The 206,637-nt window shown below is 40.6% G+C and overlaps 10 protein-coding genes and 1 long non-coding RNA gene across 26 annotated transcripts; 7 read left to right on the top strand and 4 right to left on the bottom strand.

Annotated features, from left to right (window-relative positions):
* Positions 1-2,413: 2,413 nt before the first annotated feature.
* On the bottom strand, positions 2,414-6,013 carry LOC111863256 (leptin receptor gene-related protein). Of its 2 annotated transcripts, none has more exons than XM_023849411.2 (4): positions 5,784-6,013; positions 4,444-4,518; positions 3,358-3,556; positions 2,414-2,575 (listed from the first exon to the last, which is right to left on the bottom strand). In XM_023849411.2, exons 2-4 carry the CDS (start codon positions 4,482-4,484, stop codon positions 2,462-2,464), a joined length of 354 nt encoding a protein of 117 aa, XP_023705179.1. In that variant the 5' UTR covers positions 4,485-4,518; positions 5,784-6,013; the 3' UTR covers positions 2,414-2,461. The 2 variants fall into 2 exon arrangements, with proteins under 2 accessions (XP_023705179.1, XP_023705181.1); XM_023849413.2 differs by lacking the exon at positions 5,784-6,013 and adding an exon at positions 4,756-5,777.
* A 234-nt stretch (positions 6,014-6,247) lies between these two features.
* Positions 6,248-25,962, top strand: LOC111863255 (transitional endoplasmic reticulum ATPase TER94). The gene is made up of 14 exons (XM_023849410.2): positions 6,248-6,363; positions 11,507-11,612; positions 11,763-12,016; positions 12,996-13,188; positions 15,334-15,568; positions 17,269-17,402; positions 19,170-19,418; positions 19,940-20,104; positions 20,195-20,317; positions 20,951-21,163; positions 23,322-23,630; positions 24,003-24,164; positions 24,498-24,652; positions 25,228-25,962. Exons 1-14 carry the CDS (start codon positions 6,347-6,349, stop codon positions 25,319-25,321), a joined length of 2,409 nt encoding a protein of 802 aa, XP_023705178.1. The 5' UTR covers positions 6,248-6,346; the 3' UTR covers positions 25,322-25,962.
* Positions 25,963-33,231: 7,269 nt separating this feature from the next.
* LOC111863253 (cAMP-dependent protein kinase type II regulatory subunit) lies at positions 33,232-39,838 on the bottom strand. Its single transcript, XM_023849405.2, has 8 exons — positions 39,229-39,838; positions 38,784-38,878; positions 37,888-37,971; positions 37,694-37,800; positions 36,729-36,990; positions 36,232-36,390; positions 35,352-35,454; positions 33,232-34,556 (listed from the first exon to the last, which is right to left on the bottom strand). The coding sequence occupies exons 1-8, from the start codon at positions 39,440-39,442 to the stop codon at positions 34,426-34,428; spliced, it is 1,155 nt and encodes a 384-aa protein (XP_023705173.1). The 5' UTR covers positions 39,443-39,838; the 3' UTR covers positions 33,232-34,425.
* LOC117282223 lies at positions 39,839-42,523 on the top strand. Of its 2 annotated transcripts, none has more exons than XR_004512883.1 (2): positions 39,839-39,915; positions 41,514-42,523. It is a non-coding gene; the product is annotated as an uncharacterized LOC117282223 (long non-coding RNA). The 2 variants fall into 2 exon arrangements; XR_004512882.1 differs by lacking the exon at positions 39,839-39,915 and adding an exon at positions 40,091-40,163.
* LOC111863254 (cyclin-Q) lies at positions 42,236-50,353 on the bottom strand. 4 transcript variants are annotated; one of them, XM_023849408.2, is made up of 7 exons: positions 50,271-50,353; positions 49,575-49,707; positions 48,302-48,399; positions 46,409-46,627; positions 45,366-45,461; positions 44,514-44,651; positions 42,236-42,706 (listed from the first exon to the last, which is right to left on the bottom strand). In XM_023849408.2, the coding sequence occupies exons 2-7, from the start codon at positions 49,690-49,692 to the stop codon at positions 42,617-42,619; spliced, it is 759 nt and encodes a 252-aa protein (XP_023705176.1). In that variant the 5' UTR covers positions 49,693-49,707; positions 50,271-50,353; the 3' UTR covers positions 42,236-42,616. The 4 variants fall into 4 exon arrangements, with proteins under 4 accessions (XP_023705176.1, XP_023705174.1, XP_023705175.1 ...); XM_023849406.1 differs by having other exon boundaries at positions 50,195-50,277; XM_023849407.2 differs by lacking the exon at positions 50,271-50,353 and adding an exon at positions 50,195-50,246 and having other exon boundaries at positions 49,575-49,849.
* Positions 50,354-50,470: 117 nt separating this feature from the next.
* Positions 50,471-61,313, top strand: LOC111863269 (putative phosphatidate phosphatase). 2 transcript variants are annotated; one of them, XM_033750985.1, is made up of 7 exons: positions 50,476-50,499; positions 50,651-50,741; positions 51,564-51,715; positions 53,402-53,635; positions 54,386-54,443; positions 56,051-56,227; positions 57,799-61,313. In XM_033750985.1, exons 3-7 carry the CDS (start codon positions 51,684-51,686, stop codon positions 57,913-57,915), a joined length of 618 nt encoding a protein of 205 aa, XP_033606876.1. In that variant the 5' UTR covers positions 50,476-50,499; positions 50,651-50,741; positions 51,564-51,683; the 3' UTR covers positions 57,916-61,313. The 2 variants fall into 2 exon arrangements, with proteins under 2 accessions (XP_023705201.1, XP_033606876.1); XM_023849433.2 differs by lacking the exon at positions 50,651-50,741 and having other exon boundaries at positions 50,471-50,650; positions 53,334-53,635.
* On the top strand, positions 57,856-143,861 carry LOC111863268 (hillarin). Of its 3 annotated transcripts, XM_033750984.1 has the most exons (16): positions 57,856-57,932; positions 68,325-68,406; positions 78,009-78,166; positions 80,105-80,397; positions 82,415-82,472; positions 83,764-83,940; positions 126,341-126,457; positions 128,392-128,588; positions 133,225-133,465; positions 133,778-133,860; positions 134,395-134,538; positions 134,843-135,061; positions 135,885-136,093; positions 136,797-136,927; positions 139,850-140,107; positions 140,883-143,861. In XM_033750984.1, the coding sequence occupies exons 1-16, from the start codon at positions 57,918-57,920 to the stop codon at positions 141,183-141,185; spliced, it is 2,685 nt and encodes an 894-aa protein (XP_033606875.1). In that variant the 5' UTR covers positions 57,856-57,917; the 3' UTR covers positions 141,186-143,861. The 3 variants fall into 3 exon arrangements, with proteins under 3 accessions (XP_033606875.1, XP_023705199.1, XP_023705200.1); XM_023849431.2 differs by lacking the exons at positions 57,856-57,932; positions 68,325-68,406 and adding an exon at positions 72,377-72,482; XM_023849432.2 differs by lacking the exons at positions 57,856-57,932; positions 68,325-68,406; positions 78,009-78,166; ... (1 more) ...; positions 82,415-82,472; positions 83,764-83,940 and adding an exon at positions 99,186-99,845.
* A 2,170-nt stretch (positions 143,862-146,031) lies between these two features.
* Positions 146,032-158,351, bottom strand: LOC111863276 (dystrophin). Of its 3 annotated transcripts, none has more exons than XM_023849456.2 (12): positions 158,217-158,351; positions 157,720-157,767; positions 156,244-156,387; positions 155,879-156,086; positions 154,463-154,706; positions 153,830-153,941; positions 152,946-153,112; positions 151,278-151,396; positions 150,905-151,060; positions 150,112-150,232; positions 149,062-149,539; positions 146,032-146,434 (listed from the first exon to the last, which is right to left on the bottom strand). In XM_023849456.2, the coding sequence occupies exons 3-12, from the start codon at positions 156,323-156,325 to the stop codon at positions 146,328-146,330; spliced, it is 1,794 nt and encodes a 597-aa protein (XP_023705224.1). In that variant the 5' UTR covers positions 156,326-156,387; positions 157,720-157,767; positions 158,217-158,351; the 3' UTR covers positions 146,032-146,327. The 3 variants fall into 3 exon arrangements, with proteins under 3 accessions (XP_023705224.1, XP_023705223.1, XP_033606880.1); XM_023849455.2 differs by having other exon boundaries at positions 156,244-156,368; XM_033750989.1 differs by lacking the exon at positions 158,217-158,351 and adding an exon at positions 157,854-157,971 and having other exon boundaries at positions 156,244-156,368.
* Positions 158,352-158,404: 53 nt separating this feature from the next.
* Positions 158,405-163,310, top strand: LOC111863277 (60S ribosomal protein L12). Its single transcript, XM_023849457.2, has 6 exons — positions 158,405-158,575; positions 158,658-158,731; positions 159,077-159,257; positions 159,907-160,025; positions 160,937-161,032; positions 163,281-163,310. The coding sequence occupies exons 1-5, from the start codon at positions 158,539-158,541 to the stop codon at positions 161,021-161,023; spliced, it is 498 nt and encodes a 165-aa protein (XP_023705225.1). The 5' UTR covers positions 158,405-158,538; the 3' UTR covers positions 161,024-161,032; positions 163,281-163,310.
* Positions 163,311-166,254: 2,944 nt separating this feature from the next.
* LOC111863249 (store-operated calcium entry regulator STIMATE) lies at positions 166,255-175,083 on the top strand. The gene is made up of 6 exons (XM_023849390.2): positions 166,255-166,407; positions 166,492-166,663; positions 169,009-169,153; positions 169,782-169,903; positions 171,061-171,257; positions 173,375-175,083. The coding sequence occupies exons 2-6, from the start codon at positions 166,546-166,548 to the stop codon at positions 173,597-173,599; spliced, it is 807 nt and encodes a 268-aa protein (XP_023705158.1). The 5' UTR covers positions 166,255-166,407; positions 166,492-166,545; the 3' UTR covers positions 173,600-175,083.
* Positions 175,084-178,508: 3,425 nt separating this feature from the next.
* On the top strand, positions 178,509-203,368 carry LOC111863248 (UDP-glucose 4-epimerase). 6 transcript variants are annotated; one of them, XM_023849386.2, is made up of 9 exons: positions 178,509-179,884; positions 185,397-185,686; positions 187,214-187,464; positions 189,043-189,156; positions 191,863-192,039; positions 194,754-194,934; positions 197,166-197,254; positions 199,318-199,510; positions 203,073-203,368. In XM_023849386.2, exons 3-9 carry the CDS (start codon positions 187,222-187,224, stop codon positions 203,240-203,242), a joined length of 1,167 nt encoding a protein of 388 aa, XP_023705154.1. In that variant the 5' UTR covers positions 178,509-179,884; positions 185,397-185,686; positions 187,214-187,221; the 3' UTR covers positions 203,243-203,368. The 6 variants fall into 6 exon arrangements, with proteins under 6 accessions (XP_023705154.1, XP_023705155.1, XP_023705157.1 ...); XM_023849387.2 differs by lacking the exon at positions 178,509-179,884 and having other exon boundaries at positions 184,503-185,686; XM_023849389.1 differs by lacking the exon at positions 178,509-179,884 and having other exon boundaries at positions 185,683-185,769.
* Positions 203,369-206,637: the final 3,269 nt, after the last annotated feature.

Raw genomic sequence — 206,637 nt, 5'->3', positions numbered from 1 at the left:
ATATAAGCAGCACCTTTCACTTCCTATCACTACAGCTATTCCTCTCTGCATTCCAAGCCTTTAAGCTGCTCTGAAGATGGAGGCGATACGTTCCTCCGAAACGTCGGCCAAAACGAAGAATACACGGTGCCTAAACCCAGACTTTCTTCATAGTCATTGCCGTGAAAACCTCAAAACTTACAAGATCAAACAGCAGTAATCTTCAATGCTGACGATGTCTTGCATTCATGCAAACCATGGCCCTCAGCAACAAAAGGGACCTCAAATTTCAAATGAGAAGCATTTTTCATATTAAATAAAATACTGTGAAGACAGGATGGTCATGCTGCACAAAATTTAACATTATAGTGCATAGATTGTTTTTAATATAATCATTCACATATAGCACAAGACAGAAAGCCTGTATGTGTCCTTGCTATAATATTTACAGTCATCAGGGCAGATAGAATTTCATATTACACATACAGATTTCCAGCTCAGTGTAACATCATATGCAGCCTATAACTTCTTCTCTAGGACTCCCATCTTCTGGGATATAACACAGAGTAGTCCAGCAAAGGTCAACTGACCTCTCAAAAGAACTGCTGCCTCCACTTCAGGGTCAAAGGGTAAGCCAAGCAAGAAACCAGCATGAAGCAGGCAGCCTCTTTCATGCTGGTTTCTTGCTTTACTTACTCTTCAACCCTGAAATGAAGATGGAGCCTACACATTCACCAGACAACACAGAGTTATATCCTGCCATGCACTGCTTCTTTAGATTTAGAAAAATAACGATACTTCTGCATCATATCAAATTACATGCTAGTATTGCTGCTGTGAGAATTCTGAAACACTGTCAGAGGCAAGCAAATAGTTGAACCCTGGATAAACATTATACCCAAAAGAGACACAATTTTCCCAGGCTCCTGCAAATTTTAGATGAGTATGGCAACAACTGACTAATTGTTCCATACATTTTAGACAGAAATATTGTTTACAATGTCAACCATCATGGATTTTTTTTAAGTCTGGATTTTAAAGACTTATATTGCAAATTTCTGATTTGTAACCCCAGGTCAGGACACTCATTCAGTTGTCAATATGATCTACCTTCCAGTTCTAGTAGGCTGGTAGCCTCATTGTGACTTGGGGATAACAACATTAATATTGAAAAAATGCAACACCAGGCTGTTTGGATGGTTAAAATACTGTGACACAGCCAGTAAAGATTGTGCATATTCATTTTACCATGGCACAATTTTTCCTTTAAAATTTCAGCCTCTGCTTAGCTTCTAATAACTACCTCTAAACGAAAACATCTACAATTTCTGTATCATGATACACAGGGTCTTATCGTTAAGTGTCTTAAAGTGTTACAAAGTACAAGCTATGTCACAACCACTAGACTCTTTCCTTTAGCATTTAACAATATCTAAAAAAAAAAAAGTATTTATACCTAAGCAACAGCTAATTCTGGTCATGATTGGGTATACCCAGCATCCTGTCGCTAGGATACAGGGAGAGAAATGAGAATAGGATAATAGAGATAAAACTGATGGGAAAGCAATACAGGAGAAAGGAAGGATGGAGATAAAGATAGGAAATGACTAAAGGAACAAAAAAAAAGCATGATATCCCCCCCATCACGTATGAAGGGTCGTGCAACAGCTCAATAATAAAGTGCTTCCTGTGACTCATGTTAAGAAATAAATAATGTCTTTCATTTCAGTCAATACACGAAATTAACTTATACACATTGACTTCCATATTAGATGCAACTTTATTTACAATTGCTCCATGACATAAAATAAAAATGAAAAATTAACCATTAGAAATTGCTCCATGTTTCAGCCATACTCAGCGATCTTCAGGCAACTACCTCACTTGTCAAATTTCTATACTCTATTTTCAATGTAATTAAGATGAATTATTTCATAAGTTAAAATATTTCAATGTTTTCCTTTTTTCGTCATCCACTCATTAAAAAGATATTTGTTTCAGAACATCACTCATCACATTCTCATGCACTGCCTTCCTTCTGTGGCGTCAGTTTTTAGCAAGTTATTTGTGTAGCTCGTATGGAAGTTGGTATGTATCCTTCTACGCTGCTGAACTGAGTGTGTGTTACTTCTTACATTGAAAATACAGTGGAGCATTTTGACAAGTCACACAGTTGTCTGAAGATGGTCGAGTACGGCCAAAACATATAGCAATTTCTAACGGTTAATTTTTCATTCTTATTTTGATATAAAGGAGTAACTGTAAATAAAGTTGCATTTAAGATGGAAGTGAATGTGTATAAGTGATATATTAATGCAACAGGATGATGAAATACAAAAAACATGAAATTAAACCAAAACTTATCTCAAGCCCTTTCATCACATAAAGGTCCTTTTCCTTATATAAACTGTATATTGTGTAACTTAAGTTTCTCTTCCTGAAGATATTTCAGATTTCAACTAGAAGTTTAATCACATGAAAATCACCACATGCTGTAGTCTGTATCTTCAGCATCAAATGTCATAAAGAAGCCAAGCAAAGTCGCGTAGACAACCACATTCCCTGCCAGCGTGAGGTAGCAAGCTCCCCATTTTATCTGCAATGGACACAGGCTTCATTATGACTGGTACATGTGCAGAAAAAGGTGGCCCCACAGCTCTTCTGAATGTTGTGGTGAAATAAAAAACCTCAACACCCCACCAGGATTTGACCCCTAATTCACCAGTCTGATGACCGAGATCACATAGATTTCAGATCCAAGGCTCTCAAAACGGTGCATATTAAGATTATAATAATATCTGCCAGTCCAGAAAGTGTCAGTTCCTAGAAGACTGTAATGCAGAGGTTTGCTTCAAGATATAAAAACAAATGATGTTTAGAATGGTAAGTACCGTCTCCACTGATGTTACAGAGGAACATACTATCTGCATCTTCAGAGCCTTCAGGTTCTGCCTGCTGCCTGATTCTAGTCTGCCTCACTTTTCAACCAAGATGCTGGAGACAGCAATTTCCTCCAAAAAGTTTGGGCCTTACATTACAAAAGATAATACTCTTCACAGTCACCATTGTAAGAACCTCAAATCCATTTAAAATCAGTGCTCCACCAAATAAAAACTTTTGGGAAGAACTTCAGCACCCATTTCCCTTAAAATTCTCTAATTTGTGTACAGAAAGTTAATTATACAAAATTCCTACTGATTTCTGGGTATAGTTTCCATTAATATAAATTCAGTTTCCCTGACAGATGGCAAGAATAAAATTAGGACATCAGGCAAAAAATTTTCAGAATGTCCACCAAGCATAACAACACATAGTGGAGACTGACCAGAGAAAGGATTACGGCAAAAGTTTGATGAAATTCCTAAACATTATACTTACCACTGGTGCACTCTCTGGAGACCTTGCCAGGACAATGGGCAGTGCAAAGGAAGACACTACGAATCCCATTGTTATAAATATAGCAAATTCATATGCAGCTGTGCTACTTGAACCAGAATTCTCTGCATGACGTCGGGCTATTAGGGTTGGCAGTGGGGCCAGAACGTAAAAAAGCACCACAAAAAATGTCCACCAAACTCTGAAAGAATAATACATAATACAGATTTAAACAATTTATCTTGAAAGGCCAAACTGTGGAAAATGCAAGGTGTGATATTTGAGGTTCACATGGCAGTGAATGTTACGGCTGTGTGTAGTCTGGTAGATATATGCCAGTGTATCTAAGGAACCTGCTGCTTCCATCTCCTTACCAGAAGAAATCATTGCTGTGATAAACTCAGAGCTCACCATGACTACATTTCTCATAGCAAACTGCATCAACAACTAACAAGTTTCACATTCCACTCTCTTCATTCTTACTTGAGTACAGAAAACAGCCAAATGTCTATATTCAAATCTTGCACTTCAACTTGTTGTGTAAGAGCTTGTTTATTTCCTTATTCCTTTGACAAAAGCATCTCTAATGTGAAAGCTCACATTATGCCATGGTCAAGTGGCTTTTGTTCCTGCTTCTTATTCAGAACATCCCAAGTCTTGGCCTGGAGACCAGCTACCCTGTTTTCTTGACCTTGGCACCAGTTGGAATAGTCCCTTGAGACAGGCCATAACTGCTCCCATGTCCTTTCCAGCTCATAAACCATTAATCAGCATCTCGTTTCATGCTATACAGATTGAGCTAATGACAGCATCATTAAATAAATTAATTTTTTTATATAAATTAAATAAACCCTTCAGGCAAATGGTGTAACAGTACCTCAAATTAGGCTACAGCCACTTCCAGATGGTTTCTAATTCATTATTCATTACACATCTTATTACATGCTACAGAAGCTGAGATACTGACAGCATCATTATACAAACATAAATTCAGAACAACCTGTTAGCTGCTATTAGGACATTCCTAATGAGAAAGAACATACACTTAATGGCTAAACTCCACTTTTGTATATCTATGAATTCACTTACTTGTAGTCTGGTAAGGCGCATCCCAGTATGACTAATGTCATACCAATTGACCCAGCAAATGCCAAAGTAACAAGCCTAAAAGAAAAGCATAAAATCACTTGGGGAAAAATAACACATCAGTGTTTTACAACACAAATTAATTATTTCACACTTAATCAGCATCATGCTTAAACCACTGTTGGCCATCCTGCACAATTTATCAGACACAAATATTGATGGGAAATACCTAGCATTCCAGCTTGATAACTGTTAACAATGTCAGTTAGTTACAATGCATAATAATGGAAATAGAGAATTTTAAATGCAACTTACGCTGTGTGTGTTGAAGTTCAAGCATGAAAAAGAAAATAAATATTAATTAGTACACAATAATACTGTTCAATTTGTGAACAAGAAAATCAATTGTATCAAGTCTTATTCTCAAAATTTGACCTGAGTTGGTGAGGTTTATGACAGAAACATTCTTGGTCTATCATAATTCCCCACATTTTTTAAATACATAAAACCACACAATTCATCCCACTTATCTCATTCTTTTATGTAACTGTTCTAATTTTCAATGTGTTTAGCATATCTAAAGAAGGAAGTCATATTTTCTGTTTACAGTTTCCATAATTATAACAATAAATACTGGCATCAAATGCTCATAGTGATGTCAAAACCAATGGGGAGCAGTGTTAACTGAATGTACAAATGCAGCCCTAGAAAACCAAATATCGTTGGCTAGAAACAGTTAATGATTAAATGTAAACAGGGTAAAGAGAGAAACCAGAAAAATTAGGGTAAACTAACAAAAATAAAATTAAATAAGAAACACTGATAGTACCAGCGTTATTAAATGCGACAAAATGTAATAAAGGTAAAAAGGAATGTGTCTAGCTAAAATAAAACAGGGATTTTTCAACAATGCAAATGCTTTATATGGGATGTATATTAAAACAAGAAGTTTCATAACATAGTAGCCCCAGTGGAACTTGCAAAATCCTAACAAATTTCGGTACACCTTGCCGCTTCACTCTTGCACCACATCCACTTTCTTCAAGCCCTTCGTAGCCCTGTACACATCTGGTCAAAGGAACAAACTCTCGCTCATAGCACTTTGGAAGAAAAGGATGTAGCCTGAAAAGACTACATCACTACATCGTTTATCATACAATACTAATTCTTAATACCAAGAATCCGAAAAGAGAAAATTTTTTCAAACTGTAAGAACAGATATCCGGTCAACTGCAGAAAGTAATATTCATCTACAAGCAATCACTATTTAACTAAAATTATTAATGTGAATCACAACGTAACATTCAAATGCTTAATTATTACTTTCCCCACTTCATACATACCTTTAACGCCAGCCATACTTGAAACATATGACAGTTGGGCGGGGTGACGTCATGCACCTGTTCCCAGCAGCTTTATTTACAATTAGGCATGTATATATACTATCTTAATCATAAAATGTTCCCGTGTATTCTGATGCTGAAAAATTGTTTTAATTAAAGTTAGTATTACAATTATGCCGCAGCTTTCATCACAAGTGTGCTGCTGTTGAACGATATTGCGCATTACAAGTCTATTTTCATTCTTTGTACGTTCAAGAAAGCAACTGACGGAATACGACGTAGAAATCCATTACGGTATTATTTCAGTGTCAATAAAACTGAGAATTCTGTTATACTACTTGATTCAGAAGCATTTTATACGTTACTGTGCTGTATTGGTTTTTTATTAAATGCGCGAGTACGATCTAAATATGGGGTATTACTTTTAATTTCTCTGATAATCTTTGTAATATATTCGGCAACATCGCAAGCGCGTTGTGTGGAAGCAGTAGATTGGTGGCTGTTGCGGTCAGGCTATCTGTCGAGTGGCGTGAAAGACCCCTACGAATTATAAGAAACGAATAATGGCAGAAGGACGAAAGTAAGTAATAGCAACACAGCATCTCATATTAGTTACTGATATAATACTGATTATTTAGATATACACTGCAATGTGTATGTTGTATAAAACGTGTTGGGTCAGCAGAAGTGCTTCAAATTTACGTTGTCATGTTCCCTTTGCTCGATTGTTCGGAATACCCATGAGAAACGTCTAAACGTAACATTATTTATTTACTATATTATCATTATCGATCATTTTTTGTATGTAATCTCCCGTTTTATGTTTATTATTTTAGGATATCCAGATCAAAATAACGGATTTATTTTTGTTCAACAGTGCTCCGGTTGTAGTGCAGGGTTAAGGGAAAAAACTCGTTCACGGGATGATTCATTCATATTATTTCACAATAATGATGCAGAAATATCCTATACATATCTATAATCAGCTTTGTACGAAGAACTGACTACTGGTCGAGCCATATTTCGTGATACGTAGAAGGAAATCAGAATTGAGGAAACCGTAAAAAATAACAGTTTAAGTGTAATTTATGGTTATGAATATGCTTTTATCATCAGACTGTTCATTTGAGATTTTTGAAATAGCGAAGTATCCCATTAAGTAGCTGATACTGAGTTGGTTTGCATATCTAATTCTGTAGAATTAGGATTAGATTAGCGTTAGATGCTGCTTTCGAATCTCTGCTGAGACACCAGCTATCATGAAGGTTTTTGGTGGTTATTCTCAGTCCTGCAGGCGAATACCGGAATGGTGTCTCGCTTAGGCCACAACTGCTGCCTTCCCAATCCTTTCCAGTTCATTGATCTCTACAAAAAGTCCGTTTTGTATTTTTTGAGGTTAACACTCCATGTAGTACTGAGATAAAGAATGCATGGAGCTATACCGCCACTTGACAGTGGCATGGCGTTTAATAAAACTAGACATGACCTTTCACATGTTTTTAAACCTAACAGGAAGTCTCCTTGTTGAGGATGTGCTTAATTGCTGAACCATTTCAGCCACATTGGTTCAGTTTTGTAACCACAGACAACCGTGCTAATGTAACATTGTCCCAGTGTTTCCATCAAGAAACCAAATTTAATGCACTTGGTGCTACCATCTTGTACCCAACAATGAAAGCACAGAATTGTGCACAGTGTGCATTAGTTTTGTCCTTCATATGTGGTCAATGATTAGTCTGTTTGCAATTTATGATGTGGTTCCTCCTGTATTCTCAATAATCGAGCTTACATTGGCAGTTTTCATTTCTCGATGGTAGCAGTTTGACTGGTACATCTTGTGATGGGAGCCATGCACAGCAAGACAGGTCATAGTTTGGCTTTGTCCATTTTGTGTATCATAACTTATATGGAACAGAACTCACACCATATATTTGCCCCCTTCATTTGTTTTGTATTTTTTTTTTTACATTGCATTCCATTCCATGGATCCAGAGTTAGTCAAAATGACTGTAGGATGTGGAATACGTCATATAAATACAAAACATATGTACAGTCCCAGTGGAGTTCTCACACAAAAGAAACCAAGAATACACTGTGACTACACACAAGGTTATTTAAAGATACATAAGTTATTTTCTAGACAACAGGTATTCATCAACAGAGTAGAATGAATGTGCATTTCAGTATCGTTTCAGTGCTATTTTAAATCATGTATTTTCATTCATAAGACCTTTGAGATCAGATGGCAGGTTATTAAAAATGTTGATCCCAGCATAATATGCGCTTTCTGAAAGAATGAGAGGTTAGCACTTGGTTTATGAACCAATTGTATAGGCCATTGGGCCTGACAGATTTCTTGCTTTTTAGGGTAGCTGTCATGACTTCCATGTTCTCTTCCGTGAAAGAACAGAAGGGGGAGTCTTGTGTAATGTGACGGGTGGAAACATTGCATTGCTTTGCTATCTATTCAGAATTAGCTTTAAGTGGTCGAAAAAGGATGGATTCTGCTTCTTGAATTAATTTATTTACTTGTAATGCTGCATAAGCTTCTCTCTTTTCCTTCATCTGTGCTTTGTTCACTTAGAGAAATTCTTGTCGCCATTACAAGTTTGTTGTTGAAGCTCTACATATTCTTTTTTATGCCCTTTGTATTTGGAATTATTAGTTAAGTGTTTTATAATAATGTAACTGCTAGTACTGTTAATGGTTTTAGAAATTATTACACTTATTTTGAATATAAAATGCCATGGAATATTGATAATTATATGTGGTTTCGCACTGTAACCAGTGGGGATATTGTACATTTACATTCTCCATTTACTACAGATTGTCATGTCAGCAAGGAGATTTCTTGTGAGGGCATTGTATAATGCAGTGATAGTGAAGGTATTTGATGAGATCCTCAACAGCCCTGATTCAGCTGCGTTAGATAGCAAAAGTAAACCTGAGGATCACAGTACTGACATGTTAGACGCACACATTTGTGTCTTCAGTACATCCCAGCAGCCTTGTACAATAGTTGTGATGGTGAAAAGAATGTGCCACTAGCAGACAGATTCAGAACTACTAATTTACTGGAAGAAGCACATTACAGCACATCAAGCAAGAGATATCCATGAAGATTTTGGTGCAGATATGACACTCATTCATTCTTTTATAATCCTGTAGCTCATGATACAATGTTATAGGACAATGTCATGGTGATGTATTTCAGTATGTATTTACTGATGGCAGTGGCACGCGGTAGAGTAGTTGGTTGAGGCACTAAGCTAAAGCTGGAAGGTCACAGGTTTGTATCCTGATGAGGTCACTGGATATTTCAATTTGCCTAATCCTTCAAGCTGCACTATGGCCTGGGGTCAACTCAACCTCTAACAGAAATGAATACCAAGAATCTTTCTGGGGGTTAAGGGGTGGCCGACACTTAAGGCTGACAACCTCACTGCCATCTGTGAGCCAGTTGTCTGGAAAATGTCTCACAACCCTATGGGTCTCCATGGCCTGTTACAGGGATAGCTTTACTTTAGTTACTGATGCCACTGTAAGTCACTTGCCAGTCATGGTAGTGGCACTGTTTAAGGCATGAACTGTCTGCTCTCTCAGATGCTGGGATCATGGGATTGAATCCCACTTAAGGCATGGATGCTTGATGTGTGTATATGTTTATTCTTTGTTTGTGTTGTCCTGTGTTCAGGTAGAGGCCTTGTCACAAACTGATCACTTGTCCAAGGAGTCCTACTGTCTGAAAAATTATTACTTAACTGAGTAAGAGGCCAGGGCCCTGAATGGGCTGGAGGAGCCAATAAAAAAATGTAAGTCACTTAATATATCCAACTAAGTTGTATGCCACACAAAATAAGGAGGTGGCCTGGAATTTCAAGTGACAGCAAAGCAGTGAAACAGTTTCTTGATATCTGTATCCTTATGGGGATCAAAGAACTGCCAAGGCATGACGACTGTTAGTCACAAAGCAGACTGATTAGAGACATTATCATAGATTCTTTGATGAGGTGGAACCAGTTAGAATGGTTCCTCAGTCACTTCCAGTAGCAGCAGCATCCAACCATCAACAGATGATCAGAGTTACAACAGGTAAACTCTTCAAAATCTGTCCCTTGGTAGACATACAAGGATTACTACAAAGCAATAGAAGTCCAGTCAGATGATGAGTTAGCGACTGGCTGCAAAGGTTACACCAGCTAATGCCAGTTCATAAAGAGAGGGTACAAGGTATGTGTACTTTGAAATGGTGGTGGCTTTGTATCAGAATTTTAGGTATGTACTTCCAAGATAGACCTTGTAATAACAAAGAATTTGTTGTAAAGCAATTTATGACCTCAAAAAAAGATCATGAAGGAAAACGCCACCTTTTTTTGTGTAGGATTTGAGGTCCTGACAGTGGCGGTTATGAAGAATACTGTCTTCACCACCATATTTGTTTTGATAGTTATCGCATCATCCCAGAAGTCTGTGCAAGATGAGGGAACTGACACCAGTAACACCAGTGGCACTTCTCCATTGTTATGGAATGTAGACATCTGTCGTTCAACTGACATCTGCACTCTGACAAGAAGGAATAGAGTGAAACCTCACAGTAGGTTATTTGTCCACAGATTGAAAAAGCGTATAATGCGAGTGTCGGATTTATCGATGTAGCAGACATGTTGACGTTTCTGCACGAGATAGGAAGAGTCCGAAATGGTGGTTACAGATCTTCTGACATTTCCATGATGTGTGCGTCAGTACCCCCATTCCGTAGGAGGGAAATCTAGAAGCAAGAGCATTGACACCTAAGAAATTTCACCCATATGTTGCTAGTGATCATATTGGGGCCCTGTCATCTCCATGAAGAGGAAGGGAAGTGAGCCTTGCCACTGTGCAAAGTGCAGCACATCTGTTGCACCATATCACATACAATCTACCAAAGGGGTGTGCCAGGCATGTGCTGTAGGGCTGCATGAATTTCAGTAAGAACTGCTTCAGCAACACAAGTGACATGTACTAACTGATCATGCCAATGGTATCACTGCATAACCAGGGCTGTTCTGTAGATTTCTAAGTACTAAATATACATGGTGCATCACATACGTAGTTTTTGCATTTGAGGTATAAAAAAATATTGAAACAGATAACACAGTTTTTGACAGTGTAATGATTTGGAGCTGAAAGGACAAAAATGTGAAAATAATTGAAAATATGTGCAAATATAACTGTTCTAAAATGGAAACATTCTGAATAAAGATTGTCCACGTATTAATGCTCTGTTTCCTCCCTTTGCTTTCATTCCAGCCATTTTTGCATATGGGTCCTGTGTGATGTTTCGCTAGGCCACTGTTTCACCGAATATATAATAACGTGCCTTAAAAAGTGTTTGTTTCTAGAATTTGAGGAGGTTGTGTTTTCTTGTGTAATCACTTGTACATTTTATAGATGTCATCTAACACCTGCCACATTACTTGTGGAACTTTTCCTTCTGTTACATAGTCCAGTAAAACCGTATATTACAGAGGTGTTTTGGCAGGTTCAGGCCAGCATTTGCTCTTTTACCTTAGGTTCCAATGCATAATGTATGAGAGAATCTGGTTTTATGTTGTATTGTGGTAGCATAAAGCTTGGAATTGATTAGCAGAAATGTTCTAGAGTAGCACATCTGCTTTGTGCAATAGAAGTGTGTTGCGTGCAGCATGACTCAGTAATGACTTCACATTCAACTTGTTTTACAGTCCTGATGATTTGGCAACTGCAATTCTGCGTAAGAAGGATCGTCCTAATAGACTTCTTGTTGAAGAGGCAGTTAATGATGATAACTCAGTTGTTGCATTGTCACAGGTATGTGTGTATATAGATTTTACCAAATATAAACTTAAGTTCAGTGATTGTTAAATTTTCTTTGCTTTGGTAAAAGGAACTGCATGCAGCGCTAGTAGTTTTGCCATGAAACTGGAGCTTACTCCCTTGTTGCTGTTCTGGTGTGTTTAGCACAAGATGGATGAGCTGCAGCTGTTCCGAGGTGACACTGTGTTGCTCAAAGGCAAACGAAGGAAAGAGACTGTTTGTATTGTGCTGTCAGATGATACTTGCCCTGATGAGAAGATTCGAATGAATCGAGTTGTAAGAAATAACTTGCGTGTCCGTCTGTCTGATGTTGTGTCTGTGCAGCCGTGCCCAGATGTTAAGTATGGCAAGAGGATTCATGTGTTGCCCATTGATGATACTGTGGAGGGGCTGACAGGGTGAGTACCTGGCTGAAACTTCTGATGGTTCAGAGTTGTTACTGAATTGTGTGACCTATGCCAGAGCCGTTGTTCAGTCTGTACTTATCATCTTGATGAGCTGCATGTAGTATTTCCCAGCGGTCCCTAAAGCTTTGTATGAGAGCTGTTGAGTTGGGCTGGTGACAGACCTGCTGAATTAGGTTTTATCCTGAAGGGCCATATTAAATATAAGCATAAAAATTTAATGGAACAAGTAGTTGTGGGAACAACCAATTGCTTACTTTCCTCTGATAGGACATGAGCCTCATAGAAAACTACTTGTCCAACATTTCTTCTATTGTTGCACATGTATTCGTTGCCACAGTAATGATTTTACTGAGCCATTTGCGTGGCAGCATACACATACACACAGACTGATGGCTCAGTAAAATCATTACTGTGGTAACGAATACACGTGCAACAGTAAAAGAATTGTTGGACATGTTGTTTTCTATGAGGCTCATGTACCTGCCAGGTTTTGTACAAATTGGTTCAGGTATTCAAAAGTTGATGGATGGGATTCAGACGCAGACAGGAAGGAGGCACCACAATCCTAGCTTAGGAAAGTAGGGTGAAGAAGTATGTCATAGTTGCCATTAAGGGTCAATGGTATTTTTTTTTAAATTGTTAGATCACATTTTAATCCAGCTTTATACTTTAGGTGTCTTACTTAGACTCTTTTGTTCACATCAAGGGATCCTCACACTAAAAGAGTTCGGGAACTACTGGTCATATAAACCAGCTGCGTAGCTGACAGCTTCTCAAGAAATATCCTTTGCCATTAGTTTTCACATGAATGTGAGCCAGAATGATTTGAAACACTGTTCTGTCAGACACAGGTCACACCCACTGCTGACATTGCATAAGGAATATAGTTACAAATCACTTTACCCCTTTATAGTCACCAGGGTGCAGGATTCCCATGTGTCCTTTATGTGACCCAGTAATTTCTGCACAGGAACCTGTTTGAAGTGTATCTGAAGCCATACTTCCTTGAAGCTTATCGTCCTATTCACAAGGACGATGCCTTCATTGTTCGCGGTGGAATGCGTGCAGTTGAGTTTAAGGTTGTGGAGACAGATCCTTCTCCATATTGCATTGTAGCTCCAGACACAGTCATCCATTGTGAAGGGGATCCAATCAAGAGAGAGGTAATGTTATGAATGTGATGTCCGTGTAAACGTATTCCACCCTAAAATTGATTAAGAGGTGGCTGCTCTTCATTGTGACAGAAGAATTATTTCTATGAGCTCAGGCTTCTAGTGCAGAGCCTCTTTGTGTTCTGTGTTCACATCAGAGAAAGTTTCCTATGTACTGGTCTCGCAAGGTCTGCTGCATATTTGATTCACTATACCAATATTAAAATATGCAATATGCACTTGAAAAGTTCTCAAAACTTACTGATGTTTATAGAATAACTTTATACACTAAGCAGTCCTGCCTTCTAGAGGCATCCTGTGATCTTGTTATGGCAAAGGTGGGCACTGCAATACTGGGTTAAGCATTGCTCCCAGTGCCATTTATTGCTGCCATCCCCCGCTTCTATTTGTAACTAGTACCAACTCTGACTGCTAACATACGTAATGATAGAATAGCAACCATTATGCTCATGCAGTGAAACCCCACCTCATTTTTCTTTGGAGGGCGTGGATTTAAACACTAAACTGTGGAACATCTTAAATAGCGGAAATTTAACAGTTAGGGCGAGGGCACACCTAGAAAACTGGCAACCACAATTCCCAAGAACCGTTTACATCCCAAGTTGAACATGTTACTGTAAGATCACAGAAAAGTTTGATGAAGCTGCTAGTTTTGTATTTATGCAGTTAATTGAGCAAGAACCTGGTATATATGGCATATGCAACCCAGACTGTGCTAGGAATGACAAAATAGATTTGACTTTATAAAGAATTTCTCATGAGACTAAGGAGTCTGGATCCTGGTTAAGTTCTTTCAAAACAAAATAAGCACCTCAGTTTAAATTGTCACACAAGAACGCATGCACCCAGTGTTTTCCTAAGATGGTATTTAAGCATCCTGTTGCATTAATATATCATTTATTTCACATATATTTCCATCTTAAATGCAACTTAGCCTCTAGTCACCTTCTTCCACATTGCATAATTTGGCTGCATACAGCCATTGTCAGGTGTCTTCTGTCTTGCTAAAATAGTCGAACTGTGTGTCAAAATTTTGTATATTTTCTGATTAAAATAAGTTGACATTAATTAAAAGAAATCAGTTAACATCCCAGTATTGTCCTCATGGTCGCCGTCCCAACCGATCTCAGCTACCACCATATTATGACAGGACCGGTATTATTATCTTCCATTGGAGAATGTAAGTGCATGAAATTAAAAATACAGTCTTGCATTGCATCAGACAAACATACCCAATTAAGATGATGTGAGCAACTACTCAAACGTAAATTTCCTCAGTGTGCGCCTGCTAATCTGGAAATCAGTTGCCTGCTTGAAATTGGTGACGTTTGTCTGAAATTGCGGTTGCTAGTTTCGTTGGTGTGCACTTGACCTAAGATTTGTTGACTGTGGGTTCTAAAATTTAACATAAATGTGAACCTTATGTTGAGGAAAATTAAAAGGCATGTATATGCGTGCATTTAATCTTTGTCAGTGTAGTGACAGCCTATCACCTGAAGACACAAGTACAGTAAACTCTCAAAATGTTGCAAGGTAGAGGTGTCACTGTGCTTTACTAAGTAAGCACTATGCCGTGAAGGTGTATGGGGGAATGGATGTATAGATCCACATTTATCTCAGATATACAGTGATGAACATAATCCTGCTGTAATGCTGACATACTGTTTATATGAGAAGAAATTGCAGTGTTTCATATGTCAGGACATTGCTTTTATTTAGTGCAAGGAACAGCATATCTGGCATGTAAGTTTTGTATTTTTAGATTACTGATTTGTTGTATGTGACCAAGTGCTTTGGTGCATAGGTACCAGTGTTTACCACAGCCACATATCCCAGAAGATGACAATCTGCAGATGTGTAGAATGTATTTTACATTACACTTATTGAGAATGTTGTGCTTCAGAGCAACTTGAAGTCACTGTGTGAAAGGGAAATAATTTCTGGACACCTGTAAAGATGCTGATATCAATTATCTGATATGTGACCTGTATCAGAGTCAGGTTGGAGGTAGTTTCAGATTGCATATTCAAATATTTGCACTTTCGTCATTTAATTTTGTGTGCAAACAGTATTGGTAATTTGGTTGTATGACTTAGGTTTGGTACAGTTTGTCTCCTTTGTGATGACTTAATACAGGAAGAAGAAGAGGCTCTGAATGCAGTTGGGTATGACGATATAGGGGGTTGCCGAAAGCAACTTGCCCAAATAAAGGAGATGGTGGAACTGCCTCTGCGACACCCAAGTTTGTTCAAGGCCATTGGGGTCAAGCCACCACGTGGCATCTTGTTGTATGGCCCTCCTGGCACAGGGAAGACGCTGATTGCTCGTGCTGTAGCCAACGAAACTGGAGCATTCTTCTTCCTTATAAATGGTGGGTAAACACACTAATTGTGCTGCATGTTAATGCCACTATCTGAAAAGTTACATGAAGTCTACTTGCATTTCTACAGATCTGGAGTATAAGTTGTTAAATGTGTGAAAGTAAAGTTGTCCCTGTGCTTAACTAATTAAACACTACACAATGAAGGCGTATGGGGGAGTGGCTGTATAGACCTACATTTTCTTGGCCTCAACACTAGCTGGAGGTGAGTGGTCAGCTTCGTGCCAGTTGCTTTACCCCTGGGGAAAGAACCCCCCAGTAGCCATTGAACAGGAGGTTTGGTGAACCTCAGAGCCAATCTGGATGATGTGGAGAAGAGAAAATTCTTACCCCTACCAGGACTTGAACTCTGACCCCTCAACTGTCCAACCCATAGCCAGTCACTCTACTAACTATGCTATCCTGGCTTCCTGGCAAATGTGTACTGGGGAAAAAAAAAGTTTCATTCAAAAGTTGTAGATGACTGAAACACATTCTATGCCCAGTACACTCTTTATGTAAATCTCATGGTTCTGAAGATTAACCGTGATTGTACCAGAGTTGTGGTAGTGGCAGACTGTGGGCTGGATTGCTGTGGTTCATTTTGTGATTGGTGAGATTCTTCTCTTCTCCACAGCATCCAGACTGGCTCTTGGGCCCACCCAGCCTCCTGTCCAGTGGTTACCGGAGTCACTTTCCAGGGGGGTAAAACTGTTGGTGCAGAGGTCACATAAATAGTGGAGCTCTACCTCTACTTCCCCATATGTCTTTATAGTGTAGTGTTGAATTAATCACAGGGACAACTTTTGTAGCCTGTTACAGTATGCTACAGACCATTCTGTCATGGCACGTCTTACATGTTTGCTCTGCAAGAAACATTCGGACATTGCAAGCTCTGATCTCATGTGGACTTGTACATTCTAAATCTTGCATCACTCTTGCCAAAACCCAGATCACAGTGTGAACTGTGTATGGTGTCCATACACATGGTGTGACACAAATTGCCACTCGTGGAGTTGATTTCATTGCTTATAAATCAGGAAGAACTGATATAGCATTACTATTGCTGAGATGTATCAAAGCATGTGTGTCAGTTACCCCTACCTCTCAGTCAGTCATTTTAAATGATGGGTGTGTAATGTAGGCTCTCAACCAAGATATCTGGCCTTATTTTTGTGGGTATTTTATATCATAGGACTTTTGGACCAAAGTAGGAAAGACGGAGTAAAACAGGTATCAGGGTTCCCACTCCGCTGCACTGTGCAGACCATCATGCTTGAGACAAGCATACGCCTCACCCGTGTATATGGCATGTGCTTGCAGGATTATCAGACTACCCAGAATTGATAAGGCCTGCACCTTGATGTGGGAAACAGCATATGACTCTCACGGCAGCTACGTGAGGGAAACAGGCGTGTCATTTTGACTTTGTTATCTTATGACAGCTACATGCCTGAGACTCTTGCTTATACCAGTTGCAGATATGAAATTCCTGCAGTGCTGTGATTCATATTTTGTTTGATTTATGGTGCTTTTTATTTCATATTTTGAATAGGGCACAGTTATAATTAAATGCCATTATTTCATTCATTCAGGCAGTGATGGCCTATTGTAAGAATTTAAATCTGATACCTCAAAAGTTACAGGGAGTGAAGGCACCTGAATTGTTATAATTGTATGTTTCTTAAGCCATCCTCTTTTTTACATTTTAGGACCAGAAATTATGAGCAAGCTAGCTGGAGAATCTGAAAGTAACTTACGCAAAGCATTTGAGGAGGCTGATAAAAATGCTCCGGCGATTATCTTCATCGATGAACTGGATGCTATTGCTCCAAAACGTGAAAAGGTGTGTGAAGGATGTCATCTTCAGTTATGTTTTGCTATGAATGCTGTAACAGGAGTAAGAAAGAACAGTGAGAATGTTAATGCAAACTTAGCTGAGCATTTTCCAGAAGAAATCTGCTGTAATACAAAGCATTTTATTTACACACATAGAACATAGGCAGTATGACATGGAGGAGAGGGTGCCAGTGGGGTCCGGACCCTGTGCAGCAGAGGGCCCCCTTCTGCCTTCAGGCACCTCACATATGCACATGTAACTATAAGTCTGTCAGAATATCAGTCCTGAGTCATCAGATATATGAATGAAAAACAAAACTGTTGTACAAACCATTTTATTTATTTGACCATTAACCAACTGCACAATTATACAGTTATTTTTATTTTGGGGAGGTTACTGTGAAGTAAAATTGCCTTTGAGAATGTTCAGCGAATGGGTTGACCTATGCCATATTATGAGACATCTTAGTTACTAGCACTCATCTTTCTGGCATGGCTTTATTTGAAATTTGAGAATATCACTGAAAGAAGTGAGTGCTACTGCCTCTCACAACATAAAGCTGTTCATGATGTTCCAGCAACAGCATTGGTTACACTCCATTCACCCCCGTTTACCATGGGAATAGGGGTGCATAATTGACAGTTCGTAGCCTAGGCCTTTACATTAACATTAAAAGATTACTAGATTCCATTTTCAGCATACTTCTGGTGTTCAAACACCAGTGGGAAATTCTTCCATAAGGATGCCTGCACAAGGTATGACACATCCTTGTTCAGAGAGTATATGGATTTTACCATGAAAAATATACAAACAATTGATTTCTTTAAAAACCAGCACAGAAAGGTATCAACTTTTGTTTCTGTGCCTTCCTGCTCTGGTATATACTTTGTTTTGCTCTGTTATCTGTGCACTGAGCTTGCTGAAGAGGCCCTTGTTCATGGAATGCCTGGTACAGTGAGAGACCTAAGGTCTTTTGTATGAGGGAGAGTCAGTAAGTAGGACACAGATGGAAGTAACACAGCTGTAATGGACATAATAAATTTTCTTTTTGTATCACTAGGTAGCACAGTCCAGCTGCACGACAGTCTATGTAGCAGAGTTACATGCACATGTACATAGGTTGGTTTTGGTAGTCAAGGTGGTGCCTGTGTTTGAGGAGAATGCTACCAAAGAGGAGCATTCTGTTGTGCATTTATTGTGGGCAAAAGGACTCAGTACAAATGATATTCATAAAGAAATATTTCCTGTTTATGGTGGGAAGTGTTTGTTACATAAAGTGGTTCACATCTGGGCGGCAAACGTTTGGCTGATGTCTGTGAGGTTGAAACGGAGACATGGAAGTTGCAGAGACAAAAGTCAAAAGACTTCTATGCTGCGGGTTTTGATGCACTGGTAAAGCAATGGGACATGTGTATCAGTGTTGGTGGAGGATGTCTAGAAGAAAATATGTTTTTCCAGTTTCAAATATCTCATATTTTACATTTTATATCCATTTGTGACCTATTTATTTACTGACTCCCTCTTAGTTTTACTTTGTCCCTCAAGGCAAATGCTAGGATAGTGCCTTAAAATGGGTAACTACTGCTTTCTCCTCAGCCCTTTCAGGTTCAGTGAACCCAGTCCTTCCTTCATACCACTTGATGCTAAGTTCATACTTTGTAATTAATTAACCTGTGATGCACCCATTAAAGATACCAAGTAATGTCTACATAATGCACCCCTTTATCTCTGTTACTACCATGAGTAAAACTTGTTTGATTGAAATGTGTACAGACTCATGGTGAAGTGGAGCGACGCATCGTCTCACAGCTTCTTACACTCATGGATGGCCTCAAGCAGAGTTCCCATGTCATAGTAATGGCAGCAACAAACAGACCCAATTCAATTGATGGTGCACTCCGGCGTTTTGGACGCTTTGATCGTGAAATTGACATTGGTATCCCTGATGCAACTGGAAGGCTGGAAATTCTGCAGATTCACACGAAGAACATGAAACTGGCTGATGATGTAGATCTTGAACAGGTACAGATAAGCACTGTTCAAATAATTGTGCAGTAAGCCAGCTGACTGCTGCACTGGAAAGTTAAAGTAGCTGGTAGCAGTATCAGACAGGTCCCTATGATATCTCCATAAGGTGTAATTATATCTGTGTTCAGTTTCATTGGAAAGTCGAGAAAAGTAGAAGTCTGACAAACATAAGAGGCACCATGTGTGAAGGCCTCTATCCATTTTTGTGTGTCTCAAGTGTAGAAACATTAAACTTTTAACAGAGTGGAAGACATTTCAGGCAAAAGTTGCAGGAAAAATTAAACACATTTTATATCCAGCATTTTCTTTCTGTAAGTCTTAATTTTTTTTAGATAATTAAAATGTTCTAAAATCTAGGGGCGACAGTGGAGTGAACAACAGAACTGTTATGCTGTGGTTGCATTTCCTAACCTGTTGAGATTATGTTTACTGACGTTAGCCCAGGCTGCCAGCATCAAGATAAAAATAGTAAACTTCTGTCACATTTAGGAAGGGTTTGAACTTTCTTCTTTCAGATTGCAGCTGAGACTCATGGCCATGTTGGTGCTGACTTGGCTTCCCTGTGTTCTGAGTCTGCTCTGCAGCAGATCAGAGAGAAAATGGATCTGATTGATTTGGAGGATGATCAGATAGATGCAGAGGTGCTCAGTTCTTTGGCTGTGACAATGGAGAACTTTAGGGTGGGTACTATGTCATCTTGGCTGAGAATGAACTTCCTCTGTTTATACCAGTTCACATTCTGATGCATTCTTAATTTTTATACTATGTAGTATGCAATGAGCAAGAGCAGCCCAAGTGCTCTGCGGGAGACAGTCGTAGAGGTGCCTAATGTTACCTGGGAGGACATCGGAGGTCTCGAGAATGTGAAGCGGGAGTTGCAGGAACTCGTGCAGGTCAGTGCTTCCTTCTTGGCTGTTCTGCTGCGATTGTTGGAGAGTTCCTGAGTTGGAAGTTGGCACCTTGACATAAAGAGAGCTTAGTAAAAGGAAGGTTCAAATCCTGTCCCAGATTTTTTTGCAACAAGATATATTTTAGATGTTAATCTAAACAGACACATGAACTTCAAATTGTCACAGACTGCCATTAAGTTGTTATTGTGACTGATGTGATTGGCATATTAATGTCTCATCTCTCATTTAAACCTTACATATGCTTTTTACTTGCAGCCTCACTCATTTGTACGAAAAAAAAAGAAGGTATTTTGATATGGGACAGTATGAAACTTAGCTCTCTCTTGTTCTTATGTGTGTGATGGTAAAAGGCATGCCAGAGAATAGCATAGTAACACTGTCCATGTAGTAGTAAAATGGTGGCAGATTCATTAAGTTCGCTCAGAGGGATTCTAACAGTAGACTTGGGGAGGATTAAAGACAGGAAAGAGTTAAGCTATGTGCTATTCAGTATACAACTGAGTGTGATAAGAGAATTGCCAGATGAAAATTTGGTAGTGACATAATGCAGGTAAGAACTGTACACCTGTGCTGATGATAGTGTGAAGACTTGCTGACTATCTCTATATCTTGCAGTATCCAGTGGAGCACCCAGACAAGTTCCACAAGTTTGGCATGCAGCCGTCACGAGGTGTTCTGTTCTATGGGCCACCTGGTTGTGGTAAGACTCTTCTAGCCAAGGCCATAGCCAATGAGTGTCAAGCAAATTTCATCTCAGTGAAAGGACCAGAATTGCTCACAATGTGGTTTGGAGAGTCTGAAGCCAATGTTCGAGATGTGTTTGATAAGGTATGTAGATGTGTTCCGGCACATTTATGCAAATAAAGGTGCTTACAGGTAAACGTATGGCACAATGGTACAAGCCGGAAGGTCGCGGGTTTGAGTCCCGATGTGATCATTTTTTTTTTCAATTGACCTAATCCTTCCAGCCGCACTATTGCACTGGGGTTGACTCAACCTCTAACAGAAATGAGTACCAGGAATATTCTTGGGGGTAAAGGGTGGCCAGCGTGTAAGGCTGACAACCTTGCCACCATCTGTGAGCCGATTGTCTTAGAAAATGTGGGAACCTCAACATCTCACAACCCTATGGGCCTACATGTTCTGTTACAGGGATACCTTTACTTTTTTTTTTACTTACCCATCCTAGGCAGTGGGTACTGGGGGATCTTTNGCACTGGGCGTGCGGGGTTGGGGGTGCTTTGGTGGGGGGGGGGGGGGTTAAATTGGCCGGGGCATGGAGCTCATCACTCATCTCAATCTAGTAGCAAGGTCAAGAATGGTGGAGCTATACCTCCACTTCCTGATACACTTTTGTGGCATGGTGGTTTTTAATTAAGCACAAGGATAGCTTTTACAAATAAGAGCATGGTTTCAGAATAGCAGGCTGCGCCGTAGCTCAATTGGTTAGTCGCTGGTTTCCCACCATGGCAGCCTGAGTTCAATCCTGGGTCTGGGCAAGTGGGATTTGTGGTGGACAAAGTGGCGCTGGGTTGGATTTTCTCCGAGTACTTTGGATTCCCCTGCGAATTTTCATTCCACCAAATTCTCCATCATAATCACCCAGGGCAGGCTACAATAGGCCCATCAGTGGCCACCGTGCCGACTGGACCCAGTTGGACTCCACCGCCACTATGCAAATTTAAAAAAAAAATGGTTTCAATTCGTTTGTTAACTTACAGGCAGCCCAAGTGGTTAGTGGCCAACTTCTAGACATGGATGCTGAGGTTCAGTCCCAAGATGGACCATATGGGGTTTATGCACTGAACAAGTTGGGCTAGACATATCTGTGTGTGTATGCAGAAGATGTTTGATTCAAATCTTGGCCAGGACACTGGCTGTCGTAATGGAGTTTCCTTTTTGTCATATTCCTCAGTCCTTTCAAGCAAATGCTCGGATAGTGCTTTGGTTAGGACATGCTTGCTTCAATCCTGACGAGTTCCTTGTCATATATATGTCATAACGCCTGATACCCATAGTCTTAATATGGAAAGCATCGTTAACCAACATATGAAAAAGAGGGATTTATGGTGGACGAGATGGCATTGAGGTGGGTTTCTCTCTGAGCATCTCATATTGCCACTACCACTTATCATTTTTCCAGTGCTCCATAATACTAATTGGGCTGGAAAAATAGGCCCATTTGAGGCAGGAGTACCAAGGGTCTGGCTTTATTCCTAAAATAAAATATAATAAATCTATGCAGAGGCAGTGCACGTATTTTCTCAGGTGTCTTTATTACTGAGTGTGTTAGCTGGAAACAGAATTGATCATTGTTTAGTAGACTACTTTTGGATACTGAAGATGAAACAATGAAATCTGCCCAACAGGTAAAGCAGGTTTTGACGAAATCAGTTTTTTGTGTTTGGGCCTCTGGTTTGCACACCATTAGTTTGCTTGATACCATCTGTGTAGTTTTATTTAGAAGTATGATCTAAAAAATTACAGAAATTTAATGAAAATTTTATGAGCCGTTTTTGAAAGAATCTCTGTTTTATTGTTTGCGTCCCATTTGTAGGGTCCCTATTATTTAAAGGTACCCAGTGTGAATATAATTGCTCCAAAAATTTAGGCACTAATGATGCTTACAACCATATGGGTATGTAATATGAACACACCCACGCACACATGCACACAGCATTCCAAAAATCATGTCTTCATTTTTAAGGTTGTTTTAAGTGTGTGATTCTTTCAAAATCTCCTGATTGATTTTTTCACTATCACAGTACTTCTTTGTGCTATGTATAAGAAAATCATATAGGCAGCCCATCTCATCAGGGTGGTGGTATAAATTTTTGAGGTGAGAGAATCTGCAGTGTGATTTCTGTAGGTATTAGTGTTTGTCAGAATGGAAGTTGTAGACCATGCAAATTGAATGTGTGAGGTTTACTGTAGTGTTATACAGTTTATACAGCTGTGATATGCGAGGATTGTGGTTTATGTTTAGGCTCGTGCTGCTGCCCCTTGTGTATTGTTTTTCGATGAGCTGGATTCCATTGCTAAATCTCGTGGTGGAAATGTTGGAGATGCCGGTGGGGCTGCAGACAGAGTAATTAACCAGATTCTAACTGAAATGGATGGCATGGGTGCCAAAAAGAATGTTTTCATCATTGGAGCCACCAATCGGCCAGACATTATTGATCCGGCAATTCTACGTCCTGGTCGACTAGACCAGCTTATCTACATTCCGTTACCAGATGAGAAATCAAGGGAAGCCATCTTCAAGGCAAATCTGAGGAAGTCTCCAATAGCAAAGGTGACTTCTCATTGGCTACTATTTGTTTTGTTTCCCACATGGAAATTTTCCATGCCAGTGTGTTTCAGAGGTCTTACAGCAAGTGGATGGATCGACTTGGATGACCATGTCAGGACATGCATAGCTCTCAGGATGAATGCTCTGGTGGCATTTGTTAGAATGATATATTATTAGGAGTATTACATCTGTAATGTCATGTAAACTTGTATATGATCCATGTTAATGTATGGATTAGTATGGTCTGTTCCTAGATGGCGGTATTGTTTTTGGTGTGTGTGTGTGTGTTTTTTTCCTTCTTTTTCCTTTTTTTTTCTTTTTTTCATTGACAATTTCTGCCGGATAGTCATTAACCACTACAATGTTTTTGCTCAGGATGTTGACCTGGGATATATTGCAAAGGTAACTCATGGTTACTCTGGGGCTGACCTCACAGAGATTTGTCAGCGTGCATGTAAGTTGGCCATCCGTCAGAGCATTGAAGCTGAGATCAGACGTGAGAGGGAACGGGCTAATAATCAAAACCTCGCCATGGATGTAAGTATCAGATTTGCTTCACCTTATGTCATAATCATCCAGCTTCTTGTTTAAATAAACTCTGAGGTAAAACAATTTATTGTAGGCAAACAATTGAAGTTGCTTCGTTCCACTTTCTACGTGTTTCTTTTCTTAAAAAGTGTAAATTCTTTTGTCATTCACAAGTATATGAATCTGTATGAGTGAAGACAGAAGCACTGCCCCCCCCCACTGTCATGCCTTAATTTAAGATTTTCCACTGTGTCACTTTTACATCCTTTCCTTTATCTAAGATTTTCCTCAGTTTAGAATTTGGTAAAGAAAGAAAGCTTATCCTTCTTTTCATTTTGCAAGATGGATGAAGATGATCCAGTTCCAGAGATAACACGAGCTCATTTTGAGGAAGCCATGAGATTTGCTCGTAGGTCTGTATCAGACAATGACATCCGCAAATATGAGATGTTTGCCCAGACCCTACAACAGTCACGGGGTTTTGGAACTAATTTCAGGTGAGGTAATAGTGTACAGCTGTGATACCCGAATCATGTGGTTAAGTGTCAGTGTAGTATTTATTGGGAAACACTTTGTTTCGATTTTTAAAGTCTGAGATACTCCATCCAGTAATGCATTAGAGAATTTATTTGCATTTAGTGTAGAGTATGATGTACAGAAACCTAGTAGTACTGAGTGTAATATACCATCATTAGATCTCTTCAGAATTACCTTTTGTGCTTGTATTTAATACTCTTTTTAAAGCAGTTAAATTGATATTGATGTTGGGATGTATTTATAGAATGGGAAGGAAACAAATGTACAAATTAATCCACGTGGAAAGCATAGATGTAGATGGGAGGTTGATATGAAATACCTGAGGTTTGAGGTTTTCAGGCCTGTGAATGATAAGATGTCAGTCCCCTGGGATGTCATGCTGTGTTGCTTTGTAGATAAATACTAACATTTCACAAGAACCTGCTGCTTCCATCTTCAGGTCAGTCCAAAGGCAGCAGGTTCCTTGAGCACACAGTACCTATGTACCAAGCTGTGAAGACTATGATCTTCATTTGAAATTGTTTGCTTGTTGCAGATTCCCAAATGCAAACCCAGGAAACAGTTCCCAGCCAGCTGGAGGAGATCAGGGAAATTTCCAAGATGATGGAGATGATGATCTCTATAGTTAAATCCTGGCATTCTGTCAGTCATGAATAAGTGAGTTTCAGTTCGACGCCACCGATCATGATGTATTGAACTGAGCCGCAGCTCTCAACCAAACAGATGTATTAGCTTGAAGACTTGTGATACAGAATGAATTGGGCACTCGTATTCAGGATATGGCTTCATTGTGTGCATGAGGTTGTCTGCTAGTGTGTGTATGTGTGTAAGAGTGTTAGAATATTTGTGCCTCTTATTATTAACCACAAGGAAGTACTCATGTTGTTCCTCTCATAGTATAAGAGGTATCTTGGTTTTCAAGTTATGTTAGCAGCATCATTTTTGGTATGTTTCCTTTGTTTTGAATTATGCGATGTAACCTGATTCTGCATGTTATTTCTTCATGCTGGATTATCGGTTGGTCTTGAAATGAAGAGATTCCTGTAAGGCACCTCATTCGAAATAAATTTACACAAAATACAGCAAGTTATTTTTCTGATGTGATTGTGATTTAATCCATATCTTTATGTTTCAAGTGTAAATTACAAAATAGTTCCAAATGAAAGATGTACTTTGAAAAGAAAATGTGTAAGTGTGTGTGTTTAAGCAATCTAATGGTGGTTAAGTAGTACAGAATATTTTAAATACATTTAACTTATTTTTAACGTCAGATATATCTTTGAGTATGATGAGATACAATACCGTGTCTGTGACTTTGGGTAATGGCCCAGTTTCACGCAGCTGGCATGTACATAATGACAGGAACGGGTTGATTTGTCATCTTGGTGCTGAACGAATTCCATGGAACAAGCTGATTAGTGCCATTCACTCAACATAATGCGATGCCAGACTTCGTTTGTAACTGGATCAGTACACAAAGTAAACTTGTAAGGAAAGCTTTAAGAAAAGTTTATAAAGCTCCTGGAACTTAATTTTATGGTAGTTCAGACTGTAATATTGAAGCTCTTGGGACTAAATTGTGCCTAAAATCACCAGGAACTTCTTGAAACTGTCACATTGTTCCATACACTTATTCCATTCTTTGTGAGCACCCTTCACTTATTCATCTGTTGTTCCGTGCCTTTCCAGATCATGATTCCATTCTGTTAGATCCTGTATTAAACATTCTTCAGTGATACAACTGGTGAATCAGCACTTGGACTGACTGGCCATGGATCATCAGCTACATGCAAATATAATATATTGAAGATGTCCTAGTAAGCCTCATTTCTTCTTTAAGAATGGACGTACTTGCCATTCAGCAGTATCTAGTTCCCATTCTGGCGTGGAGTGCTCAAAAGTTGTGTGTTGAACAGTCCACATGAATTGCAGAAAGAGAAAATCTTTTTGATTTCTCGTGTCGTTTATTATTTCATCTCAAAGTTGGAATGTCACATGTGATGTAGCAAAGCCAGAATTGTAATTTTCTAAGGAAAGCATGCTCAAATAACAGTCTTCTGGGATGTGATACTACAGAGCCTGGAATGCAGTCTTCAGTGTTTTGGACAAAAATGCTCCCTCCTCCAGGGTAGGAGAAAGTTGGCACCTGTATGACGGACTGCACACCATCTCGTCTCAAAGGACCATAATCTTAATATATATTGCTGTAAGGACCTCAGATCTCAGGTAAATGTATATCATAGTCTTGTTTATATTTCTGTGGAATCAGCAGACATCAATAATGATGTAGTGCTCAAATGTGCCGTCTAAATATCTATGGGGTAGACATGAGAAATGGCAGATGGTGGTGCTTGATAAAAGGGTGGGTGTATAGTGCAGGCAGTTAATCTTCATGTTGTTGGTATATAGGTGGAGGTACTCCACAATTTATGTGACACTTGTATTCCAAAAAGAGTGACAGACTGTGGAAGTACATAAATCAAATGTAATTTCCCTCAGAAGATTACTGGAAATGTTGATGCTGCAAAAAGTATTAAAATATCTGTTGCACAGTACAGTACATCTTCTTTACAGTAATAATATTATTTACAGTGATTTACTTTGAAAAGCAGTGTTAGATGTTGCTAAGAAATGGAATAGCATAAGATACACATTCTGTTCAGCTGCCATGCTGTTTCAGACATCAAGAAATATATTGACAAGATGTATTTTAATTAGTTTCTAAATTACATTAATTTTTTACATTACATTGCGTTGCATTCCATGGATCAAAGTTAGTCAAAATGACTGTAAGATGTGGAATATGTCATATAAATACAAAACATGTACAGTCCCAGTGGAGTTCTCACACAAGAGAAACCAAGAATACACAGTGATACCTAAGTTATTTTCTAGACAACAAGTATTCATCAACATAGTAGAATGAATGTGTATTTAAGTATCATTTCAGTGCCATTTTAAATCATGTCTTTTCATTCATAAGACCATTGAGATCAGATGGCAGGTTATTAAAAAGTGTTGATCCCAGCATAATATGCGCTTTTCTGAAAGCATGAGAGGTTAGCAATTGGTTTACGAAGACATGAGTTTATATTAATAATATGAATTAATTCTTGCTGTTGTCATGGTAGATGTCTTGCTGAATACATGGATGAGCGATATTGTGGTAGAGTCATTCAGTTGTATGAGGTGATAACTGAATATGGTGATAAAGCAGGTGTAACTGCAGTGGTAAAGAACGGATTGGATCAGAAAAAATCAGCAGTATCTAGTTTTTCATCTGTGGCTACTAATGTAAATGGTTTTGGTAAACCTGGTGGCTGTGAATTCTTTAAAAAGTCGTAGGGTTTTAAGATGTTGTGGCTCCCACATTATCTAGACAATCGGCTCAGAGATGGCGGTAAGGTCGTGAGCCTTACGCGTTGGCTGTGCTCTACTCCCCAGGAAAGTTATTTAATTAATTTCTGGTACTCCTTTCTGTTAAGAGGCGGCGTCGACCCCAGGGCCATAGTGCAGCTGGAAGGATTAGGTCAATTGATAGAAATCCAATGACCTCATCGAAACTTGAACCCAAGACCTACCGGCTTGTAGCACGCTGCCTCAACCAACTATGCTAGTGGGGCCAAAAATGAGCATACTGTTCCAACCTTGTTTAAAAGAACTAAATATTAAGTGTATAGTGAAGTTATATATAATATTAATTTTATGGGGTGGGGTGAATCTGAGTCCCCTTGTTACATCGACCACTATTTGGCATATTATACCAAGCCCTAGATAATAGATGATAATGGAGCAGGCAGGGGAAACCGAAGTACTCTTGAGAAAAGCTGCCTCAGTGCTGCTTTGTCCGCCACAAATGCCACTTGACTTGACCCAGGATTGAATCCAGGCTGTTATGGTGGGAAGCCAGCTATTAACCACCTGAGCCTGTATATCTTGGCTACTTACTTTGTTTCAGCATCAAACTTTGTAAGATAACACCACAAACTGACTATAGTTGATGGAAACTAAAGTTGTCATTTTACTGTATAACCTCATTTCCACTGTCTGGCCAATCACACCTTCACCTCCCACTCATCATCCAATGCAAGATCTATATAAGGGCTTCCAAGTGTACCCTAAGATATCAGTCCTGAAGATGGAAACTGTAATGATTGCTGAAATGGAAAACTGTTAATACACTTTATGCTTGTACATTCAGCAAAGATAAATGCTTTAACAAAATATGCATGTTATCAAAGACCTATTATAACACATCAGTTTGTAAATGAATTTGGCTAGTATTGTTCTCTCAGAGTTGGCATCTGTCCCCCTCATGTGGCTATTATGGACCATAAAAAATTAAGTACAAAAGCAGGGTGGTTTCCAATGGAGTTCACAAGTTTTGTGAAAAACACTCATGGTTCAAATGTTGAAACTGGGGAAACACCCACATGGAGATGTACATAAGGCAGTGTAGTGGGCTCATTTATTCTTTAATGAAAGGAAAGTATGTTAAAGAGACCCAGTGATTGAAAACCAAAGACAAGCAAAGGAGTTTGGCTAGAAATCATACAGTGTAGTTCCCACTCAACAGACTGCCAGTCTTACAAATTTTGTGCTGTTGCTATAATATGTAGGGAATATGAAGTCAGTCATGCACTGATATGCAGTTTGGGTCATGGATTTGCTTGTTGGATTGTAATGTCATGATCACTGGACTAAATCCTCTGTAAGTCAGGATTACTGTGTGTTCAGAAAAAACTGTTATATAATCATAAGGTAAGAACTTACTCTTGTGCAGATTATGCCTACATTATATTCAAAAGACATAACCTCAAATTTCACACAGTTTATAATGTTTCAGAAATATTTCATACATAATCTGTAGGTGTGGGTATGACCTGTCTGAAGACCACCAGGATATGGAAGGAAGTGGTAATGGCATAATTTGATGTACTGTTCTAGCATATGTCTAGAAGGACAGGAAAATTGTGAGAAAACGACAGGACAGGTAGCCAGAGGGCCAAGATTTACATCCAGGTCCTCTCAACACACAGCAGAGTACTGCCCACTGGACAGTACACTTTGATATAAAGGTTCAATCAGCAAGAAGTCCCAACTGTATGAGACGCTATTGGAAAGTTCCTGGACTAGGTCAAAAAAGAAGTGCTGGCTTAACTTACTCAATTTTGGCTGCCATCTCCTTCAAAATAGTCTCCTTGGGAACGTATACAGTGATTCCATCGTTTTTTCCACACTTCAAAGTACCGTGGAAGTCATTTTCCTTAATGCTTTCAAGTACCCCTTGCAATTCCCTTTGGATGTCAGGCACCATTTCAAAATGTCACTCCTTCAGTTTCATTTTCAATTTGGGAAACAGTGAAATCACAGGGAGCTAAATCCAGCATGTAGGGAGGATGGGGAACAATAATCATGTTGTTAGTCACAAACTTTTGTGGTTTTCAGGGATGTGTAAGTGAGTGCACTGTTGTGATGAAGGAGCCAATTGTGGTTGCGCCAGAGTTCTGGTCTTTTTTATCACACATTTTCTCTTGAGCGTCTCAAAACATCAGAGTAAAAGTCAGAGTTGACCGTAGTGTTAGGAGGAACAAATTCATGGTGAACAATCCCTTTCATGCCAAAGAAAGCAATGAGCATACTCTTTGTTGAAGATATAGTAAGATTTATCAAGTCACAGAGAATAAAATGACTGGGGCATGTCAAAAGAATGGAAGATAATGCAATGCCAAAGAAAATGTTAAAAAGAAAAACCATATTCAAAAAGAAGACTCAGGATGAGATGGCTAGATGATGTTGAGAATGACCTGAAGATGAGGAATAGAGAACAGTGGAGAATGGGTGTAGAGGTCAAGGCTCACCCAGGGCTGTAGCGCCGAGTGGTAGGTAGGTATGCTCTTCGTTGAACTCCGACTTTTCGCTCCTTTTTTTGGTCTTGGTGATGTGGGCTCTTCCACTGTGATACTTGTTGCTTTGTTTCTGGACCATAACTGTAAATCAAACTTTTCACCCATTATGACCCTACAGATACAAGTAAAAGTTGGGTCCTTGTTAGCCTTCTCTCATAGCTCAAGACACACGTCAGTGTGCCATTGCTTTTGATCATTTGTCAAGAGTGAGGGAACAAACTTCGCAGCAACTGGTCACAGCAGTATCTGCAAGTTCATGGATTGTTCAGCAACAATCTTCATGGATGAGTTTTCAGATTTTTTCAACATTTTCTGTTGTTTTGGTGGTGCTTGGTCACCTGAACATTCATCATCTTTGGCTTTGAAACGTGACTGCCATTCAAAAACCACTGTCTGGATTAAAGAATATTCTCCAAAAGCCTCAGAATAATTTCGAGGGTTTCGGTAGTGGATTTACCAAGCTTCACGCAAAACATGATGCAGACACGTTTACAGCACAGTGCCTTGTGGCAGACTGATGCAAGAGGGTTGTGGACGTGTGACCTTGGCCTCCCCATCTAATCTTTCACCGAGGCAGTTACAGCAATAACAGTCTGGGAACTTTCCAGATCTTCTGTTGAGCATGTCTAAACCACAGGGATGTCACCTTCACATGTCCATCTAGGCAGATTGGGGAACTGTTGCCACAAAAGTATTCAATCAGAAACAAATTCAACATAAAATTTATTAGGAAGTCATATATTTTCAGGGTCAAAGCTCTTCATCTTTACTAATAGCACATGTTATGTGCATATGCACACAGATTCGTATTGTGGGCACACTTGGTTTCAAGATGTTGCTAACATTGCTATGCTAGAGAGAGACACAAATTCCAGGGTGTGTACTTCTCATGTGATATACATGTTCATACAATAGCAGTAGTAATAATGATAATTTGCATTAGGTAATATCCATCTATTAGTTATTAGAATAATAAATTTCATAGCATAAATAAAATTAAGCTTACAGTTCGGTGGAGAAACCTAAGCTGACATGATAGTGAATATCCTGCTCAAAATTATCCTCTCCTGAAGCCGCCAGTCAATAAATGTGTATTACCTTATACGACAGATATTTGGTCTGGTATTTAAACATTCCAATACAAAAGGAAGCAAACACAACAATGTGAAGGCATGGTACTGATGTGAGATTCCCTATGTGTCTGTTGATATGTTCTTTGTTCCAAGCAGCAAAGAGAGACTTCTGGACTATATGAAACATTTTGATTTTGTGCAGTCAAAATGATTACCACTACATAAAAATAGTGTATTATGGCAGTCTTCAAATCTAGAAACATTTCTTGAACTCAGGTTCAAGAGATATTTTCTTCGGCAATAGACCATATTCTCACATCCTCCCAAATTTTGGCAAGGACATTGTCATACAGTGTTCAAACGTTTACAAACTCATTCTGGCTTGCACCCACGTTCCCCATCAACAGATATGTGAAAACCAACTTTTGATTATTCCAGTGGAAACTGCTTGCATAATCATGTCTGAGACAACAGCATATGACACATAGCTTAAATAAATATGAATTCAAAACACTACTACACCTAACATTACACAGTAACTCATTACTTTATAGAGTGTTTTTGTGGGTACATCTGAACACACATTCCAGTTACGGGATTGGTTACAGTCAGATTTGGATATTGCAAGTAGCTGGCACGAGGCAGCCACACAAAGCAAAGAAATGGCAATAAATATATAAAGATACCATAAACAAGGGTCACTTCGTGACACGTGCCATTTAAATTTTGTTACCTTACACTCAAAATGTTGGCATTCCTGTCATAAAGTACCTGGTTTATGGTAGCACTAACAGACAACTTGAATTCAACTTCTACACACAAGACACTTCTTAAAAACTAAAATGCACAAAAAATGTTCTGCAGTTCATTTTACTAAGATGTTTTTATAGATAAATAAGGTAAAAACGGTGCTTAACTAATTAAGCACTATGCCATGAAGGCATATGGGGGAGTGGATGTATAGATCCACATTTTCTTGACCTCAGCACTAGTTGCTGAGTGGTCAGTTTCATGGCCTGGCTGCTTTACCCCCAGGAAAGAGCTTTTTGTCCTATTAAGAATCTAAGATCTAATAAAAAGTGGCTGGAACCAAAATAGTGATCACAGGTCTTTTGCTATTCTTAAGGTGAGCCTTGGCACATAAGTGATAGACTGTTAAGTCCTACACTATAACAAAAAGCTTCTTACTTTTATGCTATATCTTGTAACATAGACAAAATATATATATAAAAAAAATGCACAGCATTTTGTTTCTGGAATATTACTTCATTATCTGACTTAAGTAAATGTTTGTTAATTTAACTACCAAACACAGCTAAGACTTATTTTTAGGGGCAGCCATAGTAATGATTAAAAATCTGAAGAATGCCACTTTCTAGGATATGGCACCATGTAGATCTTCTTTGAACCGACGTTTCAGCAGCCACCTGCTCACACTAGTTCCTTGCTCACGACTTTTTCTACCCTGAAGATGGAGACAATACGTTCCTCTGAAATGTCGGTTCAAACGATCTACACAGCACCACATCCCAGAAGACAGCATTTTTCATGATCACCACCCTGAAAACCTCCACTCTTACAATTAAAATATGTTCCTACAAATCATTAAACACAACCTACAACATGAAAACCTTGACAGAAATAAACTCTTTTCTATCAAAACATTAGACAACATCGACTACTCAAGGTTCAGGATGTCCACTGCAATAAATAAAGCTGCATGCATCAGCTTTCGTTTGGTAAAGTAAAATATAAAATACTAACATGGATCAACAAATAATAAAATGTATACAGCAATGAGAATTATTACAAGAGTATTGCAAAAGTGAACTGATTTCTAACATTGTTCCAAACTAAGATGAGTATTATGCAAGTTATTTAGGGTCAGATGCATTAATACTGACACACAAATTCAACAGTAACAGCAATCCTTTTCTAAATGAATTTATGGCAAGATGTGAAAACGGTAACCAATTACATACATCCTTTAAATAGTCAGGTTAGGTTTCTAATGCAACAAAATTAATAAAGTGTGCCATTCCAATTGCATGACTAGCACAAACACTTGTAACATTATTAGTCTAATATTATTGCACTGCACGCCTCTTTCCAAAACCCATTATTTTCCAATTCATGCTTCTTTGTACTTAAAAAAACTTGCAAGAAAAATTCACACTGATCCTTATAATATGTTCAGAGTGTAGTAGTAATATGTAGTACCATCCCCAAACCTTTCACCAGGAATTACGACAAGATTTCTACTGGGACGTATTTTGGTAAAACTCAACAGAACTAAACCAAATTATGTTTATCCGCTATATCATTTGCCAGCACTTGGTCAACTACATAATAGAAACAAAATATCTATTGGAATGTGCATTTAATTCTTTCATTATTGCATCTCTCAAGTGCCCAAATTAAAATTTGTGCCCATTTTTTATTATATTCTTAGATGCCAAATGTCTGACCCATTGTGCACAGGATCATTGTGCTCCTCTGGTTCCATGGAAAGCAACATCAAAGGCAGACATTGTGAAATTTTGATACCTTGTCATACAAGACATTCTGTCAGTCTCCATGACAGTATTAGAAACTCTTCTGACATGCTGGCACCTACCACCATAATACACAAGTCTCTGACACAGCATATTAATTTTGAAACTCTTGTCATTATTTAGAATAAATAATAAGGAAGTCAACAAAGTATGAAAATAGGTACATTTAGGACTATTTGCTACGGAGATAATGTTTTCATCGTATATCAGTGATGTTTGTCTTTGAACCGAAGATCCGTACTAGCTGATCTTCATAGTCATCTATGTTCCTCTTCATGATGTTCATGCATGGTCCCAGCAGTCTCTCAAAAGCTTCCACATCAAGGACTGCGGTATGAAAACAAACAAGAATGGAACTTTCACAATACAGACATAAAACTGTTAGCTACCCTGTGCATTAGTGTTGACAGCAGTTTTGTCTCAGAGTTCATGTCTTTCCTCATAGTCTGTAAAAGTACAAAAAAAAAAAAAAAAGGTCCGTGATTTTAGTCCGCAAGCGAACTATACAACGGCATCATAAATTAGGATAAAAGATCAATATTTACTTTCTCATGTATGTAGTATGAGAAAGTACTGTGATGCTGAAAAGGAAACCCAATTTTGAGACTTTTATGGATTTACACATTTTCAGCATCTTGAATAAAAAAAGAACAAGTTTTGGAATGCTATCTATATGTCTATATATATGAATGTGCACTTATTTATATGTGCTACTTCACAGGTTATCTGTCACTCATCAGTGCCTAGTGAATTTGAACATCCTACTTCCAAAAAGACTGGCCCTTCAATTGGGCCTAAAACACAAAACAGAAGCTTTCTCAAAAAAAAATGGCTAATGATTAGAATTTGTTTAATCTATGGAGACCATCTTCACAAATAAAACTACAGAGGTGGTATCTTCAGGAAAATAACGGTAGGCACACTACAGGCCCAAACATGAAATTACGATTTTGTCAGAACAAGCTTCACTAGTTGTATGGATTTCGTTGTTTGGTATTCAGTAACCAACACCAGCCTATAATGTAACAGTGAATTTAGTTTCCAAGGTAACACAGACAAGATCAATCATATGAGAAAGTCTCTGGAATGCTTTTACATCTCCTAAGGGCTACTTGTACTCACAGGCCAATTTTATGTTTCCAACTGCATATGCCGAAGCTGCACGTGGCTTGTGAGTGACTAGTGCCAATTCACCAAAGTATCCTCCCTTTGAGATGCGATTGATCTGAAACACAGTAGTGCTAATCTTCAGAGTCCTCGTCGCCACACTGAACTTCTCACGTTATTGTATGTGACTCATACAGAATGAGTGTCTTGGTCAATATGTAAGCATTTTCATTTTAAAATTAACAGAATCGAAACTATATATGAAAAAAATCCATATAAATACATTATTCCTGTGCAGAAGTCATCACAGTATATATAAATTCATCTGTCTCCCACAATAGTACTGTGCCCATCCATCTCAAGCAGACTGTCTGTCTTTTTTAACTCAACTTGAGTTTAATGCCAGAGTGGATGTAAGTTCATGTAGTGAAATAATGTTCACACAAAGATTTAAACTTATCCTCTGTNATTCATCTGTCTCCCACAATAGTACTGTGCCCATCCATCTCAAGCAAAGATTGTCTGTCTTTTTCAACTCAACTTGAGTTTAATGCCAGAGTGGATATAAGTTCATGTAGTGAAATAATGTTCACGCAAAGATTTAAACTTATCCTCTGCAGAGAAACGTTCAAGTATAGGGAGAGATGACATGAATTTTTATATTTTCCTGTGACAATGTGCCCTTTCTTGTAATTTTCACTAACATTAATTTGTAGCTGTTAGGTATGAGGTTAGAAATAAAAGGATAGGAAAGAGTTAAGACCGACTGGTATGAGTTCACAGATCTGCCTTCGATGCTGCATCTGGAAATTAGAACTTTTATGGCACATTATCTGACTTGCTGCTGCTAACAGTCCTTTTTCTATTTTAATCTTACTGAAAGCACATCACCTACCTCCACTTCCTGCCCATTATCTCCAGTGATTGTAATCTTTACACTTCCTTCCTCCACAAAGTACATTCCATCAGCTGAATCTCCTTGCTTTATGATCATCTGCCCATCAGAATATGGACGTGGAGCCAGAGCATCTGCAAGGTTCATGCGCTCGTATGCCTGGATAATGAAACAAAGTTACTTTCTTCACCCCTCTGTGACTAACAGGCAAATAATTCTGTGGATCTTTCCAAATGGTATCCTTTGTGCATGCATCCTTACGTGATGTGTATCCCCTCCCCAACGAGTGATGCACACACATTTCCAATTTGCATCTGCGTAACTTAGTGAAGTATAACTTCAATAATGTCCCAGTCAATGTTCTTTAGTGAAATGTTTTGTCCATTGACCCATATAAAAGAGATATGATGTGAGGAGAAGATGACATTGGGACATCTAAATACAATGCAACATCAGGTACCATGGAACAAAATCTCTGTTATTTGTTTCAGTAATACCTGAAGGGCCTTCAGCATTGGAACACTCTCTAGCAAGGACTCATACATCTTCCTCTTCTTGAATGCACTTTTCAGGAGTATGCGGCGGAACGTTTGCCGGTCCATCCCCCACAGCGCACCCTCGGAAGCTGCTTGGATGGTTGCAGCTCGAGGCATGTTATACAAGAGAGCCAGTTCACCGAAACTTCCACTTCCATCATATGTGTGGACACACTTTGGTTCACTGCCTGGCTCAGTCGACACATATGCATCGAATGTTCCACTGAAAAGCAAACCAGTATTAGCAACAGCTTTACTGACCAGCTGTCCCTTGTTTTCTTCAAAGTCTGTCCTTAATTCTCTATTCAGCAGGCTTGTGATCCAGTGGCCTTTACTTTTCTCACAGTGTTTCTAAGTGTAGAGGCAAATAGTTGTTCAGCTGATTAACGAATTGTCCACCCTTTATGGAACCCAAAGGTTCATTACCATGGTCACAAACACCTACCACTGGTCCCTATGCTGAGCGAGATGAATTCAGTACATACTGTCTGTCCCTATTTCTTTCAAATCCATTAGAGTACTAGCCTCCCATCAATGTATTGCCCTTCCTAGTAGTTTCTTCCAGTCAGGTTTCTCATAAAAAAATCTGTATCTTTTTCAGCATTCCCTAGTGTACTACGTGACCTGGCCGTGTCACCTTCCTTGATTTGAATATCCTGGTAACATTATAAGGCTCCTCATTATGTAATTTTCCCCATTTTCCTCTTGCTTCCTCTCTCTTAAGGCAAAATATTCTCTTCAGTACCCTGTTCTCTGATAGTCTCAATTTATTTTCTTCCCCTTAATATCAGGTCTCGTATACATACAAACCAATAGGACCATACTCTCCTTACCATTTAGCTTTACGAGCATCGTCTTATACAAAGGCATGCTGACAGGTATTTCACTTCCAAGACCTTCTTCAAAGTTTCTGCAATTTCACTTACCGCCCTATGACATAGAAATTATCTCCATCATCCCCTTGCTTGATCACATATTCCCCAGCTTTCACAGTCTTCTCAAACATGGCATCCAAGACATCTTGCATTTGTTCCTGAAGCAAAAATCATACAGTCTGCCATGTCCTGCTGTTACCTAAATAGGAATCCACAGTAAAAATGTGGCAATATAGCCAACTCACTTTGTCTAGTGCTCTGAAGAGAAGTATATGCTTCACACTCTCAGCCAGTCTCTCCCTTTGTTCATCTGACTTGGGATAAACCACCTAGTGACATAAAATCCACATTTATATACTTCACACAGTTTAAAGCATCATTTAAAAGGTCACTCATGACTCTGTGGCAACAGCCTACTCATCAAAAAAGTATTTACGCATGTATAGGCTGCACATTTTTTGCCAAAAATTCAAGAGGAAAACTGGGGTGCGGCTTATATTCGAAATCACACTTCATTTAAAAAAAATTATATTCATAATTAGTAATACAGGGTGTAATACTCCTGAAATAATATTCCAAGAAAATTATTTTTTCTATAATTTCTGTCTGAAAATTGTGCTGCAGCCTATACACGCACGCGGCCTATACATGCGTAAATACGGTATATATGAAAGTGTAACTTTCCTGTTTCCTGCTACAGACATAACATAAAACACCCAAAACAGTAAAAACTTCACTCTGTACACCTGTCAATATGTACGGTGGCCGTAGCTATTAAAGTGGTGTTCAAGTGTTGAGGTACCGTTTTTGGATGTGATTCAAATCGTTATTCCGCATAATTTTGTTTAATTATAGGAGTAAACTTTAATTTATCAATCTGCAAGTTATTCGTTCTTTACATTTACATTTATTTTCACTTTGTGGATATGATCGTCTTCCCGTAGGGCTGGATATAAAACATGTCACATATTATTTAAAGTTTTAGCTACTATATACTGTGACACTGACAAGAAAAGCAACTTCTACCATTGGAATCTGGTTTCTCATAATAGTGGAATAACAAAAGAAATCATAAATTTATCCAAGGACACAACAAGCAAGTGTTTATTAAAATAAGTATCTACTTCTGAGCTAACCCTACCTTTGCTCCCTCATCATCATCTTCATCTTCTTCTGGATTGTATGTTTCAGCAAATACAGATTTCCGACGAGATGAAAATCGTGTCACTGGTGGTTCTGTTGAACACAACAAATTAACATGAACTACTTCTTTCTCATTATCACGTGTGAAACATGCACCGAATATGCTTTCATCATTAACGTTAATTACTGTTTCAAACTATAACACTGAAGCATTATACCATGACTCACACAGGGACAGAGAAACATTCCCATCTGACCCATACATTTTATTCATTCTTCATATATTTTCCCATTATTACTTTTCGGCAACGCTACCAGAATGCAAATAAATATAAAACTGTACCTGTCACATAATACTATTACTACATCGCATGTTCCAATGATAATATAAGATTCATAATTCTGCTGGCCTCTTCATCCATCAACAACTAGCTATAGCTTACCTTCTTCTGTGGATATAACTGATTCATCTGGAGATTCCACGGTTTCCCCCAATCTCATACGATTAGCACGATTTTCTTGCAGCTTGTGGAAAAAATCCACTGCATATTCCACAACGTCGCCAGGTTGTTCTAATAAATAGCTTATCGTGAACTCCAGCAGCACATCTCGCAGCTCGTCGGGCACTGTAATTCTTCCACCTTCGGGTCGACTCATTTCTTGCAGTACCTTCTACTTTCCACCACTAAATAGCAACATTCAACAGTGCAGTTATTTATGACTGAAATACTGCCTCAATCTGTAAACACGACGCTTTGAAGACGTTACTGCTAAAAATCAATCCCGATTCCCGACCCTGATTGCCCAGTCAGTCGTCAACCTTGTCAATTCCTTCTCACTGCACAAGCCATAAAACAGGTAACACAACTCAGGAAACGCTGCTTTAGCAACGTATATATGAAAGCAATGGGAATTTTGAAAATACAATCGGATTTATCACATTCCAAAGCTTCAAGAAAATACAATATGATATTAATATTTCACACAAATATAAATGAAATTAACAATTACTAATCAATTCTAAAACTGTCTGCTTGAGACCCAGCGAAGATGGCGGCTGATCGCTAAATGCCAATCACCACGATCGAACTTCACGCGAAATGACTTACATATTAAAATGAGTGAAAGAGGTATCTTATGATATATTTTATGTCAATTAACTGATTTTGTTTAATTTACAACTCAGAGACGTAAAACTTGAAAAAAAAATCTCCGAACCGTACCGAGCACACTCTAGTATTCGATAGTAGAACCATACCATATTATGATGTTTTGATCGTTTTGTTACATTTATTATCGCTTATAATGTTACTTAGGCTCACAAGGTATTTGGTTATGAATGGGATGTAAAAGAATTTGGGATTTAACAGATGCAAGAGTAAGTGTGCACCGGCACTCCAGCACTCTGTTTAACCTGAGCCTACATAGACCATGAAAAAAGATTGTTTATGAAAATCGAATATGATGGAAGATGCACATTTAGAGACTTTTCTGCTGCAAGTAGATTATATTAAATACATTCAAAACACTATTACAAATGATAAAACAAATCTGACCAGTGTGACTGTTGGAGCTATTACTGCTTCACCTCTTAGCACCCTAACATGTTTCGGTCCCTATAGACCATCATCAGAGGGAACATCAATACTTTTAGAAATTACTATTACTTTGTTTTGATTTTTAAAATACATAAATATACGATATTTGTAATATATACTTTATATTGATTTATCATTTGTAATATTGTTAGTGTGACGGACCAGAATGAAACAAATCAAATACATTTAAACATTTTATTATTCACCAAAATATATAAAATAAGTACTTCTGTTTACATTCTACAAATTGAGCAAAACATTTCTCTGGACTGTAAATATTTAATGAGGTATACCCATCTCCATCTAGTCCAAAAGTCTAGTTTGTAGGGTGACTTTAATGTCCATGCCTTGGTACGTCTTCATGTCAGTGCTTAGTCAGATGTACAATTTTACTTCTGTGTTATTTGTAAATGTTGCATCTGTAATTGGTATATAATTTTTGGAATATATTTTAATATGCTATTATAAAGATAATTTAATGGAAACAACTTCAATACTGTCTCATTTCATACTGGATGCATCCTATGACCATCTAGCTGGAACAGGACATTGCATCTTATTTCTTGCATTAGTTGTATTTGTGAATGTTTCAAATGAACTGGCAATGAAGCCTGTACTGCTTGTCTGTATGACGTGGAAAACTCAGCTACAGACATGTCAAGTACAGTTGTCACATGACTTCTTAATATGAGGTTGCTGTTCATTGCCCTGGCCAGAATAGTTCTGGGGTGCAATGCAGCTAATCACGTATTCCTCTTTCAGGGGGTGGGTGACAGTATTTCATCTTAAACCCATACCATCAATATACTTAAGCTTTATGGGCTACGCACTTCCCTCAGTGCAAAACACTAAATTTTCAGATCACGTCTTCAATTGGTATACAGAGGCAATGAGGAGTCCATAGGTGATGTCAGTTTAAAAGATTTAAAGATTAAGATTTAAAAGATTAAACCATACTTTTTCCTGAATATTTCTATGTTTAATCACAAGATTAATTGAAACAGCGATTCCCAAGTTTGACCATCAGTAATTTTCATGACTAATAAGTACTGGTAGAGTATGCTGAAAACCTTTCTTACTCTTGAGACAGATTTTGTTTCTTGTAACTGCATTGACAATTTTTTACACAGATGCTGTCAGTCTGTGCTATAGAGTTGCAACCCTTTACCTTCACTTATTGGAAAACGTATACCACAACAAAACTGATGGATGAAATGTGTCTTTGGTTACCTGTGGAAGAACATCCAATGAGCATGTTCCCATTTAATTGGTTGCTGTAAATTAAGGTAATCACATCTTCCTCATGCTGTGTTGTAAATTGTAGATTAATAACAGTCCTTTTTACAGTATTTGTTTTATATATATATATATGTTTTAGTAAGTTGTATGGCCACAGAACATAGTTCTAACTTTTAGGTGTGGCCACAGGAACTTTTTTTCATGAGAACTGCTGAACTAAAGCCCACTCATACTGTATATGAATACAGAAAACATAACTGAGATGTTTTGCTGCAGTTTTAATCTGTGAGATATGAGATTCTCATGGCAGTGAGTATGAAGGTCACAGCCTTTGGATGTGACTTTCTTTAGTTTGGATGAAAAGTATCAAAATTCCCCCATCTTCATGGTAGATAGCCTGAAGATGGAAGCATTAGGTTCCTTTGAAACCCTGGTATCTATTTACCAATCTACATGGTATAAAATCCCAGAAGACTGTACTCTCCACTCTGAATACACTTTCAGAGGCTGGTTTGAAGGTGTGGTAGGGCAAATCAGCTTCTGCCAGATTTACTCTATCTAATGCTGCCAGAGTTGAGAATGCATGAAGCATCCTAACAGTACAAGAAAAACATTAATCACAAAAACCTTTATTATGCAGTTCTCTCCAGTAGGAATGTAGTTATCAACATACAAAAACAATATGAATGTATAATTTCAGTAATTATGTTTATAACATAATGCTACAAAGAGCCATTTATCATAATAAAAAAACAAATGCTTTATCATGTAGTCACCAATTGTTATTTTTCATTTTACAAAGAGACAGGTTATATCAACAAAAATAGCAAATTTATCACAAGCTACTTTGCTATATGAAACCTGAGGAAAAATGAATGGCAACATGGAGACGAGGTCGGAAGTAAGACTGCCAAGGTAACAAGAACAGTCAGAAGTAAGAACGATACAATACTAAAAGCAGCTCATGTTCCAGTACATCTGTGTCACAGTGCAGTTACTTTGCATCTGGCTCCTTCTCATACACTTCCATGATCTTCTCCATTATCTCCCACAGCTTATCTTTCTGCAAGTCCTCAACAAAAACCTGTGGAGAGACAAGAACATCTAAAAATATAGCAGTGTCTTGCAGAAGTAAAAGATCCTAAACAGAAGTCATGGAGGGAATCCTAGGGATTGATTCCCTCCAAGTCTCTTCTAAGATCTGACAATTCTCCACTCTGTCAAAATTCCTTATATTCCCCTCAAGTCGCCTAGTCATTTTGTTCATACAGATGTTGTAAATAATATCCTTTGTTACCAACATGCACTTTGGGTTGGTTGATATAGGTTAAATGGGGCTGAAGTGGACTGCAACAGTGAGGTTAGATTGTTACCATGGGACTTTTTCCATATCCTCTATTTAGAAAACTTAAAAAACTGCATTAACAAATATATAAATATAATATTTGGTATTGTTCACTAAATGATGAACCACTGTAACATAGCTTTAGGGAATTGTTAGAAAATATGCAAAAGTAGTCACCCTAGTGACTAGAGCATTCAAGGAATTGTTTTGTCCATAGCAGCAGAACCATCTGTGGAGCCCAGCCAGCTTTCTATCCAGTGGATACTCAATGGGCCTCTTTCCCCAGAGGTAAAGCAGCCAGGCAAGATGCTAACCACTCACTTCCATCTAGTGCCTCCAGTTCCCAACACATCCTCATGGCATGGTGCTTAATTAAGTACACAGATATCCCTACCTTCACCAACTATGTGACACACATTTCATGTAAATGACAATCTGAGCTCCAGACTTGAAATTCTACAGAACCTCATGTATTTCTTTTTTAATTTCTAGTGGGGTGGGACCAAGTCCCTTGCACTGCGGCCACTTCTGGCCTATTGTACCAGCCCCAGATGTTAGGTGAGGGTGATTGTGGAGCAATTGGTGGAATGAAGATTGGCAGCGGAAACCGAAGTACTTGGAGAAAACCTGCCCCAGTGCCACTTTGTCCAGCACAAATCCCACTTGACCAGACCTGGGATCAAACTCAGGCTGCCGCGGTGGGAAGCCAGCAACTAACCGCTTGAGCTATGGCGTGAACCTCATGTAAAGAACAAAACTCTAGAGAAAAGTAACATAGTTCTCTGTTTCCTCCACATTTATTATCAAAATGTAAGAACCTGGAGGTCTGGAGATAAGGCACAGGCCTCCTATCAAAGGTCTTGGGTTTGAGAATGGTAGTGTGCCTTCCCTATCCCTCACAAAGCCAAAACAGCAGGCCCAAATATGACTCCAGGTTCACAAACTGCATGTCCTCACCACCTTAATGTGTTAATATGCCATTACGCGCACAGAATTGTCCCCTACCGTGTTCTTCATCCATGCTACTTAGGCAGAAGTCAGATAAGTCTGAAGCCACCAAAAGAAATCCTAATTTTCATGTGGTGTCTGGGTCATGTCCTTGTGCCTAATCATCTCAGCATAGACACATATTATGCTGCCTGGGTAAAGTTTCTCATATGCTTTACCTAGACATCTGGTGGAGGACCATGGTCAACTTCATGCTCCAGTGACTGTCCCAATGTATAGGAATCTGTGTGGGCTGAAAAGCTGGTCTGAATCTGGCAGGAAAGAGGAAAATTTGAAGCCTAGTCACGCAGTATGTAGACCTACTCTTTATGAAGCCATAGAGCAAGCAAAAAAGACCCAAAATCACATCAGAGTAATTAAGTATCAGAGTATTAACCCTTACCTACTCTATGTAGGAGCATTCATAACATTCCTGTACAGGTATAATGTCAGAAAAATTCTGCCCTGTCAATGTAAGAATTTACTGCCACATTACAATCACACGCTCAGTGTTATATCCATGCTCTTCGCATTCTTTGACATGGTACATGGTACTTACAGAGTACCAAGCCACACCTCCATCTGCTTCATCTGTGTATGGCACCTGCACACCATAACATTGAAGAGCCAAATTGATACAAGCCACAGCTGTGTGCTGGGGTGTGTAGTCCAGTATTGCCGCATCAAAATGGAAATCCTACAAAATGAAAGTTGTGACATTAAAAGGACTTCATAATCTTAAAACACAAGTATTAATAGCAAGGAATGTATGCAAAAATGAAAATTGAGACCTGTATGAGATAAAACAAATGGAGAACAGATGGAACTGCAAATTATGTATAAGTACATGGAACTCTGCAAGGATAAACAAAAGCAGATTCCAAGCAATGGGTATGAAATTTGTAAGAAATATTGAGAGGAAACAAGAAGGGACAGAAATAGAAATGAAAGTCTTGGGGAAAAGTTGGGATACAGAATTTGGTAACAGGTTTGGATGAGAATTAAAATTTAAAAGAACGGGACATATGGGATGCCCCAAATCAAGCCAGTTTAGTTATGCTTTGGAACATGTCAAGATGGGCAGAAAGAGCTGGTAAGAAATCAAAATAGACTGTGTGATGAAGAAAAAGACTTCCTGAACAAAGAAGGAAATTATTTTAGAAGAAAACACTAAAGAAGAAGGTGAAGGCAAAGTGTGTATTATGGATTGGACATATATTTAAAATAGAAGAAGAAATGTGTACTGAATTTTGGGGAAGGAAATCTCTTGGTCAGTGACCACTTTGAATACCAAGATAAAAGCAGAGGTACCACATTAAACTGCATCTTAAATAAGAATCAGCCCTGAGATAGGGTCAAGTGGTGGGCTCTTTAGTTAGTGTGTTCTGGGTTAGTTTCTGTAATTGTTTACCTGAAGAAATGCAAATGATGCTTTTACAAGAGGGACCTTGTCCCACTCTTCCTGTGGAAACCAACCTTCCAGAGACTTGAGATAGTGCAGCAGGTACTGAAAGAGAACCAACAGATGGACAAATTATGACCCAGTCCACGATACTGCTATTTGCCTTAAGGAAATAGGAAAAACCATGAATACCTATGCAATTTCAGCACTTACAATTCCTGTCAACTAGTTATAATTTTCACAGAACTGTTGAATCTTTACACCAATGTTTGTTAAGAACTGTGGACACAGCAGCAATAACCCTTCTATATAATGCTTATTGCATCCTTCAACTCCACTAGTTTCAAACTTTAAAGATTAAAGGGGTGGGCATCAAATGACTCTTGCACTGAGACTCTTTTATTTACTATTTACTTCCATGCCTTCTCATCAGTAAAGAGTAATCCTACTGAGAAGACCCAATTCTGGTTAATAAGACTTCCATATCAGTCATGACACTGAACCTAACCAACAGCATCATCTAAACGTCTCCATGCCAACTCATTACTTCTTATTTCCAATTTCTGAGCACATTCATGTAGCAGTAACATTCTAATCTTGTACTGGGGACACTATCCTGACTGAGAACTCTCATGTCCTTCCTCAACCTTTCCAGACACACATCAGGATAGTATCACGACTTACACACACCGTACTCCCACATTATGCAAGTCTGATTTAAATTGTGGTCATCTGGATTATGACACTGTGTGGTGTCACAATGCAGCAGACAGCCATCTAAAAGTTGCTTCATATTTACACAAGAGCATACACGTGCACATGTAATGTGTGTATCTGCCGGTTCTCACAGAACTTCTCATAATGCAAACTTTGCTGACATTTAACCTCCCGCTTCATGGCCCCATTTGATCATGCAATTACAAGTACTTAATAAGAAGCCATAGACTGATGGCTAAATCATTAGCAAACTTAAATAATTGAATACTTATGTTAATATCCAGTCAACATGAATCCATTTTCTCCCTGTTCTTGCAGTGAAATAATCCACTCACTCTATGTGGATGAACAACGGTGACTTCGAACTTCAGCATCCTCATGATCAGCAGTTCTGCCTGGACAATGGCATCTCTCATGTTCCAGTACTCATCTCCTAGTTCCAGAGGAACTGACCCCCTATGAAGTGTGTTGTGCGTAACATTTATAACATCCCTGATTTTGAGCGGGTCATCCTTCACTTTCCCTGCCAGGTAGAGTGTTGTCGCAGCTATAAGCTGCAAGCACAAACATTGCAATGAAGAGTACTATCTCCTGGGATTCGCCACTGTGTAGTGATGTTTCGGGGGAATATACTGCAAGTTTGCCTTACTTTTTGGCTCTTGAGATGGAGTCACTGTAAATAGTGGTAAACCTCTATCACACTTGGTGTCATCCCAGAAGACAGTCTCTTCATAGGCACTGCCAGGAGGATCTCAAATTTCAGAGACATCACAGTGTATCACACACATGTTTATGTCTTGCCTTTTTCCAAGGAATGTTCATCATCTTTGGCATGACATCCACATATGACAAATTGCTGTGACTGTAGAGACATTCACTATATTCACATATGAAGTCTGTGCTACAACTTTTCAAACAAACTTAGTTTTCAGCCACACTGGTCTATTACTGTTGCTAACGGACAGACTGAAAGTTCTGTGGGTGATAAGAGTCCCAGAGATGTAATGTCAAGTAGTTTGACCAAATAGGCTGCTGTATCAGTATCACTCTAGATGTGTATTTAAAGAGGTCCTCAGTTCAAATCTCAGTTTAGACAATGGCTATCCTGAATGTGGTTTCCTGTGGTTTTCCTCAGTCCCTTCAGGCAACTGCCTGAATAGTACCTGAATAATACCATAACTGCTGCCTTCCAAATCCTTTCATGTTATCAGTCACCCTATTATTCAGTGCTATATACTCTCAACACTGAGGACAATGTAAAGAAATGGCCCACATCAAGTAGTGTGATAGGTAGCAGTCCTTCAGGACAGAAGGTGGACAAGGCATCACATCTCAGAAGAGAAGTGATCACAACATTCACTGCTGTAAAAGCCTCAAATCTCAACATCTAGTGCTCATCACTTCCATTTCAGTCCCCTTCAATTATTAAATTTAACCAGAATTTGTACCATAGTCTGAAAGATGAGAGGTGCATGGACAGACATAATTTCTGCAGTATGTACTCACTTTATGTAAGAGATCAACAAGAAAATGGTTTACATGAACATGTCTGCAGCCTGTTCCTGTACCAAATATTACACTGACATATCACGATTACAAGCCTGATAGCATATCTGGTACAGTAATGGGCTACAGGCTCAACGATGACAAAATTTGGGCTTAATTCCTTGCAGGAGCAAGAGATTTTTCTCTTCTCCATAGAATTCAGACCAGCTCTGGGGCTTATTGAGTGGGTAATGGAGGCTCCCCAGGGGCAAAGCAGCTAGGGCATGAAGCTGAGCACCTGCTGCATCTAGTGCAGAGGTTAAGAATCCATGGTTCTTTGCCTCCATTCCCCCATACACCTTGATGGCATGGTTCTTAATTAAGCACAGTGACAGCTTTACCTTTTACATTTACAGTTTCCTAAAATCTGACACCGTGTACTATGGTAGATAGGTACCAGTGTTTCAGAGGAAACCATTTCCACCTTCAGGGTAGGACAGTAAATATGGAGGCACAGAATTCCTCCAAAATGTTTGTACCTGTCTATTAAGATATGTGCCTTGCCATGAGAACCTCAAATCTCATTACAATGACAACTTTTCAATGGAACAGACTGTAACAAAATTTATTTTAGTTTTCATAGTCTCATTACCTATCCTGAAGTCATAAGTGGATATTATGTTAACCAGGCACCTCTCTTTCAATATGGAATAAAGAAACCAATTCATAATATGGCAGCTTACATAACTGTCATAACCTGCACTGTCTGTTTCCTTGAAAAACCTGTGATACAAGATCGCAGCTGTTGCTATGGTCAGTGGCTGGGCATCTAGTTTGATACCTGAAACAGCAGAGGGGGGAAATCATTCTAAAATACACATGCCTCTGCAGACATTCTGTATACATCCCAATATGCTCTTTTAGCGGTGACCATAAAGAGTGTCACCTTCTGGGATGCGACACCATGTAGTCTGATAGTACTCTATCAGTGTCTCAGAGGAACATATTGCCTCAAACTTCAGGATCAAAAAGTAAGCCAAGCAAGCAACCAGCAAGAAACATATAGCAAGCTTGCCACCTGCTTCTTGCTAGTTGCTTGGCTAATTCTTTGATCCCAAAGCTAAAGGTCATATGATCCTCTGAAATGTCTGTAGACTACTGGACACGGGGCATGACATCCCAGAAGACAGCACTTTTCAGTATTACGGTGATCTTGTACGTCGCCGGCAGCACCCACAGAGCGAAGGAGTAGATTTATAATAATGTAGTTTGAACTCAGTTGCTGCCATTAAGATTCAAAACAAACAAATTAGAGCAGTATAGAATAAGGTTTTGTGCACTGTCTCTGTGACTATATGCTGTGATCTTTCTTGTGAAAAATCTGTGCTTATATGGAGTGAACATTTCCTTCTACATGGTTCTTGCTATCCCCAGACCGATTGAATATGCTCAAACTGGTAAGCTGACTTCTGCTTCCCTAACAACTGTAACAACAGCTGTCAGCACTGCTCACTTTTATAATCGTTAACTAAATTTTCAATGCAGAGTGTTATTTGCATTTCTGAATTAGCTGTATATAGTAAGCTGCTCCCATTATGAAAATATACGTCTAAATTCTTTTCCAAGTTCCATATAGTTCCCTGTGGGTTTCTGGTTTTGTTGAGCATTGTCCTTTTGGAAGATAAGCTCCATATTTAGCAAGGATCTGCTGTTGCTTTTACAATAATGAACTCCATGAAGAAGGGTCTCTTTACAAAGCTAAGGTTCATTCAGTTGATCAAGAAATTCCCCAGCTTTTATGGAGCCCAGAGGTACATTACCCTGTTCACTACAGGATCCTGCCCCAGTCCACAACCAAGAGTCCTTTTAATATCATCCTTCAAACTACATGTAGTCTCCAAATGTACTTTTTCTTATAAGCTCTTCACTAAAATTCATACATAGTTCTCATCCAACAATTGTTGTATATGTCTTGCTTATCTTATACAGTTCATAAATAACAGTTCATATCCTTACCACATTCAAAAATATATCTCACTGCAATGAAGCTGTTCTCTGTTTCCGTATAGTCTATGGCTGGAACTTGTCTACTTTTCTCTCGCTGAAGCTGCAGCACATCAATAACATCCTTCATTTTGGTACAGTTATACTGAAAATTAGACCTTATGATATATATTTCTGCTAGGCAGTGTCCAGTTGATTGAGACAGGATGCAACAGGACCATGATTAATGATGTGTAAATTGAGGGCCATTCACTGCTTGAAATAATGCCATGGCACAATTCATCTCCCTGTTAAATTACAGATAAGTAAAAGCACAGAATGTAGTATTATACCCTCCAAACTAAGCAAACATTAAGCAATGACAAATCTAACCTGCAAGGAACTCTAAAATCCCTATCCTTGAATATGGTACATTGAGGGTCAAGAAACATAGCATGATCATCATGCTTTCCAAAATTCTGAGGGTAAACTCTATTGTAAATATTGTGTTTAAAATAACATCTTATCTGTACAACTTTAAGATAACTCTCTTTAAATATCAAAACCTGTACGTTTCAAACTATTCTAAACTAAACTAAACCATGTATATTTTTGGGCAATAAAATTTATTAAGTTACCGAAATTACTTATACCATTCATATTTATCAATTCTTATGCATAGGCATTTGTCACAAGCTAATCCTAATTGTATGTCAACAATTACATTACCTCTTCTTTGTACTCAATCGTGTAATATCACAGATGGTAGATTTCGGAGCAACCAAAATAATATTATTGTCCGTGCATTTAGGGATCCGTGTGTCAGCCATACCACTGAGTACCACAGAGAACTGATCCATAGCGTACTCAGGAAACTGTGCCCGTGATCCGTGGTGCGATAATACTTATTGTATAGATAGATAGCGATGTTGTGCATGGCTAATGAGGTTAATAGAAAGTAAATATTTGTTGCTCCGTTTGTAAATGTTAATGTAATTTGGGATTCTTCGGATTTCGAGTGATTTTTAACTGCCTTTAAACCAGAATGGACCGAGAATCGAAATATATTTTACGGAAAATTGTTATAGACATTTTGTGTTTATTTATAGGTATGGAAATTGTAGTTAGCATTGGTATTTGTGCATCACACCCATTTCTGTGTACGGATACGTACGATTGATTTGACGTGTCCTTTCGCAGGTAACAACTGGTACATTGTTATGATACTGTCTTAAATAAAGATAGTTACGTTTTGAAGGAAACCTTTCGTTGTAAATAAACAAGTTCACTTTACGTTAACTTAACAGTTTTTATTCCATCTGAGTATTGCTTATACATACTTCAAAAAGGAAATCGCTCTTGCAGCAAGGAAAATCGAAATTGGCTTTGGCTTCACCAGGGGCCCACATATTTTGCTTCATATTGTTTGTTGCTTATTTAAGGACGCTGTCAGCAACTCAGACTATATGATGTCGAATGACAAAATGAAAGTGAATAAAGAATTGAAAAGGATATGGAAAGAAAGGGTCATGATGTAGTTTAAAGTATATACTAGTATTTACCTGAATGGAGTGAGGAAAACCGCGAAAAACGTCGTTGAGGATACATGGTGTCTAGGCCGCGATTGGACCCTTCCCAAATACAAGTTGGAAACATTAGCACTAGAACTAACTTTCTTCATGCTTCATATGATATGTAGGTGTATCTTGAATATTATATAAGAATGATTTTTATGTTTTAAAATTGTATGTACATTACCTTGTTAAAATCTGCTGTAAATAACATAAGTTATAAAAACATTTGTGCAGAAAAATTGTTCCCATTTAAATAACCTGGGAAGCATTGGAAATGTTATTTACATTTTATTAAATTTCCAATATAAGAAAGTTGGTGTCAGAATGTGGGGAAGTGTACCTGTTATAAGATGAAATTTCAGACACCATGTGTCTGAAGCAATGGGAAGATGAACTTCCTTTGTAGTAACTAGCCAGATTCCACTGCAGTAACTTTGGTTTGTTCCAGTGGGGTTTCCAATTCTCCTGTTCTTCCTGTTTGGACAACCCTATAAGAGGGGCTTTTATTGTGATGACGAGTCTCTGAGGCATCCATACAAAGATTCTACCATATCAAGTGCTGTGCTCTATGTGGTTGGGTTCTTTGTACCGTTATCATCGGTAAGATTGTGAAATTAAACAAGTAGAGTAGGTTTTATAAAGTTATGTATTCTGTACATGTATGCTGCATGCAGTAACTTTAGAATGAATTGTTGCCCTAATGTAATAAAACTTGATTAAAGATACAGTATTACAGTACTTGGTGTTTTGCATGGGTGAGAAACTGTCAACTTATGGGAACAACATTCATCATTGTGAGTAGAGGTGTAGGTTTCTGTAGGTGAGTAGAAAAATCCACAAGCTGATCTGATGGAAGGGGTCAACTCAGAACCACCAGAATGAGACTCCATTGTCTTATCTTGAAACTATTAGGACCTCTACAGGCATGCATATCCAGAAAACTATGCTAAAACTCACCTGACCTGAATTTTTGTGGTGGCATCGTATAAGCACCAGATGTACCAGGTTTACCAGCATGAATCATTCTTTTGAAATTACTATATCATTTACTTAGCAGTGTGTATTGTCATGTGATTTTAGTGTGACTGCTGTGAGGGGGTTTTGAATTGATGACCAGATTTATTTGACTCTTTGATACAATGTGTGACTGCACATTAAAGGTCACTCTTACACACACATACATATACACACACACTCTCTCCCTTTTTTGATTCACAAATGGTTCCCAGCCTCTGACAGTAACAGCTAACATTGTCTGAGCCCCAGCAGTTGTCTAACTAACTCACCCACCAACCAACTGAACTGACTGGCTCTCCTGCCACGAAACACTGTTTCACTGTTGCAGTGCAGTTGTTGCATTCATGTCTGCTTGGGTGATGGCATGCTTGCTACTGAGCCATTGCCTGGCAGTGGGTCTACATGCCACAGCATGTTTATAGCTACAATTATGGTTATTCAGCTGTGCCTCAGTCACAGAATGAATAAACAGAATAAAAATTTGTATATGTTGTGATAAGAGAGGTTTAAAAAACAAAAGACATGTTGTGCCCCTCTGGACTTAATCCTATAGTGTAGGAAGGTTGTGCACTCTTCTCCAGTTATAATTAGAATAGTCAAGTCAAGAATGATGAGATGGACAGGGCATGTAACACGAACAGGGGAGAAGAGGAATGCATGTAGGATATTGGTGGGAAATCCAGAAGGAAAGAGACCACTAGGAAGACCAAGACATAGGTGGGAGAGATAGGATGAGATGATATGGATTGGATTCATATGATTCAGGATAGGGACCAGTGGAGGGCTCTTGTGAACATGGTAATGGACCTTCAGGTTCAATAAAATGCCGGGAAATTCTTGAGTAGCTGCACAATTGGTGTCTTCTCAAGAAGGGCTCAGCTTCATGAGTGAGTGAGTGATGTAGGGAGGTATTTTTGTATTAGCAGGCTATCCAAGTAACTTGAAAAGTATGGATTTATCTGTAGAAACAAGAACCAAAGCCTAACCTGAAAGCTTGGCTCCAATATCATGCTTACAAAGTTATGCTTTTGGTTTTGTTTTTAAAAATAAATAAAAATTTTGTAAAATTAGGCTTTGGGTCTTGATTTTGCAAATAAAGGTTTGTGGTTTGGCAGCACCATCAACATGTGGTAACATTTTCAAAGTTAATGCACAAATACTGGAAGGAAAATTGAGAAGTTCATTTTATTTGTGCCTGTAGATGCTGCTGATAGAGTTTGTCCATTATCGGAACACGAACAGTCATATAACTAGGACACTGTTTGGCAGAAATATTCATCCCTGGGTGTGGAACTGCTACAAAGTAATCGGTGTGTTTGGATTTGGCATGGCCTGCTCACAGCTCACCACAGACATTGCCAAGTACACTGTCGGACGTTTGCGGCCACATTTCTTTGCTGTTTGCGTGCCTGATGTGGATTGTTCAAAGGAAGAATTCAAGTACCGCTACATAGAGAATTTCAAATGTCGAAACACAGACAAACATCGGCTTAAGGACATGAGGTAAATGAACGGGCCACTATTACCTTTGGCTGAATCTATTTCCAGACAATGGGCCACATACGATATTTGTGAAAGTTTTGGATGCGAGTGATGATACAGTTTTCTTTGTTATAATTTCTAATTCAGATATAAATTTTGACTGAATATGCTGGAATTTTAGTTATACAGTTATTTTTTTTTTATTATATGGTGTGTGGGGAAATGCAGAATCTTATAATGTTAAGCATTAACCACTGTGCATGAGAGGGTGAATAGAGAATTTAGAAAGCAGAAGTGGAAACTATCGTTTGCATATGAGATGGAACCACAAAATATTAAATGAGCCGTTATCACCCAGGAACAGAAATTGTAAATCTCCCAGTACTGTGGGCTAGGTGGCCATATTTTGATCGGGGTGGGGGTTACAGCTTATCATTTGGGAGCAGAGGAGTGTGAATCTCCCAGTTTTCTAGGGCTGACAGCCAGACCATAGGTATAGGGTAATAGATAATATTTGTGTTGGAGAAGTACAGCAGTAGGCCAGCTGGAACACACATGTACACCAACATGATGTGTTAGGGGCTATTGAAGGTTGGTTATGTCCTGGAACAGTATAATAAAATTTAAAAATGGTATAAGACTATGGTATCCAAATTTTGATAATATCTATGTGAATCTTAAATGGCTGGAGACAGTCCTCCATTTCTTTTATGATTTTAAATACTGTATGTATGAGTATGTGCAGCTCTAGACTTTTCCTTTATTTTGTAGGTTGTCATTCCCTTCAGGCCACTCTTCATTCTCGGCCTACACAATGATCTACCTCGTGGTAAGCATCAGCATTTCCCTATTATTATCATAATTGTAATTAAGGAACGATTTACTTCTGGTGGTATATGAATTTGTCTCAGCACCATGGCAAAGAAAATGGGAATCAGTCAAGGTACATGGAAGCCTCTGGCCATTGGCCCAGGTCGCTTCAGTCCTTTTGAACCTGAAGCGGTCTAGATTAAGTTAAAGTTGTAGGTGTTAAGTCACCCTTGGACTGTGACCATGTGTGATCTGTTATGCCTCCCCTTTGTAAGATAGGCCTGTAGCCATTCTGCAATTGAAGCACGTTTCCTTGCGTAACTGGGTGTTACAGTCCCAAGTGATGAAATATTAATTCATCTAGAACCTTGAAGTCATGTTTGATAAAGTTCAAGTAAATATTTAAAAATTTAGTTTCCACTTCAAAGAAAACATATTGTGTCTGTACTGCAACAGCCAGTGAGTTAATGATGCTTAGGGAAACAATAGCTGTTTATTCTGAAAATCAAAAAAGCACATAAATGCACTATACAGACAAAGTAATTGCTTTTTTAAATGTTGTGCCAGGTGGTATATATTCTAACCATTGTGTTCTAAAGGGATAAATTATATCAGCAGGGCTGTGTTTCCGTTGCATGGTATCTGTTATGCTGATAAATTTGGAGTGATCAGGTCAGTGTTCTAAAGTGAACATACATCTGGAAGGACTGGCCCCATGTTCAGATTTGTTTATATAAACATAAAACGTTTTCCATTTGAGGTCCAAGTTACAGAGTTTGAAGACTGTTGTCTCCTGGGATGTTACACTATATAGTCTCGTCTACACTGCATCACATCCTGGAATGCCAGGTCTTAAACTCAGCTCACATACACTGTTTTGCAGTACTTGAGGATTCTCAACATTCCTGTTGTATGTGTGTGGTAGCTGGAAGCAGCCATACTTTAATATCTTTCTTTGCAGCAGCAGATGTAGTGATCATACTTTGTGCAGATTGTGCCTCTGAAATATCTGTAAGGGTCGATTAACATGAGATACTGTTACAGTTCATCATGTTGTTAGGAAGTTACTAGATTCTATTTTCAACTTACAAAGGAACCAAAATTACCATTCGAATGATCCCATCAAATTCAGAGGACTTTTCTGCCATGAGGTTACCTACTCAAGATTTGTCATTTCCTTCGTTTTAGGATTGTGTTTGCAGTGTTGTTTGAAATGCAGTGCTGAACTGTTTCATAGAAGATGACTTGGTGATGACATGCATGTAAAATAAATTGAAAACTTTCTTATCGTGTGTGCTACATGCCTCACTTATCGCATTCTCCTTTATATCACTCACCACCTGCTGATATATCAAATAACCCTGACCAGGCAGCTCGTTATCACATCCTCAGTCTTTAATATGGAGCTTGGCTGGTCACACTGTAAGAAAGCTAAGTATGTGGGATCTGTGAGGTAGCCGATATGAACTCACAACAGACACTCATGTCGAACATTCCAGTTTTAGAGATGTCAGTGGAAATTTTCCTGTCTTGACAGTTCATGTGAGTAGTTGTATTGGCTACAGCTAGAAGTACATATTTCTGAACAGCGGTAGTTGCTGTACCACTTGTTTATGACTCTTGCAGATCTATCTTCAGGCCCGTTTCGTGTGGCAAGGCTCAAAGCTGCTGCGTCACTTCCTGCAGTACCTGTGCTTCATGATGGCTATGGGCACGGCCCTCTCCCGCATCTCTGACTACAAACACCATTGGAGTGATGTGCTAGTTGGGGCGCTGCAAGGTGCTCTGGTAGCTGTGTTGGTGGTATGTTATCCCTTCCAGCACTGCACATTTGCATGGAGACCAATCCTTGCTTGTACAAGCAGTTTCATGAGAGGCCTGTTACATGTCAGTCATTGAAAGACAGATTTTCTTTCAGTTCTGCTCATAGGAACGTTTTATTTTTATGTAACACGCAGAAAAATTTTGCCTGTGCTTAATTAACTACCATGCCATAAAGATGTATGTGGATGTGAAGGTATAGCTTTGCATATTTTTAAGCTTCGTACTAGGTGGAGGTGAATGGTCAGCTTAACCCTCATGGGCAGAGCCCTTGGTACTCACTGGATAAGAGACTGGGTGGTCCTAAGCACCAGTCTGGATGCTATGGAGAAAAGAAGAATGTCTGTCACTGCTGGGAATGTGGTCTCGGTAGCATTAGTCCTTCCTAAGAAACCCCCCTCCCTAATCACTTTGTTTCCCGTTACCTTGTCGTAAGGATTCTGCACTTGAATTAGAGCAGTGTTCCCATCAGGGGTTCTAGCTGTGCTTTCTGAATTGGTAGCTAGTCATTTCACTGAATGGGCTGTGCATATTGTGAATATCGTAAAGGCTCATGCACATTGTTTAGGTGGCCAGACTGATGGTTTCAGGGGCAAGTCACTGACTCTCATTCATAGGGTCCAGAGTTCAATCCTCAACCAAAAATGGGTACACCTTCCCATGGTTTGGTTGGTTCCATCTCCTGATCATCACTCTTGTGATCACCCCATTATTGGGGATTACACAATCCACCCTGTGGGTGCCCTTATGTCAGAATAGATTCAGTGCTCTGGCCCAGGTGGGCAGAGGGCAGAAATGTCAAATACACCATATCTGGCGGCATTAGAAATACATATATCACAAATGAATGAATATGCATATTTTACTGTCCCTTGCCAGAATCTGTGATAGTATTGTAACGGATTTGCTCAAAGTGTTTCTGTACGATGGCTTGGTACACATGTTCCGTGTAACAATGGAAGATGTGTCTCAGTGGACGAATGTTATTGCTCATTGCTAGGCAAAGTTAGCGCACCAATGAACTCACTGGCTAGGAATCACATGACTTGTGTTGTCTGTGTTGTCCATGTTGAGCCTGTTTAACAAAGGCGTGTTGTAGCTTAGATGAGTGCTGAGTGCAGTGCAGTGTAGTTAAAAAGAGTCCAGAAGAGTTTTTAATTGAGTTCCAAGGTTCTTGTGTGATTGAACAAGAAATGGCAAGAAGACTTCATAGTGATTTGAAGTGCTCGTTCATGTGTTGAGATCCATTACTAGGAGACGACTAGCGGAAACTGAGAATCGTGGTGCATGTGAAACAGTGAACTGGAAATGGTGTAAACCAGCGGTAGCGCTGTATTGGTTGTAATTAAGAGATATTTTAAACGATGTGCCAATAAATCAACCATCCGAACTAGAACCCGTTATTTTCATCACACGTATTCTGCTACCCATGCCAGTATATTTTGAAAAAAACGTTTTTAAGACACATATTGTCTTAGTATCAGCCCTCCAGAAATCTGAAGTTGAATAGTTGCTTCAATAATCAGTTTGTGAATCAGATGTTATTGTTGCAGGCTGCTTTTGTGTCAGATCTGTTTTCTGCTCCACGGTCAGGCCTAGAAGCAGTGACGGAAACAGATGGGGATGCTCCGTGTCAGGCAGGCAGTAGTGGTATCAACAAGATCTGCTAATTATGGGCCAGCCACAGGTAACTGGTACCAGAAGCTTTGTTGCAAAGTTTCATCTTTTACATGAGCAGGGTAAAGGATCATTATGATTGAAGTACAGTAGTACAATGCTGTGCTACCATCTTCAGTACAATGAGTGCAATTTTCAGAAATGTGAAGTGTAATCTGAAGCTGTGCAAGAAACGCGTTGGGCTTATCTGGAAAAGTTCAATAATACAATAGTGCATAAAGCAGAGACTTCTCTTCACAAGATAAGAACAAAAAGACTTGAAAATGTAATGCTTTTTCTCTTAACATGTGTATGAATTACATGTAGCAGAATGTCGGCTTTTAATCATCAGCCAGGTTGGATCATTGAGGTCTAACTGCATCTGCCTACACAATATGCAGCAAAAGAATACAGCTATATTTATCTGCCTCCCTTATACAGAGGTGTGAAGACTTCTACCTTCTAAGAGCAGCTTATAGTTTGCTAGTCTCTTTTCTTTGTTGTTATGTGTTTTATTTTTCATAAAACAGTTTTACTCGTTCCAAATTTTTAGCATCATTTCTGTTTTCTCTAAGTTGATGTCTCTTCTGTCTTCCCACAGTCCTTCTTGCCTTGATGTCTTTCTGTATGTGGCCAGGTCCCTGTTTCTTGTAAATAATATATAAACATTCAGTTCGTACCTCACAGGGAACACATTACATCTCCAGTACTAAGACCAGACAGTTACCATTTTATAGGGAGAGGATCCCTCTTTATCGTGAGAATCCTAGGATATACACAAACACCCTCTATGCGGAGAATGCAGAGCTTTAGTATTTTGAAGCCAATGGCACATACAGAACCACTGGGCTATAAAGGGCTAAGGTAGCGTCCCAGGATTTGCTCTGTGGGACTGAACAAAATCACAGAAAACCTTAGTCATGATATATGGTACCCCAGATAAGAGCCAAACTGAACATGCCCTTAATACAAGTTAGAAGCATTACCACTTGTTCCATCTTGCCCACTTGATGGTATTCTTGGTTCCCTATAAAGTCCTGCAGTAATGTCAGCAATTGTGATTATCATCTATTAGATTGTTTCCATGTTTTTGCATAGATGTCATTATTGAGGATCTTTGTATATGTTGAAAGGAGGAAATGGCTCCTAAATTTACCCTTACATACAATATGCATTTTGGTTTAGTAATTTTGCTGCAAATCCCTCTGGAATTTATAGTTTTCAGTTCTGGGTATTTAACTATCTGAAACTGTCTTCTAGTGAGTTTCTAGAAGAAGAATTTATATTTTTTAAAACTGTTTGAGATACCAATGTAGATTTATTATGATATATATTTTTAAAAAAGTTTGAAGTAACTTTATCCTATGCAATGCATTATTTTTAATTGCTGTAAATGATGCATGCATGCATAGTTACATTTCATAGATGATTTATTTTGTGTCATACTATCAGGATATATCATCATATTCAGCATTTAAATGAGACCAAATGGCATACTGTATCTGTTTTTAAAACTGCATTTGACGATTATTATACATTGTTCCAAACGCCATTCTTGCACACATTATGCTTTCTTGACTTCGGTTTAATGTTTTTAATATCATCCTTGTAGATGTTAAGTTACTGACAGGCCTTGTATTAAAGCACATTATTTAGAAACTGTGACTCACCCAGTGTCACAGAGACAAGCAGCTGTCACTTGTACCCGCTGACATGCAGTGACCTCACACAGGGTGATGGGTTATGTAGGATATTATTTGCATTTATGGGAGAAATATAATTAACAGATGTGTTAAGGCCATGCATAGCACCGCTGTGGTGACACATGCATGCAGGCCAGTTAACCCAGTGTTACAGCTTTCAACACTAATACCATTACTTCAAAGTTAAAATGTGGTTGCCAGCACCATAATAGTGGGGAGTTTAAAATATTCTCTTCCCATATGTTACTTACCACTGAATTGAAAGCTGATTGTAGCGCTGTAGTGCCAGGGGATTTAAAATTCCCTGTTCTCAGGTGATAAGTTATTATGTTGTAGTTAGAATCTGGCTGCCAGTCCTGTAGGATTTATGGGATTTAAACCCCCCTTTTCTTACCACCTGGCCTCATTCTGTCTTGTGTTCTCCTCTCAGTATGTTTTGAATACCGTCTTCCCATGTCTGTTTTCCCCTTATTTCCCTGTGTGCAATATTTTCTTAGCGTATCTTTCATTTTCCACCTTGTATATTTGTTTGAACCATCTGAATGTTGAAGTTTCATGTTGTGTCTTCTAGTAATGTAACCTCTAAACTCAGAAGTGTTATATAACTGCCTAACAGCGGAAATGGCCCATAGGTAGCATGACTGGCCCCACGCAGTTTGTTATTTGTTTACTGGTGTAACTAATATGATTTCTTAAAGATTACTGTCATCTGGGATGTGACGCCGTGTAGTCTGGTAGAGAGGTACCAATGTTGTGGAAGTATCTGATGCCTCCATCTACAGGGTCTGTACTGATTTTGGAGGCAGGAGGTTCCTCAAAAATCTTCCTACTTTTCTTCCAACTGTACAGTGTCATGTTCATGTGAGACCCACACATATTATTGAGTGATTGCCTCTTTTTATGTAAATTTGATTAAAATTTCTGTTTGAATATGTGTGCATGGTGTGTGCCTGAAAGTTTCTTGTGTTACTTGGTATTATAATGTTTTTATGCAGAAAATAAATTATTTAACAAAAATTCAGAGAAGGCTTCCAATAGGGATTATCCAATTGTTTAATGTGTTTCTAAACGTATGTGAGTGCTTGATGTGTTATGGTTCTCTAATGTAATGTGTTTCATAAGAAATGCTGTAAATTGCATTTTCTTCTTCTTCGGTGGTAATATTTTGAAATGGTGGCAATGCTACATTGTTCAAAGGAATGGTTTTTGTGGAGATGTAATGCAATTTCTTCAGGTTAAGAAGACTGAGATGTCTGCAGTGTGATTTGAAGCCAATAGTCATTTTCAGTCCAGCTTATTATGTCTTAAAATGAATATTGTTAAATCTGTTAAAATAAGCTAGAAGATGAATCAGCATACAGGTGATGGAAATGAAGCATGAAATCACTAATGATAGCAGAAGTACTTGTTCTTTGCCAAGGTCATGGTTGCTTTCCTTGTCAGTATCACAATATATAATTGATCGATATTTCAAAAAAAGGATAACACTCAACTAAAGAAATTAAAGTTTACTCATGTAATTAAAAAGGATGTTGGGAATTAGGATTCAGATCACATCCAAAGACTGCTGCTATACTTGCAGATTACTTTAACAGCCATATCTAGCATACATATTGACAAGAGTATGGAATACATTTAGCGGCCTCCGTAGTCTAGGGGTAACGTTCCCACCTCATGACTCAAGGTACGTGTGTTCAAACCCGGCAGAGGTCGTGGAATTTTTAAGGGCGGAAAAATTCAGGGAACAAGTCCTCCGGGAGGGACTTTAAGCCGTGTGCCCCATGTCGTAGATTAACGGCAAGTAAAGGATCCTCATGTTTCAAGGAGACCTATGAGCAAAATTAGGTGGTTTCCCGCCCAAGTAGTAGTTTCCAATTCCTCTAGTAGATGGGGAAGTATCAGGGACCACTGCCAGAGAGGTGGCCGACCTCGCTGGCAGAACGGGGCTGATAGTGGGCACCAGTACTGGAAGGGCATGGCGACTAGTAGAATAATTAAAGGGGAACGCACAATAGATTAACAACTAGTTGCAGTGCATGGGAAAACCCACCCCCTCCAAAAATAATAATAATAATAATGGAATACATTTCATAAGCATATTTGGATGGCCCCTATAAGATACATGGCAGGAAACTGGGAACAGAGTACTTGCACATAGATACTCGTATATATATGAGTGAGTACTGGATCAGGTGTGAGGTCATTTAAATGTAACATGATATTAGGTGGTCAGGAAGTGTTTGCTTGGTTTACCAGGCAGACAGAATTTCCACTAGTTAGACATATCTCCACTAGTAGAACCGTGTGTACCTACTCCACTGCAATTGTTCCTCACCAGCTGACTTATCATTGCATAATATACGTATGTGCATATGTACATGCTTGTATGTATGCATGCATACCTGCAGCATCTGGCAATAAAATTCCAGGACTCATGTGAAAAAGAAATAAAAAATACAAGGAAATAAAATAATTGCTCTGTTTCTGTTAAAAGTAATCTCCACCTATTTGAATACATTTGTTGAATTATTTAAAAAGTTTTTGAAAAAAGTCAGCAAAGGTCTCCAAATGAAGAGTGTTCAGTTTGGCCATCACGTTTTTCTGAACATCTTGAGCATCCTGAAACCTCTTTCCGTTGAGGACAGTTTTCACCGTAAGAAAGCTAAAAATGCGATCAGGATAAATGGAATTGTTTTGACAAGTCTGGATGAAGTCTTGGCATGATGTGATTCTCCATTGCTTCTATGAGTCTGTATGGGATGGGCTGCACAGAACCTACTCCCATAAATCTTCAGTTGACAGATCATCTCCTTATTGATGTTTGATTATTTCACCATCATTCTGATAGTCAGTCAATATCTTGTGTCACCATTTCATTGCCATGTCTGCATTTTGAGAGGTTGAAGGACATCTGCTTCTTGGATCATCCTGAAGATCCTCACATCCATTTTTATATTACTTAAACTGTTCAGATACACAGCTACGCCTTAAGGTATCATCACCATAGACAGTTTGCAACATTTCATAAGTTTCTCTTTTCATTTTACCCAGTTTGAAACAAAATTTGATATTCACTCATTGCTCCATGACTAAGAATGTGACAGCAGACTCACTGAACTGATACTCATGAACTGTCAGTGACTGGACTCGCTACCCCCCTGCCATGTGTTCGTAAGAGATAGACATACACCTAGATGACAGTAGTTCGTTTCACCAGCACCGGTGCAGGAGCTCTATTGCCCGACCACGTATACATACATATGTACATGCATTTTTCAATGTATAATATGTTTACAAGATATGGAATTTACTGTTCAGCGTCTTTTCTTGGAGGGGGGGGAGCAGAAAAAATGCAAAGGAATAAATTAAAAGACTTTCAACGCATCAGCCTTGGTTTTTCACTCTTCACAATTGAGCAGTTGAATGTGTGTTTTGAGCCTCAGTGATAGTGGCATTTTGCCAAGATCGTGTTTATACTACCAGAGCTGCTAGGGTATGATTAACTGGTCAGAACCGTAACACATAATTCATTCTTTGACTCAACTGGGTGTGGAACTGCTATTGTAGTCACTGGATTTATTAAGCATGTGGTTGTTCAAATTTAATGCACTGCAGGTAGATCAGGCAGGTAATATGATAGGAGAGGTACCTTCTGGCCCTTGCAGTGCAGAGTGCTTTGCTCCTGTCTGAGCAGCTTGGGTTGATTCATCTTTTATCTTGTTTGTTTTGAGTACCATTGTTTCAAATAGTGTGCCCTTAAGTGTTTAACAGTTGTGCGGCCTACTGTGTACCCCAGCTAGATTTCTGTTGACATACTGGTATTCCAGATTCCTGGACAACGTTATGTTAACTGGACTTTTGTGTAGTGTGGTGTTCTGTGAGCATAATATTTGATATAGGATACTCCATAATTGTTATTCTACCATTCTGAGAATTGGTGATATAGAAAATGTTGTCTCTTTCTTGTTTATGTTAACTCATTGTCTGTTAGGTAGATCTCTGTTTTTATGATATTGACATTAGTTTCTGACCTTCAGACTATACATTTTTATAGTCTGGGAAATATTATTATTTCAGAATATGCATGACGCATCGTTCGAATCTCAGCCTTCCCTTGTGTCTGAATGATGATATTTGAACTGAATTTTGCCTTTCCCTATGCTCTGCCAGAAGGCTTCTGGTAACATAATTTTCCCATTCAGGCCTGCCATCAGAAGTTTCCTTCCACCAAGATTATGAATTAACCACCATGTTATGATCCTGTGCTGAGTGTTATGTATTTTCTGCTTATGTTTTTGACATGTCTCCCAGCAGTTTATGTACAGGAACAACAGATGGCAGGTGTTGCATTTTCTCTTTTATTTTCAAAGAATGTTAATGTGTGTTTTTAGCATTGTAGCTGCTAGGAGTGATGTTGGAAATAAGACAGGTGGGGAAAGGGTTAATTCACATCTGTCTGCAGAATTTCACTACCCTTTGATCTGCTCATAGATGCCAGTTTCAGAACACTGACATGTTTGCACGTGGTGAAAAACCTTGTAAAATTTGTATGAGACTTGGTCCAGTTTGAGTGGGCCAGTTCATACAGTATGATGTCCCGTTATACTTGTCTAGCTGAAGACTGGTGCAGTGACATGTATGGTGTCTTAATGACATGAGCAGTCAGTATTGATGGTTTCCAGCATCTGTGTTCATATGTGCATGATGATCTATAAACAGAATGTACACTAAATTATTATAATTATTGTGCTTAGCATACTGACAAACTTGTGAATGGTACAGATTTACACAACGGGATTTTATTTTTCTTGACCTTTTCAAATTTTAATAAGTTGCACATTGGCTTTCCATTTCTGAGCTAAAATAACTCTAATATTAACATGGGTCTTAGAGAGGTAGAATGGGATTGTATGGATTGAATTGATCTGGTCCATAGTAGGGACGAGTGGAAGGCTCATGTGAACACAGTAATGAACCTTCAATTCCATGAAATATTGGAAAATTCTATAGTATCTGCACAACTGGCTTCTTCTCAAGAAGGACCCATATCCATGCAGTTAGTTAAAATAACTCAATTGGTAAATTGATTGAAGACTCTCATTCAGTTCAGTACCTAACAGGGGCTGATACTTTGTCTTCCCCATCTCCTGCCTCTTAGGCTTACCCACTTCTGGATCAGTTGGTCCTACAGACTTTCCACAAGGAAAAGGAATCAGCGATGAAGCTGACCATTCAGCTCAGTTTTTAAAGTTAAATAATTGCCCTGTGTTTGATCTGCATAAAAGACCCTCTTTGGTCTGTGCATTGTCTTATATGATGCACCATACATGAAGTACTGATAGACAAATGGCTGTTGTGTGCGCGTGTGCACTTTTTTTTTTGGTGGGGGTGGGGGAGGTGCATGCATTCAGGTGTAAGTGTTGAACATATTCCTGTCAAGTCTGGTCAACCAATATTGCATAATTATACTCTACAGAGGTGCTGTTTAGAGGACTCGCTATATTTAAACAAAGGCTGAGTAATGCTATTTCTTGTTGCAAGACTGATGAAGTTGTTGAATTACTAGTGTAGGGAAATCTTCTGGAGTGCTTTGTCATAATAGAAACTGAAGGCAGATCATACATATTGTCTTCTGTAAATATAGCAGCTATTTTCAGGTGGTCTTGTTGGCTGTAAAATTCAATTAGGTGAAACCTCTATTTAAGGTTTTCTTTGCGGCAGTAGATTGAGGAACATTAAATGGGGGTTCCACTGTATACACATTGTCTCTTCTGAAGCATGAGTTACATACACAAGCTTTAGTCCAAAAAAAATTAAACATTTCGAGAAGCAGTATAAACAAATAGTTTACTAATTCCAGATATGTATTTCCAATATCATATTCCGAGAGGGTGCTATTTTAGTTGTATTGACAGATTTAAAACGTGCTTCCATAATACACCTTCAGCTGCCCCCTTGTGCTGCTGCTGAGGAAGGGGTGTGTGTCCACAAAGTTAAATAATGCAGTAGTGCAGACATTGCTTTGTGTTCAGTTCACATTTCAGCAGACCAGAATTGTACCATCAGTTGTTCTGAGTACATGCACACCAGTCCTTTTGACCATGTTTTGAGAGATGTATGTAAGGGTGTCCTCCATTATACTGTTAGGGTACATTTTGATGTATATTGCTCTGTATACTGAAACATGCAGGGATAAAATATAGCTATAGACACAGCCAACTGACGTACTTGTCGTCACTAATGGAGAAGCCTTGTTTGAAGGGAGTGTTTATGGAACCAAACCCAGTTCTGTAAAGGAGCATTAGTTGCACTGTAAAGAGGTGCTTATTTCCAGCCTGAATTGTGAACTCGAACTAGAGCATACTCGTACTAAGACGGAGCCGTGCCTCTGTATAGTTTGGTGGATAGGTATCGGTATGTTGGAGAAACCAGCTGTCTCCATCTTCAGGGTGAGCTGAAAGGTGATGGAAGTTTTATGAGATAGAGAAGGGAGGACTGGGACTGAAGGTGTGAGCAAATTAATGGAAACATCACGTGCCTTGAAAAGAGGTGGTTGTCAGTGGGGAACAAAAGAAGGCTTATGAAATGAAGAAAGGAAGGCTGTAATAGATAAATAAAGGAAGAGGTGGTAAGATGATAAGAAGAAGGGAATTGTATGAAAATAAAGAGGAACAGAGGCCCTGAAAAAAGGCAATTACACGTGGGCCCTAGTAAGTGCCAGATTTTAGAAACCAAGTCAAGAGCATATCCTAACAAGGAGGCTTCTTGTGTTCCCTCCCGGTGTAGTTCTCAGAAGGCCATAACTTGTATAGCATGGTTGTGCTAACATAGTGACTTGTAAAATGTATCCATATTTTTATTCCAGTTTGTGGGTTTTTCCAGTAAGCTGTTCACTGGTGCAAACAATCTCTAACAATCATTGATGTCTTTGTATCTTGTTGCAATGCAGTATTGTAATTAAGGATCTCTGTTCCCTGTAGTGCTGTCAATGTATGTGTCCTATGGTTCCCAATTTCTTATAATACTAATAAAAAGTACTGTGACCACAAGAACAAATTTTGAAAAGTGATGACCTTATAGCAGGAGAGTGAGTTGTAACATCTTGAATTCCTTTAACCTTTGGCACTCATGTGATGGCACATGGTGCAGCTACTAGGACAATGTATTTTTTTGTACCAGTACAGTTACCCTCGCATTAAAATCCAGCATCTAGTGCCAATAGTTAACGAGGGATTTACATCTCTTCCTGTATGCTAGAGATTAGAATAAGTTCTGTAAAATCGGACTTGGGAAATTGTAACGTTTTGTGTGAATGAAAATATATGTTAATGAATGGGTATGGTTAGGTCTTGGTTTGCTTCAGTTGCTTCCCCAAAAGACTTACTGACTCAGATCACAGTAATATGGCGTAGAACTAACCCAAATATTTTGAACATAGGCCTTTTTTTTTAATGCTAGTATGGTGGGACTAAGTCCCTTGTACTGCGGCCACTTATGGCCTATTGTACCAGCCCCAGATGATAGGTGAGGGTGATTGTGGAGCAACTGGTGGAATGAAGATTGGCAGGGGAAACCAAAGTACTCAGAGAAAGCCCGCCTCAGCACCACTTTGTCCACCACAAATCCCACTTGACCAGACTCTGGTTTGAACCCAGGCCGCATCCGTGGGAAGCCAGCGACTAACTGCTTGAGCTATGGCATGGCCAACATAGGCCTTCCTGTTGTATCTTGCGTACAAGAGCATCACATTTATTATGTTGCAGATATATCTAAGATAATTTATTGCTGTAACAGTTTGGTGGATCCTGTGCTTTTTCTGTCCTATAGATTAAAGTAAACAAACTTGTATATATGTATACACCTCCCAACATGGATCACTGTCACACCTCTTGATCATCCTGTTCCATGAAGATTGTTGTCGTCTGGTATGTGATGCCATGTAGTCTGGTAAATTGTTGTCAGAGTTTTTGAGGAATGTTATGCCTCCATCTTGAGGTTGAGAGATTAAGACTCAACCTCACGCACTGCATCTAATTCAGATCACCAGAATTCTATATACCAAATCAGGATACATGAGCTATATCATCAGGGAGGTGATTGAGGTTGAATGACCATGAACATGAGCGTGAACAGGGAGGTTGGCCTCCACCTGAGCAAGTCCTGGAAACCTCTTGTCTCCTGTCTGAAGGAATATCTGAAATCTTGTGTGAAGGCTATCCCATAATGCTGGTTTTCCAGCAGCTTCTCAGGGCACAGCACTGACAGTTGCTCATTTCAAGGCCATCACTTTCCTCTGTCCCTCCGCCCATGCATCCTAGCTTTCTGCACTGAAAATGGAGGCAGCTCATTCTTCCAAAACATTGGAAATGATATACCACACCACATCACATCCCCAAAGACGGTAGCATTCGTAGTCACTGCTGTGTGTTACATCCACTCGCATGTCTGATATGCAGTGGGGGTGGTCAGTTTGCTCAAATTTGAAAGGGAGGGGCGACAGAGACACAGCTTGGTTATGTCATAAGCCTGCTTTTTTATTTAAGGAACTTTCCTGTTAAAATGTGTTAAAACCAGCCAGTTTATATATGCTGGATGTGACACATGCAGCATGCATTGGCCTGTGAAACTGGGTCTCATTTCACAAATTGTCCTATAATTGACATATGTAACCATTTGAATCCTACCTGATCCATGTCCTTCTGTGTCCCATTCGCAGGAAGGCAGGAGTACAAGTCAGTCTGCCCTATGTTACTGTGAACACCAGATGGTTTGCAGGCTGTGGCTTCGGATCTTCTGTCACAGGTAAGATTGCTTGGTCCAGAATACTGTTGTCTTTACATTGGCAATACCCGCAGAAACAGAAAACGTTTCATAATCTGTAGTAAATAACAATTTCAGTTTCAGAATTAATTGGTCTCAAATAAGTAAACAAATTAGTAGTTTTTGTCACTAATTATTTAACAGTGTTATCAGCAAGCCAGGCTCGATAGACCCAATAGAAAATATCCGGAAATAGGAAATTTACGTTGTACCCTTGGCAATATGTACCTCACCTGCGCCCATTAAAGCGATGTGCAAGTGCTGAGGTAGAGTTTTCAGAGCTTCTTAATTCTGTTTTGGTTGTGCAAGTAAGCTTTTAATTTTTCTAATCAAAGTGCCCTTTTTTTTTTATTTAAAGTTTTAGAGGGTTTTTTTTTAATTCGCTTAGGGGGGTGGAGTCCAACTGGGTCCACTCGGCACGACGGCCACTGATTGGCCTATTGTATCCTGTCCCGAGTGATTATGATGATGGAGAATTTGGTGGAATGAAGATTGGCAGGGGAAACCGAAGTACTCGGAGAAAACCCGCCCCAGCACCACTTTGTCCACTACAAATCCCACTTGACCAGACCCTTGATCGAACCCGGGCCGCCGCGGTGGGAAACCAGCAATTAACCGCTTGAGCTATGGCACGGCCAAGTTTTAGAGATTATACCTATCGTCATATTGACAAGGACAGCAGCCATATCACGGGCGAAGAACGTAAAATGTTACCTCAATTAGAAACCGACACGAAAGAGCACAACTTAACGCGGACAAGACAGGCTGCAGTTCTTGTGGCACTTGGCCCTGACCGCAGCGCACTGTGCAATAACCGCACATTACATAAAGCTAACTGCGGGCGGCACTTGGCCTTGTCTCCGGCTGTCTTGATGGCCCTCATGATTTTCCTCGGTCGTTCCAGGCGGAGACTCTGTCAGAATAGGTTTTTCGCGACCAAGATTCGAACGGAGCTCCTACCGAATGCGAGTCATGAGCGTTACCGCTACGCCAACCCTGCTCGGCGTTCTGCCGCCATTTGAGCACTACCGGACAGCCCTCTAAATGAGCCACGGCCGTCTTTTGTCAGTTCCTTACCCACCACTCGTTACTCTATAGCGGACCTTACACGATCAGTAATAATGACATTAATAATGATCGTGTAAGGTTGATGGAACTTGAATGATGGTCAGTAATGATGCGAATCCGGATTTTCTGATTTTGAGGCATCATTACTGGCGCATGGTGGGGATACTGTCATCAGTAATGACGTGTAGAGTGCGCGCGTCATTATTCCTTCATTACTCAGTTTGCTTTGTGGAGTCCAATAGCTAGTCATGGACAGCGAAAGAGAGTTCTCCGTCACTGAATCCCCTATAAGTGAGGCGAATGCAGAAGAGGTTGAAGTTCTTCGAAACTTCATAGAGACATATGAAGCCCTACCGGAACTGTGGAACCCCACTAACTCAATGTTTTTAAATAAAACAAAAAGAAATATAGCCTTGGACAAACTGCTAAATATATACATTAAAATAAAACCAGGGGCTAGTCGCGCTGATGTGAGACGAAAAATCAACACACTTCGCTGTAACTACAGGAAGGAATTAAAGAAAGTTCTGACATCTAAGAGATCGGGAAGCAGTACGGATGAATTGTATCAGCCTACTTCCTGGGTATTTTACGCCCTCCAGTTTGTAGCAGGTGACATGACAGCTGAAAACTTGAGGTCTTCAAAGTTTCTTCCTGTAGCTAGGTACCTCAGGGTCACTGCTAATCTTTCATTCACCGGTAAACTCTCCCTCATATTAGTGTCCTTCCTTATTAACAATGGTACGACCATTCTCAGCAACTTATCAAATGTTCCTTCACTCATACGAAAATAGTTTCTGTAATCCTCTGATTCCGTCGCACCAATTTCTTTTAGCAGAACAACATGGGAATACTTTTCACGTTTTTGTAACCAGTTTTTCATCCAGCGTCGGCGCTTAACATTTCGTTTTGTGCCTAATGCTAAAATCATAGCAGTACACGCTTTTCTGCGAGGATCCATTATAATCCTCGAGAAAACTGACACGAAATAAATGTGTTTCTCTCTTGATGAGTCGAGCAGTACTGAAGCAAATAATATTTCTAATGATGGCGTAAGGTTGAAAAGTAATGAAGAAAGGTAATGACATGATTACTGATCGTGTAAGGTCCGCTTATGGACCTTGGCTGCTTTTTCAGTGTCTTAAAGTATGCACAGTCGGTAGCGGTCTAGCACTGTGGTTACTGACAGCTACAGATAGCCCACAAGAAAAGAAGGCAGGACATCAATCCAAACGTTTGCACCTGTGTACCAAACCACACGGCATGTCACTTGATACAGCCTAGAGAACCTCATCTCTCATTGATTTGAGTAATTTACGAACTGATTTCAATTTTTACAGTTATCGCACAGCCTTCCTTATCGCATTGTGGTTTCAGACGGGAATATTCGACGTTTAAATAATTCCCTGCGGTTAGAAACTTCATGAACACTTTATCAGTCGTCTTTGCATTTGTATGAGGACTAGAGTGGAAGTGAAAAACCACTGGAAGTATTTGGTTTAGGGGACGGGGAGGTACGGAAGTCATTCCTAGGGAAGGTTACTTGCTGTCTTCTGAGGTCTGGTAGATATTTTCCAGCGCTTCGGAGGAAGCTGCTGCATCCTTTAGAAGGAAAGGATCGAAGCGCTGGTGAATATTTGTCAGACTACACTGTCTGTGAAGCATCTCCGAGGGTGCGTCATGCCTTGAGAAGACACCTTTGCGGAAGAAAACTCCCGCGTGCTCAACGGGATGTCCGGTACGGAGATTTTGGTTCTCTTCCTGTGCTGAAAATGAATAACGATTTTTGCCAGTGTTTGAAGATATTGTGCCCTCAAAGATGTTGTAGACGGAACACATTCCAGAAGACGATAATCTTAATAGTGGCCCCCGCGAGAACCTGATCTCACGTACATCTGAAGGGTTGCCGACCGCTTCACGCGTCAGACCCAGCAGTTGCTCATCTTCCAACATATCATAAAGGGTTTGTATCTGAAGATGTGAACTTAACCTGAGCTGGCTCCTGATATTGTGACATGACGGATGGATCCAGAAGAGACGTCCATTGCTAGGCAACGACTCGGTAAACACGTTCCCGCTGCAACGAATATGCAAGCAAAATAGAGGAATTTTTGGAAACGGTGTTTTCTGTTGGGTCCTCCCCGAGGCTAAAGATGACGATGAACTGTCAGTGGTTCTACTACAACAGGGAATTCTTGTCTAGCTGAATTCATTTACGGTACTCATGATTGACTGGGGAGCTGGGATAGCTCAGTCGGTGTAGCTACGGGCTGTGTGGTTGAGGAATTGGGGTTCAATACCCGGTAGAAGCAAGAGATTTTTCTCATCCTCATAGCGTTCTGGTCGACTCTGAGGCTCACCCTTCGGGGGCAAAGCGCCCGGGGTATGAAACTGACCACGCACCTCCATCAGGTATCAGGTTAAGATTACGTGGAGTTATGCATCCACTCCACTATACACCTTAATGGTGTGGTGATTAACGAAGGAAGCGCGAGGACAATTAACTTTATTTGCATTTTTTAACGGCGTAGTGTCGAATGGCGGAGCGATAAGTGAATAATTGATAGGAAAAGATATGGGAGAAAGTGGCCGTGGCCTATCTGTACCCTTCTCGACAGCAAAGTTTGGAAACATTTCTTACTATGAAGTTCGAGCCCCACTGTAGAGCACATTTAAAATTTTATGGAAAACTACTATCATACTCTAGCAAGCAGCAATCTGCGAACTTGCACCAGACTGCACGGCGTCACATCCCACATACCGCTGAGAGAACATCGAATCCAACATACACATACATCCTTGAATTTTATCGGGACTATCGGCAGTGAGGGGGGCCACATGACGCGGCAGTTCGGGCCTGATGGCGGTACCATGCTTGCAGGGCTCTGTCCTTCACTAGGTTCAGTAGCGCGGCTGGCAAGCGAGCGGAATGGCCACGCGCAGTCTGTCTTTCCGCACCGCTTTCACGGACATCGCCTGCATTCTGCTTCGTAAGTGTTGCTTCAGTAGAGTAGTCCCACACTGAACGAATTACATTTCATTCGGTATAGCGACTAGTCTACGGGCTGGACGACCGAGGAATCAGGGTTCGATTCCCGGTAGTGGCAAAATATTTTTCTCTTCATAACAGCCAGAGAAGCTGACCAGTCACCTCCATTTAGTGCCGAGGTCTGAATGGTGGAGCTGTACCTCCACTCCTTCATACGTTTTCGTGGAATGGTGCCTAATTATTTAGGTCCAGGAATAATTTTAAGTAGTAGTAGTAGTAGTAGTAGTAGTAGTAGTAGTAGTAGTAGTAGTAGTAGTAGTAGTAGTAGTAGTAGTAGTAGTAGTAGTAGTAGTAGTAGTACACGTCTTCATCTTGACATCAGTCGGTACATACAGTAATACACGTAAGTAAAAACGAGTGGGTTTAGCTGGTGTGTACAATGAGCAGGGACAGCTGTCTGTACAGCGACTGGGGCGGGGGAAGGAGGCCAAGCATTTGGGGGGGGGATTAAAATTAAAAAGGAAGAAAATATGTCAAATATTGGTACAAAAAATTAAAACTGTTTAAAGAAACGTATTTTCTCTGGTCACCCTAGATCGGCCAATGAAATTGTGTTAAACGGCTTGAACGTAACTTTGTAAACAAATTTTCTGGCTGCTTCCCCCCCCCCTTTCTCCTTTCCTGCTTGGGAACCTGATGATCCTCGCTCGGAGAACTGGCGTCACCCTTGACTGAATGGGACAAACTTCAGGGTATCTCGTTATTAATGGCACATCAGCCTCTAACAGAAATGAGTACCAGGAATCTTCATGGGGGTAAAGGGTGGCCGGAGCAAAAGGCTGACAACCTCGCCGCCATCTGTGAGCCGATTGTCTGGAGAAAATGTGGGAGCCTCGACGTCTAACAACCCTATGGGCCTCCACGGCCTGTTACAGGGATAGCTGTACCTTTACAGTTACCATTGCATTGCAGAGGGCCAAGATTGTGATATACGAGGAATGTGGTAATGTCGCCACATTCTGTTTTGCTGTGAGGATTGAATAGCGGATGAGGAGACAGCATTTGCGTGGGGAGATCGGAGGCCCCAGAGTTCAAAACAAGAACATTTGGCATTCGAGACAGTTCTTCCCATGCACTGATCGAGGAAGTTCACTGCTCGGTGTACTGAGCAATCGGCAGTACTTTCCCAGAAAACCGAAATCGCTGTCGCACATCTAGAAGCATCTGACTGCATCCATGAACTGACAGACGTTATCTCGAGGATAACTGGGCGATATCGGGCCCTATCTTACCGCGTTACGTAAATACTCTCTCAGAAAACCGCGAACCTGCGCAATCAATTCGACGGCGCATTTCGAAATAGCCCCGATACTGTGCGTCTTTTTCCAGGGGCAAATACGGTCGGAGGGCGAAACTGACCACTCACTTTACATCTCGCTCACGATGTATTTGGACCGGGTATAAACGTGAACGTGACACTGAACGCGCAGGTCGCAGTGAGCTGACGGTTGCGAAATTCAGAAATCACTTGTCGCTCTCCTACTGGTACTGAAATACTTTACTGTATCGCTGCACATGTCCCAGACGTCGGGGCTGAGTGGGTGGCACTCCTTTGTATTTCTGAGGTGCCGAGTTCAAATCAAGAGCGTTGACACCGGGCCAAGACGGTGGCAGACACGTTCACTATCAATGAAAGGTGGGGCAAAAGTAAAGACAAAGGCAAAAAGTTGTCCCTAAGTTTAATTAATTACGAGGCCATGAAAGCATGTGGAGGAGTGGAGGTATAGCTCCATGCATACTTAACCTCTGTACGTCCCGCCAGCTTTGTCCTCGATGAAAGAGCCCCCAGCACCCATTGGACAGAGACTGGGTGGGCGCCAGAGCCAGTTTGGATGCTGTTGCCCCAGCTCGGCGTCAGAACCCCGGAAACAGCCGGTGTGGCTCGTGCTGAGACTCAGCTGCACTTCAAACTAAGAGAGATGGCTGCAAATGGATATTAACCCAGTAGACTACTTGCAAGTTGTCGATAAGATGACTTGGCCAGTATTGTTATACCTCGCAGGTGACTGGGCTCCCTGTCTGCTCATAGCCCCCCGTGTGTTTCTCTGTGTGTCAGGTACTGATGTAAGAAACAGAGCGAGAGGTTCGGGATCTGCTTCACGCGGCCCACAGCAGGGCCCAGTGGTGGGTTCCTCAGGCTGTACAAAAGCAGGGAGTTTCATGACCAGCCGAGCAACCGCACCCTGGAGTAGGCTGTTCGGTTACACTACAAACGAAGGCTCTCTGTCGTCGTTTACGAGCTCGAGTGGCCATGAAATATTCGGTCAAAGTAAACAAATTTACTTGGACACGGAGCACAGCCGTCCCCACAGCGAGTGAGGGAACAACGAACTGTTCCGCTCCCATCGCGTGTCGTGTCACAAGCGCTACGTAATCACACTTAATGTACAATTGCCTAGGGCCATGACTCCGCAGGCAGCGAAGGTTGAAGTCATCATGCACTGTTTGATTTCGCCGAGAGAACCAAGTTTTGCACACGGAGCCGTGAGGGGCTGCTCGGAGTCCTGTTCCTTCCGAAACAGCGGCCATAACAACTAAAAGTGACCATTTCTAAGTAATGTTACCAACCCACCGCGAGCTAAGTTCTTCCTGAGAAGTCACTCAAGAAATTTCCAGAATTTTATAGCAGCCAAAGGTTGATTGCCGTGTTCAGAAAAGCCCGCCAGTGGTCCCTTTCCTGCGTCATATGAATCCAGTCCGCAAACCCACTGATATCTAGGTCTTCCTAGTGGTCTCCTACTTTCCGCCAAACCGTGTATTTATTCAGCTTCTCCCCCGTGCGTGCTACATACCAAGCGTATCTCGCCCTCGTTGGTCTGATCATTCTAATTATACTTGACGAGGAGTAAAAGTTATGAGGCTCCTCATTATGCGGCTTTCTCCAGCCTCCTATCATGCTATCCCTCTTGGATCAAGATATTCTGCACAGCACCCTGTACTCATCAGTCTGTGTTCTTCACTGATGTGAGAAACCAGGTTCCGCACTCACACAAACCTACAGGAAACAGTTCATGCTCGTGTATGTTAATGTCTGCGCCTGTAGATAGCAGATAGGAAGGGGGAAGATTGCCATAGTAACCAATGTAACAATAATATTGACTTCTCACCCTTAAGTGATATTTCTCTCTCTCCTTAAATTAAAAAAAAAAGTAAAAGTAAAGCTATCCCTGTCCCAGGCCGTGAAGGCCCATATGGTTGTGAGACGTTGAGGGTCCCACACTATCTAGACAATCGGTTCAAAGATGGCGGTAAGGTTGTCAGCCTTACGCGCTTTACTCCCCAGGAAAATTATCTAATTAATTCCTGGTACTAATTTTTGTTAGAGGCTGAGTAAACCCCAGGGCCTAGTGCGGCTGGAAGTTAGATTATATTTGGTTAAACTGAATATGAGCTCTTTGCTTGCTGGTCACATCTTCGAACCTGATGGAGGCAGCACGTTCCTCCGAAACGTCGGCGAACTTCTCCCGGGCTACACGCCGTCACATCTCAAAAGAGAGTTCTCTTCAGTAACATTTTGACTTGATTACGATTCGATCTTATGGCCATAAAGTAAGAGTTGTCCCTGTGCTTAATCAGTTAAGTACTATGTCATGAAGACGCATTTGGGAGTGGAGGTATAGATCCACCATTCTTGACCTTGGCACTAGATAGTGGTGAGTGGTCAGCTTCACGGTCTAGCCGCTTGACCCCAAGGTAAAGAGTCCCCGTTACCCATTGGCTTAGGGTACTGGGTGGGCCCCAGAGCCGGTCTGGACGCTGTGCACAAGCGAAACAGCTTGCCCCTGCCGGGAATCGAACCCCGGCCTTTCGCCATACACACCGAGCTATCCCGGCTCCTCATCTTATGACCATCTGTGCACTAATTCAGCACGCGAACCCACGGGTTAATTTGTTTTGCAGTCAGATTATACCTATAATTACGTCAGTCACAGTGGCCGCACGGCCTAAGGTATGGTCTTTGCCCGCCCGAACACTGGGGTTGTGGGTTCGAATCCCACTGGTGGCATGGAGTCTGTGTGCTCTTATTTTGTTTGTGCTGTCGTGTGTGTGAGTACAGGCCTTGCGACTGGCAGATCTCCCGTCCAAGGAGCCCTACCGACTGCGTATAGGATTACGGAACTGAAAAAAAGCGGCCAGGGCTCAACGAAGGGCTATAAATCCATTGATGAAAGACTGAATTGTATAATTAAACGGCACAAGATCCGCAGGACTGGAGTCTGCGCAATGGGGTAGCAAGTTTGCTGCGTGTATGTGTGGCCCCATATATTTACTGTGCGGAGCGTGCATGCAGACAGACTGCGCACCCTGCCCACATTCCTTACTCCGGCTATAAACTAAACTAACGATTAGGGACGCGCATATTTGCTTTGCCGCTCTAGCAGCTCTAGTCTCCTCATATTCGGGGGATGCTCGATTCGGATCTCATCCTGACTGACTTTGCCAGGGTTTTCCTCAGTTCTCCCCACCCAAATTCGGGGACAGTACCTTCATTAGGTCATGACCGGTTCTTTCAGAATCCTTTCCAATTCATCAATCAACCTGCCATTCTACGTGGTCAAACTGCAGCTCATGGCACAAACACGTCAGTTGATCCTCCTTTTCTTTAGGAAATGGATTAAATGTAAGAAAATTCGCTGTTTGGAATGTCCACATCCGAACACTTACGGCGTCCAATCCACGTCCGGTTGCGGTTCTCGAACTTACGAAAATTATCATATGAGGATCCGATGTTTACTGAGTTTGGCCACCCCTGCTATGTAGTCTCTCAGAGCGTAGTTAAGTGAAGCACTCACACTTGACGATCTTCCCTGCGTGGCCCCCTGACTAATGTTTCTTGATAAGGAACTGGTGTCTGTTTATTCTGCCTGTTACATCTGGACTGTCTTATCACAGGATTATTATACAGAGTACATATTAATAATTCAGGGCTACCAACAGTGCCTCTGAACTGACTGTCGCCAATCGGTCCCATCCAGTGTTACAGGGGCTCTATCCCTGGGAGTAAAGCGGCCGTGGCGTAGAGATCATCACTCATCTAAATTAAAAAAAAAAAAATGAAATTATCATCCCATGAAAACCTCAGTTCACACTATATTGACATTAATCTACAGAGACTGAGGAAAACTATGAGTAACCTCAATCAGTACAATACATGGTAGTTGTAGTTTTTTCTTTTTTTGTAGTTTCTTTGGGTGGGGTGAGACTGAGTCCACTTGTTACATCAGCCATTGTTTGGCCTATTGTACCAATCACAGATGACCTGCCCCAGTGCCACTTTCTCTACCAAAAATTCCACATGACATGGGATCGAACCCAGGCTGCCACAGTGAGAAGTCTGCAACTAACTGCCTGAACTATGGCACAGTCTCAATATAATACTCATCGTAACCAGTAGATATTAAAGCCAGGATCCTCTTGAATGCAGGGCAGAGTATTACCGTGGTAATTGTGACTCATTTGTTTCCAGTGAGCCTCGTCTTGCTGCTGCTGTTGTATGTATTTGACGAACCAGTCCACAGAGGCTTCTTCTGTGACGATGAGTCTATCCGCTACCCGGTGCCCAAGTACCAGACTGTCAGTGACGTCACCGTTGGTGTGGTGGCAGTGGGTGTGCCCATAATTGTGGTGAGAGTTATAAGCAGAGGTATCAGGATATGGCTGCTTTCCCTTTCAGTATCGACAGTAAACGGTACCTACAATTTTAAAGAAGGAGCAGCTCTCAAATTAATAAATTAAAATTTGCTCATGCAGTCAGAAAAAGAAAACTTGGCTGTGAGGATTTGAACTGCACCTGGGAACTCTACTGCAATACTTGCATGTCACTTTAAGAGCTGTGACTTCTGTACATAATGGGAAGACTGCAGAGTAAATCTGATAATGTTTTCTGGTGTTTTGTCTCAGGTCCATGGTAGGAAACAAGAAAGTTATGTTTCTCTAAATACCAAAGACAGCTGTAGTATCTTGCACATATGTCTGTTTGTTTATAGATGGAGCTGTTTGGAACCAGTGGACAGATTTTCGCGAAACTCGATCTGCCCTTCAATTTGTGTTATTTTGTAGCTGTTTATTTAACTCTACTGTCAGAACCTCAGATTTTTTAAAACTGAATAACAAAACAGGCTGTTTTAGTGCTAATATATTTGGGATATGCTTGTTTCAAATCTCAGCCAAGACACCAGCTATCCAGACTTATTTTTTTCATGGTTTCCCCTCAGTCCTTCCAGGTAACTGGCAGAATAGTATCTAAACTGGGACAGGACCACTTCCTTCTAGTTCATCTGTCCTGCCATGCTATACAGTGTCAATGCTGGCAGCATCGTTATTTAACTCAGAGTGCATGGAAATAAGAAGCAACAAATGATGAAATGACAAGTGAATAATGAATTTGATGGGATCTGCAACAAAGTGGCAATGTAGTATGTGGACATTTGTCTGAAGGAACTGACAAATACACATCAGTGAAGATTACCTGTCTACAGTTGAAGATTCAACCCCAGGATCTCCTGAACATGATGTTATACTAACTGCTCAACCAAATAAATAATATTTAAAACATTCAGTTCCTGTCTCAGAGTAATCATGTATTTACCATGATGTTATTGTTCATCTGGGCAGATGTTGGTTACATAACATTGAGCGTAGAACAGTAAAAAAGTAAAAAGTAAAGCTATCCCTGTAACAGGCCTTGAAGGCCCATAGGGTTGTCAGACGTCAAGGGTCCCACATTACCTTGTCAATCGGCTCAGAGATGGCAGTAAGGTTGTCGGCCTTACGCGCCGGCCGCACTTCACTCCCCAGGAAAATCATTTAATTACTTCCTGGTACTCATTTCTGTTAGAGGCTGAGTAAACCCCAGGGCCTAGTGTGGCTGGAATTGAAAAAAATCCAATCACCTCATCGGTACTTGAACCCGTGACCTTCCGGCTTGTAGCATAGTACCTTAACCACTACGCTACCACGTACCCCTAGTGTAGAACAGTTCAGGTGCAATATGAGTGTTCTGCACTCAGCATTCTGGATCCCAGATCTGCATGGGTGAACCACAACATCAAGTTTACATGTAAACTCTCCATATGCATCCATCCAAAATGCATGAAATCCTAATATCACTGCATTGTATGTATTTACAGACCCCAAAAACGAATGAGGCAAGCAGCCAACTGGCTCAGGGCATGGTACACAGCTGACTAATTCTGATTAATTATGACTTGGATTCTGCGCATATAATACTTTTATAAAGTTTTCTTGTAATTTCTGTAAAAAAGAAGTTGATAGTCTGATAAGGAATGGAACATGTCAGGGAATTAGAAGCACGTGACTGATGGAAATGCAGTAAAAGTTATATAATTTGATGGTATTCCTTGTTGATTTCAGACCATAAATAAATGTGAAAAAGAAGATCTCACTAGTTCCATGGAAATTACAGTTTCTTTGAAATTTCTTAGAAATGTCATGAGATGGTGAAAGAATTTATTTTCCCTTGTATTCATGTTGTCAAACGCTGTACATCTTCAGAAGCAGAATATGATCACAGGAAGGGTTAAATCATCATTATGTGTGCAGGTTGTGATAATGGAGATAGTGCAGTCAGGCTTCGTCCATCCAACCTCGTTGGTGCTGTTTGGCTGGACACCTCACCTCTGGATGGTGCAGTGCTATGCCCACATAGGGGTATTCCTGTTTGGTGGGGGCATGCAGCTTTTAACTGTCGAGGCAGCCAAACGTCTGGTGGGCAGACTGCGCCCCCACTTCCTGGCTGCTTGCCTGCCTGTGGCACTGGACTGCACTGCTGCAGGTCACAAGTACATCACAAGCTACACCTGCTCAGGCAACCCTGACCTCATCAAGGATGCCAGGTAACTGCTTGTCACATTCATTGTTCATCTTTGTTTGTTAGAAACACTAATAAACCTGTTTGTTACTTGACATTTTCATTGGAGTGAGAATTTACTAGTAAATGTTTTTTTTTTGTGGGTTATGACATCTCATAATCTGGATGATGAGTACCAACCTTTCAGAGGAACATACTGCCTTACTTCTGTACCTCTGAAAGGCTGGTACCCATTCATCAGAGACTACCTGGTATTATAAACCAGAAGACCATAGTATGAACCTTCACTGCCAAGAAAACCTCAGACCTCATCATTCAGCACACTTTTAATCAGCAGTCAATAATATTAATTACTTTTTCAAGATTGGAAGCTTTCTTGTTGAATGAATGCACTAAAATCTTCTTGAGCTACTCAGATGATGGATACAAAGAAAGTTTGCAAGGCATTGGTCTTTACATCAACACTGGCACTGGTGGATTTCCCAAGTGTACTTTCCTCATGCTTTCTCCTTCCTCTCTCAGTTGGCCCTCTTGCATCACCTCAGTTAGGAATGAAGAGACTTCTAACCCATTTAACCTGTAATGTACCTGTGGGAAGGATATGTCCCACACAAAGAACGTGTCTGCGTGGTTATGACAATACACACAAATGCAGATTCTAGTGTTTCAATGATGAAAGATTAAAGATTAAGCAGGATCACAATGTATAATTTATTTACTTGACAGTATTTAGTGTAGACTGTGCGAACTATCATAAACATTTAAAACAGTGAAATTCAGTGCACCTTGCCACATTTACATTAAAAACACTCCACATTCTGACCATGCTGTGCTTATGGACTCATGTTTTTATGGTTCTCACAACGAACAATGATTATTTCCCCAAACAGCATTAGATCATTGTTGGTCTTTGTAATGGATGCATAATGTTTTTGCTGTAAGGTAGGAACTGAACTTTCAAGTAAAATGTAGATTGGGCTTCAGGGTTGCTATGTGTCAAGGATACTACTCTGGTTGATGTTGTGCACAGAAACCACATTAAGCTACATAAACCCACAAGTGAGTTATGCTGTTGATGTTGAGCACTCAACATGAAAACTTTCTTTCCTATCTTCATTTCTGAAAATAAAACACCGATTTTCTTGTGATCCCACACATATCAAGTAGGTCTCAAACCACAGCCCCTCGAAATCTCGCACTACTTTGATTTCCCAGCACTGAACAGATTAATTTAATGGACATATATTTTTGAAGTCCAGCCTTAGCTTGGTTACTGGTGATCATAATTTTCATCATTGTCACCAGGTAAATTCTGGAATTGTGCGTTCAAACTCCCCTACCTACCCACTATTCATGATCTGATGTTGCATAACCTCTTTAGTTGAAACAGTGTAGTGAAATATGTTAGTGTTATGCTGGACATCGTCAGTTGTTTGGGGTGTATTTCATTTGCGTGATGTTTTGGGAGTAGTGCCAACTCTTGAAGCATTGCATATATTGACAGAATGACTGAATGATTGAATGTATACTTTATTAGGACTGTTGCAGTTTACACTTTGGGATGCCAGAGTTTGATTTCTTGGTTCTGTATCTGGCTTCACACTTAAATTATTATTCCTATAGTACAAAACTCAGCTATTGTACATTAACTTTTTAATCATAAATGTTCTCTTACTTCCCTTACTAATTGGTCATCTAAATTCATTTATGCCTCATTATCATGCTTTCTTACCATGTTCTACCCATTTACCTTTGTATTTAGTCATGCATATTATTATTGCTCTTTACTCTTGCATCCAACTCTCCCCCTATTACCAATTTCTGCATCAGTATTCTTAATTCTGTAGTCCATAACTTCATCCCTCCAGATCTTTGTTCCTTCACACCTCAGCATGTTGTTTTGGTCTTCCTCTTCATAATATATTGGACATGCATATGTCAGATGTACTTCAGACAGTGTGCAATTGACAACACAGCATTCATATATTGAATTAATAAAAATCAATCAGCCATTGACCCCCTTTGCATTCGTTTCTATGCAGGTTATCATTTCCGTCAGGTCACTCATCACTGTCTTTCTATGCAGCCACATTCATAATAGTGAGTACACATTTCTCCTGCATTCTAACTTATAAACACTGAAGGCTCTTCTGTTATTAAGAATGTTAGAAAGTAGTTATGAACAGAATAAGAAAATAAGAGCAGTGGAAGGTATGCTTTANCGCCGTGAAAGCCTCAAATCTTACATGCTTTAGTCATGTTCACCTTCACCACAAGTTTTCCTCTAGATAACAGCACCTCCACTAGCGCATGCTCTTTTCCTGTCAAGTTTGGTGTTGTAGTGTAAATGTAGCTCTCTATTCAGAACTTTTTAGATGTACTGAAATTATCTATGTTTTACAAAGTTTGGCTTCAACAATTTCCTACTGAATCTCCAATGGTCTTCATGCCATTCCAGAATAACTTGGGCACAGTGGTACAGTCGCTCAAGGGTCCAGGCTCAATGCAACTACTTTAAGAGTTGTCGTAGTAGATTACCCATTCATATAGTAACAATCAGAACAAGGCCTCTGAAAGTGTATCTGTCAGGGCCACAAGTTACCAGAATCTGGCACTGAAACTTGTGTTAAATTCTGTAAAAGAAAAGTTTATCTTTTGAGGCAGCCAGTCTGTTACTGAACCAGACACTGATCTAGTCTAACAGCTAACTACTTTATGCAATATCTACACTAAGAAATATGCAGTAATTTAATAATCTATTTAGCTATGTTGATATGGAACCCAGAGTTTCAAAACCATATCCAAAGACTTTGCCACTGGATCATGTTCTGAGTAAAATCTATAGGTTCAAATGGTGAGAACCTGTTTTCTTATACATCATAAAGTACAGTGGTAACTATAACCAAGACCTGTTCTAACATTTAGCGACTCTGAATTTTTCCAATGTGGTATACACCAATTTATGTGTTTATTATAAGTTTTAGAACAGACAGTGATTATTTCCCTAAATAGCATTAACTAGTTGGTCTTTAGAATGAAGACACAGTTTAGGGTACTGTCTTCCAGAATGTGATGTTGTGTGGTCCAGCAGGACTACACCAGCATTTTGGAGGAACACCTTCCTTCTGTCCTCAGGGTGAAAGTATAAGCTAAGCAAGCAGCCACTAGAGTGACAGAAGCTAAGGTGGAGCTGTAGCCTCATTCCTGTCATTCATTTAACTACCAAGCCCATGCAGCATGATGCTGCACTATCCTACAAGTTGATGGGTGGCCCATTTCAGTGCTGTGTTTTAATTTGCTGTGAATGCTTAAAAGCTCATATGAAGGTCACTGTTATGTAATTTTCCCCATTCTCTACTATATCGTATTTCTTCCTGGTCTGTTGCTGCAGATGTACCTGCAGATCCGCATGACATGGGAAGGCTCCAAGCTGCTGAAACACCTCCTGCAGTTTCTGGCTGTGATGGCTGCGTGGGCCACGGCTCTCAGCAGAGTGTCAGACTACATGCATCACTGGAGTGATGTTTTGTCTGGCATCGTCATTGGAACCCTCTTTGGGATCCTCACAGTAAGTCCTAGTGCCACAGCACAACTTGAATCTTGATCTCTGCTTTGGATCACATGACTCACAGTGTACTCCACTGATTCTGAACCCCTGGCATGCCACAGTGAAGACAAAATTATATCTTCGAAAGAAATGACATTTTACAATCAGGTAAATGTTAGTGGTATATTAACCTTTCAGAGCCCAGTGGTCATTATATGTACCACCTGATTTAACATGCTGAAACTCTACATTTTGCCCACAAAATGTATTTGTGTATTCCGCATAGTTCTCACAATAAACAGTGATTATTTCCTTAAACAGCATTAACCGGTTCGGCTTAGTGCTGGAGATATAATATGTTTACCGTGGGGGCAAACTGAATTTTTATGTGTTATTTAGAAGAAATTCAGTTTTTAAAGGATATTTTTACTTTTGAGGTCATATGTCCTACCCAGCCACTTGTCAAGTCCCACCAGTCGAGAAACACTGCCCAGCACCATCTAAGTACCATATCCAGTGCAATACTTTATACACTGTGCAAGCCCATCCATCAGACAGCATCCCCCAGTTTCGTCTGTGCAGAGGAACACAGGTTGAGTTGTTTGGGAGCAGAGTGCTGGAAAGCATGTTTGAATCTAGGAGAGATGAAATAGCAGGAGACTGGAGAAAATTGCATAATGAGGAGCTTCATAATGTGTACTCTTCACTAAATATTATGAAAATGACCAACTTAAGACTGGGAGGTAGGTGGGGAATGTAGGATGCATGGGATAGATGAGAAATGCATACAAAATTAAGGTTAGAAAACGTGGAGAGACGAGACCACTTGGAAGAACAATGCATATGTGAGAGGATAGTATTCGACTGGTTCTGAAAGGAATAAGGAAGGAGAGTAGGGACTGGATCTTTGGCTCCTAATTAGGACCAATTGTCAGGTCTTATGAGCGTGATATGAAAATTCAAGTTCCTTAAGTTGCGGGAATTCTTGAGAGGGTGAATTATTTGCTTGTCAAAGAGAACGCTGCTCCAGGAAGTTAGTTAGCTATTTAGGCACTTCTGTTACAGTTATCCCATGTGTAACTTTAAATTTACATTAATTCATTTTAAGACTATCACTGTTTAATGGCCTAAAACGTTTTGAGGAAAATTTAACTAAGTATCACCTGAAAAAAAAATGACTAGGTTAAAACTAAGATGTATGTATAACATACACACATTACATCATAAACAGGCAGAAGTTCCTCTCCTTTGTCCAGGATATGGCTGCCCTCTTTGTCAGTGGCACAGTAAACTGTGGCTAAAACTGTCAGTAAGAAATAACACTCAAATTAAGGAATTAAATCTTCCTCTTGCAATTTAAAAAAAGAATAATTGTGCATGAGGATTTTAATCACATCCAGAAACTGTACTGCTTTACTTGCGCACTGATTTAATAGCTGTGGCTACTGTACACAATGACAAGAGCATGGAGTAATTTTGTTAATATCTTTCAGTGTTCCCTATTAGAAGCATAATGGGACACAGGATAGGTTATGTTCTTATGCACCTTTGATAATGTTTCTTTCATGCCTACTATGAGAAATTCAATAGTGTGAAAACAAAAACTGTCAAGATTTCAACATTCAGAAGCACTGTCTAAGCACCTGTGGTCACCCTGCCATCTACCTTCTGCCTCCTCAATTTATGATCATACTCATGGTGATGAAAGACACCCTGCATAGCATGAGAGTAAAACCAGTATTTTGGCACCATCAGCTGTTTGGTCTTTCACTGAGTCTGTCATAATCAGACAGAACCAGCTGTTGCAATGTCAGATTTGTTGTTGGTGCAGATTGGAACTGAACTTCTTTGGGACAGGGAGAGAGGGAGCGAGAGATTGATGGAATGGTCACTAGAAGAATACAAAATAGCTCTACTTACTTACTCACTCATGGAGCTGAGCCCTTCTGGAGGAGCTGCCAATTATGCAGCTACTCATGAATTTCCCAGCATTTTAAGGAACCTGAAGGTTCATTACCATGTTCACAAGAGCCCTCCACTGGTCCCTATCCTGAGCCAGATCAATCCAATACATACCATCCCATTCTATTTCTCAAAGATCCATTTTAATATCGTCCACCCACATATGCCTTGGTCTTCCCTGTGGTCTCTTTCCTTCTGGCTTTCCCACCAACATCTTATACGCATTCCTCATTTCCTCTATTCGTGCTACATGACCTGCAAACCTCATCCAATAGCTCTAGGTTGTATAAAATTATGAATCGTTGTGATTCATATGTGATTGTGATATTATGGATGATAGAAATCCCAAAACAACGTAAGAAGATCTGTAAAATATATTTTAAACTGATTCCAACATTCATATCTGAAAGATGGGCCCTTACAGAGAGGAAGTGCAGCAAAATCCAAGTAATTAATATGAACTTTCAGAGACGTGTTGACAGAAAAGCAAGAAGGGACAGAATTATAAATTGTTTTTTTAGAGGAGTTTTGATTTAAAATTTGCTAATAGAATTAGAGGCAGCACTGTTAAATTGTCTGACAATTAAAGAAATTGACAGAATAAAGATGCAAGGAAGGGTGGTTGAATTCAAATTTAAAGGAAGGAGACCTGTTGGAATGATCAAGATTAAGATGGTTCAGCCACGTAGTGGAAGTTATCAAAAGGAGAGGAGAGAGCTAGCAAGAATTTGAAAAGTAGGAATTATAGGAAGAGTAAAAGATTGGAGGCTTTTCGTCTGTCTCATCTGTTGAACCATAAATATTGGAGCTGATGCTGGAAGAAGGAGAGAAGATAATTTATTAGCCTGTATTTGTTATTCTGGAAAAGAATATGGACGAGTATTGTCTCCTGAGAAGCGATGAACATGAAGTCCTGTAGAACCTATCTACATGGCATTGCATTCTGTAGGATTTGTGGTGCCACAATATTTGTATGTTTCTGTATTTCCAACCTCTAATAACTCTTTAACCAACTGTCTGATTTTCACAGAATTCAATACAAATGCCACACCATTGACTGTGACATTACCATTAGCCCAGGTAGCTGCTATTTTGGAAGCATAACAAGCACCAATTTTGTACTGTACATTGGTAGGCTGTAAAATAACATGTGACTGCGGGAAACTTATATTTTGTTTTGTTTTGCAAGAGAGCCCTTGGCCCTCCAGTGACTGAGCTGTAGTGAAGTCTGGCCTCACCTTGTTTTCTTCAGCTTTCCATTGGTTAACACCATGCTCCACAATCATATTCTCACTTCTAATGCAACACATAATATACATCAGACCTAGGTGAATGTCCCTCAATTTTAAGGTTTTTCCTGTTCAGTTTATTTGATCCAAAATCAACAATTCAGTTGTATATTTCTCACATTTAAAATTTTCCTCAGTTTAGTGTTCAAATTCAGTGGTCCCCAAAGAAATTTTAAATGGGAGATTCACTGTATTGGTCCACGTTTTCCTACTGACTCGTATATCTTGATGACTGTATATGCTGAAACACCGGTAAAGCTTCAGAATAAAATGAGACTAAACCCCAAAAATCAAAGTTACACATTGGATACAAGGCCATGGAAACCTAAAGTGAAGAATGTTTGATGTTCAGGTTTACCTAGAGATTTGTTCAAATTATTATTCTGTATGTTGGAAATTACAGGATAGGATGGTATGGATTGGATAGATCTGGCTCAGGATAGGGACCAGTGGAGGGCTCTTGTGAACACGGTGATGAACCTTCGGGTTCCATAAAATGCTGGGAAATTCTTGAGTAGCTGCAGAATTGGCAGCTCCTCCAGAAGGGCTCAGCTCCATGAGTAAGTATGTAAGCATGTCGGAAACTACAGACATGCTTCTGACTGACTTAGGCAGTAGAAACACGTGTATTAGGTGTTTTTGACTTGTAGACATTATTGACTGGTAGAATTAATCATTTATAAGTACATCTATCATCTTTTGAGACGGAAGTAGTTAAAGGGAAGTCAGGATCAATATTCTTCCCAGTCTTGTTTCATTTTTTTCCAACTCCTGAGTGTTTGTGACAGAACTTTCACTTTGTAGTGGAATCAACATCGCATGAGAGTGGGGTGAGTTGTTTTGCCCAGTGATGTAGTTCCTGTGGCTCGCCTTTCCTTGTGTCTGTATGCAACAGTCACCAGCAGTCATTGCATATCCTTCTCTTGGTTCCTGTGGCTCACCTTTCCTTGTGTCTGTATGCAGCAGTCACCAGCAGTCATTGCATATCCTGCTCTTGGTTCCTGTGGCTCACCTTTTCTTGTTTCTGTATGCAACAGTCACCAGCAGTCATTGCATATCCTTCTCTTGGTTTCTGTGGCTAGCCTTTCCTTGTGTCTGTATGCAGCATTGCATATCCTGCTCTTGGTTCCTGTGGCTCGCATTTCCTTTTGTCTATATGCAACAGTCACCAGCAGTCATTGCATATACTTCTCCTGGTTCCTGTGGCTCACCTTTCCCTGTGTCTGTATGCAGCAGTCACCAGCAGTCATTGCATATCCTGCTCTTGGTTCCTGTGGCTCACCTTTTTCTTGTTTCTGTGTGCAACAGTCACCAGCAGTCATTGCATATCCTGCTCTTGGTTCCTGTGGCTCGCCTTTCCTTTTGTCTGTATGCAGCAGTCACCAGCAGTCATTGCATATCCTGCTCTTGGTTCCTGTGGCTCGCTTTCCGCGTGTCTGTATGCAGCTGTCACCAGCAGTCATTGCATATCCTGCTCTTGGTTCCTGTGGCTCACTTTTTTCTTGTTTCTGTGTGCAACAGTCACCAGCAGTCATCACATATCCTGCTCGTGGTTCCTGTGGCTCGCCTTTCCTTGTGTCTGTATGCAGCAGTCACCAGCAGTCATTGCATATCCTGCTCTTGGTTCCTGTGGCTCGCCTTTCCTTGTGTCTGTATGCAGCAGTCACCAGCAGTCATTGCATATTCTGCTCTTGGTTCCTCTGGCTTGCCTTTCCTTGTGTCTGTTGTACAACAGTCACCAGCAGTCATTGCATATCCTGCTCTTGGTTTTGCAGCTCACCTTTCCTTGTATATTTATGTGATGATCAACAGCAGTCATTACAGTGCTTGCTTGCAGATTCTGTTTATGTCCAACCTGCACTGGAAAAAGGAGCTGAGTGATGACCATATGGAACTGATATCTCTTCTGCAAAGGACCAACTTTCCATACAGCACCACAGAGAGCAGCTCAAGGGTGCTCAGTGCCCCATGCTAGATGATTCTGTTGAGACAGCTCATTGAAATAACCCTGAAGTTGCTTTAGATACCACCAGAGATGGTGGCATTACCCTAGACACAAGATTGTGTTGCCTAACACTGCATATGTATATTGTGACCTGTGTTTAGGAACACTGCACATGTGACTGTGCGGCGCGTAGCAACAGAGGTGCAACAGGATTGTGACATTGTGAATACAGCATAAAATTAGTGATGTTGAAATTTCTGTCTCGCTGGTGAAATGGCACAAATGGTTTTCCGTGTGTCTTCTTCTTGTTATCTTCTGATGCTGACTGTGTAATATTAAGTGGTGGGATAAATGTTGAATTGGAAAGGATCTGGAAGGAAGCGATCATCTCCAGTTTTAGGTACTATCCCAGCATTTTCCTGGAGGGCCTGATGGAAACCAGGGAAAACCTCAGTCCTGTGTCCTGGCTGAGATTTGGACCAAGCACCCCACCCGGTACCACATGTTGTCATCTGTTGATCTGAAAGTAAATGTTCAAAGTTGAAGTGTGTGGAAAATAGCTCAGCCACATCAGTGTCATTTACTAGGTTATCAGAGAAAGGAATCTTCAGAGTTGTGAGTCTGCAACATTCTGTTGCTGAAGTCTGTAGTGATTGCCTTGATATTTGAAGTATTGATTGTATTGAAATGGGACTTGGAACAAAATAAACTTCTCACTTTTGGCATATGTCACTCAGTATATCACAAAGGTTAATGGAGGATCAAACACTAAATAGTTACCAATTATCAATAGAACCTCCGTCGAGTGTAACAATATATATTCTTGTCACCATTTTCTCACATTTGCCTTACATGTTTCGGCTCACAAAGAGCCATCATCAGAGGCACCCACAACAAAAACATGGAAACACTTGCACTGCTCAACAATCACAATATACAGTTTTGTGGAAGATGTTACACGTATCGGAGCGTAAAACACAACAACATCCAGTATCCCGAGTGCGGGTATCCCACTTGCATTTAAAAAATCACCCACAAGGCGAGTCGTTAATGTTAAAATTAAAGTTAAAACCGTCCAAGTAAGTGTTTCCATGTTTTTGTTGTGGGTGCCTCTGATGATGGCTCTTTGTGAGCCGAAACATGTAAGGCAAATGTGAGAAAATGGTGACAAGAATATATATATTGTTACACTCGACGGAGGTTCTATTGATAATTGGTGATTGATAGTGTAACGGACCAAAATGAAACAATTCAAAATACTAAATAGTTAGTTGTAGGAGTGTAGTGAGACTGAATTCCTTGGTATTGCAGTCTCAAATAAGCCTATTTTATCATCTTCTGTTAATAGATAAACATGGAGTATTTGTTGTATGATAGTTTTCAGGAAAAGTATGAAGTACTCAGAGAAATCTCAGTTCTAGTACTCAGTTGTACTTGTCCACCATAAATTGCAAATGGGCTAACCTGTAATTGAACCCAGGCCTCCACAGGGAGATGCCAGTGACTAATTGCCTGAGATATGGCATGGGCTTCCAAAAATATTGGGGCAACACTTGCCTGCGAGCTACAGAGTGGACGAATCTCACATAAGACAATAAACTACTCCAGCTGCAGGTGTCCTGTTGTAAGCTTTTGCGCTCAGCAGAGTTGTCCTGGGTGGGAAGTGAAAGTTAAATGTAAAGTTATCTCTGTGTTTAATTAACCTCGGCGTCATGGGGACATATGTGGGAGTGGAGGTATACCTCCACGCATTCTTACCCTCTGCCCTAGATGGAATTGAATGGTCAGTTTCATACACCAGTCACATTATCCCGTGCTAACAAGCCCGCTGAATCAATTGGATAGGAGGTCAGCCTAGACCAGATTTGAATGCTATTGAGAAGAGAAGATCTCTGCTCTTTTTGGGAATCAAACCTCAGTTTCTCAATAGTGCACCCCACACTCGATCCCAGCAGAGTAAGTACTGAGTGGATCCAACATGTAGCCATGTCTGTAGGTTTGTATGTTATGGTGTGTCTGAATACCTGAAGGGAAGAGAGATCACATTTATGGGAGGATAATATTGAAATGGATCTTGAGTACATTAGTTTTGTCATTAAACGGAAATAAATATGATGTTATGGTCCGGGTGGCGATTAGGGAACATACAAACACTAAATACGGAAAGCAGACTAGGAGTGGGCGGTGGGACAACTGGGTTACGGCACCCTCATACAGGTCGTCATGCTGCCCATTTTCGTGTACATTTTCCCCGATCACAGTCTGTACGTTACATCATTTCCATGAAGTCCGCTCACAGGAATTGTGATTGTTGTGACAATGCTGATGCTTGCAATTCCGGTCTTTGAAAGAATAACGTAACAACAACGCGTCCGAGTTTTCGCATACGGCAGCGATGTTCGTCACAATGCATTTTGACCTTACATAGAAAGCTATTTGTGACGTGACGCTGCGTCTGCAAGTTTATGAATGAATTCAGCATTTGACGCAACAGTGCTTATCTTGACGTTTGCACAATAGTTTGCGCATGCGTACGCAGCAGTGCCGTCAGATCCTGTAATCTAACGTTACGGCAGTAGTACGGTAACACCCCAATAACTATTTATGATGTCGCCAGCACACCGGGAGGAGAACTGACGCATCCACGGGTTCAGTGCCCGAGTCCAGTTCTACTTGTGTCGTTTGAGGCAGTGTTTACTTTTGGTACAGTTTAGTAATAGACTAAATTACGTATATACTTCACGAGGAGGGATTTCATGATTTACACCCTTCCCCAAATATCATTAAGATCATCAAATCAAGGAGTATGAAATGGGCTGCGCGTGTAGCGCGCATGGGAACGCACGCATAATACTGGCGGAAAAAGATAACGGGAAGAGGCCACTTGGAACAGCTGACCGTAATATGGAAGGGTAACATTAAAGAAATAGTATGCCGGTGTATGAACTGGTTTCAGATACCTTGGGGTGGGTTCCACGGACGGGTTCTTGCTGAAACTGTCATGCAAGACTGGCAGCTCCTGAGGGTATGAGCTACCATCAGCCAGACTGGCTAGGCTACAGGCTGCCTGTACAAGCTTTAAGGTTTCTGTCCTGGCGAAGATTCATACTGTGTTTTTGTTGATAGTGACACCGTATAGTCTGGTAGGCAGGTGCCAGAGTTTCGGAGGAACATTATTATTATTATTATTATTATTATTATTATTATTATTATTACTTGGTGGGGTGGGACTAAGTCCTTTGTACTGCTGGCACTTCTGGCCTATTGTACCAGCCCCAGATGATAGGTGAGGGTGATTGTGGAGCAATTGGTGCAATGAAGGTTGGCAGGGGAAACCGAAGTACTCGGAGAAAACCTGCCCCAGTGCCACTTTGTCCACCACGAATCCCACTTGACCATACCCGGGATCGAACCCCGGCCGCCGCGGTGGGAAGCCACCGGCTAACCGCTTGAGCTATGGCACGGTTCGGAGGGACATTCTGCCTTTGTCAAACTTTGAAGAAGGAATCAATATGGAGGCCCCGAACGCTGGTAGAGGCGTCAGGCAACCACACTAACCCTGTCACAACCGTGAAGACCACAAAACAGGATTTTATTTGTTCGTACAAACGATACATTGCAGATTACATAGAATCCTAGACTGTAGTTTAAACCCCACTCCTGATGCGCTGTCCCACACAATTCGCCTCTGCCCAGAGTCGTGATCCCCGGCTCAAGAACCTTGGGCACAAGGCGTGGGCAAAAAGACACACCCTGGAAGCCTTGACGGGAGCCCACAGCCCAAATTTTTTTAAAAATCATCAGCATTAGGGCATTAGCATTTACATTCCTCTTGAACCAGTGCCATAATCTGCGCAGGAATAGCGACAAATTCCAATTCGTGTCTCGGCTAAGAGGTTAAGAAATTTCGCAAACCGTATTATTGCATATGAAAAACAAGTCTGTAGGAATGTAAAGAGGTAAAGGTAAAACTATCCCTATAACGAGCTGTAGAGGCCCATGGGGGTTTTGAGACGTCGAGGCTCCCACATTTTCTGGACAATCGTCTCACAAATGGCGGTGAGTTTGTCAGCCTTATGCGCTGACCTCCCTTTACCCCCGGAAGATTCCAGATTTATTTCTGTTAGCGGCTGAGTCCACCCCAGTGCCACAGTGCGACTGGAAGGATTAGGCCAATTGAAAAATCCAGTGACCGTATCGGGAATCGAACCCGCGACCTTGTGGCTTGTAACATAGTGCCCAAACCAACTACGCTACCGCGTACCCCTATGTAGAAGTGTGCAGGATTACAATTAACGCACATAAGCTCCCCAGCCACTGGACAAAAGCTTTTTCCATCCCTTGAAATGTTATTGGAATGAGGCTCTGGACAGTTACAAGGGGAGGAGGGGGGGGGGAGAACCCTGGAAGATGAATTGCCGAACTTCAGTTTTAAAACCTATAAGCCGAGGCTCGGATGAAAACTGCCATCTCAAGATCTGCAGTAGCTGGATCCAGATTACGGGGATTTACGCATTTAATCCGGAAGTTCTACCATAAATGACCTTCGCTCCTAGCTCTCGCTCTCTCAGAAAGTCCGTTACACTGAAACATCAATCGGTGTCAAGAAACCCCATCAGGAAGCAAAAATTAGGAATGGTCTGCTCGTTCGACGTCAGTAGATCGTTCCATCCGGGAGACAACGCCTTCACCAAACACCGGTCGAAAGCTATCGCTCCTCGGGGCGTTTTCTCATTATGAAGTGGACTTTGGTGGCTGGAGACCTTTCGGAATTAGTCAGGGACCGGAACAAATCTAGGCACTGGGAAAAGAGCAGGAAAAGGAGAATAAGACTGACCTACTTTGTGGGGACTCTGGTGGTTACTGTTCCGGCTGTCATGCAAATGACGATTGGCTTCGGTGCATAGAGTGAAAAGCATGTTTCCATGAAAGATGTGGCAATGAGAGGGCTGCGTTCTTTATGTGATGAAGGGTGTGCTCTTTTAACTAGCGACTCTGATTAAGTTGGGAAAATTTTTATTTTTTAATTTGTTCCTTTCTAAACATTTTCTGATAAATGACTCTTTCTAATTATTCATTGAAATTTGCGAAGTGAGGACTTTGAGTTTAAATAATTATGTTACTGTCTCGCCGTACTGCGTTCCTGGTACTCAAATTTTATTTCTCTAAGTTTTATTTGAGTAGAACAACTTTAGACGTGACTAACGTTAATATCCTCCCTGTGTGGCTATAATGCAGTTCCCCCTTTCCTCAAAATCACGTTCCCTTCGCGAATAAGAGTAAAGATTTCAGAAACCACTGTACGTCTCTTTAATTGCGAAGGTTTTAGCTTCGTAAGAAATTAAAAGCTATCCCTATAACAGGCCATGGAGGCCCATAGGGTTGTGAGACCTTGAGGGCCCCACATTATCTAGACAGTCGGCTCACAGATGGCCGGCCGCCCTTTACCCCCAGGAAGACTCCTGGTACTCATTCTGTTAGAGGCTGAATCGACCCCAGGGCTGTAATGCGGCTGGAAGTGTTAGGTAAATTGAGAAAAATCCACCAAATCGGGCCTCGAACGCGCGACCTTCCGGCTTGTGCCTCAACCAACTACGCTACCGCGTGCCCCTCATAAGAAATTAAGATTTCGATATTTCTGACATATACGAGTACTTGGAAAGCTGTCACTGATTAATTTAATTGGTGGTGTTATTTGCCCCCTTTACACCATAAGAATTAGATTGTGACTCGAGACTCTGTACAGATGTGTGATTATATGAAATTTATTATGCAAGTGAAACAGCAACAATTGTTAATTGTTACACAAAGGTAAGAAGGGGCAGCACAATGAACTCTTTGCTAATTGATGTACTGAAACCACTGCATTTGCATAAACTTCTTAAATTCGTATTTGTAAGAGTCGAATATCCTTTGATACGATACGGACCGCGTGGAAGACGACATGTCCAACGAATATTATATTGTTGCTCGTGTGTTGGTTGCTGCGGTAACGTTTTTAACGAGCCGTTGCCTAGGAATGATACTGGGATACACATATAGACACACAATGTGATGGGTAGGATTTATGAAATATGCTGTTGAGATGAGCTCTGGTGCCATGGCATACATACCAAGTTTTGTAAGGATTGGAATTCAAAGGAAGATTGGGGGGGGGGGGCATAAGCCTACTTTCTTTTTCAAAATAAGGGCAGTAGGCTAGAAACAGCTTCAATTTCATTGTCAAATGCTAGTACTCTATTCTAAACCAAGCATGACACGCCCGTACCAGGAGGCTGAGAACCACTGCTATAGGGCGATCAGTAGGAATAGCCTTATACTGCTTAAATGTAAGCTTACAAGCAAATATATAGGCCGCCTCCCCCTTAGGAAAGTTGCTTCTCTCGTTGCGCCCCCACGCTCATACCCACATATTTGAGCAGCAGCTGAGGGCAAATCACCCGTCTGAGCAATGCCTTGTTCCTTGCTTTGATAAGACAGTATCATCCTTCCTTGCTCAGTTAGTGCTGTGTGGTGTATTCAAGGTCGCTAAATGCCTATCCAGTTTCGTTAAACATGGAGAGACAACAACAATGATGAAGCAGTCCTGCCCACCAGAGCGAAGCCATAACAATGGCCGTGCATACATGGAGGGCTAATTGGGGCATCTTGATTCCACCGGAAATTCATCTGCACGTTGGAGAGCGTGAGGCTTAATGTCAGATAGAGGACGCGATTTAGCACGTTGCCATTGCAGGGATATACAAGTTCCGCATTTAAATGCCGCATCATTTTCAAATGCCATAGCCGGAATTTTCAATATCATTTCCATTTACAGCTCATCCATACCCAGACGACAATCAGTTCTTCCCCCGTTGATGTTCAGCCGGAAGCAAACTGAATTTAGCTAGCGGATAATGTAAGTAAAGTAAAGCTATCCCTGTAACAGGCCATGAAGGCCCATAGGCTTGTGAGACGTTGAGGGTCCCACACTATCTAGACAATCGGCTCAAAGATGGCGGTAAGGTTGTCAGCCCTACGCGCCGGCCGCGCTTTACTCCCCAGGAAAATTATTTATTTAATACCTGGTACTCACACCAGGGCCATATTGCGCCCGGAAGGATTAGGTCAATTGAAAAAAATCCAATGACCTCATCGGTACTTGAACCCGCGACCTTCCGACTTGTAGCATAGTGCCTAATTTATCTAATGGCGCTTTCAGTAGCTCACATTACAGGACGCTGCCGTCTGGAGAACGCGGCAGCGTGGTTGGTTGAGGCACTATACTACGAGCCGGGAAGTCGCGGGTTCCATTCCCGCTGAGATCATTAGATCCTTCAATTGACCTAATCATTTCAGCCTCACTATAATCCTGGTGGTCGACTAGATATGTAACACAGATGAATAACAGGAATCTTCCGGGGGGTGGGGGTGGTAAAGGGCGGCCGGCGCATGAGGCTGACAACCTTACCGTCATTCGTGAGCCGACTGTCTAGAAAATGTGGGAACCTCGACGTCTCACAGCCCTATGGGCCTCCACGGCTTGTTACAGGGATAGCTTTGCCTTTTTACCCGAGTGCGAAAGGGACGTGTTCTTTAAAATGTGTCCGCATCGTGGAATTCCGTAGCACGAACCCTATTTTTTCCATTGACTTCCATGTTATAAGTGGAGATGCCTTGCTGCAGAAATCCCATCCTTCCAGATTTGCAATAAAAGCACACTTTGCTGTCCGTCAGGAATAACGGCAAGCAACCTAAACCAGCCGCGGCCTTTCATGTGCAATATTTGTAAGGGCCCCCATACACACAGTTTGGCCTCCAGTTCGGCCTGCACAGTTGAAGACTGAAAGACAAAACTGACGTGTGTGGTGCGGCCGGCCAATCGTTTGGACTGTTGGCCTGTGGGAAACCCGTCAGTCCGTCAGTTCTGCCTGCAGGACCGTAGCACGTGACGTGTGTGACTCAACATTATAGGCTGGAAGACCGTGATTGTTTCATGAAGCCTGCCGCTTTATCTGCGCGTGTATGGGGAGGAAATGGAGGGGGTAAACTGTCACAGTTTTGCCTGTAAGGTCGATCGGAAGGCCAAACTGTGTGTGTATGGGGGGCCTAAAACGACCACAGCACTAAGACTGGAGTAGCAAGCACAATACCAGCCACACTCTTACCTCACTGACGCATCCGCAATTCTAACCAATGGCCAGCTACATATTCTGTTACGTCACCGACACATGCGCGTTTGCGATTTAAACTTCTTAACAAATAATCATGATAAAATGGTTTTACCTGAATTTGTTTTCAATTTTGTCTTAAATATAAATGTTTTGTGTAAACAGTGCAATGAAATTGAACCCGATTCGCACTCCATAGACCAGTCCAGGTTTCAGATTCCACGCAACATGTGGGCCGCGAGTCCTACGTCATCGCCGTGGGTGTAGCCGCAGTGCGCCATGCCCATACTGGGACAGGCTGGCCCGTATTACGTCACAACGCCTTTCCTCAGTTCCTCCAGAAGGAGAAGCTACGTAATGCACCGGTCGTCTGCGGAATGAGCCGTTGACTTCTTAGAAACACTGCGAACTTGAGTTTATTTGTGGCTTGATTAACGACGCCGTCAGTATGTCGGACTGTATCGCATCGAATGACAGGATGTTCTAACGAATAATGAGTTGGAGAGGATACGGAAGGAGGCAGGGATTGTCTAATTTTAGGCACTATGTAAAACCACGAGAAACATAAATCAGACTATCTGGTGTCCTGCCGAAGTTCGAATTCAGAGTCTTTAATACTTAAAGTCATCCTTCTCGGCGATTTTGGCGTCGATATACACAGAATAAATTATGTACCCACTAAAAAAGGTTTATTTGGGCCCTCCTCAAAATTCGTTTCATCGTTTCGGTGATGAATCATGTAAGCGGATATAGACACGCATCCATAAACAGGAAGGTGGGTGTGAGACCTGAGGTTCTCGCGATGGTGGTTACGGACATGACACCGTGCAGTCTGACAGATAAGTTCCAACCTTTTGGAGACATATGTTGCCTCCATCTTGAGGGTAGAAATGTTTTCTACCCTGGAGATGGAAGCATCAAGTTCTTCTGAAATGTTGATGGCTATCTGCCAAACTCCACGACCTCGCGTCCCGTAAGATCCTAGTGTCAATTTGTTTTAAACCCTTGCACTGATATTCTGTTCCCCGAAATTCCACGCTCATCTGTCATAACATTTTCCCTTCAATGAGAAGCACGCCTGATGCAGTGAGTCGATTTCCTTAGGAATGTGAAGACGTAATCGCTCCGTTTTGTTGCTAGAAACATTGGTCACTTTACCGACTCAGCTGCCTGCAAGCCGGTTGTCACAGTGGTATCGTATTACACTCCCCAGTACAGATCGATTATGAAACGCGCTAAGTAATCTGAAGGCGGACTCGCTCTTTGCCGCTCCCTCTGCTCGTAACAAGATGTAGCGGCGTCGTGAAGTGGAACCACGAGCTTCCGGTTTCCTTCAGATGTCTTGCGCACAAAAAGAACTGAATTGTGTTCTGACTTTCGTAACTCATTGCGTCACATTTTGCCCAATGAGGACACACTCTGTCAACAGAACCCGAAGTTTCGACACAACTAATACCGAAGCCCGCCACTAAACACGATCCTGAGCCAGTTCCATCCACTTCCCATTCTCACAGCCTGTTCCGTAGATTCTATGGGGAATAGAAGAAATTCCATGGCCACTCATGCCATTATATCTTAATACTCTAACAAATGATGCGGTCTCTTCTCCCTAAATGAAATCTCACGTGGATTAAGCGATCGTTTTTCTCTGAACACCCAGGTTAGTGAGCACTGCTGAGGTCCTGGATAATATCCACGCTCGAAACTGACGTACCAAGACGCTCTGCCATAGTCACTATACCGGTTGAGCTAACCCAGCGGTGAATAAGTAGTGAATCAGTTGACCGGCCGGCCGGCCGGCCACTCCAGCTGATAACCCGTCGGGGGTCTCTCGCAGGTTGCTGCCTACATTCCCTTTTCCACATGGTTGAATGTCGCGGTGCTTTCCATCGCTGTTGCAGGTGGTAGGGGAACCTGCTGCCATGCCTGCCGTGGTTGGCTGGTCGCGCCAGTACTGAGGAAGAAGCAGTGCGGGAATATGGCTGCCGCTGTGTGCTCAGAGCTCTGTAAATACAACTGGTGACGTGGCTGGGCGCGATGTATCGCATGAATTTCTATGAGAGCACCTGTTTCAGGTGCAGTCAGACGGTGTATCAGGTAGACAGGGTCGGGCCCCTGAAGGACTTTACTTTCTTCCACAGCGGTTGTTTCAAATGCGCCGTGTGTGGTACCAAACTGACGCTCAAGACGTACTACAACAACCAGCATCGTCAGGAGGATAAGGAGGTGTACTGCTGTTCTCATGTGCCTAAGATCGGCCCCGGCCACCTGGATGGTTCGGCCGTGGGCATCAGATCGGCCCTCAATGTCCCGCGCTCCGCCAACTTCGTGAACGAGCAGATTCGGGGCAGTGGGAAAGGAACGTTCGACGCAGAGGCGCTCAACATCCGCCCTCATCTCAATGGACACCACAACAGCAGCAACAGCAACAATGGTACCCAGCAGGCGCACCCATACCAGCACCACTACCAGTATGGGCGCTTCGACGCCAGCGCCCTGCACATCGCGCACGCGCTCAGGGCCACCGAGTTGCAGAAGGCGTACAACAAGGCACGCGAGAAACCCATCGACTACTACCTGGTAAGCATATTGTCGATAAATAGAAATGTCACACGACCCTGCCTCTGTCAGGCCTTCACAGCGGTGTGATTACTATATAAAGAACTCGCTCCAATATTAACGATGCCAACGATACACAGCGATCATTTTTCTAAATAGCGCCAACCGGTTGTTATTTGTAATGGAGACGCAGTGTGTTTCATGTGAGGTAGAAAATGGCCTCTCAGATATTACTGAAAATGAATGTATACTTCGAAATGCCATAGCTCGGTTGATACTGACGTGAAACGCAGCAAGTAGCTACAGGTGCATGAATGTTATTGAGAAATAAATTCTACTTAACCCTTAGAACACAGTGGTAACTTTATGTACCACGTACCGAGAAAGTTGGCGCAAGTGGTAACGATTCTGACTTGCATTCCGGAGGTGACCACTTCGAATCTCGGTCGAGATACCGACTCTTCTGACTGAGGATTTTCCTGGCTTTCCTCAGTCCGTCCAGACAAATACCGGGATAGAAGCTTAACGTAATTCATGGCCGCTACTTTCCACATCCTTTCCAATACATTCCTCACTACAGTCGTATCTTATTATATGTATCTGGCACGATTCTCACAGTAAATAACGATTATAGCCCTAAACAGTATTAGCCAACTGTTAATAATTTTCATTTCATGCATCCTGTTGTGTTACTATATATATAACCTCTTTATTAACCGTCACAACACAACAGATATCAAGATTAGTGCTCTGCAGAGCCGAAACTAGGCACTAATCTTGATATTTGTTGTGTTGTGACGGTTAATAAAGAGGTTATAGCCAACTGTTAGTTATCGTGGAGACACAGTATATTTCCTGTGACGTAGGAACCGATTTCCTAATATTATGTAGATTAACTTCATATTGTCACGTGTAGGGGTGGGTGCTTATAGACCGAATTTGGATTGGTGAATAGATTTATTGACCACTTAGAGGTCTTAACTACAAATAACTGTAACATTATCGCTAATTCCACACTTTACAAATCACTATACGCTACAGTGGATACAGTGGATACGATACAGTGGAAAATTTTCAGCTTCACGCGCTCAAGTCCTCTTTTCATAGACTTCATTAAAGAACTCTGTCGTCCCAATTGTCTTCAAGATAGGTCCTCGGCACGGACCACGTAGAAAACACATCTTTTCTACTGTCGCAGAGGCATGTTTATTGCGCCGTTGCTTAGCAATGATCTCGGCGCAGACCACAGAAAATACTCCTTGTAAAAGTTCCTCTGTTGCATGTTGAATAGGTAGAGTGGGAACCTGTTTGTTTGCAATTGTTGCGTAGTAACTAGTCTTGCACGCTACAATATTTTTTTTTAGGGTTGGTTGATCTCACCACGCCCCATAGTTTGAGAAACATAGTTCTAGATATAGCAGTGTATGTATATAAGAAGTCCCGTTTTCGATTCCCTCCTCTGTCAACTGTGCAAGTGCTTGGAAGCCCAGTTTGTGTTGCATGTATAATGTGGGTGCGTAGAAGTTGTAATGCTTGAAGGCGTGGTATTGGGTCATTCTGCTCTCTTACTTCAGTATCTGTACTCTACAGCGACGAATTGTAGGGTGTTGGAGCATTCTGTTCTTTTACTTCAGTATCTGTACTCTACAGCGACGAATTGTAGGATGTTGGGGCATTCTGTTCTTTTACTTCAGTATCTGTACTCTACAGCGACGAATTGTAGGGTGTTGGGGCATTCTGCTCTCTTACTTCAGTATCTGTACTCTACAGCGACGAATTGTAGGATGGTGGGTTTGGGGTTCTCACTGCGACGGGCTATAACGCCCTGTAGTTCGGAGCTTAGCTTGCCACCTGTGCCTCATGCTTTTGTGCTTCCTTTGTTGTTCGATCCTGAAGACGGAGGCGATATGTTCATCCGAACTACACTGCGGCACAACACAGCAGACTGTGCTCCTCGAATGTTAGGATGAATTTGAACTAAGTTAGACCAACCTGCAATGCTCCGTGCTTTCTTAACCTTTTCTCTAGGAACAGATGAGTAGTCAGCTTCGTTCCCCGGCCGATTTAACTCCGGGGAAATAGCCTCCGGTAACCATTGGATAGGAGGTTCGCTGGTTCCTAGAACCGGTTTGGACGCTATGGAGAAATCTCTGGCCCTGACTAGAATCGAGCCCCCATTCACCGGTTGGTATAGGAGGAAGGAGTCCAATACGTCCAGTTCCCCAGAGACGTCGCGACGCTGCTGACAAGTGGCAGTGCGTCTGCCTGTAACTGTCACCGACCTCTGATAATGTTATCAGTTGTTTTAGCATTGTCAGAGTAGTGAAAACACAGTTTCGCCGTGAAAGTCGCCAGGTGTGCTCGTTCATGACGCTTTGCTTTCACAGCTGATCACTTCACCGGCTAATCGATTATACAGTTCACAAGAGTGTGACGTAATGGGTGGCGTGTGTTTAGCCAGTCACCCAATTCGCAGAGCTGTGTGAATGTACTGACGGGTTAATGGGTTACATGGGGACTGCGGACTAACCCACAAGGGTGAGATATTCTGGGGAACTGTATAATGAAACTGTTCACTTTTGTGCTCTTGTAAAATCTCGATGTTTATGATCTGAGGTTCTCACAGCGGTAGTCCTGAAGATCACTATCTTCTCTGATATAACGCCTTGTAGTCCGTTGAAAGTCAGCAGTCGTTTCGGAGGAACGTGTCGCTTCCATACCCAAGGTCGAAGAATAAGCCGAGCAAGAAACCAGCATGAAAGCATTCGACCCTAAAATGGAGGAGATATATTCTCCCGAAACGTCGGTTCACTTTCTGTGGGCTACATATCGTTATATCGCTGCAGATATTGCTCTTGATAAATATTATTTGTGAGTCATTTCAAGAGGTTTTCTGTACCGAGACTGTACAGTGTCGGATGGTACGATGACTGATGAATTGGAAAGGATTTGGAAGGAAGTGGTCATAGCCTGATCGAGATACTATCCCGGAAATTATCTCGAGGGACCGAGGAAGACCACGAAAAGCCGGTGACCCGGAGGAGATTTTGAACCGAGCACCTCCCGAGTACAAGTGTAAAGTCTACAGTAACCTCTTCGGTGATAAATATTGTCAATTGGTGATGTAACCGCTCACTTCTTTGGCCCCTTTACGTTGGTCGCCACTCTCTCACCGCTCACTTCTTTGGGTTCTGTTACGTTGTGCGCCACACTGTTGCCGTCCTCCTTGATCCTACGTTGTGCTCCACTTATCAGCGTCCTCCCTCTTCTCGTAGATGTCGAGAAGTTAGATGGAAAGGGAGAATTGTGGTTGCTGGAGCTGTTACGCGAGAGCAGGTAAAGACGGGAGTAACTGGGTTCTGTTCAGTAATCAGTAGAGCTGAGTTCCTATCCCGGGTCTTATACGGGTCTGGCTCGGACAGGGCAGGAAGAACCCATCACTACAATTACACACACACACACACACTTTAGACCGTTGCACTTAATGGTCATTTAATCCCTTCCAGCATACTGAATATAACTGAATTTATTAATACACTTAATGTGAACTTTACTTATGCTACTTTACGGAAGGGCCTTAGTTGTAAATTTTGAGTCCGACTTTTCCGAAAGTTGTGTCAAGACCCCTCGAGGTGGAATGCCCTCTCTCTGAATCCTCAGGTCCACGAACCCCAGACTCCAAGAGAAATCCACTCCTCCACTTCTGCCATTGGTTAAGTTTTCAAACTAGGAGGTTCCCTAAATTTTGAATTCCCAATCATGTTGCTCTGCTATGTAATTCTGGCAGATGCTGACCTGACGCTAAGGTTGACAGCCCCTTGATGCATTACGGTCAGGGTGTGAGGCTCCGGCCGTCCCACTTCTAAGTTATCGCTGTCCCAAGCTGTCAGCTCTCATTTTCTCAAAGCCTTTCCGACTTTGCTGAAACTGCCAGAATTCTAGGAAATTACCAGATGTTCCTTCCTGTCCACATAGCAAAACTTGAACTATGTCCCTTCCGTGTGTAAGAGCTGGCTAACTGCCGGATCTCTTTGTTTGTAATTTAGTAATCTTAACTTAATACAAATTTAATTTACACACAACAGTCCTCCAGTCAGAATGAACGGTTACAGTGAAGCCCCCAATTATTGGTTTTAAAAACGAGAAATTAATGGGGCACACAAAATTAAGAATGTGAGGGGCCCCCATTGTGTTAAATTCGGAAACCAGTGTTTTGACCAGCGTTGAGCTCGAGTACCACAACAACTTTCGCACTTTTAAGGTCCCGGGTTTAAATATCGGGCCGGAGACCGGCAATCTGTTGTTCGTGGTTTTCGCTAGTCCCTCCAAGCAACTGCGCAATAGTACTTCAAACTGGGCCACTACCACTTCCATGTCCATTCCAATGTACTATCTAATGATAACTATCATTCGACGTTATATAGTCTGAAGTATTAAAGAAGTCATGAAATAAAACATAAATAGTTCTAATGATTGATTAGCCGGTTAACAGAATCGTATCACATTGCAAGAAAGAGCAGCCATGTTATTATTAATCTCTCAAAGCACAGCAGTAACTATGTGTAGCTCAGCAATTTGTCCGCAGATTGTGGCTTTGTTTGGTATCAATATCACAGAAAGGAGTGAACTCGTTTACGAGAGTTAAAGTTTCTACGGCAGTGGAGGTTCATATCGTTATGACCCGGTTCTCTAGTTCGTATTTCTGCAAATTTGACGAAATTTCCTGTTATAATAACACCCAGAGCCTGTCCTGAAATTAATCTGAGTAAAATCTACAGATTCACTTCCAGCCTCAGAGGAAACAAACTTCGTCCCCATTACAAAGTCAGACCTGTTAATCCCTGTTTGCTCTGAGAATCGTGGGCAAAATGCAAAGTTCTCGTAACGTTAAAGCGGTTGGTACATAATGCCTGCTGGTAAGAATGATGTGAACTCCATACTCTATCTACATTTTGATCTTTCAAGTGGCCTCATCCCTTCAGCCCCCCTTTCCTCCCTCAATATTTTAAACAAATTTCTGGCTCCCTCTGCTTGCTGCATGTATGGTTCAACCGTAGCAAACCCTAGGAGGAACGGGGAGCATTACGCTTCTCTTATGTAATTTAACTGTTTCCGTGAGGCCTCATGGTTAGGGTTCGACCTCTTCACTGTGAATCAACTACAACGGATAAATGTATCTCGAGGGGTGATGATTGACTGTTTGTCACGTATTCGTCTGAGGAAAACCATGAAGCTGCTTCCGATCGAAGGTACGTGATCCAGCAGTGTCTGAGTCAGAGTTCAAAGCTTTTGTTGGTGCGGTGACAGGCTTTGGTACGGTGAATCGTGATTAGAATACAAGTGCAGATGGCATAATGTCCTTCCCACTGGACGTAGTGTTCATCGTTTAGCGTATTCCATACTATGCACGAAATGTCTGCTTAGGAACACAACACTTCTGGCCTGATCAGTGATAGGAACGTGACCCGCCAGTTGTCGGCAGTTAAATAAACTGTTCCTCACTTATCAGCAATATAAATATAAATAGAAAGGGTTAAGAACGCGTTGTACTTTCAAGAAGGCCAGGTGCAGGGCAGTGCAAGTACTTTTCCTCAGTGCCTCGTGTTCCCAGGGACCAGGGCTCGATTCTTCTGCAGCATGGACACTCGCCCAGTCAGTGTAGTGGCGGTCTGTGAGGCACATTCCTACAAAGGCCGCCACAGGCGGTGACCTTGTCGCGGGACAACAGTGCGACCCACGCTGTAAATTTCCTCTGACCCGCAGAGAACAGTAGAATTTTACTGGCAAGTAAGGACGAGTATTGCTTTCAGTGCGGTGTGACTTCAGTTCACAATCCCGCTGTCCTCTTCGATGCTTTGGAAAGAGCATGAGTCAAACACCTGTCTACTGAAGTTCCAGCGCCTGAAAAACAAGGCTCTCCGCACCGCTGCTCACTTTCCAAGGCGCACACCGGTTCGTGAGCTGCTTTCACACTGCCTAATGCTGTATTTCGAAATTATGCATGCAGCAAGTAGAAAACATACAGAATTATGAAAATGCAAATCTTCGCAACATGGGACAAGGCGAAGCCAGACGCAGAGAATATAGAAGGCGGTCAGGCTTACCGCCGTCCAGATGACTAAGCTGTCGCTGTACCGCGAGCTACGTAAGATACGGAATGATCTGCTATATAGAGCTCGGGCTGATAGGGGCCTTGTGTACTTTTGTTAGGTATTAATGGATTGGTTTAAAAATATAAACATGAAAATGTGTATGGTGACAGTGACGGAGACGCAGGCTTGACAAAGGACGAACCCGCCCTCTCGTCAAAGAGGCTGCTCCGTGACTACGAACACTGTAACTCATGAGCCCCAAGGAGGAGCTCGACACCAAAAACCGACATATCGACGGGCCGTAACGCCGCTTTGACCGAAGTTGCCTTGTTATATTAGCACTGCACATTTCAAATTAAAACTAGGAATTAAGGCATTCGAAGTGTATCTTCTAAATTGCTCCCTATGATAATGGGCTCTGGGCAGGGAGCAACTTAGCGACTGTTGGCTTCTCAAGAGGACTCGGCTTCATAGAATTAGGCGAATGAGCTTGACAGCATTTAAGATGGCCGGACCAACATGCTATTGCCGCTGTATACCTGCGAGGCTTTCTCTAGTCATCCAAAAGCTTTTCCCCGTACAGAGGGGGTGCGCTGGTATTCAGGAGTTGTCCAGTTCGAGTATGAGCTGAGACACCGACTATCCTTCAGTGGCGTTTCCGTGGTTTTCCTCACACCCTTTCTGCAGTTTCTGGAATAATACCTCGATTGGGCCACGAACGCATCCTTCCAAATCTTTTCCAATTCATCGTTTATCTAATGCCCTACCATTCGACGCTATGTAGTCTGAAGTCTTAACAGCGTCTTAACCATTCGAAGACCGAATTTCTTCTAAATAATATATGAAAATGCAGCTCGTACCTCGCAGGAAACACACTGCGTGTCCGCTACGAACAACAGCCTATTGATGCTGTTTAGAGAAAGGGACACGGTTTGTTGTGAGAACCATGCGGTACATAGAAATAGCTGCACTGTGTGGGAAGAAGGCACAATTGTACACTAATACAACCGCTGGGCTTCGAGAGGTTAAACTAACCCACAGATAAAGTTTTCTGTGGTTTATAAATTATTCCTTTGAGATGTTTAATGATGCTATCAGTATCGAGAATATATAGCATCGATATAAATGACAACAAAGTACCCCTCCCCAGGCGGTTTCTGTTAATCGCTTTTTGTTTAATTCACAACACTTCTGCTTCGTTCGTTGATTGTATGGTGTTCACTCGTCAGCACGACCACTAATGGGCGTCTTGCCTGGAGAATCTGCTCCAGAGGAGGCGACCTTCTGCCATTCTCCTCAAATAAAAATGTCCTTTCTTTCGTGCATTCAGAAGTGTTCGTTTCTATATGTCGAAAGTATTGTTCATTGCGCAGACGCAATCACCCGCTGCTCTCAAGCCGAAATAAATGAGAGTCCTAGAGCCTGTGGGTTTCTGAAGAGCTGTCCTGTATAATTCTGGGAGAGTGACAGTTCCTGGGGCACGTTGGCACCGACGTATCTGTCCGTCTGTCTCTCCTCATGTAATCTCGAAACTGCTGAAACGATTTTCACGAAATTTGATGTTTCGAGGTTTTAGTAACTTTTTTCCGAAACGCCTCAGTCTTCTTTGAAACCGGACAAATATAATGCAAGGAGTTCTTACAACAGACAACACCAGATGACACACATCACATGCATTTTTACGAATATCATAGACAGCGATGGTGACCGCGATGCAGTTGTCGGGACTGAGAAATCTGACGAAACAGCTCAGGTCACCGCCGGAATTCAAACGGGGTACATTTAGCTTCAAGTACCGCTGTTCAGGACAAGTTACCTTGATTGGATCCTTGTCCGCCTCTTAGCCAAGTGTGGGACGCTGTGCTGTTTGTTTATTCGAGTGACGATTTGCGACATACAAGGTCCGGCCTGTGACGTCACAAGAGACGTGGGGGTGAGGGGCGCCCACTTTCTGCGAATTATAGGTACAGCACAGGCATGTCCAACTTCAAACAGGTTGTGATCGACTTTTTAGTGCCAAAACTGCCGGTGACCTACCACCCCCTCCTATGGTCATACCTCGCTTTAAGCAAAAATATTGGTAAAAATAACACGACATATGATGTTTGTTGTAAAAGCAACATACATTGAAAGTACAAACTACTTTAACACGTATTTTCCCTTCAAAATCTGAATATACTCATATTATATTACAAGTGAATTTGCATGCTTTTCACGTATAATTTCCTTGTAGGCCTATGAGATCGACCAAAAATCGTCTCGCGATCGACGCGTTGGACATGCGTAGTATAGCACATTGGCCCCGTGTTCAGAAAAATGTTCTTCCGAAGCATTACAAATCTGCACGGTGCCGTAACGCAGAAATATGAAGACTAAGCAGATGTTATTTTGTTTACAAGTGTGTTGTGAAGTCAGCTCTTTTGTTTCTGTGTCACACTTTCGTGAAGTTGCTGCAGATGTTATTTTGTTTACAAGTGTGTTGTGAAGTCAGCTCTTTTGTTTCTGTGTCACACTTTCGTGAAGTTGCTGCAGATGTTATTTTGTTTAAAAGTGTGTTGTGAAGTCAGCACTTTTGTTTCTGTGTCACACTTTCGTGAAGTTGCTGCAGATGTTATTTTGTTTAAAAGTGTGTTGTGAAGTCAGCACTTTTGTTTCTGTGTCACACTTTCGTGAAGTTGCTGCAGATGTTATTTTGTCTACAAGTGTGTTGTGAAGTCAGCTCTTTTGTTTCTATGTCACACTTTCGTGAAGTTGCTGCAGATGTTATTTTGTTTACAAGTATGTCGTGAAGTCAGATCTTTTGTTTCTGTGTCACACTTTCGTGAAGTTGCTGAAGAAAATTGAAGAGTAAAAAGGCACACTCGTCTCTCTTTTAATTGCTTAACCACACAGCACGAAGACATATGGAGAAATGGAGGTATAGCTTCGAGTATTCTTTACCGCGCCGCTCGATGGAGGTGCGTGGTCAGGTTAACGCCTCTAGCCTTGCCCGAATATTGCTATGGAGTGGGTAGCGCTCATGTTCTTGTTCGAATGTTCTTGGGTTCTAATCTTGACCCGGAGGTGGGTGATCCTGACTGGGATTTTTCGCGGTTATCTTTGGGCTTTCTCGATAAAATATCCTTCTAGTACCTCCGACTGGACCACTTCCACATCCGAGTTTACCAGTTACTGATCGTTGTATCATTTGATGCTAAGTAGTCTGGAAACGTTCGTTAAATGGCCTTAAATAAAGACAGCAGGAAGACCTGTCGCCATTTATATTCAGTTTGTTTGTTTGTTAGAGCCCTTGCTTCCCACTCTAGCCTGTGTGATGCAGTCGACGTGACAGACGAATGTCGAAATCCGTTGCTTGTGTCATGTGCGTACAGTTCCGTGTTTTAAGTTTTATTACATGTCATGCAGTTGCTAAGCGACGACATGTGACGTCATGACCCTGCGTCCGTTAGATTAGCCGTGTCGTCGTCGACATTTCTCTGATGCCTTCGCTCTCAGGTTTAGGCTGCCTGCTGCTGCGTGAATGAGCAGGCCGGTATCATTTGAGAGATAATTCAGTCGGTACAGCGACAGGCCATGGATTGGACGGTCATTCTACCGACTGAGCTGTCCCGGCTCCATAGGATGATCAGTGAATAATTAATCTGAAGGGATGCGGAAAAATTTCGTTGTTGATTAATTTTTAGGCACCATCTCGGCTTTTGCCTGGGTGGATTGAGAAAACTGCGAAGGACCAGTCAGGATAACTGGTTTCCAGGCCGATACCCGAAGCCGAGGCCTGCGGAATACGAAGCAGGCATGCCAACCATCGGTGCCTTTCTGACATAATGGTCATCAGTGCTGCTAGTGAAGAGCTGCTTCGATGCATTCCACGTCTTCACAGCTTATTTCCATTTTAATATTATGCCCCGTAAGAGTAAGCCACTTACAGTTGATGCAGATCGCATTGCCCCGTGTTTCTGTTGGCTTGCCTTGACGTCCGTGCAGGAACGCTGGAAAGCGGGTCAGTGATCCGGCACGTGTGTCCGTCTTGCACGCATGCCCAAAAACGGGGACGCTTCGGAATAATGGGAATCAATTCAACACTGGCGGGAAGGAATGTATATTGGTACTGTTGCCATATAAATCATAGTGGTAATTATGTATACCGCCCGATGTGACATTCAAAACCTCTGCATTTTGTCCACACAGTGTATTTATATATTTCATATCATTCTCAGAATCACTAGAGATTATTTCCCGAAACATTAACCGGTTGGTCTTCATAATGGAGACGAAGTGTGTTTTCTGTGAGGTGGGAGCTAAATGCAATATTATTTAGATGGACTTCAGACTTCAAATGGTTAAACATCCCGTTTATGCAAGGGAGCATAAAATGTTCCCGTGTCTCGCCCGGAAAAAAAAGTTGCCTTTCTTGGCAGTATCACAGAATGTAGCACCTGAAAATCCAAAGAAGGACTGACGCTCACATTAAGAGGTTAAATTTTGCTCATGTAATTAAAAAGAACATCAGGAATGAGGAGGAACACGCGGTAGCGTAACTGCAAGCTGGAAGGTCGCGGGTTCGATTTTCTATGAGGTCATTGGATTTTTTCAATTGGCCTAATCCTTCCAGCCGCACTGTAGCCCTGCGGTCGATTCAGCCTCTAACATAAATGAGTACCAGGAATCTTCCTGGAGGTGTTAGGAACACTAAAACGGCTAAAGTTAAGACTGATTTACCAGCTATTTATAGGGTTCAAGAAAATCTAGATGCTGGAGAGTAAGTAGTAGTAGTAGTAGTAGTAGTAGTAGTAGTAGTAGTACTATGAGTGCTGTCACGAATTATGCCATCTTGGCTATTCATATTCATAATCATTTCTGAGGCAATAAGACTTCAGACACAATGCAGGACTCCTTAGATGAAAGATCAGCCTATCGCAAGTTCGGGTTTATTATAAAACAACGCAGAACAAAAATATGAGAAGCGATATTTGAACCCCGTGACTCCAGTGCGAAGTGTACTCTGCGATGACATTTGTGGTAACACGGTCAGCTATACATGTATGTACGTAGATGTACACTACTTGCTCACTGTAAACAGTCTGGTAATTTGTTTACACTTTCCTTTTACACCCAATTTAATAGGCTTACCTCACAAGATAGGTCCGCGTTTCAGTCGGGTAAGCATTTGGTCTGAGACCTGGTTCTGTCCGTGCTTGAAAATGACTGCTTTTTGAGATGTGCTGCCATGTAGTTTGGTAGAGAAGTGCAAGCTTTTCGAAGGAAATTTCGAAGGAAACTGCTGCCTACATCCTCAGGATAGAAGAGTGCCGAGACACCATGTAGTTTGGTAGAGTGCTGTCTTCATATACGTAGTCTGCTATATTGCTATCAACGTTCCGCATTCACCTGCTGCCTCCATCTTCAGGGTACACCTCAGATGTCATTATTCATACCTGATAANTACCATTTGCTTTAACAAAGAAGGAACTCTGCAGTTTTCTCACGCAGTGTATTTATGTGTTTCATATGATTCTCACGAGGAGCGATTATTTATCTAACAGTATTAATCGATTCGTCTTTGAAATGGAGCAGTATATTTTTTTCTATCAGGTAGAAACTGAATTTTTAAATATATTCTCACGAACTTCAGGCTTCAAAGCGTTAATGCATACAGATGAACAACCTCACAAGACGAGGTCATAGCGACTCAGAATTAATTCTGTAATAAAATTCCTTTGGGTACTTGGTAGGGCTTCTCAGATGTAGGATGGGCCCACCGAAAGTTCTGTCTCTACCTGCACAAGACAGCAAAACACAGAAATACAGAAATCGCTGGATACAAATCCTTGCGTCCAGCGGAATTTGAGCCCATGATCGCAATTTTATAGTCATTAAACTGTTCTTAGGTAAATGCCGTTGACGGAAATGAATTCTAATAGCAGCAGGAATGACAACTGCGACAAGAACACGAACCGGAAGACTGATCTGTGTACCAGAGTGCACACTGTTTCCACGTGCGTTCTTCCTGCCATGAAATTCCGAATGCTCTCGACTTCTCCGAACAGCTGTGATGAAGACTTTGATAATATCAAGCACAACTTCCGTTATTCTTGTTACTATGAGAAGGCCTACCGTAGTCATTATGAATACTATTCCTTATTGTTACTAGCATTGCGACTGTACTTGTATTTACTTTTACTATTGCTGCTGTATTTCTGAAGAGACACTGGTGTCACTTCCACCTCACAAATTTGCGCTTGCTCCATGTTGTTATTAGCATTTCTTCTCCCTCGCGCATGGCATAGGGTTCTAGTACCTCCACCATAACCCTGCGAGTTGTAGGAGGCGACGAAAAGGGAACTCAGTGCCTGGGATATAACTGGGCTAGCCTTTTCCTGGAGCATGTAAATACGGGGACATAGCCCTTCGGGGTGAGGGAGTCTCGAATCTGAGACAGTAAAATATATGGTCACGAGTCCCGCGAGAATCGGATCCGAAAATGACTGCGCTGACGAGGACTTACAGCAATTGTAAACGACACACCCGTCCTCTCGTCAGAGAGGTCGCCCCACATCAAAAAACCCGCAACTGGCTGACAGTAACAAAAATCTAGTCTTGGACCCCAGATGGGAGCTTGACACCATGATAGACTGTCGGTCGCAACGTAACTTTGACTTTTATTTGGGTTATTAGCAATTGTAGGAAATTCAGCGACCTCAAGTGGCAAATAGTTCGTAACAAATTTCATCAAAATCCTTAAAAAAACCTTGAGTTGAAACATGCGGAAATACCACGTACACGCCATCTCCCCTGTAGGGCCTTTGTGTTTATTTTTAAGCACGTGATGCCGACGATTCAAAAGCGTAACAATGGGTTATGGTGCTGTGCTCTTGATCTGCGCAGAGTTCACCACTCACGGAGGACTGTTTGCTGAAAAGTAGTGCAGTAGACTGGCGCTGCAGCGCTATGTGAATTTCACGTTTTTACGCGTGCAGTGCGAGACCGGATTAACCGGGGTGCAATCTTTCAGGGCCTGATGATCTCTCGTAATGAAACAGGAACATTAAGTTCATCCTTCATTTCAGTCCCCAGTCTTTTCATATCCCTTTGCTTATAGCAACAGTGAGAAGATGGGCTCTGAATGTCCATGCGTAAGGGCTCCAGACTTCCTGAATTCGAGAGTGGTTCTTGGGTTCACAAGAATTTCTTAGCAGGAAGCCTTGTCTAATATTTTATTCATATATCGGTCCTCCCATGTTTTTGCCCAGGATCCAGTATCAGTGTCAGGACTTAAATTGACGAAATGCGTGTTATTCAGTGGAGATGTGTATGCTGCCTACTACTTTCACAAAGTCTGAACCTGAAGAAATGTAAAACAGCGTTGTATTTCAGATTCTCACAGTGGTAAATACAAAGTGTTCTATCCTCCGGGATGTGATGCCTGCAGTCCGGTAGAATGTCACTGACGTTTCGGAGGAATTACTGCCCCTACATTGGGGGTTAGTGGTATACCAAGCAAGCAGCAACAAAAATGGATGCTATTGGCCAGGGCCGTGTTCAATCTTTGAGGGGGGGAGGTTTACCTACCAGAGATTGGTTTGTTTTGCCACTGATGTACCAATCCCTAAATATGAACCTTACCTTTTTTTTGTATATGCACACCCTCAACTTTGCATTTCTTAAAGAGAAACCAGGTATTCCTGGGTGAACATCTGGTTGGAAAAAAAGCTGGGAATTCTATGACTAGCCGTGTAACCATCAGCTGTAGTCGCCAAAGAAGTCAAATATGGATATTTAAAAACTTGCGGTGAATTTTAATTTCGTAAGTAGGCAGTTGGTTCTCTGGCCTTGCGGTCGCCCCATTGATCTCTGCTGGAGACTTGAATGCACGGGTAGAAGCCGGGCCTGCGCAGTGTAAGGGAATGCAGTGATGTAATGATGCGTGACGTCACCACGTGGGAAGTTGCTGTGTGCTGGGGCGTGCTAATACCGTTCATGCCGTTGTCCAAATGAATTTAGACTGAAAAGAGAGTGGAGAAAATTGCATAACGAGAAATATCGCAATGCCCTTTTTCCAGCTCAAGAATTTCGTTTTACAAACCCCGCTCCAATACTGAGACTTTTAAAATTGGTCTTTGTGTCTAATTTTGAGTTTTCCCACGTCACTCTTTTCTTCGAGATATGAGCTACGCAAGTATGCTAATGCCCTTCATTCTGTGTTCATATACTTGTTTATTTAATGATGCTGGGAATATCTCCAACTATCTATCGTCGAAGGGTAGGATTATTAGGGAATAATAAATCGGAAATGATACAAAGGGATCCAGTCGTGGTCTGTTACGAAGCAATATCGGCGTTAGCCTGGAGAGACGGAAGAATATCACGAAAATTCCAGGTTAAGGTAGCAGGTGTTCGGACTCCGACTTGGACACGGACCCTCCTGAATGCTACCCGTATGAGGATGAAGTGGTCTGAGCATGTAGCACGAAGGAAGGAGAGTGAGTCAGGTTGAACACTCGAGGTACAGGCCTGTGTCTAGATTACACGATAACAGCAAAGAACGCAAAGAGACCGCCTTCCACACCTGGCGTATCGGTACAGTCCCAGGGCACAACACGACTTAGGACGATCATGGCGACAGTGGTGAGATCGAGCTTATCTAGGGCTATGTGGACACTGACCGTCTAACGTGCGGAGTTCTTGAGAATGAGGAAGAATCTCATGGAAACACGTTGTTAAAACTTGAACCGAAGTGTACTGTCTTGTGGGATGATACGCTGTTTAGTCTTGGAGTTCACCAGTGTTTCGGAGGAATGTACTGCTTCCACTTTCAGGGTTAAAGAGTAAACGAAGCAAGTAGCAAGAAACAGGTGGCAAGTAAATATAAGTTGCTTGCTTGGCTTACTCTTGGACCCTGAAGATGGAGGTTGTACATTCCTCCGAAACATCTGAGACCTTCACTCGGACTAGATGGGGTCACGCCCCAGGAGACAGTACGTAGCTTCTGTATTGTAATCAACCGGTCAGTTCTGTTTACGGAAATATCATTGATTGTCGTAAGAATTTTAAAATCGTATAAATGCTCCCTGTGTTCAGAATGCAGAGTGCTGTATGTTGCAGTAGGTGATACTTATTGCTGCCAATATGTATGAATGATGATGATGATGGATGATGAATGAGGAAAGTGGGACTTGTTCAGTTGATTGGGATCTGTTCATCCCGGACGAGATACGAAATCTGCGCATTGGCGCACGGCTGGCCTTGACTCCTTCATTTCGCGCATGCGTGTTGCCATTTTGATGTTCAAATGTCTTCGTTTTGTGAGCTCGTAAGTATGAAGTGATGACATTGTGAAGAGTATTGTCTCTTGGGATGTGATGCCGTGTAGTCTGGCAGTTTGCCGATGTTTCGGAGGAAGGCTGCTTTCTTCTTACTGCTTGCTGACTTGGTTTGCTCTTCGGCCCTGAAGACAGAGACCATATGTTTCTCCTAAACATCGGTGAACTTGTGTCAGGTTACACGGCATGGCAACCCTCACGACAAGACTCTTCATATTCGTCGCTCTAAGAGCAAGAACTTCCTCCCACAGGTGACGTCGTCACAGTCTGTCCCTGTGTTTCTGCGAAGTTCTACATTGAACTTAGAAGTGTAATTCTGTTCATGTCGGTCCAACACTAGCCGTAACTGAACCTGAAATCAAAGGATCACATTTTTCCTAAAAACAAAAAGACGCTTCCCGCCTTTTATGGAATCAGAAGTTTCACTGACGCCCCCCGCTGGTTTCTTCAGGCTCTTCGACCAAAATTCTATATCTGCCTCGCCTCTCTCCTTCCATGCTACATGTTCCGCCAATCTCGCCCTAAATGTTTGGTAAAACGTACATATTATGAAACTCTTCGTTATGCACTTTTCTCTGGCATTCTGCTTCGTCCTCCCTCATACGTCCATCTTTCGCTGTTTCGATAAACTCATGTACACTGCACAACAGCCAGAAGTCTGGGCTGTTCGTCTCATCGGAAGTGTGGCGTTGTTTCTCTTGCAGAGACAACTAGTTTTGTTACGTTCATAGGTTTCTTTCCACACTCTTTCCATCGTAAGGAAACTGTTGCGTGCGTGGCGAGAGTCGCATTTCTTTGCGTCAGATCATGTCGTGGTGTAGTTTCAGTTTTATTCCCATTCGTTTGAAGACAGCTTACTTACGTATTCGAGTAGTTTTCTGCACCCAAAAGCAGCCGGACCGTTTCAGTGTTTTTGTCGTCTGACTTCCTTCACAGGTCTTGTACTTGCGTTCTGAAAGGCACAAAAGCGATATGTTTGTGAGCCCCAGAACCTAGGACACGAAAAGGAGCAGTTATTTCGGTTCACCTTTTTCTGTATGGACATGCAAGTGTTTAATTAAACCGAAAACACATTTTAAATCAAAGCAATAGTTTCGACTAATTAATTGCTCGGAATATCATCCTTGAGAAGGTGATAGTTGCTCAGCCAATTAAGAAGTTACCAGCATATTATGGAGCCTGAATATTCGTTGATGTTTTCGTAAGAGCCCGCCGTTGGACCTGAGCCAGATGAATCCAGTCAATGCCTTCCTATCGTACTTAACATACAGGTTAATATTATATACCACTTTACGCTTAGGTCTTCCAAATGATTTATTTTCTTCAGATTTTGCTGACAGTACTTCGTATACTTGCGTGCTGCATGTCTCACCCATGTCAACGACGAATATAATTTCACGCACACTCCACTGCTGTTGTGTAAGCAGCCTACATATGTAAGCTGTGCCAATAACGTTTTGTCGCCGTCAGCATCTCCTTGTTCGCAAAGCACGTGCCACTTGTCACTCGGAATTTGTAGGCCAACACATCCTCCTTACGTCACCTTATTAAGGTCAAGGCGCGCCTGGCAGATAACTGTTTCACGACATTGTTTCATCTGCGGAAGTTGGCGAGAGGTTTCCAAAAATTGTATGCAAGGGTCTCATCCATCCTTTTGTGGGAGATTACAAAACTTTAAGGATTTCCATAACATTCTCATCATGATAGCATTAAGCTGTTGGCCAGTTCCCCCTAAGCTGAAGTTGTCCCTGTGCTTAATTAAGAACCCCGTCATCACGGCGCATGAGGCAGTGGAAGTATAGCGCCACGCATTCTTAACCTCAGCACTAGATGGAGGTGAGTGGCCAGCTTCATGCTCTAGTCGCTTTATCCCGAAGAATGAGAGTCCATTACCCATTGGTGGGCCCCACAGCAAGTGTGGACCCTGTGAAAGACAGATCTTTCTCCCCTGCTAGGAATCGAACCGTGATCCTTAGATCGTCAAGGCCGTAACGTGGTCACTAGAGTCACTATATTGACTGGGCTAACCCGGCCCATGTTCGGTTTAGGTTGCAAGGTGATGATCCTCCATTTCCTATGTTTCTACGATTATTTAATGTCGATGTTTAAGCAGATCATTTTGCTATTTTCTAAAATACCTTTTGTAGGTCTGTTGTGTCCAGGGGTTTTCTGGCATCTTCTAGTTTAGGATCCGTCATTTTGTGTGCTGCGAGTACTACGACGAAATTAATGTGTAACATGATTATAGAATAATTAATTGGAAAGGATGTGGGACTGAGGAAAACCACGAAGTAACTCAATCAGGATAATCGGACTTGGTTCGAGATTTGAATCCGGGACCTCCAACATACGGAGTTTTGTTGCAGAGCCTGACTAGACGCATGTGGGAGCTTGATGTTGAAATGATCTGAAGGAAATAAGGTGTGAGTGTGTGGGCTGAATTCATGTGTCTCAGGATAGGACCACTGCCGGCCTCAGGTGAACGGCGTACTCAGTATTGCACCTATGGTTCTCACAAGGGGGTATATGGACACTGCTGCCCTCTGAGATGTGACCCCATGCAATCTGAAATAAGTTCACCGACGTTTCGGAGGAGCATACTGTCTCCTTCTTCAGGTTCGACGAGTGAGCGAAACAAGGAAACAGCAAGACTATTCGATCCTGTAGATGGAGGCAGTACGCTTCTCCGAAATGTGGATGAACTTCTACCGGGCAACACAATGTCATCCCAGAAGACGTAGGTCTAATCTTCGCAGTAATGGAACTTCGGGCTCCACATAATTCGCGAAATTCATTGGTCAGCTGAATGGCTGTCAGCTTGTGGCGGCGGTGAAGGAAGCTACTGTGGACGGAGACATCCGAGGAGCTCTGCCCCGAGCCTGGGACATACAGCATCTGTGTAAATGTGCTTATCCTCAGTCACTCCAGTAGCGTGATTCTTGACGAGTCAAATAAGGCGATTAAATGCCAAAACATTGCATCATGGCGGCGGCCTTCGACGTGAAAGAGTTGCGAAACAGCGAGCGGAGGCGCGTATGGAACGCAACGCGCGGCGTGTCCATACCGGGACATGTGGCCTCAGCAGTTGATACGTGCTGTGTTCTGTTCGTGTCTCTCTCACAGTAAGAGAAGAAGCCGTCTGCTGGGGTGCGAACATGTGTAGTTTTGTAAATCGGCATTTTGAGATACGAAGTCTCAAGACTCTTTGTCTTGGCCCGCAAGCAGCTTATGGCTTTCGAACCAAACATTTCCCATACTCACAGCATGGAATGTGGAGTCTCTCAAAACACTGAAGGACCGTGTTTACTGTACATACCACGCAGTTTAACATATACAGCTGTGCACTTTGCCCACAGAGGGGTGTGTATTTATGTGTTCGGTGTGATTCTCACAGTAAACAGCGGCTGTTTCCCTAACAGAATTAGCCGGATGGTCGTGTGTTTTCCTTGAGGTAGAAGCCGAATGTTTAGTTATTTATATATGGCGGCCTCCAAATTATGCAACTCTCAGTTAGGCAGAAAATAAACATTCCGTGGTCCTTGTCCTCAGCATTTCACGAACCCACTAGTCTACTAGAATTCTTGTACATCCAGGCTAGTGAGTAGTGCTCAGGCCCTGAATAACTACCTCCCCCCCCCCAGTTTCCTATTTTCTTCGCAATTCAAAGGATTAAGACCATTTCCATGAGGTAGGAGTGTTTTTCAAACGCTATTTAGATGAACTTCTTGATTCCAAGGCCTAAGACGGTTTGTTGGATATACTGGTAGTCCCAATATACGCGGCTAATAGCACTGATTGTCATGTTCCCCACATGGCATGGTTCCAGTGGAGGCCGCGTCCCTGTTCCTGTTTGTTGTGTTTACTCAACTATGAAAGCATTCATAGGTTCAGTACCAAAGCAAAACGTGATCTCCCTCCAAGGGAAATTGTATAAATTGACGCGCGAGGACCTGAGTTCTCACAGCGATTACTGCGGAGAGAGTTGTCTGTGCGGTCCCGTGGAACTCTAGCAACAAATTGCTTCCAGTTTCGGAGCTGGAAGATAAGTCAAACAAGCAACCTGTCATTTCTTACTGCCTTCTCCTTCCTGGCTAATTGCCGGATTTATTCATGAACCCTGAGGAGGGAGGCAATATGTTCCTGCGATATGTCGGACTTCACGGCATTACGCCCCACAAGATAGTATTCATCGAGACGGTATTTGACCGCGTTACGTAATATAAGTAACTCCATGGAGTTTAGTGCTTTTACCAGAAGCTAACAGATGTTCATCTACTCAAGAATCCGAAGGTAAATTACTGTGCTCGGCCTTAGAATTATCATCGTCGGCGCCTGCATCTCTCAAGCGGTCTTTATCCTTCAGGATTTTCTGCCAAATATTTGTATGTATTTCTCATCTCTCCCATATGTACTACATGCCCTACCCATCTCTTATTCCTGGATTTGATCATCCTAGTAATATTCAATCTTCTTCAGTTTATATGGACTGTATCCTCTGGCATGTCCCGTTTCAGAATTCATTTCTGAAACCATGAATCTTACAGATAGTTGGTACGACTGCTTTGACAGCGGACCGACCTATCGTGAGGCGCCTACAGGACCTCGCAGTACGGCACAAGCACAAAAACGTGCGGACATATATGAAATTAAAATCAAAGATCCTAGTGTTCAAGAGGTCAAAGACCTCAGTAATATTTAGAGAAAAGTACAAATTGTAAGGTTCATTATACTGCTTTCCATGGTTTGTTCAGCGTCTCCGTGTTCTGAGACACCCTCAAATTAGACGTCAGGATCTTTCGGATTAAGCTTTCGTCAGTGTTTGAAGCCACTGAGTTAGATCAGACTACTGGGCTCGCCCAGTTTCCCTGAGAGATGTCTTAATGTTATCCACCCATCTCTCTCTTGGTCTTCCCAGAAGTTTCTTCACTGGAATCCTGCAGTGTGTGCCTCATCTGATTCCCCTGCCCCATATTCTGTGTCTCAACCTTCTCGACTTCGGTAATCTAACAGTACTAGTGGCCTGCACCATTCAACAGTGTTCATTCAAGCTATATGCACCACCCACTTTGTCATTAAAAAGTTTTTGCATTTATGCGCATGGTATGATTCTCAGAATCAGCGGCGATTGCCTTCAGACATACCATTAATCCATCGAACTTTGATAGTTTCGCCCGCTCGAACGCTGAGGTCGTGGTTTCGAATCCCGCTGGAGGCAAGGATATCTCTGTGTGTGTTCACTCTGTGTTTGTGTCGCTCTGTGTGTAGGTAGTGGCCTTGCGACGGCTGATCACTCGTCCAAAAGGTCCTACCGACTGTGTATGGGATTACGAAACTGAAAAAAAGCAGACTGGACGCAACAAAGGGCTGCAGAGCCATTGATGAGTGAATGCATTCTACCATTCGGTGCGATATAATTTTGGCTAATAATAACGTCGTTAAATAGCACAAGAAGGAATCAACAGTACACATGCTTTCTCTATAATCGTGTGCTTTTATTTTGTACTGTATTTAACAACACTTTGTCACCTGAATACGTTATATAGCGTAAAGTAGGTTGGTTATGAATGATGAATGAGGAAAAGCGTCGAAGGAAGCCACGACTGCCTGTTCTAAAAACAATCAGATTCAAACCGAGCATGTTTCGAATACGAATCTTGAGCCTCACTTCTGAGCCAACCCCTCTCGGTGCACTTAGTGGCAATATGGACATATGCTGTTCCCAAAAGCCGCCATTAAGCCTTTAAAGACTGAATTTATTCTAGTTCATACTTCACCGGAAATACATTCCTTTTCCGCTACGAACAACAACCAGTTTAGATGAAGAGTCGCTGTTCCTTGTGAGAGCCAAACAGAACACACAGATACACTGTGGGCAGAATGCAGAGTTTTAATGTGTTAAAGCAGGTGGTACATATAGTAACCACCGGGCTTTTAAAGGGATCATGTCAACTAGCAGCAAACTGGAACCTGATTCCTAATTAGTGGACATGCGCGCGCATCCAGCACCTGAGATCGGCACTAGAAGAGCTGCTTAAGACACGGAAACAAGTGCGTGCAGTGCGGTCGCATTCGCGTTTTATGGTAGGATGCATTCCTGAAGACAACGGCATGGTTCACACGATACTGTTAATGGGCGGCCATCTGGAGAGGCCCTGCCGTGTGGTAAAGGCCAGTTTTGAAGCACATGCGTGATTCTGGTCGGGGGGGAGGGGGTCGCATTATTTCGAACTTCGTGCATGAAGTGAAAAGTTATTAAATTTTTATACATTTAAAATTCGCATAAAATGCGACCGCTCTGTACAATATTTCGCATCATCTTCCAAATCCTCCCATGCCTCTATCTTGTACGTTTAAACAATGAATGAAGTTCCATCTTCGTCCTCCAGCTGGGTTGCCACCTGCGTAAGTAGTTGGCATCTGCTGAGTGTGTGAGTATGTGTGAGATTTGAGGTTCTCACAGCGGTGGATCCTCAGATGTGACGCTGTGTATGTAGTTTACCGACATTCAGGAAGGACGTGCTAACTCATCTTCAGAATGTACGTGTATATCATGAGGTAGATAAAGTGGCACTGGAGCTGGGTTTCTCGGAGTACTCCGGTTTCCCCCTACTCTCCACATTCATTAGTCAGTGTGCCACCCGACGCAATACAGTCTGCATGCTGACAGCGTCGTGACGTAACGAGTAATGAACTTAACTCCTAAGAAGAAGGGTAGAAAGGTATCAGGGCTTTTCTCGGGGTTAAGGCAACTAGGACGTGAAGCCAACCACCGACCATTGTTATGTGCCAAGGAGAGGATGCTTATTTTGTATTTCAGCGTCATGTTGTGTGTGAACACCTTATTATTGGTGACGTCGCCACAATTCTTATATAAAATTTATATACTATTTTACAACATGTTTCGACTCTTTATGAGCATATTCAGGTAAAATATTTACGTTCACTTTTAAAACTAAAATCAGCATATTAGAATACTTTATTTGTTCCAGTCTGGTGTTATTAAATAATGTTGATTTCTTGATCCCTGTAGAAGTGGGCTTCACTTCAATGCCAACGTTGGCATTTTTTTTTTCCTGTGGCGCTACAGCCCCAATTTGGGCCTAGGCCTACCTCCATGAAACTCTCCGTTTCACTTCGGTTTACTAGATCTTACACATGCGGTAGGACTCCTTGGGCGAGTGATCAGCTCGTCGCAAGGCCTCTACCTGTAGACAAACACAGAGAAACGCACACAAACATCCATGCCCTGAGTGGGATTCGAACCCACGATCCCGGCTTCCGAGCGAGCGAAGACAGTGCACGCCTTAGACCGCTCGGCTAGCGTGACCGGCAACGTTGGCATTAACATCGGAAAATAATATGTATGACCTCCCCCAGATGTAAGCATTGAAGAGCTTGAGTGTAGATATTTTGCCTGATGATGGCCGTAAAGAGCCGAGACATGTTGCAAAATAACATATAACGTTTATGCACGAACTGTGGTGACGGAGCCAATAAAAAGCCACTCCCCCTGCTTCTGCGCGGTGCGGTCCGTACTTAATGCAGGGACAGCTTGTGTCACTGCCCTCCTTACAGGGTCAGAGTTTAGTGAAAATGAGGACTACGGTTCTCCTGGATATGAACCCTTATACTTTGGTAGATAGATACGGATGTTGCAGAGATACCTCCCCCCCCCCCCATATCTCCAGGTTAGAAGGAATCCTCTACCTTAACGACGGAAGCAGCAGGTTACTGCGAAATGTCTGTACCTCCCTTTCGAGCAATTCGGCACCACATACGAGAAGGCCAAATCTGCGATTTTATGTCATTTCGGTATCTGATGATCATTTTTGGCTTAAATGGTTGAAAGAATTTTTGTTTTATTCGTTATGCATCATTCAGTTGAATTAGGCAGACAGGAAGTTTTACAACTGTTGTTTTGTGGAACATATCTATCAACGTGTTGGACAGGTTTCTGTGGGTACTGCATTCTGCAATCTTATGTGCAGCCGCGACAGCTCAGTCGATATAGCGACAAGCCACGGCAGGGGCAGTCCACAGCGCCCTGGCCCCCTATCCAATGGGTACTGTAGGCGTTTTCCCTGGGAGCACAGCGGCCGGGGCGTGAAGCTGACCACTCACCTCCATCTAGTGCCAAGGTCGAGAATGTTAGAGCTGTACCTCCACTCCCCCAAACGTTTTCAAGGCATCATGCTTAATTAATTAGGCGCAGGGATGTCTTTACCTTTCTTACAGTCCTATGTTATCTGATACCGGCATGTATTTGGATATTCACGTGATCTGTCCGTCCGTATTTCCCGCAGTCTCGCCATGCTCAAAGTTGCGTAACTGGCCTCGCGGGCAGAAATTGATCTTGTGATGCGGAAATGACGTGAGGATTTAATTGTATTTCTCACGGTAGTGTCGTCACGCAAGCATAACTACTTCCGGAATGGGCTGCGTCTCCCAGAGACTCGGTTCGATGTTAATTGCGTGTTCTGTGTGGACACGAAGCTACCTCAACCTGACCGCCAGTACAACTAGACCTCAAACCACCTGAGCCGTTCTTTACGCGTCCGTTAACGGCGCTGTAGGTGAGATATTCTGCGGATAGATCGATCAGTAAGGCAGGAATGTAAAAGTACCGATGGGGTTGGCATAGCGGTAACTCTCTGGACTTCTGTTCGAGAGATATTCCGTTCGAATCTCGGCCTGACACCGGATTTCCTAGAGGGATTTTCATGGCTTTCTTCAGACCCACGGCGGCTTCTTTCCAAATGCTTGCATATTAGACATTGATTGTTCTGCCATTCGAGGCCGAGCAGGCTAGATGCTGACACATTCACAAAAGAACGCTTACAAACGAAGATTGTTGTCGCCTGAGATGTGACGCCGTGTATTGCGATGGAAATTTACCGACGTTTCGCAGGAAAGTACTGCTTCTATCTTGAGTTGTATTTACTGCGTTCATCACTATCGTTGCTTGCTTAGCATATGTTTGACCCGGAAGATGGAGCTGGGGAAGGTCGGTGAAGTTGTGCCGGACTGAACAGGAGACGGTGTCCCTCACGGTGATGCTGTCAGAGCCTCGGATCCAGGAGGCTGAAATTCTTTAGTTCGGCGGCCTGAATGCGTGTGCCACTTGTGGAATCTAACGAACACATGGATGGAACACGACAGTTTAAAAAAATGAAGATGACCCGAAAGGACCGCGACCAATTTTCCGTGTGACGAAGACTGTGGAGAAACCTCATAGACCCAGGTAAAGGTAAATTCGTCCCTGAGCTTAATTAAGCAGCAGGCCTTGAACAAAGCTGAGAGAGTTGAGATGCAGCTACACGCATAGTTTAACTCTTCACTGGTCACCTTTATTCTCCGGCCGCTCTGCCCCGGGGAAAGAGCCGCTGGTACTGTTGGCTAGGAGGTTGGGTGGGCCCTAAAAACCAGTCTGATTGCTGTAGAGAAGAGAAAATCTCTTTGTCCTGCCGAGAATTCATCCCCATTTCTCCGGGTTTCCAACCCGTGCTCTAGTCGCTTTACTGAACAAGCTAGAGAAATAAATAAATTTCCATCTGATGTGCAAATACGACAAGATACGCACCTACCTACCTAACTAATTAACTAACTAACCAACTAACCCACTGCACATAGCAGTGCCCATAGTTACTGAGCTATTCGGGAAATAGTCCTTGGAAGGTTCACGACCGCGCTCGCAAGAGCGTGTCACTGGATCCTATCCCGAGCCAGATGATCCCAGTGCACACCCTTCACTGGGATGTCAATATTCCTGTCAGGTGTCCGGCCCTACCTTGCTGCCTTACTGCCCCACTGAGAGTGTGCTGTCTAGACTCGACGTGTCGGCTGATCGGGCCTGTCGCGTGCTGGAGTTGTACACGCAGGTGGCCAGCGCACGATCAGCTAAGGAATCTGTAGAAAGTGAGTCCGGCTCTCTTCATTTCTTTTACGCGCCTCGATCGAGATCTGGATCTTAAAATTCTACATTCTGCGAGAAACTGATCTTGTAACGGACTGGCTCTGCTCTCAGAGAACGTTTTCGTGAGGTGTCAATGTCTCTTCAGACTGTCGCAACTGAAGCAGAGGATCTAAGAACGAGTTGTATAGCTTTCACCAAAACGTGAACCGATTTATCTGCATGATATACGTATATCCAGTTTCCTGCATTAAACTCAACCTGAGCCCACAAAACGATCATATGAGGCAGACAGTTTGTTGTTTGCCTAATTAATGAAGCTTTATCAAACATGGTGTCGAGTTACGGAATGTGTCAATAATTGTTCGGGCAAGACGTAGAAACAAGCGGCCATGATATGTTTTGAATGTTACTGAGGTCGCCAAGTAAGCTCACAAAAGAACCTCAGACAGAATACCAATTTCCAGATCGAGATACGAAATCAGGGACACCGGACTCTGCGACAGGAATACAAACTACTGCGCCGTGGAGTTCTGTTTTTTTCTTAAGAGGTAGTAATAGACGGGTTGTCCTGTGGGAGGCAGATAGTCCTCCATTATCATGGCTATGAACGATGGAATTAATAGGGTTATGATGTCCTGAAAATAGGCCTATTACATTGGTCCACCGCAGCGACATCTGTGGTTCGTTCTACGTCCTTCCCAATTCATTATCATCCATTGATCATTTCACCATTCGACCCTATGTAATCTCAGCTATGACAGCATTGTTGAACTAACCATTACTAACTAACTTCTTGGAGCTGAGACTTTCTTGAGAAGCCACCAATTATACAGCTACTCAGGAAATTCCCAGCATTATATGGATCCCGAAGGTTCATTATCGTGTTCACAAGAGCCCTCTACTGATCCTGAGCCAGATTAATTCAGTCCATACTACCCAATCCTATGTCTCTAAGAACCATAATTAAATATGTAAATAAAGTTAAGTTTCTAATAATTAATATAATGATTTCGTATATGTGCACTGCATCTGTTGTCCAGTAAGTGAGTCTTCAGACTTTCACATGGCGACGTGTTCCAGCCGTCAGTATACACCTATATCACTACTTCCTGGTTCCATTCTTTCTACACCCTCCGCTGTAATCGTGTCATGTAGTATGAAAAGTAATTGTTTTCGTTTGTCGCTTCTCAGGACAAAGATGAACAGACACAACTGGAGATGAAACACCGGAAGGAAGAGGACGACCTGTACCGGAAGTTCGCGCGGCAGAGAGAGGAAGAGGACAAGCGGATGCGAGAGGAATTCCGGGTGAGTGCAGCGCTCAATCGGGCACATACTGTGCACTGGCCTGATTGGCAGGGATCCAGTAAGATATGTGGTGTTCTTGGGAAGGTTTCAAGTCTGAGTAAGTTAGGATAATTAGGGCCTGCTGACTACTGCTGACTATGCAGCATGAACCCCTTCATGGTAGAGGGGCAGAAGGAAGTGGAATTGGGCTGTAGTGCCCATAACAGCTCAAAGGGGGATCGCATTGCCCTTCCATATGCTATTTTACTTTCTTTGGTGATTTCCCACTTGCTAGTGGCGCTTAAGCTCTTCACTCAGTTTTGTCAGGGCGATGAAACAAAAAAGGACAGGATGTCTGGTTATGTAGAACTCGTGGGGAAATGGGAAATGAGTTCAGAAATCTCAAGGATCGAGATCGCTTAGGAGAATTTTCAACAGACAGAAGAACAATATTAAAATGAATCTTTGAGAAACAGTTTGTGACGTTGTGAACCAGACTGAACTGGTTCAGGATAAGTGCACTGAGTAAGTTATGTGTTCCAGGGTATAAAGTTTGGTGCTCCATAAGATCAGAGAATTTCTTGACGAGCCGAATAACTGATATTGCTCAAGGAAACCCCATTTTTAGTGAGTTGGTTGGGTAGTTAATTAGCTATTTAAGGCACAGTGTTAACTACTTCTGTATAAACTGCTTTAACTTTCAGACCTGCAGTTTTCTCAAAGAGTATATCTGTAAAGAGTACATCAGCTATTTGTAGACTTCAAGAAAGCCTATGATTCAGTTAGGAGGGAAGTATTGTACAATATTCTGATAGAGTTTGGGATACCCATGAAACTAGTTAGGCTGATTAATATGTGTTTAAACAAAACTTATACTAAAGTCTGTATAGGTAAACATTTGTCTGATAAATTTCCTATCCAGAATGGTCTAAAACAAGGAGATGCTTTATCGCCACTCCTTTCCAACTTTGCTTTAGAATATGCCATTAGGAAGGTCCAGGAAAACTAGGTGGGACTGAAATTAAACGGGACACATCAGCTGTTGGCCTATGCCGATGATGTGAATCTACTGAGTGATAATGTAGATACCTTAAAGAAAAACACACAAACTTTAATTGCTGCAATTAAGGAGGTTGGTCTAGAAGTAAACACAGAAAAAAATAAGTATATGTTCCTGTCTCGTCACCAAATTGCAGGGCAAAATCATGACGTAAAAATAGGAAACAGATGTTTTGAAAATGTGGCACAGTTCAGATATTTGGGAACGACGATAACAAATCAAAACTGATTCAGGAGGAAATTAAGAGAAGAGTGAACTCGGGTAATGCTTGTTACCATTCAGTCCAGAACCTTTTATCTTCTCATCTGCTGTCCAAAAACATAGAAATTATAATATACAAAACTATAATTTTGCCTGTTGTTCTATATGGGTGTCGAACTTGGTCTCTGTCATTGAGGGAGGAACATAGACTGAGGGTGTTTGAGAACAGGGTGTTGAGGAGAATATTTGAACCGAAGAGAGATGAAGTGACAGGAGGTTGGAGAAAACTGCATAATGGGAAGACCAAGACGTAGGTGGGTGGACAATATAAAAATGGATCTTAGAGAGATAGGATTGGATGATATGGTCTGGATCGATCTGACTCAGGATATGGACCAGTGGAGGCCTCTTGTGAACACGGTAATGAACCTTCGGGCTCCATAGAATGCTGAGAAATTCTTGAGTAGCTGCAGAATTGGCGACTCCTCCAGAAAGGCTCAGCTTCATGAGTAAGTAAGTATATCTGTGTGTTCCGCATGGTTTTCACACTAAACAGCGATTGTTTCCCTAAACAGCAGTAACCGGTTCGTCTTAGTATTGGTGACGTAATGTATTTCCTGTGAGGTACGAACTGAATCTTTACGTACCACTCAATGCTTTGGACAGTTAAATTGGCAAAGTGTCCCTCCCTCAGGATGAGTGGGAGAAGGAACTGGAGCGCCTCACGTCTCGCTTTGAACGCGAATTGCAGACCAAGAAGAAGCGTCCAGATGAGCAAAAGGTGCTTACTTTGCGACACCAGCAAGAGCGGGAGGACCTGGAGAAGAACATGACGCTCCGGCGAGACAAGAAAAAAGAGTCCCTCACCCGCAAGCTGCTCGAGCACGAAAGGTGAGGCAGAACATATCCTCACGATGTTCCTGTAATATATTAATGCATTGCATGCAGTCTTCCCCCAAATATGTGGAATTATTTATGTTCTCCCGATACGAACATCATAACCTCCTGTATTTCATCAGTCTGGCAATATTAAGCCAATTTCGTAGGAAAAAAATAATCCATTCAATTAATTTATTAAAATTCTTGACAGTAGCTGAAAGGCCATTACAGACAAGCACTGAAGGATCTAATAGATCTTAAAGATAATGAATTAAATATCAGCGTATTGTATTTATGTAAATGGGTTAACTTGTCGCAGCATGTCACCCAGTCCTCGCGTTACTTCGGCCATACACTGGTTCTGAAGCCGTTTTGTTGTTGCTTCAACAGAATCGAAAATGTAAAGTTTTCCATATCCTGGCATACGTGTATTTGTCTCTCTTGAATATAGCGGTTAGACGAGATGGTAAACCTGGCCATGCATCCGGAAATGGTACGGACCAGGTGGCGACTTAATATCCGCGACATTACCGAGTTGTACTCTCGTGTATGTTCCCTCCAATCATTTGCTTCGCGCGCATCTTCTATAAGCAGGTCTCAATAGAACCGTCACATAGCGCTCCTATTGGCGTTGCTGCCTACGCGTTCCAACTGGTGAGGGACGGAAACATATCAAAGCCTTATATTGTATGTGTATGTTTGTATAATAACAACACAATTCAATGCAAGAGCCAGGATAGTTCAACCAGTTAAATACTTGGCTATGCACTGCTGGACGACCTCCATTCAATTGCCGGCAGAAGAAAGGACATCATCTCCCCAACAACGTTCGGGCCCGTCCTGAGATTTCCCCCCGCCTCCTGCCCATTTCTTACATTTATCGCTTTTCCTAAGAGTAAAACGGCCGAAGATTCCTTTAGTCCAACACTTTAATAATGATAAAAATAATAATGCTCTTGTAAAATGTGGATGCCAGCCTTGCCATAGGTTGAGAAGTTACCCGATTCGAATTTTTGCTGTTAGACGATCTGTCGTGACTGGAGCCTTTCGTGGTGTCTGTCGGTCCCTCGAGGCAAGTGCCAGTTACGACCGCTTCCTTCTTCATCCTTTCCAGTTCATCAATCATTCTGTCATTCGACGTTATGTAGTGTGGTCTATTGATAGAGTAGGTAAATAAATCATGAATGAATAAATAACTATACTACAAAAGGGCGCTTAATAAAGGTCTCAAACCTTCGACACGACACGCAATTGCAGGACTTTGCGTTCAGTGACAACCACATTGTACCTGAGTACGTTTGTACAGGTTGACATTCCTTCCAACAAACATCAGCAGTGCAGCACTTCCCGCTCTCTCTCTCTCTCCATCGGAGCAGCTCTCGGGTTAATGCATTTCCGTGGGAACGTATGTTTGTCGCCGAAAAGCCAAATTCTTAATCGTAAAGAACGCCACGGTTAGTAATTTTTGTCTGTCAACAGATGGCACCGCACATTTCTGCCCAGTTAGTTTTAAGGGAACGATAGCTGTTTATTATAAGAACCAGACGAAAATATAAATACATTGTACAGAAGGTTCGGAATATTAGACGTCAATGGACAGTGGTAATCATATATACCACAGTGTTTAGAGTTAAATAATTTGAAATTTCACCTAGAGAAAGTGTTCGTTAATTTCAGTTAGTTCTCGGAATATGCGATGTTTTCTTTCCGAACGCCATTAGTCGCATTCACTTTATTATAGGTACGTGGTGTGTTTTCTTGGGAGCAAGCCTCGAAATTTTATGTATTTTTCGTACTCGCTTCGGCCTTTAAGGAGTTAAAGGCCTCCCATTTCGGACTGTACAAGCCTGTCTTACAGGTGTGTAGCCTTTTCCCCGACGGTTTGCCCTGAATAATATTTTGTCCCGATTTCAGTCAAAGTAACAGTTTTTTTTTTACATTTTTATTGCTCCAGCTACATGGGCACGCGGTAGCATAGTTGGCGGCCGGCGCGTAAGGCTGACAACCTTACCGCCCTGTATGAGCCCATTGTCTAGAAAATGTGGGAACCACAACGGGCCTCCACGGCGTGTTACTGGGATAGCTTAATCTTTCTTTTTATCTTTGCATTTTTCTTTTAAAAACGGACCTCTTTTTCTTTCACTTTCGGCGGGGCTCCTTAGCATTCGTTTTGGCACAAGTATCATTGGCTACCGTCGGCTTTACGTCCGTATTGCCGGCGGTGCCCATGCCTGCCCCTTGTCTCTTTGCCGCCTGTCGGAATGGGACAGTTTTTATAGCTGAACTGCTCACTGCGGAACCAAGCAATATTGAATTTTTTCTTTTGGGAGATGGCGGGGCGCTAATGCGGCATGTCTCGTTTTCATCTCCAAAAACTGTGGTTATCCCATCCAAAGGGGATAATTAACATAATTATCACTACTTTGTGAAAAGTTTACAAATTACGACACCGCCTATGCTTCACGGGATTTGCCTTTCAACATTATCGATATAAAAAGTGTTTAAAAAAAGTTTTCTTGAATTCCGTAGTAGCAAACCGCGCTTCGTTGAGGTGAAAATATGGAAAGGGAGATGACGTGGGACGCTGTCCTCAATTCCGAGTGGCTGACCGGTTCAGATTTCTCCGATATTTGCTGCTACAAAAACACAAATCGAGGCCGCCGCAGAGGTGACATCGTGCCAGACCTCATTTCACGACCTTCGAAACAATTTCGCTGTTTCCAGGAATGCGGCTGTTTATTTTTGCCGTATGTATTTGTCTCTACATGCAGCGTTCAGAAATAAGTGAGGCACTTTTAAATGCACATAATTCCATAAGAGTACAACATTACAAAAGGTGTTAAATATCACAGAAATCGCTGTAGATTTTATCTTCAGTGTGGGAACTTTCAACGAGCAATCAATAGAAACACTAATGGCTTTCGAAATTGTTCAACTGCATAAGTATTTTTCATGTCCGCCCCTCCCACAAGTAGTCATAGTGATTAATTTCAGTAGAATACAGTGACCAATCATGCTGAAATCTTTGTGGGCGGCAGTTTGAGTCTAGTTAGAGTAGTGGGGTGAAACTGAGTCCTTTGGTACTGCAGCCTGAAGTGGGCCTCTTTCATGAGCCCCCGATAACAGGTTGGTATAGAGCATTGGCAAAATGATAATTGGTGGTGAGAAACTGAAGTTTGTATGGAAATACCTGTCCAATTTCCACTCTGTTCACAACAAAGCCCACACAGACAACCCTGGGACTAGACACAGGCCTCTGCAGTGAGACACAGGTGATTAATCACCTAAGCTATCCCATGGCCTTCAGTTTAATGTTTCTCATGAACCAAAGTGTTCTTAAGTTGAGCATCTAAGCCCTGTCTCCACAAAGTTAAGTCTATCAAATTTAGACTTTTTTTTTTTTAACAAACAGTCATGAGCTCTACACCGATGAAATCTGGCACTCTTGTGATTGAGAGTTCTCTGTATCAGGTGGCTTCTGTCCATAGTGATTTACTTCCAGACATATTTTAACGAATTTTTTCTAAAAGACCATGTTTTTAAGAAATATAAAAACACATGTTCTGCACATAGGTTTTGTGGGTAGCCCATGGAGGTTTCTGTTGGATGTAGTTTACCAAATCTTATATTTCTTTTTAACTTTTGGCTGTATCACAGTTAGCAGTTATTATGGTGTTCATTCGTAGTTCCAGAATTTGTCATGTACAAATGCTGAAAATAATTCCGGAAATAAACTTAAAAAATGAATCATGTGATCCTGAAACAGGCAAAGCTATATATAATGTATTACAAAATGATGACATAAACATGTGACCAAGTAACTGCTATTGCTAAACAGAAGACATAAGCGTGTCAGTGTATTAGATAAGATGGTCTGCAGGACAAGGCTGGGAATATTGGTATAAACATCAATTTGCATGTTTAGGGAATGTCACTGCCATTATTCTAGTTTGTGTCTTGACTTGTTCAGTGTAATGGCAATTACAGATAACCAGTAATTGAGTCAACATAATGAAGTACTCTTCCTATTATCCCCTTTAGGCCACAGTACTCTTTGCTCCAGTCCATGAATCTTGCTATCCCTTGTGCAGTCCTCCAGGACTTCCTCTTCCTTTATGAGAGTTGTTCTATCTCTGACACTCGTAGCAGGGTTTAACCTCAGTAGGTTGCTAGTACAATGTCTGTTGTCCAGTTGAGGGATTATCTGCTTACAGCTTTCAGACAAGCCCCGCCTTCCCCAGAGAGAGGATGTCCCAGCATTTTAAAGCCTCCAGGAGCTGTGGCTGCCTGTTGGTCCACAAGTCCTTATTCAATATACTGCGATCATGCCTCCATATCTAGTGGGCTCCTTCTTCTGCCATTCAGGGGATGTACTTCTGAGGGTTGCAGGGTCCTCTGAGTGCACTAAGCTGTAGAAAAATGGAATGTCTCCTGCCACACTTAGCAGAGCATATAAATGATCTTTAGAATAACTGGTATGAATAAAAGTGAAATCATGCTTTGTGCTTTTATATCAAAGTCTGTGAAACTGGAATTCAGTTCAGTGCTCGTTTTTGCAATAAATAAATTAATCAGAACGATTACACCCCATCATTAGTAGTTCCTGAAGCTAGAAGCCATGTTCTCATGGCTAGCTCATGTTTTACAGGGCAGCCACGGCAGCGCTGGTGGAGAAACAGAGTCGCGAGATGCTGGACCTGATCAATGAGAAGCGTAGCGAGTACATGATGGCTGAGTCCCTCTACTTGGATGATGGTGATGGCTACACAGAGGATGTCTTGCTGCCCTACCCTAGCCAGGCGCCTATCCCAGCACCTCCAGCCCTCTCCAAGTTCGAGGTGTACAATGATCCTGTTGAGTTTGCAGATATAGACCAAATAGCCATCTCGGTAAGGAAGCAGGTTACTAATGTTGACAAGGTTTCTAATTTATCTTCTTATGCATGCAACTCTTTGCTCAAGAGCAGTGTTACTAGGTTAGCTGATCTCCCACATGTAAGTACCAAGCCTATGAGATTTGAAGAGCTCGTGGCAGTGGATATTAAGATGTGGTTGCATGTAGCCTGGAACACAGGTATCACTGTTTCAGAGGAACCTGCTACCTCTATCTCCATGGTTCATAAAGAGAGACACAGCAAGTTCACAGTATCACATCCCAGAAGACCTCAGTCATAATTGCTAAACGTTTCTTTATGCTTCCAGGTGGCACAAGAGGATCAGAAGACATTCACGGATTTGGTGCGGCAGCTGGTGGGACGCTGTGGTTCAGACATTGAGAAGGCCAGGTAAGCCAGCCTCCATCAGTTGGTGAGTCAGTTGGGTAAATTGCTGTTTGTCCTCGCAAGCACGGTCATACTTGGTTCTGGGTCCCATGGGACTAATGACCATATTTTTCTTGTAGTTTCTAAAGGGTTCTAACAGTAGTGTATAATACTCAGATATGCTGGGTTTTTGGACTTCGTCCATCCTCCGGTATTCTAGAACCTAGAAAACATGATGTTTCAGAAACTGGATCTGTTTCCATCCTCAGGCGAAGGGGGAGACATCTACTGAGGTTAGTTCCTTCTAAGAGACCCAACAGAGTAAGTGTCTCCTTCCGCACCTGAAGATGGAAACGAATCCAGTTCCTGAAATGTTGTGTTATCTAGTTTTTAGAATACTGGACACTGGGCAAAGTCCAAAATCCCAGTAATTCTAACCATATTTTTCTGTCTGACAAGTCTGGGGGGCTCATGCAACCATCTGGCTGGCATCGCTGAACTTTCATGAAATAAATGCCATTACTTTATTGCTGACAGACCACGTGCCCTCAATTTCAGGACCATTTTTCGATGGATCACTGTCAAAAACCTCAACACAATGCAGTTTGATGAGAATTTGCGTGGTGATACACCAATGGGACTCCTACGGGGCATCAAGCATGGAACTGAGAGCTACCATGTGCTCTTTAAGCGGCTCTGCAGGTCAGTTTATTATGAACGGCCACAATTGTGTGGGTCCAGGGTCCAGTGTCAAAATGTTACTGTTGTGAATACTGTAATGAACTTTTGAGTTTCATTTCTTCATCAGCAGCATGACTATTTTGAGCTGAAGAAGGATCCAATACATTTAATTATTTAAATCATTCCTTGCACTTTAAATTATCTCACCAACTTGTGGCCCAACTGGAACCTAAAATAATGTTCTGTAGCTAAGAGATTTGAATTACATAATGACAGAGTCCTCTGAAATTCTGTGGTTGTTTGATGATGCAGTGACATGTTGCAGTTATGCAGGCCTGCACTGTGTGGTAATCAAGGGCTACTCCAAATCTGCGGGCTACCAACCTGGAGTGCGTTTTGAGGATAACCGTTTCCGCAATTCCTGGAATGCTGTATACGTGGCTGGTGCCTGGCGCTTTGTGCAGTGCAACTGGGGAGCAAGGCACCTTGTGAATGCTAAGGAGGTCCCCAAGGCAGGCAGCAAGGGAAAGTCAGACAGTCTCAGGTAACTTGTAAATTTTGTTGTCAGTTAATGCAGGGTATCAGTTATACACTCCCTAACCCTTTATGGCATAGTGATGACTGCATGTATATCCTGCTTTGGCAATTATAAACTTTATGCTCTACCCTTACAGAGCGTTTGCTATGCTTCCAGAATATATGACACCCTTTTTACCCTGGAAAACTATGACAAAAGCCTGAGTGTGTCTTGTAGTTCAAAGAGATAGTAAAGGACAATGGAAATGACTGAAAATATATTCTGAAAGAGGGATATACTCATAGTTATTTTACCTGTCTCCCATTGCAACACATTTTGGATGAGTCCATTTCAAGAGCTGAAATATGCCCCCCCAACACAGCGTAATTTTTGCAAGTTCATTGGGATCTCAGTGCTATGCTGTCTATTGTTGATACATTATTTTGTATTTTTAATGCAGTGGGCTCAAGGCAGAAGAGGTTTTTCATAGAAATGTTACTTATGAGTGATGAATAACAGTGAAGAACACAGAAACAGAGCAGATTAAAGATATTTCAGTATTGCAATTGAAGTATGTCTTATAGTCCAGAATATGTGCAATATGTGTTTCATATGATTCTCAGAATAAGCAGCAGTTCTTTCTTTAAAGAACATTCTTCAGTTTGTGTTTATTGGTAGTAGAGATTCAATGTTTTCTGTTAGGCAAGATCTGAATTTTTAAATATTCTTCAGGTAAAATCATTTTGACAGTTAAAAATTGTTATACCATAATGTTTTACTTCTGATGGCTGACAAATCTAAACTGTTCCTCCATGAGCCTGCTACTCCATTGCTTTTGGTGTTGATACAGATACGAATATGATGATCACTACTTTCTGACGGATCCACGTGAGTTCATCTACGAGTTTTTCCCCCTGCAGTCAGAGTGGCAGCTTCTCAAGAATCCCATCACATTGCAAGATTTTGAGGAACTGCCTTTTGTGAGGTCTCTCTTCTTCCGATATGGATTGTATTTCCCCGACTCCAACACAAAGGCTGTCATGTTCACCGACTCAACTGGTGAGTACTATGTTGTATGTGGGTAATGCCACTGTCAACATAAGACTAATGAAGACTGTGGCCCTCTGGGATGTGTTACCATGTAGTCTGGTAGAAAAACTTGATGTCTCCAAGTCGGTATTCATAGCCAGCCATTGAGTCAATGCCATATAATTTGAGTTCACGCCAGTGCCACTAAATACAGTGAATTCCCTATTTTAGTTCTCTAAGGGTGTCATTGAATTTTGACAGTAAATTTAGGAAAACCTTAATTGCAAGAAAATTAATGCTGAAGTAATGACTTGAGATCACTGAAATTGAACATTAAATGAGGTTCTACTCTAAAGTACAGTAGAGGTAAACTAGTCCCTTTTCTTAATTTAGCATTACACAGTGATTATATGGGGGGAGTGGAGGTACACTTCAAAGCATTCTTAATTTCAGCATTAGATGAATGTGAGTGGTTGACCACAGCCATTTTACTGTTGTTACTCCCTGAAGAGGTCGGTCTGAATGGCTGTAGTGAAGAGAAAAATCTTTGCCCTTGCCAGGAATCAAACCCAGTTGCACATCAGTAGCCAGTAAATATACTAATTGACATATTGTCATTAAATACTCCATGAATTCAAGAAGTGGGAAAGACCTGAAGCATCAAGAGGACTGCACTTGTCAGTTGGTCAGCTCCAAGTCATGTGGAATGTAAAGTCTCTTGTTGTGTCCCCAGGAGCAGCCACAGTGCGGATAGCCATGCCAGCCCACATGCAGTCCAGCCTCATCTTCCATTACAACCTCAAGTTCTATGACAGTGATGGTGATGGGTTTGATGGAGTCAGCCTCAAGCGCTTTGTTATGCAGGTTGGTGTATGAACTGACTGTCCATATTCTGTGTGACGTTGCTAGGCCCAAGACATTGCTGCAGCTGTCTTGCACAGCTTCCAAAGTCAGTAGAATATGAATGGCATTTCCAGTATGTTTCCCTTATTTTATAGGGTAAGAATGTAGTGACACACACACACATGCGCGCGCGCGCGCGCACACACACATGGGCACACACACACACACTTCTTTTCTCCAGGAGCTTCCTTATGTATAACTAGACAACACATTCGAGAGGTCATGGGTTCAAATCTCAGCCTAGAGACTGGCTATCCTTCCTGACAGTATTTTCATGGTTTTCCTCAGTACCTCCATGCAAATGCTGGAATAGTACCTCAAATTAGACCACAACCACTTCCTTGCATATCCTTTCCCATTCGTTGTTCTTTACATGCGCCATCATGGCATGCTGTATAATGTGAGCTACTGACCACATCACTAAATCACTTTTTTTTTTCTTACATTACATTGCATTGCGTTCCATGGATCCAAAGTTAGTCAAAATGACTGTAGGATGTTGAATATGTCATATAAATACAAAACATATGTACAGTCCCAGTGGAGTTCTCACACAAGAGAAACCAAGAATACACAGTGACTACACACAAGGCTATTTAAAGATACATAAGTTATTTTCTAGACAATAGGTATTCATCAACAGAGTAGAATGAATGTGCATTTAAGTATCGTTTCAGTGCTGTTTTAAATCATGCCTTTTCATTCTTAAGACCTTTGAGATCAGAAGGCAGGTTATTAAAAATTTTGATCCCAGCATAATATCCGCTTTTCTGAAAGCATGAGAGGTTAGCAATTGGTTTATGAAGAGAGTGTTTGTGTCTTGTGTTAATACTGTTTACATCCACTTCATCTGAAAATGTTCTTCGTTTTTTTTAATGAAGTTTATTAATGAATATATATATTCACAAGGAAAATTTAAGATCTGTAGTCTCTTAAATAGGTCTCTACAGGAATTATGGGGTTTGACACCCATCATGATTCTAACAATTTTTTTTGCAATGTAAATACCTTTTTACTGTCAGATGAATTACACCAGAAAATTATTCCATACTTCATTAAAGAGTGAAAGTAAACAAAATAGATTGATTTGAGAGTGTCAATATTACTAATATGTAACATGAATCTAACTGCATAACATGCTCTACTTAGGTTTGGAATTAACTGATCAATATGTTTTTTCCAGCATAAGTGATTATCAATTTGCAAGCCAAGGAATTCTGTGTTTACTCCCTCTTCTATATATTTATCATTATATCCTATGTTTAATGGATATTGTGGTGAGTTTTTTGTTATAAATATATTACATTTGTTTTTTTTTTTAGGTTCAGGGACAGCTTGTTTGCAGAAAACCATTTACTCATTTGCAAAAGAACCTTGCTTGATAACATACAGAAATCATCTAAATTCTTACCAGAAATTATAACACTAGTGTAATCTGCAAATATTATAGGTATTGATGAGATCCTTAGTGTAGGAAGGAGGTCGTTTATATAAATTATGAAAAGCAAAGGCCCCAAAATTGACCCCTGTGGAACTCCATGTTTTATTATTCCCCAGTTTGAGTAGGTACTTTGGATTGAATTTTATGATTTTATTTCAATCTTTTGTTTTCTAGGTAGGATCTGAACCAACATAATGTTGTTCCTTGAATGCCAAAAAAATGTAATTTAGTTAATAAAATTTCATGATTTACACAGTCAAAAGCCTTTGCCAAGTCACAGAATATTGCACCAACCATAAATAACCATAAAGAAAGTAAACAAATCTAGCAAATTTAGTATATTAGTATAAACGTAGCTGACCTTTCAGAATTTCACATATTCATTAATTGCATATCCATTGAAACTGTGATTTCAGGTTTCTCATTGAATTTTTAACAGACTTTATGCTGGTAATTTAATTATTAATTAATTAGTGACAAATTTCTGTGAATAATTTTAATTAGTATAAACTATAGCTGTTTCTAAGTGGTCAGATGATCACCATCTTTGTAATGACTCACATACAACAAATGTTTCTTACCGATTTTGTGGATATGTTTGTAATCTATCTGCACTCAGACTTTCACTTGGCTAACTTGCATGTTTCTTTAGTTTTTACAGTAACCATGTTGCTGTTTTTGTTCTACGTAAAAGTAACTTAACAGTTGTATATTTCAAAAAGTATATTACCACATAGCATTTCAGGATCTTACACTGACACATGGAGATCTGGTGGTCCCAGGGTATGTTACTGGACTCTCATTCAGAGAGTTCTGGTTTCCATATCTGGACAGATCTGTATGCAAATTCTTCTGGTCACATATTCAAACTATCAACTTCCGGGATGTTAAGAATGCCAGGCCCCTACCATGGCTTGGAGCCCATGTTAAGCTATAGGCCCATCACTGACAATCACCATATCACTGATCGTAGAGAATCTAACCTGTGGGTGGCCCCTATCTCAGAAATGGGTTATGTGCCTTTGCCCAGATGGGCACAAGCCAGAGAGATCAAACATATCATAGCTCGAAGCATTAGATCCCAAGCAACCAACATCAAGTGACACTAGTTCTGTTCCCACCTCAGAAATTCTCATGGCTGACATTGGAGTGGTGATGGTAGGAAATCAGGAAGTAATGATTTGGAATTGACTATAATAGTATGATGGTCATACAGAGTTTCATAAAATGACATAAATATGATGACATCATGCCTAACAAAAGCAGAACTATTATATGGTTTGTATTTAAGGTGTGTGATTCATGTGGTGGTGAATGAGATGATTATGGTCTTATGGGATATGACATTTTTATGTTTGGTAGGCACCAGCAATTTGCAAGAAAGTGCTGCCCCCTATTCAGGTTGGAGTATTGTCCAATGAATTGGTATTTCTGTTTACCAGTCTGTGGTGGGCAACATTGTTGCATTCCGAGTGCATGCACCATGCAGTGGGGCTTTTCTACTTGACATCTTTGCTAATGCTGTGACCCCAAAGGAATATCTCACAGGAGAACCAATGAAATTCAAGAGTGTCTGCAAGTTCAAGATCGCATGTGAGGACTTGCAGACAGTAATGGTGCCCCTGCCAGACTGTGCCAGTGGTGAATGGGGGCCCACAAAGGCAACAAGACTTTTTGGGCTGGTCCCCATTACACATCAGGTGAGAATTTGCACCATAATCGCATGGTTTAATGTTCCATGAAGCTAACAGAAAATGTGGCCAGTGGTGGTTTTCTTTATGGGAAAAGAACCATGTGACCCAACATGTGTTTGTATTTTTAATAACTTTTAAACCAACTAGCTGAGTTTTCTGGTATTTAATCCCTACCATCAACAGTACCACATAAACTTCTGAGGTAAGAACATTAAACACATTATCATTGTCCCCACTATTATGCTAGTTGACCTCTTCTAAGCATTACACAATAGGATCATTCTCTTGTCCTTTCAGGGCCCACAATAAATTTGTGTGTATTGAACAGATTTGTGATCACACAAAATTTCAGGAATTTACTTCAAAGTTACATGAAGAAATATAAAGAGAATCTCAGATTCTAACTCGCAATTAAGCAGTATGGAAAGAAATGTAAAAAATGAAAAACAGCCATAATGAGGGGTCACTGGTTTATCATTACAGGTTGGAAACAGAATACTGAGAAGGAATCTGCTGCTGTTTTCTGGAGGAAACTGGAAGTGTGTGAAAAAGAGACAAAAACACCTCTTTCAGGGCCACAAAAGTTATACAGGAAGGAAATTTGAATTTCAGAATATGAATAAAAAGCCTTTCTGAGTTCCCCAGTCACTAAGAAAGGTTGAAGTATGGAAATAGGTAGAGGAGTGTTGTTAGGTGGATGAAACTGGTTTCTCCTGGGAGAGGAACTTTTCCCCTTCTTCCAAACACTGACATACTGAAGTGTCCTACTCTTGTTGTGCAGGATGCCCTAGTATTTGCTGGTCGAGAGCTTGAGCTTCAGTTCCGCATGTCCCGACCTCTGACAGACTTCATGGCAACACTGCACAAGAATGGTGTTGAAGAGAAGAGGCTTTCCAAGTTTGTGTCACATTCTGTGTCTGATGATGATGTAGTTACTTTTGTCATCAGTTTTCCTGAGGAAGGACAATATGGATTGGATATTTACACACGAGAGTTAGGTGGCAGTCAGAGTGATGGCAGTAGCGAGAAACACCTTCTCACCCATTGCTGCAAGTATCTCATCAACTCGTCCAAACGGAACTGATGATCTTATGATCAGAAACAGAAACTCTTCACACATGGCAAGGTGACCTACACCAGTTACTCCAGTCATTTTGTACATTTACATTCATGATGTATGGTTTTAACCCACTGACATATTTTGACAACTGTGATACATATTCCCATTGTGGTTAGATTAGTTATTTTTCTGACTAAGAAATTTCAAATTACAGTCAAAGCAATCTTCTTACTGGACAACAAACATATAGAGAACCCATGCAAAACTTCTATGATAATTTTGGGGCATTTGTTTTGAAATATTTAGACTTTTTTTATAGGGATATTTTGAATATCCAGTAGTGCAAACCATATGGTAATGGGTTAAACCTGATCTGGCAGGAACATAGAGACAGGGTTACATGGACACTTGATAAGGAAACATGGTATGAAATTGGGCTGCAAGAAATGGCTGATGGAGAGGAATAACAAAAGCTGAATTATGATACATCCCTCAACCTCACATAGGTATCACAGTCATAAAGAAAGCAGAGTGCTTCATCAGTGACTGGGTCTAATATAGGTTTCTTGTTGACAGTGCCATGACATGACATTTAAGATTATTCTCTTGCACTCTGTGCATTTTCTCAGTTTCTGTATAGAAACCACCATGTTCTGAAAATGGATTTTCTGCTTCAGGTGGTCAGGTTGTGATGAATTTCCTGTCCACATGAAGCTGCAAATGGGTTCCCATTTCAGAAACAGTGGTTCTCACAGAGATGGTTATGAAGACTTCTGCCTTCTAGGATATGATGCTATATAGTCTGTTGAAAGTCAATTGACTGTATGACATTATATCCCAGAAGGTAGAACTCTTATGAGAATCCAGGAGAGCAGACTTAAACATTCACCTTCTTTTGTTCATCATCAGTTTACCTAATGATGTTTCTCTTTGCCGACCAGGCTTATGATCAGGGTGGAAATGAGTTAGAAATAAGTCGCTTTGATACTCTCTGTCAGCTGGAAACATCAGTTTTCCTATTGTGTCCCATTCATACTGTGTTTCATGAAGATTATCATTTGTGACGGGTTCTTGCAATGTTTTTTTAAACAAAACATCCCATCAGAGGAGTGGCGGTTAGAGAGGAAGCAGTCTAGGTGTCAAGCATGAACAGACTGGGGAAATCCACATAGGATCTGCTAAATATAAAGCCAACAGGTTCTCTTTTCTGTGGAATATCTTGCCATTTTATTCTGGATGAACTTTAGACTGTTGCGGTCTTGAAACTCTCTGGTGGCAATGTGATTTTCCAGATCATTCCACTCCAGGATAAATATAACCATGACTTAACAGAAATAATAATGTTAAAATGTAAATTAATTATTCACAGAAAAACCTGGTAGGTTAGAAATGTAAGTTAAGATGTATTGTTTTCCTAACAGAAGCTAACACAGACACTACATTATGAAGAGAAAGAGAGATTCGAATAGAAACTCAGTCACTTTTAACAGTTTGATAACAGTGAGTCAGTGTACAAAAACAATATAACACTTAAAAAAATCATATTTTTTTATGTTTATGAATAAAAGAAGTCCATCATTCAATGGAAGGGTTGATTCAGAGCAAAGTTACTTCATTATGTAAATAAAGTGAACTCAGAATGACCTTATGTTCGGTACAGATGTTCCATTCACTTCTGAACTGTGAACAGGAAGTCCTCAGATCTAGCACTGTGGACCTGTATGATTAAAAGTTTTGCATATTTCATGACATCATGGTCATAGGCATCTTGTATGCATGTATGTAAAACAAAGAATGTCATACGGGGAGACCATGTTTATTTGCTCATTTATCATCACATTTTATCCCAAAAGTATATAATGGATTAAAGATTATGGTCTTTTTGGATTTGACACTGTGTAATACAGGTGGATAGGTACCAGCATTTCAGGGGAACATACTGCCACCTATTTCCAAGTGACCCAGAACACTTGGACACTGGGTTCCTCTGAAATGTTGCTATGTATCTACCAGACTACATGGCATTACATCCCAGATCTGATCTCAAATTCACTTTAGCAATAACCTCAGATGTCATACATAGTGGATTTGGTACTGAAGACCTACACTAGAAGTTGGCAGAATTCATGTAGGCTCATATTTGTCCATTGCAATTCATACATTATGTGAAGATATAAATGATTGTTTTGAAGTATTCCACTAAATATATACTAAAATGTAAAAATAATAGATTTCTAACAAGATATATGTCATGTACATAATGTTTGTATGATGAAATGTTTTCAAATGTAGAGAATATGTTGTAAACATGCATCCTTACTCTCATATTGCTGCTGCACTGTCACAAGTATTAATTTGTCATATAAATATGACAGTAATGTTTACAGTGACAGCCTTCCTGCAAAACCAATGTCACCTCTTTACTATTTCACATTTTATCCGTTCATAATGATTTTTGCAAGTATCAAGCATTCTTAAGGCTCCTCTTGCATATGTCTGCTGATGTCAGACATGGACTGCAACTTCATGTGCTTTAAGGATCAGAATGCTTTTGTTTGCTGGGCATATGTTATCAATCTCAAATTGAAGTATTATTGTATTGTAGCCAAGCCATAGTATTCTGGAACTTAAATTTTCGTTTTTTTACCACTGTAGTTCATCTCAAGGGCTGTATCATAATAAATCTACCCATCATGTTAATTTGGATGACTTCCTAACCTTAACTTTTTAACGCACACCATATGTCTCATGGACTCCTCAGCTGAGGTATACCACGAATTTGCGGGATATAAACCATTCTAGCTGATGTAAAACACCCCTTTGTGGTTTGGAGAAAACATTTGTTTCATCAGACTTTTTCAGTGTCATGAGATGAACAACTATTTCCCCCTATTCCAAGTCCTATTATTAGTAAGAACTTAGACCCATTCCAAAATGCTTCAAATCTTCCTTGTTCTTTCAGATCTCCATGCCTAAAAATACCCTGTGCTATCCTGGAGCCTGATGCCAACTCTCAATTCGCACCTTCCCAATCCTCTGGATGAAACCACTTGAAAGGGCTCCTAGTAAAAGGGACAGTATCTGAACACACCAAGGTAATATCTGTTATTTTCATATGTATAAATATGTTATTTAATAATCTAAATATTTATTTTTCTGTACAGTTCAAATGTATAATAATTGATCGTTTACACCAACTGAAGATAATGTCAATTGAAAGTATCCTGATATAAAATTTTCATATGTTGGGGTACCTGTAAAGGAAAGCACAAATGTAAAATGGCAGGCAGTTCGAAGGATTGAAATTGTGAAATTTGTGGATGTCAGGAGTTTGCTATTTAACTTGAATGATAGAAGCTGAACAGAGGGAGAGAAGGAGAAACATGTTACATAGGGAACTGGACTTCTGGTCCAGTGATTGAGGCTAGCTCTTTCTAATGGACCCAACAGAATAGGTGTTTTCCTTCACCTGAGGACGGAAACAGATCCAGTTTCTGAAACGTCGTGTTTTTATTAGTTATCTTAAAAACCAGGACGATGGATAAAGTCCAAAAACCCAATATATCAGTGTGTTATACACCATTGTCAGAATCCTATAGTAACTACTTGCAATGGTAATGTTTACTTATAATGAATACAGTGAATACTACTGCACTCCACACATGTGAATATTTCCTTCAGTCAGTTTCTTTTTGTTTCATCATTATTATTATATGTACTGCACAATATACAGTGGTATACTTTATTATTTTTACCACAAACTTAAGGCATTAAACTTTACATTGCCTACAGTGGTATGGTTCTTATCAACTTTGAAAGGTGATCACTCTCACAACAGAAGGAAACCATGTGGCATATAGCTGATGGATAGATGTGTCTGATAGTGGGAAATTATGAACAGCTGCAAGTGAACATAAATTTATACAGCCTTATGTAGAGCAGATGTAGACGAGCAAATGTAGACAAATGATTTGATGGAATTCCAGTGACGTTTGCAAGCTAAGTGGTAGTGATGTGTGCTGACTTCTCTCTCTCTCTGTCTAGAGAATTTAAAAAATGGTAAAGTTTACAGAATTTCATAATTTGTCAACAAATGCTAGTATTTCTTAAAAAAATAATTTGTCAAATATTTTTGCATATTTTAAAAGTTTCCAAATCTCTTTATTTTGAATAATGGAATTATTGAAGAATTTGAAAACTTTCTAAAGAAAACAAATTTTTAAATCTCAGGAAAATTGAAAACCCATGGAATTCAAAGTCTTAATTTTTTTGTAAATTCAAAATGACTTGGCCCAATTTCGTGCTCTGAGGGATACAAGTCAATACGATGTATCAATATAATCAAAATCAGCATGACCTAACCCATCCTAACACTATCAGACAAAACTGTGTCAGTACAAATACATGGATGCACAGTACTATGGTTCATTAACCTATCCTGATATTGCCCTATTTCACCAAGTGCTACCCCAATGAAGAGGGAGGTGCACAGTTTGATGTGCGGTGGTGTGCTGCTCGAAGTTCATTGCTACACTTGTGTCTCCCATCTCACAAGGTTGTGTGCCTGTCATGCTTTCATTACTTATTGTAATGTTCTGGTATGGCCCTGAGTGACATATCACTCATGCAGGGTTTCGTGAAAATTGGGCAGGTGTTTCAGGATCTGCGTTGGAGGGAGCAATGTTAAACACTGCCTGTGGGACATGTTCCAGGGGGCATAAACGAATTTAATTGGAAAAAATCTATAGACAGTATGTGCAGTTAATAGTCAATGTGTTAATAAATACTTGTTTGTAGGATGTATGTTACGAATTTCTCTCCACAAGCTGTGCATTTCTAATGCAGATGTTGGTAAATATTTCAGCTAGTATTGTGATTCTCAAATTCCTCTATTTTATTACAAATTACATCCTACATAAAAATATAACAGTTTTCTGTATCACACAACATATAACTCAAGATAATACTATGCAAGTGAGAACTGACGTTCTCATGGTAGTGGCCATGAAGATTGCTGCTGTGGTCTGGGATGTGATGCCAAGTAAGCTGCCAGTTCTAGAGGAACTCGCTGCCTCCATTTCGTTAAATGATGGTATCACTGTACCAAACTAGATGCAATCATGTGCCAGAAGACAGTAATGTCAATACTGTGCATGTTCAGCAGATTCAAGATGTCTTCTGACTTTCAACACTCCTGATTAGACCTGTGATCAAGTCCTCCACCTCCTGTGCACCTTGCTGAAGCTGAGTGTTGTCTCTGCTGCTGAAGGATTCTGCAGACAAACAGGAATGTAACTTCAGCCATATTTAACATCTCATAAAAACAGCGCTTGAGAGGGGGGGAGAGGAAAATTTGTGTAAAGGAGTCTGGTCCTGTATTTTTGCACATACTTGATTAACACTTCACCACCAGCAGGCATTTAAATTCCTACTCAACTCCTATGCCAGAGGATATTTAAATCGGAGAGTGCAACATTTCACTTGAAGTGTAATAAATTGGGAAAAACTGGAGTTTTCTTTCTTCTAATTTTCACACTACATTCAGAAATGTATACAGAATCGGTGTATTGATCAACACTGTTTTAAAATTATTTTTTGGCACAATTAGCCTATAAACATTATGAATGAAAGTATCATATTACCTTAGAAGTTCAGCTGAGTGTGTTAATTGTGAAAACATTCCACACAGGGTCCCACGTAACACGCATCACACCAGTACACAGATTTGACACACAACACGCCGTTTCTATGCTTTTGATTTCTTAGTAGTTGGTGGAATCTTGCTTATAAAATTTCTTTCTCTTAGACAGAGTACTGTCTGTCTGACGAATGTTGACCCAGCACTTTGTGTTCTACAGCATTAGCATATTTCACAGAGAGTCTCTCAATTAACTGAATTCTGATTGACAATTTATCTATTCTTTTCCTTGTGTTATTCCTACATATTATCATCGCATTCAGAAATTTTCTTTTTGTCCCTTAGTTTTACATATTCTCCCAATGGATGTTTGTGCTATTCTCGATTCTGTCATTTACCACAGAATCGAGAAAAGCACAAACATCCATTTTCAGTGTCTAATTCCAAATCTGATAAAACTTTGTTCTGATTCAGTTTGAAGTAAATATATTCTCCACTGATCATGACACAACACAGCTGGCCACTTCATTCCTTGCAGCTGGCCTTGGCTAACCAGACTGCATGATGCATATTTATATAACAAAGGGGAATTAAAGTAGTTATCATTCATACAGTGGACTGTTTATCATTTGCTATGTAGCAGTTATAACACACTTCTTAGAGTCAACATCACATCTCAAAGTCATAGATTCTCCACGTGTCTTCTCGTAGTTACAAATACCAATATTGAAGCAGCACAGTTCAGAATATGCCTCAAGAGAATCGACTTTTCATTCGGTCAGCATAGAGGATAGCACACAGTATCAATCTAACATATTTAGTTAATAAGAATTCCCCTAAGCAGAGGTAGGTTTGTATGGTAACAAGCGCACAAAGTGTTGAAATAGATTTTTTTTTCAAAGAATTCAAATGTATTACAACTCCCGCAGGAAGTTCAAAGTGGGACAACGAATGTACGAAATTGCCTCTTTAATTTCATACCAAAAGAATTACTTTACATGAAAAAAACAGTTCCAAATATGAGCTGAAACTTAGAGCTGCAATACGTGTTCAGGGCACGGGGCCGGGCACTGAAGGGTTAAATTCCAGGTTTCGAATATCAGCTAGGTATCAGTTGCAAATAGTGGCTAGTGACTGCTGAGCTGATGGTATCAACAGGTCAGGGCTTGGTACTAGTTCAAGATCAGTCACCTTCGTAATCTGACTGCTTTACCCCTGGTATATCCATTTAGTTATGAGGCTGAGTCAGCCTCACAGTCAGTCTGGATATTAGGGTGCCAATGGAAAATATTCTTGTCCCTTCTAGGGACTGAACCACAGTCATTTTGATATCCTGGCTCAAAAAATTTGTCAAGAAAATTAAAATTGATTCATCTGTACTAGCCAAAATGGACAATCCCTTGACCAGAAACACCAAATTATGATCTCAACAATACTTGCTAATTTTATTTACAAATTTCATTCAATCTAATAAAATCCAAACCCAAAATGAGTCCCCAGACCAAACTGATCTATCAGAGACCAACAATGTTTCACATAGTACACACCTCACTGGTAATTCAGACAAAGTGTGTGGAAATGGAAGTACATATTGTACATTAAGTACATGACATGACCAGATTTCTTCTGTAAGCATCTCTTAGCCCCTTTCCTAATATTATATAGTTCTTTAATCCAATGGCTAACATCCTAAAATTTTGACAAAGCATAGGCACCTGCAAACTGCAATTTTTGAGTGCCTAACATTAACCCTTTTCCATCCTTTTTATTTTGAACCTCACTTCTACCAGCTACAGTTTAATCTGCCAAAATATAAAAAAAGGACTCTCTGGTATGGGAAGGTATGAAACCCTTGCCATCTGTGTGTGTCAAAGAGTGTGAAGAGCAAAGATATAACACTTAGCACTTGATTGTAATGTGACAATAAACTCTTAATGTTGGTGCCAGAGGCTTCTGACAGAGGATAGAAAAGGGTTAACAGTGTCAACATATAGCATACTTTGGGCCCAGTTGAATCCAAGTTAAATCACGATATGTTCCTAAGGCCCATTAGACACTGTCTTTCAATAGTCACAAAAGTGGTTGTTTTCTAAATTGTATGTGTTCATTATGCATTCCCATGGAAACTACATATGTCCCATTCCAGCCTCAGTATTACATGAAGAAGCTATTTATTATTCACATCCTGAAGACAGACCACGGTTTTGAATCTATGAGTTAACAAAGAAGGCAGGCTTTATGAGTGTTTGTATCCTACGGTACCTTCTAGTAAGAAATTTGAAGCCAGGATTTCCTGCAGTTTCTGAAGTGTTGCATCCAGATCTCCATGCAGCTCCTTCAGCTTTTGTTTTGGGTCACTGTGGCAGCATTCTGGCACCCAGGTAGAAAATGTACTTGGGTCTTTATCTTCTGCTCTGTCAAGAGTTCTCCCAGCCACCCATGTACTGAGGTCTCTTACTGACACATCTGACACTGAGGGTAGCACTGTAGAGATGACATTGTTGACTTCTACAGTTGTCTCATCACTATCACTCTCATTGGTCTGCCTGTCATTTTTCATCTGCCATGTGAGGAGCTGCAACTCCCTCATTCCAGCCAATTGTTTGTTGTCTTCTGTCTCTTTGGTGATTGGACTGATGTCTTCAAAGCATGAGGTTTCTCTGTATTGCTGTGTGGCTGACAGGAGAGGTGTGCTCTGCAGATGTTCCAGCTGATAGGGGGATCTCTCCAGTAAATAGTACTGAAATTGTAGATGAACCATTTAGCATAACAAGATCTGTGTGTTAGTGTGCTCCAGTTTGAATTAGCAGATTATCATAGAAGTTCATATAAAGATAATTCCATCATACTGCCATACTCTTGAAGTAGCAGTTAATCTAAAAATAATGGACTGGCATTATGTGAGCCTTCTTTTGGAGGTACTTTCTTAATGTTTGGCGCTAGACAGAGGAGGTGAGCAGTATCATGCTCAAGCTGCTTTGCCTCCAAGGGAACAGTTCCCACTTGGTAAGAGACTGGGTGGACTCCAGTGTTTGTTTGGATATAGTGGCGAAGAGAAAAATCTTCAGTCATCCAGCCTGTAGTCTAGTCACTACACTGACAGAGCTATCCAGTTCCTACTGATGCATGTTCCTAAGATGTAGATTTTTTAAGATGGGCAATTTTTGTTAATTTCAGTTTGGAAATAAAATATGAAATATGGCAATAAAATATAATTTGCGATCTAATGATGCTGATACTATAGGCAAGTGAATTGTGTTGTGGTTCATATAAATCAGAGGCTTCAAAGAATTTAGTAATGTATGAGGTGACCTTGAGTAGTTTGAGCCGCTGCACTTGGGTTCCCACATGGATGTAATGATATCGAAGACGCTCACACATATCACTTGTGTCCTCCTTCCCACTCAGCTGCTCAACAGTCTGCTGGACACGCCTGCAACACAAATTACACCCTCATAAAGCAAAATGTAAGTTACAATTTAGTTAAGTAAACATTTGTTACCAACCTGTAAGAAGTAACAGACTTGCTAATTATTGTCCACTTCCTACAAAACACCTGAAAAACCAAAGACATTTTTAAATCCATGTACTCTGCCCCACAGTCTACACAAAGTAGTATATCACTTAACCTTTACCATCACGGCCACGCCATAGCTCAAGCGGTTAGTNCCCACCCCACTAGCAATAAAAAAAACCTTTACTATCCAGGAACAGGGAATATTAAATCTCCTGGCATTCTGGGGCATCAGTGATAATCGTACTCCTATTGACAAAACGCCATGTTTGGTTAGCTGGACCATGCTAATATTATTAGGGTAATGAAATCAAGGATCTCTCACACAGTAACACTAGGAGCCATAATATTGCAGTATATGTAACCACAGCCCACTGCCAAGAACTGATCACTACATTTTGATCCAATTTGCTTTTCATTGTTTTCCCTTGATCAACACACCCAACCAGTGGTGTGACCAATAGCTGTACTGTGTTCTAGATATCATGGAAATGTTTCTGTTATAGTTACATCAGGACAAATTTAATTCTGAAGTTGCATATCTAAGAACTGCTTCTTGTCTTTGAAAAATGGCAAAATGTAACCATGCACCTGTTTTCTTCTTCCAGTTGGCTGATGATATTCTGTAACTCCTTCTGTGGCTGAATGTCCTTGGTGCTATGAATGATTGTTGGGGTGGAGACGTCAGACTCACCCTCCCCACTGTGCATGCAGCTTGGGGTAAGCAACACATCATCTCCACTGTGACTGGAATTAGACAGGATAAAAGTGAAAGCTATCCACAACATTTCATTATAAAATTGTTACTTTTCCAAAGCCTTCTTGTCCCAGGAACATATTCAGTACAAGCAGACATACCTGTTCTTCCCTTGTGATGTGACTACTTTCCTTGTCAATATCACAGTACATAGTAGCTAAAGCTTCATTGCATGATAGTTGTAACAAACTGCTGGATATAACCCACCTGCTTTCAAAAACCACATCATAAGGCTGCACTGAGATGTACTGCAGTTTTGACGAATTTCCACACAACTTGTTCTTGAGTATTTTAAGAAAAGCAAATGTCGTCTCTCTGGATGATGTCTGTAAACACACAGACAAAATGACCAGTCTTCTGTCTTTGATTTCATGCCAAAGTTCAAACTTGTTCTTTTAATGCTACAGACATGTTTAGGGCAGCGTTTGAACAATTTCAACCCTTTTTGTCCTATTTTTGAAGGCTTCTGACATCATAATTTTCCTGCACAGGTTCCCTATTGGAAGCTTTCTGCCACCTATGAATTTACCACCATGTTATGATCATGTACCAAGTGTTGTGATCTTTGCACTTTACATTCTTTGAGAGACCCTCTACTAGTCTGATTACAGAAATATTAGGTGACAGCAGTTTCATATTTCCCCATACCAAAGGGTTTGTTTTTTTAAATTTTCATGCAAAAGTTGTGGTATGTTGGAGTAATAAATAAAAGAAATATGAAAGGGTTAACATGCAGAGAGAGCGGTCAGTTTTCATGAAGTTGAAGTTCTTTGACTGTTTCAGCTAGATTTCATTTGTATATATTAAAAACTTATCCAGTGCTGAAAATAACCTGCCAGCTAACAGTGGGATTTAATTGTCAATGAAATATCTATGAATTTTGCAGTCCTGGTACTCTGGGTTAGCTATTTCAGAATATTTACTTAACCATGGAGCTGAGCCCTTCTTGAGGAGCCGCCAATTCTTCAGCTACTCAAAAATTTCCCAGCATTTTATGGAACCTGAAGGTTCATTACCATGTTCACAAGAGCAATCCATTGGTCCATATCCTGAGCCAGATCAAATCCAATCCATACCATCCCATCCAATCTTTTAGATACTTCTAACATTCCACATATTGAATCTCATGTCCATTTTCTTTAGCCTTGGTCGTTTATCCAGAGGATCCATCCAGGTCTGAGGCCTTCTGAACGTTTTTGTAACAAGTTCATGGTGAGGATTTGTTAGCCCCATGCCCAACCCCCTAGCTGGAGGACCACCCATTGTAGGTTGTATGCAACTACTTATTCAATATATTCACAGCTTCCCTCCATGCCTGGAGGGTGTCTCCATCCGCAACCTGAGTATGTGCCATGCCGTGGTGACAAGGGACCCACCTAACATGGAACTATTTTAGAATAGAATGGATTAAAGGGGAAAGCATTAAACATCCACTACAACCATCTTCAATCTGCTGTGTTTCCTCTTTCAGAGATTTTGTTCTCCAGGAATCCTGCACTTTGAATGAAGCTCAGTATATTACTTCATGACAGTTGCTTGTTTTCATGAAGTGGGTTCACATGGGATGAAATTTTGATTCATATAGAATTTCACAGTCACATAGTATGAGGGGTATCCGGAAAGTAAAAATGCAATTGCAGTCCATATGTGGACTGCCGACCATTCCTTATGTTCTCTATTCATACGCTCCCTGATGGCATTCTCAGCGACTTTCCCAGAGCCACAGGCTAGCTCATGTGCTATAAATGGATGTTCAGATCCTGTATTGCCAGATGATGGACAATTTCCTTCAATTCTCATATCAATTGACTGCTTTAAAAATACAGAAATCCAGGATGTGCTGGAATCACTGCTTCAAACATGTGGCAGACTTGCCTCGTAACAATGCTCCTGCATTGGGTGCCTCAGCTTGTGCCTCTTGCTAACCTTGCCCATGAAGAAACAAGTCTGACACAGGTTGTAGCAGAGACAGTCCAGACACTGGTACCGCAGCCCCATGACAGGGTACACCTTACAAGCACTGCACTTCACACTGTGACTCACTGCAACAAGGCTACAATGTGTTACATCCCAACAACAAGATGTGTCCTGTAGGTACTTCAATGTATGAGAGATAGAGGAACTTATATAAACAGCTTTCTTCTGATACTTTTGTTAGCTGATAAGCAAGATAAGTAGCATGGACAGGAGAAATAGTGTACAGAGTTTTGGTGAGGAAACTGTAAGGATGATGCCATATGGAAATCCAAGACAAGCAGTGATCAATAATCGGGATTGGTGGAACGGAAGAAATGCATAATGGGAATATTCTTCACTTTGAATTAGCTGGATGACTAACTTCAGATCAATTGGAACAGAACATGTAACATATGTAAAGTCGAAATGCACACAAAATTTTGGCCCTAAAATTTGCAGAAATAAATCATTTACGATTCCAACCTACAATGTAAGAAAATGGTGAAAAGGATCTCACAGAAATATGTTGTGGCTATGAAGATGATTGGAATGGTTCAGGATGTGGTTGAGAGTGGACTTGTGTGGTAACTTGTGATGGACCTTTGGATTTAAAAATGACAAGAAATTTCATAACCAGATGAATACTTTTCAGCAACACTGTATACCATGGAGTTAATTATTATGGAAATTCTCCCATTCATTGTCTGTTGATGGATGGTCAACATGTTCTTATAATATTGTCAGTGGTTGTTGATTTTGAACTTCTTTTCAAATGAACATAATGCACTTCAACATAAACTTACCTGTTTCTGCCACCTGCATACGATACATTGTTGAGAGCCATACTAGCAGCTGGGGTTCACTGAGCAGCCAACCGATGAACATGTTCTCTGTTATACCTAATGTTCCCTGTGACTAACAGAACATGTGCGTGATAGAAGATGAAATGTGCACAACATGTAACACAGAAATATATAAAAAAAAATCTTAGCTGAAGAATCTGAAAGAAGAGATCAGTTGGGATACCTAGGCATAGATGGGAGGACAGTATTAAAATAGATCTTAAAGAAATAGGATATGAAGCTGTCTGGGTTCAACTAATTCTGGGTAGGGTCCCATGGTGGGCTTCTGTAAACACAGTAAAGAATCTGTGATGTTATGAGAAAAAGTCTTATGTTAATAAATATGACTTCAAGGGAAGAAGAAAAACTTCCAACTTTTAGTATTGCATTCAACTCAGTATGTCATTATGCACTGAATGAAAGTTATTGTGCTGTAGTGACACATCTCAATTTAAACATGATCTTTTTATACTAAGGATTTCTTTGTGAGACTCTTCTCTCATTAAGACTAATTTTTTCATTTGCCCCTCTTTTCTGCAAAGCATAGAAATGCATTGTGAATCATTTCATTCAGAACAGACACTGGCGACCTACCTGCTGGAAACAGCTCTCCACTGCTGAAGTGATGAACTTGGAGCCAAATGCAGTGGACTCATTGAGATACTCGGTGATACATGTGAGGTTCTTGAGCAGGGTCTCAAACTTGTTGCTGGAGATGCAGTTGTTGTGGTCTGCCAGTTGACTGAACAGGTACTGGTACTTCTTTTGTAGGTCAGCTGAGCTCAAAACAGTCAGTGCTACCTTCACTGGGAGCACCTTTAGTGAGCCACTGTGCTTTCTGTAATTGCATGCTTTTTAAATATGGGACAGAATGTACCATGAGCAAAGAGGTAAGAAATAGATATTGTATGTGTCTTGGGGTATGTAATCTCAATGCCACTTCTTGTGTTAGGGGCTTTGCCATGCTATTTCATAAAAACAGGACAGCACTTAACAAGAGACAAGTGCACAACATAAACAGGAAATACTGAGAAACATACATGGTCAATAACTTTACCATATATATTAATCTTTCAGTGACGGTTGTTAATGAGACAAAAAATTTTATTCTGAATTGATTAAATGTGTGTTGAGAGGTCATTCCTATAAAATGGTTTTGGGTTACTGTAGAGGAGGAAAATATCTCTTGCCCCTGCTGGGAACTGAGCTATCCCAGCTCTCTCTGACAAAGTGCAATGTTAGACGTTATATAATTCATATCATAATAGCAATAACAAATGTAAGGGTGGGACCCCAAGCCCAACAGTACTATTCTCATCTTTTGAACTGAGAATGTACCAAAAAATTAAGAAAGAAAAATCCTGAAATTTTCCACTGCTTAAAAAATGTCTGATTAAACATGAGGGCCACAAGAACTGATATTTTCTGATATCTAAAAGAGCTGCATGTTTGATATGCCTATATGATTTGCAGCCTTAAATATAAAAAGCTATCACTTGCTATTTTGTCATTATGTATGTAGCAGTATGAATATTAATTGATAGTACTTACAAATAAGAATAGAAGANAAAGGAAGGAAGGAAGGAAGTTAAAGAGTAGCGACCCACCGGTGTGGCTAGAGGTTACACAGAGGGGGACGGTAAGAAGCCTGTACTGTAGTGTCCTTTACTGCAAATCATTCACAGCATACTGCTTCATGTATATTGTTATTCTACCAAGCTTGTTATCTAATAGAAATGTAGCTGTCCCAGAACTTATTGAGTTACTAAGTTCAGGTATTTTGGATATTTGTTTTTACAGAAAAAATATTGCATTTTCAAAGGAACTGTTCATTCAATATGGCTACGCTCCAAATTTGATAATAAATTAATTTCAACAGGCATCATACTAATGATTATGATATCTCAGCAATAACAGACGTGTGAATTTTGAATTTTATAGACATCTGAATGTCTGTATCGAAGATACAAAAGAGCTTCTCTCCTTCATGATTGCTAACACTAGTTTTACCCATCATAAACACTGAACAGCAAGTTCAGCATGAGTTCTGTAGTCAGATCCACGTCTATGCGGGACAGATTTTCTTTCTGAGCAGCAAAAAAGATGTCAAAAATTACAGCTTCCAGTTCACTGTACTCAAGGATAACTCCATTTTCTGTGACTTGCAAGTGATGCCTGTCAAATACTCCTGCAATCAGCCCAAGTCGTAGGGTGTCCACTGAAATGAAAGATCAAAGCAGTGAACATGTGTAATATCTCCATCAGGAAAGAGCAATGATTCATTAACAATACATATGATATAATGTTTTGCCGGTGATAATTATTAGTTTCATCTCATCAGCTCGCCTGGACAATTAAAATTTTTAGAAACTTACTGTGAAGGGCTCTCTGCAAGACTCGTAACTTGGCAGCTGTTCGATAAGCAGCGTATTTAATGATGTTGCACTCACTCATCATCTTCAAAATAGTCTTGAAGTTTGGGTGATCATACTGGAATTTCCTGTATAAATGTCAGTTTCCTATTGTAACAAAGGATGTAGGAACACAATTGGAAAGATATGTGAAATTTCACTGAAATTGTTCTACTGAGAATAGTAATTGATAATTGGCCTATTCAACATAGTACCCATAATATCATGTACAGCCACTGTTTTAACAGCTACCAACAATTGCTATAGCAACTTTTTATATGACTGTGTAACTGGTCCCTTACCCTCAGGAATGCTGAAAGGAAGAATCATATCTAAGAGAAATGAAATACGAAGGGAATGGGAAATTATATATTAAGGATGTAGATTACCATCTTCTGGGATGTGATTCCATGTAGTTGGGTAGAAGTCCAGATGTTTCGGAGGAATGTGTTGCCTCCATTTTCAGGATAAAAGAGTAAACCAAACAAGCAACAAGCAAGAAGCAGATGACATAATGAGGAATTTTATGACTAGTAAAAGACATGAAATGTTCATAGTGACTAAAACTGATAAAATCTTCTCAAGAAATAACTCATGTCAGTTTGGATCAGAAGTCACTAGCTTTGGATCTCACCTCTCAAACATTAGACCCATGCCCCAAATGTATGCTGCTGATCACCTAAGAAGATTTTACTCATTCATTCATTTATTTATAGTTCAAAAAAATCCATAGAGGCATCTGCCTCAGATATAGAACAAGTCAATAATACAATATAACATATAAATATACATACATAATCAGATAGTCATCATCGTCAAAATTTAAATACTCAATACAACAAAACTACTGTACAGCAATACATTCCATATATCAAAATAACATTTAAAATTACATACATGATCAAAAGACCACCAAGATCCTTAATATAGTAATATAAAATCTATTTTCTTAATATATAATACACCTGTATCACAACAGTACTAGCACCCTTTTCCTGAGTATTCATTCCACAGTCCATTGCTTTCTAGCAATAGGCAACAGTGTTAATTTAAATATACATTTTAACTCTGTGATTCATACTCTTCTCTGAGTATTATTGTGATAGTTGAAGTCACAATGGGCTGGACATGTAGACTGAGAAACAAGAAACACACAGACAGTTTTTGTGGGAAAATTCCTTAAATAGTGGCAAATTTGAACGCAGACAAAGATGGAGAGAGAACATTAGAATTGTTTCAGTAGTCTGGAGTGAGTCAGCATAGCATGAGATTGACTTCTTGTTGACATTTTTGAACATTTGGATTCTAATAACACCAGAATCTTAGTTACCAGCTTGCTGAGATAATGAAAAGCCAAGTACAACAAAAAGCAATAGGAATCTTCAGTTGTTAAAGCTCATATTACAAACCATGAAGGAACATTATTGATGCCAGACTTACTTGAACTTGGTGGATTTTTCCATCTTCATTTGTGGGAATCACATTTATCTGAAAACATTACACACAAGAGATCAGCTGTTTAAAGTAGTGTTGTATAGTAACAGCAGAGAATTTTTGTCTTCGTAGAGAGGTACGGCTTTGGATAGTTTAGGTACCACTTGGTTTAGCATTCTGAACTTCCATCAGGCATGAAGAACTATTAACTATAACTATTAAGTTATAATAGGGAATTTTGAATGGATAATATATTTGAAATGACTCTTTCGTAACACAGCTTACGGAAACACTTTTAAAAAGTATGTAGATGAGGGAGTGGTTCGTTGTAATCCACAAACAAGGGCTGTACGTTCATTTTGCTTGAGTACCCCTTTTTAGTTGTTCAGAACTTACAAAGAGTATTGATACATGTACTATGTCTGCTATATCTCAAAATATACGCTAGCTGCATGCTTTCACTTATGGTTTCAACATTTTGATTTTAACACTCATAATATTACCTTTAAACGCCAATGCACATCAGCACTAAGCGTTGGCGCCTGAAACTTTTAAATCACAGAATACTTTCCGATTTAGTAGTGATGTAGTGATCGTGGACTATATATTCTGAGTAACGGTCGAGAGGGGTAAACCATGCTTTCCGCTCTGATCCATGGATTGTACGATGCTCTATGGTACTGGTGAGGTGAACATTATTTCCGTTTCCTTTACAGAACGGAGGTAGCGAAAGTAGGCGTGAATACATCGAGGTGTAATATTTTTACATTCGTTGCAAAGTATTATCTCTTACAAATTTATAAAGTTGTTCAGTAATAATATAATATGCCACCGAAGTTTGATCCAAGTGAAGTGAAAGTCGGTGAGTTCATTTTTATGCATATGGGTGTTGAGTAACTTTACCACGTGGTACTCCGGTTACAGTACAAATTATTTGTTTTCAGTGTATCTGAGGTGTGTTGGTGGTGAAGTAGGTGCAACATCATCCTTGGCTCCAAAAATAGGCCCCCTGGGTCTCGTAAGTAATACAACATTTTGTGAGATTAAATAATGGGACTAACTCAGTAAGCTCAGTTTTTGTGAAATGTGAGGTTTCTATGGCGGTGAGAGTTAAGAGCGCTGTTTCCGGAAATGGGTATCTGTATAGTCAAGTAGATGATTATCAGTCTAAGGGGTGATATTTGGGACATAGTACTCTGCAAGATATATTCTTGCTGCATTGCTTTGCGTTTTAATGTTCTGTATCATCTGTGTGAAGAGTGTAAATACATTTTACTTCGAAGTCAGATTCATAAATGTCGTTTCTGACTTAGGCTTTGAAAGAAAAAGATGCTAATTAAATCACCTTTTTTTCTGTTTTCAGTCTCCCAAGAAAGTTGGTGATGATATTGCGAAGGCAACTTCAGATTGGAAAGGTCTGAAGATCACTGTCAAGCTTACAATTCAGAATAGGCAAGCTGCAATATCAGTTTGCCCCTCAGCAGCATCTCTCATTATTAAAGCACTGAAAGAGCCACCTCGTGACAGGAAAAAGCAGAAGAACAGTTGAGTGCAATTGTAGCAAATAGGCGTTGATTATTAGAACTGATGACATGTATCATTTCATACTACTACATATTTGGGGGTTTTCTTTTAAGGCACGTTTATGGTCCCATAGGCGTTAGAATATTGGTTTGTTTTGCAGACTATGCTTGTGCTTTGTCATTAATCAAATTTGGTTTGTGCAGTTTGATTCCTTGGCCAAGTTGCATAAAGCTTAATTTTAATATGTACTTGTGTCTTACGAAATATGGTCTCTATCATTGTTGGAAATACAGTAATAATGTTTGTAAGGAAGGAAATAATGACATACTGAAATTCTAGCTGGTAGGATCGGTTATTTGTGCCTGTTACAATTTTCTGAATCAATTTTATATTAATAATATAGCATGTAACAGCTGTTTTGTTTGGGCTGTCCATAATTGTTGAGGGGGCGGGGCAAACAAGTTGCCTTACCAAGCATTCAGGTAACTGTTGTGTGCATTGTGCAGTGCCAGTCTTATTTGGGTCCCTTTTGCTCTGGTTGGTGTGAAGAGAAAAAAAAAAGTTCAGTTAGTCAGAAGATGGATTTTTCTATTGCACCAGTTTTCCAGTGCAGATTTATACTCTTCCATAATTTCCTTTCCAGTGACCTTGTGTTACATTTGTTTTCAGTTAAGCACAGTGGTAACCTTTCCTTTGATGACATCTTGAACATTGCAAAAACAATGAGGGATAGATCCATGTCAAGGAAAATGGAAGGAACAGTGAAGGAGATTCTAGGAACATGTCAGGTACAACAGTTTTGCATATTTTATGTCCATGGTTTACAGCACAAATATTATATGTCCATTATACACAGTCTTAAGAAAAGACATTATAGGTGCATCTGCACTGTTTTGGTAAGATATTACTCAACCCTTTGTCCCATTATCAGGGTCATTCATGGAGGTAGAATATTTGTGCAGGGTAGTCTGCAGTATCTAATACAGGTTTTTATACTACACACTCTGTCAACAATGCAAGAAATTGTTCCTTCTTTCTTACACTCAGACTTTTGATGCAATGTGTTTCGGCCCTAAATGGTCATCTTGAGGTGTCATACTATGGTAAAACTGCTACACTGCACTAATATTGCGCATTCATCACATATGCAACTGCGTGCTTCATGATTTAAAACAACATAATCGTAGTCAATTGGTATGCGTTAAAATAGCACACACTGTAGTTCACTTAACTTAAATCAAAATAAATATAAACTAATTAATTTAATTAATTATTAATACAATAATAAGAAGAATAGAAGAATTAATAAAAATAATAATTAGTACAAAAATTAAATCAAATTCAGAATTGCAATCTGCAGTAGTTCGGGCACACAGAAACTCAAAAGTTGATGTGTAACTCCCGTGCTCTAAACCATTATGTGCTTAAATTTGCATAGCGGAGCATAATGTGTGGTTTCAGCTCTCAAGGTTGGGCTGCGTAGAATTTTGAAGGTTTTCCATTTATTATTATTAATTTGTTAATTATTATTAATTAATTATTTTGGGAGGGATTTCTGGAGCTCTTGTGTAACTGTGGTATTGAGTATGTGGTAGCTCCCTCTTAAGTCTTAAAAGCCAGAGCCACACACAGACATGTGATTTTCTTATTAATGGAACTAAAATGTGCCTTGACATTGCAACAACTTTCTCTGTTTTAGTCTGTCGGCTGCACAGTGGAAGGAAGGCATCCGCATGATGTAATTGACCAGATAAATAATGGCGAGCTGGAAGTGCCAGAAGATTAAGTCCTTAATGTAAGTAGGCTGTTGGGCTGCTAAGTTTCTGGAAGCCATTTTCATGTTGCCATGCCCTCACCTTGTTCACATTGTCAATAAACTTTTGTATGATTATAATAAAAGAGTTTTTTATAGAACATTTTAGAGTTAATGTGCACACCTACACATCTCGGCTGATTTGCCACAAATATTTTTATGTATTTTTTTCTGCACCTTTTACCACAATGGCTCTGGTTATGATTTATTTATTTATTCATTATTCTCTTTTCTATGCATATTTTCTAATATTATGACACGAAGTTTTCAGTCTATCCTTATACATTTTGGAAGAGACTGTCTTCATTACAAAGGAGCTGGGGTAGCTCAGTTGCTGTAGTGATAGGCTGTGGGCTGGACAGCCAGGGTTTGATTCCTGTAGGTGCAAGAGATGTGTTCCTTGAGGATTTTTCTCAAATCCACAATATCCAGACCAGCTGTGGAGCTTCTCCAGTGGGGACTAGGGGCTCTTTCCGCAGGAGTAAAGTGGCCAGGGTGTGAAGGTGACCACTCACCTCCATCTAGTACCAAGATTAAGAATGGTGGAGCTATACCTCCAGTCTCTCATATTGGTGCTTGAATTAATTAAGCAGAAGGACATGACCTTTTTACCTTCATTACAAAGATCAAGTGGTTAATACTTGTTAGGAAAATTATCGTGTATTGTGAGGATAATGCATAGCCCATAAGTACAATTCATAGAATATGTTCAATTTTTAAAGCACGCGGCACGTTATTTCCACCGTGTTTAAAGGTATAACCAAGATGCAGTACCGCTGGAAGATTTTTGCATGCTGTTGTGAATAAATCGTATTTATTTGCAATGTTAGGTATTTCCAGTTTCAGTTAGATTTGTGCTTGCATTGAAGTTTTACCTTTGAAGGCACCATTTTCTGGTTTGGTGCTTCTCTTCTTTGCTACTGCTTGTTTGCTGAGGTAACATAATTTTCAGACATGTGCTGGCAGTGAGGTATCTGCTCATACACAGAATTCTGTTGTCTTGTGCACAGTTTGCAGTTAGTTTGTCAGCTTCTGCAGTCATTGTGAATATAGAAACACATGTTTTATTCCATATTGTACTATGACCATGTGTGTGTTACCCCCCCTCCACTCCACCATAAATTTTGACAAATTTTTATGAAATTGGTTATGAACATTACAACAGTGGACCTTGGTAACCATGTTGTTTGGTAGAATGTAAGCAAAAAATAGCTATGCAGAATGTACATCTTTCAAATACCCGGCGGAGGTCATCAAATTTTTAAGGGTGGAAAAATTCAGGGAACAAGTCCTCCAGGAGGGACTTTAAGCCGTGGGTCCCACGTCATAGCTTTACGGCACGTAAAAGAACCTCTTATCTCCAAAGGAGGTCACTGAGACAAATTAATGGGCGTTTCCCGCCCAACAGCAGTCTCTAATACCTCTGGTAGATGGGGGAAGCATTATAGATACCTCTCAGCTAGTAGAGCCGGTCTCGCTGGCTGGGCGGGACTGATGGTAAGCACCAGTACAGGTAGGATATATAGAGACTGGTAGAATATCATAGAGGGAAGCACAGTGGACCAATACAGGTCTAAGTGCATGGGAAACGCACCCTCTCCAATAACTAACTAACTAATATTATACTCTACAGAGATATGAATCTGTGGAGTTTGTTAGATAGGTACCGACATTTTCAAGCCTGAAGATTGAAGCAAGAGTTCGCACAAAAGCATCAGTACCTTGTCTACTACACTACAGCTTCTGCTCTTAAAGATGGAAGCAGCAGGTTCCTCTGAAACATTCCTGTCTACCGAACTACATGACATTACATCCCCAGAAGTCTGTAACATTAACGCCACCATTAGACCCTATAATCCCACAATTAAGGAATTTCTTCAGCTAATGCCTAAGAGAGGTGATTTGGAGAAGGATTTGTAAACTTGAATTCTAATGTAAGGATGATATTACTGTTCTGTGAGAAACTTTAAATGGCAACTGAAGTCTGTTAGAACGCTTTCCAGATCTTGGTGCTCAACAGCAGTGGTAGGGGTTGGCATCCCATCCACCCACTCAGTCTCAGTGCACTAATTGACTTCTACCTCTATCATGTGTCTTTTGGATGTAGTAAGGTTACAAAATAGTGAGCCAGAGACTGATCAAAGTGGGCATCAATTTGCCACTGGGGAGAAAACCCCAATAACAAATCATGTGAGTACTTAATTTTTAACTGTTCTCTCTTTCTTTTTAGGTATGGAGCACAGAAATAAATAAAACTTCAAAAATTTAAATTGCTTTCTTTTTTTTTACCCCCCCATAGAAATATTCCTTTTGTGTACTATTTGCAGGCACTTGGTGTTAACTGTAAAATTATTTTGCTCAAAGCATTTGTGTTGTAAAAATGTATAGATTTTGATGTTTCCAACTTCCAAATATATGGGGTGACATTGTCTGTCTAAGGTCTAAGAGGAGGATATGCCATACCTTGAGTGGGCAGCCATGTGGAAGGAAACTTAAGTCTGTTCAAGATTTCTGGGTTGGTGATTTCTGGTTTCCATTTGAAGTTTGAGGCCAGTGACTTTGTTGATGTAATGATTTTTTTTGTTAGTGTCTGATAATGCAACTTCCTAGCTGTTTTAGTCAGTGTATCAGAAACTCATATAAATTGCAAGGATTCTGGAGATTAATTTAACACCTGTTTAGGTGGCCCTATTTTGTTATCTATGATGTACATTTGTTCTTTTGGGGGGCATGGTTCTGCAGTGAAGAGCATATGATACAGTTTGACATGGTGGTGGTGTGTTTGCCAGTGGAAGAAAACGTCACATTCAGTTTTTTTATGTTCACAAGTGTATCAATCATTTGACTGCTAGTGCTACTGAGTTTGCAGATTCTATGTACAGTGAATTCTCAGCTATATGGTAATTGAGGGACGGGAGTCAAATGGATAGTTAAAACCATAGGTAATCCAAATCTAATGAACTCTGTGAGTTTAAGACTTATAGTGAACTCAGGCCCCATGGTTAATCCACATGTAATTGTATATGGAGTCTTGAATGTGTTCATGTAGTTCCACTATTTTACTCTGTAGGATTTCTAGCAAATCTTTCAGATGGCATTTGAAATGTTTTATGTTTGTACATTTAAGGCCATGCTTGTCAGTTTGGTATATTTCTTGTGGATATCTTAATGAAATAGTAACAGTTTCACTGCAATTAAGTGATTGGATATCAACTGCATTGGTTGTAAATGGTTTTCTGTTTTGGGTCCAAAAGACTTTCAGTTATATGTATGTAGTCTAAGAGATGCTTTAGTTTGAGTTACACTGCTAGTGTGTATGTAACAAGCAGGTACACCAAAGTATGTTGAACTCTGTGGTATCCTGCTTCCATTCCAGAAATTTTTCCAGAGTGGCAAGTTGCATTTCTCATTACCTGCTGCCTGCATATTAAAAATCGGAATTATCATGTACCCATTCCAGATGTGTGGTTCCCAGAGTGCCAGCTTGCAATTCTATTTAGTTGCTGCCTGCATATTGAAGATAGAATTATCCTGCTCCCATTCCAGATATGCTTTCCAGAGTGCCAGCTTGCATTTCTCCTTCCCAGTTACCTGCTGTCTACATATTAAAAATCCTAATTATCCTGCTCCCATTCCAGTTGTGGTTTCCAGAGTGCCAGCTTGCAATTCTCCTTCCAAGCCACCTGCTCTCTGCATATTAAAGACTGTCTTGATAGATTTGGGTCTACCTCAATATATGCAGCGATCCCATAGCATATCTGTTGAAGATGCAGCTCTTCCACTTCTGTTGTGTTAAGTGTTCAGGTAAAACAAAAGATTTGTCACTGACTCATAGGAATTGAAGTTCTCACAGCAGTAATGATGAGTTGTCTTCCAGGACAATGCCTTGCAGTCCGTTGAATGTCAACCGACTCTTCAGGGTTAGGCTATCATGTCTGCCACAGTGCATAATGGTATGTGTTTAGGGACAGGGTTTGGATTGGTAACTACTGGACTCAATCACTGATTTACACAATTCGTGACATGCAGTAAGTCTCAGTTCAACATGTCTTCAGCAGATGTTGCATGGGTACAGCTCACAACAGTGTAGGTTTCTTAGCATGTGTGTTCAGTCATTGCTATCTTCACTGTCTGGAGACACATCTGCTTAAGTCAAGTTATGTTAGGACTTACTGTCATGATGTGAAATCCCCATGTGGGGTGCCTACTCTGATGAGGGGCTGGTTTGTTTACAATTGCTGCTGGCTTTCACCAGCGCAATGATTCTCAAGTCGAAGTCCAGCTGGACTTGTAACCATATTTTACATTCAGATTAAAGCTCCACCAACGTTGAGGGCCAGGTTCCTCTATTTACAGCCCCAAAGTCACATTGCAACCGACAGTCAGTCAATCAATAAGTCTTTGTGTCTGGAGCTCATGACCAGATATCTATTACTGTTTCACAGTTACAGTCTTGTTTCTGTGGGGCGCTATCTCTGATGAGAAGAAGGGGCTGTCTTTTGTATATGCTGCTGACCTTGCCAGCAGTCTCTCTTGGATCCGAGTCCATTAGTACTTGCGACCATATTTTACTGTCTCAGATTTTGGACTTTTCGTTGCCTCCGACGACTCGCAGGGTCACGTGGAGGTGTTTGACCCCGCCTCCACACGGGTCACTCCCCAGAAACGATGGCCCAGTTACACCCCCAGGCCGGGCATCTGCTTAAACTCGTGGTGCCCTAGCCTTGGGGGTGGACAGCATAGAAAACCCCTTCCCATGTCTCTGTTACCGTAGTCACATGACTTCGTTGCGGGAGAACATGTTTGCAGAGCCATTCCCCACCAACGACCGTCTCGTCTGATTTCTCAGTTCTGGCTTTTGAGCCCTCGTCACAATATTTTCATGATGCGACGAGGTATACAGAAAATATATTCCATTTCTGTCAGAAATCAAACGAGGTTACAGTATAAAAAGTGGATTACGTCCGGTATTCCATACCTTCGAACGTACCTCAATTAAAGGCATGACGTTTAATAGTTTCCTCATATACACTGTCAACATACTTCGAACATTTTAGTCACGGACCGTATCCGGATGATGTCTGGTCACCGTAGGTCGGTATACGTAAACGAACCTATACTCCGGGTCACGTAGTAAACCGTGTGTTGGTAACACCGTTCCAGTGATTCGAGTGCGTTCGAGTGGTAGACGTGTATTTGAAGTTTTTGAAGGTGATCGTAGTGGTACGATATGTAGTACCCGTAGTACGTAGGTATGTGTCCTATTTTTATGTGATGTCACATGTCATGTTCTTGTGGTGCTTAATTAAGATCAGTTTGAATAAATAAGATGTAATAGACACAAAGTTCGAGTTGTGGTAAGTGTGTAATGGAACTGAAGATCACTGATGTTTTGCAAAGTGAATGTGCGTTTGTTGTTGATACAAAATTAGTTTTTTCAGGGTATGTGATATGTTCATTACAAATTTGAAAAGAGAATTCTCAAACCTGTTTCGATGAATACGTCAACAATTGGAGGCTCAAGGCATGGAGGTCTACAATGTAATATTACCGATATGTTTGGATGGTTTCTTCAAGTACTTTTGGCTGCTCTAGCATTTACTTGTCTAATCCGTAAGTAAAAATCGAATTGTTGTGGAATGTGTGTTGTATGTACAAATCAGACGTGTATGTCTTTCAGAACTGCCATTTAGTAAAGGTTTATTGTTGTGGGAAATTGTTTTACGTTATGTAGACAAAACGACAGAATAATAGAACTCAAAATGAGAACCGCATATCGATTTTTTTCGTATACGTAGTAGTGCTGCATTTTTTAGGGCCTTTACAGTGTATGGCCATGCATGACGTGATATTCAGGTGTAATAACGGTAACGTATTTTGGCTATTTACTTCTCTGGTGGTAAAAACCAGCGTGCAAACCGCGGATTCAGATGTACCGCAAGGGTGATCATGTTACCCAATATGATTACATATGTTGTACATATTCCCAATGAAATGTTGCAGTTACAGTGTAGGACTGTATTGCAACATGGTTTTCTGCAGTATTCAGGTGCACAGGGTAAAGTCCATAGTTCTCTATAAATAGGCTGCATGCTTCTGGTTTGCCTAACCAAATTTGAGTGAAGCATTAGAAAATACCAATGAAATGATGACATTGTTAAAACAACAGACTTATAGTGAACATCTAAGTTCGCTGTATCTTATTAATATTATTATAAAAGATAAAAGAACTCCGTCCAGTGTGACTGTTGAAGTTTTTACTACTTCAATTCTTAACACCCTTAATGTTTCGGTCCCTATAGACCATCATGAGAGGGACATCGATGCTCTTTGGAAACCACTATTACAATGGGTGTTCTGAATGTTAAAATATATACACATACAATGTTTGTAATGCACAGTATATAGAAAATCCAAAGTTTTCACAACTACAGCAGTTGTCTTGGTATATTAACGATTTTTAAAACTTAAAAAAAACACTTTGATATACCAAGACAACCGCTGTAGTTGTGAAAACTTTGGATTTTGTATATACTGTGCATTACAAAAATTGTATGTATAGTATATATTTTAACATTCAGAACATCCATTGTAATAGTGGTTTCCAAAGAGTATCGATGTCCCTCTCATGATGGTCTATAGGGACTGAAACATGTAAGAGTGTTAAGAATTGGAGTAGTAAAACTTCAACAGTCACACTGGACAGAGTTGTTTTATCTTTTATAATACTGTTAGTGTGACGGACCAGAATGAAACAAATCAAATTTATTAATATTAAGTAGTATGTTGTAATAAAATGCAATCATCAGTTCCAACAACCTATGTTATATGAATGCTTCAGTGAAGGGGCATAAATGTAAGTAATTTGGTGATCTGTGCCAGTAACACTGGTGAAACGTAAGTGTTAAATGTACCTCAAATTTCATCTGTGTCAGTTACTGGATAAATGTACAGAATATCAGGGATTCCAAAATCGATAAATATCAATTGACATAACACAAATACTGAAGCTGTCCCCCAAAACTTGCATTATGTCGAGTGTTGACCGTATTGTCTTGCGTAGCGTGGGATTCTGTATCAGATTGAAGCACTGCAAGATAGACGTTTCATGTAAGATATATAAAATGGTTATGTTCATCCTTATTCGAGTAAATTAATTATACAGAAATTAAACACTTCTTCTCAAATCTTTGAACTTTAAAAGCATTATTTACCTTACGTATTGCTGTTAAACGATTTTTCTCAAACGTTGAATTGCATTTTGCAGTTTCACATTCTGAGATGTTTGTGCTTAAACATAAACTTTTGCAGGGCAGGTCACAGGAAAGTTTAGAAAGAAAGAAGTTAGTCCAGTTTGATCAGACTTCGGAATTTCAGAAATAAGTGTCCTTACTATATTCTAACCTAATTTAGTTATAGAATACTGTAAGGCTATGTTGGTGAAACATGGAATGTAATGAATAAACTTGAAATATGAGAAAGCGTATAAAGCTGTCATAAAATTATCCATTTGCCTCGACTAACATAGAACATACGGAATACTACAGTGTGGAATGTATAAAAAAAATATAAAATATGATATAAATTTAACACATGTTTTTTATCTATTTTAATGATTATAAACTGTACATATATATTTATATTTGTATTGTACTATATTAACTATGTGACTGGTTCTGTATCTATGTATATGGATTTATGGAATATACAATAAATGAATGAATGTGGTGCCATGTAGTCTATAGAAGTTTACCAACATTTTGGATGTTTGTACTGCATTTCTCTTTGGGGTTGAAGAGTTACAGTGTAGCATAAGTGTTTTTTTTTTAATATCAACTTAAATTGAGTCATGTAGGCAAGTCTTAATTCCACCAGCACTGTTAGCTGATAGCCGAGGTTTCTGTCCCCCCTGGGCAAATCATAATACAAAGTTAACATGCATTGATTGTGTCTTCCAGTGAAGAGATTCTGTGAGCCACCATATGAACGCCGCCCATGGTTAATATGGTTCTACGATACATCAAAACAAGGCATGGGGGCATTAGTTATCCATCTGGCTAATGTTTACTTGGCCACCAAATTTCAGGGAGACCCCTGCACATGGTAAGTTTCACTTGCTTATAATTTTTTGTTTAAGGAAGTTTTGAATAAATTCAAAAGTCTCTGATATTGGCATATTTCACTTTGTATTACTGAATCTGTTTCTGTTATTAGATAAATATAGAATGCTTTTCGAAGATAATAAAATAATGACTCAGAGTAAATGTAATCACATTTCATTTTGTTATTGTGGTAAATACTGTGAGTAATATAAGGTCAAAGAATAGTAGTTTCTGGTGGTGGTGGTGGGGGTCTCTTCAAGTGTGAAATAAAACTCAGAACAGAATTTAATCTGTTTTCCAAAAGGTTTGCCATGTAATGTCATTGTTCCATATGGGTGCAAAACTTGGTGTCTTGCAGAATATGGAGGTGTTTAAAATAGTAGTACTGAGAAGAATGATCAGACCCATGGCATGTGAATTAATAAGGCACTGAAGAAAATTACAATGTAATATTGTTGCAATGTTTAAATGTAGAAATTTGATAGTATAGTTGGTAGGATACAAGAATTGCATGCAATATTTTGAGTTGGATGCCTGAAAGGAAAAGACCACTAGTGAGTCCTATACCATGGAATTAGCTGTACAGGAAGCATTGAATCCATTGCTGTAAATAGTTTTCTTGTTTTCAGGTACATCATAAACTTCTTACTAGATTCGTCCATTGGTCTTGGGATCATCTATGTGGGGATCCGGGTATCTCAGTACCTCTCCAGAGTCAGACGATGGGAAGCAATCAATTTTGGTGAATATGGTCAGTATACCACTACAGGGTGTTGCATGTTGCTGTCCAAAACCATGTTGTTAGATATGAGTGTTAATGGCTTACCCAGATAAGACCATATCACATTCAGATTGGGAGTTGTTTTATAATTATCCCTTGTGATGTGAGAACATGGGATTTTAAATCTCCCAGTACTACAGGGTTGGTAGCCATACTTTAGCTTGGAGTAACAGTAAAGATAAAGTTGTCCCTGTGCTCAATTAGTTGAGCACTACGCCATGAAGACATATGGGGAAGTGGAGGTATAGCTCCACCTTTCTTAACCTTGGCACTAGATGGAGGTGAGTGGTCAGCTTCATGCCCCTACCAGTTTCTCCCCCAGTACCAATTGCCTAGGAGGCTGGGTGGGCCCCAGGGTCAGTCTGGAAGCTGTGGAGAAGGGAAAATACTTGGACTGTCAGAAATGAAATCTGGCTGGGCTGGCAGTCGTGGTATTTATAAAAGGCAGTGCTTAGCCAGTGGCTTGTGGCACAATGGAGCATTGGTTTTTGGTTTTATTCTTGCAGTGTTTGTGTTAAGTATCCATATTTTTTTAGAAGCACATAGTTGCATTTTAATGGGAAAATATGTCCAAGTTCATGTTCGTTGTATATCACTACATGTATGATTGTAAAAAATTTAATAGTTATGTCTCTTTTAATTAATAATTAATTCAGTCTGAGTAATTCTTGCATGCTTTTTGGTTTAGTCAAGATTGATTGATGAAGATAAGTATTTTTAATAATCACAGTTTGACTTGATTTCCTACAATTATCCTAGAATTTCACACTAGAGAGGCAGTTCTATTTGAGATGTGTAATATTTTTGAAATGGTCTTGTCTTTTCTTAATGCAGATTTTGTGAAACAGTTTAACAATAAAAATCATATTTCAGATTTGAGTTTCTCATGGGCACAAACATTAGTACTGTGGTCTTCAGGGATGTACTGCCATATTGTTTGGTCAATAGGCATCAACACTCTGGAGGACCCTTTCTTCTCAATTACATGGTATCACCTCTCAGAAGACTAACCACAATGAAAACCTCGTACTTTTGAAGAGCACTGAGAATTGACATGATATGACTAACGATATTGATTTTGATGTTTACCTTGTAAAGTTATCAGCCTTGTGACTGCATGTTAACAGGCAAACCTCCGTCAGTGAACGCCTGGGTAGCACAGTGCTGCTTGTATGTTCTCCTCATGGTCATCGTGAAGATATGTATCACTCTTCTCATCCAGTTAGATTTCTGGGATGATGTTCGAGACTTCATCCTCTCACCTATCGTAAATCCAAAGGTTGAAGTTGTCGTGGTGATGCTCGTCATTCCATTCTTTATCAATGTGAGTATTTATGTAGACACTGTGATGTCTGTCACATCCTGTGCAGTATGCTCACCTCTGTATCTGAATTTTGTTACATTCTCTGAATTTCTGTAGTGTCTGTCCTCATGCCTCTTGTACTCATCAGTAGCTCCACTCTTGGTCGAAGCAAAATTTAATGATTCCAGGCCTAATAAAATGGGGAGATGTCTCATGGATTGACCCTGCCCACATCTCCCTCACATGTTTGCACTTTCTGCTGCACCATACTACCCTGTAGTCTCCTCTGGTCATCTAGCCATTCTGTTCACATGAATTATGATGACAGTAACCTTCACTAGAAATAAATGCTCAGGGTTGGTTGACATAGGCTGGAGGCAGTTGAAGGGGATACAGTAAAGGTAGTCCTTGAATACAGTCATCTTTACTGTCCGAGGAACTTAGTTATGTGGTCATCGTAAAGACAAGTGCTTAGGCTTGATGACATAGGGCAGAGGAAGCTGGGGAGGAGTGGAGCAGTGAGCAGAAGAGGGGGAAGCTGCAAACACCTCATCTACATGACCACGAGACTTCTTTCCATGGCCTCAATATAAGTATGCCAGTTCATATTGGAAAGTTTTGTTTAATTCCACTTTGTTACCTATGCAGCTTATATTATCATCAGATTGTAGGGTGGTCATGAATTATGGATTGGAAAACATGTAGAAGGAAGTAGTTGTATCCTGTTTCAAGCACTGTCTAGCATTTACTTGGAGGAACTGAGGAAACATACAAATAACTCAGTTGTAATAGTTCCAGGATTCAAACACTGGGCCTTGTGAATAAGAAGTAAAAATGCTACTTGTGATATGTGACATTTATATAGCTTGTATTAACAGTAGTATCTATGGTACAATAGGCCAGAAGTAGCCACAGTACAAGGGACTTACTCCCACACCACTAGCAATAAAAAAAAAACAGTAGTATCTAACTGCTGAAAACTGTTGCATTCCGAAAGTTTAGAACTCGGAAGATAAAGGATAAGTGGTACAACTTTCTTGTATTAGCTGCTTTTCAAAAGGTGGCTATCAAATCTGAAGTGACATTATGGGTAAACTGACAAGTGTCTGATTGAGATGTAAGAAAACTCAAAGTCTGAATCCAATTAAAGGCATAGTTTGAGTTCAGAAATCATCTTGATGTTCGTACATTTCTGTCCATTACGTTTTGAGGCATAGTTATGCTGTTGTTGACATTCTCTGTAGTAGACATCTGCAGAACTGGAAATTTTTGTCATCAGTAGAGACACCAACAGCAAAATGGTGATATTCAGGGTCGAAAGAAGTAGTTTTTATTGTAACATTGTAAGTATTGTGGGGTGTGTGATTTCTGCTGCTTTCAGTATTAGGGAACTAAACAGGAGTGGCAGGCTGGATGGCTGGGGTTCAATTCTTGGCAGGGATAAGTGGTTTTTCTGTACTCCACAACATCCAGACTGGCTTTGGACCCACCCAGCCTCCTCTGCCATGGGTACCAGGAGCCGTTTCTCTGGGGATAAAGCTGCTGGGGCGTGAAGCTGACCACTCACCTCCATGTAGTGCTGAGATCAAGAACAGTGGAACTATACCTCCTTTTTCCCATACATCTTTGGGGTATGGTACTTAATGAATTAAGCACAGGGGCAGCTTTACACACACAGACACACAGAATTTTATATATGGGCAGTTGTTTGAGTGGTCATAACTTGGACCTTGGCCACCCAATTGGTGCACGTTGTTTGACTGACCACTTTACAGAAAATGTGTAACTTTACTGCTTGTTCCTTGTATCACAACCTTTTTGTTTTCACGCTGTCCTACTGATGCATTCTGTGTATGGATTTGGGATTGTCAAACCTGTGGCCTTCTGGCTCTCATGACATATGGTCTGACATTGCCAGGTATATTGGAGAGATCTGCTGCTTCCACCTTCAGTGTAGATGCCTGGCTACTCTTGTCATGAAGATGGAAGCAGCATGTTTCCCTGAAATGTTTGTACTATTCTGTGAGCCTGCATAGCCTCACATCCCAGAAGATGTAGGCTTAATTTATAATTACAATACACATTACTAAATAAAATAATCACGTGAAGAAACAGATCACTTCTCTTCCCTTTGCCAGGCACTCATGTTCTGGGTCACTGACAACTTCCTTATGAGACGTAGCAGTCGGAGGGGTCATCCTGTCGATCCAAGCCTTTTACAGAGGGTCAAAGTTCGGTATCGGAAAATCAAGAGGGAAAAGCGAGATGACTCGGAGTCTGACGTCCTGCTGTCTGCTGATGAGGAGTTGTTAGGAACTAATGGAAGCTTGCAGCAGAGACTGCCCAGTGTGATGATCACATAGGATTAGTATATATCCTGCTCATGAACTCTTCCTGTGGAAATCTTTGTATGGAAAGACCATATCATCATTTTCTATTCTCCATCCATTTGTAACTTTTTATGAAATGGATTGTGACATATTTATGAGAATTATATATGAGTTCATTTTGATAGGAATAGCTATTTTTTAACATTGTGTGATAAGGAGGGTTGATTGTAAACTACTGTTATGCAGTAATAATACTCTCAAGGCTGATGATGTAGAATTCAATTTTAAGCATAGCTCTCAAGATTTATTCATGAATTTGGCTGAATATTTATTTTTCAGGGATGTAAAAACTAGGTACTATCTAATGAGAACTTTGACTGATATTTATTATTATTTCTGATAGCTATATATAGATGTTGTGTCATTGTGTGTTTTGGCATGGCTACAGACTGAGGACTGTAAGTAGGAACATCACTTGTATGTTTTACATGCAGTTCTTTTTAACAGCTCCTGTTTTTGGAACCATTTTCTTTGTATACCATCTTGGTATAAAAATTGATGAGATTTCTGAGTGATTTATCTCAAATTGAAAGACTTTGAGTTCATAAATATTGCTGGAAATACACGGCCTATCTCTGCAGGGAAGCTTAATACAAAGTCAGTTCCTTGTTCCTGTTGGTTGCAGTTGTTGAAATCTGGTGAATAATAAAATTCTTAAAGTTGCATATTATTTATGTAAATTGTTTATAGTGGAAAATTATATTTTAGTTGACAAAATCATACTGATTTGGTTTTGTGAATCTTGAAGGTTCATTTAGATGGTTTTAATCATTGTTGCCAACTGTTTGTTTGTAACATGTGATAGTAGCTCTGATTCAGGGCTTTATAGTGTGTCCAGAGGATGAATCATGACTATCCGTTGTAGGTCGGTGAGCAGTGATGAGTGCCGATGGTACACTGAACACAGCATACGTTGGCCAACTACCAAACCTCAGTTTTTGCATTCCATGTAATCTCTGCCTTAGTAGTAAGTGGCAGTGTGTGGTCAGTATGATCACATGAACCTGTGAGAGGCTGGGTGTTGCAGTTTATGTGTGTTTACAGTATTGCCAACAACAGTACTTCCATTTTCAATATGACAAGTACTTGGGTAAACTGTGACTGACTTGACCCAAGGTTTATTGTTGGGTCACCTCCTGAAAGTTACAGGGCATCCCTGGAACCAGTCTGCAGATATTGCACAGTGCACAACTAAATTGCTGCTCTTGATGTTCATTCCTATGAAATCTCTCTTGTAAAATGTCCAAACTGTACCTTTTAGACTTCGCTCTTTTGCTTATCTCTGTTCATTATCCCTGAGAGTTACGCATCTCTTTCATCTGATGATGTCTTTTGACTTCACCATCTTCAGTACTGTGTTTACATAACTTATCATTTGTTGCTTAGTCGACTATGATGGTGAATAGTGTGGAAACTGGTTTGCCTGTAGACAGATATAATTAAACTGAAGAATTTTGTATGCCTGTTTTCTGTTAAGTGCCCCCATCTGGATATAAAGGCCACTGAACTTACTTCTTTATAAGTGTGATTTCTTGATGTCCCTGCTACACATCAAACGCCAGGGCCCATGATCATACATGGTTTAGTTGAAATGTATGTTGGACCTATGACTCATCAATAATTAAGCTGCACTGACTAGACATGCAATTACTGCAGTGGTGCATGTACACATTTAAGCTGTCCAAGTGTTGCATTTTGTTAGTACCCCCAAGTTGCAATATTATCACCAGCCAAATGGTAGTGGGTGATTTAAAATCCCTGTTCTAAGATAATAAATGTTAAACATCAGCACATTCATCTTGTCATAAGAGGTTGATTGAGGAACATCTTAAAGCATGTTGTTCATTGTTCTTTATGTTCGTATGTAAGTCTGACCATTTTGCAGAATTTTACATAACTCCAGATGTTACTATTGGTTCCCTAGTGGTAATATTGAACATGTGCATAATGATGTACAAATCTGTAATTGTGGTTTATAAAATGTCAGCATGCAGAACTTCTTGTTTGTAGCTCTCATGTAGCCTTCTTGTGACTTTCAGGAGTGAGGTATCCTATCAAAGCTCTTTCTTTCAACATTTCATTTCCAGGTTTTCTTGTACTGTTCAGAAAACATCTGTTATATGTGAAATTTTCAATTCTATAATAATTTTTTACATTTTATTGTCAAAAAGGGTATAACCTATTCATCTCATTAAACACTTTTCAGATATTAATTTTCTTTCCTCCATGCCTTATGGTCCTAGAGTAATGTTGATCTTGTGAGTTTTTGTTTTTTAAATGAGTTCTGGAACCTTAATGTAAGGCTCAGTATGATAATTCACTGTTTATATGGCCACCTAGTGTTGGTAGGGTTACGAAATCCAGGAGGTTACTGTGATGTAGACATATGTTGAATGGGGGAAGAAAGAAATGCAGACATAATTTTGATAGGGGGATCTTTTGGAAATTGGCCTCTTTAGAAGATCGAGGAAGAGGAGGAGGATAATATTAAAACATATATGGGGAAACCCCCATTTAAGGTTTTTTGGGGGGCAGTATATTTGAACGTTCAATTGAGGAAAACTTCAAACAGAGAGAATTTAACATTGACTATATTCACTTTTGGTTCATTAAATTTGAGCATTAAATTAGGAAAAACGAAAAATTTAACTTCAAGTGGTGGGTTCCACTGTGCTGAGGAAGTAGGCTGTAAAAGTCTGTGGAAATGGTTTTGAATCGTGTGTAATGGCAGATTTCGGTATTAGCAGTGTTGAGTGCTGCTGTTAGGAAGTTTATAGATCTGTTGATCAGTCATTGTGATAAGAGTCAATGTCTGAATGGGTGTTTGTGTGTGTTGATGGAAAGTAGAACACTGTGTGCATGATCAGAGAGTACCAATCATGGAGGGGGTGACATCACAGAATATGTGGTACAGTTTAGTATGTATATGTCAGCTGTGTTGCGCCAGAAAACTGAAGGTTTCCCATATCTCTGTTGCCATTATTGGCTTAGTTACTGACATTGTGTTGTGATCATTCTTTCTTCATGGCAGTGATATTTTGAGAATGTGTTGAGAATCTCTTTCATATGTGTGGAAAAATGGCAGTTAACCTTTCTTTTGAATGTAATATTACCATTTAATATGTTGTCAATATTTATCCTTTCCCTTAAATAGAGGAACAGATAAGAAAGATTGATATATATTCATTTGTGCCAGTTCTCAAATGGTTTCATGCAGACAGCATCTAACTCTTATTTTTATGATCTGGAAAGCACTTTTGTTATGTGTTAAAATTTCTTTTGCAGATGCACTAGATGGTTCAACTAACACTATTTCTATACTAAAACATCAGAACATCAAATTGTAACATAACTATCTTTACAATTTAATTTAATTATTCCCTTTCTGCACCAAACCCTTGAGTTCTGACAGATATTTCTGTAATTGTGGTAGCACTTCTGCCAGGTATTTGTATGTATGACAAGAATGTTTTAATGATCTGTGCAGTGTTACAACTATGAAACAGTGAGTACAGAGAGTGCAGTATATCTACAACAGGCTAAGTTGTATGGGTGTGTGAAGTGAGAGAAGGCAGTGTTCTCTCATTAAAAAGATGTGAAATGAGTCTGACCAACTGCTTTCTGATCTGTATCTGTTCATATGAAAGAAATTAGTTTTATGTACTAGTGAGTTATGCCCTCCTTTTTTGAGTGTGGTATTCAGGATGTGGTACAGAAGTTCCCCATCACTTGCTAATAGTAGGACTACTGTGGTACTGATCTGTAGGCCCCACAGAGCATGGTTATTTCTGGATGCAAATCTTTTGGTTTTAAAAAGTTGGTCTTGGCTGTGGTTGTAAATGGATATCCAACAGTAACATTATGTGTTGTGCATATTTCCATGTGTTGATGGTCAAGAGTGTTTTCCTCGCCTGTTTTTGCAAGATCACGCCATGAAGCAGAAACCAAGATACGTAAGTGGATCAAGGGAAGAGTATGATATGGACTGAAGTCCCTTAAAGTGTTTCCAGGGCAGGTTATGTGACCAGTGGATTCACTTAACTGAGGCAGTGGTCATTTTGACTGAGGTTTTCATTGTTTCTTGGCAAGTATCAAAGCAAAACCTTGAGTTAAGCCCTGGCAACTTCCTTCTTTATCCTTTTCCTATTATCAAGCCTCTGTTTTGGTGTCATGAGTTGTGGAGGTGATACACCACTGTTACTTAACCTACAAATGTAATTTATATAAAAATGACACCCTTCTGTATCCTATTTTCTACCATGGCTCAATAGAGACCGCCCAAAAATATTATTGAATAGTCTATACTATTTCATTTATAACCACAGATGTTAGAAGAGTGTGCATGTATTGTGGTAGAATTTTTGGATGTGATTTGAATCTTCATTTCCAGAATTCCTTCTAATTACCTGAGTAAGTGTAATTCCTTCTTTAAAGTTTTAGCTGCTGTGTATTGTTACATTGACAAGGAAGGTAACCATATCCTGGGTGAAGAACAGGTATGTCTGCTTACAAAGAATTGGTGCAGAATGCAGTTCTGTGAAGTCTGTTGTTAGTGACAGAATACACACAGCTAATTATCTGCCTCACAGGGTGAGTTCTATCAGCATAAGAGAAAATGATTAATACTGTGCAGGTATTTCTTTCTTGGGATGTCTCACGGGCTATGGCACAACTAGTATACAAATCAATATGTACTGTCTGTATGTTGTGCATCATAGTTAGATAAGCCAACAGTTGTAAGCTCACAGTAAATTTTCACTGTCTGTTGCCAAGGACTTTGACTGCATATCCATCTTATGAGCTCCTGGTTTATGGCTCCATGTTAAGGATAGATATGAGCCATGCTGGGAAAACTGCACATTGTATTTAATGTGTGTGGGGGGGGGGTGCACAGAATGAAAGTGGTCAGGTGAAGCCTGGGACATGATAAGGAGAAAGGCCCTGACAAGCTAAACTTTACCAGAGAGAGGGCAGCTGCACCAGAATGGACTGTAAGAAGAGAATCTGTGCAGATGTAGAAGAAAGAGTAATTTTAGTTGGTTTAAATGCTTGTGTTTTCAGTGTTTGTTATGGAAAGAACACATTTTTTTCTGGCTGGCAAATAGTTTTGCTGCAGTGTGAGAGTAGAACTGCACTTAACTGCAAATAGTGTTAAGGAATGAGCATGGTAAGGTTAAGGGCTCTCATGGTCAGGCTTCAGAGATTAGTTAAATCTGTTATTTCTTAAGCCAAACTTTCTCACTTTTGAGTATTTTTGGATTCGCTCTTTGGTTGTTTTTGATATTTGTCAGCTCTGTAGCAACAGTCTGTTTCCTGATGTTTTGAAAATGTTTCTTGTTTTGTTGCTAGGTGGGTATAACCCGACAAACGGTTGGACCAATCTGGAACGATGGTGGTAGGATCCAATACACTGAAGAACACAGTGAAGAAAAAGGTGCATCCTGTACCATATGATAACTGAAACACATGAATGTGTTTCTTTTAAATCTGGGAAGTACAATTGAAATTGAAATTTTGTATGTTTCTCAATATTGTAACATTGTATTTCTTCTTCATTTAAAATTTTGTTTTTACTGTTGTAATGACGTGCCTGGTTTGGCCCTGCAGCACTCTACTCTAAGACGTGATAATTAACTAAAAGAAGTCAGTTTTGTGTTGGTTGTGGAAGTGAGTACACACAGGAAGTAGACGTGAAGTTATGTTTGATAGTTCTGAATCTCACCACAAGTGTTATTCACTGTGCCAAGTTATGCAGTATTGCAGCCAGTTCAGTACTTCTATCTTCTTGCTGTTCTTTTAAGTTAGTGGATGTTATGTTAAATCTGGTGGCCTGTTTCACCTATTGATTTAGCCATTTGTGCATTATCATGGCAGTGCATGTTAATGCTCATCAAGGTTATCTTGTGTCTGTTGGTTTGTAACACCATGCTGTTTTAGAAGAAACTTTTAATGATTCATAGGAATGTGATCCTTTGCGCTGGCTCCTGCTCTGAAGTCAGAAACAGCCATTTCTTCTGAAATGTTGAAAGTTTCTTCCACAATACTACTGGATAGTTCATATTTATATGAAATGCTTCAAATCCATATACACAATGTGTAACTGTCTTTTGTTTGGACAGACATGGTGTTTCCTCATCCTTGCCTGTAGGGAACTTAAAATGTTGCCATAGATTGATTCAGCAATACAGAGAATGTGTCATTGTGTCACAGAAAATGGATGGATTCACTCGCATCAAGTTGCAGAGGAAGATGGAATTCGTAAGTACAGGATGCAACAAGAATTTGTACTCTGCAGATGCAGTTAGCAATTCAGGAACGATTATAGTAAGTTGCATTTCCGAGGCTTGGGGTCCACAGATAATTTGTCCCCCTTTTGTTTTCTCAGCCAGATTTTTGTCCCGTTTGTTTTACGTCATCTTTCTTTGCATCCACAATTCTTTGTCCGCAGCTGCTTTACCTGAATGATGGTATCTCCAGTTACATTTTACTTCAGTTTATTTTAAATCAGAGAATTCCACCGGTTCCAGCAGCAACTTCTGATTGAATGAAAATTATGTATTTGCTTGGTATTGACTGACAGAAGTTCACATCTTTTGGGTGTTAATACACATGCTATAATTTTGACCAGAATAATTCAAGTAATCACCATTGCCCAAGGATCAGTGGTTTTAGTTCACTGTTTGAGGTAGAACTGAATTGGCTTAGTCTCATCTTGCAGCCACTGTTACAGTGAATTTGCAGTTGGATATAGTTACCCCCTATCCCATAAAGGACATGTAGTAAAAGACTGGAGCTGCACATTTGTATATCCTTGCAGAAAACTCAAGCCAAACATAGCCCACTCTTGCAGGCTGGATTTTTGCTACTGCCAGAGCAAAATCGCCACCCTGGACTTAATCCACTCTTGTGCCAATGATGCAGTTGGATTTAGTCTGTTTTTCCTCTAAGCCAGTTTGGGGTACGTAGTCCAGTCTTACACAGAATACAACTGGCGTTAGCTTGCTTTGCAGGAAACTTCTATTGGACTTGGTCTAATATTGCGCTAAAAGATCGTCCCCATGACTTAATTTCCTCTTGCGTTGAATGCTATGGCTCTGCAGTTCAGTTACATCAGTCAGCAGATATTCCATCTTTTCTTAGTGGTATTATAAGATGTTACCAGTTCACCAAGGGCGCTGGATAATGATGGGCTATGGGCTGGACGCCCGGGATCGATTCCCAGCTGTGCAAGATTTTTCCCTTCTCAACAGAGTCCAGATCAACTCTCACTGCCTCTTATCCAATGGGTATTGGGGGATCTTTTCCCAGGGGTTAAGCAGCAGGCTGTTGAAGCTGACCACTCACCTATATATGATGCTGAGGTCAAGAAAGGTGGAGCTTAACACCGCTCTTTTCCAACCCGCCTTTGTATCAGCGCGGTCAGAATGGTGCTATCCCTGCTACACCTGTCTCTACCTTAGGACAGTGTATGATGGCTACTGGAAGTTGTCCTCACAGATCAAACTAAGGAAGATCGGTATAGGTACGGGAAACTAGCTGGGTCGGTTTGCATGAGTCTCAGGGTACCGATGCCGAAGAAAGCGTTTTTCTGAGAGTTGACCCAATTGATGTTTATTCACCTGCTAATTCACCACACTGTTAATTTAATGTATTCTTAGCTTTAAGTTACAGCGTTACCCTATCGGCAAGCTATGTCTCGGAGCGTGCAAGGGTCACGTCCGTTCAGTTCGGAATATTGTGAAAGTCTCTCCCTTTGTGGAATGGCTTGCACCCCCACGCCGGGAATTCGAAAGATGGTGTTGACATATACATTTTCATCCCATCTTCTGTAGGAAGCTTGAACGAGGCAACCCAATCATACTGGCCCTCATTCACAGGCAATTGTAACAAGCTCTGACCTGTCCTTTTAGGCGCTTCCGGTTCCCTGTACCCGAGCTAAATTTATGACTGATCGTAAATGTCATAACTCCGGACTTCTTGGTCCTGCCAGAATCTAGAAATTTCAACATAAACACCGTATTGCAAGTCCCAGACAATGAAATACGATATTAAAGATCATACATTTCCAGTAATATCGAAACATAAGACTTTTGAAATTAAAATTACTGAGAATTAATTAGAAATAAATTTCATGGTCATCTATAATCATCCAAATAAATAAGGGCTCAGAATGATCAGCGTCAAGCTATACCTGCAGTCTCCCATGTGTCTTCATAGCATAGTGCTTAACTAATTAAGCACAGGAACAACTTTTACCTTCACCAGACCTCTTAAGAATAGAAATAGGTATGAAAGAAATGGGCACAGTGTGAGAAGTGGGAGTGAAATAAAACTGAACCGCCATTCAGAGAGGACTTGAGCCTGAAAGCAGAGGAATGGCCATTGTTAGAAGCCGTTACCAGGAAACGACTAGTGGAGGCTGTAACGGACTAGGAACATTAGAGTGTGTTCTCTAGTGACGTGTAAAGTGCAGAGATCAGCAATGGCACTATAATTAAGTGTAGTTATGAGTTGTGTGTAAAATTGGTCAATAAATCCAATCCAGAACCCCATCGAGAGTCACCCAAACACGTGACAATATAAATAAATGCCGAAACTCTGCCACATGTGCTTTTTGCATGATTTCTGACAAGAATTCTTTTAATTTTTAATTGTAAGGTGCTCCTTTGGCTTGACATACAAGTATATTAAATGGATAGAAGTTTCCTTGTATATATGTATGGTTTTTTTTTAGCCATCATGTTGAGACTTCTAAATGCACAGAAAAATGTCATTATTTACACCAAATTTAAAAGTACCCAAAAACCAGATTCATCCCCCCCCCCTTTTTTTGCCATTTTAAACAGAATGAGTTTTACAAAAGTTGTATATGGCTGTTTGAGATTTTAAATTTTGCTGTACTGACATCTAATATTTCCCCCCCCCTCCCCCCTCACCAGTATTATCAATGGGGAGAATTTTGGAATGGAAAATTGTTATGCATCTCTGTTACGTTACCAATTACAACAGATTTTTGTTGATGAAGGGAGGATTTTTGAAGGGTTATGACTCTTGTATGTAAGAACAAATTCTGGTCAGTACAAAATTTGAAAGAAAAAATTTAAGAGAGTATTTAGTCCGTGAGTGTTTCAGTGCTGATTTCGTAGGCCACAACAATTTATATTTTGTTTTAACCGTGGTGTAATGCTTTTAAGAAATCAAAATTGTTAACATCCTAGAAAGTGATTTTACTCAGCCCCTGCCAGCAATTGCCGGAAAAGTACTCTGAATAACGCCATAGCCACTTCCGAACTCCTCACAGCTCAGTATTCACTGTCCGGCCACTGGACATGACGTAGGCTGAGTTAAGGCGATCACAGGCGGCTTGGCCCATTGATATCTGACGTGTCAGCCAGCCGCACAGGTTCCGTGTACCGTGGCATGTTTACGCTTCTTGATGTTGCCGGTTTTTAATGTGCGTAATGGGGCATCTTTTCAAGTTGGCAGTGCTTACGGAGGCATTGTTACTGTTTGTCGCCAGTATATCCTGTAACGCAGTGGTTCTCAAACTCTTCTAGATCGCGGCCCTCTAGCAACACACCAAAAGGACCCCGTCCGTTCACACAGTCATGTCGCCATTGTAACTGGCTTAGTTACCCGCACTCAGTTTCGAGTTCCGAATAAACGTATTTTGTAAAATACTGAGAATATTTGAATCTAATATTTGCTCCTCAGAACATTTATAGGAAGATAAGAATCACAGACAACACTTTTATGACCGCTGTAAAGTCTAGCTACTACTGCCACTGTTGTTTGGTGTGCTGCGTCCATATGCAGTCTTTCATTCATTGCTATTGTAACTATGTTATATCTTCTTGTTATAAATTGGCATTTTCTTTTTGAGTGGAATGTTATTAGGTACAAATTCTGTAGTTTATACGTTGCATAGCCCAGCGACAAATTTATCGGATGTAATTGCAAGGTTTACATCGTCGCCATATTTATAATTCGTGACTTTGTAACATTTTATACATAATACATGGATATTTATAATCAAGTTTCATATAAAATTTAATGTGCTGCAGACGTTTCATTTCCGCTGTCAGTATGAAAGCCAAATGAAACATTTACACGGCGTCTCTTTTTTACAGTCTACAGAGATGTTATTGTAAAATAAGTTGCACGTGATTCTGTTATACACCGCACAATATTTGAGAATCCTATATACTCGTAGTGTTGGCCCCACCTCACCGAGAGTGCGAGGTTGGAACATCCAGTCCGTAACGTTCACACTACCCTCCAGGCAAATACCGGAAGATTGCCTCAAGTCAAACCACGATCTCTTCCTTCCCAGTTTATTATTCGACGCCGACAGCGGCGTTAAATGAATCAAAGCAAGTCTGGTGGGATGATTTCTAGGTGAATAATGAATTGAAAATTTGTAAGGATCAGTCGTGGCTTCATTTAAGGTAATATGCAGACATTTGTCAGAAGGGACCGAGGAACACACACCTTACTCAGTCCAGCGGCAGGCAATTGCCATGTGAGGCGTGAAGTTAAATTAAATAATTAGAAATTTAGTTTGTACCTTACAGGAAACACTGCGTCTCCATTACAAAGGCCAAAGAGTTAATCTGTTTAAGTAAATAATCGCTGTTATGAGAAAAACAAATATAGTGTGCCTAAAAATTCACGGTTTTATAATGTGAAAACACACTGTATGTTTATCGGTGTGCTTTAAGGAGTAGTCAAGATAGTCTTTTTGCGGAACCTTGAAGTTCTGTCATCGTATTCACGTACGTCCTCCGTGGGATCGCATAGTAGAGTTGCTTTCGCTTTCACTAATTGTCGCTGAAGGACCTTTTCACACAGGTGCCTTGTGTCCGAGTCGTGCTTCTCGCCTTGTTGCCCCAGAACAGACCAATAATTTTCAAGCTTCCCGTGTCTTACGAATGTAGTGAGATTATATGTCTCAAGCCATCCTAATGTAGTGTGCAGTGTAAAGCATCTTCTGACGTCATGTGACAAAATCATGCACCGATAAATGCTGATCCAGAACTCCTCGTATGAAACTAAAGGCTGCTATAGAAAATGTATACCGAATGCTACGGACCAAGCGATTTGACACATCGTAACGCTCTGGGCCCGTATTCGGGAGGTAGTCGGTTCGAATGGCGGTCGGGACAGCGGATATCGTGACGTTTTCTTGTGGGTTTCCTTAGTTCCTCCAGACAGGTGTTGGGATAGTACCTCGATTAGACCATGACCACTTCCTTCTGAATCCGTCCCAATTAATTATTCTACCATTCGACGCTATGTGGTCTAGACATTGAGAGTGTCGTTAGAGAATCCCCCAAAATGGTAGTCTAGTCTGGGACTGGAATGTGGGGAATTCATTAAGGATAGGGAGAAACAGATGCTGTTTGGCGAACAACATTTTTGGAATTGGGTAAGGATAGCAAAGAGTAAAGTTTATGGTCCGACTGTTGTGGGATGTTTGTGCCATGTGCTGTCCTTGGATAACTGAATATTATGCATAGCACCGTATCAGCAGGAAGGACATTGGGCAAATATGAGTTTGGGATGAGTTATTCATCTGGTAGGCCCAGAATTGGGCGTGTCTTAAACGCAGAAATACTGGAACAATCCGACTGGGTGGTTCCGGGTTGAAAGAAATGGTATGAAGTCCATCTACCAAGCTATACTGCTTAGCATTCCAGAAGATTGTACTTGTGATGCTTTACAATAGCCTGCATAAACCCCCGAACGGGTATATTTACGGGCTTTACAGGTGAACGGAAGAAGGGGTTACAGTCTCGGCTGGAGAGGGGTAAACGATACGAGTATGCTACTGGACCACTGTGCTTTGTGGCGTTCCGAATCCCCGAGGGTGCCATATGCACCATCACATGGCACCTGACGTTTCACTCTGTATTTATGTGAAAATACAATATGGCAACATAGCCGGCTGATGTGCTTGAGTGGGAGCAAGCAGACGACGACGGCCCTCTCCAGGATTGTCCACTGCCAGTGGTTTTCCAGCTGCCAGGCAGTTCTAGTGTGTTGCAGATCTCCAACACGGTAAGTCCAGCGCTTTCGTGTGTTGTCGTTTGTTCCGCGTATTGATATGTTGCCCTTCAGGTTTTCTGCTTGACGTGTGCCTGGTGAGTAAGAGTGATTTATAGGTCTGGTTGTCCCTCTTGCTTCATTTTTAATATTAGCACATGGGCGTAAAGTTGACTCAACAGATGAGCACCTGAGAAAGTGATGACAACTGCGTCATCCTCAGGTTGCTACAGAGGAGGCATTACGTAAAGGATCTGTTGCGAGTGAAGTCACGAATCACAGGTTGCGCTGTGTATTTTGATGACAGGTGATAATCGGAATGTATACTTTCGTTTTCCATAGTGGCCGTCTCGTAAGCAGTTAGATGGTCGCACTCAGGCTGGGCAGTTGGAAGAACGAAACAATTGGATCCGTGTCCACTTATAGCGACGGGATTGCATCCTGGCCAGAGGGCAGTTTGTGAAGGACTTTCAAGGTCATTCCTCCCGAGCCAAGGGCAGTGCCCCTGAATGGTACAGTCCCGCCAGATCAGTTTAAGAATCACGTTAACACTGAGTTGAGAATGCCGTGGTTCGGCTAGACCGTTAAAACGGAAGGAATCTAAAGAAGGCAAATGTTTCCTTGGAGCCGATATAGCGACTACGCTACGGACTGGGTGACCGAGGAATCCGGGTTCGATTCCCGACAGGAGCGAGATATTGTTCTCTTTGCATCGGCGGCCTGGCCGGCTCTGACGTCATTCAGGAGGCAACGGGGGGCCGTTTTGCCGGCATGAAGCTGAGCACTAACATCTGTCTGTTGCCGAGGTTAAGAGTGGTGGAGCTGTACCTCCACATCTGCATACGTGTTTATGCCATGGTTGGGCACAGGGATAACTTTGCTTTACAGCTGTTTCTCATTTCCATATAATAAAATCTCTGATGTTTTGCTTGAATTCAGAAGTATATGTTCTGTAAGATATATGCGTTAGTGTGTCGTACCTTTGTAAGCTCCAGGCCAAGGAAATGGGTAGATTCAGTAGCCCTTTCAGAACTGTGCTTTTGGGCATGCATTATAATGTAAAGTGAGAAGGAATACAGTTGTAGTTCTGACGGGTTGTACTGCTGCATTTCCACCTGATCTGACATCAACATCAGGATTTTATATTTTTATGGTGGTGAGGACTGAACTTTCAGTATTCTGGGATGTGACAGTGTACCTACCCTGAAGATGAAGTATGTATCCCTTAAACAGTGGTTACTATCATGCAGCATTACAGCACCTGCTGCCTCCATCTTCAGGGTGACCTACCTTGAAGGTGGAGGCAGTATTGGCTTACCACAAAACACTTGTACACATCTGTGAAACTACATGGTGTCATCCCAAATTACCATAACATTAGGAGTCACCACTGTAAAAACCACTTGCATGCTATATCACTGGAAATATCAGATGGTGAATAAAACCCATGAATCTCCCACAACTTCTCCTCAATTGTGTCCTCACCGTGATGCTGCCAAATGGTGGCACAAGAGAATTTTAAATGCTGTGACCACATTGCAGGTAACATCATGTCGAGCTGGAGCACAGTGTTTGTGACAGGCGGTGCAGGCTACATTGGCAGTCACTGCATTGTTGAGCTGTTGGATGCAGGATACAGTGTTATTGCTGTCGATAACTTTGCCAACTCTGTGAACGGTGAACGAGGGGAGGCACCAAGTCTGAAGCGAGTGGAGCGCATCACTGGCAAAACTGTCACGTTTTATCAGTGTGACCTGCTTGACAAACCACGCCTTGAAAAGATATTCAGCGAAGTAAGTTGACACAGTAGGAGGTATGCAGATTGCTTGAGAGCACATGTCTGTGAGAAGAAAAGTATAGTCCAGTACTCTGTGATATGAAAACTTTGTATTGTGCAGTGTGTTCTTGTTCTCGTTGAGTGACCAATTCTTGACGCACAAAACCGTGATCCAGTATTGATCCAAGTGAGTCTAGTATCCAGTCTCATAACGTGTTTCTACAAGGTCCAGTTCTACTCCTTGGTCTTTCATATGATTGCTTTTCAAGAAGTTTCTCCACCATATTCCTTAATCATTTCTTGTTTTCATCATTTAAATTACATCCCAGACTATGTTAATTTTCTTCAGTTCACTAATAACAATAAGTTACATCCATGTTACATAGGTCCCTTGTCTCCACAGTTTGGCACATTCTCAGGTTGCGGATGGAGGAGACAGCCTCCAGAAATGGCGGGTAGCTGAGAATATATTTAATAAACAGTTGTGGACAACTGACAGAGGGTGGTCCTCCAGCTAGGGGGTTGGATGTGTGGCTAGCAACTCCTCACTATAAAAAAAAGCTTGTTACAAAATTTAACAAAGGGTGTGAGATTTATATGGATTTATTGGATAACTGAGTTGGAGAAAACTGCATAATGAGGAGCTTCATAACATGTGCTCCTTGCCAAGTATAATTAGAATGATAAAGTCAAGGAGGATGAGATGGGCAGGGCATGTAGCACGAATTGGGAGAAGACGAATGCATATAGGATATTGGTAGGAAAGCCAGAATGAAAGAGACCACTAGGAAGACAAGGACACAGGTGGGAGCATAATGTTAAGATGGATCTCAGAGAGATAGGATGGGGTGTTGTGAACTGGATTGGTCTGGCTCATTTGAACATGGTAATGAACCTATGGGCTCCATAAAATGTTATGTTGGAAAGTTCTTGTATAGCCGCACAACTGGGTGCTTTCCAACAAGGGCTCAGCCCCATGGAGTTAGTTAGTTAGTCAGTTATAAACAATTAAATATTAAAGAGGATGAAGTAGGTGGGCCATGTGACATATATGGTGGGGGGATGAGATGTGTCCAAGGTTTTGGTCAGGAAATCTGAAGAGAAGAGACCCTAGGGAGGGGTAGATACCAGATTAATATTAAAATGAATTATGAACACGTAATTTGGCATTCTAGAAGTTCTCACGGTGGTGATTATGAAGAGTTTGGATGAGGCATCACCTTGTCACATAGAGAAGGTTACTTACGTTCTTCCCAAACTTTGGTCTGTGTCTGTCAGACAGCACAATGTCACTTCCAAGAAGATAAACGAGTTTAAGGGCCTATGGAATTAATGAATTTGGTGAGCAGTGACAGGCTGTTGTGAACTTCATAATAAACCTTCCAGATCCATAATATGAGGGAAATTTCTTGACTCGCGGAATGGCTGTCAGCTTCTGAAGAAAGGCTGTACTCCATGAAATTAGTTAATAACAGCTCCTCTTTCTGTAGTACCATATATTAGAAATTTATGTTTTTTGCTCAGAAAGAAAGAGACCACATTTCATAAGCATTCAAAACCATATCTTTTTTCCAGCTGCTTTTGTTTGTTTCAGCACAAGATTGATTGTGTTATCCACTTTGCAGCAATGAAAGCTGTGGGGGAGTCAATGCAAGTTCCCCTTTTGTATTACAAGAATAACATTGTGGGAACAATCAATCTGTTGGAGGTAAGTCAGTAAATTGTCCAGCGGTGGACTAGGTTCAGAACACAACTGAGGCATCAACACAACAAAGGGTTTTGAGTTACACAAGCTTCTAAATGATTTGAGATGCCCTGGGGCGCAAGAGAAGCTTTACCTTTACATTTTACTCATTTTAAAATCTCTAATAGTTAGATGGCTCAAGCAATAATGCTTCTGGCTTCTAATTGTCTAGCATGAGGTTTTATGTGATTTTACACAGTCCCTCCAGGCAGTGTCAAGGTAGAACCTCAAATTATGTCCTAATTGGTTCTTTCCAGAGCTTTTGCAATTCATTACCATCCTGTCATTCAGCAATACACAATTTGAGATACTGATGGTGTTGTTAAATATGGTAGATGTCTAAGATTTGTGATTGTCACAGTGGTGAATGTGGACATTGCTGCTTTCTGGGATATGGTACCATGTAGTGGTACGAACCTACTTCTGTCGTGAGAGGAGAAGAGTTTTGTGGCAGTTGTTAAGAGTTCACACTTACAGAATGTCACTGTTGAGTTTACAGTGGTTCATTCAAGGAATAGGTGATTGTTCTTTTGAGACTGATGTGCATATAGCAGCAAACTGAATCTTCTAAATTTCTGCAGACAGATCTACAGAACGCTAAGATTTGAAGTTTCCACAGAGGAGAAGATTAATAATGTGTTCTTGTGGGTTATACCAGTGTGTAGTCTGGTAGGTGGGTACTATTATTTCTGAGGAACATGTTGCTGTTATCTTCAGGGTAGAAGTTGGAGGCAATGTGTTCCTCTGTAATGTTTGTATTCACATAGTAGAATATATGCAGTAGCACAACTTACTGGAGAAGACCACACTATAAAATACTAAATTTAAGGTTGAAAGTTTCTGTGTTTAGAAATTAACCAGTTTTTGTATAAATATACAGGGAGATCGAGAAGTCGCGCACATCACACTAAGGAATTATATTTTGCTGGTTTAATGCACAAACTACAAGACATACAGCACTTACTATTAATGTTTATAACCTTACATCTTAGAAATGCAAAATCAAATCATATCTTTACAACATATGCTAGAAATGGCTTCCCTGTTCAGCAATATATGCGCGAGCTCTTTTTTACCATGTTTGAGGCCACTTGGTGGAGCACCTGTAAACTGATGCTGTTAATTGCTGTCATAATGTTCCTCTTGAGGTCATCCAGTGTATGCGGATTGTTTTTATAAACAATTCCTTTGAGGTACCCCCAAAGGAAAAAATCTGCAGGTGACAAATCAGGTGAACGCGGGGGCCACAATCCTTTCGAAATGAGAAGGTCACCAACAAACACCTGCAAAAACTGCATGGTTTCATTAGATGTGTGACATGAGGAACCGTCTTGCTGCAACTAACACTCACATTCATCAACTTCAAGAAGCACAATAAACTGTGTAATGATGTCTTGGTACACTGGACTGTTCACTATTGTTTCAAAGAAAATTGGGCCCACTATTTGACAACGTGATACAGCACACCACACTCCAATTTTCTGACAGTGCAAGGGCTTTTCATGTAACACATGTGGATCTTCATATGACCAAATCCTATTGTTTTGACTGTTCACGTAGCCACTAAGGTGAAACCACGCTTCGTCAGTGAAGAAATCCGAATCAAACTCTTCAATTCCATCGCGAAATAATGTTCCACCATGAAAACTCATTGTTCTTGGGAAAACAATATGTCTGTCACGCAATAAACAAAGCTATATTGCAGAAGTCGTATGAGTGATACACGACAGATGGCGTTTCTGCTCGTTGTTAGTACATCTACAGTACCATCTAGCAGTAGGAGATATAATGATATTAAGTGCAATACAATTTATAACAACTTTTAATTTGATGTGCACAACTTTTTGATTTCCCTATATAATATGTGTCTATGTATATCTGTACTGTGCATGTGATGTGACATATTTTTCATACGACATTTCCAGTACCTAAGATTATCTGTGGTGTATTAAAGTTGGCTAACAAAAACTTAAAAAATCTGGGTTGGTATGTATGTATAGAATCACTCAGTGTATGAAGTTTCTCTTGCAGCTTTTCACAGTTATTGTTTGTAAAGGTTTTGTGTTATGCTCTGAAGAAAGTCCAGCAAAAAATTGCTGAAATAATATCAAAGCAAAAGTGTGAAAATTGAAGACATTTGAGAACCAAATGGGGCTAATTAGGTAAAACAACTATTTTAAATATATGTGTGCCAGGTGGTAAAGTTACTTGTCTTCGGTAAGCAGGCATGTGGGTTTTTCAACCTCTGATCATTTCTCTTCATCTGTATGTTTCAATTTGAGAACTGCCTAATGGATTTTAAGAAAATCTTGTATGAACATTACATAGTCGGAGGCTACCCCAAATTCCTGCTTGCTGATTCTATACGACGGTCATTAACATTAATGTAGTAACACAAAACTTGTGAGATGAGACTGACATTGCTGGAGTTACTAAAATGTGGTAACTATAGGATGCATATTAATTTTAATAATACTAAGAAATATGATACCAAAATACCTGTAGTAACAATGGTAAATAAGTTACCAAAATAAAAAACTGTAGAGCTTTTGTTAATGTACATATATTTGATTTATAATTCATAATTTCAAGATGCAAATAATTCATGCAGAAACTATGTGCACTCTTGAAGACAATGCAGCTTTTTGATCTTGTTTATTGATCTCACAGGTGATGAAAACTCATGGCTGCTATCAGCTGGTCTTCTCCAGCTCATGCACAGTCTATGGTAATCCAGATGTCCTTCCCATAACAGAGGAACATCATACCGGCAATGTAACTAATGTATATGGGCGAACAAAGTACTTCATTGAAGAAATGCTCAAGGACATATCTGCAGCAGAGAAGGTAAAGATCACCTCAGCAATACCCACCCACACAGTGACACAACTTTGTGCACATTCCAAATGCAACATTATTTTCTTCATGCCAGTGTTAGAGGTTGTAATACAGCCCTTTCCATGTAGGCAGTTCTGTATTATGTTCTGTATTCATTGCTATCAGTTTCATACAAACAAAAAAACTGGATGGCATTTTGCACCAGTTCCACAGGCTGGGGGCTTATTGAGGCATTCCACTTAATTGCTCTTGCTCATGCACTCTCCAGGGATACTGGCTTATTGAGGCATTCCACTTAATTGCTCTTGCTCATGCACTCTCCAGGGAGACTGGCTTATTGAGGCATTCCACTTAATTGCTCTTGCTCATGCACTCTCCAGGGAGACTGGCTTATTGAGGCATTCCACTTAATTGCTCTTGCTCATGCACTCTCCAGGGAGACTGGCTTATTCACAAAGTCTGTTGAGGTGGTCGACTGAGTAATAATAAATAATATGTTTAGATGGTATTACTCAGGCACAGACCAGGGATAGAGATTTATTCAGTCTGTCTTGTTAGGTGGTATATAGTGAGGCACACTCCAGAGATATTGTTCAGTCACTCCAACAAGATGGTATCAGTCATGCACCCTCTGTGAATAATGGTTTCTTGATACACCCCAGTTACGTGGTGCAACAAACACATTCTAGGGACAAAAGTTCATTCATGCACTCCAGTTACATAGATTCTTCAAGCATAGGCACCCATTAGGAATAGGGTTTTATTCAGGGACTCCAATTTGATGGTATAACTCAGGCATTGTCCAGGAATAGATGCTTATTAAGGCGCTTCAGTTACATTGTATTAGCCTGGCCCACTACTTGCTTGCTGTTGCACAGATACAGCTCTGGAATAGTGGTTTCAGCCAGCCACATTCCAGGTGTTACTTAGATATTGCAGGGAGTTGCGTTTATTCAGGCAGTCTAGTTAGTTGGTATTACTCAGGCACGCCGCAATTAGATGGTAATGCATACATATATATAGTACTATAGCATCATATCCTGTGTGATATAATTATTGTTTGGTTCTTTGAACACAATTGATGTATATGCATATTATACTGTGACATGACACCTGAAAGCTGGAGTAGTTCATTGCTAGGCAACGGCTCGGTAAACCCATTCCTGCAGAAGGGAGCACATGCAACAATAGAAGAGCAATGTTTTTGTGGTCCTCGCTGTGCGTTGCTACCCAGCGGTGTGGTAAACACTTCTCTGCAACAGTGAATTGAGTTGAGTTCTGGAGTTCACAGTTGAAGTGGAGAAATTACTGGAGTTCTGGAGTTGGCAGTTAGCAGAATAAAGGCAAAAAAGGAATTAGGCAATGCAAAGAACACTTAATTTGTGATTTGAAGTTACAGTGAGACTGTTATGAATCTGTTGCCAGGATACATCTAGTGAAGACGAGGACACTAGTGTGTTGTGTAACAGTGAACTGTAAAGTGTGCAAACAGCCATAGCACTATAATTAACTGCAGTTACAAGTTGAGTGTATAAGGTGTCAATAAATCCAACCATCCAATCCAAAATGCATCTATAAGTCACGCACACCTGCAAATATATGATAATACTGTCACATCTATCAGTGACTGAGATGCGGGTTTGGATTGGTAATTGGATTTATTAATAGCCTACAGGTTGTAACTTCAATTAGTTATAACACTTGCTAATTTACACAATCTGCAATCACTCCTCACTAATCTTTTCAGTCTATCTCCACTAGTCTTCCTGGTTTTATAACACAGGAACTACTATAAAAGTCTGCCAGAATCACACACTCCCAATACCACTGCACTATAGCAGACATAAAGTCTTCCAATCACATGTGAAGTCTTCACAGACTGACCTCTTGCACCCTTCTGTGCCCATAGTTCCAGTTCGCTCTCCCCTTGCTTCTGCCACTATTAGTCACTCGTAACTGTCCTGAACTGACTTTGCATCTGAATTCACCTCTCTTATAAGCACTCTACACATGCTGAATTTTTCCACATACGACACAGTTCACTCATGAACTGAGAACATGGGTTGGTCTTAGTTTGCTGTTGCTGCAAAAGAATATCAGTAGACTTGTTCCAGTTTTTGACTAAATTCCCCACCCACGCACACGCTTCTGACATAACCTACTCTTGCACTGATATGTATAGCTGGACAGTTTGCTTTTCAGTTAACTAATTTGCCCACATATAATACAGTTTTGTTGAGAATGCAGCAGACTCAGTTTGCTCTTGGTTTAACTGAGTGACTAGGACTTAACCCACTCTTGTGCTGAAAATGGGATGGAACTTAACTCCCTGTTTCAGTCTGGCCTGAAAGGATATATCCCACTCATCATCATCATCATTGTTATGGCCATATTCCACTCTTGGGCAGAACCTTGTCATTATGCTGTTTTCAGTGGATGTAGTCCCATGGGCAACTTCATGGAAGTCATTCTGCTGTTGTGCTCGGATTATCATATTTTGTTCATACCCTTTGATTTCTGGATATCATGTTCATCAGTGAACTTAGCTTTGGCACCTTTGTGGTACATTTGATTGTAGTTCAGACCTATTGTGTCACTGTTGGTACCTACTGGAAAGAAATATAGTATGAAAGGAAATTGAGCTTTATATCAGTACAGATACATTACATTACATTACATATGATTCACAATACAATGTTAAAATATGGTCATTCATTTTTCAGAACTGGAACATTATCTGTCTGAGGTATTTCAATCCTGTTGGGGCCCATCCTTCTGGCCTGATAGGCGAGGATCCCACAAAGGCATTCACCAACCTGATGCCATATATGGCACAAGTTGCTATCGGTAACAGGCCCAATCTGACCATCTTTGGTGGAGATTATAATACTGTGGATGGAACAGGTTAGTCGTGAGAAGCAAGAAATAGTATATATCAGCTGACCTGTAACTAAATGGAGGATTTCTATTCTATGCTCTATATTACATATCTCAGTGTGTGTGTAATGTTGTGTATGTGGAGTATCTACTAAGCCCTAGTTCCTATACTGAAATATAATCCATGTAACATAAAACTAAACTCCGTGGCTTCGATCTGGAAACGAGCTATACCGACCAAGCGACTGCCGCTTATTGGCAAAGTAATCCATCCATGTAGCGTGACTGAATAAAACAAAATTCCTGAACTATATGTAATACCATTTTTATGGTGTGCCTAAATAACCTCCTAACCTGTATTGTGTAATTCCGCCCCATTCAGTGCATGAATAAACCTTAATATGCATAATACCTTCTAAACGGTGCATCTGAATAAATCCCAGTCCCTTACATTTGGTTAATGATTTCTAAATTGAGAGCCTGAATAAAATCAAATCCCTTTAGTCTGGCTAATACCTCCTAGATGGATTTCCTGAATAAATCCCAGTCCATTGAGTCTGCATAATACCTTCTAAATGGAGTGCCTGACTGAAACCTGATCCCTCAAGTCTGGATAGTATGAAGGTTATTTGGAAAATTTGGTCTATGCCAGTGTTGTAAATCTACTGGGTGATAATATAGATACCATAATGAAAACACACAAACTTTAATTGATGCAAGTAAGGAGGTTGGTCTAGAAGTAAACACAGAAAAAACTAAGTATATGTTCCTGTCTTGTCACCAAGATGCAGGGCAAACTCATGACATAAAGATAGGAAACAGATGTTTTGAAAATGTGGCACAGTTCAGATATTTGTGAACAACAATAACAAATGAAAACCTGATTGGGAAGGAAATTAAGAGGGTGAATATGAATAATGATTTCTGTCATTCAGCCCAGAACCTTCTGTCTTCTCATCTGCTGCCTAAAATCATAAAAATTATAATATACAAAACTACAATTTTGTCTGTGGTTCTGTATGAGTGTGAAACTTAGTCTCTTACATTAAGGGAGGAGCATAGACTGAGGGTGTTGGAAAACAGGGTGCTGAGGAGAATATTTGGACTGAAAAGGGATGAAGTGACAAAGAGGTTAGAAAACTGCATAATGAGGAGCTTCATAACTTGTACTGTTCTCCAAGTATAATTAGAATGATCAAGTCAAAGGGGATGAGGTGGGCAGGGCATGTGGCACGAATGGAGGAGAAAAGGAATGCATATAGGATATTGGTGGGATAGCCAGAAGGAAAGTGACTACTGGGAAGACAAAGGTGGGTGGATAATATTAAAATGGATTTTACAGAGATGTAATGCGGTGGTGTGGACTGGATTGATGTGGTTCAGGATAGGGACCAGTGGAGGGCCCTTGTGAACATGGTAATGAATCTTTGAGATTCATAACATTTTGGGAAGTTCTTGAGTAGCTGCAAACCTGGTTGCTTCTCAAGAAGGGCTCAGCTGCATGAAGTTAGTTACTTAGTTTACATCTGAAAACTGAACATTTAACTAAGGGAAATTGACAGATCTTCCAGAATTGGAACATTTTGTAGTATTTAGATATGCTCTATCCCTACCTTTATTGGAATTCTTATTGAAATGGCACGCTGGTATTGTCTTCAGTCAGGTTTTCATCTGAACATGTCATTATGTTGTATGTTGTTCATATTCTCAAAATTCATGCTTCTGATATGTACCCTGTTCAGCCAGAGGAGTGAGTCACTACAGTTTTCTGCCCGAGGCACCCAGGGATCAATTCATATCCATTGGATACTGGGGCCCTTCCCCAGAGGTAACGTCGTCTGAGTGTGAAGCTGACCACATGTCTGCATCTAGTGCCTCCATTAAGAATATATGGAGTTTGACCTCTGTTTCCCAATGTGTTGTCATAGTGTAGAGGTTAAGTACAGGGACAGTTAACTTTTATCCCCTTACATGTAATCATATTTTGATGAATGTGATAATTCATTTCAAACTGTGCTCTTGACCACTTTCCCTACTTACATACAAAATATCAAAATTCTACATTAAGTGATGGCAGTGCTGTTCTTGTCTCTGAAGTACACGTGGTTAGTTTCAGTATTGTTCATTGTAGACAATTTGTAATTACCAAGCCAGAGTGTCCATATGGAGTTTCATAGTGTGCCTACACACTGCTGAACTGATGATAGACAGACTAGTAGTAAGATTCCAAACATAGAAGAGTTTCTTGTGTTTTATAGGTGTCAGAGACTACATTCATGTGATGGACCTGGCATCAGGACATGTGGCAGCTCTAAATAAACTCAAGAAAGAACATCTCCGACTGAAGGTAGATGGATCAGCTGCTATGAGGCTTGAGAGGAACAGTTGCTCGTAAACATATTTCAGAGGATTTCTTGTGCTTGTTGTCTTACAGTAAACACAAATTTACCTTATAGCGAACACAGTTCAGAGCATATATCAATGCTATGGTGATACTGAGAGTGGGAAGTGTGAAAGTCACACTGGTGATTGAAAAATGGTGATCTATGCAGGTGGTGGTAGTGCAATAAAAAGGGGGGGGATAACTAAAAATGGGGTCTCATGAAATGGAATTATGAAGTTTTGTCTTGCATTATAAGTGCAGAATGGGTAACTCTGATAGATGCTGATGTATCTGGATCCAACTGATTATCATATTTAGGTAGTTGAATTCCAGCCATTTTTTAACTCATGGAAGAGTTAAACTGCTCTGATGTGTGAGCTAATAATATGCCAGTAAGATCTGAATGGCTGAAATTATTTTTGACAGATTAATTAAAATGAATTTTCAGTTAATAACAAGTCTGTACATTTTCTTAAATCCTCTCAAGTGCAAAATTGTTTCTATGATCATAGCAAGTGTGCCAATTTTATAATTTCAGAAAATCAGTTAAAATAAGAGGACAGTTGTTTGAGATATCATGCTGTAGAACTGGGCAGAAGTCCACAGACATTTCGGAGGACTGTACTGGTTCCATCCTCAGGATTGAAGAGTAAGCGAGACAAGAAACCAGCAAGCACAGCTTGCTTGGCTTATTCTTCAACCCTGAGAATGGAAGCAGTGTGTTACTCCAAAAGTCAGGAGATTTTGACCAGACTACATGGTGTTACATCCCAGATGACCATAATATTTATAGTCACTGGTGTGAGAACCTCCAATGCAGCCATACTTAAAATAACATTTTTGTCCACTGGAAGTATTAAGGTTTTCTTTTGTATGAGGCTGTTTCCACATATATATGTTTAACTGTTAAAACTCGTCCACTAATTTCACAACTTCTTTTTAGAAACCTGTATTCTATCTGTTTTAAAAACTCTCATAATTATCTGGCATTTGCACATCATGGCTGCCTGGAAGTTATGTCATCACTTTGATGATATGATGAGAGATTATTATCAATATTTTCTTCATCTAAAGTGCCTTTAAATGTTTTTCATATGATAAGCAGTTTTTTTAGAAATCTGAGTATGGCGAATGCCCACTGAGTGCCCTGAACATTTATCCTTCCACTCCTTGAAATTGTCACTTTAAGCATTTGAATTTTTTAAATTGTTTCTATAGTGTATGTACTGCATTCTAAAGCATTTAGAAAAAATAAAATGAAAAGTTAGATGAATGAGATTAAGATATGAGGAAACTCAAAATTCAAGTTTTATGCCTTAATTTAATTTTTCACCTTTTTGTTAGGATAATTTGAGGTGAGTTTCTATTGGCTGTGCACCTACTTCCTCATTTCTGTATTCTGAAATAATATTATAACTTAATTTTTTTAATTCACTCTCTATGAGTTCTCCTGAAATATGTTTATGCAAGTTTTGTTTATGAATGCGTGTTCCTTCAAGGTACTTACAATTTAAAGTAGGCAGCAGGTACTTACTCACATTAGGTCCTCTTCTGACTGCTTGTGACTTCTTCCAGATCTAAAACAGACAAAATGAAAACTTAAGTTTTAATTGTACAGCAAATACAGCATTTTATAGATGGAGTCCCTGTCCACTTCTGTTGATGAGTTGGTGCCTAATTTTAAATTAACTACCACTCTTGCTACTGACTATTAATAAATCCACATAAAAATTTATGAAATTCTGATTTGGTTATGTCATTGTCTTGTTTCTGTGCAACTGTTACAAGACAAAACTGCCCCTTGTGTTCACATAGGTTTATAATCTTGGTTTGGGAACGGGACTGTCCGTATTGCAACTCATCCGAGAGTTTGAAGAGGTGTGCGGGGAGTCCATCCCATACACTATGGGACCCAGACGAGTTGGAGATGTTGACAGTCTGGTTTGTGATGCGGGGCGGGCCCTCACTGAACTGGAATGGCAGCCGAAATATCGCATAAAGACCATGTGTAAGTGTTTTCATTGCAGACCTACAACCTGGGGACAGGGCAAGGCGTGTCGGTCCTCCAACTGCTCCGAACTTTTGAGGCAGTAACAAAGACCATGGTACCTTTTGAGATACAGGATCGACGCACTGGGGACATTGTCTCCATGTATGCCAACACGTCTCTTGCTGAGCGTGAACTAGGCTGGAAAGCAAAATACACTTTGGAACAAATGTGTAAGTGCAAGTAGCATTGTGGGGGATTATATGTGGTAGACATGTGGCACTACATTATTGTAGGACTGTACACACAACATTAGTTTTCCCACAGAGTCCCTCATATTGTAACATTTCTGCACACTGCATGAACACTAACAAACACGTTTCCTTGAACCTCAGATTTTCCCAGTTCTGCATGCTTTGGAACTGCAAGGAGCTTTGTCAGGTATATTTACATACAGGATGAAATGAAACTTGTGCACGTGTTCTCTGTAGTGTGATTCTGTGGGGAGGGGGATTGCAAGTGTTATACAGCTTACATCCTAAGATGATCTGTTTTCAAATGTCACTGTAAAGTGTGATAACATACTTCTAAGCAGTATTACTTGTCAGATTGTTACACAGTGCACAGCAGGGCTCAGTTATGATCAAGTTGTCATGGAATACACACGTGACAAACATTTCAACATGCTCTTAACCCCTGGTATCTGTAATAGGCAAGCTGGTACTGCTGCATGGGACTATGTGCTATGTTATCATGGCCAATGTCAATCAGACACCAACATGTTTCGATGTATTTCCATGAAGCGTGAAGTGTAACACCCGTATCACACATGAATGCAGGTCCCCCGCAGATGGTATGGACACCAGCCAATGAAAGTGCCAAATTATGGTTGTGGAACAAGAGCTGTGGAGAAGCTCATGTCATATTGCACAAGAATTTGGACTGATCCAACTGAGGGTTATCAGAATTGTCCATGATGATCAATTGCATCCATACCAGTACTTGCAGAGCACAAATCTGCTTGTAGATGACTGTAGTCTATGTGAATGGCTAATCAACAATGCAGATTACATCTTTTTACATAACATTCTGTGGAGAGACAAAGCATGCTTTATGTGTGAGGGTGTGCTCAACAGTCACCTCTGAGCTCGCAGTCATTCTGATGTTATCTTCTTCAGTGTCAGCATTTTGACTGAAATTGTCAGGGACATTCTCATGGGACAGTTTTTGCTACCTGGCAAGGTGACTGCTCAGTGATACCATGATTTTCTAGAAAATATTCCACTGGGGCTGCTTGAAGAAGTACCCCTAGATGCGAGACAGAGGTTGTGGTTTCAGCGTGACAGAGCTCCAGTGCTCTTTGGGGAAGATGTCCAGCAATGGTTGAACACAACATATCCAGGAAGGTGGATTGGATGTCTAGGGCAGATTGCATGGTCTCCTCAGTTGTCAGATCTAACTCCACACCTGAAGGAGCTTATTTATGCAGTCCCTTCCATGGCTGTGAAAGATCTTGTGTCAAGAATTAAAGCAGCTCTAACAACAGTTGATGCCAACATGTTAATTCATGTTCAAGAGAATGCTGCATGGCACACTGCCGTCTGCCTCTAAATAGACGGAGGCTACTTCAAACACATATTGTAACTATGAGACACCTGTGATTTGATCATTTAATAATGTGCTTCATTTGATGGTGATACAAATCTTGAAAACTAAATGCCACAGGAATGTGTTGTGCAGTATATTCAACTTTTTTTTTTAAGAAGGGATCACACTGTGGGGTGCTTTTATGTGGATTTTATTTCACCTTGTATATTGTATAAAAGGTTTAAGGCTTCCTGTGTTGTCATCGTGTATGTTTGTTACCAGTAGTTCTGGACAGGACCAGAAGATGGCATCAGTAAGTGGCAGTGGAGGAATCCTATGGTTTGGTTGGTATTGCAGTTTGGTGTTTGAGAAAAGTTAAGTCTAGATAGAAGCATTGTTTGTCAAGTTGTCTTTCCAGAACTTTTCAAACCCATAGTGTGCATGTTCTGTGAAACTATGATTCCAGAGTGTCCTGCAAGGGGGAGGGGCACTATGCTACAAGCCAGAAGGTCACAGGTTTGAGTCCCTATAAGGCGGATTTTTTCAATTGACCTAATCCTTCCAGCTGCACTGTGGCCATGGCATCAGCTCAGCCTCTAACAGAAATGAGTACCAAGAATCTTCCTTTGGGGAGGGGGGGGGGTTAAAGGGCGGCTGTCACATAAGGCTGACAAACTTACCGCCATCTGTGAGCCAATTATCCAGAGAAAATGTGGAAGCCTTGATGTCTCACAGCCTGTTACAGGGATTTCTCTACCATCACTTTTACTTGCAAGGGGGAGCTGTGTAAGGATTTTCTGTGGAAACTGTAGGTAGAGATGGGAACCATAAAATTTTCAAGGGCCTTTATACAAGTTAATGTGGAAAAGGTATCAGTCTGATGTAAATTCCATAGTATGGGAAATCTTTTAAAGTACAAACTTTTGGAATGNAACATATTACAGTGGTCAGCAGCTTCATATGTTTGTAACATGTATTTTTCTTGAAGAAAGCAGTCTTCTGGGATTTGGCACCACGTATATGTGGTGTTAACTGACGTTTCGGAGGAACGTATCGCCTCCATCTTCAGGGTAGAAGAAAAAATATAAGAAATCTGCAAGCGAAGAGACCGGTACCGGTTCTCACGGTCTCTTTGCTTGCAGATTTCTTATATTTTTTCTTCTACCCTGAAGATGGAGGCGATACGTTCCTCCGAAACGTCAGTTAACACCACATATACGTGGTGCCAAATCCCAGAAGACTGCTTTCTTCAAGAAAAATACATGTTACAAACATATGAAGCTGCTGACCACTGTAATATGTTTACACTTGGTATTTATTCTTGCAATAAGGAAATTCTGGTTGGACCTCTGCATTAGACATATTTCAGATCTGCTGTGTATTTCTACCCTGAAAATTACTTCTTGTAGATCCTGAAAGTTATGATATGAAGGAAAGTAATGAGTGGTTAGTGTATTGTGCTGATTCCAGTATGACCATCTGGTGTTCAAAGAAGGGACTTTGTCATTTAGATGTTTGTGTGAGCATGAAGCAGTGACCTGCTATTGCTATATGGTTAGGTAACCATAACCATATGGTTATGGCACAACAGGATGCACACTATAAAAATTGCTATAGCTATATTTCTATGCATCTCTATGTGTGTATACATTTTCTAACACATGACTGTCACTGCTTCTGGAAATTCATATTCTGCTGTTACTGTTCTTCATACTTAACTTCTGCCCAGTTGATGATAGTAAGAATCTGGCACATTTTGTATGGGAGAAACTCAAAGGGACATACAGGATTTTGGTATCAATAACCCCTCTATTAGTCTGGTAGTAGAACCTGAACGTTCAACACCACCAGTACCAAAAGTGGTCATTAGACAGAATCATGCTTATCTGAATGTTATTCTCTCATCTTCTCCTTGATCAATTCTTCAAAGTGATTGTTTTCCAAGAGCTCCTGTCTAACAAAATTCTTACATCCCTCACCTCCCCCATCCTGACTACATGTCCAGGCCCCAATTCTAAAGATACTAGTGGACCAGAATAAAATATGAAGTTCCTCTTTATATAATCCTAAATGGCTGTCCTGCTTGTGGTGCTCCACCTACTTACTTTCATTATCACACATTGACTTTCCATATTTTAAGCCAACACCTTATCAACTCCTTCTGATGGAAACAGTCCAAGTGCATTAAGGTCATGATGTCTCTTGTAGGTGAAGACTTTTGGCGATGGCAGACCATGAACCCCAATGGTTACCGAGGGAATAGCAACAACAGTGCAAGCAGTGAGAATGGCAGAACATCTGTTATCATCAATGGCTCCGAGTTAATGGACACTGATTGGGCACAACTGTGGGAACCATTTGTTCAAGGAGGCTTGTGACATGTGTCAGTAGATTGCAACTTTGCAACAGAAATAGTGACATACTGAGTATATGTATATACAGATGGAAACACTTCAACCCTCCATGTGTAACAAACAAATATTAAAACACTGTGCCATCAGTAAGGCTGAATGAGTTTCATTTTAACATGATACCCACAGGTTAATTGGTTCAGAAGGTGGTGAGCTCAGAGTTCTGACATTATGGTCTCAAAGGATATGACACTGTATAGTCTGGGAAATGTTTAAATTATTGCTGTAGGTGATTTGATTTAATTTGTTTGCTAGCATCAAATTAGTAACATAGTAAAAGCTGATTTTTTTAACATATGAGTGGGGCAAGACCCCAAATGGGCATAGTGACCCAGTGACAGGTAGAATTATTGGTGACAGGGGAAACCTGAAATGTTTCAGAGAGGAGGAGGTGGGATCCCTGCCACAGTGCCACTTGTCTGCCACAAATCCCACATGAACTACCCAGACATTGAACCCAGACCTCCACAGAAGATAGGCCAGCAAATAACCACCTCAGTTAAGGCACATCTTAAAGGGTTAAGTAACCATAAGATGCAAGTTACCATGTAATTATTCAAATACCGTGACGGTATAAACACAGTTGAATTCCTGAGGAAGACTGATGATTTACTAGAGCTGTTCACAGGAGAGATGAGCAGCAGTTTTTGCTGAAGTCTGGCATAAAGTTTACTCATGTATGTCAGGATCTTCCGGGAGATGGGAATTCAGACTTTTGTGTCATATGCATGAATAAATAAAGAAATGTCATTCATGCTAATGGGCATTGTAACCAAATTTCAATTCTCTACAACATAAGAATTCAGAAAAAAAATAATAAAAAGACTTTAGGAAGCCCTACAAAAAATCCAAAGATTTTTTGAAAAGCAAGTCACTAGTTATGTTGTAGGAATTATGTTTCTCATAGCATTAAGTAATAATGTTACTCTCTTGTGAAATATGTTGTGAAGCCTTATAGAGGTTTACTGACATTATGCAAGAAACCTCAAGGTGGATACTCTGAAATTGGAAGAAACTTGTTCCTCTGAAATATCAGTGAACATCTGTCTTCACTGTAACAATCTTAACTAAGGCCAGACCATGCCCTACCTAGTATCAGTGGGATGGTCAGCCAGTGAATGTGAACAGTGTAATCAGGCACCATTCAGAATGGAAGCAGATAAACAACATGGCTTCTGCTGTCCACACTGAGTCCACGATAAGACATACCCACATCAGTTCACTTGGACTGGACACAGATGCATAAGCACTTTGTGGTGGCTGGAGAAAACTACATAATGAGGACTTTCATGTTTTTATTCATCAAATATAATGAGAATGATCAAATTAAAGAGAATGAGCTGGACAGAACCTGTGGCATGTATCAAAAATTCTTACAAAATGTTGATTGGAAACCTTGCACTTAGAAAACCTAAATTTAGATGTATAAATAGTATTAAAAGTATAAGCTTAATTAAAATGGATTTTGAAGAGACAGGACTGAATGTCATGTCTCAGTGGTTAGCACTCATGCTTTGTATTTGGAATGTGTTAGGTTCAATTTTCGGCCTGTGGACCAGCTAACCGGATTGTGGTTTTCCTTGGTTCCTCCATTCAAATGCTGTGGCAGTGCTGTAAATCAGAACACAGTCACTTCCTTCTACATCCTTTCTAATTAGAATTAATGTTTTGGCACTATATAGCCCAAGCTACCTCAGCGCCTTAGAGTAAAATAGAAATTAAGTGAAGAGATTGGGGGAGCTGTGAAGACTGCACTGTTTTGTATTAAAATTGAAGTTTTCATGGTGTTGAAAGAGGATGGAGACACTGAAGACCCTCCAAAACAATAGTACATAGCTACCAAACCACACTGCCTCACATTCCAGAGAAATGCAACATGGTTTCCTTTGAATCAAGGTAGGAGCTATTGGACGCTTGCGAAGACGCCAATGGACGTTTTGGTTCCATAGCAGGAGGTATTTTGTACCTAGCTGAAATATCATTAACTACTCCATGGAATAATAAGAGTTCATTCACTCAACCGCCGCTTCCAACTATATAGCAGAACATAGTAATAAATATATTAGATTTGTGGTTCTCAGACGGTGACTTATAAAGAGTACCATCTCATGGGAGCTCTACCAGACTACACTGTAGTACTAATTGCTCGGAATAACAAATAGACTACTCTCACTTTCTTTTTCACGATTTTGTTATTCCTGTAATTAACACTAAAACCGATATTGCATTTGAATAATTTATTGGTCGATGTAGTGCATTATTCCAAGCGATCGCTGAAGTGAAATTAAATTTTAACGTAAAAATTCACGTTTTCCTCTCTCGCACGAAAAATTCTCTTTCGTAAGTCTTTTGCTTTTGACTTTGAAACGGAGCAAGAAGTAATGAGGAATTTTGTAGAAACGAAGCGGTAGGATATGTGGAAGACGAAGGCAAATATTTGCCATAACCATGGTGGGCCTTTAGTAAGGCACTGGCGCATGGTTTAGAAGTTACGTGGTTGGAAGACATGGCTATTTTTGTGAAAAAAGAATGTACAAAATTTGTGCATGTAGGAAGGAAGTGGTACCATATGGGGAAGGTGAAGGTAAAAAATTTGTATAGACCTGGTGGTACGTGGGTAAGACATTGGCGTAGAATTGTGAAGGTACCGGGTTCTAGACCACGGGGTCTTGTCAATAGAAATTGAAAAGTGAATAAATAAATACGATTTTTTCTGCAACTATAAATCAAGCCGTATAATATAAGGACGATCGCAAACGGCTTTGACGTACATGTTCTGGTGGTCTAGCGGTAAAGCACCGGCGTTGTAAATACAAGGTTGGTGGTTCGAATACAGAAGTATTTTTGTAATGAGATTTTTATGGAATTATATAGCGAAATATAACATAAGAGGAAGATTAAAGCTCTTAAATTTCCGAGGCATCGGTGGCATATTGGTAAAACACCGGCGTAGTGAACAAGAGTTTGAAGGTTCGAGACCAAGTATAGTTTTGTGATTTAGAAAGTAAGTTAATTGATTTTTCTGGAATTATAACCGAAGATGTAGCTTAAGAGGAAGGTAAAAGGAAATAAATTTCAGTGGTGCTGGTGGCTTAGGGGTAAGACATCAGCCTAGTGTTCAGAAGTTCCCGGGTTCAAAACCAGTAGGATTTTTGTGAAAAATAAAATGGAAAGAAGTTAGGAGATAGGGTATAGGAGGAGGGAGGGACCGGGGTGAGGGAAGATTTTTTCTTTTTTTTTTGCGGCCGGCCATTAAGACACTCAACCTAAGCGGGTTTTATTAAAATCCACATGGGATCAAAAAGAAAAAAACTTTGGCCCACCATCCGCCCACCAACCACCCGCCCTTAGGGGGTGACTTT

This window comes from Cryptotermes secundus, unplaced genomic scaffold (assembly GCF_002891405.2).
Source record: "Cryptotermes secundus unplaced genomic scaffold, Csec_1.0 scaffold929, whole genome shotgun sequence".
Lineage (NCBI taxonomy): Eukaryota > Metazoa > Arthropoda > Insecta > Blattodea > Kalotermitidae > Cryptotermes > Cryptotermes secundus.
This window is presented reverse-complemented; position numbering and strand designations above follow the sequence as displayed.

What these genes read in the sequence shown, in the direction of transcription:
- LOC111863256 (XM_023849411.2), bottom strand. Translation starts at nt 4,484, where the DNA reads ATGACATTAGTCATACTGGGATGCGCCTTACCAGACTACAA. An exon ending in TGCGCCTTACCAGACTACAA is followed by an intron (nt 3,557 to 4,443) that starts GTAAGTGAATTC and finishes TTATTCTTTCAG; the next exon opens with AGTTTGGTGGACATTTTTTG. An exon ending in CTCCAGAGAGTGCACCAGTG is followed by an intron (nt 2,576 to 3,357) that starts GTAAGTATAATG and finishes TGTCCATTGCAG; the next exon opens with ATAAAATGGGGAGCTTGCTA.
- LOC111863255 (XM_023849410.2), top strand. An exon ending in CAGTTGTTGCATTGTCACAG is followed by an intron (nt 11,613 to 11,762) that starts GTATGTGTGTAT and finishes TGGTGTGTTTAG; the next exon opens with CACAAGATGGATGAGCTGCA. An exon ending in ACTGTGGAGGGGCTGACAGG is followed by an intron (nt 12,017 to 12,995) that starts GTGAGTACCTGG and finishes ATTTCTGCACAG; the next exon opens with GAACCTGTTTGAAGTGTATC.
- LOC111863253 (XM_023849405.2), bottom strand. Translation starts at nt 39,442, where the DNA reads ATGAGTCGACCCGAAGGTGGAAGAATTACAGTGCCCGACGAGCTGCGA. An exon ending in AATTTCTATGTCATAGGGCG is followed by an intron (nt 36,991 to 37,693) that starts GTAAGTGAAATT and finishes TTTGCTTTTCAG; the next exon opens with TGGAACATTCGATGCATATG. An exon ending in TGGAAACATAAAATTGGCCT is followed by an intron (nt 34,557 to 35,351) that starts GTGAGTACAAGT and finishes TTCATACCGCAG; the next exon opens with TCCTTGATGTGGAAGCTTTT.
- LOC111863254 (XM_023849406.1), bottom strand. An exon ending in CCGTTGTTCATCCACATAGA is followed by an intron (nt 45,462 to 46,408) that starts GTGAGTGGATTA and finishes GTTCTCTTTCAG; the next exon opens with TACCTGCTGCACTATCTCAA. An exon ending in CATCATTTGCATTTCTTCAG is followed by an intron (nt 44,652 to 45,365) that starts GTAAACAATTAC and finishes TTCATTTTGTAG; the next exon opens with GATTTCCATTTTGATGCGGC.
- LOC111863269 (XM_023849433.2), top strand. Translation starts at nt 50,587, where the DNA reads ATGGACCGAGAATCGAAATATATTTTACGGAAAATTGTTATAGACATT. An exon ending in TCTTTGTACCGTTATCATCG is followed by an intron (nt 51,716 to 53,333) that starts GTAAGATTGTGA and finishes TTGTGCCTGTAG; the next exon opens with ATGCTGCTGATAGAGTTTGT. An exon ending in ACACAATGATCTACCTCGTG is followed by an intron (nt 54,444 to 56,050) that starts GTAAGCATCAGC and finishes TGACTCTTGCAG; the next exon opens with ATCTATCTTCAGGCCCGTTT.
- LOC111863268 (XM_033750984.1), top strand. An exon ending in GACCTCATCAAGGATGCCAG is followed by an intron (nt 80,398 to 82,414) that starts GTAACTGCTTGT and finishes GTTTCTATGCAG; the next exon opens with GTTATCATTTCCGTCAGGTC. An exon ending in TCAGACATTGAGAAGGCCAG is followed by an intron (nt 133,861 to 134,394) that starts GTAAGCCAGCCT and finishes CCTCAATTTCAG; the next exon opens with GACCATTTTTCGATGGATCA.
- LOC111863276 (XM_023849455.2), bottom strand. Translation starts at nt 157,748, where the DNA reads ATGAAGATGGAAAAATCCACCAAGTTCAA. An exon ending in CTGTTCAGTGTTTATGATGG is followed by an intron (nt 154,707 to 155,878) that starts GTAAAACTAGTG and finishes ATGCAATTACAG; the next exon opens with AAAGCACAGTGGCTCACTAA. An exon ending in GATGTGGTTTTTGAAAGCAG is followed by an intron (nt 151,061 to 151,277) that starts GTGGGTTATATC and finishes GTCTAATTCCAG; the next exon opens with TCACAGTGGAGATGATGTGT.
- LOC111863277 (XM_023849457.2), top strand. Translation starts at nt 158,539, where the DNA reads ATGCCACCGAAGTTTGATCCAAGTGAAGTGAAAGTCG. An exon ending in TCCAAGTGAAGTGAAAGTCG is followed by an intron (nt 158,576 to 158,657) that starts GTGAGTTCATTT and finishes ATTTGTTTTCAG; the next exon opens with TGTATCTGAGGTGTGTTGGT. An exon ending in CAGGAAAAAGCAGAAGAACA is followed by an intron (nt 159,258 to 159,906) that starts GTTGAGTGCAAT and finishes ATTTGTTTTCAG; the next exon opens with TTAAGCACAGTGGTAACCTT.
- LOC111863249 (XM_023849390.2), top strand. Translation starts at nt 166,546, where the DNA reads ATGAATACGTCAACAATTGGAGGCTCAAGGCATGGAGGTCTACAATGT. An exon ending in AGCATTTACTTGTCTAATCC is followed by an intron (nt 166,664 to 169,008) that starts GTAAGTAAAAAT and finishes TGTGTCTTCCAG; the next exon opens with TGAAGAGATTCTGTGAGCCA. An exon ending in TCATTCCATTCTTTATCAAT is followed by an intron (nt 171,258 to 173,374) that starts GTGAGTATTTAT and finishes TCCCTTTGCCAG; the next exon opens with GCACTCATGTTCTGGGTCAC.
- LOC111863248 (XM_023849385.2), top strand. An exon ending in TTGAAAAGATATTCAGCGAA is followed by an intron (nt 187,465 to 189,042) that starts GTAAGTTGACAC and finishes TGTTTGTTTCAG; the next exon opens with CACAAGATTGATTGTGTTAT. An exon ending in AAGAACATCTCCGACTGAAG is followed by an intron (nt 197,255 to 199,105) that starts GTAGATGGATCA and finishes GTGTTCACATAG; the next exon opens with GTTTATAATCTTGGTTTGGG.